The 288,358-nt window shown below is 43.9% G+C and overlaps 1 protein-coding gene across 4 annotated transcripts; it reads left to right on the top strand.

The window, feature by feature from the left end:
• Positions 1-84,793: 84,793 nt before the first annotated feature.
• Positions 84,794-270,553, top strand: Mpped2 (metallophosphoesterase domain containing 2). 4 transcript variants are annotated; one of them, XM_085696737.2, is made up of 7 exons: positions 84,794-85,141; positions 90,541-90,788; positions 137,864-138,045; positions 177,768-177,993; positions 263,341-263,456; positions 266,705-266,818; positions 269,171-270,553. In XM_085696737.2, the coding sequence occupies exons 2-7, from the start codon at positions 90,661-90,663 to the stop codon at positions 269,287-269,289; spliced, it is 885 nt and encodes a 294-aa protein (XP_085552863.1). In that variant the 5' UTR covers positions 84,794-85,141; positions 90,541-90,660; the 3' UTR covers positions 269,290-270,553. The 4 variants fall into 4 exon arrangements, with proteins under 4 accessions (XP_085552863.1, XP_048299649.1, XP_048299650.1 ...); XM_048443692.3 differs by lacking the exon at positions 84,794-85,141 and adding an exon at positions 86,888-86,996; XM_085696739.2 differs by lacking the exons at positions 84,794-85,141; positions 90,541-90,788 and adding an exon at positions 169,480-169,577 and having other exon boundaries at positions 137,908-138,045.
• Positions 270,554-288,358: the final 17,805 nt, after the last annotated feature.

Raw genomic sequence — 288,358 nt, 5'->3', positions numbered from 1 at the left:
ATCAAGGATGGAACTGAAGTGATAGATCCCAGACGAGAAGCCTGCCTTCCAGGAAGTCACCGTCTGCCCCCTTCCTTTCCAAAATGGATACATTTTTCCAAGGCGCATCCTTACACAGTCTCATTTCTTCTATTCTGGAATACTCTAGAATGGTAGAAAACATCAGAAGAAACTTCCGAAATTCATCAAGTCTGGCTTGGTTTGGGAAAACCAAGGCTCAGGTGAAAGAACTTCCCCAAAGCCCTCTCCTCTAAAACACAAAAACAAAGCAAGCAAGCAAACAAAAAAAACCATTGTGAAATGTTCTCTTAAGGAGACTAAGGGAGATGACAATGATGGAGAGTCCTGTGCTTTCTGCTAGGATCTCTATATGTTAGTATGTTCTCTCTAAATCTCTAATTCCTACACCACTTTAAATGAGCTTCGTCATTCCCGATTTACACAGATGAAGGTCCTGTTTGCCAGGGTTCCCTTTCTAAAAGCGCCTTGCTCCAGCTCCCTCCACAGCAAAGCCTTCCACAAAGGTTTCTGGCAGGTAATTTTTTGGGGACCTGAGCCAGGGAGCAGGGCCAGGAACACAAAAGGAAGAGGGAAAGGCTGCTACTATGTTCTAGGAAGCTGGCTCCTTCTGAAGGCATCAGCTGAATCCTGCCAGGCCCTTCTGAGCAGGCTGGGAGGCGTGCCATAGAACTGTGTCTCAACCACAAAATATGAAGCATTTATTTCTGGTGTTTGGCCTTCAGTGAATCAAGATGGCCCCACCAGGGCTGACTCTCCTGAACTTCAGCTTGCAAGGTGCTGAAGTGTTCCCATGGGAAGACCTTGTCTAAGTCCTGGGGTGCTGGCTGAAAGGAAACTGAGACTATGAGGGAGATGATACAGTTTCGCCTCACCAATTCAGGTAAATGACAGTTAGATTTGTAGTACAAGGCAGGGCTAGAGCACCTTCAGTTACAGACAGATGTGCAGTACTCCGGCCCATGTGGTTATTCAATATTTATGATCACAAGCATTTGAGTGTAAGGCAAGGACACCTCGCGTAATTCAAAGGCATCGTCAAGAAAATATGTCTTTGTGGAACTTCACCCTGGGCAGTGGCAAAGGCCTGACATTACTTCCCTCCACTGAATAAGAGCTGCAGCGTTTTATGCTTCTGTGTATTTGACGGCGTGGCTCCTTCTCCCGTTAATCTCCAACATGGGATTGAAAATAAATAAAGCCAATATGCAACTCCAGGGCAGGGCCACCCAGAAGAAAAATAGCATGAACCGCGTGTTCGCTTTCCAGCATTTTAAGAACCACATTGGAAATGGAAAAGAAACCAGTGAATTCCCTCTTTGTAAAGCATTATCTGCCATTAAAACATGATCCATAAAGAATGGTGAGATAGCGTGCTCCCTTTGCCTGCTTTATCATATCGTCATCGCACCTGGTGTGCACGCCACACTTGTCAACAGTTCCCACGTCAGATCAATGACACCTCCATCGCTCAGGGCAGCGGCCGAGCACGGCAAGGGTCACAGGTTGGACGGCGTGACTCCACTGCACCTCTGAGGAAGGGTGCGCGGTTGTGAAAGGCAATGCTGTTTCACTTTTCTTCAGGATGAGGCGGTGGAGGGAGGCTGTCTGTACGTCCTCCTGATGCTGTACTTTAGACTGAACAAACAAAATGTCCAATCCATGAGGTCTGTGGCCTGAAGTGGGTAGAACAGTCATGTGAAGAGAGAGTCAAGTCGTGCATGAATCAAACGCTGCCGGTTTTTTGTTTTGTTTTGTTTTTTATCTTTATGTAGCAGGACAGGTCGCTTTTAACTCAGAAAAAGGGGAGTTTTATGTATATTTTGAATTATACCACATGGTGAGCAATCCACGATAGTGATTCTAAAATTGAATTACTGAAGGAGGCATCCAATTCCACCTGAATTATAATATGCCAATCTGTTTGCCTCTGCTCCTTTAAAATAACCTATTTCTTTTTAGTTTTATGGGTTTATATTTCACACAGGCACACATGTAGCATAAAAATTCCGTAAGATATTTGACAGGCATCAGTATTAGCAGACGATGGTTAACCACAACATTTAGTGATGGATTTCCCAAGTTCAAGTCCCAAGATGTATCGTTTACTGTGGTTACTGTGAGCCAGTTGCTTGTCTATTTTGGGCTCAGTTTTTGCTTCTCTGAAATAGGGACATCAACATGGGGTGACAGCAGGACACAGGTGAGACATACTGGAATTTGGCTTAGCCTGCAGTTTATAACCACTGCCTAGTCAATGGCAGGTTTTCCTACTCATAGACGCAAAGACAATGACAAAGCGGCTGTTGAGTGGAGCTTGCCTTCAACATGCCTCAGTCCACTAGTAAAGAAATTTCTGTGTGGAACCACAAGTATTGTGCATGCCACTAAATGATACCACGTGCAGAAATATCCCAGTAAAGCGGGTATTTTCCATTCAACCCTCTGAAAATTGTTCACAAAAACCCACAAGCTCAAAGCAGCCTGGCTGGAAGGTGTTTCTGTCTTCCCTTCAGTCCTTTCGTCTCTTAATCCCTACACTGTGCCCTGATTTCCCCCAACGGCTGAAATTAGTGCTCTAATTTCCATATTATCTCTTTTATATTACAGATGAATAATGTGCAAGAATAAAGAAGGGGATCTGAGGGGAAATTACCAAAGATTTTTAAAAAATGGCATTAGGTTTCTTTATGAACAGGCTTTTACATCCTGCATGGACTTACAAGCGTGGAAGGAGCATGTGTCCCCACCCATTCAGCACAGGGGCAAATCAAGCATCGTTCCTCTGAGAGGCAGCCTTAGCCAACCACCTGCCATTACCTCCTCACTCTTTTCACGGCCTACTGTAAATCAAGGGGCTTGCGTGCAACCCTTTCTGCTCACAAATGTCCTAGCTTCACAGTGGGATCAATAATAACAGGGAGACAGATTGAATACTGCCTAAGGGGGTGGGCATTGTGCTACGAATTTCATACACATTAGCTCATTCGTTCAAACTATTGAGATGCATTACCGATTTAGAAATTGAAGCACAAACACTTAGCAAATAGCCATAGATTATTGGTATATGCTTGAGTCAGGATGGCCACACCCAGTTACAGGGTCTGTCATCAAGGAGGGCTAACACTGGAGCAATCTGCCAACATATTCAGCAGATCTGCCGTTTAAATGTACTTGCAGCACAACTATTTTTCTCCATCTTCAGCAGCACCACCTTCCCTTGTCTAGAGAATTAAAATAGCTCCCAATGGGTGTCTACTTTGATTTTTATCCCCCCCTCCCCCTCTTTCCCTGCCCCTACATCCGTTCTGCTGCCGTTTTCTCTCCATTCTCATCAGAATGTACCTTTTAGCTCCAGAAGGCACTTAGTGTCATTCTCTGTTGCTATGATAAATGCTGACCAAAAGCAACTTGGGGAGGAAAGGATCTATTTGGCTTATATCAGCAAGGAAAGACAAGACAGGAATCTAGAGGCAGAAACTGAAGCAGAGACCATGGAGGAAAGCAACCTACTGGTTTGCTCCCTGTGGCTATTCTCAGCTCTCTCTCTCTCTCTCTCTCTCTCTCTCTCTCTCTCTCTCTCTCTTTTCTCTTCTCTTCTTTTCTCTCTCTCTCTCTCTATCTATCTATATTTTAATTTTTCAAGACAATGGTTTCCTCTGTATAGATCTGGCTGTCCTAGAACTAGCTCTGTAGACAGGCTGGCCTCGAACTCACAAAGATCTGCCTGCTTCTGCCTCTTAAACATTGGGATTAAAGGCGTGAGTCCCCACCGCCAGACTCAGCATGTTTTCTTATACAGCACAAGACTACCTTCACAGGGATAGCTCTGCCCACCGTGTTCTGGGCCCTCCCACATCAACCACCAGTCAAGCAAATGGCCCACAGGCTTGCCCATGGGTCAGTCTGATGGAGGCAATTCCTCTGCTGAGGTTCCCTTCCCAGGTAACTGATTTGTAGCACACTGACAAAACCTAACCCACACAGGTAGAGATCTTGACTCCCTGTATTCACTGGGCCTAGAATATAACCTGAGACATAATAGACAATTATTCAATAAAAATTATATTGAATAAAGATATGAATAAATTAATTAATGGCATGACAAAAATAGTCTCCTTTAAGCACATGTTCCCCTTGAGTCCTCTCATTAATGTCAGTGAGGTAGAATTAGACATAGGATGAAACAAGAACGTACAGAGAAACTGTCAGTGATTAGCTCCGGAAACGAGCATGGAAGCAGGGATAACCCATGTTGTTGACATATTTCCAGGTCCCCTCTTGCATCTCGGCCTCTGATACTTTATAAATGTTTTTCTTCTTATTTTTCTGGAATTAAAAAAATAGGATCTTACAGAACAACAGACATGGTGCTAGGTGCTCTTTTAAGGATGGTTTTGTGCGTTCACACAAACAGCAATAAGCACGCAAGCACCACCCATTGTGTGTGCAGTCAGTATTTCTAAACAACGGGATATGAAGCAACTACTAAGAAGAACCCACACTTCTAGCTCTGTTCCTGCAGTCACAGCTATCTGGACAGATGAGGAAAGAGAATCTGTTGAGTTCAGAGTTAATTCGTACCCAGCTTGATGAAACCCCAACTCAAAACCCAAATCAAAATAAGAGCATTGAAATAACCTGTTAGATTTTAAGTAGTAGGGAGAGATAGATTCAAGAAAAATATGGACTATCTTAAATACTGTAAAAAAAAAAAAAGAAAAGAAAAGAAAAGAAAAAGAAAAAGTACCAGTCTCTTGACAGAAAAGGAGGGGACAATTCCTTTAAGGGGCCACATAGCACTTGCATCCAGTTTCTTTTGTTGAAGCAAGCCTCTCTGGTAGCCATATGTCCTGGGAAGGAAACATAGACCTTTCTAAGGACAGTCCTCAAATATTTAGACCGATGTGGTAGTCTACCCAAATATATGTAATGGAGGTGTGTGTGTGTGTGTGTGTGTGTGTGTGTGTGTGTGTGTGTGTGTGTGGAGAGAGAGAGAGAGAGAGAGAGAGAGAGAGAGAGACTTTTTAGCAAATGAGTATCTAAGATGTGGGGTTTTAATTTTCTTTTGCCAGAAATGCCTGTAGCTGGAAAGGGTAGATATTTTGACTTTTGATGGCTAAAAAACAAAGATGTGGTTTTTTCCTCACAAAATAGCAAACATGAAGGTTGGCAGCCTACAGTCGTACTTAGTCACTCAGACATGTTAGAGTCCAACTTTTTATCATTTTCCTTGTTTTCCCCTAGTGTTTACAGCCCATTGTCACGGGATACTGCCACGGCAAGGGATGTAATTTCTTCATGGAAGCAGATAAGAAAGTGTGGTCGCCCTAATGGTAGGCCAGGATGACCAAGGTCTCCCACGAACTCCCCATGAGACTGGCCCTCTCCCTTCAAGGGCCTTAGGAAAGTAGAGAATAAGGTCATTGTATTTCGAGTAGCACTCTCTTGTGGGCCTTTCTGCGGCTTGACAGACTGGGATTTAAATGAGGTCTGTGTTACATTGGAAACCAGAAGCCAGGGGCAGTAGAGCCACTAGGTGCCTGCCTCAGAAGCAGGAGAGAGAGCAGAAGCCCAGTGAGTGAGCCTGGTGGGCATCTTACTGCACTTAGGAAGATGCTGAAATTGTACCTCAGTGTGGAAAGTGGAGTTCTAGCCAGGGTATTGTGGGGGCATATGGTTAGACGTGGATAAAAGGATTTTCATTTACTGACGGCGTGCTATAGGTCAGTGATTTTACTCTAATCAGCTCAACTAATTTTAGTTGTGACTCTGATGTGAGCACATTACTATTATGCTTCGTTTTATGGAGAGGCTGATGCTAACAGAGACTCAGTGACCTCTTCAAGGTCACACGGTAGAGTTACTACTGAAGCTGACTTAGGCTTCCGTGTCCTAGACTCAGACTACCTGGAGTCCACCCTTTCTGCTTTCTTCATTTGCACGGCAGTTCTTACTCCAGTCTCTCCCACGACGACCCCAAGGAAGCCCCTGATATAAATCGAAGGGCCCTTTGGCGGAGAACTATGGTGTGTCTGGACAGGATCTAGGAAGGGTCAGAAAGCAGGAATTTCCAAGGAAATGTTTCTTCCTGTCTCTGTCTGATCAGAAAAATGAGCCCCTGTTCCTCTCGTCAATTTGCATAGTCTAACAAAAACAGGCAAGACCATGGAGAGCTGGGCTATAACTCACCCACTTCGAGAGAGGTGAACTTAACGAGGCAGCTTCCCAGAACCATCTCTCAAAAGCTGGCCCACTTCTCAGAAAGTATTGCCCGAAATCCTAATAAATACTGGAATTCCACATAATTTTTAGACTAGTTTTAAGAAGAATGCAAAAGGGGGCTTCTAGAATCTAATAAACCTTATCACAAAGTAACTCCTTACTCACTTTAGAGTCTAGCCATTTTTCCTGATCTTCCACGTCATCAATAGCCACAAGAATTCTTATACGCAAATGTAATATCTTCACCAATTTCACAAATGATACTCGACAAAATTTATAAAATTATAAATACAAGAATATTCTTATCTTTACTTCCAAATTATAAACAATTTCCATGTCCCTCAACTTTTTTGTAGTGTAGTATGGATAAGTATTTCTTTTTTAATATAGCACATTTACTCTTTGATAATTTCATACATGTGTACATTATATTTTAATCACCTTCATTCCCTACTCCTCCCCATACCTCCTCCCAGATCTTGTCCCACTCCCAATCCACCTCCTCTTCTTCTTTTAAAAATTCAAAGTCCAATATACCCATATTCTCATGAGTATGGGGCCATCCACTAGAGCATAGTCAACCTATCGGGGCCACACCCTTAAAGGAAATTGGGGTGAGTACTTCCCAACTGGTCCTTACTGTGTGGATGAATGACTTGTGCCAAGATATGCAGAGCATCCCTAGACACCTGGTGTTCTTACACACCAGCAGCATTCCCTAAGCATTAAAACAACAATGACAACAAACAGCTATTAAATGTTGACGCTTATGTTCAAGTATCCATCCCAAAGGCATTTTTCCCCTTCTGAGTTCCCTTACTGTCTTGAGAAACACAGGTTAAAATACCACAGTTAGAAAAAAGTTAGCTTTCCATTCACAGGAGATCAATCAATTTTCATATCTATAAAGTCAACAAATAAAGCATCTATGCTGCGGCATGGGTGAGATGAAATATATGAAGGTGCATAAACCATTCCAGGTCAATCTGCCGGGGTGGGGGGAGCCAAACACAGACCCGAAGCCCCCTTTGCTGACAAGTGCTTAGGCAGAATTTTGATTGCTGCTCCTTGTGCCCCATGACAATCTTGTTTTGAATCATCCAAGTAGGCAGTAAACTTGAAACAATGTTCTCAGAAACCAAGCTAGCTTGTCAGTAAAATGCTTTCTTTGTGATCCAGTTAGGTGTCCATGGCTGTGATAAGACACCATGATCAGAAACAGCTTGAAAAGAAAGGTTTGTTTCAGCTTTCAGTTAGAGTATATCAAGAAGGGAAGTCAGGGCAGGAACTCCAGCAGGATCTGAATGCAGGAACTGAAGCAGAGGCCATGGAGGAATGCTTGTTCTCAATGACTTGTTACGCTTACTTTATACAACCCGGGACTACCTGCCCAGAAATGGCACCACCCACAGGCTGCTTGGCCCTTTATATCAATCACCAATCAAGAAAATGCACCCACAGGCTTACTCACTAGCTATCTGATGAAAGCATATTCTCAACTGAGGTCCCCTCTTCTCAGATAACTCTAATTTGTGTCATGTTGACATTGACCAAAGCAAAACAACCTTAAGTATCACACAATGTGAACATGAGGACCAGAGCTTGATCCTGGGGACCCACATAAAAAGGCAGATATGATGGCATGCTCTTGTAATCCCAGCACTGAGAAGGTGGGGACAAAAAAATTCCTGGGGTTTCTAGCCTCACTAGCAGTGAGCCCTGGGTTCCAGAGAGAAACACTGTCTCAAAAAATACAAGGTGGATAGTTCCCAAAGAATGACATTCATTGTTGATCTCTGACCTCTACACATATGTGAACTGCATGCACAAAAGCACATGCATGTGCCCATGCGTGTGCACACACACACAAACACACACACACACTCCTTCATTCTCACAAACCAACAAACAAATTCAGTATTGATAAATGGTTGCTGTAGTTAAATACTAGAAAAAGAACTCAAGAGAGATAGAAAAAAATCTGAGAGCAATAAAATTTTACAAATAACGGTTTTATAGAATCCCCCCAAAGTTCCTCAATTTACAAACTAGTGGACAAGAAAATGAATTCAGAGTTTATAAAGTGGCATCTTGAATGAACAGAGGAGTAAGCCACATTGCAAAAGGAATCACAGTTTCAGACTCTGAATTTTAAGTGACTCTAACTATGCTCAAAGACATCTTTATTAATAAAAACGGGAACCATAACCAACAGCACATTTTTTGCCAATGAGAAGGAAGTTTGTTTGTTTCCGTGGTATAAAATTTGTGCTTCAGGATTTGACAAACTCTTGGAAAGCATTTTGTGCATCCTGTTGGCAGTGAGAGCATCTTCTCTGCAAGAAGTTGGCAGGATGCAGGACGACAGGCAAGGAGGATGGCAGGAGGCCAGGTGAATGTGGTGGATTAGGCAGAACCTCACGGAACAACATGTTCAGCCTCTGAAGCACTGGTTTTGGGACATGCCGCTGGGTGTTGTGGAATGGAACTGTGCCATTTCTATTGGTCAATGACAATGGCAACCCTTACAGTTTCTGATGTGTCCCATCAAGTTGCCAAATACTCTTCTCAAGGATAAAGCTTTCGTAGGGATTCAGAAAGCTATATGGATCAGATTAGCGGCAAGCCACTAAATAATGACCGTGACCTTTTTGGGGACAAGTGTGACTTTGGAGAGTGCAGTGGGGCTTTTTCCCCCCACCTAACCAATAATCTAGTCATAACTGATTATTGTAGACAATCTACTTTCAATGGCATGTCACAAGCCAGTCAAGAAACGGTTCCAGATAGTTGTTGGGTAGAGTAAGAGATGATAGCAACAGTTTAAGGCAACATTTTCAAACATTTGATTCAGTTTAATAAGACACCCACTTATTAAGGTTTTTTGTTCTTTCAATTGACTCCAAATGTCAGAGAGTAGAATGGCTCTCATTGAGTCCTTCAGCAGCTTCTCATGGAGATGTAAAAAGACCTACTTTCCTGTGGCGAGTATGAGAGACGGCTGCAGTTGACAGGAACAGATCATTGCCCAGAGGGGGCGGCAAGATATTGTTTCTCTTTCTTAAATCTTACATTTTATTTTTTTTAATTTGGGGAGGAGACTTCAAAGCTGAAGGGCAGAAGGATTTGGAAATGAATGGGATTGAGGTCCACGACATAAAACTTCCAAAGATCAATAAAAATTATATTATATTTAAAAAAAAGAAGAGCAACTTTCATGGTTGTTTAGATAGTGACTGTTAGCCCTGGCCAGCCCTCTGTTCCTCTGCACTGAGGCTGTGTCTCTTTTGAGAATTTTCTCGAATCACCAGTGCACTATGCATTCCTTAGCAATTCTTAAACCAAATGTGTTGTTGATATCTCAAGTTGTTGTTGTTTTATTAACTTTTATTGAGCTCTACATTTTTCTCTGCTCCACTCCCTGCCTCTGCCCTCCCCTTCAACCCTCTCCTAAGGTCCCCATGCTCCCAATTTACTCAGGGGATCTTGTCTTTTTCTACTTCCCATGTAGATTATAACCATGTATGTCTCTCTTAGGGTCCTCATTGTTGTCTAGATTCTCTCTGGGATTGTGATTTGTAGGCTGGTTTTCTTTGCTTTATGTTTAAAAACCACTTATGATTGAGTACACATGATAATTGTCTTTCTGGGTCTGGGTTATCTCACTCAAAATAATGTTTTCTAGTTCCATCCATTTTCCTGCAAAATTCAAGATGTCGTGGTTTGTTTTCTGCTATGTAGTACTCCATTGTGTAAATGTACCACATATTCCTTATCCATTCTTTGGTTGAGGGGCATTTAGGTTGTTTTCAGGTTCTGACTATGACAAACAATGCTGCTATGAAAATAGTTGAGCATCCTTTGGATATATACCTAAAAGTGGTATTGCTGTGTCTTGATTAAGGTTGCTTCCTAATTTTCTCAAGTTCAAATGAATTAAAGACCTCAACATAAAGCCAGCCACATTGAACCTCATAGAAGACAAAGTGTGAAGTACACTTGAACGCATTGGCTCAGGAGACCACATCCTGAATATAACCTCAGTAGCACAGACACTGAGAGAAACAAATAATAAATGGAACCTCTTGAAACTGAAAAGCTTCTTAAAACAAAGGACATGGTCAACAAGACAAAATGACAGCTTACAAAATGGGAAAAGATCATCACCAACCCCACATCAGACAGAGATCTGATCTCCAAAATATACAAAGAACTCAAGAAATTGGTCATCAAAAGAACAAATAATCCAATAAGAAAATGGAGGACAGACCTAAACAGAGAACTCCCAACACAGGAATCTAAAATGACTGAAAGACCCTTAAGGAAATGTTCAACATCCTTAGCCATCAGAGAAATGGAAATCAAAACAACTCTGAGATTCCATCTTACACCTGTAAAAATGGCCAAGATCAAAAACACTGGTGACAACTTATGCTGGAGAGGTTGTGGGGTAAAGGGAACACTTCTGCCTTGCTGGTGGGAATGCAAGCTGGTACAAGCCCTTTGGATGTCAGTGTGGAGATTTCTCAGATTTCTCAAGTTGTCTTAATTGCTTTGTAATTTGTTTTGAATTTGGATAAGAAAGGAAACTGGAGAGGCAGCAAGCTGGGTCAGTGGGTAAAGAAAGGCACTTGCCCGGCTTGCTGAAGCTCCTGAGCTCAGTCCAGGGGACCTATAAAGCTGGAAGGGGAGAACTGACTCCACAAAGCTCTTTGATCTCCATATGAATGTCCACAAATACACTTCACACACACACACACGCACACACGCAAGCATACCACACACGCAAATAATAATAAATACAATAAACTTACAAATTTAAAAATCACTTGAATTTTTTTCTCTAACATAATTTCCATAACATAAAATAAGCAGCACATAATGTCATTATCCAAAAAACATGAAGCAAGAAGTGTGCATTAAAATGATGTATGACCTAGCCACACTTATTAAGAATGTACTCCAATATCAAACAACAAATTTCAACAATGCAAAAAAACACACTTACTTTTGTACTAGCCCATTGTTTTGTTTCTTGTAGCTGTGACAAGATTTGCTTTACCTTGTAAACAAAGGTAAAACAGAGGTTTTAACTCAAAGTCCTTAGTCTAATGGCTTCTAGATTCCTGGTCTAGAATGGTACAGTAGTGAGAGCAGAGACTGTGGCAATGGTTGGTCACCTCAACGTAGGAAAGATGCAGAGAAAGAGGCAGAGACATGTGTAGACCAAGATGTAGCCTCCAAGGACACACCCAAGGAATCTACCTCTTGGAGATAGGCCTCACCTCCTAACATTTCCATAATCTTACAAAAAAGCGCTAATGAGTGCAGATCAGCCTTTAATACATGAGTCTTTTTGAGACACTTATTTCATATCCAAGTCATAACGATCTGCCTCTGACCTCCACAGGACTGGCTTCTACACCACAACACAAACGTGCATTCAGCTCCTCTCTAATAATCCTATCTGTGGTCCTACCCATTTCATCCCTGGCCTGGTTCTAACGTCAGAGTCTCCCTGAGACCTAAGGCTCTTTTAGAGTCTGTAAGTACCTCTAAAACAAACAAGTTACACACATTTCCAAAACACAGCAGCAGTGAACAAACATTCCCATTCCAAGTGGGAGAATAGCAAAGTAAGGACAGAACCGACCCCAGCCTGAAACCTGGTGAATGTAAGAAACCCTGTAGCTTCTCGTCTAGGATCGGTGGTGGTGTGTTGTACACCCCAAAGGGGTCAGCTTTCCCACTCCCAATGAGTCTGCCCAATGAAGCCTACATGCCCTCACCTTTGATTTGACTTTGCTGGCTACGTGCAACGTTCCTTGGCAGATGTTGCACAGTTCTGGCAAACTTAAACTCCTTGCCTTGTCCGTTTAATCTGTGGCATTACCCTGGCCATCATGCATGAACTTCCCAAAGAGCCGTCTGCCTTCAGGGATCTTGGCACTTTGACAAGCCCACTTCCCAGGCCTTCTTTAGAGGTGTGACTGGGAACCTCCGATGACCCTGTAACTCTTACATGCTACATGCCTCCAAAATCAGCATAGGAGGGGTGGCGGGAAGGTGTGTGCCAATTTGCATGGTGGGTCAAGTCCTCTTAGACCACACCTGCAGTGCCCTGGTCATCCGAGTGACTGAGAAATGAAGCAAGTCAGGAGGAAACATTGGCCCAGGTGGCCTTGCGCAGCGTTCTCCAGAAGCTCTACCTCCTGTAGGGGAAATCTCTCCCATGCCCTAGCCCCGCCACAGGTGTTGTCCAATTCCTGATGCTCCTCTGAGGTCAGAACTTGGCATCTTTTCTCCTTGCCCTAAGTTCTGCCAACCACACCATCCCCGTTCACAGCTTGACCCACGCTCCTTTTCTCAGGAAACCGAAAACATTTCAGGTTTCTGTGTTCTGCTCTTCTTTCCCAGCTCCTATTAAAACCAGCCCCAGTAACTGTCATATCCCGAAGGCTAGACTGTCATACATGTATTGATATTTTGCTTGCGTTTTAACACATAAAGCTTGCATGAAGATCAGAGTATGGAGCTAAGCCACTAGAGGCCAGGCGGTGGTGGCTCACACCTTTAATCCCAGTACTTGGAAATCCCATGCCTTTAATCCCAGCACTAAGGAGGTGGAGACAGGAAGGGATATGGTTGGGCAGAGAAAGGAATATAAGGCAGAAGGAGGCAAGAGTTCAGTGCAGTCTGGAGATGCAATCTGAAGCAGTCAGTCAGAGGATGCAGTCTGAGGACAGGACAGCCCTTTCGGTCTGAGGATTCGGTAGAGGGAAAAGTCTCTCTAGTGGCTGGCTGCGCTGCTTTTCTGATCCTTCAGCTTTCACCCCCTCTTATCTGACTCTAGGTTTATATTAAGACCAATTAGCATTTCTGCTACCATATCTTGAGGCTAGCCTTTCATGTCCTGAAATTTCTTGCCAGTTGAGTTGGTCATCTTTACATTTTGACTTCCGCAAAGCCTCAGGGTGTGGACAAAACGTAAGCAGATTCTTCGTCTAGCATGGTCTATAGTCCAACTCCTGATATCATTCTCATTTCCATCTGAGACCCCCATGAGTATAGTGCCATGTCCAGTGGGACTCCAGGATTGGGCCTGACTGGGGAGGCAAGAGAGTGAATGAAAGACAGACAGATGGACACATGGACGTACAGAAAGCTGAAATTTTTCTGGGCTATCTGCTGAAAAAACCCTAGCATCCCAGAAACTCAGTTTAGTATTTAGAACTGTGAGGTGAGTGCATACAGCTGAATGGGGAGGTGGAGTTAATACATAACATAAAACATACATATTAATAAGGTGTTCATATATAATAATATATGACATATATTAACAAGGAGGCAGGGTTTGCCGTACACAGCTGAATCAGTGGGCAGATTCAGCTAATCCCAAGTAGGAGCAGTTCCTGGGGGTGCAGTCTTCAGGCCTTAAATACCGGATAGAGAGAAGGCTATGGTGGGCGTTTTCTAGACAGACTGTCAACACTCTTCCTCAGTCCTTTGAGAAGTCTTTACCGCCTGTCAGAGTCTGAGGGTCTGGGGTCCTTGACTTGGCTGTGCCCAGATCAAGAGCCGGCATATTCACTCAGGTCTTTGCTTTAGTCTGCTCCCCACAGCACAGGCTGCTGTCAACATTCTTGTCACGGTCCTGCTCCTCTGAGCTCCCACCACAATCATCCATGGAAGCCTAACGGTGTCTGGCACCATTGCCAGCCTGGTTCTTTAAACATCTTCAAAACTTCCCATGAAAATAGTTTTAAAGGCTTAAGGACATGCACGGCCGGGTTTAGTTACAACAATGAACCCACTCTTCTGTTACTCGCTTTCTTTGTTACCTATTTTCTCATCACTATGACAGATACCTAAGAAAATAATGTGGAGCTAAGGATTAGTTCACTGACAGTTTCAGCGATTGCAGCACACAGTCCTCAGCTCATCAATCTAGGCCCATGGTCCAGCAGATTTTCGTGGCAACAGTATGAGGTGGAGACTACTTACCTCATGGTGTGTAGCAAGGAAGGAAAGAGAGAGAAGGGAGGAAGGGAGGAAGGAAGGGGAGGAGCGAGGAAGGAAAGGAAGGAGAGAGGCAGCAAAGGATGATACCCCCAATAGCACACTCTCAATGGCCGCTGTGATACTTCTGCTAGCCTCTGTCCCCTGAGGTCTCCAGTAAGTCCCCAATTAGGTCCTACCAGCTTGGGACCAAGTCTTCATAAATTTATTTAATTTTATGTGTATGAGTGCTTGCTTTTGCTTGCATGTTTGTATGTGTGCCACATGTGCGCCTGGTACCTGTGAAGGCCAGAGAAGGCACTGGATACCCTGGAGCTGGAATTAAATATAGTTGTGGGTGCTGGGCACTGGGTTGTTTTTGAGAACATCGAGAGCTCCTACCTGCTGAGCCACCTCTTCAGCCCCAGGGGACCAAGATATTAACACACTAGTCCTCGTGACGGTAACGCTTCATATTCAAACTATAACAGCAATAATTCAAAACAACAATTCAATTGCTTCAACTCCAGAAAACATCTATGATGAACCCAGTTTATCTCTAGCATTAAACTGACCTCTGGTTGCTGTAGCCTATACCATCGCTTCCTGAGTTGTGATCACTGTGTAAAGCCAGACCACAGCTTTTACATTACATTGTAATGCAAAGTGAAGCCACAACTCCTGAGTCAGTAGCAGCCTGAAACCACATCTATAGACACAGAGACACTCTTTGTCATTAGACCTAGCTACACTTAATGTGTTGAAGCTGTTACAGACGTTCACCTGCTTTCCCAAAGGAAAGTGACGGTGGGGGGAATAAGCACACAACTGTCTTAGGTCCTTCATGCCCTCCTATACCTAATTTAGTCTCTCTTGAGGCAGAACTGTGTCTGTGGATAACAATATTACACTGGCTCAGGCTCATCACTGCAAGTGAGCAAGATTTTTAAGCAGAACAGAGTAAATGACTTCTACTTACAAAAAAATTTCCATGTTTAAATAGAAAGAAGTCATCCACACAAGTAACATTAACAAATGAAACACCAGTATGTAAGACTGTAAAATACAATCAGAAGCGGATTGAGATCCCAGCTTTTTGCTTTGATACGTCATGATCAAGGACGGGGCCCAGTCTAGGGGAGCACATTTTGGTTAAGTAGAAGATCGGCTTAGCTAAATTTGCTCCAAACCTAACACAAAAGTAAAATTTGCGTGACTTCAGGTTTCTTTCCATACTAAGTGGTCAGTTCTGTATTAGAAAAGTATATCTGAAAATAAATCATTTAAACTGAGTTCATCCTGAGGACTGTACCGAATCCTTTCCCACTAGACCCATCTCTTCTATATTTTAGTCTTTGATGTGGTTGTTAACTTAGTGCAGGCACAGTTTTTAAAGAACACACTTTGGATAATGCTAATTTATCTTTGGCATTCAGTTTTGTACAAAAGTTCCGATTTCCAGAGAAAAGTATCTCCTCAAGTAGAAAAACTTACTCTGTTTGATAGTCACTATTCTCTCCGAGCTCCGGATTCTCTGAGGAGAGACTTATATACTCCAACAGAGCTCTGAACTCTCTGGCTTCTGACCAGGTATAATTGGCAGAAGAGATGTTTTGGGTTGTGGGCCTGGTGTGACAATGTTAAGATGCAATGGGGACTGGAGAGGTGACTCAGTGAGTGTGAGCATTTGCAAGCATGTGAACCACAGTTCAGATCCCAGCATCCACATAACAAGTCAGACAGCTTGTGCATACCTGTACCCCAGAACCAAGCGGGTTATAGGCAGATCGCTGGTACTTGCTGGCAAGGCAGAGAACCTGCCTCAAAGGATAAGGTAGAAAACAAGGCCCTCCTCTGGTCTTCACGTGTGTACCTGCACACACACACACACACACACACACACACACACACAACTAAAAGAAAATAAATTTTTAAAGAAATAACGGGACCCTTAAGAGGTGGAACATTTGGAAAGAGGTTAGGTTTCTAATCGAAATGGATGCTCCTCTCTGAGGAATGCATTCCCTCTAGAATGTTCTATAAGAGCAAGTTGCTAGCCAGAAGCTAAACTCCCCACGCAAATCACTCCTTTCTTGCCTTGTGTTCTCTTCCACTTGTGCCGTTACCATTTGGATACCATCTGGCATGCTACCCTCAACAAGCTGAGCAGAGCCAATGCCATGCTCCTAAACCTTTGTAACTAGGATCCAAAGAAACTTCTTTTCATTATACAGCACCCCAGCTCCAAATATTTTGTTGTAGCTACATAAAAATGAGTAAGAAATTACCAGAAGAGGAGTAAATGCAGAGGAAATGAGCAGGTAGTATTTCTTCCCCTGGCTCCCACGTTGCATAGTTATGGCAGTTTTGTTTGGCAGCATTTGCTTGGCAGCCTTCCTGGAGCTAAAACTCTGCCTAGGAACTATTGAAATTCCAGGACCCATTTCATGTCCTCATGGTGGGGGTATGATTTTTTTACTATTACTAGCCCTGGAGCATTGCATGATCCCTTTAGGTTGCCCCAAACCCTGAAGTGTATGTTAAATACTCACATTGAGTCAGTGATAGGATGTCGTTTGATTTCTTGTTGTGAGGGTAACAAGCACATTCAAGTGTTGAAACCACAGTAAAACCACTCCACACTGTCACCCTCATGTCAACAATGGTCCCAAGAGCTAGTGGAGAGGTTCTTGCTTGGGGTGAAGTCATAGCATGTCCATTTATGCATCATGTGGTCTTAAAAAAGAGTTAACTTTCTCTACCTTTCAATGAATTACAGTAGTAACTGCCTCTTCGTGTATTCTAAAGACTAAAACATTAAAATACCTTAGAAGGGAACCTAGTACACTGTAAAGTTTCTAAATGTTGATTGCTCTTCAGGAAATCTTTTCCTTTTTTAAAAAATTATTTGTTCATTTGTTTATTTATTTAATGTGTATATGTGTATGTGTGAGTGTGTGTATATACCCTGTGCTTTCATGTGCCTACAGGATAGAAGAGGGGATAAGATCCCCTGGAAGTGGAGCTACAGGGGAGCTTTTCAGTGTGGATGCTGGGACCTGAACCTGGGTCACTGGCAAAAGTAGTAGGCTTTGTTAACTGCTGAGTCATCTCTCTAGCCTCAACATGTCATAGTCTTAGTAATACACTCTAAGCATGTTCCTTTTTTTTTTTTTTTACAGGAGATTTATCTTAAGTGGGTAATGGGACCCATTTTGATGCTTCCATTCATCAGCATATGTTATTGAAGAAAAGCATATTAGCATAACTTCCTCTGAACCTTGGGTACCATTTTTTAAAGTCATTGTTCAAAATCTGCCTACAATGATAAATTAAACTATAACTGGTCAAAACAAATTCATTGGTGATTAAATTGGTGTCAGAGTTAATTCACGTTATTTTAGAAAGTTTAATTCAGGGAGTATTTACATGGGAGGAATTTACTACCAGAACGTGGAGACTCCTATAGAACTGAGTGTAGAAGGAAGTATGTAAAAAGAACCTTGGCGTCAGTCAACAGACACAGACATCCTGCTTCTTCTCATCTTCAGCATCCCATTGAAACTGCCACTTGGTCCTAGGAGGAGCAAGGAACTCAGCTGCCCCAGTCTATAAAATACGACTTCCTAGGGATCAGAACACGGTGCAGGAGTGAGAGGGGCAGAGCTGTAGTAGAGAAGGACAAGTGAGAACGCCGCCATGAAACACACAACACAAAACAAATACAGTCCTGAAATCTGTGTCTTTCCTATGTGCTCATTTCTGTTTCTTTCTGAAGTTCACCATCAGCTTTGACTGTAATCCTATAGGATTTTATGGCCCTATATTTCACATTATAATTGTGAAAATGTGGAAAATGTTTCCGTCCAGTATAAGACTAATATTAATAAGCATTAACCCTATCAAAACCATGGTAGGTATATCAAATACTTTGCCATGGATTCTGCTCCTAGAGATGCTGCTGCTAACAATGATGGCAGACACTGCAATCATATTTACCTATGCCAGGGGCTTTACACATGCAGCCTCCATAAATGTTCTCATTCTTTCCAAAAAGAAGACAGCAATATTCTATTTTATATGTATGCCTAAAAAGAGGCAGTAACCTGCTAGGAAACACCAAACAACTTGGCGAAGCTCAAACAGCCAAAGCAAACGTTTCACAGAAGAACTGCACGGCCATTCAACCTGGCAACTTGAAAGCTAGGAAAGACCAGTGCTAAAGAAACAGACTGGAGAAAAAGAAGAGAAAAGCAAAAACAAATGTAGTAATGATCATGAAAGCCTCCCATAAATATATGCTATTGTTTGTGGATATATGCATATATATGGTGTGTGTGCGTGCATGCATGCACTATTGGAATAATTTTAGCTTTAGAAAATGTTACAGGGTTGCTATTTTCATGTATCTGCCACTCAGTTTTCTCTACATAAGAATCCTGCATGACTATACTGTATCATTATTAAACCTAGATTTCAGTTAGATGTCCCTTTTTTCATTAACAGATGTCAGGGGGTTCAACAAAAATAAGTAATACAGTAGAAAAATAGAAATAATCAAAAAACATTGTATAATAACAGGAAATATATATACAAACATACGCATGTAGATGATTTGCACACACACATACACACACAGGCCTCTACCAACAGAGCTCTTGGGACAGAATTGTAAAACCCTTTAACTTTTCTGCTTGACATTATCTTTAGGAAAGTTTCTGCCCTGGATCTTGAGACAGGGTTTCTAACACCCTTATAGAGGGAGCTGCCAGGAAACTTTGGGTTTTTGTTCTGTTTTTGTGTTTTTCTGATAATTTGGTCTTGATTCCCCTATTCCCCAGGGCAGAGTTCCTTTGTAATTTCTTGCATGATAGGGGCCTCTGGAACAGAACTCAATATCTTCAAATTTCCCACATGATATGACCATTTTTTGTCCTAATGCAGTGACCCTGAGTGGGCTACAGAGTGGGGTTTAATCACCAAAAGGAACAGTCATGATGTTAAGCTTGGAGCTTGCACGCTTCCTGTACCCTTTTCACTAGAGAAAGGTGTCCGGTGAAAACAGACTTTGGTCATGCTGATGCAATGGATGCCCGCAAGAATTCTTAACCACTGCATAGCATTCATAGTTTTCAGGTTGTTGGTCAAATCCACACATTGGGAGGTCTGGGTACCCCAACTCCATGGAATCAGAATTTCCCGAACTCAAGGAGTTTCTAGGACTCGGCCCATGTAGCTTTTAAACAGATTATTTACTGATCTGTGTTCTTTACCATATATATTATGGTAGTTAAAAAGTATAAGTAAAATATTTTCTTGAAGGAAGGGTCTTGGACCTTCCCCCAAAGCAATATGTATTACTCTCTCTGAGAAGTGGATGAGGGATGGGGTGAGGGGAGGGTAGAGGAATGGGAGGAGGAGAGGGAGTGGGAACTGGGATTGGTATATAAAATTCAAAAAAGATTGCTTGTTTTCTTTTTTAAAAAATTAAAATAAAAAAATTAAAAAAGTGAAAAGAGGAAAAAATAAAATTGGTAAAAAAAAATGGAAAGAAATTTTCTTGAATTCTGTGAGATACTAGAAAATTAATCAAACCAGGGGGGAAAGTTGTGGAAAGGTGATTTGTAGGAAGGCGGTCAGAAACATGGGTTCCAGCCTGGTAGGGTACAGCCTCAGAACACGGGTCTCAGACCACAGATGACTGAAGTATCTCCTAGTTGGATAGCATCAGAACTGAATGGATTAAAGAGGACCCAACAAGTATCCACTAAGAATTGCTTGCTTGGTGGAAAACCAGTTCTGGTACTTCTAGTTTCAAAACTGCCTTGCATTCTGTGTCTAATAAACACAAATAAATAATCAATAATCGAAAGAGGTACAAACAGAGATGTTTTTAAACACATAAGATACCTCTTTTAAACACTGGAAGTTTAAACCTCCTTTTGCTTATGCGTATCTATCTGTGTATGGCACTCCAGGTCTGGCCCCTTTGACTTTGGGCATGCCTCCTCCCAGCCCTCCCTCTCTATCCCTACAATGCAAACAATAGCCCAAGGAAAAGTAGATCGCTTACCCTGGACCCTGAAGAGCCTCATGGAAGCCAATGGAGCCCACACTGGGAATTTGAATCATTCTCATAAGAGCTGTTCCAAGAAGCAAATTGCTTTTCCCCACTTATTGACTGTGTTTTTAAAATGTGTATGTATAAATAAAATGGGACTTTGGGGAAATGCTAAGAAGAATATCTAACAAAAGTCTACAATAAATGTTGACTTAACATCTTCAAGTGGGGCTGGGGAATGGCTCATTTGGTAAAGGGCTTGCCTGGCAAGTGCAAGGACTTGAACTGACACTCTAGAATCCATGTGAAGATGTCACAGGCCGTGGTGTACACTTAAAATTACAGTCTCGCTGCTGGGACAAAGAAACAAGAAAGGCATTGGAACTTGCTGGATAGACAATCTATCCTAACATGTGAGCTTCAGGTCAATGCGAGATCATGTCTCAAAGGAGGTAGGTGGCATTCCTGAGGATCACATCTGAAGTTGTTTTCTGACCTTCACATCCATGTGAGTGTGCATTGCCCACACACACACAGAGTCTGGTCCTAATCAGACTATGTAAAAAAGTTTCACAGTAACATGGAAAAGATAGCCCAATAGAAAAATAGGATGCAATTGTGAATTAAGTCATAAGAAAATAAAAATATGAATTTATTAGCGGATACAGAAATATAGATAAAGAGATACAGTATTACTAACCTGCTACCAGAACTTTTACAATGCCAACTTTTTGTCCTGGTAACTTCATATTTAAAAGAGAAATAAATAAGCAAATTAAAGACCAAGGTCATTACTGGAAAAAACGTTCAAGTTCTCTTTGCTCCCTGTCTAGTGCTACGTGGTTCTCAGATTTACCTTGGGACAAGGACAATCACTTTTCTCTATGTCCACCCCATACTATGTTTTTATTTGTGTTTATATACAAACATTGTTGTGCTGTTTTAAAAATAAGCTTAGTTGGTTTTTTCCCAAAAGATAAAGATAGACTATTAAGAACCTGACCTTTAATTCAAGATAGCCTATCTTCAAACCCACTCTTTTCACATCGTGAGTGATTATGTGTCATTTCCTAAACCACAAAGGTTGCCAGTGACTCTCAGACTCAGACTGTTATCACAGCGCCCAAAACTCTGGGGCTTTCCTTGCTGGCATGGTGGAACATGAGGTTGAACAGGGCATAGGTGAGCGCGGGCCTCTGACAGCTTGAAGTGCTGCCCTTGTGAAAAACCCTTCAATAAATAAATCCAACCCTTGAGATCTGTAAAAACTATGTATAAGCATGCAACTAATCAAAGGCAGGACATAAATTCAGATGGGAAGATCGAGTTTGGGTTCAATCGATGGTGGTCAGAGGTAGAGCCAGCCCAGGAGGAGCCAGCCTTGCTAGGTGCTGACTGGGGGACACCGGAATATAGCGAATTTATAGACATGTGAGATGAGCAACATTTTCTTCCTGAAATTAATGACATCTGGCTCTCGAAGACTTCCCTCCGCTCCCTCCCTTTACATCAAGGGGACACATATTTTCCCATTCCTGTCTTCCCAGATTTTCTCTTTTTTCCTACAAGGTGGCAGCCAGCACGTCATCTTCATCCAGTGGTAGTGACCAGAGCAGAGTGAGTGCCAGCATGTAGCCCACCCATTTCTACCCCTTCTGGGTGGTGGAAGAGTGACCACTGGGGTAGGTTTGGACTATAATAACAACTGTAGAAAACACCACCCAGCAGACCTTAGCGCAGGCCCGGCAGACGGAGGCTTGACTGAGAGAGAGAGGCACGTAGCTGAACATGGCTTACAGAAAGGTTAAAGAAGTCGAAATTAAAAAAAAAAGAGAAAGAAAAACAGACAAAGGTCCTGGGAGCATAGTAAAGCGCTTCAGCTTTCATAACCCACCACAATGTGTCAGCTTAGCTGGGTCAATTAGCTGCCCACTCTGCCTTCCTCTGTTGTTAATAATGGGCAATATCCTCTCCCCTGAACGAATGAAAATGAGGGATCCGTGGTTCTAGTAAGCTATCATTAAAAGCACATGAATTCCTAAAAGCCTCTGAAATAAATTAGTCTTCACATTGCCATCTGCAACCATTTCACCTTAGCCAGTGATCCCATTAGCCCCCGTGCACTCCAGATAGGAGTGGGCTTGGATATTACTTAAGGAGAGATCTCCAAGGGCAATCAAGTGGTTGCAGAGATCAAAATGAGAAATTCCAAAGGTGGCATCGTTACTCTCACATCACTCCAGAGCCTGGACCCCTGTGCTCTGAGCCAGCTCTCAAAAGTAGACGCACTCTACAGCATAACCATCAAGGCTTCAGGAAGCCTGGCAAAGGGAGCCAGCACAGTGTGAGGCCGGCGTGACCGACTTCAGCTCTCTATAGATCTCTGCTTCCCAGCGAACCTCGACAGGTTGGATCTCTCAGCTACACCATTTCGGATGCCATTGTTTCCCTTGGGGTGTTGGCTGGATGGTGTCCTCTCCAGGTTCATGTCCTTCCAGAACCCTCACAATGTGATCTTATTTGGTAATAGAGTTGTTACCAGAGTAGGGTGGGTCTTTAATCCAATACGACTAAGGAGAATAAAGACACAGGGACAGAGAATTACAAGGACATGTTGTGACACTACAGAGGGAGTGAGAGAGCGATTCTGAACTCTGCCAGCGGAAGCATGCCAAGGATTGCTACCACACTGTACACTCAGATGCAGACAGAACCTGACAGAACCTTGCCTCTGTGAGGTCGTGAAGAGGAAACAACACATTCACATCTTCGTTGAGATTTCTGGCCCCCTGAAGTGAACGTATTCAAAGTCATTCAGTTATAGCACATGCTGCATTTTCTTACTGCAGTCTGAGAGGAAACACACACACACACACACACACACACACACACACACACACCATTTGGATATGGAAATTAGTATATTTGGCTTCTGTGTTGCCACATTGTTGAACCTCATAGTTTTTCTGATCCCTGGTCAGCCTGGGCCTTAAAAGATGGAAGGTCTTCAGACTTATTCTAAGCATCTTTTACTCACACTGGCACCCTCTGGGTGTTCTCCTTCACACTCATTACTTTCTTTATACCTTATCGCCGGCAATTTCCACACTTATGTTACTGCTGGGATCTGTGGCTATAATAACCACATTTGAGATCTCTCCTTCAGTCAGGTTCCATCGGCCAGACCCACGGTGAGGTCTGTTGAGTAGCATTTTCTACAATTTTTATTGCATTATTTTTCTGTACTGCATTGTTTTTTCCATCGTAATTCTGATACCTTCCATACTTATACTAATGGGAATGGGATGGTGGCTCTTCACTACCTACAAAGGGTAGAGTATTGCCAAGGATGGAGCTTCTTATTTGACTTTATCTCTTCACTTTCTCAAAGCACTTGAAATGCATGCATACTAAATAGCTTATTGCCTTTCCCCCAATCTCACATTTTTCTAGGGTTCATACACACTTCCCTACCCCTTCTGCATGTGTGTTCTGCTGACATCACGAAATACCTGAGGTTGGATATGTTGTTTTGAAGATTACAGGTTTATTTGGCTTGGAATTTTGGAGACTGAAAGTCCCAAAGGCACAGGGGTGGCTCTAATGTGTCCCCACCCCACCCAACAACTGCAGTATTTTGCAGCAGGTGACATCCTGGTGGGAGTCAATGAGTGAAAGAGAGATTCCATTGGAAAGCAGGGGATCAGAGATGAAGTAATCAGGTATAATCTCCCCAAGGTCTCAACTAGTCAAGGTCCCACTCAATATTAGCACTGTCACAAAGGAGATCAAACTTCCAACACGGGAGCCTTTGGGGACACACAAATTGTATCCATTTGAACCACAGCAGTGTGAAGTGTGAGCTTTCTCTACAACTATGTAAAGAAAGCATTTTCTTCAAAGATGGAGATAAGCAATTTAAGTTTTATGAACCAGTGATTGTTACAACCTCTCAAGTCTGCATTGTAGTATAAAAGAAGGTCTTTAAAATGCACAAATCAGCAAGCAGGCATATGCCCCACATGCTGAAGTTTGCTGATGCATGCTTCGATGCATGCTTCAAAGCATGCACACTCATCAGAGGCATCGCCTCATACACCATCCAGAAACCTGCACTTGGCCATTCTTTTTCCCACAACTCCTCTGTGATTTCCCCAGTCCCGCAAGTTTCACTTTCTAAATAACTCTGACCCACCTCGTTCTCCACAATTCTTTAACCCTTCTCTTCCTGGATCTGACTTGTCTCGTGGTATCCACAGTGGCCCAACCCCTGCCCCAGTTCTCTACCCCCACAGCAGAGAAGCCTTCTCAACAGGAAAAGAAGCCATGCCTCTTACTTGTGGCATCCCATTGTTCCTATACTCTTACAAACCCAGCCATCTGGACTTCCACATCCCTCTCATCCCATTGCTGTCATAATTTTCTTCCTTGGCACCCGTGCAGGTCCCCATTTTTAATCTTTCAGTCCCTTTTATTCACCTCTTAGCATACCTTGTCTTTGTACATTCGCTTCCTACCTCCCAGCAATTTCTAGTTCCTCTTTTCACTATTGAACATTGATTCACCTTTCGGACCCAGTTCAGGCACTCTTCCTTAGAGAGAGCTCCCAAGACCTCTACACTAGACCACGACCCTCAGTAGACAGTCTTCACTAGACCACACCCCTCAGTATGCAGTCTTAACTAAACCACGCCCCTCAATATGCAGTCTTCACTAGACCACGCCCCTCAGTAGACAGTCTTCACTAGATCACTCCCCTCAATATAGTCTTCACTAGACCACGACCCTCAGTAGACAGTCTTCACTAGATCACTCCCCTCAATATAGTCTTCACTAGACCACGCCCCTCAGTAGACAGTCTTCACTAGACCACGCCCCCCAGTATACAGTCTTCTCTTTCTGCATGTCCCTTGTGTCCAGGCCAGAAGTCATGATAATTTAGCTGGTGGCTCTTCCAGACAGACCAGAAGCTTCCTGAGAGCAGAGTCATTATTTCCGGTGTACTTCACTGATCACTAAGCAGAGGAGCTCAATGACGGTCTGATGAAGGGTGTATAGGTGTTGCCTCCTCTCACCCCTACTGCAACTGGTTCTTCTACCCATCTCTAGCTCGTGTATTGGAATTTCACAAGGACTTTTTATTTTTAAGACAGTTTAAGATGCTTGTTACACGAGCCATTGACTTCTGTACCTCAACAGGGTTTTCATGGATAAAGCCAAAGTGGAGTCATCAGGCACCTGTGGAGGGATGACATTCCTGAGTGCAGCAGCTGAACCTGCTATTTAGAAAAACTCTTGCATTTTGTTCAGATGGTGATGATATAACATTTTAATTTGTGGTATTTTTTTTTATCCCACCTTTTTTTAAAGACACGGAACTTGAGCTGGGGCTATGACTAAGTCCAGCAAAGTGTTTGTTGCACAAACATGAAGACCCAAACATGTCGCTACCACCTCGACCAGCAAGGACGACGCCACACCGGAAGTCTTCTTGCACACAGTTTTTATTCAGGACCTTTTACAAATCGCTTCTCTTCTCTCGCTTCTCTCACAGGGCAAGCCCCTCCCAGCCCTTAAGTAGACCTGGGCCTCCAACCCTGGATTGCCACGTAGGCACTGTCCATAGGTACACACACACACACACACACACACACACACACACACACACACACACACGCATCTTGCGATCATCGGGTGAGAAACGCAAAAGCCTGACCATCTCCGAATATGAGGTTGTTTACCCCGGAGAGCACTCGCCGGGGGGGGGGGGGGGGGGGGGGGGGGGGGGGGGGGGGGGGGGCAGTGTCATTTTCAAGGTGCGTCTCCACGCAGCTCTCCACAGACCCACAAAGGAAGGACAGACTGCCACAGTCCTTATAATCCCAAGGCTACAGAGACAGACTCCTGGATTGGCCAGCCAGTCCAACCTCTTTGAGAACTCCAGGCCAATGAGAGATCGCCCATCCAGAAAACTGTGGTAGATAGCCCTTGAAGAACTACACAGAAGGTTGACATCAGGCCTCTATACATACACACATACACAAACATACACACACACATGTATGCACACATGCATGCATGTGAATCTTCATGCATACATTTACACATGTGAGCATACACATACATTCACAAATATGAAAGTTGTCATTCTATTTCATTTGTCATGATTTAGAAGGTGTCCCAGAGGTTGTTTTATTCTGTCATTGAGGGCCAGGTCTTACTGGACACTAAATAGCTTTAGACAGTTGCAACTGTCCAGCATTACTGAGAAAAACACTCACAGTCACTGGACATTCTAGTTATCAACTCTCCATGATGAGCTAATTTGTCCACCGTGCTTGCTTCAATGCCGATTTTCTCTGTAATGATGAAATTTAATGCCTAGCCTCATTAGATCTTGGAATCACATCAAAATAATGTGTGTTGAGCCTGACAGAGTGGCAAATTCTATTTGAGTTCATTTCTCCTATGTTAAATGCTATACATATGGTGTTTTTAAGAAAGACTGTTTTTTTTTAAAATATATTTGGAAGTTTGTATAGTGTCCAAGAAAGAGCTTTGACTAGGACATGGGAGAGTCAGCCTCCACCCCTGCCTCTGCCATTAACTAGACTGTTGGTCCTGTGGTTACCCTTCTGTTGGCCAACGGTTACCCTTCTACATCTGTTCTTCACCCAGTATTATAAGAACAGTTGCTCCTTGCAACCTGGAAGGAGTCTTATAAAACTTCAGAAAGATAATGTGTGGGAAAGACCTGAAATAGCACTGGGAAAGTTGTGGACAAAGACAAGGAGTAATTATTGCTGTCATTGTTTCAAGGGATCTGTCTTAGTCTCTTTGTGCTGCTGTAACAAACTGGCTTTAATTGGGTGGCTTATAAACAAGAATGAATTTCTCACAATTCTGGGAGCTGAGCAGTTTAGGGTCAAAGTGGTGTGTGTGTGTGTGTGTGTGTGTGTGTGTGTGTGTGTGTGTGTGAACAGTTGTGATTGTGAGAAAAGTGGTCATAGGTCAGACAGAGGAGACTGGGAAACACTTGAGGAATTGGAAGGGAAAGGGAAAAGTGAGGACGATGTAAATACAGTACTCATGCTTAAATTTTTTTAAAAAATACATTTTAAAATGTAAAATAAAGTGTCAACTTCCCAGAAGAAGCAGAAATGATTTTTGTATCTTTTCTACAATGTCTTACTTAGCTTCAACTCTTAACCTGACACAAATCTTCAGTCACCTGAGAAGAAGGAACCTCAGCTGAAGAACTGCCTCCATCATACTGGCCTGTGGTCATAGTTGGGAACTTTTTTTGATGAATAATTGATGTGGGAGGGCCCAGCCCACAGTGGGTGACACCATTCCCACGCAGGTGGGCCTGAGCTACATCAAAAAGCTAGCTGAGCATGAGCCTGAAGCAAACCAGTTAGCAGTGTTCCTTACCTGAGGATCTGCCTTTAGTTCCTGCCATTGGCTTCTCCAGACAATGAAACTGCAAGCTCAGCCGGGCAGAGGTGGTGCACACATTTAAACCCAGCACTTAAGAAGCAGAGGCAGGTGAATCTCAGTGAGTTCGAGGCCAGCCTGGTCTGCAAGAACTAGTTCCAGGAGAGGTTCCAGAACTACAGAGAAACCCTGTCTCGAAAAACCAAAAAAGAAAGAAAGGGAGGGAGAGGGAGAGGGAGAGGGAGAGGGAGAGGGAGAGGGAGAGGGAGAGAGAGAGAGAGAGAGAGAGAGAGAGAGAGAGAGAGAGAGAGAGAGAAGGAAGAAGAAAGAAAGAAAGAAAGAAAGAAAGAAAGAAAGAAAGAAAGAAAGAAAGAAAGAAAGAAAGAGAGAAACTGCAAGCTCAAACAAATGCTTTCTTCCCAGAGTTGCTTTGGTCATAGCATTTATCATAGCAACAGAAAAACAAAGTAGAACATATATGGAACATGGATGAATTATGTAGAGAGAAAACTACTTTTAAAGCATATAATTTATTGACTTACGTACGAAGACAGATTTTTTTCATATAATTACTTGAAAATAAAATTGAAAACATGGCTTCCTGTCCTTTTTTGTGTCTTTGGTAGGTGGGAGGAGACTGCTTATTCAAGATATAGTAATGCATTTTCTTTAAAGGGTGGGGTGTTAAATCCTGCTCTACAATTTCTGACACGACGGGGCACTTACCAAGTGCCACATCTGTCAGGGCAAAGGAGAGAAAAGGGTTGGGCTCATATTTTAAGGAGATTTGAGTTTTTGCTTTAATAAAAATTATATGAACTATTAAAAAAGAACCTGTAATTGTTTCTTCAGAGTGGGTTTATAACATGACGCATGTGGAACAAGAGAAGACGCTCACAAAGTCAAATGTTGATTTCTTGGAGTCTGTGTATCAGGTAAGATACATGATTAGGCATGTTCAAAATCAATGTTCCCTTTCATTGATAAAATTACATTTAAATGTCTTTTTGGTTTTCTGTGTTTAAAATTCTAAATAATTGACAGAAGAGGGCAAATATCTATAACACCTGCCCCCTGCCCCAAAACTTAAAATAATGTGTTCAGGTCATAATCTGCCACAGCCAGTACCATCTCGTGAAGCAGAGATGGAAGACACATTGTCATACCTGCAGACAAAGCATGGAAGAGTTTCATATTGCAAAGCTTGCTTGAGATAATCTAGTCTGCAGTAAAGGAATAGGTTTCCATCTGAGATGTCACTTACAATGTATTGATTGAGTTGCCTGGATGGATGGACTGCACAGACTAAAAAGGCATGTCCGTGCTCAACAGAGTGCTGTGTAGTAGACTGCTGGAGTCTGGGCTGGCCATGGAAAAGGAACATGACGACATGCAAGGCAAGAATTTGCTGTCCCAGCTGTCTTCCAGCTCACAGATCTACAGGAGAGCTGCGAGATGCCGATAGCTGAAACTGATTCAGGAGTCTGGAGGATTTCAGCTGCACCACTGGCCTTCAGTGCCTCACACCCATCAATGTCCACCCATTCACCGCCAGGTTCACCAAACTCCAAAGCACCTTCACTCCCCGTCCATTATCTTGTGCCTCGTTTGAATTTGTCTTTCATGCACGCCAGACCCATTGAGTCTCTGTAACTATAGACGCTCTTCAGTTATAATCTGTTTGAGTCCCTGTCTCCTGTAACCTAGTTTTTATCTTTCAAGTACTCATGTGGGAAAAGATGGCTCCTGATGGATTTGGGGAAAGGAATTGTTTTGAATAGAAAATTTGATTAAATTGTCTCAATTTGATTGCCGACGTTCAGTCAAGTTTCCCACTTGTTTGTTTTAACTTTGGCTGCCAATCAAAAAAAGATTTTATCTTCTTAGGTCACAAGCCTAATACTTGGTCCTTTATATCATTTGTGTGTTCTTTATATTCTTTCCAATCTCCTTTTTCAGATCCTAACCATTAATATTTGCTATGTCTTTGTTTTTCAGTGAAAAAAAAAACTTCTTCAAAGATGAATAAAAACTCAACTACGGAAAGGCCATCACAATGTGGGACTTTTGATCACACTGTGACACTCCGAGACTGTGAATGAAGGGCCTTAAGTCAGGGGATGGAGCTAGGGTTTAACTGACCAGAATTGCTCAGAGAGAAGCCAGCCATGTGGACAGAGCAAATGAACAGGAAAGGAAGAGCGGTGCAGAGACCTGAGGCGGACCTGAGTTCGGCGCTCCCTTTTGGTTTTTGGAAGAGACGCACGTCTCTGGGGGGGGTGGGGGGAAGCAAGGTCAGCTGGTTGCTGCTCGGCTTCTCTAATTAAGCAGGTTCTCATCCCCACATCTGACTTTCGGGTCTTTGTTGGGAAGTAGAATGATTTAGTTTAAACCCGGCTGAGGCAGAGCCTGTGCTGCAGGGCTGGAAGGTCCTCCAGGCCACGCCCAGTGGCTGGCAGGGTGCTGACTTCAGGACCAAGGGGCCACTAAGCCCACAGAAAAACATCAAAATCAGTAACATTTCCACATGCTGAAATTCTTAAGGGTAATAACAGAATCCATATTTAAGGAGGAAAAGTGAAAACCATGTCTCAAAATATTTGTCCAAGTTTTGCAGCTTAAATAATCACAGTTCTTGTTATTATCCTGTGCTCTGAGTTGGTTGAGGCGCTTCCAAAAACTAGTCTCCTCGTAAGACAGCCATGACAGAAATAGTATCTCCAAAGGAAAACAGCACTTCTTTTGAAGAAGCAGGGAATTCTGTAAGATAAAGAGACTTTATTGGGCCAGTTCATCGGGAAAAGATGTGCCAGTCTGGTGAATTTGATCCCTGGAATCCATGGGAATTTGGAGGGAGAAAACGGAGGTCAGGAAGCTGTCCTCTGACCTTCATACATGCGCTATGGTGTGTGCCCACACACATCTCACTCACACACACACACACACACACACACACATTACACAAACATCACACATCTCACACACACATTACACACACATCACACATCTCACACACCCATCACACAACACATCACAGACATCATACACACACATCACACACACCACACAACACATCACACATACACATTACAAATCACACACATCACATGTCACATACACACATCACACATCACATACATCATACACACACATCACACCCACCACACAACACATCACACATACACATTACAAATCACACACATCACATGTCACATACACACATCACACATCATATCCATCATACACATACATCACATACACACCACACAACACATATCACACACACACACACATCACACATGTGCAAATGATAATGATGAATTCTTAGAAGAGAACTTTCTGAATAACGGACTGTGGGTCTCCAGGAGCACTGTATCAAAAATGCAGAGAAGGAAGGGAAAGGAATGATTAAGCAGAGCAGTGAAGGAACAGGGGCATTCAGGTATTAGTGTACAGAAAAAAAATGTATTTGCAGAGGTTTGCAAAGACAACAGGTGTAAAGGGCAAAAAAACAAACCTCAGGTTTCTTAGCAGAAATTTGACCCATGGGAGGTTTTAGCCTGACACAATCACCTCGTGTTTAGAGAACATGAACTCTCCAGTCCTGAGCTTCAGATGTCCCTGAAGGTGGGGCACACAGAATTGCCTGATTTCACAAAGAAAATACAAAATACCCAGTAAAATTTGAATTGCACACAGTCCTGAAATAATATATTTCCAGTATAATACTTGGCACATGATTTTATAGAAATGTTATTCATTATTTGTCTGGCATTCAGGTTTTACTGTGGACCCTACATTTTATCTGATAACCTTAGCGTTGGGAAAGGGAATGAACCCAAGTCTGAGGAGAAATGATCACATCTAACATTCCTGGTAGCTCATTAGGGTAGAAATAGACCCGGGCCACCTAATACTGGTCTAGAACTCCCCCCCCCTTTCCATTTGCCACATTGATGTTCTTTCTTCTAATTTCTCTTCATTTCTGTTTCTTGACCTTCAGATTTTTTGTGGCATCAAACACTCACCCTTGCTGTGTCCCTACCATTCTTTGATTTTGTCAGCCAACTTCAAGTCCATTCTGGCATTATCATTCCTGCCCACACCAATCACATTCACACGTCCTTGTGGACCAAGGGGAAACAAAATTGCCAGTCTCTAGAAAGAGGGAGAAGAGATAACTTCCGCAGTCACATCCTCGAGTCTACAACACTATGCCACTGCTGAAAGAATATATCCCTAAGCTTTCAAGCCAGGGATGAAATCACCACTTATTAATAACAAACAAGCTGGGCATGGTGGTGCATGCTTGTGATCCCAGCACTTGGGAAATGAAGTCAGGAAGATCTAGAGTTAGCAGTGGTCATTCTCAGCTATGTAGGGAGCTCAATGCCAAGCTGGGATACTTGCAACTTGGACTCAGACAAATCTGAGGCTGGGGAGTTAGCTCAGTCCACCGAGTGCTTACTCTGCAAGGGTGGGAAACTAAATTGGGTCCCCAGCGTTCACAGGAAAAGCTGAGCTGGATGCAGATGCTCAAATCCGTAATCCCACAGATGGAGAGATGGGGACAGGAGGATCCCAAGGGCTGGCTGGTCAAATTGCTGAACACTATGCTTAGTGAGAGACCATTGAAAAGAATATAATAATAGTATAATAAGGTGGACAGTGATAGAAGAAGACACCAGACATCCACCTATGCACACACAAACATGTTCATGCATATACACGCACACACACGCATGCGATCACACCACCACTACCATACACCAATAAATTAAATAAAGATACACAAATAACATATTTTAGTGTGTTTAGACTTCACATCCTTGGTTGATTATAGAAATCCTCAGGGTTTGTCAGGAAAGATGCATCTTTTCATGAGCAGTGAATACCAAAATTAAGTATTTAAAGTTGGCTTATGGTACACCTCAGTGCAGAGCCAATAAATTAGTAAAACTTGATACATTTTCAGATCTCTTGAGAGGAAGTATTCAGCAAGCAAGGAGACAAATTCACAGAGGAATCACACAACAGTGAAAGCTAATTTTTCCATCCCCTGTGTCGAGAGGCCCAGGTGATTTTTCACTGCCAATCCCCACACCCATACCTCTTAAAATATATATGTATATATTATACATATATATATATATTATATTTACATATATATGGTTCTTTAAACATATTTCTTCAGAGGTTTTCATGTCATTCCTTTTGTTTTCAATTGCTTTTGAAAAATTCCAACTTACCAACAAGAAGTGCAGATGGTTTTTATCTTATTTAGCCTAGTATTTTCTGTGTGTTCAGTAATCAGTTGGGTACACTTCTCCTGATGTTGGGCAGGGAATTGCATACCCAACTCTTATTACTGCTCATAAATTATTGTTCCCATATGCACCATCCTGAAAATGGACCCAGTGGGCTTTCCCTGGGCTGTGTATTCCTGAGGTTGATAGTGTTAAGAATCTCTCCAGAAATCTGGGAAAGGCCAATCAAAAGGAAAATCCTCTCTTCTCTTTCCAGTAACCCTGATCAAAGCGGCCGAACATAAGAAGATAAAGGGGAATTATTTTCTATATTTTGCATAAATGCTGTAAATTTTAAAATGTATTTTACTACTGAATGTAACATAATACCCCCAAAGGAGTTCTGTTTACAAATCATTTAAAGACACACTCAGCTCACCCTTGTAATGATAATGACCTCTGGTATAGTTTTACTGAGCAAGTCCTGGTTGTTGAGGTTTGAAACAGCATAGAATGAAGTTGGGGCATGGAAATCAGACACTTGACATAGGTAGTAGTGGTCAGATCACTGTTGATGCTTCCCCGTGAAAAACAGTAACAACAACAACAACAAAGATAAAACCTTGCTGGATAGTTGACTGTGGTCTGGACGCTTCCCTTTCTTTTCTCCAGAAAGCTTTCTTTCTGAAGGATCTTTATTAAAACAGGCGCCACAAAATGACATTCATGTAATAACATACAATCACTAGCTAAATAAAAATAAGCACTCTAGCTCAAAAAGAGAAAAAAAAAGAAAAAGACAGAAAGACCCTCACTCCCGTGGAGGAAAACAAACAACAAAAATTTCCACATTAACAGTGAATCTTCCTTCTACTGACCTAAAATATGCCATGGGCTGGTGAACAGTGTGTTTATTTGTAGGGGTCTATTTTATCTTTATTAGAGAGGTTGATGGAGCTTTTGATGTTGCAAAACACAATATAGAATGAATCAAACATCATTTTCACAGTCCTGTGTGCAGTGTAGGACTTGAAGCTTTTTACAGTCCAGCCCACCAGTGAACAAACCTTTCCCATTACCATTAACATCGTCCCCTACCAATTTCTCTCCCAGCCTGATCCCTCACTCTGATTAATGGACTAGTAGCCTGGACTACTTTTTTTTAAAATCTGTTTTGCTTTAGAGTATCTGTTTGGTTTCCAGAAAACAAATAGTTGCACATATTAGGGAATATGGTGTTTTAGGAACAACGAGAACAGCCGAGATTACAGGAAAGTTAACTGTTCCCTGGGGAGAAACCCTAGTGTTTAAACTGTTTCATCAACAGCAACTTGGAAATTGCTTTAATGGTGTTTTGAACATCTTATTCTTGTAAAAAATAATGCCCACGCTCACAACACACAGTAGATGAAATGTAGGCTGTGCATTGGACATGTTGGCATTTACGAGGTGCGGTTCCTCCAAAATGTCTGCTAAAGCCAGCAGCAGGAAGACATAGAAACAACCTAAAACTGCCTCTGTACTGTTGACAACAGCGAATACTCTTCAGATCCAAGAGACATTCACCTTCTAGTCCTAAGTTATCGGGCGCAACTCACATCATAAAGCCTGTGTAACAGCAGCTGACGAGAAATCGCAGAGGAGGTAGGCGAAGCCCTCTGTTTACGTGAGAGCAAATGTGCGCCTTTGCTGTTGCCTTTTTCCATCCAGATGAAAACACTGCGTTCCTTTCTCGTTTGATCATCTAGGTCTCCATTTTAAAATGGAAGCCCCTAAATTTGGGGGAGGTGGCACTTTCTTTACATTCTAAAATCTATTTCATCATTTCCCTATGGGACTTTCAAGGAAGCACGAGGAGGAATTACACGTCTTTTTGATTTTTTTTAGATAGTACTGACCACGTGGGTATTTAAGAAGCACCGCCAATTTTTGCTTTTAATGTAAACCCGACTTAGCAGCCACTGCGAAAATTATGATCATTTTAGTGTACGCGAAAAGCCGCCTCATAAATTTAAAAGAAAAAGAAAATAAATTACATCCACTTAATAAAGGTTGCCACATGTAGACGACTACCTTGAAGAAACTTCCAGACTGTCATAGCATGAAATTCTCACACTCACATTCAGGTCTTCCTCTGAGGCGCCACCATCGCGCAATTTGACAGTCTCCTTTCCGTGGTCTGAACTATCTACTGCTGTTCTTCCACGGGATGTTTTGATTAGCCTTGGTAAAGCCTGTTTGAACCGGCCTGTGTTTGGAGGCAGAAGTTCTTTGGTAAAACGTCATTATTTATGTGCAAGAAAGAAAAACGCTGTCTTTAAATTAATTAGAATGCGGTCTGAAAAGGATTTTTTTTTTTAAATCAACGAAAACAGAAATCGTCGGGTAAAGGGAGAAAGAAGAGAAAGGTTCAAATGCAGAGCTGATTGTTTGCGGAGAGCCTGCTGCTCCTTTTGTGCCTAACTGAACCATGCCAGGAGCCCTCTTGAATCTCTACAAGAATACAGTTTCAGATCATCTGCATTCAGGGCCAGAGTCATGGCCCTGGAACCGATAATTGCCTCTGACAGGATTTAATTACCTTCTCTAGGACCTTTTCTCTGTTTGATTGGAGACCACCCCCTGCCTCCGATCAAATCAGACAGTAATAACACGCTGAAGCGCAGCAGCCAATCACGAGTCAAGTCTGAACAGTGACCTTGCTGAGCCGAAGCTGATTGGTGGTGTCAGCCTTGTCAACGGTGTCAGTGAACCGTCAGACAAGAAAGAGCGAGGCGGGGGGAGCGCAGGAGAGCCTGGGAGATAAGAGACCCGCATTAACGCTAATGGAGGCTGTCAGCAGCCGGGGCTCCAAGCCGCCTTGCTTGTGGCCTTGCACAAAAACAAAAATACTGGAGAACTCACACAAGTCTAAAATATTCAGAAGGGGAGCGCACGCGTTCGTTTCTCCAGTGTGGGGAAATCTATTCAAGGTATACTTCACATGCAGTTCAGATGGAATGATAGAGGCACAGTGTGTGACAGAATAATTTCTGTGAGAAGAAAACGAGGTCCCACAGAACAGTTAGATGTATTGGGGGGCTGGTAGGGACCCTGGATGTGTGGGGGAGGGGGGAACTACAGGACTTTTTCATTTTTAACTCTAGGACTGAGAGACGTGGTTGTTTAAGAGGCATTACAAAATTCTGGCTTTAATACCAACCTGACTTAGTTGCTGTATTATTTATGACAGTTTTAGTGTGAGCTATGAGCCTATGCATGATCTAATACATTCATTAAATGGCCAATCTTTATGTACATACCATTTTAAGATTGTTTATAGTAATGCATAATTCTAATGATTTGTATCTATGTACATATTTCCACCAAGACAAAAAAATTGACTAACCTCTATTCCTTTTATAAATCTGGTTGATCCCAGAAAAACACCACCAAGACATCAGTGAACTCAGACAGACAGAAAATGCTACCAAGTAGCTGAACATGGAGGAAGGCTTTGAATGATTAGGTCTGCACTAATTTAGAGTTTAATTTATTCATTACATGTTTCTATAAATAAACTCATCTTTCTTGTTACATTTATTTTGTTTCTGACTCATTTACCTCTGCTCAAATTCAGTAAGAACTATAAAAATAAATTTGCAGAAGTATGTTTGATTTTTCTCAGAGACTCAAATTAAACTAGAATTAGTTAGGAGAAATGAAGTGTTTACTACTTATGTACACAGGTTTTTTATATATAAATCTTCTAAGAAAGTTTGGACCCATCTACTTCTCTCAGAAGGATGGAACTTTGTTATGACTTTTGTACTTGAACCAAATGGAGTAGTGCTTTTAAAAATGATGTCAACCTCCTCAAGTTTAAGGCCAGCTCCTGTGATATTTACACTGATACATTTCTCTGTGCCATTTCCTGCTTCATGGAGAAATTCCATGGAAACAGCTACTGTGAAAGTTAATTTAGTATTTTTTAATCCCTTTTATTCTTTATCCACCTGCCCACCAAGAAAGACATATCTAAATAAAGAATTTCCTTTGCATCTGTGATGCTCCTCTGTTGTAGTCATGAATGTAAAAGACAGTTTAATTAATGTATAAATAAATCATGTTTTTTATAGTGGATGCAAGACTGCAATGGATTTGTTAAGATGAGATGATTGTTTTGACTTGTAAGAACTTTTTTGAAACAATTTAGAGGGATACAATGCCACCTTGAAAATGTTCTTTCTTTTCTGGGTCTTATGATTGTAATAGGTCATCTAAGGGGAAAATATCCTGCCTAGGAAATTAGAAACCTCAGTCTAGTTCCACCTTAACCATTGGCAAACTGTCCATGTTGCATCAAATTTCTTTGTTTGCTTGAGTGCTGATCTTCTAGGCTTTTTATAAAACACAATTAGGATGAGGTTACCCAAAGAATTGGAAGTATGTACCCGGCAGGTGGCGTCACCATGGAAACATCCTAACAGCTGTGACTCTCAGGATCTGTCAGTGATGAGCTTCTCGGCCTCTGCTCCACCCATCCCATCATATCACACACTCTTACACCACTGGTCAGACCCAAACACACTTGACCAGTATAAAAACATAGATAACACTTGTCACAATCGCTGTCGACACTAGAACCAAACATGCCAAATCCCTTGGCTCTTTCCGATCCCTGCGTCTTGCCACTCACAGTTAGTAAAGTTATATTCAGACAGGAGCTGATCTGGGATTGCAGCAGTCGGACAAAGCTTTCGTTTGTAGACTCTAGGTACACCGTGTAATCTTAACCATGTGACATGGGACACTTTCTAAAGACAGGGTCAAACTCAACCTAACTCACATGTGATGATTTTAATAGATTTCTATGATTTATGTTACCATAACAAATTTCAAGTAATAGTCACTTTGGGCCAGCATTTTCAACTCCCAAATACATAGCGCTCTGAAAATAAGGACAAATTTGGAACTACTTTAGAAATGCTAAAGAGGGCAAAACACGCAAGTATGCATAATGCCTGAAGGACTTGATATCTCGAGCAGCAGTCAAGAACACTTCCTTTTCTTTTGATTTTTTGTTGTTGTTGTTGTTGGTATGTTTCAGACAGTATTCATCTGTGTGACAGCCCTAGCTGTCCTGGAACTAGCTCTGGTCTCAACCTCACAGAGATCTGCCTACCTCCTCTTGCCTCCTGAGTGCTTGCGATCAAAGGTGTGCACCACCACCACCCAGTCCTTCAGTGGAGGATTTTACACTTTGCAAAGACAATCTGCCCCTCTTGGGAGGAGACACCTTTGGCTGCCACATCTTGAGCCAGCTCAGAACACAGTGACCTCAACATAAGGGCAAGAAGCGATGCCAATACCGTTGGCTTCCTTTATTCTTTGACAACACCACCTTGCCCTTCCTAGGTGAATCGCTAACACTCATCTGACTCCATTTGCTTATTCTGTGCACCTGAAGGTGCTTTCTTATAGAGAATGTAGCCTGTGTTTATCCTCATGGTTGATACTTTTAAAAGGACATTCCACAGCAAAAGCTTAATGTATACTGTGTTTTCATATGAACACACGCACTCACCAACCATTAAATAATCAGTGATGATGCATATGATTTTTGCAAATGTTAGATAAAATACAAAGCAATTTTTGGTTAAGATCCTTATAAAACAGACAACCAAGCCTCCCATAACTCTCAGCTATGCTCCCACCTTCTTATTTAGTGAAATGAGAAAGCAAAATGCTTTGGTCCTAGAAAACTGAACATACTACCAAAACCTGGGAAATTCCAGAGAAGCCCTGCACCCGGTCTCTGTTCCTGTTCATCATGACCTTTGCATAACTCAAGTTGCACGACAGAGTGACACTAATTGCAAATCCAACCGCTCTGTGACTGGGGCTCAGAAATCAATTCCTAGTAAAATATGACACCCAGTCACTCAAAACAATAGAATAGTCAATATCTCACCATCAGCAGCCTGGTTAGGACCTCTTTCAATACAATAAAAATTCAGTTCTTTAGCTGTGCCAGGCAGATCTTTCCTATTCTTTGTAGCCCTGCCTAGCACTCCCAGTAATCAAAACCATGATGGAAAGTTAAAGAAAATCATAAGGACGCCAAGACTTAGAGGGAGAATTTCATTCAAACGCTTCTGAGCTCAGACTTCTGATCTTTCCCTTAATTTGTATTGATTGTTCAGTTCTCTTGTATCCCTGTGGCTTGGCAATTTAAATTTAGACATAGCTCACTGAAGAGAGAGAGAGAGAGAGAGAGAGAGAGAGAGAGAGAGAGAGAGAGAGAGTAATATGGACCGGAGGCAGGGGAGGGAGATGGGAAAGCCCTGTCTGTATTCAATCAGACAGCCTAGAATCTGAGCAGAGATGATAGAATCCTGGTCTGTTGTACTTAAAATGGAAGCTGCAATGCTGTTTTCCAAGAAAAACTCCACTAACATCATTTTTATCTACTGGTAAAAGGAAAAGCTAGAACTCAGATGGGAAATTGAAAATCAAAACTAGGAGCGGAGAAAATGGTTCAGTGGGTAAGAATGCTTGATCTGTGAGCATGAGGATCTGAGTTTGAATCCCCAGTACCCCAGAAAAAGCCAACATGGCTGCAAAGGCCTGTAACTCCTGACCACCTATTCCCGGTGAGTGGGACAGAGACATGTGAATCCCAAGGATATGCTTGGCTTAACCAAAAATGAACAAACAAAAATCAAAACAATGAAAAAAAATGTGGACGTTTGGTTCACTGTGAGAGGCTCTATCTGTGAAAGATCCTGTCTGTGAGAGATGCTGTCTGTCTGCAAGAGACCCTGTCTGTCTGTGATAGACCCTGTCTCAAGCCAGTATTGCGATGAGAGCTACTGCCCTGGCTTCATTGTGGACACACACGGCTATGGCCACTTTCCCAGTGATTCACTTGCAACGCAGAGACATAAAGAAAGCAAATCTATGTAGACAGATCATAAATAGATAGTCTTGAAGCATTGACCGTTTCTAAGATTGAAATGTCTCGTACTGATTTTTATTTCTTACTGATTTGCCCAATCAAGGTATCTAGCTGATGAAAATTTCCATCTTCTTTCTCAGCCTCGGCTCTAAAATATTACGACATGGCTCATATTTTTCCAGCTTGAACTTTCCCCACTACTTACAAAGTACCCAAGGTTTATGTTCTTCCATCGCAGAATTGTTGTTCGTGTTGTAACAACATTAGAGTTTGCCTGTGCGCTTGATCAGGGGCGTGTCTAAGGAGAGTACATCTGATTAAGTGCACTGTTTATTTACTTTCAGATCCACACTTTAAAAGACCTGCACACAAAAGGCTCAGAAACGCTTCCAAAATGAAAAACTCCAGTCAAGTGATTACTTAGCTGGCAAAATGGATATTTCAAGTTGCATAGACAGCTAATTGTGGCCTGCCTCGGGAATGACAGGTCTATAATTTTTAGTTTTGTGTGCATTGAAAGCCAGTCACCTTGACACTCAGTAGTCCATTATCCACTGGCCACCAACCATATGATGATGATCAAGGAATGACAGGCACTCTCCATTATGGGTGATGAAACATGCCGTGTTTTATTTGGATAAAGCTGCCCTAAGGAAAAAAGAGAGAGCCAGGTGCCTACCCCTCCCCATGAGCAACAAGCATCCTGGAACACCTTTAGTTACAAAGAAGGGACTTCTTTGTCCCACATAATAGCAACCATCAGCTACTCTGGATGTTGGTTGCCAACATCCGTTAACATGTCAGGATTCGGGCCTTTTAAATATAAATTTTGCCTCTTAATGTCAAGAACTCTCTCCCATTAAATTATATTATGTTGGAACTTGAAACCTAGTTAAAATCTATGTTCCAGGGAAAGCTTAACACCTTCTTTGCTTATGAATATGTGTGTGTGGTGTACAAATGTGGACATGTTAGTGCATATGTGCATATGTGTGATTGTGCCTGTGGGGAGTACATTTACATGTGCGTGCATGTGGAGGGCACAGGTCAACATGAGATGTCATCTTCCAAAAATACTTGACTCTTCTCTCACTACACATGAAACATACTGATTTCACTAGTTTGGTTGGCTAGTGGGCCCCAGAAATACTCTTGTCTCCGCCGCCACATTAGGATTACAAGTCTGTGTCACCATGCCCTAACCAGCTTTTAAGATAAATTCTGGGAATCTGACGAGCCCTTTACCAAAGAATCCATCTCCTCAGCTCTTCCACATTTAAAATAAAAAGCTCAAAGTTATCATTTTGATCGTTCCAGGTATTCATGAAGTAGTGGGGTATGATTTGCGAGAGCCAGGAGCTGTCCATGTCAAAGAATTGACTTGCTCCAACTTTGAATATTCATGTCATCTTATAGAGCCTCAGATCACTATTCTAAAAAGGATGCGGCAGAAATTCCACTCTCTTCTGTCCCTGCAAGTTTCTGCTTCTATAGAAGTATTAAAGTCACAGTGGTAAATTGCTCTGACCAAGAATGACACACTATCAAGTTTGTTATTTGTCCAGAAGGATGGTGAGAATGCATTCAGCTACAAAGAATGTTGCCCAACTGTAGTGTGAAAGAGTGACTGTCCATCTCACCCAGAAGGGAGCTGGAAGGCATGCTCTTCCTGGCTTTAGATCAGCTCACCAGGGCTACTGAGAATGGAGTCTATGCTGCCTGCAGTGCGAGAGGCACTTACTGTCAGTCAAAGACCATCATCACAGCCAATGTAGCAGCCCCAGCTGGAAAGTTTCTCCAAAATATTCCAAAAAGAAGGAAGGGGGAGGAAAAAAGGAGGCTTCTCTGCTTATTACAAAGTAAAAACTTGATGTAGGAGGGTCATCTGTCTATGTGTTATTTTCATTGGTTAGATAAAGAAACTGCCTTGGCTTTTTGACAGGGCAGTAATTAGATAGGTGGAGTAGACTGAACAGAATGCTGGGAGAAAGAAGAAGAGTCAGGCAGACGCCATGAAGCTCCAGACCGAGATGGATGTAGGTTAGAATCTTCCCAGTAAGCCACGACCTCGTGTTAAACACAAATTAATAGAAATAGGTTAATCAAGATGTGAGAGTTAACCAGTAAGAGGCTAGAACTAATGGGCCAGGCAGTGTTTAAATGAATACAATTTGTGTGTTGTCATTTCAGGGTATAAGCTAGCCAGCCAGGCAGCTGGGAGCCGGGCTGCAGGAAGTGGCTCCTTTTACAAAACTTCAGCCAGAGTTCTTATGGAGAACTAAGGGATGGCCACTACATCCTAACTGTAGTTTCCAGAACCCATGAATGTCACCTTATATGGCCAAAGGACTTTGGTGGTGTGATTCTACTGAGGATCTTGTGGTGAAGAGAGTCTTCTAGAAATACCCAAAAGCCCTAAATAGAATGACAAGAGTCCCGATAAAAGAGAAGCAGTGAGAGAAGTGAAGGAGACAAGGCTCAAACCAGGAGGCTGGCCTGACAGAAGGAAGGAGGAAGGACATGTGGCAAAGATGCAGGGCATTCCCAACCCCCTACCATAGATGGTTACTACCAAGATCTTTGTAGAGTTTAAAGACCAAAGAGGAAGGTTCAGGCTGGAAGGGCAAGGACTCTGATTTCCCTCATCTTAGTTGCCTAAAGGAACTATGGTCTGGACACTCCGCTCTAAGCCCTGTGAGACTCCAGAACTGCACACCTCTCTGAGGGGTTAAATTGTTCATCATTTCTACAATTGTTGCACAAGAACAATACAGCCTCCCCAGGAACCCTCTTTTACTTCAGATTAGCCATCGCTCTCAGCCACTTATCTCCCTGCAAGAGAAGATGGCACACAGGATATGCGTGCCACCTAAGATAGGCCTGACTACAGCAGATCACTCTGATTTGCCTGTTCCAGGCCATAACAGGCTGAGTAGTTTGCTGACCTAAGAAATATTGACAGCAAATGAAGTCAGCTACATGAAGTTCCAAAAAGTCTGCAAACATTGAAGTTCTTTCCCCTTTGAGATATTCTGAAGCTCTATGCAGTTACAGTTCTGCCCAGTGACTAGTCATATCTCTCAAAACTCTGTTCTCTGTGGTTTAACCATTCCTCACCTTTTCAAACTATCTCCAACTTTTCAAAGCTTTCTTCCTCGGTCATCTCCCTTCATATGGTCCACTTTCCATGAAAACCACCTCCTCCCATCTCACTTCATACATTCCTATGACGTCATTTAAAACAGCAGTTTCTCAACTTATTTTCCAGCCTGGTGTGGCAATCCTGGGAATATTCATTCAGTATATTTCATATAACACTCAGCAGACTGCAAATTACCTGCTTGGTCGTATTTTATCACTCAGCCTAGGTGAAGCCTGGTTTAAATGACAAGAAAATTTCCTCAGAGAGTGGCCAGGCTGGGAAAGGAAGTCAGCCCTGATGATGTGTGGGAAGCCAAACACCAGGAAGATAATACCATCTCCCGCCTGATGTGCTGGGTGAACACTGATGCCTCTCCTGTGTGAAGCCCAACTCTTGACTTCGGCCACCTCCTCTGCCATCATTTTTATCACAGTTTCTAACAGGAAAGCTAATATATTACACTAAAGAATGTTGGACAGGAGCCAAGTTGAGAGAATGTCCTAAGAGAAGTGAAAGAGTTGAAGACAACTCCCTCTAACATAAGTCAAAGCTCCGTGCGTGCTGATAACGATCCTTCGTGGCAGAGCCAGACACAAAGTACTTGCCATAGAGGTAATCGTATTTATTAAACAACAGCAGCAACTTAGACATCAAAGCCATGCAAGCTCATGTCAGACATCTTGCCCATGGGACGAACAGACTCATCAAACCACCGACCAGTGTTTCTTGAAAGTTGACCCATGGTATCAACCCACCCCAGAATCACTTTAAGCACGTGTTTAGATAATATTCTTTTCTTCTTTTCCATTAGATGGTCTTGACATGGAGCCCTAGCTGGCCTGGAATTTGCAGCGTACACCAGGCAGACCTGGAACTCAGAGACTCACCTGCTTCTGCTTCCCAAGTGCTGAGACTAAAGCTGTGTCCCACCATGCCTGTCTTAATAATGTTCTGAAGTCCAATCCTTTACCTACGTCCTTTCTTAGGGAAAACATTCTAGCAATCTTGGCCAACGAAATTTCAGTAATTGTTGCCATTACTGAAATAAAAAAAAACTCTTCTGTTTTGTTTTATCACCTAAGAATCATTTATGTTCTATTTGCTTGAGTCTAGTCCCTTCATAGCTTCACAAAAGCATTAATTCTTTCTTCTGTGCACATTTAACACAAGGTCTTTTCACACATCTACCAATTATATATTGCATCAGCCCAGCAGTTCTTCATCTAGTCTCACACACGACTATGGAACTAACACACTGTTCACAGCACAGAACAGTGGGCATTTGGGGGAATGTGTATTTCATCTAATTTCTTACAAATAATGAACAAATCCTATTGGTTTTAATGGTATTCTCAGGTCCACATTTTGACATAAATTATTTATTCTACTAATTTAATGGCAAACAGTCACCAAGGTGAACTTAAGGCAATAATTTCACAAGTATATTGGGTACAGGTTAATTATTTAGGTGCCTCAAACAGCCTTGCAATAATGAACTCTCCTGGGTAAAGCCCATAAAATACATTCCTCAGCTTTAAAAGTGTGTGTGTGTGTGTGTGTGTGTGTGTGTGTGTGTGTGTGTAATGCTTTCAAGTTTCTTATGCTGAGGTTTATGGAACTTCCTGAATTGCTCTGAAATTTTAGGGAAAGCAGAGAAATGCTTGTGTGAAATAAAGGGTTTCTTAAAGTGTTTAAACCAAAATGAAAGCCAGGAGAGCTGATATGTTTACAAAACCTTTATGCAAAAGTTCTGAAAATTAGTAGTTGATATCTTAAGCCATAAATCTGTGAAACTTAAAATACTAAAGGAACAAATCTTGGGACATAACTTGTCTTGCAAAGGGCCCTTAAATTCTTCCATTTGTAACATACGGACTTAATATCTATAGTAGATTGCATTCAGTTAAAATCATTCATGATTTAATTACAGTAGATAACAGGGTTAAAAATATCTACCCATTCTGATGGAACAGTGACTTTCAGTCACCATGAATTGGCACTCCCTGGTGTACTGTGTTTTCCACACGCATGTGCCAAGGTTTAGTCACTTTGAAAACTGCCTTTATTACAAAGTAGAATGCATATCATAAAAAAACCGAACAAGGAAATGGGCAGCTCGCACACTGTAGTATCCTGTAGGGTAAAAACTGGAAGAGTCGTGATGCTCAGTTAGAGCTGTTGAGGAAGTTGCATAGTTTCTACAAAGCTTTCAACATTAACTTTCTTCATGTGTAGATCAAGATTTTATGTTTCTTTCTGAAGCAAGAGAAAGTTGAAAGGCTTTCCAGTCAATAGTGTGATGTTGTTGGATAGCAACCACTTTCCTAAGTTCTACCTTAAATCCCTGATGCTGGAGTTTGGGAGGTAACTTAGTGGGTAAAGTGCTTGTCACTCAAGAATGAGAACCTGAGTTCCTGTCCCCAAAACCCATATGTGGTAGCATGCACTGTGATCTCAGTGCTGCCAAGGCAAGATGGGCATCTGAGACAGGAGGACACCAAGAACTTCTCTGACCAGCTCCTGGTGTATACAGTGGCAAAGGACAGAGATCAGGCTCCAAGAAAGTGGGAGAGAACTGAGGCCACTTCTGCTCTAACCCCCACAAGGATGCCCTGGTACCCACACTTGTACTCATGGACATGGATGCATACATACATCACACATAGACACACACACCACACCATAAATTAGGTAATGAATCAGCAAGTCCCCACAGTTGAGATTCACGGCAATTTGGAGAGTTGTGCCTATGGCTGTAGAGTTTGGGAGAGAGTTAATATTTTAAGTTCTGTGACCTAAGCTACCTGTAATTTTTAGACATTTTATAAATTTTATAACATTTTATAAATACACTTCCCTCATCATGGTCTCTTCTTTAAGTTTTTACATTGACACAAATATTTCCCTGATGGAGGAGGGTTATCTGTCTATTGTGTTATTTTCATTGGTCAATAAAGAGACTGCCTTGGCCCTTTGATAGGACAGAAAATTAGGTAGGCGGAGTAAACAGAACAGAATGCTGGGAAGAGAGCTGTGAGGCAGACGCCATAGAGCCAGCCACCAGGTCAGACATGCTGAATCTTTCCCGGTAAGCCACACCTCGTGGTGCTATACAGATTATTAGAAATGGGTTAATATCAAGATATGAGAGTTAGTCAGTAACTAACTCTCTAGAGATAATGGGCCAGGCAGTGCTTAAATGAATACAATTTGTGTGTTGTTATTTCTGGGACTAAGCTAGCCGTGCGGGAGCCGGGTGAGGCGAAAAGCAGGCCTGCCCGCAGTTCCCCACTACATTTCCCTTCTTTCCCCTGGAGTTTCAGTATTTCTTAGGAAACTGTGTCAAATATATATGAACAAGATGTGTGCAGACAAGAAGGAAGAGATCTTATTCTACTTGGGCTTATAAGTCAAGCATTCTAGAGTTTGGTGTTTCATATAAGAACTGAAAATCCAAAAGAAAATGATATTATCTCTGAAGATGACTTTTTTAGAGAAGTCGAAATAATGAGTAGAGAGTCACTCAGTTCCCCTGAGAAGAAGAGAGATTCTCAGTAGCTTGAAGAATATTTCAATAATTCCATGGATAGATGGCTCAGCAGTTATGAGCTCTTGCAGGGACCTGAGTTCCGTTTCTAGCACCCACATGAGGCATCTCATAACTGTTTGTAACTCCAGCTCCAAAGAATTTGATGGCCTCTTATGGCTTCCACTGACACTCATACACTCATACACATATGGTACACACACACACACACACACACACACACAGAGAGAGAGAGAGAGAGAGAGAGAAAGAGAGAGAGAGAGTGATGTAATACTTTTCCTAACTTTAAATTCATTTTTTTCTTTCCCTTCCCCATAAATTATTTTAAAAATAATTTTTAATGCATGGTATTAAAGATCCAATGTCCTATCAGTCCTATCACTTCCTCTCCTTTCTTACGAAAATAATTAGCAACACATTTCACAGTCTTCTGGATAGTTCACATCTTGTCTACTGAGAATTAGATAAGCAGTGTCTGAGGAGTAAACTTTTAAAGAACCCATGTCAATAAAAACCTCCGTCACTTCAACTTCATTCTCTTGGTCAATGACCTTCAGGGAGTCTCTCTGGTTCTCCTACTCCAGTGACGTCACTCCTTTCTTTATTGTCCTTTTGTTCCACTTAATCCTTAGAAAGAGTGTCCATCCTAAAAAAAACTCTCTTTAGAGAACCCAGCAAACGACCCAGCCTCGACCCTTTTACTCATAGTCACTAAAGGTTATTTCGCAAGCCCGAAACACTCGCGCTGGTAAAGAGGACCAGTTGCGCAGCTTCTCTAGAAAGATGCAGATTTCCCATCTCACGTTACATCTCACGTGAGTTTGTTGTTCGCGGGCAAGCTTGTATTTGTTAAGGTGATGAGAGAGGCTGTGTACAGCGAACCCTCATCTCAGCGCTCTGGCTTTCCTGACGCTCTGACAATGGCTTACTATAGAATTAGCCGCTCGAGATGCCGCATTTAATCTTCCTTCCGGTAAAACAGAGCTAATGCTCCACCTCTTGGTCCTTGAAATACTTTTAGGTGAGTGGCAGGATCACAAATGATTTCAGCGTTTGCACGGCTTTGGACCTGGGTGAAGACAGTGCTGGATAAGCAATTACTGTCTTCAGAAAACGAAGCCAGTCCGTCTTCTCCGTCAGCTTAGAAATCTACTTTCCCCTTGATTGACCAGACAAATGCCTCCAAATGCTATGCTCTTTGCCTCGTGCGGGCTGTTCGGAGCCTGCGAAGAAGCAGAGCTAATGTTTTCAGTGAAGTACTCTGTTTAAGAGTTTGATACGAGAAGAAAGGTCATCTGAACTATAAATGTGTACATTGCCTTGAAATGAAATGAAATAATTTTTATTTTTAGACTAAAAAATGTTTTTAGCATGACTTTTTCCTTAAAAATTATTTTTAAAAGTTAATTGCCGTTATGGGTACAGACCATCCAAGTACAAACAATGATCTTGAACTTCTAAAAGTAAATGACTGATGTATAGTTTTTTGGTTGAGCATGTAAAGAGATTAGAAGGCTTTACATTGCCCTAAAAAGTTAAAGACTAATAATGAAAAATTAAGTTTTCTTGGGTCTTATCAATTTGAAGAAGTAAGGTCACAGAACAAACCTCCAACTCATGGAAGTATGTGACAGAGAATCTTATCACTTAGAGAAGCAGCAGGCTTCATGGGACGAAGGCTAGTGAAGTAAACCTAAGCCAGTCGTGATGAGTGAAGTATTGGGGTCTCACTGTGGACTAGCCTGAAAAAGTAGAGCCCCAATAGGAAGGCAGAGGAGAATCCCTGCACTTCTGTGGGCATAGGAGACAACGTTTTGTAGCTGTAACAAATTACCCAAGACAACAGTTTAAGGGAATAAGGATTTCATGTGGACTCATGATTTCAGGGTGTTACTCCAGGTCTACTCAGTCTTGTGGCTGCCAGAACAGTGTGTGTTTGGGCAGAACACCATGACAAAGAACACTTTGGCACAAACATGAGGCAGAGAGAGAGAGACAGAGGGGAAGGGCTGAGGCCAAGTCACACCAGTGATCTATATTCTCTGCCCGAGCCTCACCTCCTAACAATCTAATCAGCGATGAATTCATCAAGAGACGAGTGGTGGAAACGCATGACTACAGGCTTCCCCCGCCGTGGTTTCCAAGGGTTAATTAGGAAACCTTTGGGAAATTCATCTCAGAGAATTGATATAAGCCTCCGTGTATGGGTTTGTACGTGTAAAAGTATAATACACAAGTTCATTTGCATGTAAGCAAAATAAACCAAAGACAACAATGGTATGAGACAAGAAGGAGAAACCAGGGCCATTTTGCTATTACACAGCCCCTGCGCTGTTTGCGCTCATTCCAATGTGAACTTGGATTAATTGTTTTTGTAATTAGTTTTGTAAAAGAATAGTGCAAATCTAGGCCACTAAAAAGACTAGAACAACCACAAATGGTTAATAAAAGATAACCAATAGTCTGAGAATGAAGGGAAATAAAACCATATTGTGTAATTTGTATGCAGTTCAGTTAAGTGTACACAGCGCTGCTTGGACCTTGTACCTCTGTAAACTCCTTCCTTTACAAGGTAGTCGTCCTCTGGTATTTCATTAGAGTAACTAACCCAGGATAGGAGACAACCAAAGTACTCAATTAAAACCATAGGAGGTAGAAAGCTATAGAGCACCAAACAGAAATCATAAACAAAGACAAGATGCAGGGAACATTAACAGGTGGATATGAATTTAACTGGCAATAATCCATGAGTTATCAACAATCCAAAGACATCAGCAACATGTGACTGGAAAGGTGCATCATAAAGAGAAACACCACTTTACGTTATCTATAAAACGTCTAATCTTAGCCAGGTGGTAGTGGTGGTGCATGCGTTTAATCCCAGCACTCTGGATGCCTGGGCAGGCAGATCTCTGAAGTGGAAGTCAGCCTGAACTAAAGAGTCAGTTTCAGGAGAGTCGGGGCAACACAGTAAAACCATGTCTCAAAAAAAGTCTAATTTTAATAAATAAAAACCACATAGCTTTAAAGTAAATGGATGAAGGACAGTATATCCTGGTAATACGAATGAAAAGAAAGCTGAATCTTATATAAATTTCATACAGAGCAGACTTCAGAGACTGAAGGGAGAGGTGAATGGGTAGGTCCAAAATTTGGGAGGCCTTGAAACCTCCCTGTATGATAGTACAGTGACCCAAACATGCTATATGTTCCTCAAAACCCATAAACATCACCGCATGAAGAGTGAATCTTGATGTGAGCTCCGGCCTTTGGGTGATAGTGGTGTGTCAGTGTGGTGTGAGTTGTTGCTTGACCTGCTACATGTGTGTCTAAAATCAGATGTGGGATCTGTCTGTCTCTCACTCAATTTAACCCTGAACTTAAAATGGAAAAAAAAATCACATTATTTTGAAAAAAAATTAAAGATGGATCTCCCATTCCCTGCCTATCATTCCCCATTGCACTAGGCACTCACACATCTGCCAGGTCATATTTTTGCTTTTTTATCCCAAAGAAAATCAGATAAAATACTTGCCTTATGCACTTGGGAGATGCTGACTTCCTCCGTCATGAGTGAGCCATAATTGCCAGGTGTTCCTCTAGTTACGTCTTGATTAATGCTGCATGCATTATTCATAATGACAAAAGAAGGATTAGACTTTTTTGTTTCAGGAATTCTTTTTCCTCGGGCTTCTTTTTAATATTTCAGGGGTATATGATTCAAGTATCCCCTCTCTCTTTCCTGGGTACCTGACATTCCTCCTATGGTGCTCATGAGTCTCAGCCACTTCAAGTTCATCACATGCCAAGACCTGTTTGGTGCCATAAGTTTTAATTTTTTGATTGTCTGTTTAAGCATAATCTGTATTTCATTAGTATTATTATTTCTCCCCAGAGAAAGAAACAGGCATCTCACATCTGTTTCTCATAGTCTGATCAAAATAATGAAGATAAACCATATGCACAAAAGACAGTAAACTCTTTCAAAATATTTTCTGCTGCGATCTTGTCAGCTCAAGCGCTCTTTTGATAAAATTAGCATTCTCTCTTTTATCCTCTCAATCACAGTGGGAGTGGTGGAAAAATGCAGCGAGCAAGTGCTACTCCCTACCCTACACACAGTGCAGGCTGCTTAGCCACTGTCGGGAAACAGGTTAGAGAAAAAGTCCAAGGATGCTGGAGCACATCAGAAATCTACCAGCTTGGGAGCTGAAGACTTTACACTCACTTCTACTGTAAAGCATTATTACACAGAAACTTTAGGAGAGAAGCTAAATAGAAATCCTAACACTTAACTTTCTGGGTTTAAACACAAGAGAAATATTTTTGAAATCTGGCTACTTTTTTTTTAGTGAACTGAAATATGTTTATTTCGCCCTGAGAAATGTAATATGTGTGGTGTTGATGTGTACTTTAAAATTATAGCTTGTAAGGTTCATAAAGAAAAGGAAGGAAGTTGGTTTTCTTTTTGCTCCCCTTGGGAACTGTAGTTTGGCCACAAAGCATCAGCCTAGGGAATCATCCAAGAGAGCTGTTACAGAAGAAAAGGTGAGCAAAAGAAGTCTTGATGGCTGAACAGTGGACATTGTCTGGATCTTTGCTTGGGGGGCTCAGGAAATCAAGAGAAAATGATGTGCTGCCTGGATAGAGAATAAGAGCAGTTGGTGGCATTTGGCTTTATTGGGTTCAGTTTGTCTTGCTTTGTTAAGAGTGTCTTGAAATGGTGTGTCAGCTAAGACACACCAACCTAGAATTCAAGCACTTTCATCCATCCACATATTCAACAAAATACTTACTTGAAGAAATGGCAATTAAGCTGAGATCCACAAGATTAGCTCAGGTAAGGGGAGAGCAAAAGCACATGGGAATGAAACAGCGCAAGGCTCTACAATAGTAAAAAGATTTGAGGAAAAGACAAGTTGATGGAATTGTAAATATGTATAGATATGTGGATGTGTGTGTCGGTGTCTGTATATATATTTTTTTCTTAAAAAGTAGTACATTACTGAAAATATTTTCTATTAAAATTTCATCCATTCAATTTTTTATTGAACTTTAAATTTTGGTGCTGGGATTTAGACACTTTTACTAATGTATTAATAAATTAATTAACCTACTCATCTTTATCTTTGTGTAATAGATGTATTCGAAGGTTCTCAAAGAGAATGATTTTCTTTTTCTTTCTTTTTTTTTTTTTGTCTCATAAAGAACGTTTGGAGATACCTTCTCCTGAGAGCCATTGTTGCGTGTCATAGAGAAAAGAAAGGAAGTGAGAAGTAAGACACTCTAATGTTCTGCAGTACACAGGACAATTCCCTCCTCATTCACTAGAAGGAATCCTAAAGTATCTATAATGCCAAGGCTGAGAAATCCAGAATTCAAGGAGACAACCAAGCATACAGGGAAACTGATTACAAGCCTCCTGTGCTGGTTCAGTGAAGGATGGGCTAAAGGAGGGACTTTAGGTTGTTGCTGGTGGAATGGGAAGATGGACAAGGAGTCCCTGTGGACTGTGAGGAGAAGCCATCAGAGCAGGGCTTCTTTGGGAAATCTTATGGTTAGACTGTTCAAATCACTCTGAAGATTAAATAACTTAGAAACTACTTCATAATACGCAAAGGGTAAAGAGCATGGAAGAATTATAGCTGACTAACCTATGAAAAGGGAAGCTCAGAGACACAGGCCAAATACTTTAGGTTATTTCTGCTCTGTATTTGTCCACCCAGAAGAGACTCTGAGATTGCATTTTGCCTATAATGTCAGTGAGATGCTTTGACACTAAAATCAGAGCTCAAGGTTTGGCAGTGGTGACATTTCTGCAAGCCCTTCTCTATGTTGGCCTCAGCCAAGCAGGGTTACATCGCAGAGCATAGGTGAAGTAGGAGCTCCCTGACCTTGCACAGATGAATCTAGCTTCCAGTAATTTGAGTGACCCAGAAAAACTGCAGGCCTAGAAAATAGATTGGAATGATCTTAGCTGTTAATACATACAAGCCTACCTAAAGAAAGGTAATACTCTCTAAACATTTTTTAAAAATATTTTAACACAACATAAGCCCAAAGCTAATTAAATACATGGAGAAACAAGACAGAAGTAGCTACCTGCATAGATGATGACAGATCTGAGAACTGATAGAAACAGACCAAGCAGCACTCTACATGATGGACTGTTGGGTCACAGAATGTAAATCAGCTACATCTGGAAGTTGAAAATCAATCCTAATCATTTCGAGAAGCAACGCAAAGACTCTTGCTGCATTTTCAGACAGGGTCTCTACGTGTAGCTCAGGCTGACCTTGAACTCATGATTTTCCTATCTCAGCCTCCTAAGTTCCGAGTTTATGTGCATAAGCCAACATGCCAAAACCCAGAGACTCTCAGGGTATGGTAAAACAGATATAAGACCTACATATAAATTAAAGAGCAAACATATCAATATCAAAGCTGGGAGTTCAGTGAATGGCTAACAGCCGAAAGGATAATTAATGAGTGAGAAAAAATCCCTTAGAAAGAATAAAGAAAAAACAAAAGAATAGAATATTCTAAAAAAAATTGTTAAGTGCCATAAAGTAGACAGAAAGACACACTATATGTTGAATTTTAGTCTCAGAGATTAATAGAATAGAGACAATACAGAGAAGCACATTTGAAGATAGAAGATGATTTTGTGTTTTCAAATCTGCTGAAAGAAATCAACCCATTGATGCTGAGACCCCAACGAATCATAGAAGGATGCATGGAAACACTTCCCAACTAGACACATAATCAAAGACAAAAAAGAAAATACAAATGACAGAAGAATGTCAGCCGTTCACCAGGAGGAAGAAAAGCAGGGAAGAAGAAACCGGAGCGAGAGCCAAAGTCTGGAGATATTATGCCGCTGGACTAGGGCATTTGGAAACCTCTTAGAAAATAAGGGTCATGACCTAATAACCCAAGGCATTTTTTTTTAACTAAAAGAATGCCACAAGTTAGATTAAATGTCTCTCCTAAATGCTCTCCTGACACTTGAACTCCACTACATAGTATCACAGTCATCTGTTGAATTAATAAAGTGTAAACATTTTAAAGCAAGCATAATGTTTCTATTTGTTTTCCATTAGTCAGTACTTATATATAGGTTTCTATAAAAAGAGCCACCTGGAATTTTGACAGTGATGGTGTTGGATTTATAAATTACAATATAGAGAAGTAGCTTCAGAATACTGAGTGTCTCCAAATTCAAGTACATGAACATGACATATATCTCCATTCATTACAGGATGTAAACCAGGCTGGCCTTCAGATTGAGTTCAGCTTCTGACTGCCTCCACCTCCCCAGTGCTGGGATTGCAAGTTGATAATACCATATGTGTTTTAGTCAACGTCAGGGATGAAACCCAAGGCTATGCCTGTTAAGCACTAACTCTACCAGCGACAAGAAGTTCCCAGTCACTTACAACCTCCTTATTGTCATCGTGAGGTTTTTTAAAAAATCTTTTAAATGCTTTTATTACATTATTTCTAGCTCATACTTTCTCTTGCATGTTATGTGTCATATTGATAAATAGTGTTTTTGAATTCACTGATAGTCTCCGTATGAAGACAAAGTTGGCGCCCACGTTTCAAACCCAAGCATGTTTGTTGCAAGCGTCCTCCTAGACATGTTGTCTGGGATGCTCTGCTCCCCCCACAAGTGTAGTTCCGGAAAAGATACTCAAATCATTGGTCTTCGTGTCAGAAGAACAGAGAAAGACCACAGTTCCATACCATTGCCCTCAGCAACTGCAGAAATTCCTTTCATCGTTTAAATGCCTCAGTGTAGGTGAAGATGAATCCTTGATTTTGACATGGGAATGAATTTCAGGATGAGCCAGTACAAATCAGAGTTCAGAGTTTATTAAACCTAGAAAGGTACACAGGCATCTGTACACACACACACACACACACACACACACACTCCACAACAGAACACACACATGCATGCACACACATACAGAGAGGTAGGGAGGGAGGGAGAAAGGATAACACCAAACACGTAATTAAACTTTTAAAAAGAAGAATGCTGTGGTGGGTGTCAAATCAGTGGGTAATGGTAAAGTGCTTGTCTTGCAAGCCCATGGACCTGAGTTGATTCCCAATGGAAAAAGGTGGAGTACAGTGGTGCTTACGATTTCAGTGGAGGGGAGGAAGAGAAAGGTGGGTCTTTGGGGCCCAGTGGCCAGCCAACCTAGCCCAATCTGCGAGCTTCAAGCCAACTGAAACAGGCTCCATTTCAATAAATGAAGGTTCTAGGCATGGTGTACACCTTTAATTCCATCATTGAGGAGGCAGCGCAGGCAGACCTCTGAGAGTCTGAGGTCAGCCTAGTCTATGTGGCAAGTTTCATGCCAGCCAGAGTTATGTATTGAGATCCTGTTGATCTCAAAACAGATCAAGGTGTATAGCCCCTGAGAAAGGACGCTTGAGCTTAATGTCTGGCTTCCACATTCATGTGCACATATATGCTTGCATACCTGCACATGCATGAACCCACACATTCGTGCCCCCATGTGTGCTCCCATGTATGTGTGTTCACCAAGAATTTTAGTATAATCGAGTGAAGAAAAGTTGGTGAAGGCAGCAGAAGCTGGTTAGGGAAGATTTCGTAGGAATAACTTTGAACGGGTGCATGAGAAGCAGGCAACCATAAAGCAAAACAGGAAGTTTATTCCAAGTGGAGGGAGAGCACATGTCAAGTGTCCCCAAAAGTGGCAAACTTGGCATAACTAAGGGATAAGAATAGGGCTGGTGTGGCTCAAGCTGGAAGAAAAGAAGGAGATAGGGCTGGGAAGATGACCCAGTGAGGAAAGCTCTTGCCCTGCAAGCGTGAGGGTGGGAGAGCAACTTTCAGAAGCCACGTAAATCCAGATGCAATAGCACGCATGTATAATGTGATTTCTTTGGGACTTAATGTATATAAGTCCATATAATGCTAGTGTATGTAAGTATATGTAATGGTAGTGTATATAGGTATATATAGTGTGCTAGTATATTTAAGTACATATAATGTTAGTGCATATAAGTATATATAATGCTAATGCTCCTACAGGAAGATGGGAGGCAGAGACAGGAGGATCTCAGAAGCTTACAGGCATACACAGTGGAAAAACAATTAAGTAAAATGTGACAGCCAACAACCAAGGTCCCACTCTGATTTCCTACTCCACTAAGACACAAAAATAGAAAAAGGTCAACAGACAGCAAGCAGAAACTGTATGACATGGGAGATCACAGTAAGGAATTTGGGCATTTACCTACTCTTTTAAAGAATACACTGCTTCCCATGGGACCCTGAGATGTTCTGGTCAAAGCCTTACAACTATCCCAGGAGTTAGAGGCAGGGGTAGTAGTACTAAGGAGAAGGTTCAGCTGATGGTGGGCCAGGCCAGAATCAGGCTATTAGTGAAGATTTGCATCGACTTAGTGTTCTTTGTTTTGTTTTAGTTTTGACATTTTTGAGACATGGTCTCATGTAGACTAGGCTGGCCTTGAACTCATGATGCAGTCAGAGTTTTCTACGTTCACAAAGATGCAGGTATGCAGTCTGATCTTTCTACCTCTGTCTCCAAGGGCTGCAATGACAGGCATGAAACCCCAACTAAGTCACACTGATAGCTAAACTTCAAACAAGGCGAGCATCACTTTAGAGTGGACAGAAGCTGCGTGGGCTGACTTCACCAGTACCACCTCCATCACCCTCATTGTTCAGCAATGACCACTTTTACATCAGCACCATTGTGGAGCTTTATCCCCCTCTGTCACAGTGGCAGCCGTACCAAAATTCTTGTGTCATTTTGTAGATTTTAAACAGTCGGACATTAGCAGTTTCTTGGGATTCCTATTAAATACACAAATTTCTTGTCATTTTGATTTCTCTGTGTCAGGTGGTGTGCTGGCTAGTTCTATGTTAGTGTGGCACACACTAGACTCGTCTGAGAGGAGGGAACCTCAATTAAGAAAATGTCTCCATAAGATTGGGCTATAGACAGACCTGTAGGGCATTTTCCTTTTTCTTTTTTTGGTTCATTTTTCAAGACAGGATTTCTTTGCATAGCTCTGGATGTCATGAAACTAGTTCTGCAGACCGGGCTAGCCTTGAACTCAGAGATATGCCTGCCTCTGCCTCCGGATGCTAAGATTAAAGGCATGTGCCATCACCATCAGGGGCGTTTTCTTAATTAATAATTGGAGGAGGACCCAACTCGTTTTGGGTAGTGCCACCCCTGGCCTGGTAGTCCTGTGTGCTATAAGAAAACAGGAAGAACAAGCCATAGAGAGAAAGCCAGTAAGCAGTCCCTCCATGGTCTCTCCTCCTGCCTCCAGGTTTCTGTCCTGTTTGGGTTCCTGGTCTGACTTTGATGGTGAACAGTGGTATGTAAGCATAAACTGAATGAACTCTTTCCTCCCCTGCATTGTGTTTGGTCGTGTGTCTCATCACAGCAATGGGGAACCCTGACTTCAAATGGGTAAGGTTATGGTATGGTGTTCTACAGCGGACACGGCCATACAAGACAGCATCAGCTAAGTAACAGCGCTGGTTTGGGATGCTTGAGATCTGCGGGACATAGCACGGGAGAGAGCTTCTGTTCATGAGACTGACGTGTTCAGCCTAGGACTCACCTGGCAGTTTTGTTCAGGATGAGCGAGAGGGCAGAGGAACACACTGGAGCAGAGGGCAGAGGAACACACTGGAGCAGAGGGCAGCGGAACACACTGGAGCAAGAGGGCAGCGGAACACACTGGAGCAAGAGGGCAGCGGAACACACTGAAGCAGAGGGCAGAGGAACACACTGGAGCAGAGGGCAGAGGAACACACTGGAGCAGAGGGCAGCGGAACACACTGGAGCAAGAGGGCAGCGGTAGAGGGAAGGCAGGCAGCAGCTCAGGGGTCCAGCGAAGGCCCAAGGAACACTCCTCTAACGGTGTGTTCTGAGAATTAACCTCACTGTGATGGAGGAGGCTATTTCTTCCTGCCTTGGCATGGAGTGTACCCAGGGACCAGATTACTGTCTCACACATGCCCCAGGTGTAAATAATCATGCGACCATCCTGCTTTCTATTTCCTTAAAGAAGGAACCTTCAAACTCTGAGATATGGAGCGAGCTGGATTAAGAGTGAGTCCCTGCAGAGAGACCACCCCCTTGATAAAACCTTCCCATGAATCTTTGCTGCGATGGTTAAACCGGGAGACAGGAAAGACTCACAGATTACATGAGAAGAGTATTCACAATCCCACTCAACTCCTTAACATATGCCTTTCCTTACCAACAACTTCCAGAACCGATAAAAATGGGGGGGTTGGGAAAGGAAGAGGAGGGAGAACCAAATACACACAATTCAGCAATTAACAGCTAGTCAAGGTGAGGAGGATATTGCTGATCATTACGTGGTGAAATAGTTCAAGATTAAAGTCAAAGAAGTATTTTCCTGGCTTGCGTGCCTATTGTTCCTCTTGGGAGCTAGGGAACCTGAGGGGCTGGGTACCTTTTCTTCGTCTGTGGTGATCATCTTAGGGAGTTACATTATTTTCATTCAGGGGCAGATCTTTCGGAAAGGTCAGTGGTAAAGCACATTCCACACATCTAACCAACAGAACATGTCTTCAGCTGCTCTGACGAGTGGGGCCTTTGGGGACTTTGTTTTAATTTCCCCGGTTTTAGGTTGGTGGTAGATGCTTTCTGGACCTATTGCACTTCCAAAGGGCAGACGTTACCCAGGCTTCCCCTTCACGATGCATTGTTTTCAATAAAGAAAATGCTCGAACGATCATGAGACCCCTTTGCATTGCCACTTCACGAGGTATTTGTTCGGATCCATGAAATTTTAAAGGTGTCTCTTGTGTCAAACAAATCTTATTTAATGCTTACAAATGTAAGAGGACACTTTACATTCAATTTAATTTTTTTGTTTCAAATACATTCAGGGAGCAAAACTCCTCAAACCAAAGCTTCTGCAAACTTGGGGAAGAAAATCAGTTCCCGTTTGATGTCCAAGTACAACATTTTTTTTTGCTTCATGGTTTATTAGCACCTTATCATATTAGGTTTAAGCATGTGAAATTAACATTTTCTAGATTAGAAGCAGCTATTGACAGTTCTATATTCACATCCAGTCCACATGTTTCTTACGATGTTGACTTCAGATAAAAATTCATATTGCTTATTTATTTATTACTTTCTCCCACAATTAAAACTTACAGAAGAGGTCAAGGCATAGTGGTACGTGCCTCGAGACCCAGCACTTGGGAGGTCAAAGCTAATAAATCTCCGAGTTTGAGGTCAGCCTTTTCTGTTCTAAGCCTCAAGCTCCACACTAGCTTGACAGAATAGTGAGCTCGTGTCTTAGAAAACCAAAAGCAAACAAACAAAAAACAGCAACAAAAAGTTTAAAGAAACGAAATGAGGAACATGTCCCTACAGCAGTCCTGAAGCAAATGCAAATAAAGTTACAATTGATATTCCACAATTGAACTCAGTGTCATGTGCTCCCATTCCTAGGTTGGCAGCATTGAAAGAATGGAAACTATGGACCAACATTCTCAGCAGAATTTTCTGTAGTGGGGGCTTCTTTTGGTGTCCTGTATAAATTCCTGGGGTGTCAGACTACCTTTCCCACAGACCTGGTAATTGTCATTGTCAAAATGTGCCAGTTTGGTTAAATGGTAGCCTTGTTGAACAGGTCGGAAGTCCCCCGCTAGACAAACTACCTTTCCTATCACTCTTTCCTGAATTACAATTTCCCATAATCGCCGCCAGAAGAAAAGCCACCAATTACATTCTTACTCACCCGTCTTAACAAGCAGGTAGTCTTAATTTAGCATGTGTCATATTTAAGTGCCAAATCTTGAGGGTGCCATGAGATTGGTGGAGTATAGATTATCCTAACTGCTCTGGGAAATGCTATTTTAAAAAAAAAAAAATCTGTGAATAATTCTCACAATTGGCCCACTTTCTGACACTGAAATCTCTGTGGTTTTTTTTCGCCGCAAATGACTAGTGCTCCCCTTGCATATCCCTTACTATGCTCTTAACGACTGTGGTCCTGAGAGCAGAGGTCTTTCTAGAAGCAATGGGTTGCATAGGTTTCTTTTACCAAACTCTGTTAGCAGCAGATAGAGCGTCGGCCTTCCAACACAGCTGTCTTCACCACGGCGATGCCAGGCAGTGAAATGAAGAAGCAGAGACCCGGGTTTATTTACCTACAGAGCTGACACAGTCATTGATTCCGGGAACTTCAAACACGCTCTATTTTGGTCAATAAAGATTTTCTTTTTTTTTTTTTCTGAGCAGAAAACCCATATGCTTCCTGTTGTTGCCTAAGGAGCTCAGTTCCAGAAATAGCGGAGAAGCAGGAGGCCACCTAGAGAAGAAGTAGCAGAGTTCTGTGGAGAGAAGAACAAGTTAAACTCCCGGAGAAACCCTCCTGCCCAGGGAATACTTGTGAGCGCCGTCAGCCAGCTCTGTCCTGATGTGGCAGCTTGCAATCTGAAGGCTGATGTCATAGGGCCTGAGTACAATTCCTGGATACCATTGGGCTCCTAGGGGAGTTGCCTGCCTCTGGGCCCCAAGACACTTGTCATTGAAACTGCTTTGGAAACGGCATTGTATGGGGTCACTGTGATATCACAGGGGAAGCACACTAGTGTTCCTTTGGATTAATTACTGACCAATGTCAACTAAAAAGGCGGTGGTTACGCTTCAGTAATTTCTAGCCATTGCAGCAAGACTTTCAGAGACAGAGACAAAGTCTGTTCTCGGCAAAATCTTTAGAAAAGGGCTCTAAAAAATCATGAGTTTGGATGAAGCCAAGCTAACAATCTAATGGAATCACGTGATGACTCTGTGATGACCGCAGCCTCCAGAGGAGCAGCTGCAGACATGCCACGGTGCACCTCAGAGCCTGGTACGACCAGGTTCCGGTTTTAACTGTGTGAACCTTGACTGCTGATTTAATCTTCTCATACCCTGGTTTTCTGGCCTTTAAGGTGGGAATAACAACACTCTCCTTGCAAGATTGCCATAGAATAAACAATGCCCACAAGACTGCTAGGCACATCATAGGCACTCAATAGAAAGCACTTCTTTTTCTTAAGTGGGGCCAGGTGGTGTAATGCAGAGTATCAGAGAGCTTATTGTACAATAGAATACATGCAACAAACTCTTACACTTCCTTTGAAATCAAAATTAGGAAGAAACGTTTATGCATTAAATAACATTTGAAAATTTACTCGATTTCTTTTGGTTGCCCTTAATTTTTTTAGAGTAGATATTTATTTATTTATTCATTCATTTATTGGGGTTTTTTTTTCGAGACAGGGCTTCTCTGTAGCTTTTGGGGTCCATCCTGGAACTACCTCTTGTAGACCAGGCTGGCCTCAAATTCACTGAGATCTGCCTGCCTCTGCCTCCCGAGAGCTGGGATTAAAGGTGTGCACCACCACCGCTCAGCTTAGTATAGACATTTAAAGTTTCATAATTGCAAGAATAAAGACATTAAATTTATATTAAGATTTTAAAAAATCAACTCATGTCCTGGAAATACAACTCAATGGTAGAACCCTTGCCTGGCATGCAGGAGACTAAACACTGTTGAAAGTATTTCACATGCATTGTTGTAGGAATTGCTACCCTGAGTTATATTTCCCTGCCCCCATTTGAGGTGCTTATCTACAAAGAATCATAACTTCCCTCTGCTTCCTGATAAGGAAGTTTGAGTGCACGTGATTATTCCTTGACCCCTACTGGGGTCAGGTGAGAGTCCCTCCTTGGGTCAGGTGACAGTCCCTTCGCAGCCCCCTCCCCATTTGGTGCCATGGTATAAAAGCTAGCCCCAGCAGAACAATAAACAAGCTGCTGTTTCACCTCAACCTCGTGCTCTGTGGATTTCATTCAACCTGGACACCCTCCGCCGAGACTCGTGGTTCCAGACCGTGCTGGCGCGGTACATTGTATCATGTGTTTCCTCAAAGTATGACGAGTGTTCCTGTTCAATAAGTCGCCATTAACCACAAGTAGCTTTTTTATATTGCAATTTGTGAACATGCTTTGCATTAGATTTAAAATTCATTCCCTCAGTTTCCCAAGTTCAAACTTCAAGTGTTCAGTACTGACCACTGTAATGTCTACTTCAAAGTGCTGGACCCAGAGCGTCATCATAGAGAGTTTATCTATACAGTATGTGTGTGTGTGTGTGTGTGTGCAAGTGCATGCATGTGTGTTCACGTGAGCGCAGATGTCCGTGGAGGTCAGAGGTGTTAGATCTTCCTGGAGGTACAGTTGCAGGCAATCGGGAGTCACCAAAGGGTGACAGGAGACAAATTCAAGTCCACTTCGAGAGCAGAGCCCGTTTGAACCACTGAGCAATCTCCCCAGTCCCACTTCTTGCTTCTTGAAGTTTGGGTAATTATCTACCGTCACTACCTTTGAGCGGGACTCAAACATTGAGAACATGACTCTAAACTTCTCCTCTGACCAGAGCCAGATGCCTCAGTGTTCACAGTGACGGTCTTTCACATGTCCACTTCTCTTCTTCAGATGATGGAGAACTTGGTGAATTACATGCATCACGATGACTTTGGTGGTCATCTTCCCATGACTGTAGACACAGCTAAGACCATTTAAAAGAGGAATTCTTTATTTCGGTTCATAGGTTAGGAGGTTTCAGTCTGTTACCCTAGTGGTCGGGAACCTGTGGTGAGGTAAAATGTCAGGTGAGGAGGTCCAGCAGATCAACCTGCTCACCTCACAGTGGCTAGCAAGAAATGAGAGACACTGCTGTCCCACAATCCCTTTCAAAGTCATGCCAGGAACCATCTAGAACACCCAATCAAGTCCTACTTCTTAAAGTGGTACTGAAGTGAAGACGGCACATTTAACACACCAGCCTTTGCCGGACACTCCAGTCCCCAACTCTGATAAAATACTCATCACACACAGCTGCAATATTCTAAATTCAGGCATTCTCGTGTTACTTCTTGGTTTTTCAGATCTATGTATACACTGTGTGTGTACATAATTTTTAAAACTTACTCTCATCGAAACATAAGTTTATTGCTTAAAAATGTATTAAATGTACCCTAAGTAGAGTTTAAATTTGTAGACATAAGTACAGTGAAAATGAAGTATTTTTATTTTCATGAAATATCCCTCCTATAGAGGAGAAAGAAAGGAGAGGGAGAGAGAGAGGCAAAGAGAGACAGAGAGAGAATTGGTAATAGGGTGTGAAGCACAGACAATTAATTACCAAGCATGTGTGTTTCTTGCTCTAAATCCCAATCATTGGTGGGAAAGTGAAGAGAAAATTTCTTTCTCACATCGTGAGCTGATGCTGCTCATTCACAGGCCGTCAGATACAAGCTACCATGGACTTAACCTACAACACGCAGACCACAGGCACTTCAGAAAGGAAGCGATTTTCAAAGGAAATGCTTCAGGGAAGGACGCACGCATGTCCACTAAAAACTGGAGGGGAAGCAGCCACAGTGCCATTTGCCTTTAATCCTAGCACTTGGGAGGCAGAGCCAGTGAGTTTGAGGCCCAGCTCATCTAGATAGCAAGTTCCAGGACAGCAGAGAGCACTGAGGGAAACCCTGTCTAAAACAATAAGAAGATAAATATATTTTTGAAAGAAAAAAAAAACTACCTAGGACAAAAGAGCAGCGTTTGCAGTAAAGGGGAAATGTGGCTGAGAACGGGAGGACAATGAGAACGTCAGCATGCTTTGGACTGGAAGAGCACTTCCGGAACCCTGGGGAAGACAGCTGCATTGCTTCCGCCGCCGATCGAGAGGGCGGCTTTAGCCTTCACGCAGGAGAGTGGTGGGAAGCGGCCCTGTTCATGTCATTTAGGACATGGAGAGCTTTGAGGAGCCAGAGAGCATCAGCATGGGGCTACAATGCTCCGGACTTCATCAGACATGAGGTCAATCCGAGACCTCGGGGTCCCTCCGCAATCCACATTCCTTTCACTAGGCCTAAAATGCCCAGGCTTTGAGGTAATCTCCTTCCCCAGATGTATTTAAAGTTCTCATGGCTATGTATGGGACTGCCTACCCCAGTAGCCCCAAGTCTGAAAGCTTACCTCAGGGCACAGCCGCTCTAGACAAAGGCGGGTGGTGTGAAAACCCAGGAACCAGGAATGAGGTATTCGGACTGTCACAGCTGGTGTCACTTGCAGCGCAGAAGGGAGCCTATTTGTGTTGTTGCTCTGGCATGTTCAGACTGGGGCATGGTCTTCAAACCAAGTTGGCTGTGGAAACTCTGGAACCCACTGTCTGGATCCAAATAGCAATCTAACCACCCGGCCCCACTCCATTCTTATTTTTAAAAGTATTAACAAGAAGATGCAGAGATGTCTTAGTCAATAAACTGCTCGCTGCACAGCATAGGGACCTGAGTTAGCATCCCCAGAATCCATGTAAAAAGTTGGTCATGGTTGGTGTGCATACAATCCCAATGCCGGGAAGGCAGAAGGAGCAGAGGTTCTGTGGAGCTCACTAGCCTGACGGAATCTGACTGAATCAAAGTGCTCCAGGTTCAGTGAGAGACTTTAGTTCCAAAAAACAGAATGTAGAGTAATAAGGGAAGAGGCCTAACATTCATCTTTCATGTGTGCCAGCTCATCTCTCTCTCTCTCTCTCTCTCTCTCTCTCTCTCTCTCTCACACACACACACACACACACACACACACACACACACACACACAGTCATTGTTAACTAGGAGACTTACACTCTTTCTGCAATGACTTGTTTAGCATGTTCCTCCTTTTAGCCACTAGGCATCCACTCAACACACCTTTGGAATTCTCTGCTCCTGAGACTTCAAGAGACTCTGGTTTGCTGAGGCTTCTAACTGCTTCATCACCCCTAAAGTCACTTTCCACATGAAACCCTGCTTCCAGCCCACCAGATTGTTTCCCACCTCAAGACCCTCAAACCGACTCAACTTTCTTCCTTCAATGGCACCCTCCCTCTTCTTACCCGCTAACTGTAAAAAGTAGTCTTCTACTTTTCATCTTAGTGTCTTCATGGTTTTCCCTTCCTTTTCTCATGGTCACAATGCCTGTGCTTAATTTTGACATGCTGTGTGAGCATTATTAATCCCATTATGTTCAGGAAATAGTGAGAAAAATGAAAACTCCCAACTGATAGCAGATTATGATGGGAAAAAGTGAATGCTAACATTTATTGCTCTCGGCACATCTATCACTTGTATAAAATTGCGTTAGAATCTAAAGTAATAGACTTATGACTAATTTTGTAAACTGAATTTATTCTCCAAAGAGCTTTTCTGGTTTGTGATCATATTTTGATTTCTCTCTGCTTCAAAGTCCATGCAACTAAGAAATCAATTCTGTTTTGTTCAATATGGTGTCACAGACTGCTTCAAAGTAACTGCGCTGAAGCCCAATGCTCGCTACAGAACTCTGGACAAACTTACAGACAAAGGTCTTGAGCCTCCTCTCAGATAGGAGCCTCAAGTCCAGCTCTCCTCACTTCTGAGCAACTGGCCACAGATATCAAAGGCCCCATTAACACCCAGGCTTTCTAATAAACCATAACAACTCACCGAAGACAGGGCCATGCTGTATTGCACTGATAGTTTGAATATGAAATGCCCTTCATGGATTTATGTGTCAAATGCTTGTTCACCAGATGGTGGCATTGTTTAGGGAGGTAAATCCTAGCTGGAGAGGCAGACCACAGAAGAACTTGGTTTTAGAGGGTGTATCCCTGGCCGCTGGTCCTTTCCCACACTGCTCCCTGTCTACAATGAGGTGAAGAAATTCTCTGCCACATGTTCTTGCTGCAGTAATGTTCGGCCCAATTACCCAGAACTACCAGCCATGCCATGAACCCTCTGAGACTGTGAGCCAAATTAAATCCTTTCTCTTTTATTTATGTCAGGTATTTTAATTGCAGCTACACAAAGGTACCCAAACACTAATGACTGAAGTTTCGTGGTAGCAAAGAGACAGAAATCAGAAAGAGTCAAGGGTGCAATTGAAAGACCTGGATAAATCCAGATTTCCGTAGCAGGAAAAAATAGAGCCAAAAATCTAGCAGGAAGGGAAAAATCAGAAATCTAGGATTAGCCAGTTCAGGATTTCAGGAACTAGCTGAAGATAAAGTTAGATTGTAATCTTGAGAATAATCTTGAGAAACAGGGAGTTTCCCCCTAGTAATTATCATTGGTATTTTTGGAATACTGTGTTTCAGGAACTAGCTGATTATGACCTTGAGAGTGATCTTGAGAGGCAGGGAGTTGCCCCTTGTGACCGTCACTAGTATTTTCGGAATTTTCTGTGACACCCTCCTTGCCCCTTTCGGATTACTGGACTGTGGTTTCTTCCCTTAAAAACCCCTTCTCCCAGCTACTCGGGGTCGAACTCTTCCCCTGTGTGGGTTGTGAGTCTCGGCCCCAGTGCACTGGTTCTCGTCTTGTCTTGTCATTAAACCTCGTGTGATTGCAGCAAGGACGGTCTCTCGTGAGTTACTTGGGGGGTCGCGTCATCCCGAGGCTCCAGTGAGAGTCTCCCCATATCGGGGGTCTTTCACAATGTCTGGTTAAAGTGCAGTATCTGAAAGGGTCAAAGTCCTGTAGCATCCTTGCCTTTATGAAAGCACATTGTGTCCCAGCTCTAACCCCCTGCATTAATTTGGGATGACATAGGAAAGCTCACCTTCAGTCTTCTTCATAGTTGACACTGGGGTGTTGGGGAATATTGTTTTCAGGTGTGTAACTTTAACTCTGTGAAACTGTGTTATTGTACCTGTCTAAAACACCTCCTGGTCCTAATAAAGAGCTGAGTGGCCAATAGCAAGGCAGGAGCAAGGACAGGCAGGGCTGGGAGGCAGAGAGGGTAAATAGAAGGAGAAACAGGAAGAATAGGAAGAAAGAGGAGCAAGAGAGAACAAGGAGAGGAGGACATCAGGGTCCAGTCACCCAGCCACCCAGTCAGCTACGGAGTAAGAAGGAAAGTAAGACATACAGAATTAAGAAAAATAAAAGCCCAGAGGCAAAAGGTAGACAGGATAATTTAAGATAAGAAAAGCTGAAAAGAAACAAGCAAAGCTAAGGCCAGGTATTCATAACTAAGAATAAGCCTCCATGTGTGATTTATTTGGGAATTGGTTGATGGGCCCCTCAAAAAGCCAAAAACATGAAACATTACGCAACACTGGGGTTTCACAATGTTGATGTGATTAGTTGGATGCTTGCCCATGTGACTAAGTATTCAACCAAAATCCCCTCCCTCCCAGATGCTGGGCTTGTACCATGAGTTTCCAAACTCCAAAGCCTAATCCCACTACCATATTTTCATCTCATTAGCACAAACTATTCCACCGTGAGTCACCTTGTGAACAACACTAGGAAGTGTGGTCTGTAGCACCTACTATGGGTAGCAAAACCACCCCTGCCGCTAAACAAATTCCTAGAGTTTAGAGGTTATCCTCCAGTAGCTAGAGGAAAGGTTAGTCCATTTCATTATCATTCAAGGACTCATAGTGGGCGCAATTTAGTGGTTGTTAAGTAAATGACTCACTGGAGAGTTTAATTGGATTAAACTAGAAATTTCTATGACAGTGTCAAATGAAAGGGTACAAGAAAACGTGTGACTATTTAGAGCAGTTTCGGATGTTGGTTTATTAAGGGATGTGGTGACTGGAGCTGAAGTCTATAGACCTCTATCCTAAGATGCTCGTTGTTGACTAGAAGGTAAAAGATTCAGAGTAGAATTCAGACACAGATGATGGGACGGAAGGAAACAAGGGACCGGAGAGACTAGCGAGAAAGAGAACAGACGGATCAAGATCAAATCCAAATCTCAGACAGGAGACGGGAAGCATTCACCTGAGACGGGAAGCGTTCTCCTGAGAAACATTCACCATGCAGCTCTACACAAACACTATGTTTCAAAAAAGTTCGTTGCTTTAGGCAACTGCTTCTTTTTTTTAAATTTCTTTTTCTTCAGTTTTATTTTGTGTGCATGAGTTTTTTTCCTGCATGTGTGTATTAGTATCACAGGCTTTCCTGGTGTCCTTGGAGGTCAGAGGGGAGTGGTTGATTCTCTGAGACAATATCTGAAATGACTCTAAAGAGTCGCCCTTTCTCAGTCTGGACCTGCAGTTACAATGGCTGTGAGCTGGCATGGCAGCGCTGGGAATGAAACCCAGATCCTCTGCTAGAGTGGCAGGTGCTTTTGAGCACCCAGCCAAGTCTCCAGCCCTAGGAGCCTGGTTCTTCCAGTACTTGGGAAATAGAGCCATGCCAATCTCTGTTAATTTGAGGCCACCCTGGTATAAAGAGTGAGTTCCAGGATAGTCAAAGCTACACAGAGAAACCCTGTCTCAAAAAATAAAACCAAACAAACAAACAAGAAATAGTAAATAGAGAATGCCCCAGCAATTCTACCCAAGAATAAAAAACAGGAACACCAATGGGTAACTATGTATCCATGTTTAGGGCAATGTTATGCACAACAGCTAATAGAATCAGCTCAAACGTCCAAAGAGAGATTAATAAATATCAACTAATTAGTGTGCAAATATTCAGTTGAATATCATTAGCCATGAAAACTAAGTATTAACATAACTGGAAGGCATCATGTTAAGTGAAATAAGCAAAGTATGGGGGGAATAAATATTACATGCATTCCATGCATCCACTTATATGAGGTACCCAGGAGAGTCAAATTCACAGAGATGGAAAATGAAGTGTTGGTTACCAGGATGTGGCAGTAGGAGGAAATGGTATAGCACAGTGATTCTCAATCTGTGGGTCGTGACCTTATGAGGGGGTCAAATGACCTTTTGACAGGAGTCACCTAAGACCATCAGAAAACAAAGATATTTGCCTTATGATTCATAACAGTAGCAAAATTACAGTGTAAAATATCAATGAAGAGAATTTTATGGTTGGGGAGGTCCCCAAAGCATGAGGAACTGTGTTAAGGACAGCAGCCTTAGGAAGGTTGAGAACCAGTGGTCGAGTTTCATGGCTTTGTTAGAGGCATTTACGATGGCAAATGTTGCATAATATGAATGCACTTGAGGCCAAAGGGTTATGTTCTTAAAATTACTGAGAAAAATTTTAACGCTACATATTTTATTTTTTCCTTTGGGAATTTAATACACATGTCTGTGCTATGATCATGTGGTCCCAGTTACCCTCTTCCACTCTTTTTGGATTCCTCGTAAATCTCCCTTACAATTTCATGGATTTTTTTTTAATTTCACTGAATTTAATTCGAACTGTGCTGCGGGACAATGATCTGTATCCTGTCAATTATATTTTAAATAAACGCTGATTAGCCAGTAACCAGGCAGGAAGTATAGGCAGGACAACCAGATAGGAAGTTGAGGCAGATAGTGAGAACAGAATTCTGGGAAAAGGAACGTCCATTCTTCTGGAGTCCTGGCCCAGCCACAGAAGAACGAAGATGTGACTGTGACTGCCTCACTGAAAAAGATACCAAGCCATGTGGCTAAAATAGATAAGAATAATGGGTTAATAGAAGTTATAAGAGTTAATAAAAAGTCTGAGCTAATGAACCAATCAGTTTATAACTAATGTAGATGTCTGTGTGATTTCTTTGGGACTTAACTATTGCAGGACCAGGCAGGACAGAAACCCCGACAACAGAGCTGCCCTTGTGAACATGAGTGTGGGGGAACCCACTGGAACATGGTTGCTCCATTTTGTCCCTGTTGCTGTGATAAAACACAGATATAAACAACAGGGGAAGAAAGGGTTCAATCTGGCTTCCAGGTCCCATCAATGAAGGAAGCCAGAACAGGAGCTTGAAGTGGGATCTTGAAGCCAAAATCATGGAGGGTAGCTGCGTGTTTCGTTGCTCTCTTTGTAGTTCATAGTACAACCCAGGACCCCTATCCAAGGACGGTACTGAGAACAGTGAGCCAGACTCTCTTACATCAAGTAGCATCAAGGAAATGGTTCACAGGCATTTCTACCAGCCAGACTAATGGAAGAAATTCCTCAGCGGAAGTGCCTGTCTCCCAGGTATTTTAGCTTAACAACCAAGATTAGCCATCACAACAGCCAATCAGTCCATCAGCCACCACAACACTAAGGAAAACTGAGTCTCCCTCCTCCCATCAGCCCTGGACCCACAGTAACTCCTCAGCGAAGGGTGGGGCTCTGGTACCCTTTCCCTCTCCAGGTTGGAATGTTGACTGACTTGATTTTGTGCAGATCAGATCTTGTGCAGGCAACCAGAACTGTTGGGGATTCCTGGGTGCAAAGGTCCAGCCATAGCCACACGCTGCTTTTACTCCCGTCTTTCTCAATCTCTGGCTCTTCTTATCATTATGTGCCCTCTTCTGGGATGGCCTATGAACCTTGTGGGGGACTATATGTGGTATAGATGCCTTTTATATGGCTGAGCACGCGGCAGACACTTATTGTCCACACTTCGACTGTTGTCTCTGTTGTACACACTGTCCTCTGCACAAAGACGTTGCTCTGATTAGATCTGAGTCATCGCATGGACTTACTTATTACAGTGTAATAAACAGGCTAAGACTTGCACCACAACATTGTGTTTCTGAAAGATGCAGAGAAAGTTTCAGCAGAAAGACATGCCGCCCCCACTGTCATTGTCAACACCACCACCATCACCAGCAGCAGGATGCTCTCTTTTTCTAAGGCCTTAATTTCTCTAGTTTAATAGTGCAGAGAAGCCACAATGATAAAGAACCATTCCTCACAGCTTATATGATTGTTAAAAATAGGACAATATTTACTGCTAAATAACCACAGCAAATAAAAACTTGACTAAACACTGGCAATAAAGAAAAACTATCCTTGGCATTTGGGGTACATGGGGTCACTGGATCAGTGGCCATTTGACTCAGTCAGATAGACATCTGAACCACATCAAAAGCCTGCAACTACTTTCATGAAATAGAGCATATTCTTTGATAGAAAATGGTGTGCGTTGTGCAACCATTTTGGAAATCAGTGTGGCGGTTTCTCAGGAAATTGGGAATCAATCTCCCTCAGGATCCAACAATACCATTCTTGGGAATATACCCAAGAGATGCCCAATCATACTACAAAAGCATTTGTTCAACTATGTTCATGGTAGCATTATTTGTAATTGCCAGATCCTGGAAACAACCTAGATGCTCCTCAACGGAAGAATGGATAAAGAAAGTGTGGAATATATACACATTAGAGTACTACTCAGTGGTAAAAAAATAATGACATCTTGAATTTTGCATGCAAATGGATGGAAATAGAAAACACTATCCTGAGTGAGATAACCCAGAACCCAAAATATGAATATGTACTCACTCATTAGTGGACTCTAGCCATAAACAAAGGACATTAAGCCTATAGTTCACAAGCCTACAGAAGCCAAATAACAAGGTGAACCCAAAGAAAAACATATATAGATCCTCCTGAAAATTGGAAGTAAACAAGATTGCCAGGCAAAAGTTGGGAACATGGGGGTGGGAGTCCAGTTGGGGGAGGGGGAGAGGGGGAGAGAGAAGGGAGAAAGGAAAGACTGGAGAGAGCTTGGGGGAGTGGGAGGGTGGAGATAGAGGAAGGGCGGATATAGGAACAGGGAAGAAGATACCTACATTTAGGGAGCCATTTTAGAGTTGGCAAGAGACTTGGCTCTAGAGGGGATCCCAGGTGTCCATGGGGATGTCCCCAGTTAGGTCCTTGGGCAGCAGAGTAGAGGGTGCCTAAACTGGCCTTGCCCCACTATCACATTGATGACTATCTCGAATATCACCATAGAATCTTCGTCCAGTGACAGATGGAGACAGAGACAGAGACCCTCATCAGAGCAACGGACTGAGCCCCCAAGGTCCAGTTGAAGAGCAGAAGGAGGGAGAAGACGAGCAAGGAAGTCTGGACGGCGGGGGCTTGGTCCACCCACTGAGACAGTGTGCCTGTTCTAATGGGAGCTCACCAAATCCAGCTGGATCAGGATTGAATGAGCGCACGATCAAACCGAACTCTCTGAATGTGGCTGAAAATGGGGGGCTGACTGAGAAGCCATTGATAAAGGCCCTGGGACTTGTTTCTACTGCAGGTACTGGCTTTTTGGGACCCTAGTCTGTTTGGATGCAAAGCTTCCTAGGCCTGGATGTGGGGGGGGGGGACTTGGACTTCCCACAGGGCAGGATTCCTTGCCCTCTCTTAAGGAGGAAGGGGGAGGAGGGAGGGGGAGGGAGGGAGCAGGAAAGGAATGGGAGGAGGGGAGGAAGTGTAAATTTTTTTAATGGAAAAATAAATAAAAAAGAAAAGAAAAGAAAAAGAAAAAAATATTGCTGTATAGTCATTGGATAAATAAAAAAAATGGTGTGTGTGTGTGTGTGTGTGTGTGTGTGTGTGTAGTGCCATAGCATTTGATGTAGGTTAAACACAAGTAATAAGGACTTCTTTTTAGGAAACAATGACTCAGAAGAAGAGGGTTAGGGAAGGAGCTCAATGGCTCTTTAGATCCAATAAATCTTGAAGACCTTTTCAATAACTTGCTAGCATATATAATTTGCTTTTTTTTTTTTTTTGGTTTTTCGAAACAGGTTTCTCTGTAGTTTTGGAGCCTGTCCTGGAATTAGCTCTTGTAGATCAGGCTGGCCTCTCGAATTTACAGAAATCCGCCTGCCTCTGCATCCCGAGTGCTGGGATTAAAGGCATGCACCACCACTGCCCAGCTGCAATTTGCTTTTTAAAAAATGCAGTAACTGTGGAAAGCATAGAAGCAAATGCCTTCTGAGTGGATCCTTAACACCTTCCCTCCAGCTACAGACCTTGTCGCTAGTGAATGGACTTGACAGAACTAAAAATTCCAGGAACTGAAAATGCCTTCCTACTGGAGATTCCCTAGAGTTGCTCTGTCTGCTGCTATTGCTGTTGGCAGCAGTGTTGATGGCAGCGACATGCCTTTCGACCAAATCTTCCTCTGCATCTCTCAGAAACACCATAGAGGCTCAGCATGGGGAGTGCGTTTCTCCTCTATTTGCTTTTTAGCCTGGTGGGACCTAAGTACAGGAGCTTGCTTGTTCAGCATCCAGTCAAGACTGGAATAAAAAAGGAGCTAGAAGAATCTGACCCCTACGATCTTTACATAGTTTATCCATCCTAGTGACTAAACAGTGACTGGATTACTTAGATGGCAATTCAAGAATTAAAAAAACTCCTTGCTATCAGAGCAGTACACACAGAAATCCTTTCTCCTCCCAGGACCTAGCCTCTGATATCGCTCCTGAGGCATGTGGGTGGAAGGGAAGTATGATGTGAGGCTTGAGTTGAAGGCTTGAGAATGCTAAGCCTGTGTGGCTTCACACTCCATACCTCGTCCTAGTAAGTGATCTGCTGTAGATGTGACCAAGGTTCAAGTAGAAAGAACACAAACCAAGCCCCATCTCAGTACTAACAGTCAGTATCACTGTAAGAAGAACATGGAGATGAGCTATATAAGGGGACAATCATTTAGAGAAGTGTGATGCTGATACTATACTGTCACTTTCTGCAAACTCCCTGTTGCTGACATTAGTCAGGGTCAGATTCTATTATTCAAAAACTAAGGTTCCCAATATAATAAAAAAAACCCTATTTTATTAATCCCTTAACAATTAAATGTCCCTTTAGTGGTGGATATTTAATTAATAATACCATCAGGAAGTTGGTACTTATTCATTCATTAATTTCCAGGCACACCTGCCTGGCTCTGAAGAAAGCTAACCTTCCATGGCAAGCAACTATAATGACTTTATCAAGTTTCACCCCATCGCTGAAGAGACATAAAGAATAGACATGCGGAATAGACATGCACAAGAGACATGCAGAAGAGACATGCAGAAGAGACATGATTATAAGAAAACGGCTGCGGCAGAGAGAAGTTGCTTGGTTGACCACAGATGGCAATGGGGAGTACAGTGCAACTAGAAACATACCCAGAAGTCCTCATTCCCTGGGTCAGGCTGCAGCTATTAAATCACATAGAAATACCAGGAAAGATAAGCTACATGAACCCGTGATTGCTAAGCTAAACACTCGGGTGAGTTCAAAGAGCCCTTAGGGCCTGCTGTTTATTTGGAAAACTGGGGGTGGGGAGTGGGGAGAGACTGACAGAAATAGAAGCCCAGCGACACGTTAGTTGATGATAGTATCTTAACCAGTCATGTCTGAAGAATTTACATAGGAAGGGTACATAAGTTCACATATGTGCGTATGTGCAAGCACATGTCTGTTTTTATCGTACTTTAGTCTTTAAAAAAGCTTCATCATATATATTACACGCTATCTTTTAAAAAGTCTTCAGTCTGCACATGTACGCATTTTAAGTAAAAGTTATTTTTAAAACATATTGTCAGTAAATGATTGCAATACCCCAGATAGAAAGAATTCTGACACAAAAAGCACATGCTATCAACAGTGTAAGTTGAAAAAATAGCCAGTGTTGCAATGCATTGAGTATAACATTGCTTTATCAAAAATGAAATTATTGAAGAATGGAGTGAGAAAGTAGAGTTGTCATCCATTCATTCCTTTTTCTGGAACGTATTAGTTGATTTCTCTAAGAGGCTAAAAGGTTCGAGAAGATAATTTTAATGTAATTGAGTGATTATCTCCCATAATCTTTCACTGATAAAGCGTTTAGAAATTAAAAACAAAGGAAAGAAGGAATAAAGGAGGAAGGAAAGAAGAACGGAAGGAAGGAAATATATGCCAGTGCTTTCAGGTACTGATATTTTTCAGGACTGAATTTTGGCCTTGTAGTGTTTAAATACAAAAGTTCACATTATTTTAATCTCTCTGTAGGTCTGATTTCTTATCCCCTTTCCTACTCGGGTCTCTCACAGAAGCCACTGTCCTTGATGACAGACATGCCCCTGACTGTTCTTCACGACCACCGGCTGTGTTGTGAGAACTCTTTGGCCTTGCTTTTCTTCATGTCTGTCAAAGTGCACCGAGTGTGGAAGGCTGAGAACCCAGCCTGCATCAGGGCACGGCAGAGACTCTCCCCAGCATCTCGACAAAGCGTGGAGGGAGATCGAGCTTGCACAAAGCATTTCAGGAACAGGAGATGTACTTCATCTATAAGACATTATGTGAAATAACACTTTTAAAAGACCCAGGAAAATAGAGAAGTCATACAAAGAATTAGACCCCACACCGATTTTTATTATCCATTGTAAATAAAGCCACTTCGAAAACCCAAGCACAAAAAAACCCCACACTTATTCTTTTCATTTCTTCTCAAATGTCCTAAAACCTTTGTCTTGAAACCCTCTGGTGGCCAAACCCCTTATGGCCTAGCCGTTTTAAGCCACTGTGCAAAACATTCTGTGTGTCAAGATTCTTGCAGGAATTAGTCACCCACTCCCTCCAGCAAAGAGATACTTAATAAGGAAGACTTTCCAGTCACCTTTCCAAGGACTAATTTCGGGGCTCTCTGTTCACTCATTGCTCTTTTGTGTGGTATGTTTGCTTTTATTGACAACGTTCTGCTGGATTCTAATATGTCCACTTTTTGCCACAGCGAGGTTTTTTTTTTTTTTTTTTTTTTTTTTTTTTTTTTTAATGCTACGCCCTGATGGCCCTCTGACAACGATACAGTTTCAGCTCTCGGTGCCGTGCTGCGGAACTGAGCCCCGCACATAAGTCCATCTATCATCTGTGGTCCCTCTGCTTTACGTGTCACACTGGCATGAAAATCAGAGCCCTGGCTCCAATTTTTCCAGCTGTCTCTGCTGCCCTGTGATCTTTTGGTACACATTTTCTAGCCTGTTTAAAAAGGCAAGTCTCTATCCCCCTTCTTTGATTGTGTGTAGGCACGTTGCCAGTCCAAGACACGGATTACTGTGAACAGAACCACAGACTTTTCTGAGCGCGAGTCATTTATGTGCAGTTAGCAGCATAAACCAAGCAAAAAAAAAAGGCAGCCAGCCCCTGCCTTTGCCCGGCATCTGGGTAGGTTTTGATTTTACTTAGAGTAAGAACAAAGCAACCACTGACGTTACCCCCAAACTCAGACCTTTGTGACTTTTAATGACTTCATGAACCACCAGTCTTTAGACAACTGGAACATTTTTTTCCTTACTTTTTTAGTTTCTTTCCTTCTGTGACATTTTATGATTATATGTTATGATACAGTTCTATTTCTGTTCTTCGAGTTTTTCTGAGTTCTTGAAGTTGAGAGGGCATTTTCCCCCAATCATTTGGCCACCACCAAATGTGTTTTATGGTTTGGGGATAATGTGGAGAGAGGCTTTAAGCTCTGTGCCAATCCCAAACATGGCATTCCCTATTGAGTGAGCCAATTCCATCTCCTGAGTCTGAATAATTTAGAGGAGACGTGATGTCATTGTCTACCTAGAGATAAATGGAAAGGAGTCTGGGTGTAGAATTTTGGAGTGGCCTTTGTAATAATAGTAATTAAAAGGAACATTACCTCATATATTTAAACTTTTCTGCAAACCATGTTCTTTTCTCAGGTTTTCTCATTTTTACTCAGAGAGGGTTCGTATTTCTGTTTCATTATTTTTGAAGCGCTGTTTAATGACACTGGTTTAACACTTTCTCACAGTTCATTGCTTCAGTTTTCATCGAATTATGGTTCTTGTTACACTAGACACTTTCATCACCAATTTCCATATGCCTCAAAGCCATGCAGGGACTGGTTTGCCAACAGTGGATCCAGATACCAGATCACAAGAGCGGCAGAGCACAGTTTTCTCTTTAGCTTTTTCTTTCTCTTCTTCTTTTTTAGAAGTATGCCTTAATTGTACAAAGTTTCATTGTGACTTTTCCATACATTCAAATAATGTTCTTCGATTGCATTCATCCCCTCTGTTACCTTCTCTTATCTTTAATCCTTTAATCTTGTCCAAAACCAAGAGTTTGGAAATCACAGGCTCTCCCAACCCTTGGTGCCTCAGCATCAAATATGTGTTCAGCTAGATTAGTCTGTGTCTTTGGTGAAGGTTTAAGTTTACTGCAGACTGGAATTCTGATACACAAATGTTATGATGAATTAAGCCCCGGCCATAAATGCTTTTATATTTTTTATATTCCTCCTGTGGAAAGCCAGCAGCCGTGCAATTTACCAAACAAAATCTTTAGCTTCTAAAAAATCCTAGACTCCCACCTCTCTTTATTCTGCAGCTTTCTGATGCTACTGCTTTCACCAACGAAGTTCCTGTTTTCACACAATGACACAGATTAGGGTCCATTGCTCTAAGTTTGCAGATGAGTGTTACATCAGCAATTAGTGACACGAATTCATTATCAGGTAGTTGGCACTTTTCAACAAACTATGCTTCTCTTGTCTTTGAATATGAACAGCACAAACGATGATGAACCAGCGGTAACTAGAAAAACATTAAGTCCTTAATTTGTTTTTTTTCAATTATCACTCATGTATCAAGAAAAAGCATACAAATAAACAAATAAATAAAAAGCAAGGGAATTGGAGTGATTTGTGCTAATCTGACAACTAAATGCAAATATTTGGTCTTTCAATATCAGTTCCAGAAGCTTGATCATCAGACGGCTACTGGATTCTAGAGAGGGAATCTCACAGGGAAATCTCTCGGATTACCATGTGTGTAGTGTCCCAGAATGGAATATGACTCTTGAGTATACTGGTCTTAGACATGCATTGCACTTCTAATGAAAGCTCTAGTCTGCACAGACACAGAAAGATGCTTAAAGACTTGGGAAAATATATACACTATTATTTCAGCAGGAAGAGAAGCTTCACAAGGGATGGGATTGAGTCATTGTTTTACTTAATGAACTTCTGGATTGGGTTATAGATAATACCTTCATATTAATTTGTGCAAAAAATATTTTCAGGTGGTAATACAACTATAATTTCTGGGTGTATCAGGCATTATCTAAGCTTTTAAAAAGTATTAATTCATTTAACCCTCATAATAACTCTATGAATCAAGTTCTTTCTACAAAAGCAGAAGACAAGGCACAAAGGACTTATGTAACTTGCTCAAGTCACAGAGGCAGTGCTAGGCGTGCATGAGCTCCAATCCTGCTCTGCCCTCTGGTTCCCAAAGGTCTTCTAGGTTTGAAAAATATGCCTGACTGGAAACCTAGTTAACAAAATGTTCATAATAAGTAGTTCTGAGTGATGGAATTAATTTTAATTTAGCCTTCTATTTTCTGATCTGTATTTTCTAGTCTTTCTCAGGATAACTGAGTACTTTAAAAAGGAAAAAAATAGCTGCTTTTTTTTAAAAGTCCCTCTTGTTCTAAGTGCAGAAAGTGGATTTAACGTAGCACTGCACTGTGACCTAAAACAAAATAAAAAGCAAAAACTACTTTCTAGTAAATATTTTTTTTTTTTTAATTTGATGCAGCTGGTAAAGCCACATGCCCGAGATCTCGGCTTTTCAACCATTGTCTTAAGTAGAAATCTTACTTTGTTTATAGTTCACTGTGGGGAATCTGGAGAACAAAAGAAGAAGCAAATAGAGGATTCAAAGCACAGACACACTAAGAAAGAATAAAGTTGGAAAATGTAGCTGTCACTGCTTTCGTCCTAAATGTCTTTATTAATTTACGTTCATTTCTTCTTAGAAGTCTGAGCTGCTAGGGAGGAACATAGTGGCATAGCTTGAAGCAAGGACCCCAGCATCTGGATTATTATTCTTACAATAGAGTTTCTTCAAGACTAATAGGGTCCACATGGAACAAGAGAATAATGTAGCCACCCTGTCTATATTTCAGCCACCCCGCCGAAGGCATATCCATTTCCTTGAACACTTTTTCACTGTGTTGTATTTTTATTTGTGTGTGCGCGTGCGCTCAAGCATGGCATGAGCGTGTGTTTATGTATGCCGTACATGTGCAGGTATGGTACCTGCAGTGTCTAATTCCAAAGAGCGCACAGGATCCACAGACGTTGAAGTTATAATTGGTTGTGAGCCACCTGACGTGGATACTGAGAACTGAACTTGGGTCCTCTGGAAGAGCAGTATACACTCTTAGCTGATAAGCTATCTCTGCAGCTCTTTGAAGATGTCAATGAGAAAAAAAATCAATGGTTAATAACCTCTTAGAATTTTCTGTGTAGTACTGAATGGAGATGAATTCGTTTGGATGAAATCACACCTGGAACTGATGTACCTAAGACAGTTTTAAAAGAAAAACAGAACTGCATTTGCTCCCCATCCCTGTTGTATTTCATAGGGAATGAGAATAATCTCGTAAATTAATCAAAACTTATAAAATCATCTTGTTAACTTAAGGATTCAATTACTCAACTGTTATTTTTTTATTTTTTAAAACTGCATGTTTTAAGGTTTGTACATAACAGCATTTTATACCACTGCTGTATCTAGTGCGAGGGTTCTTCCTGAAATGTGACATTCCAAAAGGCACACGTAAGTTGTAGGGAAGGTGCCTAGAAGACACAACAAGGCTGGAGTGGGAATGGAATGAGGGGATTAAGGATGAAGTCACCGGCTGGGGCCACGTGCCTGCAGCTTGAACGTCAAGATGCTAATAAACTATTATTATTTTATCATTATTATCATCATCATTATAATTACTACTATTAAAATGTATTCAAATTTCTTGGATGCATTCTTGTTTTGCCATGTTTTATCTTCTCCATAACAATCTGTATAAAAGCTGGTATGGCCTTCTAACCAATGATTAGAATCTGCCTGTTGGTCTCAGTGTGTCCACTCTAGCTTCCTAAGATCCGTTCTCCCCACTGGGAAAGGCTGACCTTTACAGGACACTAATGTCACCATGTCACCGCTTTTTCTATTTAAGATCTTTAAACAGTTTCCGGTTGCCCTCAGAATAAAGTCAAACATCTTGAACAAGGCCTCAGTCATGACCTTCAGATGTCTTCAGCTTGGCCCTGCAGTTTTGGCCACCAGTTCTGCCAGTTCCAAATCCCCCTCCCACTGCCCAAAACATCACCCTCAGTACCGGGCCACCCTGGCTTCTCTTTTCTGTAATATGGTTATGTTCCTTTCTTCCACAGGAAGACTTCATCCAACCCCATGAGACTATAGAGATTTGTCCCTTGGTATCTATGGATTCTGCACACTCAGGCTCAATCAAGTGTAGATATAAATATTTAAAAAGCAATCTCATCTACATAAAGATGCACAGAGCTTTTGTCATTGTTCCTTAATGTTATTAACAATTATTTACATAGTATTTGTATTGTATTCAGTATTATAAGTAACCTATAGATGAGTTAAGTATGTTGGAGGATGTGCACATTATAGAGATAGTAGTATACCATTTTACATAAATGACTTAGGCATATTCAGATTGTTGTATTCAAGAGGAAGGAAGGTCTTGGGAGGGGAGCAACTGTTTGTGAATATTGACGGACTACTGTCTTTTGTAATGTGAGGAAAAAACTCCTACTTTGGGCATGATTAGATCATAAGCAGAGTGTAAGAACTTTGTCTGGGACTGGAGAGATGGCTCAGTGGTTAAGAGTACTGGCTGTTCTTGCAAAGGACCTAAATTTTATTCCTAGTACCCTCAAGACAGTTCACAACTGTCTGTAACTCCAGTCCAGGGGATCAGATTGGTTACTCCGTGGTAACACAGATGCACAGACACACACGCAGACAAAACACTTGTACTCATTCATTTAATAAATAAATATTTCAAACTCTTAGGACAAGAACTGTGCTGGGCCCACTACAAGGCATCAGAAGTATTAGTTGATGTGCCACCAATATGGCCTTGGTGGAGAGAGATGCTTGCCATCAAATCCGACTACCTGAATTCAATCCTCTTCCCCCGAAATGGTCGAAGAGAAAACTGTTGACAATCCAGCCAGTTCTCCTCTGACCACACATGTAAGGAGCCATTACATGTGTTACATATATGTACATTACATATATGTGGGGACCACCCACATATACACACAAATACTAAGTAAGTAAATGTAAGAAAAAAATAAAATAACAGTTGAGTAATTCAATCCTTATGCTAATAAGATAGTGGGGAAATTTTTAGTTTCTTATGTTCTACATTCAGTTTTAAAAGTTGTATTCATCCATTTATATTTTTTTCTAAGAAGGAAAATCATGCTACCATGTCGAGCTGAATTATCTATCTTGAAAAAAATCCTCATAGGTGTAGGTTTTATTTATCTGCTTGTGTGGCTTTTCTACATTACTTATCTTGTAAGATCATTTTAGCTCTGCTTCAGTGAGACTCTGTTCTTTCCCCATGATAAGCCTTTCCCTAAATTCTACATTTCCAAAGTTGGGGCCATGGCATGTGAAAAGACTCAGTGTAGTACATAAAAACTGATAGCAAAAATCATGTGAATCTGTTAGGATGGATATTAAAACTGAAAACATACCAACCCATGCTTAGCATCCTTTAAATGTCCCCATTGTAACACTTAGATACAGCCTCAGAATCACAAGACTGTTGGTCCAACCCATAGCATCACAGCCTAACTAATTATTTTAGAAATATTTGCCTAGATCTTTATATGTAATAATATATATATATAATGTAAATCTACTGTTATATAAATATAAATAATATAAATATAACTACTATATTGTCCACCATATGTAATAATAAATGGAATATTTTGTCTGTACAATGTAGACATCATTTACTTACGATGGCAAGAATTAATGTTTTGCAAAGATTTTCATATCTTCCTTGCTTGTTACTATTTCTGAGGCCGAAAAAGCTAAATCAAATTTACCTTGTCTAGTACAATCATTAACATATTTCCTGAAGTAAAATTTTCATCATTCTAGTATGTCTGCAATCTTTCTCAGCCATGTATATTTTTGTTAACTAAAAAGAAGTTTTAAATAAAACAAATTCCCAAATTATTCCTATATTTATTTTGAATATGTCACAAAAAGACATATCCAAAGATCAGATTAATCACATGGGTTTCTTTTGAGAATATATCTTGACAAACTATCTTTGTAAATATTTAGGCACCGGTTTTGTTCAGATTTCTTTTTACTTTGGTATCCTACTGTATTTAAAGAGAAAAGCCTTCAAACGGGTCAGACATTAGCACAGTCTTCAGTTTCTCACTGAGAAAATAATTTTCTCAAACAGTCTTATATTTCTAGAGACATTAGCAAAACCAACTGAACTCTTTTAGCTACATGGAAAGTTCTGATTCTCCCAACGCCAGCCTTATGACATCACTTCCTTTCTTGCAGATCTGGCATGGATTTTTCTTCATTGTGTATTTGACTTACTCACTGATGCGTTCTCTTCTTTGCCTTTTCATTTATTGATTCATGTGGCCATTTAACAACTGTTTCCAAGTGTCCATGTGCACTGCACATAAGCGCAGAGGGCAGAAAGAAATATAAGACATAGTGCGTCAACTTTGGCCAGGGGTTACAATAAAGTACCTAAAATAACTTTCAAAAGTGAGAACAATGGGGATTCAGGGTCATTAAAAAGTAGTTTATTTGTTGCAGGTTCATTTTTCTTGCATCTCAGTTCATTTTTCTTGCATCTCCAGAGCTCTTTCAGTTCTAGTGACGCTTAGCCTAGACTAGATGAAACGATTATTAAAAATGTAGACAGCTTAAAGACAAAGAGAACAGCCATAGTTTTTTCATGAGATGTGTATAATTTCATTGAAATTATCCAAAGAAATATGATAGTTTTAATGATTTTATTCCTTTAAAAGAACCACAGGATAGCCCAGGTGTTATTGACGCCTGTTCCAGGAGTCTTTCTTACAAGAGGCTGCAGCACTAACTCAACAAAGTATTGATCCTTTAAAAGAAGCATCGTTTGTCCCTAAGCCTCCATCCAAGTAGTCCCTTTTTTCTCTCCTTTTCTTTCCTAAGTGCATTCTGAAAAGATGTATTTCAGGGTTTTATGATGAGCATCAGGAGGCGGATGCGGTCAGCATCCAATCGTTTTAATATAAGTGTTCAGGGTGTGTACCTCTATTTTGTGGATAATAACTCAAAATGTAAGTTCAAATCCACGTAACAAGAATCACTTGAAAAGTGACTGCCTCTTCTTCCTGATTCATTTAAATTCACTTACATTTCTCTAGTGTTTTTTTTTTTTTTAGCAGTTCAAAGGAAATAAAAATTCGCAACCCACATACAAGCTGGTCATTGCAGGATAACTGATGTATAAACAGGGACCCAGTAGGTTGACTTCTTCTCACATGGAAGATTTCTGTTTTGAATATTTTTTCCCTTATGCAATAACATGTTACAAACTCTCACCAACTCTGTAAAGAACCACACACTTGACTTTTAATCACATTAAATATCCTCTGTGTCAGTAAACCACCATACACTGCTATCCGCAGCCTGTGTGCCCAAATTTAGATTCCAAACCGTGTTCAAATAAGTTCAACTGTTTGGACTGACTACAGTGTAAGGGGGGGAGGGGATGAGTGCACAGTGATGTCGGTCGAAATAGTCTTAAAATTCAAACTATTTACATGAAAGGAGTGTATTGCTGGAAACAAAACCAAGAGCTTAAAACAAACAAACAAACAAACAAACAAAAACCATGGTTCTAGTCCATGTCATGGTTGGGCAGAAAAACAGAACATAACAAAATATAAAAGTGGCCCTTCACCTTGTCTTTGGCTCCTTTTAAAGTCAGTGTCACTTGGTGTGATCTGTGCTCGGCAAGAGCAGGCGCTGTCCTTGCCTCTCAGCCCACCAGATGCGCAGGAACACTCTGGACACGCCTTTCAGTAAAAGGACAACAGTAAGTCCATTTCCCCTTCACTTCTGGCCGAGCAGAAGAGATGGGTTACTTAAAATTCAAGTGTCAGGAAAGTCCATTGTAAAGGGGAAATATTTTCAAGCGAATTCCGTTTGATCTTTTTTTTTTTAAAGGGGGAGGGGGGGGGTTGTTTCCAGGCTCTCTCCCTTCCTCTCCAGATCCTGGAAGCCAATTAGTCTCAGCGCAGAGGCCACAGACCAGGTTGAAACGGCTCCTTTTTAATTTTAGGGGATATGATTTCAGCCAGGACGTCTAGCCAGTTGCCACCGAGTGTACTAAGCACACGTTTCTCTCTCTCGTGCACAGACACCGGAGCTGCCTTCGGAGAATGCAGATTTTTTTTTTTTTTGAGTCTGACTCCTAGAAAGGAATTAGACCTGGTCGCTTTCCAAATCCTTCAGCTCTGACAGTGGCATAACATCACAAGGCCACCTCATCTTTCAGACAATCGCGCCAACCAAGTTTACTAAAAGTCGTCTGTCCCAGCATTTCAGAGGCTTTTTCCCATCCTTACCCTGACTCCCTTTTCCATATTCCTAGTATTCCACCTCCATTTCCACCCCCACCCCCGGGTTTCCAAAGTAGTAGAGAAAAATTGGAGTAACTTCGATTTTACACTGGTTTTTGAAGTGCAGGTCTTTGGGAGAGGGACAATGTGATTCAAAAAGGGAGGGGGAACAAAAAAATGGAACCAAATAAAGCCTTTGCCTCATTTCACCTTCTTATTCAGAACCTGTCTTAATTCTTGAAGGTCAAAAATCCTTGTCTTTGGATTGGCCTTTCTTTCTCAGGAACATTGCAGAGCCAAAGAGGGCTCTGTGTGTGTGTGTGTGTGTGTGTGTGTGTGTGTGTGTGTGTGTGTCTTTGAGAAGCTCGAGGAGAGGGGAGACTTGATACCCCGCAGGAAAGCCTCAGATCAGCGGAGGGGAGGGACCCCCCCCCCCCTCCTCCGGTGTGATCCCTGTGCCCCAGACGCTCCTCCTGCCCCTGCAGCGAGTTCTGCGCCTTGGAGCTGTGCCAGGACCTCTGACAGAGCCTGGCAGGTTCACGAGTGGGGGGCGGGGGCTTGGTGTTCTCTTTGCAGAAGACGCCCATCTGGGGGGCTCCCCTATGTTCCTGGAGCTCCATGGCCCGCCCCCATCTCCCCGACCCCTATCATTTTAACGCTGATCACACATGGTGATGAACTTGCAGCTCAGCTGCCTGCCGCCTGCTTGACCCAGGAGCACCAGCAGCCTGCGGGCCTCGCCCTCCGCTCTCCCTCCTCTCCTGGAAACCCCGCGGCCTCAGGGCGCGGGTGGGGGGTTCGAGTGGACCGGAACTACCGCAGGGGCGTGCAGGGCGCGGGGTCCCGGTGGGGAGCTCACAGAGAGCGGCGCTGGGGCGGCCCAGCTTCCTGGAGCAGTGCTCCTTTGACCCCAGTGGCAGTCCCTGTCACTGCACCGCTCGCGCTCCCTTCGCTCGCCGCGCCCTCGCTGCCTCTCCTCGCCCCCTCGCTCGCTCTCTCCCCGGATCGAGGCTGCTCCCGTCCTCTCCATCTCCCCCCGCAGCGACCCCGCGCCCCGCTCGCACCGCGCCCCCGCGCCACCCTCCAGACTCTGGATCGGCGCCGGGGACCTCCGGGGTCGAAGGTTCTGGCCCGCCCGCGCCCCTCGCCCCTGCCGCCCCCAGCGCTGCTCCCAGCCGGCTTGGGTGGCTCGGCGATGGCTCGCCCGCACACGGGGCGCTGAAGGCATCCCGGGGACCCGGAGCACAGCCCGGGAAAGGTAATCCGCCCGGGGAAGGGAGGCGGAGGGCGGGGGAGGGGGGAGGAGGCGGCCGGCGGCCGGTGCCGGGCGCGAGAGGAAGGGGAAAAAAATGCACACACAAAGCGGAGCCGGGGTGAGAGGTGCCTTGTCAGAGGCGCGTGCCAGGGCGCGGGGGCTGCGGAGCGCGGCGGCCCCGCCGACCCTGAGGTTGGCCGAGTGAGCACTCGAGTACCCGGGGAGAGCAGATTTGCAACCCCCCAAGCGGAGAACGAATTTCTTTCCGTAGCTGTCCTCCCTCCCACTCCCCATCTCGCTCCCTGTTTTCCCTTTCCCCAAGCCCTCTGCCACCGACCTCTCGGGGTCCCCACCTCCCTGCCCCCTCCTCCGCCCGGGTTTCTCCGGACTGGGCGGGGGTGGTGTCCGCGAAAGCCCGCGGCCGAAGCCCCGCGGCGAGGATGGGGGTGGGGCCCGGGAGTCCGAGATCTGTTTACTAGAAAGTCCCCGGGGTCGTGCACTGCCGCTGCCCCGGCCTAGGCCCGCGTGCATTGTGTCGGCCCGAGCCCCGTGCGCCCGCGGCGGCCCCGGGCCAGGTGCAGTGGCCGGACGGCTCGGTGCAGCTTTGTGCTCGGGGCGCCCGCGCGCGCAGCGCTCCCGCGCGGAGCCCTCAGCCGGCCCCCGCGCCCCGACCTCACGCTCCGGTCTCGGCGATCGCTGCCTGCAGAGCGTGGGGGGCTGGGAGGCGGGGTACAGTAGCGTGGAAAAGTAACCGTGGCCGCCCAATTTCTTTTCTATCTAAACAGGAGTTCGGTTTTTCTTTCTTTCTTTTTAATTTTTTTTCTATTTACATTTACATGTGGCAAGGTTGTCTTTTAAAAAAAATCTTTCGAATTCCGGGCTTTTGCGGCCTAGGAGGTGAAGGGAGCATTTTTTTTTCTTAAAACCTAGAGGTTCTAGAGGGCGTTGAAATCCCCAGCAAGAAAATAGCATGGAAAGATAATCAGCGGAGTTGATTTATAGCACACCCCCCCAACACACCCGGAATTAAGAGCGAATGCGGGTCATGAAAAATGTGTAATTGATTTGTGATGGTACAGACCCTAACAGGTCAGGGTGGGGAAAACAAACATAAGTTTAACTGGAAGGGAAAGACTTCCAAAGAGAGGGCAAGGCAGTGGCTTCCTCACCCCTTACAGCCTGATGGCCCGGTGCCTTCCCTTTCCAGCCGTTCTGGAGCAGGCGTCTGGCAGCTCCGGGACACAGAGCGAGGAGGCGGCTGTTGACGGTGCGGACCTGGGCTCCTGTCTGTGTGCTCGGAGATGCCAGCGCGTTCCGGAGGCTTACTTCCCAGACCAGGGACCACGTTGCCCCACCAAGGATGGTGTGGCGTCCTCAGTCGGTTCCCAGCGGAGGGAGAGGAAAATGGGGGCAGATGCTTAGCCGACCCTGGGGCAGTGAGGCTAGGGTCCGTAGTGCCGCCTGCAGCAGCCGTGACCGCGGCAGCCGGGTACTCAGCGCCTGAGGAATGAAAAGGGAGTTATGGTCAGAACCAGGCAGCGAGAGCTACCAGGGCAGGGCAGGGCAGGGCAGGGCGTGTGTGTGTGTGTGTGTGTGTGTGTGTGTGTGTGTGTGTACGCGCGTGTGCGTGCGTGTGTGTGTGTGTGCGTGTGTGTGCAGTAGCTGTAGCCCCCACCCCATCTGCCCACCCTAGATTTAAAACAAACAAACCAATCCAAAGTAGAGAATCCTGCGCCCCCCCTCACCCCACCATATATAGACTCCACGCTTTGTCAGAGGCTCAGGAGAAAAGTCGTGCCCTCCCTCTCCGAAAGAATGTGCCAGCTGGGTGTCAGCAGTGCTGGAGACGAGTTCAGGTGTAAGTGTGACTGGAAGGGAGGGATCATAGTGGACAGAGGCACGTGGAACTTTGTCAGCATCTCCAGAAAAATAAACTAGTGGAGCCACCGCGGGGAAGGCGTGTGGGCATCGCTCCCGCATGTGGGAATGAGTAACTGGAAATGGGCATAAAAGAGCAGGGGCGTGAGTTAAGAAGGTTCTGGATCCCTGAGGCAGAGGGAGGAGAGAATGAAATTCGGCGGGGGTTGGACCGGGGGCGAGCTCCAAAGTCCCTCCACCCAGCTGGTTGGAGGGGCGGCTCTCTTTCTGATTAAAGTGAGCATCCTTCTTTAAACAAGGAAAGAGAAATCCAGGGCTCATTTCTCCTCAGCTTGGCTTTGGCGGCGCGGGAGGAGAGAGGTCAGAAATTGTTGCTTTGAAAGTTTAGGTAAATCGGCCTTCTGCAGCCTAGGAGGTGGAGACAGTTATTTAAACCTTCAGATTTTAATCCCTTCCTTGCCAGCAGACTTTAAGAGGTTTTCCAAGTGGGTTCCTGGGAAAGAAAATTTCCAGTCTTTCCGCTTAAGGGACAGAAGTGACTGCTGTCTAGGAAATGCTCGATGGCTCACGTGGGCTTTTTTTTTTTTTTTTTTAACTGAAACTCTAACAGCAGCGAGAGTGCTTGGCAGTGACAGTCCTGTTTAGGTTTTTCTTTAGGCATTTGACGTCTTGTGCTGGGTGCCTTTGTTTGTGGATAAAATGCATTGAAGTATAAAATTAAAAGAAGAAAGCTGCTCCCTTTAACTGTTGGGAGTGGAGGATGTGGTCGGGAGGGTTTTACAGCCTGAAGATGTGAAGCAAGGCGATCAAGCTTCTTCGAAGGTTCTAAGATGGGCTCCTTGCACTGTTAAGACTTTCCCCAAATTCTCATGTGGAGTGAAGTGGTTTTGTTTATGGTTTTGTCACCAAGAGCCCCACCCCCCCACCCCCAATCCCCCACACACCAGTTTTAGGATATGTTCATTTCGAGGTGTGTGTGGAATTGAACATAGCATTAAAAAGAGAAAGAAAAGACCGCCCTTTCTTGACTGGTCTGTAAAGGTGCTGTAAGTTTTGAAGCTCTCTGCCTCAGTCTGACATTTCCTTCAAAGGACTCCAGATTAAAGAAGACAGACCCGGCAGGTGCACAGTTTCGATAAAACATTTGAAAGGGAACAAGGCAAAGATGAATTCAAATGAGATGCCAGCCACCCATTTAGCCCTTCAGAATTGCAGAGGTCTGAGCTTGCCGATGGAGAGATATTGTTTGCCTTGCTGGAGGCAGGGGTGCAAAGAGACGTAGGTGTTTCCCAACAGAAAGTGAAAATTTCTAGGGTGACTTTAGGATGGAGGGGACCGTTTAGAAGTGGGGCTCTGTCATGTAAGTTCTGCCTCTTGTTGGCTTCAAGACGAGAGGGTACCATTCTAGCCACGTCAAGTCACTCTAAATATTCAGGACGTCTTTTATTTCTGGCCTACACTCTCTTAGTTTAATTCATAAGTTTCCTCTCCAACCATTTAGATTCTCTCTGGCAAGGGGCGCAGATACGCTGAGGTCGCAGTGGTCTAGACGTGAATTTGGTGTCCTTTGCTGCTGAAACGTTCTGTACCTCACACAATAGACATTGATGGAAGGAAAATAAGAATTGCTAAGTAATTTTTATAGTACTCTCTAATTTATGCAAACACTGAGTTCTCGTATTCTGGAAATGTGTATTTTCCCCCTCTGTGCTTTGATGGCTAACATTCTTTTTAATGACAGTCATTTCTGTAACAGGAAGATGTCTCCGTTTGTATTTACTTTTCAGCGCCACGCAATTATGCAGCCCTGCGCTTCAGTGGTGTCTCGGTACTTTGTGTCTCAAAAGAGAATTACAGTACTTAGAACAGGACTGCAATTTGAAGCAGGTGTTGTGTTTTACTGTTATGCAAAATAACAGTAAAATATAATTGTGTAGGAAATTAAGGAAACAGCTGCAAACTTAGGATGAAAACCGCTCCATTATGATTCGTAAGCAGTTCTTTATAGATACCTTCCATCCGCGGCGCAGGGCGAGACTTGACTTAGCTAATCCTACTCGCCAGAGCGCCTATCAACTGGTGCTTGTGGGAACCATACCTCCCATAACGTCAGGAAGAAGGAAGATAACCCAAGGCGACGTTTTGTTAAAAATGCCAGAACACCAGGCCTTCTTTCTTGGCTGTGGGGAATGTTCTGGGAACATAGGCCAGGTGGGTGTAACCTCGCTTGCTTTACTGATATGAAAAAAGCCACCATTTGAGTAGAACACTGTGGAATTTCTTAGCCCAGCTAGCATATGGAGGACTACAGGAGCCCCGGGTTGCAAAATAATAAAATAAATGGCCTATGGCAGGCCATCTGCCTTTTGTTCGATGGTTTAAGGTGTTTCATGCCAAATTTCAATCTAATCTTATTATTCTAAATATTTTTATTTGAGATAGCAGCTAAGATTTCTGGAGATTAATAGTGCACATGGCAAATGAATTCTGATCCAGAGTGTTTAGAAAAGAGTGCAGGTTAGCCAAGGGTTAGTCAAGGAGTATGTGGTACCTCCTACTTCCTCCAATTGATCATTGATCGCGACAGCTTCCATGCAAGGGCTTGCTTCCCTCAATCTTTGAACATCTGCTGGTAAAACAGATACTTTCATTTCTATACCCTATGCAGCAATTAATGCATTGACTTATGAGAAGAATCAGAACTGCTGAAAATCTCTTATAGAGACGAGACCAGCTAATAAGAATAATAAGGAAGGAGGTCACAGATGTCATGGCTGCCCTCCCTAAATGCTCCCATAGGGAGAGAAGAGGAAGGTCAGGGTCACAAAGTGACCGACCAATTCTGTGTGCCTCTGAGTAACTTGAGTAACTTGAGAATTGAAAGAAAGTGTGCCTTGGTTAGCCAGAGAGAAGTCAGTGTGTGTACCCGGCATAGTGTATTTAAGAAAGTGTCTTCAATACAAACTTACGTGTCACGTGTGCTTCACGTGCGTTCTGCAGCTCACGTGTCTGTTAATGGAGCACAGAACCTTGAGTTTGCGTTTGTCATGGTGTCCTGTGGATCATCGAAGCATCAAGATTTCAAGGGATTGTATAACGTGATACCAATTTTGTAAGAACCAAGTATGTCAATTAGCAGCGAAGACTTGGTGGCGTCTTCCAGCACAGACCATTTATAGCTAGACACCATGGCAACTGTGGATTTGGCCCTTCTGCAATTCATGTTAAGTGCCATAATTATAATTAGAGAGGAATTCTTAGTTTGAACTCCATTGAGACAATCCACTAACATCTAGTGATGCCGGAAAGGGTGTAGCGTCCACTCTGAGGGACATACAGACAGCAGTACACTACAGTTACACCCACAAGGAAATAGTTCCGATTCAGAGGTTTTTTTCCCGAGGCCATTTGATATCTAGATTCCAAACTTAATGTATTTTAGAGCTGCCTTACTCCTGGTTCTTCTTTTTAATTATATATGCACACATGCATGCCTATAATGTTTTGTTTTGCCTTTCTTCTAGAACGCACAGCAGTATTGATGAGCAGATCCTTGGATTCAGAGATTGGCTGAGACACACCATGACTGCTTCCAGCTTTTGCTCCAGAGAGTTGTGAATTGCTCATGCCTATAGGGAGGAAGGATGGCACATGGGATTCCTTCTCAAGGCAAAGTTACCATAACGGTGGATGAGTATAGCTCAAATCCCACCCAGGCATTCACACACTACAACATCAACCAGAGCAGATTCCAGCCTCCACATGTACATATGTAAGTATTTCTCACGAATGTTAAAAAGAAAAAAAATAATAACAATCAAGAAAAGAGAAGCAAAGTGAAAGAAAACTATTCTCTCACCATTTTGCTAGGGAGAGTGGAAGTCAGTGATTTCCGAAACAGATGGGTATCTGTGGTTTCCCATGCAGCCCAGAAGGCCCTTGCATCTGGGTAACTATTCAGATTTTTCCAGCACAATCAGCCACAAAAGCACCTTAGGTTTTCACAACTTCTGAAGGATTTGGATAACTTGTTCACATGTTATAGATAAGAACTCATTGGGTACGGTATTTTCCTAATGCCACACGGTGACTTTTGGCGATGTCTTCTCACCCTTAGTTCAGTTTGCTTTACCGTGTCTTCCTTACTTCATCCATCGTGAAATATTTCATGAAACTTTCTCCAATATTTTCTTACACTTCACCCCACTAAGCCTTCACATTCAGCTGGGGAAATATGCCTGATTGGCACTAATGGTCCAGCTACTGCTAAATCCATTGTCTTTCCTGTTGCTAGTGAATCATGGGTTGCATTATGTAAGACTTGAACAATATGGGGGAAAAGGCTTAAGGAGAGTGGAACAGCTAGTCCCGCGAATTGTATTTTCTTTTGCTCCCTGATACTATGGAATACACATGAAGCTTTAAGCTCTTTAAGGAGGAAGTACAGGAGAAACCCAGAGCGGCAGGGATGTCGCAGCCCCTGGTCACACCCCAACTTTTGTCTGGTCCTCCGCAGCAGAAGTGCCAGGTTTTCATGGAAGGGGCAGAAGGTCACCATCTCTCTTGTTTATTCAAGGCCTGGTGCCCATTCTTCATGAGACCCCTTCCGATGTCTAACTCTGGCCTTTCATGGTGGGACTGAATCTCTTTGAACACTATTGTGCAGTTGGGAGGGAGAGGAGGTTAGGATTTTGTTGACTGTTTTTATTCCTGGTAGAACTGAACCCAGGGCATGTCCAAGTTACAGACTCTTTCTTCCAGGACTGTTTTATGTTTTTTTTTTTTTTAAATAAAAGTAGCTCCTATGGCCTATACACACATGCACGCTTCTCCAATTCAGAAGCATTAACTGAACAAATGGTCTTTTCCTCAATTCCCTGAATATTAGTGTCAATAGTGGGATGATGTCCTATGAGAGTATGTTCTAGGAAGCTGCCCAAAGTACCTGTAAGGTTTTTGCATAGTAGGAAAACAAAAACAACAGGCTTAGAAAGCAAAAGGAAACAAACAAGCCAACAAAGAAAAAAAAAAGAACATAAACATCTTTGCAAATGATCGTGCTAAGCTGTTTCTAAGAGCTTCCCGCTGGCCTTCCGTGAGAATCTGCTTGTGATCAGGAGTTGCTGACATAGTGCAAGACTGACCCAGGTTTGTAGGTGAATATGTCTTCTCTTTGTTACCATCATAGGTTTTCTGAACAATATGTGTGCATTTGTTTCAAACACTCTTTTCATTGTTTCCGTTTCTTCCCCTTCTTTCAAACACGTCACGGGATTTGTGCATGGCGTGGTTTAGGGTCCTTTTAGCTTGCTTTGGCAGACTGATATTTGTATTAGCGGATCTCAGAGAACGCAGTGGATCCTGTTTCCAGTGAGACTGCGCTGCCCAGATTCCGTGGGAAATGACTGCGAAGCTCAGCCATTGCTCGGCTCTGCAGATTTCCTCTTATTTGCTCTTGCCCACAGGAGTCCTCTGGTAAACTGAACGCTGAGATAGTTTTTAAATCACATAAGCTTAGAACTGATCTTAGATCTAGCCGTGAAAACTTTGAAGGGTCAAATTAGGTATGTGTGTGTGTGCGTGTCTTTTTCTTGGAGGTAGAAAGGAAAAAAAAGCTCCCAACCAGGGCAACAAAAAAGAGGTTTGTAATGGCAACCTAGGCAGCTGTGCTGCGTGTCACTGGACTCCAGCCTGGGAGTGCAGGCCTCCTCCCAGGTGGCTCCATTGTGGATTTTCTCTTTCATTAACCACTCAGCTTGGCTTCCTCTCACCTGAGAGCCCTTGGGCCCTTCTGTCTCGGTGCCTTTGAGTTAGCTGTTTCTCACAGCTGTGACATTTTTCTTCTCTGATTATCATATGCTCTGAGCTGGTTTAGTTTCCTGCACCCACAGGACGCCTCCTGTCCTCTGTCTTGTTACTGCTTTCCCAATCTAGATGGATTCTGTCTGCTCCACATGACACCTCTCTTTCTTCCATTTCATAGATCTCTATTATCTATCTAATCTATCTATCTATCTATCTATCTATCTATCTATCTATCTTCTATTACTAACTTTTGCTATCTGTGTGTAACATCTATTATCCATTATTATTTTCCTACCATCTACCTACCCACCTATCATTTATTATATTTTATCTACTTATTTTGATTATGTAATTATTTATTCTTTTATTTATAATCAATATGTATTTATAGATGTATATATTTATGTAGATTTATTATTTTATTACGCTGACCAATATATATCACTTATTTTATCTATTAATTATCTGTTAATAATATTTTCTATCTATATTATTTTTCTGTCTATATTAACTATTACTATTTTTCTATCAATCATCTATCTCCATCTGTCTTCTGTCTGTCTACCTGCCTGTCTCTCTTCTGATCTATTGATTGGTTCAGTACATTTGATTATGTGTTGATAGGAGAAACCGGGATCACTCTGGAAGCGTGAAGGTGTGCTTTGTCAGGCGTGTGACTCACCATTGCCTCGGCCTTACCTAGTCATCGATGGGGCTGCTGTTGCTTTGCTGGTTGATGGCCTAGCGTTATGACAGCCCTTGGTAGGTTGTAGGAGCTTGGGTATCTTCCTTGACTGCAATATATTCTATTTTGGTTGCATTAAAAACACGTTACCCTTTGTCTAAATAGAAATTTAAAGTGACCCTGAAGTGTTTGTGAGATATTGAGCCTAAAATTTCCCTTGATTTGAAAAATTGCAACATGTCATGGCAGAGTTTTGCTGCATTCCTATGGCTAGTTTGTATTTCCTACTTGAAGCAGTACACATTTATTTTGCTCTGGATTTCCCAAGCATTCACTTTCTTTTCTCACTCCCATAAATCTGTGAAGACCTGTGATAGGTACTGGGGCTCTTTGCCTCCTTTCGTATGACCTACTGGTAGCAGTGGGTATTGTCTCACCTTAATTCAGGAATTCTTCCTTTCCCACTTAATGTGGTTAGTCTCAGCTTAGCTTTGTGACCAGCTCTTTTCCAGTTACCCCTTCTGATCAACTTCCCTTCCTCGGATATCAGTTTATTCATAGGTAAATAATTACACCGACTGACCGGTATTGTCTTTAAGTGTGACTAATTAAAGCAAAGCTTTGTTTGCAAGGTGCCACTGTGAGGGACAAAGATAAGCAAGAATCAGTTGCCCTCCTTTGAAGCCCACCTACTCCAGAGCTGGGTTCTACCCAGTGTGGCGAGGTTTAGATTTCGTCCTTATTTATAAACTCCAAGATCGCTACCAGACTTTCTAAGAAGCATCTCTTTGAATGTGCTTCTCACGTGGGATTTTCTTTTCTTTCCCTTTTTAAAAAAGTAATTCTATCTGACTTTAGAAAAGAAAAATCAAAGCACAGCTGGAGTTAGTAGACCAACATTTAGCCTAGAATAGGAGGCCTTTCTTGCTCAGACTCTTGATTATCCCGACGGATGAGATGACTGAAAACCAACAATTAGCGGGTCTTCATCTGTCCACAGCCCTTCATCTTTCTTGAACAGAATGTTGAAAAAGTTATTTAGTGTCTCTAATGATGATTAGAGAAGGCATTAAAAGAACCATTTTAGGTCTGGAAATGTCATAAAGACTTTGTGTTTTTAATGACGGGAGGCCTAATCAAATAAGTTGGTAAGGCATCCAGCCCCATCAGGGTTAGTACCGGAAATCCTACTTCGTGAGGGGTTCCCTGTTCCCTGAGAAACGGGATGGTTGGTCACCTACCAAGGTTAATTTTCTTTTTAAGGGTTGACAATGGGGAATGTGAACTCAATTCTTACTCCTGTTCAGGCACTTGTCCTTGACCACACCTCAGGGACTAAGGCCCCAGGATTTTCTTTCTCCCTTGCTCTTTATCAGAAAGTGGTATCAATTAGAGGCGGTCATCACCAGTGGAACCCTATCATCTGTAAAAGGCTATTCAAGTAAAGGAGTGCAGAAGAATTCTGAGTGGCCCCTGCGGTATGCTTACTGCCAGCTGTTATCAGGAATGCTTGTTTCATTGATTCCAAATTTGTGATTCTAAAGGGCCTTCATCCAGACGCTGATAAGTCTTGTCTGGTCTTCTTCAAGAAATCACTGGGGACACCGTGGAGGCTTTTCCTGGTGGGATTTGGGGTTGAATTTCCTGCATTGTCAACGTCAGCAGGAGATTTTGTGCCTGTCAGGATTGTAACCGGCAGGAAGATCTCTTCACCTTCAGATACACCAAGGGAGTAGCAGTTCCAATGGGTAGAAACCCTGTACCATGTAGCTGTTCAGTGAGGACCACCAAGGCTTTTCTTCTCTTGGGCTGGACCTGACTTCTGTGGCCCTGCCAATGCCTCAAGCTCTTCTACTGGTATCCTGGCTAAAACAGACATGTGCTAACTAGGATTGTCACGGACTACTGCAGCGGGAGCTGTGACATCTGACAGTTGGGCTTGTTACTGGTTTGCTGGAAAAATTATTTAGGGTCTTGGTATTGTCATCTATGAAGTAGGCTTAATGTCCGAAGGCTTGTTCACCCGAAATGAAACCCTTTCATTGCCCATGCCTCTGGTTCCCTGCACCCTTGGGATCAGGCAGGACCAGAAGTCAGTGCTTGGTACACAGAGGCGGTAGCAGCTGTGACTTTGTGCTAGTGATGGCTACAGGGTTAACACGTTTCTAAACTGCTTGGCCGTGTAAAACATGGCAAGGCGGCTTGCTCTTGTTGTACTGTTGCCTGAGGTAGCATCATTCATGTTGCCTGGCCATTGGTAATCAAAAAGTAATCATTTCACAACAGATTCATACAGTTTTTATAGAGACTTTACGTGGTCTGACGTTATATTCCTTTCCTGTTAGAGAATGAGGTAGGAAACATATAAATTTCAGGATTACATTGGGTGTCCATAGTTCAGAAAAGAGGAGAGTGAGGTGTGGCTGTGAAAGGCCCCTTGCATGCACTTGTCTGAAAACTTGGCTGCATGCAACTCGGGGCACTCTTTTGGGGGTGTCGGCCCTGTGGGATGTGGTACCTAGTGAAGCAAGGCCGCCACTGGAGGATGGTCCTTGAGGGTCGTAGCTCGGCCCAGCGTGTACTGCCTTTATTTCCTGGTCCCCAGTGGGTGGAGATGTGATCAGGCTCCCACTGGCCCACCTTCCCCATCGCAGTTGACTGAGTCTCACCAAACCATCAGTCAGAACCAGTCCTCCCTCTTCCAAGTGGCTTCTTGTTGAGTCTTTTGGTTGTGAGAACAATAAAAGTAGCTAATACAATTATTACATCAAAATGATGTTTGCTTTTGTATATGTATATAAAAGGGTGGGAAGGACAAACATTAGTTTTACTGATGATCACTTAGTTAACTACATCGTGCCATTTAATAGGTAGTGGAGACCTTGTATTTTATGTACTTCTATTTCACTGAAATTAACTTTATAAAACTGTGGTATCTTTATGCTAATTTTTCCAAAAGAATGATAATTTGTCTCTGTATCTGTATGTTAAAAGCTTACTTCGACATACATCTTCTCCTTTCATTGGGCCTTACTTAGATTCCTGGGCAACACTCTCTTCTAGTTTTTGATGCAGTCTAGGACTAAGCCAGAGGATATTCAACTTTTTCCCATGTTGGAGGATATCAGTCATACTGTCTCCTTCCTATATCTAGCAACAAAAGACTTTAAAAAATGTTTTGGCTATTTGCGGTATGTTTGTATATGTGTGTGTCTGTGCATGTGTGTGTGTGTATTGTGTGTGTGTATGTGTATGTATATGTGTGTGTACACACACACACACACACACACACACACACGACCAAGGTGCATGTGAGTGTGACATCAGAGAACAACCTTCAGGATCTGATGTTCCCTTTCCACCTTGTTGGAAGAGGGTCTCTACTGTTTCACTCTTCACTAGCCCATGAGCTTCTAGGGAATTCTTTTTTTCTGCTGAGCTTCTGTATCTCCCTTATTGTGGGTTCCAGAGATTGAGCTGCTGTTGTTGATCTGTTGTTGGGCTTGTGTGCCAAGGCAGACAATTTCCCAAGGTGAGCCATCTCACTCCTCCAGTGAGGAAAACAATTTAAGCAGTCTCTTAAGCCTATTTTGAGAAGACGGCAGAGAGTGTAGTCTCAACAGCTTGTTGGCATGCACACAGGCAGTGTTTCAGGGGACTTGAATTCTGGTCCTGTTGAGGTCACTAATTAGCTCTGCAATCTTCAGGGAACTAGACCTCTCTGAACTCTGGGCTGCTCACTAGCTACCAGGTTGCGAGAATATCCTCCCTCTTTTCTGGAATTTCTGTTTCTTACGCCTGTCCCTCCTTTTTTTGTCTATTTGAAATTAAGAACATAAACCCCCATCGTTAGTGATATTTTGTGGGGAAAGAATATTAGTGGGACATCGTGGAGATACTGTATAGGAAGAGAGAAGTGAGGTGGAACTCTCATGCGGGGCGGGGGCAAGGGGCAGGGGGCAGGGCAGGGAAGTAGTATCAGTGAATGAAATAATGTCTGGGGTTCAGCAAAATCTCTAACAAGGTAGATGTTTGTTCTTTACTCCAGGAGTGGACTATGTTAACTGTTTGTGCAAAATCTAAACATACACTTCTCTCAGAAAGCTGCATTCTCTTTCTTATTACGGATTTATCACTGGCCTGCACAATAGCATGACCGTAGTTTACAAAAGTATTTTCAATCTGAAGTTTACTTTGGAGATTCCGAATGGCCCTTTCAGTTTGTACTCATGCAAAAAACAGTTGCTTTCTTTTCTTTCCCTCTCTCCTTTTTGTTTTGTTTTTTAGAAGCATAAGTCCTTTCTCCACACCACCCACCCCCAGGGTACCATCTTGTGGTCTGTGACAATTGAACTTCATTTTGAGCTAACGTTCTCCCTCTTCTGCAGATCTCTTTATTTGCATTCAAGAGCTAGAGACAATCTAAATCTAAGATTAGGTATTTTGTCCCCAAGGACTTATTCTTAGAACCTCACTGTATGATTGTATAACTTGGCAGAAATCTTATGTCTTTCTTTGGCTACTGGGCTATCACAGAGGGAAAATAATTTAACAAATAAAACAGATCATATCTGAAATTAGATCTGTGTGTGTGTGTGTGTGTGTGAGGGAGAGAGAGAGAGAAAGAGAACACGTGTGTGTGATTGTTCACATACAAGTGTTCTTATGTGTGCTGGAGTGCATTCATGTGGTATGAGTGTTGGGGGAGCAGAAAGGAGCCAGGGCTGTGGCTATCATCATCAGGAACTGTGTCTCCTTGACACAGACCTCTTATTAATCAGCCATTGACAAATTCAGTTAAACTTGTTGGTCAGTGGGATCCTCCAGTCTCTGCTACCCAGTGCTGGGATTGCAGGCATGCGTCTCCATGCCTGGTAGGTAGTTTTGCATGGTCCCGGGGATCAACCTAAGCCCTAATGCTCGTGAGGCAAGCTCTTTACCACTGAGCCATCTCCCCAGCCCTGAATTCGTTAGTTGTCTTTGCTTTGTGAGACAGGCTTGTCATGTATCTCAGACTGACCCTATACTTCCCATCCTCCTGCCTCAGCTTCCAGAGTTCCAAAGTGCCGAGAGATCCAGTACTCAGACATATCTGGATTTCTATTCTGCATTTTGGAGATAGAGAAAGATGATAAAGAAAGTATGACCACAGTTAGTGGATAGACAGGTGCTTACTTCTGGAAGCTCTCAGCCACCCCTACGGGAGCTGTTTCTCCTGCTTGACATTCAGGCTTTCTTTAAACTTCTTTGTCTGAGATGCTCTGATTGAACAAGAGGATGAAGTTAGTATATATGAGACAGACTCAGCTTTCATTCTGATATTTTTGGAATTTATCTTTATAAAGATTTTAAGATGTAAAAGCAGAACTAATATCACTCAACCTACCATAGCTTGCTTAACCCACCAAGGGCTTGAACTGCTTCCTGAAAGAGACAAAGTTTACTGCATTCTGAAAGGTCTCTGTGTGAGCTTGAATCCTCCTAAGGACTTCCTCAGCTCTCTCCCTGCTATACTGAGTGCCCCTTTTGGACTTTCATAGCATACCGGTATGGTTAAGCTTTGCCATATCAGTATAGACACTTTGTTGACACCCATGCCAGCCTGGCTCTCTCTGTTTTAACATAAAAAGAATACTACAGGTGTGTGTCTGTGTGGCAGTACTAACTAGAGAAAATGCTCGGATTTGTTGACCCTTGCAGTATTTGGGTTCACATATTTGCATTGTTTGGCTTTGGAGATTTTTTCCTCCTTCAGTTTCTGACGATGAAGGAATGAAGCACATATGCATGTAAGAAAATGCATTTCTGCAGAGTTCTCAGTTTTTCCTTTCTTACCGGAAATCTGAAATATGTCCTGTTCTAGTTTATGTTTTGTTCCATTTGGTGTTATATGCTTTATAAAGGTAAGCAAAGGCAATAGGGCTCAGAGGGTAAAGGTGTTTGCCATCAAACCTGGTGACTTGAGCTTCATCCTCAGCACACGTGTGGCGGGCAGAGAAAACTGTAAAAGGAATGGCGGGCCGCTCCCCACTGTCCGCCCGGCTAGCTTTACCCAAAATAATTACACGGAAACTGTATTCATTTTAAACACTGCCTGGCCTATTATTTTCAGCCTCTTATTGGCTAACTTTTACATCTTGATTAACTCATTTCTAATAATCTGTGTAGCACCACGAGGTGGTGGCTTACCGGGAAGGATCTTAACCTGCGTCCATCTTGGAGAGGAGAGCTATAGCATCTGCCGCACTGCCTTCTTCCTCCCAGCATTCTGTTCGGTCTACTCCGCCTACCTAATTTTCTGTCCTGTCAAAGGGCCAAGGCAGTTTCTTTATTAACCAGTGAAAGTAACACATGGACAGATGACCCTCCTCCATCAGAAAACTGATTCTGCAGGCTGTCCTCACACTCCCACAAGCCTGCTATGGCAGAGATACACCCTACCCCACTCCCATTAAATTAATGAATAAAATGTAAGAGAAAAATGCATTGAGAACAAAGATGCCAACTAGCAGGAAGGTTTACTAAGGAAGCATAGTTCTAGCGTTGCACTTAGAGATCTCAGCGAGAGTGCGTTATCCATGTTCCTGGGTTGGCTTCCTTAAATGACAGCCGAATTCTAGTTCATAACATGGACTCTGCTCAAATCCATTTATTTCTTGTGCACACAGCTCATGAAATCTTCCAGTCCAAAGATTTGATAATTCTTGGATGAGGCAGATGCCTTTTTCCATCTTGCTGTGGGCTATTTTGGCATTGACACTGGCTGGCTTGGAGAGTGGTTTACGCTGACTTGGTTTTAGGAGTCAGTATCACAGTCCCGAGATTCAAACCTTTTACATGCTGTGTGCGTAGTTTAAAATGTGTTCTGCAGCAAGACATAAAGCTGAAATCAAGAAAAAATAACTTCCCCAGCTAAGCAGCCTGAACATGCTTTTCTAATTCCCTGAAAGATTTAGCCTTTGGCTGTGACACGGGCGTTTACCAACTCTGTGTAAGTCTTGAGTTTTGAAAAAAAAAATCCCCATTGTGTTTCAATTGCATTTGCTCTAACATTTAGAGATCACACGAAAGGATCAAACCACACTGTGTGTGTATGTGTGTGAATGGGACTGTAAGTGAATGTCTGCACTCATGTGGAGGTTGCAGGTCATCTCTGCAGTCTGTTCCTGTCCCTGGAGTTCACTGAGTGACTAGACTGGCCGGTCACTGAACTCCAGGGACCTGCCTTCCTTCACACCACAGTCCTGGCGTTGCAGACGTCTTTTGCTGTGCCCAGCTTTTACGTGGGAACTGTGGCTCAGAACTCAGATCCACACGCTTGAGAGGCAGCAAGCACTTTACTGAGCCACCTACCCACCCTGTATTTTATTTTACACAATTACAAAAATCCCCACTGCTTTCACCACCATGTGTTTAACATATTCTATTTTAAAAACTGACTCCGTGTTTGTGCATTGATCGTGCTTGGATCAACGTTGTGTATGATGTTTAAATATTTGTGTTTCTTCAAGATTTATATAGTGAAATTCTAGCCTCTAAATCATAGCATTAGGGGGTGGAGCCCATGGGTGGTGATTTGTCCCTGAGGATAGAGTTTCTAAAATTGGGATCTATGAGACCCTTGTTCTTCCATCATGTGAGGCTGTAGTAGAAAGGTGGTCATCTCTGAATCAGGAAATGGGCCTCCATCAGACATGCAGTCAGCCTTACCCTTGAACTTCCTGGAGAACACAGCAGATGTATTCAAAGATCAGAGCTCTTCCTGGCTGCTGCGATGCCCTGACCTTGGCTTCCACATTGGGAAAGGATCAGCACCATGAACTTTGGTCAGCAAGGGGTGAGACAAACCACATGGTACTGTAGCTTTACTGAGTTCACAGCGTGACTCAACATACCTGAAAGTCCACAAATGGTCAGGACAGAAGTTTTTGGTGTGTGGACCTATTTTGATCTCTGAGGTGGAATGAGTTCTTTTTAAAGGCCATTTTAGGTGATTCAAAACTTCATGTTTGGATTTCTTATTTTTTTTTAAGTCCATTTGACACATAGTGACCTACAAAATGGCTTTTGAGAAATATAGGAGGATTTGAAGCTGTGGGGTCCCAAGTTCACCATCTGATGTATCCAGGAGATGTAGCATCTGTCGGGACCCCAGCTCCGATTTCTCCAGGCTAGCTGGTTTTCATGTTGTACTTAACCTTACGTTTTGGGTCTGGCTGGTAGCACTGAACCCCATTTTGAGCTAGCTGTAAAAGGGAAGAATGGGAAGAGGTGAATGACTGTTTGGTGAGACTAGACTAGGAAGAGTGACTCCCTAAAGAATGTTACCTTCTGATTTTTTTTCTGTGCTGCAAGTCTGTCCTCCCATGTGAGACAGGAAGGCATGGATGTTCTCCCCGAACTCTGAACTCCATCAGTGCCCCCTGAGAATCCAGAAGGGAAACCATAACCCCTGGAGATGGTCTGCTCCACCCCCTGGCCCTTAATGATTGGTCGGGGATGGTTCCTCTCTCCATCTCTACCCCACCAGGATGTTAATGGCCATGGCACGCTTCGCTGTTTATCTTGGAATTTGATTCTATCATCTTGGCAACCAAACTGGGAACTTTATTGCTTGGATTGTTTGTCATTTGCTGTTAATTATCTGTTTCCATAAATTCTTCACTTCGAGAAAAAAGAGAATGTTTTGAAATATTTCCTCCGACGTGTAAGCAGGGCTTCGTTTGCCGTGGACAAAAGAGAAAAAACCGAGCTCTTTGGTAACTCAGAGCAATCAAGTGCCCTGGTTTTCTCCCTGCAGGCTCATGTAGATCCTGCTAATTCAACCAGGATTTGTACTGAAAGAGTCCCTGCGAATTCTGTATTAGTGAGAGGAACCCTGTTAGAAGGGGAGTGGGGCTAAGGGGGTGGGGGTGAAGAACAATTTAACTTTACATAAGGGCTTTGCTTTGGTTCCAAGCTTTTTATACCAGGACTCTGTTTTGTGTGTGCTGGGGTTGTCTGCTTTCAGCTGTTTCCCTGCTTCTGAAGGTTGAAGCTGAACAGCTCAGGGCGAGAGAGGCTTCTGCTTACCTGCCTTTACGAGGTGTTTATTTTGTCAAGTGTGGAAGGAAAATGAGTTTTCTGGCCATTAGTGCACATTAGTCATGAGCCCGCGCTGCATGGGGAGGGCTCGCCACATTATAAACACACAGCGCGGTTTCCTGAGGTGCTGGACCCCAGACTGCAGGAGCCATGCTTGGCTCCTTATCTTAATAAAGGGCTACTAAGTGGTGGGGGTGTGGGAACGTGAGCCTTGGGTGCTTTTGTTTTAAAGTGGGGAGCTTTAGAATGGTGTGATTGTTGCAGGGCAGAAATACGGGTGCAATTAATAGTATTTGTAAAAATGAAAACATTCGAGTTATTAGGCCAAAGTATAGCCAGACTATAGTCTATTACCCCTCCCTTGTGTGTGTTTGTCATGTTCTCTGCCACTGAAGGCTCATCTTTATAGAAAAAGTCCGTTTGTAAATGGTTAAGAGTTGGGGGAGGCCTGGAGAGAGGGAATGTGTGTGTGTGTGTGTGTGTGTGTGTGTGTGTTTGTTTACGGGCGCATGATACTGTGTGTTGTGTAGGTCAGAGAACAACTTGTGGGGGTCAGTTCTGCCCTTCTACCATGTAGATCCTGGGGGCTTGAACTCTGGTTCTTAGACTTGATAGTGAGCGCCTTCACCACCCGAGCCACCTCAAGCATGCCTGTGAGCATCTCAGTGTGCCCCCCAGAATAACTCGTAACAGGAGCAACAAAATGAGTAAGGATACTTGGGACCATGCCTGGGATCAGAGTTTGACCTTACAGACCCTGTGTGTCTATAGTCACACGTGCACCCATATGCACAAGTGAATGTAATTAATTTATTTTTCAATACTGTTGAAAATCCATGTGTGGTGTGGTGGCATGTTCCTGTAAGTCCAGCTCTCAGAAGGCAAAGGCAGGTAGATCTCTGCGTTTAAGGCCAGCTAAGGCAATGGAGTAAGACCTTGTATTTAAAAGAAACCTAGTATTGGGACATAGAGACAAATGAATGACTCCTCAGAGGGAGCCAGATAGCCTGGCTAAACTGAAGTTCAGTTCAATGAAAGACCTTATCTCAAGGCAGTGAGGTGGCCTGCACTTGTGTGCACACGGTTGCTAATCCTTTTCCTCAATCATGTTTATGTAACACACACATTATATAAAGCAATGCATATAAAAGTATAATATACATACATACACACACACACATATATATATATTTCTTTTAGAATTCAGTAAAAAAAACATAAACTAGGTAGTGCTGAGGTTCTTTTAGATGATGCATAGCTATTAGTGCAGTATGTAATGTTGTGCATGTAAAATGTATGCAGTTGCTGTTTATAATAATGTTACCATGATTGCTTCTGTAGCATCAGCATCTAAGCCTCAGGAACCTCCATAGCAGTAGCACACACATCACCATGGCTTTCTTCATGCTCTAACATTAGGTGTGTTGGGACATTTTTAGGGTTCTATTTTCTCCCAAGAGATCTGGAACCAGGATAAAGGGAATGAGTTTTGGTGACTTTACTGACAGATGTGGACACAGTAAACACCTTGTACCACTAGCCCGGTGTGTGTGTGTGTGTGTGTGTGTGTGTGTGTGTGTGTGTAGGAGGATGTAACCTGACTGTGCCTATCACTGGATTTGTGGAACTGCTTGGGTAAGGAGGTTTCCCCCAAAGTCTTAAGCAGTCATGATCAAGGTCTTGACCCTGGTGTCAGGCAGGGTGTAATCATTTTACTTTCATTATCCTCTTACTTGCTCTAACTGCAGTTTTGAAAGTATCACATATGAAAATCTTTAGGATTGAATAAGTATTCAACAATAATGATTTAGCAACTGTTTATTAGAATAGAAGATTGGGAGCTAGTGGGAATTGGGGAACAAACACCTTCTGATTGCTCTGGGGGAAGCTGGGAAAAGGATTTAACACTTCAGATTTTTTAGAAGCCATTAAAAGTCTGACGGGATCAGATGACTTGGCTGCACATCTGAAACATGAGACTCTTGCCCTAAACCGTGCAATTGAGTTAAGCTCAGAATCCAAGGCCTCCCTGTAAGCCCGGCCTCTGGGTGAGCCACATTCTTGATCACAAAATTATTTCCTTTGAGAAGAGCAAGACCACAGAGAGGTTTTCATGGCCAATTTAGTCTGTATGTTGGTGCCAGGCAGACATTTGGCAACAGTTAGTGCCAGCTTTGGTGAGATGTCCACCGACATTTCCCAAGGTCTTCAAAGCTGTCTGGATTCAGTGCTGACATTGAAGGGAAGCTGCGTTTGAATTCTAGCCCTCTAGACACTCTTCCCTCATTCCTGTTTCTTTAAGTGATGAGGTAGTGTGGTTGCAGGAGGTCAGCAAACTGGTCCTCTGCTCTCATCTGCAAGGCTCTGAGTGAGCGTGGGGTGCTGCTACCACTTTCTCCTTTTGCCACCTTTTATGAATATGTATGTATGTATGTATGTATGTATGTATGTATGTATGTATGTATTTTCCCTGGAGAAGGAGTAGGTTCTCATGTAGTCCAGGCTGGTCTTGCACCAGCTATGTAGCCAAGGATGACCTTGAACTCCTGATCCTCTTACCTCTACTTCTCAGACACTTGGAGCAAATGTTGAGCTCCCACACCTTGTTTGTGTGGTATTGTGGATCAAACCCAAGGCTTCGTGCATACTAAAGAAGAGGTCTACCAACTGAACTGCATTTCTCGCCCCTTCTGTCACTTTTTAGGGAAATCCTCTGCTCCTATCTGGTGCTGACAAGCGACATGTAAGGCTTTCCCTTGGTTACACATATCTGAAGTATATTTTCTTTTTAAAGATTAATTTTTATTTAGTGTGTGTGTGTAAATGATGTACAAGAGGACATCGGAGCCTTTGCAGCAGCTGAAGTTACAGAAAGTTATGAGCTGCCTGATGTGGGTGCTGGGATCCAAGCTTGAATTCTCAGGCACGGAAGGAAACACACCTTCTCTAACCACTGAACCAACTGTAGAGTCCCCAAAGTGTATCCCCAGGTGTGATATCCCCCCACTAGACTCTAATCTCTGAGGATAGCAGCTCTATTGATTTTTATGTTTTATTTTTTGTCATTTGTATCTTATTTCATGGTCTCAGTCGGAGTCTAGACAATCTGCGGATTCCTGTCCAAAGGAGTTGGGCTTTCAGGGAATCGAAGAACTAGTGTGTACTTCTCCAAGAAGTCCGTGTCACCTTGTAATGTCATCTTCACTCGGAGACCATGTATTTGTACCTGATGGTGTACTTGTCTATAAAAGATAGCAGGTCATTCCATTCTCTCACATGGTTTTTTAAGACGGACCTGAAAGATACTCAATATTTATGGAGTTCCTACACTAACACTACAATCTTACCTGCCTTCAGTTGACTCTAATTTTGATTGTAATAAATTTGCTTCTAACAAGAAAAGAATATTGAAGATTCACTTTCAACTAGACCAGTGGTTCTCAACCTTGCTAATGCTGCGGCCCTTTAACACAATTCCTTATGTTGTGGTGACCCCAACCATAACATTACTTTTGTTGTTACTTCATAACCGAGATTTTACTACTATTTTGAATCATAATATAAATATCTGATATGCAGCCCGAATGAGACCCTAAAGATTTGAGGTTCCCATGTTGTTTTGTAACCTTAAAGGGGAAGCCTTAGAAAGCATATTGTTTTAGCTCAGTTATTCCACGTGTATTGATCCTGTTGGAAGTCAGTGACTGTGGACTGAGGGTTGGCTGTATGAGATGAACTTAGATCTATCTATTCCAGCCCGCTTCCTAGGAGTCTGACGAACAACTCTCTACTCTGTGGAGTATACGTGAAGCCTGAGCAAGAAGATGGCTTATCTGTGAGAACAGGAGTCTTGCATTGTCTTTAAGGCAAACCACTTTTAGTCTGTATTTCTGTGCTTTTAGCAGCTCTGCTGTATTTTTTGAAATAGTAGACTCATTCTTTTGTTTCACAATATTTTTAGTAAGTTAGTAAACAAATTAATGGGTCTCAGTATGACATTTTCATATATATGTGTGTGTGTGTATATATATATATATACATATATATATGCATGCAATTATACTTTGTTCTTATACATGTCCCCTACACCCCTTTCCCTGCCTTATTGGTTCCTTTCTGTATTCTTAAAACTTTCATAGGTGGGTGTGGTGTGTGCATCTTTAATCCCAGCACTCAGGAGGCAGAGGCAGGTCTAGGCAGAGACTGGTCTCTGGGAGTTCAAGACCAGCCTGGCCATCTACAAGAGAAAAACAAAACAAACAACAAAACAACAAAAGCTCTTGCACAGCCACTGTTTGGACAGAGTCTGTGATTTGGGTTGGATACAGATAAAACTCTGATGACAACTTTCTTTGTTCTAGCAACTGGAAAGCCTTTAAGAGATGGACTTTAAGGAAAACCAAATAAAAGTCAGTAAGACTGCAGTAGATACCTAAGTAGGAGCCGCTAAACTCTAGACTCCTGTGATACCAGGTGGTTAGAAGAAAAGTCCCTAGGGGGAGCAAAAAGAGAAAACCCTGCTCTACAGTTTAGGTTTCAGAAGTTTTACCTGGGGCAGAGGCAGTCGAGGAGGAGAGAAGATAAGAAAGCCATCGATGTTGCACGGCAAGCCCTTGTGGGTAGGAAGTTTTTAATTTAGGCAATGGACTCCGGGGTTTTCTCCCCAGCTTTTCCTGTGGCTGTGGCTGCCCCGATGGGTTACGTAATTAGCCTTTCTGGAGATGCCCTTTGGTTGAAGGCCTAATTGAGTCTCTGGACTTACAAGCAGGGTTAGAGTTGGTGCAGCTTTCTGCCCTGCAGGTAGGAGGCCTTTGATAGACCCTGCCTCTTTTAAAAGTGCCTATAGCAACTGGCAGTGGCATTGTTTGGGTAAAGCAGGCTTTAGTAATTGAGGAGTCAGCGTCAGTCCTCTTTAGTATATGACAATCTCTAAGACAGAGAAGACACCAAAATTCACACGTGCAATTTAAATGAGCCCGTATTGTGCGTTATAAATATGCACCGGATGCCAAGGAGAAAACACCGGAACACTCTCGCAGGATGCTGTTAGGGCCAAGCGGAATCTCATTAGGGACAGCTTCAAAGATCAGTTCGTCGTGTCCATAAAAACAAGTGTAAATTATCTGGTGCGTGCCTGCTGTTAGTGGCTGTGGTGCTGCATTATGCATGACTCGAGATTGCACAGAGGCGGGGCTGCATGCAGCTCCACAATATATGATTTCTCCACTTTTTTTTTTTTTTTTTTTTTTTTGGTGCTGAGTCTACGTTTTGGAAATTTATTGGTGTGTTTCAGTTAATGGAGGATGCCATATATAACTGGTGCCTGCATTTTTGATGAATTGGAGTCAGTTCAGAGAGGCATGATAAGGTCTGAATTGTTTATCTGAACCGCCAATCTACTCGGATTTATGTTTCTTGTTTGCTCACACGTGGAATTGGGTGAGGACAGAGGAAGGTGGTCCCCGTACGCAGAATTCGGGGAATTGGTTTCAGACATGCTTTCTCTCTCTCTCTCTCTCCATCTCTGTCTCTCTCTGTGTCTTTTTTGAAGTGTGAGTATTCAGGGATTTAAGAAAGTGTAGTTAAGTTTGACATAAAAGGCATAATAAATAGTTTTGAAATAGATTTTGAGGTCTAGAATATGTTCCCAGCTCTACTGCTTGAGGAGCTGAACAGTCAACAGACTAGTGTCTGGCAGCACGGACTGTAGCAAGTGTGAGTTGGGTTCTGTCAGAGCAAGCGTGTGCTGCAGGTCTAGGTATGGACTCTGGAATATGGGAACATGCAGCACCAGGAGAAAACCCCCAGATAAAAGGAGCTTTTAAATATGTAAATGCTCCCCAGGAGACAGAGTCACTTGTGGCCCCAGGTTTTTTTGTTTGTTTTGTTTTTAACTCGGGTTTTGCTTGTGTGTCGATCCTATTGTGTGTGGTTTGGTGAAGCTAACTTTCCTGTTTCCTCACCTGTAAGTGGGGGGAGAGAGTTCTGTTCCTGCAGAGGCAGTGGGAAAGTTAAATGAGTTGATTTATCGATCATACCTCCATTTCCTGGGGTGTAATAAATTTGGATGTTATCACTGATAACTTGTTAGGAGGCATCAGGCTTCCAGTATGGCCAGGAATGTACAGGTGTACAACACTAGTGTGGTCAGGAACCTATAGGCGTGCAACACTGGTGTTGTCAGGGATGTATAGGTGTGCAACACCAGCGTGGCCAGGAATGCATAGGTGTGTAACACCAGTGTGACCAGGGATCTATAGGTGTGCAACACCAGTGTGGCCAGGAATGCATAGGTATGCAGCACCAGTGTGGCCAGGGATCTATAGGTGTGCAACACCAGTGTGATCAGGGATCTATAGGTGTGCAACACCCGTGTGGTCAGGAAGGTATAAATGTGCAACAGTAGTGTGGCCAGGAATGTATGCATGTGCAACACCGTTGTGGTCAGGAACATATAGGTGTGCAACACCAGTGTGGTCAGGAATGAATAGGTGTGAAACAGCAGTGTGGCTGGAAATGTGTAGGTTTACAACACCAGTGTGGCCAGGGAGCTATAGGTGTGCAACATCCTGAGCCTGTGTTTCCAAGCCTGTTATTGTGAGTGAGTATATACTCCTGCAGGCTGAGAGTAAACAACCTCCGGGAACCTTGGAGATACCAGGGAGATCACATTATGTATTTGTGGTCCATGTGATAGAGAGAGAGAGAACTATGAGATCTTGGGAAATGGTAAAGAAATAGCATCAGAGGCTGCTCTCCTTTCTCTTGGTGGGAGACGGTGTCTGTGTCTCCCCTTTGGGGTGTATGTGTATGTTTGTATGTGTTTGGAGCCTAGGCCCAGAGGAAAAAAAAACAAAACAACAACACCAACAAAAGCTCACTCCAGGACGGAAGAGCAAAAGAGCAGCTTTACTCGGCGTCACATGACTGAACCCCAAGACTGTTCATTCTGGCGCCAGTTACTTTTGGTTTTGAATTTACAACTTGGCAAAATCCCCCCTGATTATCCTGAATCTCAGCGTTCCCTGTCTAGAGCAGACGTTGTCTGCGGACAGGATGACTACCGGTTCATCTTGACTCCCCTGTGGCGCCCCTGAACCCATCATTATTAAATGCATCTCTCCCTTGTCACTGAAGTCTTCCGTGCTATTTCCTCTCTTATTTTGGCTTATAGCCATTTTTTTCTGAACCCCCATTTCTGAGAGATGCTCCCATATTAATATGCTCACTTAAGTACTCCTTTATTACTTACCTTGCTTGCTTTAGATTTTCTCCTTATAGTCTCCCTCCCGTTTCCTGCCACTTGCTCATCAGTGTGTTAAAGGGTGGCTTATTGGCCCCTCTCATATGGGGCGTTAAGTGACTGAGCTATGTTTGCATGCCACAGTCCTTGGTCACAACTCTTTTTGAACATGAAAAAGAGGAATTGTTTGGCTCCTTTAGGAATGATATTGAAATTGTCACAATTGTTCAGTTGGCAAGTACTTATTGAAAGCAGCATTGGGGAGCAAAGGTCATGCCTATTTTATCCATCCCTAGTGCACAGGACAGCACCTAATACACTAATAAACTGTTATTGAGAGATGAATGGGTTTAGCAGCAGAATAATACAGAACCCTAACCTACCCAGTCCTTGTCAATTATGAAGACAATCAAATATGTCATAATTAAATAACATTTGCTAAAGTCAACATACATTATTAGTAATATAATGTTAAGGTTAGGGGATACACACACACACACACACACACACACACACACACACACATTTACCTGTGAGGGAAATATGAATAGAGAATTTTACCTGTAGCTTATGAACAGCTCAGAGAGGTGGAGGTACCCACAGAGATCGCTGATTTTTTAGTACAGTATGTCCCTTTATGACTCCTCATGGGCTTTTGGTCCCTAGGGAACCTACCCTAGAGGCACACTGTATATGATGATTGACTCAGAGAATCAAGGGAGAATTTCTTTAAGAACACATCTAAAATAAGTCTTTTAAAGGCAGGCATCGAATTTGAGTCTACTCAATTTCCTGTCAATGTTCCAAAGTCTCCCCTGTAGACATGTACCAAGACTGTTAGTTAAAAGGGTCCCAAGTCTGATTCTTCTCCTAAACCTGAAGGAAGGGGCAAAGAAGGTGCCCTGTAGGAGGCACTGTGCAATGGAAAACTACTTTTTAAATAAGTAGCCGTTTTCTACATTGGAAGAGCGTGCTTTGTTTTCATTTTAGAACATTTCCTCCTGTTCCTGCCACTTTGTGCCCCTTTCTCCCTCTCAAGGCTGGCAGAATATCCTGGCCCCGTAGACTCTATAAACCACTGCCATTTCTTACACTGAGATTGTACACACTTGGACGGCAGTTGTATTTTTGCTAGGATGTGGGAGTTGAGAAGTGTGCAGCCATATGCCACAGGCTTGGATGATGACTTGCATTCCAAACAAGTTAGATGCTTTCTGGCCCACTGCTTGTACTGTGTGCAGATGAGCAAACCTGTGTGTTTCTAGGGCTCGCTGTCTGGAGACATGATGAGAGAAGGTGAAATGTGTCAACCCAGGACATCTTATAAAGTCCGCCTTGCATATAGTTCTGAGACCTGCGTTGGGTGGCATAGCTAAGATCAAGGGTAACTGGGACGTACTTCCTCTCTTGAGACAATTCCGGGGGTTATTGTTTGAACTGATGTCTCTACCCAGAAAGACATAGTTTCATTGCTCAGAAAATGTCTTCTGACCGTAGATGGTGTTGGCATCCCTTGTAGATTATTGAAGCGTGTCATTCTCATTAGGGTTTGAATAATCCTATGGCCACAAGTCACTCCCTCTCCAGGGAGCATTTTTAGACACATGCAATTTCCTTCTTCAAAAGTGCATTGTGGCAGGTGGGAGGCATCACATGAGACTTTTTCATGCTACGGTTGGGCCCAGGTTGACTCGGCAATGACCCTTTTTGTCTAGTGTGCTGACGGTTTAGCTGTCAGGCAGACCTGAGCCAGATGTTGAGGATATGGGTGCTGTGGCTGGTAGCTGGACATTGGTTTGTAGCTATGGGCAAGGGAGAACAATAGTATCTGCTCCCTCCTTTAAGACTTGAACATCACACACAGCAAATGGGCGGTTTCTGCCGGCTCCCGTGCTCTTCTGGGGAAGTCAGAGATGGCATACAGCAGGGACGGTCACATGCCGTGGAACTGGCTGAACATCTCATTCAATTTGACTGTTGAGCTTTAAAATAGAAAAATTATGAAAGCTCTTGGTTTTCAGTGATGATAGAAAAGAGGATCCCTGGAAGACCCAGCCTACTCCACAGAGTTCTCAAATATTCCCTATGAGGCATCCAACTAGTGAATGTATTTGTCGCAGCTGCCTTTATTTCACTGTAGAAATTATACATTACATTGTCTCTATGCAAATGTGCATACACATGCACAGCCACCCAGAGAAGTGAAGGCTTCAGATCAGACACACGTGTACTTCCTGAACAATTCTTTTGACATCTAAAAAACAAAATTACCATGGGGCAGTGTCCGCATTTGGGTCGAACACCTCAACCAGCAATCACTCATACAGTTGACCCTTTTATGGAGAGCGCTGGGAAGCCACGCTATCAAGCACACTGGGCCAACCTCGATTCACTTTACCGTCATTTTTCTTTCTGCTCACATGAAAGGTCCTCCGCCAGACTGGTTTCTTTTTGTTCTACACTGGCTGGTAGTGGTCGGGGAAAACATGTTTCTTGCATGTCTATGGGTCTGCTCTGGAAATGTGCAAATTCAAGGCCTTTGTTTTAAATGCAATCAGCAAGATTGCATTTGCATGGCGTGTAAGGGAATCACATAACTGAAATGGCGTCGCCTGCATCTCATTTGGTATCATAAAATGTTATGGGATGCAGGCTGTTTTTCTCCAGCTAAAGTGTCTCGCGTTAGTATTAGGGTGCTTGCTTTCATTTTCCTTTGTGGCCAGATTTGTTGCTTTGTTCAGAACTACGGCCGTTTTCACTTACGTTGGTTGGGAGAGAAATTCTCATTGGAGTCCTCTAGAATGAGCTAAGATATTGGTTCAGTAGGGGGTAAATGGGAGTTTTAAGACTATCTCATGGCGTGTAGCAAGTGATTGCTAATCACTTTCTGTCGCTAGTGACAACTGCTTACTAAGAGTAAATGCCAGTCAGTGTTGGTTGGGAGTATAAAGCAATTTGAAGCTCTTCAGGCAGTTGGCTACAGAGAGTAGTTTACATGATTGAAAAAAAAAAACCAAAAAAAAAGCCAGCTTAAGTCAATTACCATGTTTTTAGTGAACCCTTTGAAATATACATCTTTATTGGTTGTTTAAAGATATCCTTAAGGCATATGATTCAGAAGGCATTTTGAGATTCCCTTACATTTTTTCTTGAAAAAGAATTTGACACAACAGTTAATGGCTGCTGACTTCAAACGCCCCGGTAATAAACGAGCATGTCATCTTTCCTCTCCCTACCTCCTCTTTTCCTTCCCTCCTCCTTTAAGATGCAGTCTCTACACACAGAGTCCAGGTTGCCTTCTGGCTTGCCCTCCGCTGGCCTTAGCTCCCCAAGAGCCGACCTCACTGCTGTGTCCTTGGGGTTTTTGTAACTCATGGCTGTGAAAGTGGGAGCCTGTGGAAAGCGAGGCGTGAGATTCCTTAGGTTGTCTGCTTCAGTGTGCTTGCCCACCAAACCTCTTCATTAGTGACAGCATTGATTAAAGGGCACCTAAGCTCTGCAGCTCAGCATGAAGAACATTTTCTGAAGGAAAGGTAGCCAGTTACAGGGGGTCCCAGCCAAAGTGTAGACCCCTGTGGGCAAGGACCGTCTTTGGGATGGGGAGAAGTGTCGCAAACATTCTTCTGCATGTGGGTCCTACAGGAGAGAGAGCTAGGAAGAGTCGGATGCAGTGACTGAAAGCGACACCGTTGAGTAAGGTGCTTTTCAGTTAGGTAGTTTTCCTGTCAGAAGGGAAGACTTCAGGAGCTCATGTGAAAAACTAGCATTGACCTTCGGTTATTCTCAGCAAGACTCAGAAGTTGAGTCAGTTTCATGTTCCTAAGGCATTTTGAAAAAAATCTATCCAGGAGAAATTCATTTTATATAGCAGACTGAGCGTAGTGTCTTTTTGATTAGTAAACTCTTAATACCATACAAATAGGAAAAGGTTCAAGTTAAACGTGTTCTAGGCAGTAAATTCCTACATAGCAAAAATACTTGTGTGACCAGTTTCAGGCGTCGCTTTCAGGATCGTTTTGTTTGTCCTAGTTGGTAAAATAACATTATAAAGTCATAGGAATTTAAATGTTGTTGCTGTCTACGTTTTTTTTTTTTATTCACAAAATTTGTAAAGACCTTTGTTCAACTGCCGAGTGGTTCATGAAAAGATAAGTGCACGCTTTGAGGTCCCAGCGCCTCCCATAAAGTCCCCTGCAGCAGATCTGCTAGGGTGTAGGGTTACCGGACTGAGCCCTGGGGCTTTTAGCTGAGCCTGTCTCCGAGGCACAGTTTGCATTTGTAGTCTCTTACGATTTCCTAAGCATGGCTCTCTCTGTTTTAAAAAAAAAAAAATTATCTGGATAGTGTTTCCAAATTGATGGCCTTCTTGAGTTAAAACATTTCTTTTTAGTCTAGCTTTGCAGATATCTTTATTTTATATTCCATTCATCATCATTTTCTCATTGAAAAAATTAACCATGCTTTTCCCTCTTCAAATGAGCAGCTGCGCTTTGAAACCAGATCCATCTCTGGACTGTAATTGTCCAGCGAAGGAGACCAGGTTTGCTCCCTCTGAAAAGAATTGCTTCTGACTGTGAAGCCTTCTTACACTTTCTTCTTCTTCTTCTTCTTCTTCTTCTTCTTCTTCTTCTTCTTCTTCTTCTTCTTCTTCTTCTTCTTCTTTTTCTCCTTCTTCTTCTTCTTTTCCCTTCAAAATTTGGAGTCTTTCCAAGACATGAAATAAAAAGAAGAAAGGAAGGAGGGAGGAAGGGAGGGAAAGAGAAAGGGATTAAAGAAAGAAAAGACAAAGAAAAGGGCCCACAGCCGTATTTGGATACCTGGGAGCAAAGCATCCCTTCCCTTTGTCTTCAGAGAGGATGACTTGAGACCAAGGCAGGGTGGAGAAGCAGGGAGAAGGAGATGAGGCCCCTCACCCTGGAATCCAGCTGAAGCCTCAAAGAAACGAACAAAGCAGCAAGAACTGCAGTTCCATGTTAACTGCTTCAAGTTCTGGTCTCTTCCCTCTGTAAACCTGCAATTTTCTAGGACTCTCACCAGAAACCCCATGTACAGGAGGGAAGCACGCACCAACTCGCCTGTGTAGCCCTAGCGACTGCTGGTCTCACCGTGTCCGATTAGTATTCTACCCGAGGCATCTCCAGAGCCACCCCACTAGTCAAAAGAGGGGAAGAAGGAGGGAAAAGGGTTTCTTAGCACCTTTTTGAAATGTGGCTTGAAAGCCACCAAAATGGTGTATATGATTGATGGTTTGCGATTATTCTTGATTGTCCCCTGAGGAGCCAGCACCCACACTTGAGTATGTCTTACTTTCCCCAACTCTTTAAGAAGCTCACATTCAACTCTGCTGTATTACCTGACTAGTACTGAAATTATACTTAGTGTGAATGCCACACATCCCCATTCGGCTTGGATTGAGCTCCCTAAAAAGACTAGGGGCTCTCCTCTGGCTTCTGAGAGAGGCAGTGTGTAATTATGTCTCGGTCACATCACAGATGAGAGGTGATTCTCATAAGGCTGTTGACTTGGCTGTTTGTCACAGAGTTACGTTTTTCTCCATTTTAAAGTAAATTTGCCAGAATCAGTAGAGTAATTAACAAAGTATGTCCCACCTCTGCCCATGCCTGTTTCTGAGTCTGTGTGTTTGTATTTGTCCCGTTGGGTGTGTTATCCTCCCTCCGGTATTCCCGCACTCGAGAGGGCAGAAGCCAGCTCTGTGGGAGAGAACTGGTTTCTAAGAGCAGGTTTGTGGGCACTTAAAAGAGTCTGTCTCCATGTTCCTCAACCCCAGAAATTATATTCCCTCAAACAGTCCTGGTACTGGCAAAGCCCTTGCAACTCCTGCTCAGTCTGCCCAGGGACTAAATCTCCTGAGTGAGTTTTCACACTCTCCTTTCTCTGTCTGGGGACAAGGGTCTTTAGACTCACCAGGCCAAATGCCTTGGATTGGATCCATCATGGAAAGTTTTCATTTGCATATTGCCATAGCAACTTTCCACTTGTTCACAAAGGTACTGGACCGACTACTGGAAAGCTGATCTGGAAGTTGACCCCAGTGATCCTCTATAAATGGTAAATAGGGTTTATTAGCTTAGAGATAGAGATAATTGCATATTTTGCTGTTAAGAGCACCAAGACAAATAATTTAGAATGCTCACTGATAGGTTATTTAATGAGTACTCGTTTCTTAAAAACAAAGCAACAAGGAAAAAGCAGGGAACTAATCAGCATGGTAGACTTTCTGGCTATGTTTATTACACCTCATAATAACTAGAAAACAGCCTTTCCAAGTGACCACGAATGATAGCATTGTTTATTGTATTGGAAACTAATCATTTGTCTTGACCTAATAGCTGCTTTTGGGCTATCAGCAGCCATGAAAAAATAAAAAATACCCATACAACTCTAAATGGATATTTGACTTTTATGCTATACAAATTGTGCAATGTCTGGAAGAGAAAGTTGGAATGGTTACCTCTAGTTAAAATACACAGCTTCAAAACGTTTACCTTAGTTAGCCCTGTATAAACAGAATGGTGAGGCTGGGCGGTGGTAGCGCATGCCTTTAATCCCAGCACTCGGGAGGCAGAGGCAGGCAGATTCCTGTGAGTTCAAAGCCAGCCTGGTCTACAAGAACTAGTTCCAAGATGGGCTTATTCAGTGTAGCCCTTCTTTTATTCTTTCTCTCATTGGAATATTTATTGAAATCCTGCTATGTTGCCAGGCAGACAAATTACAAATCTAGAACTTTTTAACAAATTGAAATGAGAACCTCCCAAATTCAGTATGGGAAGAGTTGTTCACTGATGGTTTCTGTAAGTCTTCACACAGAATTTGCCATAACCTAGAGTTTAGAACTAACGCTTACTACTTGGGTTGTTTTTCTTCATATTATTATTTTATGCTGGTTAAACACTGCCTCTTCTCTTGCTTCTTCAGGACATCTTAAAATTTTGAACTACAGGGCTTACCTAGTCTAAGTTAGAATAATGGAGCAGTTAAAATGAGACAGACCAGTTGAGAAGAAGCCAGCCCCACAAAGGTAGTGTCGTGATGTTGATGGTGAAGTCAACATCCACCCCTATCTGTGCTTAGCCATGTGCTTATTACCCTAATAAAAGATTATTTTCATTGTCCCCACCTAGCTGGTAGTTCATTTTTGCGGACAAGAAAATCAATAAAAGGGGCCTTTTAAAAGTGACCCGGATTTCCAAGTTCTTCGGTGAAACAGGAGTTTGATGAATCTATGGGTTATGGGTACTGCTAGTCTCTTAAGGAGTCCTTGCCGTAGAGTCAAGATGTAGATTTGACTACTGTTTTTTTCCAAAACGCTGCTCATGATCAAACCATGTGGAACTGAGGTCACAAAGAAACATGAGGGGAATGTAATCCAGACTCACGGGCAGAATTTTGGGATGACTCCTCTTATGGAGGCTCTGGAGAGAAGCACGGCCTAGGATGACTTCTTTACTATGAAAATATAGACGGACTCAGTGGGGAAAGGCATGGAGAAAAGTGTATTGAGCGTCGACCAAATAGCTTAGGCCTCATTTGTCTTCTCTGTAAAATGAGGCTAGTATGGACTAGAGGCAGGATCTCCAAGGCTCCTTGCAATCTCCAGCATTCTAAGCTATCTGGACAATTATTGAGATAGCCTTATATTAGGTGCTGGACCTTCAAAAGCTACAGGGATTGCATGAGAATACAGTACAGAAGCCTTAGTGGAAGCGTCACACCTGTAAGTCATGGAATTACAGAGAGGCTGCTTCGGACTATTAGTTTATTCAGTGAACACCCAAACTGAATAGAAAATGATATATAAAAAGGAAGACTTTTCCCAACCTGGAGATATTCATGGGAATCAGTGAAAGAAATTTCTCAAGGGCCTTGTGGATACAGAGGCATTAAAAATGTGTGATTGGACCACTGCGGGACTGGAATAAAAAACTTGGGATTCGGTGTGAATATGTCAGGGCATTTTTGCTTTGGTTCATAAATACGTGTTTGTCCAAAACTATGAACACTGGTCCAAGCAACTGTCTGGGGAATTCTAGTGTCAGTATTGCTGTTGATTTACTTTTAATTCCAATATCTAACTCCCATTTTATTTACTACAAGAAGTAGTATGGGCCCCACTTTTTGGTTCTAGAACTCGAAATTAGCTGGTATGACTTTCTCACCTTGTGCTGAGTTTGGAGAGCATGGATTCTCATGGAGTACGGGTCATGGCTGTAACTGGTCTGAGAAGTGGTTGCTGTGAAGAAGATGAAGAAAAGCCACCATATACAAAATAGCCCCTCGCTGAATCGGGGCAGGGTGTGGAGTGGGTGTGGGAGGGAGTAGGTGATGCCTCTGCAGTCATAGGAACTGGAGTCTGGAAAATGGGAGGAGAGTCACGCCAGTGCAGAATGGCCTGGTTGTGGAATCCTGGAGACTGTTTCCTTTGAGGGTTGCTGTGAGCTGCCGTCTGGATCTGTGGAGCTCTGCGCTAGTAACTGAGGTCAGAGAAGTTGGCACGTAGCACCAGGACTAACTGTAGCAAAAGCAGGAATCTTCGAACCCGGGAAACTGAGAACCCCAGGTTCTCTAGAGGAACACAACCAATAGAATGAATATTTATTATGAAGAAATGTATTAGCGTGACTTATGAGATACGGCACGAGTAGCCCAACAATGGCCGCCTGCATACTAGAGAAGCTAAAAAGCTTGGAACGTCTCAGTCCGTGAGGTTGGACACCTCAGCAGTTCCATTCTGGCACTGGGAGGCCTACAGGGGTCCTGGAGAGCTGCTGGTTTTGCACTCCACGTTGGAAGGCTGAAGAAACGGGGGTCTGGTGGCTGCAAAGGCTTGCAGCCAACAGCAGGGTAGATGCGCTCACCAGCAAGAGATGAAAAAGGACAAGGATGTGACCCTGCTCTTCCCCTGCTCCTCTTTATATCTGGTTGCTGTCAGAAAGTGGAGTCTTCCTTCTTCAGCTAATCCTTCTTGGGGATGCCCTCCCAGACCAAGCCAGAGGTCTGTCTTAGTTGATTCCAGGTACAATCAAGTGACGACAAACGCTGACCGTCCCGCTCTACAGTGGGTAGCCGGACTCCTGAGCACATGTGGGGCTGTAGGGCAGAAGCATTAAAATCCAAGCCTTTCCTTCAAGGAGCAAGGCAAGAACAAATTGAGTGTAGTCTCTGGAGCTGACCCTGTGGCTCACAAATTAGCAACCGGTACTGAAGCGTCTTTTCTAAACTGAGGAGAGGCCAACAGGGAGTGAGGCTGGAGCGGCTTATCCCTTTGCCCTGCGAGGCTTGGATTAGGACTTCTTGAATGCCACCCACTGTCAAATTCGGTTCAGGAGCCTGAACTGAGCTTAGTGGTCAGGTTGCCTAAGCTTCCGGTAGGGGACTGACATAGGGCTTTGCAGTTGGGATGTTCACAGGCTTCAGAGGAGGTTCTAAATTGGGCATTCTAAATCGAGGCCATCTTAGGATAACTTGGGAAGTGTGTGCTTTTTTCCCTCATTCGTCATTACCCTTATGAAATGAAGAAGCCCTAGGCCCTTGAGATTACTTTTACAGTCATTTGCTTCCCTGAGTTTCTCATGCAGTTTGAGGGGCTGCCTGCTTCCTTCTTGCAGTGCTGGCTTTTCTGATTGTCTCCACTAATATTGCAAAGCCCTGTTCTCTATGAGGTGTCTGTCTGATGTCCCACATGCTGCTTGGCATTCTAGATGCCACATTAATACCCAAAGAACTTTCTGAAGTCGTGGGGTTTGGGTCATAGGGCTTGAATCAGATTTGTCACTGTTATGCCCAGATCTGCGAAGTCCCCCAAAAACCAACAAGGAGAGCGAGTCCCATAGTAAAAGCAAAGAGCCTCTATTTTATACAAGTTTGCAAACTCAGTCTCTCCATGTGTCCAATGTATTTGCATAATCGGAGAGCCCCAAGCTCAGTTAGAGTTGGGTTTTTACAGTAGTAAACGTGGTGCGTGGTGCGGGTGAAGGGTTTCTGAGGTTCAGGACCCCTGATTGGCTGACATTTGTCTAGGGGTGTCCTGGTGAATGTGTGCTGACAGGTGATCCTATCTACAATGTTTGGAACGTTAGGCATTTCCTTTGGATGGTCTGTTCTTGGGTGGTGCCTGGGTGATCTCAGTTTGTGGTCCTTCCTGCAACCAGGTATTGCCTCAGGATGAACTACTGAGACTCAGGCCTCCTTTAAGTTTATCAGGGCTGGGCCCAGCACTGGCAGGTGATAATGGTTGGAAGTTAAGAACTTCCTTTGGGTGGTCCGTTCCTATTGAGCTTATCATGACTGGCTTTTACAGTCGTGGCTTTTCTTGCTGTGTGTCCATCCTTTTCCATTAGATCATTCTAACTTCGAACTTGAGGCATTATAGTTCCAGAGTCTCGCTCTGGTGGTATCAAGAACAACGAAGATATTTCGGAGTTTCAGCGGCCGTGCCTGGGCCTGGAAATTTTAAAATGCCATCTTCTCTTTGTCTAACTTTTAATTGCATAAAGTAGGAATCTATGAGTGTTTGCTTGTTTTCGCTATGGGGAAAGAACTGGAGCTTACCTTTTGTTCTATCTCCACACCGCCCATGGCGGCTGGAAAGATTTGGCCTTGGATTTTGATCTTAAGATGAGAATCAGGCCTCGTAACACCTGAATGAGCTGAGCCTTGATAATGGTGTTTGCTGTCTGTCCCTCAGCCCTGTATATAATATATAACGAAGAGAAACACATCCACTATTGTTTTCTCTACCAAACTCTTGTCCTAACCCCTGAAAGAAAATAAAATGAGTGTGATACATTACATAAAACAGATTTTTTTATGGTACACTTGGTGGCCAGTGGTGTTGAGTGATGACGGAATAGTGATTTCAGAAATAAACGGAGTAGAGGGAGAAGAGAATAGAAACCATTCACGTCTGGGCTCCGGTTTGCACTGGACATGGGCTGCGAAGGTGGGAGGTGTTTACGATTCTCCCCGTTCCCACTGTGGGTGGTCAGAACTGCCAGGAGCATGATTTTATTTATCTTGGAGGAGTTGCTATAATTGTTGACCATAACTACTGGCATTTGGAGCTCACATATCGATGAATGCATGGTCTGTTGGCATTTGAGGAATATAGCCATGGTGTTTCTCACCCCAGGACTTAAGTTATATAGCTGCTTCCCCCCAGTGGCCTGGCTCAGGACCATGGGTATCTCCCAAAATCAGGGCTGTACACAGCGAATTGTGTCTGGGCTTTACAGTTTAAATGCTTTTGGGGGGAGTTCAGCAGAGGGAAGTGGCTAAGAAAATTGTGACAAAACCAACGGGCGTAATGTCCTGCAGCCAGTGCCAATGTTTGCAAGGAGCCGTTGGGAACATTCAACATGATATTATAGTGACAGAAACGGGACAGAAACACACATACACACAGAAGAAAAGCTAGAATATAAGATTTTGAGCACATAATGATCCCAGTTATGTTAAAAAAAATCATAGAAGAGGAAACGGAAACATACCAAAATGTTACTAGCAGCTATTTCTGGAAGGAAGAATTATGGGTCCTTTCTTTGCTTTTTATATATGTGCACTCTTAATTTTATAAAAGTGAGTTCTTCCTAATTTTAGGAAGCCTACATTTTTATAATTAAAGGAGCAAGTCTTTTTTTTTTTAAACAGTAAAGCATAATTTCTCATATTTTGGGAACTCTCTCCTTTGTGGACAGGGACATTAACTCATCCCCGGCCTCGCTGCCTTCTAGGGGGACTCCTGATTGACTGGATTAACACATTATCATGTGTAAAATAACACCTACTTGACAGGAGCACGAGGTGCCCTCGAAAACTTGACAGTTTTAATAGTACTGGGTGAATAATGAGTGTATGAGGTAGGGTTGCCTTAGGAGTTCCAAAGGGGCACGACTTCCCCAGCGAGGGCTTGGGTGCTGTGTCGTCTGTGTACCCCAAGACTGTATGTGGACAGCTCATCCAGGAGAGTTTGCAGGTTCCAGCACCCTGCTTCAATCAGGGCAGTCCCGAGGCAGGAATAGCAGAGAAACAATAATACTATAATTCGTGGCCCTCTGCCCCGCTCCTGGTGCCTTCAGTCCTTCTTCACAGGACCCGTCGGAAGCAAGTATTTTTGCCTACATGCCAGTTCAGCACTGGAGTAGGTTCAGCTCTGGCCTGCATTTCGGAGGCTGTCAGTTTGTGCATTTGAAATTTAAATCTGTGCCCATTTGCCTCCAGAACTCCTGTGCGCAGGAAGTTTTCTCGGGGGGCCCAGTAAACATCATGCAAGAATTTACAACAAACCGTTGGCTTTTCTTTCAAATGAAATAAGAGATGGAAGTCAATGACGTTTGGACTGGTTAAAAAAAACCACCTGACAGGAGGCAGAAATTTTTAGTTTTTCAAGCATTTTCTGTTTGGCAGTATCAGAGTTGTCAAAACTAGAATTTCAGAAGTTTATTAGGTACTTAGAAGTAATTTATTTGAAATCTGAAGAAAACCTGTCTTTCTCTCACTGAGTATTGGATTTCTCAGCGGAAGGGACGGGTCAGGGAGGCAGGAGTCCGACAGATTGCTGATGCTGTTGAGGCTTCATGCTGTATGGGGATTCTGACCTTTGGGAAATTACTTAACTTCCTAGCCTGGTATTTCTCATCTGTAAAATGGGATTAATAAACCCACCTCATAGACTTCGTGCGATGAATAGGCGAGGTCATGCTTGTAAGGCATCTGGCACGGTGCCTGGCCCATGGTTTCGGCGCTTGGTGATGGCAGCCATTATTTTTATTGCTGAGAATTGAGAAGCTTGGAGCCTGTACACGGTTCTCCTGTTGACTTTGGCTTGAAGAAAGTCCCTCAGCCCACTGGGCCTGAACCTCCCTGTGGAATAGTAACAGTGTTCTAGAAGGTAAAGAGGGGACGGACTTGCCTGTGAGAAAGTGTTTTCAAAGCGTGGGGGGGTCCAGCGATCCTTGCGGTAAACATGGAGGTGTGCGGCGGACAGCACAGAGGGAGCAAATCCATTAGTTCTTCGTGGGTTTAAGTCATTATTCTGGCTCTGCCAGGGGAGAACAGTCTGCATGGAACAGGCTGAGTGAGTTATACCCTGTCCCCTGGGCAGGAAAGCTTTCGCCCAGTACTGCGATGCTATTCTCCCATCTGCCTGATTTGTGGCCTCTTACCAAGGAAGAGCCGAGCCAGCCCATCTCGGCCTGAGCCATGGGAGAACTTAAGACGTCTTTCCCCAGGCTGTGCCTTCCAGTTAATAAGGAGTCTCCCGACAGGGCTATTACTGTTAGCACTTTCTCTCAGGAGCACCCGTGAGCTGTGCCAGCGTGAGGTAGGGATGGGGGAACACTAGACAGACACAGTGACTGGCTATCTTAGCTGCATCCCGAGCTCCCACCAGTGCTCAGCAAAGGTTTACCCTGGTAGGCTTGCATCAAATTTCCTGCCCCTTTTTGCTCTTTCCCTGAGTCTTTGAGTACTGACTGGTCCCAGTCTTGTAGTAACCATTTAAGAAGCAGAGCAAACAGAGGGAAATTATATTCTATTCCCGCTGCACCTGTAGCCACAAATTCAGCAGTGCCAATGTACTTCCGGCGTGGGGGATGAGAAAGACAGCAGGTTCTGTGGAATCCCCCTTGCTGGGGGAGAGCAATCTTTTTAGAGACTGTGTCTCAGTTCTCTCCAAATCTTAGGTCCCCATAGGACTTTCATTGTCTCCATAGAAGAGCCCCAGCCCCAGTCCTAACCACCCTCAGCAGAGTCTGCTTCCCTGTGGTGGACATTTGGGGGCATGGCCCACTCCAATGACTTCTTTTTCGTTTTCTTGGAAACTTCTCTGAAGCTGGATAGGGGAGCCACCATGTTTTATATTGCTGTGACTGTAGTAGTTGGAAAGATGCAGACTCAAATGCATGTCCCGTAAGCCACCCCTTCCCCAAAAGATGATTTCAAGCAGACCATGACCACAAAATTCGCAAGGCTAACTTTCTCATATGAAAGAGAAAAAAAATATTGCAATGCCCTTTAGCTAAGTACACTCACTTCAGCCTTTATGGATGGCGGCAGTCACGTGCTCACCTCTTCACGTGCTTGAAACTCTCGCGAGGCAGAACCCAGAGATGCGGCTGGGAGACTATTTGATACCACGGCACAGGCAGTACCCGGTAAAGGTAGCTTTTCTTCCCCCCGTGGAAATGTACGTTCCTGCGGGGGAAAAAAAAAGGCAGAATAGACTGAGCCCTTTGCACCTTATCCCCCAGTGTTAGAGCAGCAATCGCTGGCGTTTCCGAGTTTTCTAGAGACCGCAAGCTGTTTGACAGAGTCCGCATGCGAGGAGCATGCGCAGTTTAGCAGTCACGGGACTATAGAAGAAAGCAGAAAAGGACATACCGCTGAAGCTATGCAAACAGGGCGGATGAAGATCTGCTAGTAAGTCTTCAGCAAATGTTGACACAGAACTGAGGATTAGCTCAAGTTTGTTTCTCTGGCCAAAGTATCCCAAGAAGTGACTGACTGGGAGTAGAACAGGAACGATTTAGATGAGAACCATCGTGAGACCAATAAAGCGTGGAAATGACAGAGGACCAGGGATGGGAAAACTCATCTTCCTGAGAGTTAGATCAGGGTTTCTCGGGATTTGTGTGCAGTTTTAATGTGTACACATATAAGTGTGTGTACACGTGTGAGCTAGCTGTTGACTTCTGTTGTTTGATCAGTACAAACTTCGATCTGTCCTTCGGGTTCAGGAAGTTTCACTCGTGATTTCTGTTGCTTATAAAGTCTGAAATAAATTTTAAAAAGCCTACTTCATTCTTGACAGATACTGAATTAATTAGGTCTAACTGCAGTAAAGCTTAGTGCTTGGACGTTGTAAAGATTGATATTTGGGCAATCCATTCCTCTTGGGATCTAGAAATCTTGAGGTGGCAGTGAAGGAAAGGCACAAGCTTTCACGAGTGGAATCGTCCCCGTGCAAATGTGTCCACTGGAACATTCTTCTTTCTAAACTTGAACTCAAGACTCCGTCTCCCCTTACCTTCCCGTTTTCCTCTTTCAAACTTAAATACTGCTCCCTTTATGTCAAAGAAAACGTCACTCTGGTTCTCAGCTGATAAAATGCTGAATTCGCATGGAGCAGGTCCAAGAAAAGAAGCCCTCTGTAGTGTAGACCCGTTTCCAAATAATCCCCTTCATTCCCATGTCTCACGGAAGGACCTCAGCATTGATGCATAAAACGAACGGCTGTGACAGAAATACCCCATGCTCAGTTTTGTTTGTTGGCAAATCTGGGATCGAGCGAGATGTGTGCCTTTTTGCTTGTGTGATCCCAAGGCAGAAAGCAAGAAGGTGAGAGGTGGAGAGAGTGAGCAAGAGGTGGCCGAACTTGCTTTAGGAATAAACTCCCTCGCTGGTGAAGAGTCACTGTGAAGGTGACAGTCCTGTTAATCCATCAGCAGGCAAGGGTGCCACCTCTGAACCCTGCTGTGTTAATTTTCAATGCATGCAGTTTGTGGGGAACCCACAGGAGCTGTACCAGCTCAGTGGCTCTGTCTTTGCTCAGCCTTAAAGGCAAGCCTTATTATCAGCCCCATTTAACAGATGGAAGAACTGAGGCTTAGACAGGTTTAGTCACTTTAGTCCAGAGAAGCTGGGATCAGTTACTAGCATCTGAATAGCGACTCACATCCATCTATAACTTCATATCCAGGGTGTTTACAACCTCTCTGGCCGCCTTGGATACTTGGACTCACATAGACATATCATACACCAAACACACACACACATAAATAAAGATAAAATAAATCCTAAACTAATAAAATTTAATGTCTGTTGGGTGACTGAGTCCCGACGTGATGAACCTTGCTGTTGACGCTCTGACGGTGCCACCATAAATATGATACCCTCGCTATATTTTGTGCTGAGTCACGCGGGAAATAGCAACTCCTCAAGAGGTTTTCTCCGAGTTTTGCCTCTCAACGTAAAGACAGTTCCTTCCTGTCCTCGCTGCCCTTCCTGGAAGTGTCATTAAGCAATGATATTTGAATGCTGCCATAAAAGAGAAGATCTGTGGACAAACTTAACACAGCTATTCCGCCTCCTGTTCTTCCCAAGGACCCATGCTTCCTTTCCAAAAGAGCACCCTGGCGTAAGTTCTCATCGCCCCTGCCTCCTTTCCCGTAGGAAGGCAGCATAGAAGGGGCCAGGTCTCGCTGCTTTTGGAGTGTTTGCTTTTCTGTGAGTGCACGTGTGTGTGTGTGTGTGTGTGTGTGTGTGTGTGTGTGTGTATGACTTGTTCTTTAAAGGTCCACATAGTAAATATTTTAGGCTTTCCAGGCCATATGGTATTAGTTCCAACTATAAAACTCTGCCCTAGTGTACTGAAAGCAGTCGTAGACAATAGTTAAACCAATGAATGTGTTTGTTTGCCAGTAAAATGTTACAAAAACAGGCACGGGGCTGGATTTCCCAGATGGGCTAAGGTTTGTAACCGCTAGACTAAATAGAGAGACTAATTGAACAGGATGGGGAGGACCGACTGCCCAGCATTCTTACTGGTAGGCCTCCTCAGTGTCCTGCAAGAGGAAAGCCCAGGCATAGCTTGGGCAGTGCGCACAGAGGTTGTAATATAACATGATAGGCGGCCTCGCCAGTGGTGTTGACAGAAGTAAATAGAGGACTGGGGTGCCAGTCAGACCTACAACCCAGCAGCTAGCTGCCTGGCCACAGTCCCCCACCTTTAGTAACTCGCTCGTAGCACTCTTGGACAGAATGTGCTGTGAGGAACTCTACCTTGGCAGCCCCTCCCGCTCCCCAGAGTGGGGAGAAGGTGACCTCCGTGGACTGTGTGTGTGGATGCAGTTTTTTGCCACCCATCAGTTAGTTAACGATTTCAGTTGGGGGTAAAAGGAAAGATAAGAGTCTTCATCATCGCAGAACAGCCTCCAGAGACGTAACTGTTAAGTGCAAAAATCATCAAGACGGATTATAAAGTAGTTAAATGTTAGAACCGTGTTAAACATCTTAGAATTGCTCATTCTTCTCGAAACATGCTATGTGATTTTCCGTATTTGGGTAAAAATTGTGTTTTTGCCTTAAGCATGACGAGTTTTGTCACTCTATCAACTAATCAAAAGTTGGGAAAAGAAAACCAATAGTGACCATTAAAGCCTGTTGAAGTGACCCTGCTCTTCCTTTTTTTTAAAGTACATTGTATAGTGCCCAGCTTCTAAAAATACTGCTCTCATTCATTAACATTGCCAAGGTGATAGTGTATCAGTGTTTTTTTTTTTTGTTTAGTTTTGTTTGTTTATTTTCGAGACAGGGTTTCTTTGGATCCAGCTCTTGTTGACCAGGCTGTCCTTGAACTCACAGAGGTCCTCCTGCCTCTGCCTTCCATGTGCTGGGATTAAAAGCGCATACCACCACCACCCAGCCTGTATCAGTATTCTGTATCAGAGTATGGTAAAAAAAAAAATGGGTGTGAGACAGAGCTGTGGGAGGCTGCTTATGCATACTCCTTGATGTCTGTGTAAGTATGAGTGTGATAGAGTGTAATAGTTTGTGTGACATCATCACTCCCCTAGAGCCTATTGATGGTATGTCTGTATAAGTATGAGTGTGATGGAGTGTGATAATCCGTGTGTGACGACGTCATCACGCCCCTAGTGCCTAGTGATGGTGTGTCTGTGTAAGTATGAGTGTGATGGAGTGTGGTAGCCGTGGATAATGTCATCATTCCCCTATTGCCTATTGATGGTATGTCTAAGAATGAGTGTGATGGGGTGTGGTAGCCGTGGATGACGTCATCACTTCCCTATTGCCTTTCCTTCTTGCTCTCAGCCCTGCTTTCCCTTTTGACTCAACTTGACTCCATCACCGGACGTACAGGGATTTTGCAGGCTGTTCTGAGCTGACCTTTCCTCTTTTGCTCTCCTCTTTTCTTCCCCTGTGTGGAGCCAGGTCAGCTTTTCTAAAATTAAGAGCCCTTTGAAGCTGTGAGGCTCCAGCTTCATAGTTGGGCTCTGTGGCTCAGCCTTCCTCGAGTTTCACTTGGGCTTCAAAACTTCTACTTCTCACTGTCACGGGGACACTCCTCCAGACACGCCAGCTTATGCACACGCCCCTAACAGCCTAGGTAGCTCTGCGCTCTTACTCCCTGCACAACATTATTTCTTCCTATATTAAAGTTCTATGTTTGCTTTTATCCAACATCAAATTCCAGCTTTGGATCATTCTTGAGTCTCATCTTTCTGACTCCTTAAACTAGACGGAACATGCCCCCCGCCGTGCACATGACATTGACACATTCACTGCCCTATATTCTGAGCCCTCTGGAATGCCCCGTCCCCACTACCCACACACAGGCAGTGCCACCTATGTTCTCCTTTGTCCCACACCCAACAAAATCCTCCACTATAATACTTGCCTGTGGTTTCCCAGATCCTACATTCACAAGCCACACGGGGCATCTCAGGGCTGCTTGCAGCTGCCTCCACCACACCCCATGTAATCCGTGGGCTGCAGGAGGTGCTCAATGAGTCCTGGTGAAATAACCAAATGACCACGATGCCTGCCAATCGCCTTTCCTTAAATAGTGAACTGACTAGTGTAGAGTCCTGAAGAGTCTGTGCCCTCCTAGCGCCTGTGCGGTTCCTGGCACACAGACGAATAAGAGGTGAAGAAATGGTTGTTGAACGACTTGTCTGTCCAGCTGATGTGTGGGAGAATGTGGACGCTGAGGAGAGTGTTAGGCGCCACCTTTTCACAAGTGTAGGGTCCTTATCCAGAATTTTAGGGAACACAGCTGTCACATTAGCGTAGACTCAGACATTTGACCCTGAACAAGGTCTTCTCAGGGGGTGACTTATACGTGGTGCTGTGCCATCTGAGACTGCCGTGGCCGATTGGGTAGCCAGCCTGACAGGATACAATAGGATCCATACACCTGGCATGCCGCCACACTTGTAGGACGGTGAATTCGCATCTCATGCAGCGCCCCACGATTTCAATGGTTACCACTTAATGTTCACCGAACATCGTTGGTACTGTACTTTCGTACTCAAATTAAAAAAAGAAAAAATAGAGGTGGCACGCTCTTATGCAGCGGGCTTTGTTCGCTGTAATTAGTTGGTGATAGAATGGTGTTGATACAGCGCCTCAGCGGTTCCAGGGAAGCAGTGCCCTCAGAGCAAATGGGAATAGATTTATACTCCCGGTTCTGCTCGGCACACTCCTTCAGTTCGGTGGCGGTTCTGGGGTGTGGTGGCCCAAACCAGGCATCCTTCATCAGCACTTAGTCTCAGGGAGGAGAGAGCAGCTCGTTTTGGAAGCATGTTAGCTAGACTGGACATCTTTTCCTTTGGTTTTGTGTGGTCTCTGGAATCCCGGCCTCTTTGTTCCCTTTGGCAGCAGGTACTCCTCGAAGCTCTGCCTGGAGGCTGGAATTGCCACTTTGTCCATCTTCTTCAGACCCCCACTGGTTAGCTCTGGGTGGATCTGGGCTGCAGTTAACTTTGCTGGGGAAGCAGCATGGGAAGTTGAAACAGGAAAGACAGTTTAAGAGACATTAGCTCCCAGGCATGATGATGCTTGCTCACAGCCCTAGCACTAGGGAGGAAGAGAAGGGAGTTTAAAGATTTAGCACTAGCCTTGCCTATGCAACAACACATTCAAGGTTGACCTGGGTCACATTAGACCCTGTTTGAGAAAGAGAGGCAGAGGAATGGGGGTGGGGTGGGGTGAATTATTTTTCTGGAGCCCTGTAGCTGTTGGAGCCGGCCCTCTTTCTATACAGGAGGAAAGGAGGAAGACTGGCCACATTCTCACAGCACAGATGCGGTAACAGCACATGTCCCTAGTCAGGGCCTCTTGACTTGTCAGTGGAATTAGCCCCTCTCTCCGCAGACGCACATTTGAAATCACAAGTTTGTGCTTATGACTTAAAATCTTTACAAAGAAAAGCCACTGATGTCCAGTAACATTTTAAAAATCAAACTTTTATGTTGTTTCTTCTTTTGGTGCACTCTAATGTGCCTGTTCAGATTTTAAGAGACTTACTATGGTGGTAAATTTTATTAGAATTGAGGGTCTCTTTAAATTTTATTGGCTGACAAGAGTTTAGGGGTTTGAATTACTGGCATCTTATCATTAATTTTTTATTGCATTTTATTTAGTTGTTTGTGTGTGTGCATGCACACACATGCATGTGTGCTTGCGTTTGTGTGTGTGTGTGTGTGTGTGTGTGTGTGTGTGTGTGTAGTGTGGCACACGTGTGTAGATGTGGAGGCAGAGGACAGCTTTCAGGAGTCAGTTCTCTCCCTCTGAGATGCGTGTCACATGGACTGAGTTCTAGCTGCCAGGCCTAGCACTGAGCGCCTTCATCTGAGCCATCTCTCTGGCCCACATCTCGTCATTGGAAAAGTCACTGTATTCTTCAGGTTCAGGTGACTTCCAAAGCAAAGTGGATGCGAAGAGAAGCGAACCGAGAGCTCCAGAACCTGGATGCTGGCTCTGGTTCTGACTCCTTAGGGAAACACGAATCATTTTACATCAATCAGTGTTTCGCAAGGTGCCAGATACGTTATTATTGCTATTGGGCGAGATGTGTTAAGAGTGGCCAAAGCTTAGATAAAAAAATTATTTTAATGTGTAATTGGAAAATATGACAAACATGATATCATAGATACTACTCTTCAGGTACAAACTAAAAAGTAAATTCCTGTGAGACTGTAAGACCCTTAAAAATTTGAACAATAAAAGGGAAGAAGGCAAGTAAAGTGGATGCTGCAGAAAAGACAGGTTTGGTCGAGCTTGAGTCTTTTCCACTCTAAAATCTCTGTAATTCTTAATCTAGTTCTTATTTGTTTGTTTTCCTGCTAGCTTTAAAATTATTTTTATGTGTATGGGCGTATTGTTTGTATGCCTATCTGGCTACCATGTGCATGTCTGATGTCCAAGGAGGCCAGAAGGGGCCTCGGAGCCCCTTGAACTAGAGTTGCAGGTGACTGAGCTGCCGTGTGGGTGCTGGAAATTGAACCCCAGTCTTCTAGAAGAGCAACAAGTGCTCTTAACTGCGAAGCCCTCTTTCTAGCCCCACCCCTTATGTGTTTTTATTGTTATTCTTGCAGGTTTGCATTGTCCTTATCAAGCAGAATGTCTAGTTCTGATGGCATAACGGCACATGTATAGTTTTAGCTTTCATGGGATCTGAAATATTTTATATTAAAAACGAACACTTTAATGTCACATCGGAAGGCTTTTGAAGATAAAATCAGCACATTACATAAACGTGATATGATGGGCTTGGAGTGTAAGAGGAGACGATAAAGACATTGAGATCCGGTAAAAGTGCTTGATAAGGGTGACACTACGCTCTCACACTGATGAGAGGCTAATTGTGTACACAAGGGCTCATGGTCCAAAGAATAAATCCATACCATGTGATAAGGAGTTTTCCTAAAGATTTATCAATGAGGCTTGCAGTACTGTATGAATTCGTTATTAGGAGAAAATACAGATATGGTCAGAAGACGTAATGAAAGCAGTGCTATTACGGTATGAAGGGTGGTGGTAGAAAACCCCAAAGTGCCAGTATAACATAATGGAATACTTCATCTGCTTGAATGTACAGCATTTGGTTGAGCTTTAGAAATAACACTTGAGACTTGGCACAAAATGAGTATGGGCTGGGGCTAGAGAGATGTGCAACAGTTAAGAAAGAGTATTTACTACTCTTATAGAGGATCTAGGTGTAACATGAGGGGGCCTGCTTGTTTGTGTTTCTGTCCTGTTCTGTTCCCCCAGCTGTTTAGTCCCAGAGAAAAATCAATCACACAGAGGACTCTATAAGTTATAATGCTGATTGACCCATTAGGTCAGGCTACTTATTAGCTAACTCTTACATCTTGATTAACCCATTTATCTGATCTATGTTAGCCATGTGGCTCAGTACCTTTTTCAGTGGGGCAGCTCACATCCTGCTGCTTCGGTGGCCTGGGCAGTAGTGTGAGGAATCAGTTTCCTCCTCTCCAGAATTCTCCTGCTCTCCTTGCATCATTTCCACTTCCTGTCTGGTTTTCCCACCTACACCTCCTGTCTGGCCAATCAGCGTTTATTTAAAACATGATTGACAGAATACAGACAATTCTCCCGCACCACCTACATTCTGTTTCCAGCACCCACATGGCAATTTGCCTTCTTCTTCTGTTCTCAGAGGCCACCAGACAGACATGTAGTGAACAAACATATGCAAAGGCAAAACACTCATACATAGAAAACAAGACAAAGCTAGGCAATGTTGATGCATGCCATTTAATCTTCCCAAGTACAGTACTTGGGAAGCAGAGGCAGGCCGATCTCTGTGAGTTGGAGGCCAGCCTGGTCTACAGAGTGCATTCCAGGGCAGGTTCCAAAGCTACACAGAGAAACCCTGTCTCAAAAAAAGCAAAAGAAAGCAAAACAAAGCAAAAAACAAACAAAAACAAGACGATGAAGTGGGGAATTACTGGGAGAGAGCTTGAGATGTTTACTTGCACCTCTCCCTGGTCTGGAGTGGCGCTTGCTTTCCAGAAGCGGCGCCCTGTCCTATGAACTCACCCACACCATGAGTTTGACACTACAAATGGAGGTTCTCCAACCAATGTATTTGCACCTAGGACAGGTTCTCCAGGGTTCTAAGGTCGCTAGGTTCCCTGGCACATGCAGGAAAACAGGATAAACTGGCCACTCAACCAGAGTAGGGATTACAGGGTATCACAGAATATGTTTTCAAATATTTGGAGAACTGATGCGTGGAGAAGCAACTGGTTTCTTAATCTCTTATCATTTCAGAACATAGAATGAGGATCAAGAAACACTGACACCAGGAAAAACATTTTCTGAGTGGATTCTGTTTTCATTATTATGGTGTATGTAGTGTGTGAGGGAGATCCTTTTAATTTCCTATGTATGTGCTTATTGTATACGTTTGAACATATGTGTGGTAATGGGCACCATTATATTCCCTTTTTTCTAGATAAAGGAACCCAAACAAAGGTTAAGTCTCTAATCATGATTTTTCACCATGTATGGTTTGAATCTGAAATGTCTCAAAGGCCATTTGCTTTGTTCAAAGTTAGTTTGCCTGCCTGTGGTACATCTGTAGGAGGTGTACCCTATTGAAAGGAAGGGAGACCAGGGGAGGCATATCCTTGAAATAGTGAGACCCTGTACCCTTCTCTCCGTCACTGTTAGTCACCGTATTATACTCCCTGCCATGATGTCTGGCCTTAACACAAGCCCATAGCAACAGGCCCGTGAACTGAAACCCCTGCGGTTTTGAGGCACAGGAAACTTTCTCCCATTTCAAGTTACTCATTGACCGTGTGCTGACACACACTCTCGTACCTGTGGAGTGGGATTCAGAGCCCTGTCGTCTGGCTCCAGAGCCACACTTACTTCCCTCGTGATTCTGCCTCGGACTTGACAGTTCATATTTTCGCAGCAGCATAGCAAATTAGGCATTGGTATTCTCATTTCATAGCTGGGGAGAAACAAAGCTCGGAGGAATTCAGAAACTTGCCCACAACAAATGACTCCATTAGGGTTGCAATTCAGTAGCATCCCTGAGCCATGCACCTTTCCCTAGAGATGCAGAATCTGGAGCTAAAATCTTTTATGGGGGGAGTAATTTTTTTTTTTATTCTTTGAACATTCGATACATTTGTACCATGTTCATTGTACATATCTATCCAACACTGCTTCCCTTGGGCCTCCCCCGTCAGCCTTACTATCCTTTTTTATTTTTACTTTTTGTAATTAATAATCTCCTGAGTTCCATTATTGCTTCCCACATACACATTGGTGTCCAGTGTTTCACTGAAGCATGAACAACCTAACAGTGGTCACATCGCCAAAGGAGGGTAACTCTTTCTCCTGCAGCTGCCATAGGCTGCCAGGAGCTCCTCCAGTAGGGAAAGACCTCTACCATCCAGGCTAGAATCTTAACTGGTTTGCTCTTAAACAGGTCTTGTGTGGTTAGCCATAGCTGCTGTGAGGTGGTGTGTGTAGCAGCCAGATCATGTCTGGAAGTCAGCATTTCACAGCTCTCTGGACAGTCTGCCTGTTCTGAAGTTCTTTAAGCTCCCTCTACCTTGAAGTTCCCAAGCCACGAATGGTGAGGGCTTGAAGAGACGGCCTATCCATAGTCGAGTATTATCGATACTCAGCACATTGACTAGTTACAAGTTTCTGCATTAATCACCATCCACCACAAAAGAGGCTTCTATGACCAAAGTTAAGAGCAGCGCAAATATATAGGTAGAACTACTGTAGTTTGTCTGAATGGAACCAAAACTACCCAAAGAATAGAATTCAGCAACACTGGGAGAAGAGAGCGGGCTTGAGAGCTCCCTTTCCTTTGGGATGGAAATTTATGTTAGCCAGGCAGGGAATGAACAGAGAGTATTTAATATACTTTATTATATTAGTATATATATTAGTATGTATATATATATAAGTATATATAATATAAAGTATTAATATACTTTATATATTATAAAGTATTTAATATACTTTAAATACTTTATATTTAATATAAAGTATTGAACGAGATACTTCCGTAAGATCTTGCCCTGTCTTGGAGTTTTAAGAGACTGTGGGATTTGGGGTTGTGTCTTGTGTGTCTTGTTGTTTTGTTTTGTTTTCGTCTCTCTATGTCATCTTGTTTTCCCCTGGGAGTACAAAGAAATATGTGCAAATCTCACTCTGATATCTAAATCTGGCCCTGGGGCTTCCAGGGCATTTGGTAAAATACTCACTTCCTCAGATACTTGACACAATGCTCTAGGGAAAATGTCGGGTCATCTGAGAAGTCAGTAGCACAAGCAGTAAGTGGCAAAGCTGTTGAGTACAGAGGAAAACGGAGTGTGTATCTTCCCACGAGTGGGTCTGCCTCCGGCAGAGGTCCCTGTGGACATTCTTTGTAGCAAAAGTGTCTGTCTGTCTTGACTTGCCTTCTCAAAGCATTCATCAGATGCCCAGTTGGGAAGCACCATTTCCCCTCAGGATTGTCTCAACCTTAGTTACTGCCCCAGGCATCTTATTGTCAATTTTGGAGTCTGTGGGTGGAGATACCTTCCTGTCCCTGACTCCCAGGTGATATTTATCAAGGTGTAGAGGGTGTAGCCGTGGCATGGTGCCCTGTCCTGTCTTCTGCAGCCATCTCCTGCTTTGAACTTGATGTTGTAGGAAAGGACCCGAGGGTCTCCAGGTCAGAGTGTGTGTATCCGTTTTGTATTTGTTTTTATCTTTCCCACGACCCCAACCCCTTTTTTCAATCATTCCTCTATGTATCCCCCAAATGTGTGCCATTTCTCTCAGATAATGCCACGCCCATAATGTCCATGGGTGAGGTGTCTCTGCGTGTCTTTCTGTCTGATTTGGCCTCTTCATCTCGTTCTGGTTCAAAGTGGAGGTGAGGAACTTTCTCTCTTTTACTTGTCCCCACCCCCATTTTTATTGCCTTGGATTCCATGCATTAATTCTGGGCATGCACATGTTTCTCTGCAGGATGTGGGAGGGTGCAGAAGAAGGGTGAAGTGACTTGAAAAGTGAGTGTCATTTCCCATGGTTTCACAGAGGTCACTGTCCAACATGTAGTCAAGACAAGAGAAATGATCTGTGCAGTTATTGGGTGTGTTCATGCTTGCATAGAATAAAGGGGTCTCTTCACAATGGCATGTGCTACCTTCTGTCTACCTAGTTCAAAATGATGTCGTTGATGACCCCCTGATATACTGAAGTGGACTTCCAAGTATTTTGACGCAGTGCCCTCGCCTGTATCTTGGCAGAACTACAGAGGAGGGCCGTGTCTGGTATGTTGATTAGATAAGCCCTGGGAAAGAAAGATATGTGCGCACAGACCTGTACACACTCCCAACATTTAGCTTATTTCTAATGACCCAATAATAAAGTCTCCTTCAAATGGCAGTCGAATGGGTCTGGATGCAGCAGTTCCGTTAGAGTGAGCCGCTGAATTTTCTGTCTAGGAACCATACCTGTCCCTTCCAGAGGGAAAGACAGTCGGCTACAGTGGAACAGTCACCCATCCTCTGGGAGAGCTACTTCCACAGACAGGAGATGGTGCTAAGACAGGAACCACTGAGCCTGAGAGAGAGAGTTGCAGTGCCGGAAAGAAGACTGTATTCTTTCCTGTGTTAAAAGATACAACAGCCTTGAATATAATAAGAAGGCTAGCAGGCGAGATCAGTGGGCTAGGAAACTTGCTCCGTGGTAGCAACATAGTCTCTTATAGCCTTTACAGGAAGAATACAATGTATTTACAATGTACTTTACCCGAGTTAAACTGTTTGGGGGTTTCTGATTGGCTTGACTCGGATAACTGCAACCCAGCTCCTGATTCCCTCTTGTTCTTCTCCTTCTTACTCTCCTTTCTTCTTTACTTTGCTTCTTTGACCGAGATGAAAAGATTAAGCTCACATGGAAGAAATTTAAGGACTCTCCTGGCTGCATGCGAATGTCTTTATTTTCTTACCGCAATTACCTTGTTAAATTGTTTCTTTAAAAAGACAGAGAAAGAGAAAGACATTAAACAAACCCTGCAGAGGCATTCTGCATCAGAGGTTTGCATGTGTTTCCCCGTGTTCTCTGATGCTGTCCGACTCTCGAGGGTGGGGCTGTGATGTAAAACACGGGGTTCCTTATTTAATGTCTTACACTCCAGTTCCCACCGTGCCTGGCTGCTTCTCTGGTGACCTTCTCTTTGCCTTTATCACTGCTGCTCTTCCTCTGTGGTCCAGCAATAAGTGCGCATGGCTATAGAGAAATTAAAGGACACTGTCAGCGGAGAGTTGATACAGTTAAACCATCCTTAACATAGAGACAGACCTCTTAAATAATTAAAACTGTTTGCTCTGAGAATCAGATTTGCATTTCTTTACCAAGTTTATGAAGCACACTTTGTTACACTCAAACAAAAGTGTTCTGTTTCATTTTCTTTGCTTTGGGTTGCTCTCTTTGCCTTTGGTTCTCATGTCCCTTGTGTAATTTCACAGTGGGGCTGGAGAGATGGCTCAGTGGTTAAGAGCACCGCCTGCTCTTCCAAAGGTCCTGAGTTCAATTCCCGGCAACCACGTGGTGGCTCACAACCATCTGTAATGAGGTCTGGTGCCCTCTTCTGGCCTGCAGACATACTCACAGACAGAATATTGTATACATAATAAATAAATAAATATTTTTTAAAAAAATTTCACAGTGCTTGGGTCTCTGGAACGATACACCTATTAATGCATACAGAGATGTGTCCAAATCTGTTAGAGGACATGCTGTCTGTACTAAAGAGAATCTGTGCCCAGGGTATCTGAGGGTCCTTGTAACCTAAAGTGTAACCTGGGCTACAGGTAGTTCCTGGTGGTAAAGACTTCACAAAGTTCTTCTAGCCTGCATTATGTTAAAATCCCTGTTAGGAGCATTCCTTTGCCTCTCTACAGCTTGAGCAGCAAACCTCTTAGCGAAAATCTGAAGACTTGGGTGCTGGACGAGTGAGGAAAGGAAACGGAACAAACTGTGCTGTCTCCGCACCTCAGCTGACAGCACACGCAGGCTGCTCCCTGGAAATTAATTCCTTGCTTAAGCTGTGCATGTTTAAGGACGAATAAACGAGTTGCCCACTTCCTAATGAGCGGTGGGATCAGTAGAAACATGATGAGAGAGAAAAGGCAGAATTTCGCTTCCTCAGTTGGGGCTCAATATCCAGAAACTTCAGTATTAATCACTATCAGTTGCTTGGGTTTTTTTTTTTTCTGGCTTTCCTTTTAATTTTCCTACCAGGTAAGTAACACATTTTGGATTCCCCTAGTGGGACTGTGCACGAGGAATGCTGTCTTCTTCCCATCCCCCGGGGCCCTTCTGTCCTTAGGTGGATTGTTTGGGTATGTGCACAACGACAGTCGATATGTATGTGTGATGGCTATCACGAGGGTTCTAACATGTTTAACTGTTACGGGATCTGTTATGTCTACTTCAGGGTCGACCCCATCCCATATGACACTCCAAAACCAGCGGGCCACACGCGGTTTGTCTGCATCTCAGACACACACTCCAGAACAGATGGTATCCAGATGCCTTATGGGGACATCCTTCTCCACACAGGCGATTTCACCGAGCTGGGACTGCCCTCAGAGGTTAAGAAGTTTAATGACTGGTTAGGTAAGGAATGATTGCGTTCTGGCGGCCCCAATTAACCTTTCCCGGTCTGAGTGTCACTCACTGCGTCCTAATTGAATTAGAGCACTTGGAAGCCAGCTCAGCCGTTTCTTGTATGATATGCCGTGGTGTCTAGCTTTAATCCAATTTTGTTAATTAAAGATGAATTTTTAGATATTTAATTTTACTGTGCATCTTTCAGTGCCTGGCCTCGGCAGCTCTGGGGCAAAGAGATGGGAAGCTTTGAAACCGATCTCCGTTCCCTCATCTTGCTTTAATGAGGACGTTCCTTGGCACACACAAGGCCTAGAATCATGTTTTTAATTCACTGGCTCTAGTCTTTCCAAGGTATTATGATCAAAGATGTACAAATGGCCTAGCAGTAAGAGAATACTTCTCGGTAACTAGAATACGTCTAGAGGTTGTGAAAGTCCCTCCCGGGAGCCCAGTCCCTCCTGAGCTCTGCCCTGCCCAGCAGTAACTCTCTACGGTGCCCTGCACCCTGGCCAGGACTTTGCAGACATCCTCTGCCCCAGCATAATTCCCGAAACAGAATCTTAGACTTTCCTGAACACTGGGAATGGGCCCTTAGGTTCACAGTTCAGCAAAACACTGGGTCCTGGGAGAGCAGCTGCCAGATATTAGCACGGTAAGGCCACCTTGGAGGTATTCACACCTGTGTGAGAAGAAAGATCTAGGGCTCGGGCGCAGCCCAGTGGTAGAGTACCCACCTACCACCTGTTCATCTGCAAGCTGCTGGGCTCAGTCCCTATGCCATAAAGGATATAAATAAAAAACATAAATAAAACAAACAACAAAGAAGGGTAGTGAATTTCTGAAGACATGAAAGAAGTATGTATTGTTTCAAGCAAAAGCTCTTTCCAGAAGAATGATGTCATGAATATTATGTGGGCAATGAAAATGACTCAGGGGATTTAGGCAGAAACTTATTTGTTTGTTTGTTTGTTTGTTTATTATCAAATGTAAGCAAGGTATGGGAAAGTTCTAAGTTGTTGGAGATGATAAATTATGTATGATAATTGATAAATAATGCTTAGAATGTTTAAAATATTTTAAGAATGAATAATAAGCTTAACTATGAGCAGTTTGCTTTGTCTGGTGTTCATGCATGCATATCAGCTTGTACATAACTGTCGTCAGAGTACAAACCTCCATCATTCTTGGCTACTTTCATTGGACACTATTGGCAAGACTAAACATTTTAGCGTAATTTCCGTATTTATCCCTTTGAAGGACAGCATAGCACATTAATTATACTTTTTATTTGGTAAGACATGTATTTACAAACAAGCATTTAAATAGATAGCCGTATCACCTTGGGCAGCAAGAGCTAAAATGTCTGTTTTCTCATGTGTATGTCTTTTTGTTTCTACTGACTTATTTCTAAGGACAAAACTTATGGTTAAAGTCTCGAGCCGGCACTGCACAGCTCTGCTCTGCTGCTGACCGCCGTCACGTTCTTGGGCGGCAGCTGCGCTTCTGTAGCGATGAAGGATGCGCCAGGCTATGGTGGTCTCAGCATCCGATTTGGGAGCTTTTATGTTTTCTGCCCTTTCAGTAGGTGCTCAGTCGTATTTAAAGCAGATAGATATTTTAGAAGTCATTTAGCATAATTATCTCATTTTTATAGGTGGCAGAGATGCAAAGAAGTTCAGAGGATTCTGAGTCGCACTGTGGCAGAATTGGGTGTCATCCAAATTGTTACGCTTTTTTTTCTTGCCTTGGTAAACTTTTCTTTCAAGTATTATCTCTTTTTAACTACTCTTTTTAAAGGCTCTCTCTCTCTCTCTCTCTCTCTCTCTCTCTCTCTCTCTCTCTCTCTGTGTGTGTGTGTGTGTGTGTGTACGTACAGTGCCCAAGGCAATCTCTCCAGCCCCCATTTTAGCCACTCTTATCAATGACCTCCTTGCAACTAAAGTGAGGTATTGAGCATGCTTTTGGTTTTTGTTTTGTTTCCAGGAAGGGCACAGCCAGGGGGAGGTAGTCACAGAAATACAGACAGATTAGGTCCTGGTTATAATCTAGTGGAGCTGCTGACCTTGGGCGTCTGAGTTCACCCCTTTCCCCCTTGGTTTCCCTCAGCAGATCTAAGGATTAATACTACCTGTCTTTCTGGATTGCTGTGCAGATTAATCAGTAAATGATTGCTGGTAGTGGGTTTTGTGGGCCATTAATAATGGAATGGGGAATGTGGTGAGTGAACCATCAAGAGATATTTAAAGGGTAAAAGCAAGAAGAGGTCAGGGGGATTATTTAGTAGATTAGAAATAAACACTTGGAGATTTTATAAGGGAAAGTGCTCCATAAATGGAAATGTGCCGTAACTAAGGAAATAAAATGATAAGGAAATCAAAAGCTGAGGCCCTGCTGCACGCCAGTTCCTTTTCCTTCTCTTCCCTCTAACCCCCACCCTGATCTAGCCAGGCACCAGGGAGAGGTCTCAAGAAGGGGTGTAGCACAAGAGACCAACCGGAGCCCATGGGGAATGGGGAGAGAAGCTGGGTTCCCATAGAGAAGGCTGAGAATAGCTCACTGTTACCAGGGCAACTCAGGGTGCTCAGAGGGTGAGAGATGGTGTGTGATTACTCTGCCACTTGGTTCAGGCAGGAACTTCTCCCCTGGAAAGGGCGCTTCCAGCCCTTCCTGCCAGGTAGAGGTCAAGGTGATGAGGGCCTTTGCTACAATTGGACTTTCAACTCTCACCAGCTCTGGTCATACAAGTCCAGTGGCCTCTGACTGATTTTTGTGTTTCCTCTCTACTATCCTGATCTTTGCAAACAACATCGCCTTCTCTCATGCTCTGTTTCTCTGTCGCCGGATTGATCTGGTTCAGCGACAGGCTGGGCACTCTACACCTGCTTGCCGAGGTTACTCCCATTTTACAGATAACTTCTCCAAGGTCATTTAGTAGATGAGAAAATTCAAAGTAGCTCGTGAGACGCCATAACAGATGAGGCCACCTTGCCGCCAAGTGTAATGACCTCACTCCTATTTCTAGGTCCCACATGGTAGAGGGAGAGAGCTGACCTCCACAAGCTGCCACCTGACTTCCACCACATGCCCGGTCACACGCGTGTTTACACATGTTTACACATATACACTATAAATAGATAGATAAATGCATTAATACATAAAGCTCCGGAGGAGCTAAGTGATCTCCACAGGTCCGCTCATGGGGTGAACACGAGGCTGCGTGACTGAGGAGCGTGACTTCGAGAGTCACTTATGAGCTTGTGAGCTTGGGAAAAGCCGAGGCTTTATCGGCAGCTTCACCTGGAAGTCTGATAGCTGCTTGTCCAGATGCTAATAGTGCACGTATTTGAAAGCTGGCCTTCATCTGACGGTCCTGCTCATCTTGACTGTCACCCTGACCCACCAGCTATAAGCCCTAAGAATCCCTAATGAGCTCCGTGTTGGTTCAGAGATGGCAGGCCCTCATTAGTATGGCCATATGCCACAGGGCAGGTGTAACAGGAAAGTTATTAATATGGAGTAATTCATGAGATGAGCTGCTGTGACCACTGAGCTAAAACTAAATCTAGTGACAGCCCAAGGGTGGAAGAGTGAGAAGCTTGTTGACGTTCTAAGCAGTCGAGGACACCTAGTTTTTGATTTGCTGTTTTTGATACATGTTTAACCTCCTGACTCTTGGGAACCATCTTTGGTAAGACGGGAAATAATAAAAATATTACTTAATGCTTGTTGTGAGGCATCCTAGTTAGGGTTCCTGTTGCTGTGATGAAACATGACCAAAAGCAAGCTGGGAGGAAAAGGTTTATTTGGCTTGGATTTCCACAGAGTCCATCACTGAGGGAAGTCAGGAACTCAAACAGGACAGGATCTAGAGGCAGGAGCTGATGCAGAGGCCATGAAGGGGTGCTGCTTACTGGCTTCTTCAGCCTGCTTTCTTATAGAACCCCAAGACTGCCGACTGCCAGCCCAGGGATGGCACCCCCCCACAGTGGGCTGGGCCCTCCCCCATTGAACATTAATTAAGAAAAAGCCCTACATCCTGATTTATGGAGGCATTTTATCAGTAGAGGTTTCCTCTTTTCAGATAACCCTAGTTTGTGTGTCAAGTTGACGTTAGACCACACATGAGGGTGTGCTCTGACTCAGCTTGTGACGTTCTGGTGTGTGACAGTGTGACGGTTACTGTCACCTTGACAGAATCGAGAATCACCTGGGAGACGTGCACCTGGGCAAGACCTTGGGGGCTGTCTTGATTGCCTTAGCTAATGAAGGAAGACCCATCCATTATGGGCATCAATATTCCCTGGCTGGGATCCAAGAATAGAGAAAGGAGACAGAGAAGCAATGGGCATCCATTGCCTTTTGCTTCCTGATTGCAGGTTCAATGGGACTGACTGCTTCAGGCTCCCGCTGCCTTCACTTCCTCTCTATGATGTGTAGGAGGCGAGCCGCTTGTTTGTCCCGGCCTCCTAGCTAGCTTAGCCTCGAAATAACCACACAGAAATTGTACTAATTAAATCACTGCTTGGCCCATTAACTCTAGCTTCTTATTGGCTAACTCTTACATTAATTTAACCCATTTCTATTAATCTGTGTATCACCACGTGGAAGTAGCTTACTGGCAAAGATTTGGCATGTCTGTCTCTGGCGGCTCCAGTGTCTCTCCCTCTGTCTTCCTCCACCCAACATTCCATTTAGTTTTCCCCGCCTAGCTCTGTTCCCCTACAGCTCTGCTATAGGCCCAAAGCAGTTCTTTTATTAACCAATGAAAGCAACACATAGACAGAAGGACCTCCTATACCAATGATGGACTGTACTTCTCATAAGACAGAATACATCCTTACTTTACTATTGTGGGAGTGTTTTATCACGGCTACAGAAAAGAAACTGAGACAGCTGTCCACAGTTACTGCAGAGCTGAAGCTAAGAGAGTCTGCAGCACAGGCTTCAAGATGCAAAAACTGAAAGTGACTGACCCAGGAGAATAAGACAGTTTGGAGCGAAACCTCCCTCTCCACATTGACACAGTGTTCAGACTGGAAGAGCCCTCAGACACCTCCTTATTTAGATGCTTTCTTATTCAATGGAAGTAGGAACTGGAGAAGTCAAATGAATTGCCCAGGGTCACTCAGTAAATGGCCAGATTGGGGCTAGAACTTTGGAAGTGGCAGGTGGGGAAACACATCTTCTCTATGAAGAGTAAGTTTCTCAGGCTAGCCCCGTTCCTGTATCGTTCCATGCAGTCCTCTGGGTAACTTGTCGGGGCAGTAAGAACCAAGGTATCATTAGCTAGTTAAGTGCATACAACTAGGAAGTGACCTTAGGTTTGAATCTGAATCTGTTAGACTCCAAGGTCCAGCTGGCTGACCACCACCCCCATGTGCTGTCTTTACAGAGAAAAACTGCCTCTCGCTCTACCTAGCTGCTGTCTTCTAGGGAACCAGCCCAGGGTTAGAAAGACAAGTGCTGTCTAGGGCCAAAGAGCGAATGTAGAATTGTGGGAAAGAGACATAGAGACATCTTTCTTTCCCAGTTTAAAAAGGAATGATAGTTAAATGATGTAGCACGAATAATAAAAACCTGGAGGCAGACACTGGTTCAAGCTGAAGATCAGCAAAGCAGAACAGCTGGCCGCTAGAGCAGTCCTACCTCTACCAAGGCTGGGCAACTGCAGACGGAGCCCTGAGCCTCTGTCTCCTCCCATCTTATAGTCCCCTTTAGTGCTGGGATTAAAGGCCTGTGACTCCCTAGTAATGGGATGACCCAGGACTGGGATGATCCAGGTGTGAGCCACCACCACCTGGATCTGTTTCTGCATTGGTCTTGTGTAGCCCAGGGCGGCCTTGAACTCACAGAGATCCATCTGCCTCTGTCTCCCAAATCCTGGGATGAAAGTTGTCTGCCACCACGCTGCCTGGCCTCTAGTGACTTAGTTTTTCTCTCTGATCTTCAGGCACGCTTTATTTATTAAGACATTAATGATATACCACTATAAAACAATATAGTCCTAATATAGTCCTGTCAGGAGCAGGCAGATAACCACGCAGCTGAGCCAGGGCTCTGCCACCCAAACACAACAGTTCCTTTTGCCACCCCGGCAAAAAATGAATCCCCAGTCACAGCTTTGGGTTAAACTTGTTAACGACAAAGTAGCTGTCAGTTAAAATGTGATTATTTTTATTGCTTTTTCTTAAATTCTGAACATCAGCGGCCTCTAATCCCACCTTCCCTGGAGGCACGTTTTATGAGGTGCCCTTTCGCGTTGCTGTCGGCCGTGTCTTCTCCCCATCAATGCCTGTTTACTGGCACTCATCCCTGTTCACTTGATTTCTTCTGGGCTGGCTTCTTGTTCTCTGCATATGTCTGGAAGGCCTCTTGTTTATTGTACACAGGCTGGTAGCGGCTGTACCAGCGGTCTTCAGGGGTTCTTATTTGATTGCTTAGCCCCTTGTCATAGCCAACTTTCAGGGACTCCCCCAATCTAGTTCCTTCCCACTCCTCACATGCAGCACGCCGCCTCCCAGCTCTCTGCTTTGTAAACCCTGTTTCTGATTATTTATAGAACCGTCTTAGAAGAGCTCACTCATCCCTCATGACGGTTGAATGGTTGCTTCTTAACTTAACACAGTAGCTCTACATCTGTAGAAGCCATCCTGTGGCTGAAACAGAATCATTTGCCTGTGTTTCACTCTGTTGGACAATGGTGTGCCCCAATGGGCTCTTCAAACACCGCGTGTACACAGACGTTTGTTGATTCACTGAAGTAATGAACATAAAGTATAAGACTTTTTGTCCTGTACTTTGGCCCAAACATTAAAATCACATAAGCGTATGTCCAGCCTTTGTCTCCCCCTCCCATCTCTGTTCTTCTTCTCCTAAAGCCTTTCCTATCATCCATTTCCTTGGTGCTATAGTGGCTGGCATTCTGTGCAGAAGTATTTAAGAAGTGTTTGCTTCTGCTGCTGCTGTTTGCCTTCCGACACAATAAATTGTGAATACAAAGGGTTTGTGGTCTATTCTTAGGGCTGAAAGTTCATACGTAATAATTGAGTTAGTCAGAGAGCTCCTCTAACATAGTACCGATCCCGTGAACTCAGAATAGGGCTTTTCTTTGGCTTCGATTATCACTGAATACCTCTGACCTTCAGTTCCTCTAGGACCAAGAGGGAGAACGCAGACGTTTCCAGGACAGTTTTGGGAATGTTCCGTTTGTAGGCGCATCGTAGGAAGAATGATTTCAACTGTGAGTCTGTAACCAGCATCCCAGCTGTAGGCACAGATCGATTTTGCTCCACTCCAAAGACCGTGTTCCCTTTCCTGTGATCTTGCTGTTGGTACAACAGGAAAGGCCCTCACAAGCTCAGCTGTTAATCCTCATCTATGTCTTTCATGTGTTCATACTTATAGTTTAGAAAGCAGAGATTGTGGTAGGAAGGAAACAACACCCGTGAAGAGACATCACCGCATGAATCTTAATATGAGTCCTCAGGGAACGTTTTCTTTTTCTGCTCTTCTTCAACACCAACACTCACACACACTTGCACACACACACACACACTTGCACACACACACACTTGCACACTCACACACACTTGCACACACACTCACACACACTTGCACGCACACACTCACACACACTTGCACACACACTTGCACACACACTTGCACACACACACACACACACACACACACGAAAACATCCATGCTGTTTTGTAGCTGTTCCTTAACAAAATATAAACAACTTTCACATCAAGCAGGATGCCTTGAATATCTTCCCCGGAGAATGCTTTGATAATAAGAGACACGTATGTTAATTTTAGAAGTCCAAATATGTGAACATGCACAAAGTTGAAAATACATGTGTCTCTGCAGTGCCATCTCCAGAGTAATTATAGTTGGCAGACATCGTCTTGGAAATGTTTCTACTTTCATTTCTGTTTTGAACACCCTTAGTAACAAGACATCTACGCTATCTGAGGACTTTAATGACAATTTAAAAAAGAAAGGCTTAACAGAGCTGTACTTGTTAATTTGTAACTTAAAAAACGTAACCTGCCAGGCTGTGCTTGTGGCAGTGTGGCACTCTGCTGAATGGGTGCTCTGTCATTTGTTAGTCCTATCTCTACCACCGGACACCTAAGGCGTCCCCAGCCTTTCGTTACCATGGGCACTGTCCTGGTGAGCATCCTTCTTGCTTTGCCCTGAAAATATCATTTGTAGGGTTTATCCCTAGGCATAGAATGGTCCTTCAAATGACATATGTTGCTTAAAAAATGCTTTTATTATGTGTTACCACATTTCCCGTGTGAAGACTGCTGTGTCTCTTTAATATTCTTGGTCTTTGAGAAGCTGTGGCACATGACTGTGAATGACCTTATTGGAAGCAAATCTTCAACCTTTAAGTGCTTTTAGGAAGTGATCGCATGGCATTTTTGTTTCTATTTTGAGAGCTTAGGTGGTAGTACTTGGAATTTTCTTTGGGCTGCCAACCAGCTCCCAAATAAAGACATGGAGACTTATTAATTATGAATGTTCGACCTTAGGTTAGACTTGTCCCACTAGCTCTTTTAACTTAATTGAATTGGTTTCTATTTATCTACATTTTGCCTCAGGGGCTTTTTACCTCTCTTTCATTCTGTATGTCCTACTTTCGTGCTTCCTCTGTGTCTGTCTGGTCCCTGGCATGCCCCTGTTTTTTGTTTTTTTTCTTTTTTTTCTTTCTTTCTTCAAGCCTAAATTCCTCCTCCTACTTACTCTCCTTTCCCAGAAGTTCCACCTATACCTCCTTCCTGGCTATTGGCTTTTCAGCTTTTTATTAGATCAGTCAGGTGCCTTAGGCAGGCAAGGTGAAACAGCAACACATCTTTATATAATTAAATAAATGCAACACATTTTAACATAGTTAAACAAATGCAACACATATTTACATAGTTAAATGCAACACATCGTTACATAGTTAACAAGTGCAACACATCTTTACATAGTTAAACAAATGTAACACATCTTTAAATAGTTAAACAAATGCAATACATATTTATATAAGCAAATGTAACACATCTTTGCATAGTTAAACAACTATTCCACAACAGGTCTTTGTTTTTAAAAGGTTAAAAAAATGATACAGAAAAAAATTGAGATTGACAGTACATACCATAACAAGTACATACCATAACAAGGCTGTGCATGCTGTGTTGTGGCATGTGTGTACCTATGTCTTGTCATATAAAGAGTATGCTATCAGGAACAGTGTGAATATTGAGTGTAATCTGCCTGTGTTTAAATTCTGCTTTAACCTTGTTAATCATGTGATCTTCGATCCATTCATCTGTGAAAGGAGAAATATTACTAGTTAGCAAAGCTGACCACAAGGATTGTTATGAGATTAAGTAAGATAAAGCATGCCCAACACATTAAGGTAGTGTCCTAGCTTGCCGTCTATTGCTGTGATCAAACATTCTTTCGAAAAGCAACTTGAGGACAGGGTTTATTTGGCTTCTACTTCCCTGTTAGAGTCCACGACTGTGACACAATTGCTGAGGGAGGTCAGGCAAAGCTAGAGGCAGGAACTGATACAGAGGCCGTGAAAGAGCGCGGCTCACTGGCTTGTTCTTCATGCTTCGCCTACTACTTTATACAACCTAGAACCCCCTTCTCTGGGGTGGTGCCTCCTGCAGTGGCCTGGGCCCTCCCCCATCAGTCATTAACTAAGAAACTGCCTCATAGACTTCCCTACAGGCCAATCTGATAGAGGTACTTTCTCAACTGAAGTTCCCTCTTCCCAGATGACTCCAGCAGTGACAAGTTGATAAACAAACCAGGTAGAAAATGATGGAGAAAGGTGACCTGCCACTTCAATGTTTCCAAAATGTGCCTCGTATCCTTCCTACCTTATTGCTACATCTTTCCTGTTCCTTGGGAGGGCATAAGAGGAAAGGAATTGAGGACAACAGGACTTATGAGGAAGTGAAGTTGTAGACCCCTGTGCTACACTGCCTCTGGCTCACTTCCTCCTCTCACAGAGAAACAGTGAGTTCTCTGGTTCTGCCTACCCATCAGAGGCCTGCCACCGCCCACCCTGTAAGCATGTCACACCAGACACACATGGCATCCCAGGTTCTGGCTGATTTCTGACCCCCTGGTACAGGGGTCCCCTCTCCATCTCCTACCATCTCTCTTCCATTCCTTATCTTTTTCTCATCACTTGCTTTCTCCTCCACACTCCCCATTCCTCCTTCCAGAATGATCCTTACAATTCCAGCCAGGTTATCAGGCACAGGGTTCAATTCATGTCTAGAGTCTCCGTATGCTTCCGAGGCATGGCATGGTTGTTCAAGGCTTTTGAGTATTTTTAGACAGCTGGAATTGTTAGGAAGTGGAATTGGTGGACCGAGCAGGTTGCAGTCGGCCATTGTGAGGGAAAACGTGGCAAAGTGAGGTCTGCTCACTAGGGAGGCGCTTGGCACATGCCAAAGAGGAGAGCCCAGCGTGCATGAGGTGTGCAACCTCGCAACAGCATCCAGTCACAGTAGCTATATGACCACTGATTCGTTAGACCTGATAGAGAAGTAAAGAGAGGCATTTCTAAGATGAGACATGAGTGCTTCTCCCTGTGATTTCCAGAGGAACCTGGACCAGAGTCCCATAAATCTGCTCCTTATATGGGGTGTTTAATACCTACAACACTTCTTACTGTTTTTTCAAAGATGTAGTATCGGCCATGCTATCCTTTTCAGTTTTTGAGTCATATTTGTTTTTCCTAGTTATACTCCTAGAGTTATAATTTATTATTTCAAGCGATTTAGGCTTTCATATTTGTGTGTGTGTGTGTGTGTGTGTGTGTGTGTGTGTGTGTGTGTGTGTTGGATTACAGTGTAGCTGCGTATTTATAACGTGTGCACCTGCTCTAAAGGTCGGAATCTGGCACTGGGTGCTTCTCTCAGTCCCTATTCACTGAAGCAGAGTTTCACTGAACCTGGAGCTCACCAGGTTTTGACTGGTCTGACTAACCAGCTTGTCCTGGAGCTTCCCGGTCTCCAAGTCCCAGCTCCTCCTTGCCTGTCTAACTTTATTTGGGTTCTTGGGAGCTGACCTCCAGTTCTCATTCTTGTACAGTGCTGTAGTTTCACTTCCTGTTACTGTGGCCAGATCCCCTCTGCCTAGGGAATGGCACCACCCATAGTAGGCTAGGTCCTCCCACTCATCAAGAGCGCCCTTCACAGCCTTACGCACAGGCACAGCCTATTTACACAACCCCTCATTGACAGCCCCTTCCTAGGTGATTCTAGATTATATCAAGTCACAGTTAATACGAACATCCTCGGCAAGTGTTTTTTCCACTGAGATCTCGGGTCAGTCTGGTTTGTTGTTGTTTGGTTTTGTTTTCATTGTCTGAAAATCTAGAGTTTCATCAGGTTCTCATGATCAGCCTACATAGTCTCTCCTGTGGCCATCATACATCTTGTATTCCTGCCTGTAATAATGTCAGAAAAGAGGGTTTGCTTAGTCCCAATAACAATTGATTCCTGCTCACGATCTAATTGTCTATGCTGAAGAGCTTTTGCTTTAGAAATGAATTATTTTATGATTTTTTCTAATTCATATATCAGTACATTTTCTTAGTAAAGACAAACTTAAAGTGTGGTTCAGGATGTGTGTAGAATTAAGTTAAATTCCTTGGAAAGAAACTGAAGCTAAACACTTTCTAAAATGAGCAGCTTTGGGTTTCATCCCATTAGACGGGCTCCTTGGTGACCCAAGGGCACGGTGACAGGTCTTCTGTGATCCATGTGAACCTGTCCCTCTGTGTTCTGGGTAGCCATTTTCTTAAATTACATTAATTATAGTGCCTGTAATTTATATGACAGCTTTTATACAAAGAACTCAAAGTATCTTTGGATGTATTAGCTCATTAATGCTCTATAATGGTCCGGGGAGGTTGATGTGAGCAGACAACATTAGCTCTGTCTTACTGACAGATGGATGGAGACTCAGAGAGGTGGGAGGGCAGCCTGGGGTCACACGGCAGCCAGTGCAGGAGCTGGGCAAGAGCCAAAGTTACAGGACTTCTAGCTATGCTTCTGGCTCTGGACTCTAAAACTCAGTGCGTTTTCCCTTCCTGAGAGAGCTATACTCCGCGAGGCAAGAGGCAGACATATACTCCTCACTACACCAGCTTAAGAGAAAAAGACAGGTCAAAATTTCCCTTGAAAAGGGTGGGCTATTAAAGCATTTTATTGTTTTTAAATTGTGTTGTTAGAATAAAAATGAAACTCTTTAGAACCACCACCTTTCCAAAAGCCCAACCAACTTCTCCAAACCATTCAATCCAAAATAGAAATGTGAGGCCCCCTCCATCCCGATTCTCAATCTTAGAGCAGGGTCCTTGTATCTGGAACTTGTAGGGAGAGGCCAGGCATGGGGGCACAGGCATGTAATCGCAACACTCAGGAGATGGAGATGGAAGGACTGTGAACTGAAGCCATCCTGGGCGACAAAGTAAGACCTCATTAAGGGAAAGGTAGAGGGGAGAATGAGAGAATGAATAAATAAAAGGCTGTGTCTCTTGTTCCAAAACTCATGGTGTTGAGACAGGAGGATCATCATGAGTTCTGGATTGCATAGAAAAAAAAACTGTTCAAAAAATAAGTAAACAGAAAATAAAATAACACAAAAAACATTTAATCCTTAGAAAAGTATTTGCAGGCATTCTAAAAGGGAAGGTCTGGGAGGAGTTGGGGGAGAGGAGATGGATAAATATTATATAAAATTCTCGAAGAACTAATAAAATAATTTAAAGACTGTACTTTGTCTTGTCCTCCAGCTTTTGTGGTTGACAGCACCATGCCTTGGCAGAATCAGTACTCAGTAAACTGAATAATAAATATTTGTTCATGTTGGTTCCACTACCTAAAAACATTCTCATCCTCTTTCTTCTGGGAACTCTGTTCACTCTTTAACGCCCACTTCAAAAGTTCCCTCTGTTTTGAACCCTCTCTCTGGCCTTCCTGTCTTCTTTTCCCCCATCCTGTGTTCAGATCTCAGGCGTGCCAACTGTTATGGCTTCTGGGCTCCTGTCTCGATGGAGTCACTAGTGAGGTCTTTAGGAATTAATAGCCTTTCCATCAATGCCTACTTTTCTCCACATCCTTCTTATGCTTACCTGCATGAGGGGTGTGGCTTCCCTTCCCAACCTCTTCTTTATGTGAAAGAGAGGTCTTCCCAGACCTGGGTGAAGTTGAAGGGCCATCCTTGGGAGATGACCAGTGTCATGCAAATGTTAGAGATGACTGTCATTTGCTTGTTAGCATCCCTTCCTATCATCGTCCTACATCAGAGACATCCAGATGCATTCCCAGAATGCGGTGAAGTTCTTCGATGAGGACTGAAATCTCATAGCCTTTGCTTTGGCTTTGAACTTGCTGTTGCTGCAGAGATCACGTCCATTTTAATCCCCCCCCGCCTTTCCCAGTCTGTCTGCCTATTGTTTCCAGGAGTCTTGATTCCGTCTGTCCCCTGGGTTTTTGAATGGCATTTCTCTGGCCTTTCTAGCTCTGTAGAGACTCGGTTCTGCTTCTAGTATATCACTCGACTCCCTGATTCTTGTCATCTCCCCTCCGCACCTTTGACTGATAAATTTTCATTATTGGTTTTACGTGAACCTCTTCAGGGTTCCACGCTGCCTGACCCCTGTGGTCACTTAGTGATTACACGCGCCAGCTGAGGTAATTTATTCACTTTGTTTTGGTGTGAACATGTCCCATGGGGCTTGTAACTGTTGTAATCACTTGACCCTGGTGACTGTTAAATGCTTTAAACACAGTTATTTTAAATTTATAATTGTTTTCATTAAAAATCCCTTCTAGTAACATCACTGACCTTGCTGTCAGCATGGCATTATGTGCAGGAAGAAGAAATGAAAATATTATGATGCACATAATACAGTGGTCATCAGAGATGCGTGGCAAATCATTAGCTTATTCTCTACATTCTCACTCGGAGTCCTGCAAGGCAGATGAAAGGGAAGGCCATAATTACAGCAGTCTCCCTGTAATTCAATATGGCTGTTCTCACATGCAGGCCAGGCTAGCAGCCTAGGATCTGGCAAGTGCCCTGGAGTCTGAGGTGAAGTACCAGGAGGGCCCCATGAGGTCAGACTCATTGCCTGGGCAGACAGTACTTCTCACACTAGTGGGTAGGCCTGATGAATTTTGTTTTTTTAATTCACTTTTTTTTTTAGTTTTCAATTTGAAATATTTTCAAGTGTCATATAAGTGGCAGGAATACTGTAGTGAACTCCCATGTGTATTTCACGTGGATTTTCCAATGTGGATGCATTTGCTCCTCTCTCTCACCCTCCCGTGTTCTCAATGGCTGGATCCTCCTGATATATGCAGACGTCTGGGCCATACGTACTGCAGTGAGTTCAAAGAACAGGAGTGTTAATTTGCATGGACTCATTACACTGATCAAAGTCAAGAAGTATGAATTGATATAATTCTATTTGCACACCTTTTCCAAATATTGATGGCTGTCATGCTAATACAGTTCGTGTGTGTGTGTGTGTGTGTGTGTGTGTGCGCGCGCGTGCCTGCGTGTGTATCAGTGTGAGAGAACACATCTGTGGGTATGTGGAAGTCAGAGGACAATGGTCCTCATCGTCCACATTGGGACGGGATCTCTCTTGTTCACTGCTGCCTACTCCAGGGGAGCTGGCCGTGCCCATCTGAAGCTTTCATGTCTGCTCCCATCTCACTCACCACAGGAGGCTGAGATTAAAAGCGGGCACTGCCATGCCCCACTTTACTTTGGTTCTGAGGATTTTAACTCAGGTCCTCATGCTGCTATAGCTACTGAACCAACTCTCCAGCTCCAACACTGTTCTTTATAGTAACTTTGTTTTATATTTGCTGTGTCAGGATCTAGTTCAGAACCACAAATTGCAGTTGGCTCTAGAAATCCAACTAAACCAAGTAACGGTTTCTCGCCTTCTTTTCTTAAGGAAAAGGCTGGTATAATGGACAACTTAGCCTATGAAAGTGTTATATAGTTTAAAATAATAGGTTTAAGTATTTCTGGGTAGTAAATGACAAGGAAAGGATACTGGTGGCTATTTTATAAATATACTTATTTCATTTGAGCCTCCTAAATGCCAGTCATTCTTGATCAGTAGCGACAGTGGGAACAGTTTCGAGAGGTGACTGTGTTCTGGGTCTGAGACACAGTGTGCTCCCAACTCTGCGCTTTGTAGCATGCAGGAAGGATGCGGGTGGGACTCTAGACTCTCAGGACCGGAATGGAAAGAGGCTGCACTTGTCTCATTTCTAGCATCTGCTTTGACCTGGCAAAGACTAGAAAACATGGGTGTAGTTCAGTTACCTGTCCTTTTTGACTCCCAAAGATGCTACCTGGTGTCTCAATTATAAAATTTGTGAAAATTAGTAACAACATATCATACAAAGTTTGAAAGAAGGCTTCCAGACTTCTGCCCAACATATGGTAACTGTGAAAATTGAAGGTCCTTGCTAATGTGTCTGGTAGTCCTTTAAGCCTGAGAACTCACATACAGTGTGTGTTCCTGGCCTGGCTGAGTCAGTCCCTGAGGAAAATTGAAGATACATCTAGGCTTGTGAATTTAAAAGATATTACAACAAAAGTCTTTTTTTTTTTAGTTGAAACTTTACTGTAAAGAACTTGCAGATTAAAAAAAAAATCACAGCAAGGTTAGCCAGACCCCAATTCTACATACCTCAGTGAACTTCTGTCCAATTAGAACAACCACACAGAAACTCTGGAGCTTCGCCCTGGGTCTTACTTACATGATTACTGAGAATCTCTGAGGGACATTCAGAACTCTACTCAGATGAGAAAAGTTTGTCTCAGAACACACAATTGGAGTCTTGTATTTGTTTTTACTTATTTTTCTTTCCTTTTTGTTCCATGAGTAAGCGAAAAAAGCTGAGGTAGTTTTGCATGTCAGTTTAAAATGATCTGCTGTTTTCCTAGTATGTTATTCCTGGTCAGGGATGCTGGTTGTCTAGAAATCCCTACTGTGCAGAGTGTGAAGGGTCATCCCGCGGGCCCTGTGGACCCATACTTTGTTGGTGGCAGACAGTATCACTAATGCCACAGTGCGCCGAGAACTCTAGTCTTCTCTGTTGATAGATGTGTCCCCAATGAATATGCATTTTGTTTGCTGGGTCTGTGCCACCGCATTTTATTGCCTCTGCTTGGTGAGTGTCTTTGTGCCGGCATTTGCTCTTCTCATCCTCCTACCTTTTGTGTGTCATGTTCATGTGTAGTATTTTAAAGCAAGGGATGTTTAAAGCATTTGGGGTTTAGTGTTTTAGTAGCCTATAAAACATGCATACTTATAAATATATGAATTTTATCAATCAAAATGTCTTTAAATTGAGATATTTAGGTAAATTTTTTAACGATGTGCCAAAAAAGAATATCATTTGGGGGGAAATAAGTGTTGGTGTTGGTCATCTTGCTTGCATGTCTCAGCTTTGTTTACATTTGCAGCCTGTATTAGAACAGCATTTGCTACAAACAGAGTAAATAATTAAGCAGCTATCACATGCATTATTGATCTACAAGACTTAGATGTTATTGTGACAAATTTCATATGCATTATGAAACTGAAGCAAACTTTTTTCCCCACAGGGTTTTTTTTTTAACTCTGCTCAAATTTTGGAATTAGGGAACAAAACTGACCATCCAAAAACACAGCAAACAAAGAAAAAATTGCATTTTTCCCCTTTTAATTTCCAAATGCAGTTGTCTAGGTAAACTGCGCTGTCTTTCTTCTCCTGGTCACGTGCGTGGTTCTTAGTTAGCTTTTGTGCTTCTCTTCTCGGTTTGGGAATAGGGGAGACAGTTGGCTCTCCCTTGTTTTGAAGAGACCGTATAGCAGAGGACCTCTGGGCTGGGAGTCCTCTGTAAAATACATCAAGAGTGAAATGATCTTGGTTCTATTTCCTGACTCTGTTGCTGGCGTTACTCAGTTGCCTGGGATTCAGAGTGTACAGCGCTCTGGGCTCTTCTTCCCCTCTGTCACTTGAATTTGCAGCTGACAGCCAGCCAGCCATTGGCTCAGTCAGTACTTGTGCTGGTGACGGCATGGGTAACGGTGGTTCCCTTTCATGAGCTGAAGAGCTTAGCCAGTTAGAAATGCAACTAGAGCAGGAAGCCCTAGTTAATAATAACCACATAATAACGGGATTTGAACCTGAGGGCCACAGAGGTGCGTGCCGTGGCAGGCAAGCTTCCCCTGTGAATGCGAATACAGTGTTCAAAGTTTAGTCCTGTCTTCCTTCGGCTTATGTTTGCCATTTTGCTCTTTGGGTTTATTTCTTGGTTAGTGGGGCTGCAAAGATACCAATGAAACAATCAAATCATGGAATCTTTCACTTTTAGGATTTTTAAGTCATTACACCATATTACATTATTATGCAGCCAAGTTCACCTAGTATAAACCAGTCTGGAGAGAGTTGTCAGGGGTCTGTGTGCAGGGAGCGGCCATGCACCGTTGGCTACTAGGAATGACTGCTGGCTCTCCCCAGTCTGAACACTGTTATTGGACACTGGGAAGCAATCAGTGTGTCTCAGAGGGTCTGCTGACTCTCATCTAATAGTGTAGATTAGAACCAGAAAGGTCCCTTGTATGGGTCTTTCTAGTTTTTCTCCATGCAGCTCCTTATTGTTGGCCATTATCACCTCAGTTTGCAGATGTAAGCTTTCAGCTTGGCCTTGCCTGGGGTGCAGTTCAGGGATGATGAGCATGAATTTACTGCTCACAAGTCATCTGTACGAGCGTGTCTTTGACTCTTTTTATAAGACACAGTGCAGTGCAGCCTGCATTCACAATACAGTAGTGTAAACTGTCAAGATGGAGCTTGCGGACTGGTGACAGGGCTCGGCGGGTGAATCTCTACTTCCTGTCCATCCTGACAACCTGATTTCCATCCCTGGGACCCACATGCCAGAAGGAAAAAATTGACTCCCAAAAGTCATCCAGTATCCAGTTGCTCTCTGACTTCACACACACACACACTCACTCACACACACACTTTTCTCTTCACCACAAATAATAAATGAATAAGAAAAGATATAAAGTAGCATGCATGCTTATTAGGAAGGGTCACAGGGCTGGAGAGATGGCTCTACAGTTAAGAGCTCTGACTGTTCTTCAAGAGGACCCAGGTTCAATTCCCAGCACCCCTATGACAACTAACAGCTGTCTGTAGCCCCAGGATCTGACATCCTCACACAGACATACGTGCTGCCACAACACCAATGCAAATAAAATAAAAATAAATAAATTATTAAAAAAAAAGAAGGGTCACTCCTCTCAGTAATAGTTCAGACATGGTTGCCCTTGGGCACACGTGGAGACTTCCTCTCCTTTTACAGCAGGAGGAAAGAAGAAGAAACTTGCCTCAGATGTCCTTGCCTTCCTTTCTTAGTTCTTATTTTTATCAGAGGTGGAGATTCAGGACTGATATTGCCCCTGCCCTTAGATAAAGGTCTTTCCTTTCTCATCAATAATCTTTCCGTCACCCACAGAGTGTGAAAAGCCTGCCAACTGGGCAAGGGCACACCCCAGACATGCAGGTTCATTCTCCAGCAGGGCTCCTGTCACTTTTAGACTTGGAAAATCTGGAGTTTCTGCTGTAGTTGCTTCATTGAACATCAAGCCTGCAGCTCACAGCATCCATCTTCAAAATCGAGCATCTCTCCTCCGTGCTACTCGAGCCCGTGTGCGTGTTTGATTCTATCCTTTTTTGGGGAAAAAAAAGTGCTTACGGTATTAGGAAAATATGTCTGGTATTCATAATATCGTTTCCTTGTGCTCTCGTGTGAAATATAGATACACACCAACTAACAATGGCTATAAAAATGAAATCTTGCACAGAATCATACCCTCCCTCCCCACGCAGCGGGAATAATGCTTTTGGGGTTGGAGATGAGCGATCTTAATGATAAGGTAGGAGGGGAGGCAGTAGGGGGTGGGTCATAGCAGCTCAAGAAGTGGGGAGGGGCACGCGCTGCAAATTTTAGTATAATGCATAATGTTGGAAGACATCTTACCCCATCATAAAGATTAGCAGGCTGTGTAATTCAATTTAAAATTGGTTGGCGTGGCCTGCCTATTACAAAGCTCTTCTTTTCTGTTTTATCTTCATCGCATTATTTTATGTCTTACCCCACTAGAGGATGGAGCATATAGTGAAATCATACAGAATCCCCTTCCAGTGGTTCCACCTCTTGGAGAAATTGTTGATGGGTGGAAGAGATTACCTTAAAATGAGTTAAGAAAATGCTTGCTCAATTGAGTGCTTCCTTGTTTTATTTTTTTCCCTTTCTCTCTTTTTTAAATGCAAAATGAATTTCTTCTGAGCAAGCAGCTGTTAAGAGTGAAATTCTTTAAAAGCCTTTGCTGGACACAGGGCTTGGTTCTCAGAATTCCAGCGTTAGCAATTATCTCCAGTATTGCTTGCATTGCTGTGCTATTGCAAACTCAAAACGCAGTAACTTATGTTAATACAAAACTGACAGACCCCTGTCTGATGGCAGTTACCCACACTGGGGGTTAATAAATGTGCTTAGGATTGCTGTCTTGATTTTCTTTATTACAAGAAAAGTGGGCTGCTTCCTAAACAATGTCTCCTGCTTCTTGCGAGCAGCCTCAATGACTTGCTAGCCAGCGGTTTTGGTTCTAGTGTCTCATGAGCTCTTCTCAGTTAGGAATTCTTATTAGAGAAATGCCAAGCCTGTTGGCCAAATTAGCATGTGCACCAGCACACACACACGTGAGTACACACACAAACACACACACACACACACACACACACACTCTCTCTCTCTTAAAAGAAATTTGGCAAATAGTGGTAACAAGCCTGTATGCAAGAGAAGAGGACTTGGAATATGAGCAGGCACCGCTTTCTCACCACCTCCTCACCACCCCTTTAGAGTTTGGGGAGATCTGAACCCATTTTCTTCATGTTCAGAGATAAAGAAACAATGAAGAGTTCATCCCATTGGCTAACTCTGACTCTCTTTGTTGAGAAGTAACCTCGTGTCTATCCAGAATCAGTGGAAGAGATTATGATTGATCAGCAATGTGTGCCACGCTGTAGGACAGGGGCACAACTATTCACATACTGTATCTTTACTAGTTTTGGTTTCATGGCCTTCATCTTAGGTCATGTGATGTGCGTGATCTCTGACTGTGATAGGAAGTTGACAAGCTTAAAAGGTATGTCGGCTTTTTTTTCTACTATTTATGGAGAGTCTACCATTTCAAAGTCCTTATCAGAAGGCTCCTGAAGTAGCTGCAATTTTGGCCTGGTAATATTGTCAAATCTCCTGTACATAGTAGGGTGTTCATGCATATTGTGTTCCGTGTCTGGCGGTGGTGGTTCTCAGCAGGTCTGTGAGGTAACCCAAGGCTAGTGAATAAGTAAGGCTTGCAAGAAGATGAGAGAAAAATGCAGCTTCTCTGATAGAATACAGGAAGCAAACTAACTTTAGTTTATGATCCTAAATATTTAAATAATTACGGTTGTAACCAGTCTGATGGTTACTGATTTTGGAAGTGCTTTGAATCCCTATTTAGTCAGGCAGCAGGAGATCTGGAGAAGCTAGTCAGTTTCATTTACCCGGTTAGATTTTCCACAGCTGAGGCAGCTCAAACCCCCTAACCTTTTCTATTCATGACAGACTTTCAGGCAAGTGGTTCAAAATTCTTACTTTTTGAGACTAGTTTATTTTTGTTAAATCGCACTGTCTACTCTGGGGTCCTAAAAACTGGAGCTGTGATGGGATTTCCTCGGCTAGATCATGCCCTTGGTCACGACCACATGGTCTCTCGAGTTAGTGAGGCATTCTGCAGTCCCTGGTTGGCATTCACCAGGCGATTCTCTGCCATACTCTTCTTCATGACCTCTGTGGACCCCACTTGCCTTGTCCGTAAAACAGATAGCGGCTGTTACTTTAAAAGGTTATAATTGAGATTAGTCAGGTTGGTGTGTAAAGAGTTTCTGGGTGGTACCTGGTGGAGGGTAGGTGCTGTATGTGTTGGCTCTTAACCTCACAATTGCCATCCTCATTTAATGTCATTTACACAGACTCTTAATATCTTGCCAGAGGCAGAAAATCAAACTAGAATCTAACCAGGCTTTTGCAGTAAAGGCTAGAAGAGAGACAAGGAAGTGTTTGATTGAAATACATTAACTGAGTGTACGGAAGTGTAAGCACAAGTCAGGTAGGAGGCTTTGACATAAGCGCTATGAGATGTCCTGTTCCACAGAACAAATCCGCAAAGGATTTTTGAGGGTCTGGCAAGTCAGGGCTTCAGTGTTAGTCAGGGAAATCGGGTTATTTCTCTCCGTTTTTCTCTCACCTCTCCTCATGTACCAAAGGATGGAGAGTTGATCGACAATCTCCCTATATAGTATACCATGACAAGTGTTTGGTGGAAGAAGAGTCATTCCCTTTCACAGACTCCTTTGTGTAGGCGATGAATGTCTCCAGAGTCCTCCCTTCAGGAGACTTTCCCTGTGTCTCCTTGGACGGACGCCACGTGTACTCTTTAAACAGCCACAGGTGATGGGAGTAGACGGAATGACTAATCACGATCCACGGTTCCTGGAGCTGTGGCTTCCCAGAAGGAGATGCAAACAGGGTCAAAACTAGGAGGACTACGGCGTTATGGATCACAGTAGCCATGAGCAGTGCGTCCATGTGTCTATAAATGCTGCTGTGTAGCATCTTTAGGAGAGCAGCAGCCTACTGTTTTCCTAAAATGGAGCTCATTTGGTGTAGCTTCCTCTAATATATTATCCTGCATGACATGGCTTGGCTATGGCAGCCTTAGGTGACATTTTAAGACATATACCTGATTGCCATATTCTATCTATCTATCTATCTATCTATCTATCTATCTATCTATCTATCTATCATCTATCTATCTATCTCTTGCATCTATTTATTTGCTGTTTGCATGCTTGTGTGTGCGCTCCATGCATGTGGAAGTCAGAAGGCATCTTTTGGGAGTTGGTTCTTTCCTTCCACCTCGTGGATTCAGAAGATGGAACCCAGGTTGTCAGACTTGGCAGGAAGAGCCTTTTACCAGCTGAGCCATTTTGCCGGCTCTTCCTCTCTTATTCTTTCTCCCCTTTCCTTTCTATCTTTTCTTCCTTTCTTCTGTTTTACCTCTTGCCAGTTCCGTAAGCAATCTATAGGATCCTTCTGATCGACAGTGGGTGAGGTTTTTCCACCACAAATGCATCCAGAGGGAAGATTCCAGGATATGTTGTGAGGCTGGCCTCCAGAGATCTGAGAGGGAGAGCCCATCTTTGAGCATCATTATATGGCCTTCTTGTTTGAGATGCTTAACCTGCCTTCTTTTTGCCAATCTGACATTGGCATATTGAGATTCCTGAAGGCAGCCTGGGAGGCATCCTTTTGATAATTCAAGTTAATCTGTTTGTTGCCATTGCTGATTATCAAGTGATGATGGAAAGACAGGTTTCTTTGGGACTGGAACCCACTGGTACAGCGTGGTAAGCATCCCTCGTTGGGCTTGCAGGTAGAGAGAGCAGCCCCGGCTCACGTTGCTGCTCTTTTCCAGCTTTGTGAACCCACTCTCATTGGAGCTGGACTGTGCAGTGCTGTGACTAGACTGGCCTTTGCCTAGGGTCAGACTGAGCATGGGACAAGAGGCTTCTCTCCCAGCCCCTTGCCAGGGCACTTTTAGCCACAGAGATCTTATCCAATTTCTGGAGAAACTGGAAGTGAGGATAGACAATGTTTTCCCTTAAGGTCATGACCCACTCAGGCCTGGAAAATCAGAATCTCCTCAGCTGGAAACTGGAATCTGACCTGAAAGGGAAAGGAATGGGGAGGGGGAAAGATTCCTTACATAATTCTGCAGAGCAGCAGATTGAGGAGGAACTGGATGAAGAGGCTGTGGATCTCTGGCCATACAGTGACTTAAAGGTTTGTATGGTTCAGCTCCCAGGGTAGTGCTTTTTCAACTGTGTTCCAAGGACTTTAGGAGAGAGAAATTGGTGCGTACCTCAGGCCACCCATTTTCCTATCTGCAACCTGCCTTCAACCACAGCAAACTATTTTTTTCTTTAAGTTTCCGAGTGAATTTTTTTTTCAACAAAAATTTCCCAGAATCCTCTCGTGTGTTCCACCATCCTAACAAAAATACTCTGGGGCAAGACACAGGCTTGAACAACTTCTAAGTTCTGTTACCATGTCGTCTTTGAACTAAGAGAAGAGTTCCGTCAAGGCCCCCTGAGTGTCTGGGCTTTCAGGAGCTGGCTGGGGAAAGTCTCTGGTGGACAAGTGGAATAACCGTGGAGATGAGCCGGGGAGTAGCCCCAGGAGCTCCTGAGGACCCAGCGTCGGCACTGACCTTACAGGGCTGGGCATGCTGCACATCAGATGTTCTCTTCAGCCAGTGTTATGACAACCTCGACGGTAGGACTTGAGTTAGTGTTGTTGAAGGGATTCGGGCCCCCATGGAGAACCTTACACGGATGGGACAGCCTTCCCGTGGGTTTTCTGTTTCCAAACCATTGTCTCAATAGCAGGGCTTCACGGTGCTGTCCTCACAGAGGCAGAGTTATGAATAAACACATTTTTAGAAATACGATTGACTACAAGAGCAGGATTTTCAAATCCAGCCAGCAAACCAGAGAAGAGTGCTGTATCTGAGGGTTTCTATGGAACCAGATCATGAGGAGCTAAATGCTTGAGATTTAACAAGCATTTAGATGTTTTAACATCTCTTTGGTGTGTGGATGGACAGGGGTGTGCTTCCTGCCGCCTTCCATTGTGCTACACAGAACTGGGGATGTAATCCCGTGTGAATCTCTACTAAAAGGGTCAGCAGGCAAAAGAAAATATGTTGATTGATTTCCTTCAAAGGGTCCTTACTCGATTGCCATATCTCAGTAATTTCCCATATGCGGGTTCATATAACTTGATGGCTTCTTTCCGAGCATGGGCTCAAACCTCTCAGATAGAAGATAGTTTGTTTACTTCTCGGGGTGTCTGTTGGCCCCACCTGAGCATAAGTCCACTGAGGGCAGGTATACTCTGCCATCTTCCACTCCATTCTTCCAGCCATCACTCAGTGTACAGCCTGTCAAATCCTAAAACCCCGGAAATGTTAGTTGAATGTTGTAGGAAGATTGAGATTGTTCCTTGAACACACGGAGACCCTATTTAATTGTGAAACCTCATCTTGACTTTCATGAGGGTCAGGGAGCTCGTTGGATTTAATGGGATCTGGTGAGATTTCCTTCCTAAAAAGGGGCTAGATTTGGAAAACAGGTTGAGACCTGACTTTTCAGGAGCCTTTGCATAAACTAAATAGAAAAATAAGGATAAAGAAAAGCAGGGGTCGGGAGATGGGCGCTTACTGCCCAGAAATGCTGGCTTGGATCCCAGCACCGTGTAAGAGGCAGGCATGAAGGAGCATGGCTGCAATCCCAGTGCTGACACGGAGCTGTGTGGATTCCGAGGCTTCCAGACCAATCATTCTAGCCAACCAGGGAGCTCAAGGTTTGTTGAGAGACTCTGGCTCCAAAAATAAGGTGGAGAGTGTCATAGCAACACAGCAATGCTACCCCGTGGCCTTCACACACAGACACACACATGCGGGTAAGGATACCCCACATAGGAACACAGCAATGCTACCCCGTGGCCTTCACACACAGACACACACATGCGGGTAAGGATACCCCACATAGGAACACAGCAATGCTACCCCGTGGCCTTCACACACAGACACACACATGCGGGTAAGGATACCCCACATAGGAACACAGCAATGCTACCCCGTGGCCTTCACACACAGACACACACATGCAGGTAAGCATACCCCCACATAGGAACACAGCAATACTGCCCTGTGGCCTACACACACACACACACACACACACAGGCACACAGGTAAGCATACCCCAGTGTAGGACCACAACGCTACCCTGTGACCTCCACACACACAGACATATAGGTAAGTATACCCCCAAGTAGGAACGTAGACAAAGCCACAAAAAGGATGAAAAGGAGACTTTAGTCACAAAGTGAGAGCATCCGAGAATTAGAATTGAAAATGAAATTTTATGCAACAGAATTAAAAAGTAAAAAACAGTTTAGCTCAAACTACTGTACTCCATTCATGTTAGAGGTTTTGGATGGCTTCGAAGACAAGTTTTTAAATCCCAGGTGTTAAAGCTGGAGCCTGCAAAAAGCATGTTGTCTTCCTTCAGTGCGCCTGATTGTCATAACACACTGGGAGAGTTCAATTTAAAATAAAAATGAAAGTTTATGATCAAAACACATTGTATGAAGCTTGAAATTCTCCAAGAACTAATGAAAATAAATAAATAAATAAAACTTCTTTTCAGAGAAACTTCTGTTCTCCATTTTCAACATTTACAAGCCAATAATCTTGGCTCTTGTTCAAGGATAAAATGCAGGTCTCTATGAGGAGAATAATCCCAGTTAAAAAACAGTAAAGACTGGCGTTTTAGAGCTATGAGGAGATGCAGCTATCATCATAGTAGGCTGTGTATTATAACAATTTAGGACATTTATCCTCCAGACCGTTGACAAACCTCTTTCTTATTTGGGAGGAAGTGGAGGTGCCTTATTGGTTGAGTGAAATCAATGTAGCCCTTTAGCTATTGATACATAAAAGGACAATTGAGATACTGCTATCCCAATACTGGTATTCTGAATTTTATTGAGTATGTTTCATGAATTGTATTGGAGGAGAAAGTAAAATTTGGAAGAACTGTGGCTGTCTGAGGGAGGTGGCTTCTGTCACTTTAACTTACTTTGATACAAACTCACAGTTAAAATGGTCAAACAGATGCTTTCTATGAAAGACAATGGCTAGGAACCATAATAGAAGGGGTTAAAAGAGGAGAGTGGAGAGTGTCAGTCAGGCTGTTACCACTGTGACAGACTTGAGGGAAACATGTTGGAGGAGGGAAGACTTTGGTCCCTGATCTCAGGTCCTTGTCTTACAGCTCCATTACTTTGGGTGAGAGCCAGGTAAAATCAGAGCACGAAAGTCACGGCAGTCAGAGCACATGGAGGAGGAAATTTGTCCAACTCACGTGGCCTGGGAGCATAAGACGAGAAAGGAAGTAGTAGGGACAAGCTATAGCTTTCCGGGACAAATCCCAGCGAGCCACTTCTCCCAGCCGTGGCCTACCTCTCAATAACAGCATCTTATTGCAGCTTCATTAAGAGATTAGTCCATTATCAGGTCAGTGCCTAGAGGATCCAGTCCCTCACCAAAGGCCCACCAGTCGGCAACCAAGTCTCTAACGTCTGAGCCTTTAGGAAATAACCTTAGATTCAGATCAAAATAGATAGAGTATCCCCAGCATGAAATCTGAGTTCCCTTCAGTGTCTGAGAGAAAAGATTATTCTGCATATCTTGTTTATTATTTGATGTTGCCTACAGAAAGCAATGGGTTTTAATTTTAGGAATTCACCCTTGTGGTTATAGAATGATGATATTGCTCAGAAAAGCCTCTCAGTTCCTCCAAAAAGAAATCTTCTGATGTGTAACACAAGCCACAATAATTACCTAGACTCAAACTGCCCTTGCCCCTGTGTGGCTCAGTGGAGGAGGAAAGGGTTGGTCTGCAGAATCAGGCACCACCCCCCTCTCCCGTTGCAACTGCATCACTGACTGAACTTAGTGGAGTCAAGTCTCCTTACAAGGTTTCAGCTTCCCATCCCACAGAAGGAAGGACTCTGATGGCTGAGGTCTCCGCCCGCTGGGAATTCAGTCGGCCTGGACTCTGCCGAGGAGATCAGCAGCACCCCGCTGCCCCTTGATTTTTCTCCTGGAAGCCAAAGGGAAGAGCTGGGCCTGCACATAAATTAGTACAGATTCTTTCATCTGACCCAGTGGCTTGGGGGCCTGAGAGGAGGCACACACGTGTCCTGGATGGACTCAGGCACTGGTTCGTTTATGAACAGTGACCTCTCCAAAGCCAGCTGTCAAAACAGCCGTGACTTGCCTGGGAGGCCTAGAGGTGAAAGCATTCAGATGTAGAGATGCCACGAAGGCAGACACCTCCCTTACATAGTAAGTGGCTACACTATTGAGTCCATCTATTGATCCCACATCCTGGGAACAAAGGATGGGAGATTTTCTGAATGAATAATATTAAAGAGCAGGACCAGTTCCCTCTCTCTCGGGATGACAGTGCATTGGTGGTGGGATCTGTTCTTTCATTCAGCTGCTCGTCTGTTCATTGTTCACTCATTCAGTAAAATCCAGTTTTCACTACACCAACCCCCTCTGCCTCACTCTTACCACCAAAAAGGCTCACCTTACAGCACACTTTGAAAATCAGATTGAGCTGGGATGCTGACAAGATGTCTGGGTCCATAAAAAAGCTTGCTGTCCAAGGATGAGGACCCGAGTTCGGATCCCCAGCGTCCGTGTAGAAGCTGTGTCATCATGTGGTGTCCTTGTGATTCTGTCCTTGAGTGGGAGGGGCCGAAGTGGAGGACAGCTACTCTGGGCTTTCTGGTCAACCAGCCTAACCATCGGTGAACTTTGCCTAGAATGAGAGACACTGACTAAATAAATAAATAAGATGGAGAGCAGAGGGAAGACACTGGCTGTCGACCTCTGCTCTCCACTAGTGTGTGCACACACTCAACATGGGTATGCACACTTACAGACATGACACACTCACGCCATACACAAACGTACACAGAGATCTAGCTGGGTATGGTAGCATAAGTGTAATCTCCACTCCTGGCAGGCTGAAGCAGAAGGATGATGTGTTAAGGGCCAGCCTGGTCTACATGCTTGAGACCCCATTTCAGGAAGAAGTGGGGGATTTAGTTTCTCAGTCACAAATGATTCATATATCTCAGGATAAATATTATATAATTATATGTATATAGGTATAATTACATATGTTATATATAATTGCTGGCATTCTAGAGTGAAATATAAGTAGGATTTTTAACACTTTAAGGCCATGTTGAATACAAAATTGAGGTGCAAACCTGTTATATCTGGATGATTCCTAGTCAAGATAGAAGTATTCTTTACTTAATCATTCTTCATTCATAACATAGATGCTATTCCAGTTGGATAAAGGCCCACTCTGATGTCCTCCTTACAGTCCTTATGGTAATGTTGAGGTACGCAGGGTAAAGGCCTCCTCATGTGAATTTGGGAGGGACAGTTTGGCCCATCACAGAAATGAGCCAAAGTCTGGGAGACTTTCATACCGTCTAAAGAGGGTATGTAGCAAAAGGGGAGGGATGCATACGGTAAGGGATAGAAAGTGATATGCATTGTGGTATACAGTTCAAGGCAAAGGCAGGTTGTATTCACTTCACTTCAAATGTCCACGAGCAGGGACCCTGGCAGGATGAGAACCACCCTGCTTTGTGCTCATTGAAGAGAACCAGTGGGAGCTGCTCTCCGTAGACCACACACTCTGCACTGCAGACAACCCTTAAACTATTGTGAATTGTGTAAAGCAGAGCTTTAGAGAACACTTTATATTCTATACATCCCACTTAAGACAAGGCATGGGCTCCAGAAGACACCGTGGGAACTTCGCCTCTTTTCGCTGTTGCTTAAGGCTGCTGGCAGCTGGGTGCTCCAGACACCGGGCAACAATGAGAACAAAAGAAGACAGGGACCTGACGGAGGCCTGCAAACTCCATATCCAGACGCACGGGCCTCGGGAGACATGACAGACTTTTCTAGAAGTACTTTACCACTTAAGAATACACATTGTGTAATTCCGGAAGGGTGTTGTGGCATCAGAACACAGAGTGTATCTAGGACACCCTACTATACCAAGGGAACCAAAGTTCATCTCTGGAAGTCTCCTTATTTACTCTGATTGCATGCTGTTCCTCCTTGTAAGTAATTGGTGCCAGCAGAGAGATGAGGCAGAGAAACCCTGGGAGAGGAAATAGATGCAGTCTCATCTTCCCTATCTTATCACTGCCACCATTGATCAAAACACCCTCTCCTGCGGGCTTTCCTTGTGAATCTTTTCCGTGCAGTGCTTGAGTTATAAAAGGGGAAAAGTCAATTTTATTGGATCCTAAATTTTACTCAAAGCAACTTCCTGTCCAGAGTGCAGATTATTAAAATTGACGTAGGATGTGTGTGCGAAGTAATATCCCCTTTCGTAGGCCTTTCTCTAAATTTCAAGATACTCTGCAGAGTGGATTAGATTTAAAGGGTATGGGGACTCTGAAAAGAAAATAGAATTGTGTATTGATGCCTTCAGAAATATTATTTGATGGCAATAAAATATTCCCCGAAATTCCCTTAAGAGGGGAGAAAATGGAGTTTGTTTTCCGTAATTGCATTTTCTAGCATTTGCTCTCACACTTTCCAATATAAGTCAATTGCAACCTGTGATTTGGTTTTGCTTATTGGCAAAAGTACCATGTAAATTGATCTGTGATGCATTTAAAGAAGATGCCTTGAAAGTTTGGAAATTGAGATGGCTTTTGCTGATTAGATTCCAAGAGTATTAGGGTTCATTTCTATATTTTAGTCTAATGCAATATTAGCCAAATATGTTCTTTTTCAATTTAGTTTTAATCAAGTTCTAGAAGACCATTTTCATCTAGCCCCAGTGGTGCTGTTAAGGCAGAGATTGTATTTCTGCTGTCAGCCCTCTGCTCTGGCTTCTGCAGTCCAGCCCCAGCGAAGCCCTGCAAGCTGAAACCCCACATCCACGGGCCTCCATGTTACTTGAACACCCAAGGACAGCAGTGATTTCAAAGGGAGTTTTTTTAAATTTCTATTTGCAAGGTTAAGGAGGAGGGAATTTAAAAAGCTTCTAAAATAGTTATTTCTCTTAAAAGATACGGCCTTTATGCCTTGTGTTATTTTTATTTAATTTGGTCTTCACCATGCTTAATGATGTAAAATGCAAACACACGAGATTTGCATTTGTTCCCCTAATTATTCAGGAGAATAATTGCCACTTATTTTATAATCATCGCTGGGAGGAACACCTTCCTCTCACTTGCCTTTGAAAGGCTTTGTGGGGGAAAAGATCCAACGTATTTGTCAGCTCATCATAGAACCTTGTCATAGGCTCCTCTCTGCTAATAAAGAAATGTACTGAGCCCTGTCTTAAAGGGGCAGGAGGCTGGCTGCTTATCCCACATGAAGTCACCGTGCGAAATGAAATGTAGCACAGAGCCACAAGAGTGGTCCTTGCCTTCTGTGTGTCGGGTGTTGTGTCCAGTCTGTGCCTACTTGTCTAATTTCCATGCCCGCTTTGTAGGTTAGATCACATAATTTTCCTTCAGATGGGTAATATTAGGTTAAAGAGGATGCTTTAGATTTGAGTTTTGAAGGATGCAGTGATGGAACTGGGTGCTTGATCTGGGGTCTGTGTGATTCCAATGCCTGTGCTCTTTCCTCCGTGCCCAACAGTCATATTCTCCCCTCTGCTCAGGGATATAAACACACACATAGCCGACTGAGGTGACGATCGACAGTGTCTTTGCCGATTTGCCTTGGTGCTGGCTCATGAAACCCTGACTTCGATCCACCCCTCTGGAGATAGCGCGGAGGGTCATCAGAAGGCAATCCATTCAGATCAAATTTGCTACACGCTCTTCTAAACAAGCCAAGGCTCTTATCTGTAAGGAAGAGGTTGGATGAAATAAACAGTGGAATCCACTGCTCTTGACTACGGTTGTTCAGACAGATGGTGGCTTATATGACCGAGCGATCTTCAGTCAGACGGGTGCCCTTATAACCAGAGAGCACAATAGCTTCGCAGGTGCCGCACAACATGTAGGCCTGGTGGCAACTTAGAGATAGTCAGTTGAGAATAAGGAGGTGTTTAGTCATTGTGTTTATGACCTCATGGTGTCTGTGCAAACATATGAGTGTGGATTGTGTATGCGTGCGTGCGTGCATGTGTGTGTGTGTGTGTGTGTGTGTGTGTGTGTGTGTGTGTAAGTTATGGTTGAGACCGGAATGCATATAAACAAGAAGTCGCTGGGGGACAAGAACAGCATCTCTGAAATGTCTTTATGGTCTCTAAAATGTAGTGAGCATAATGGCTGCCCTCTCCGGGTTTGGCTCTTCTCAGTTTTGCCACTCATCATTGGTGAAGAGCACTTTGGGGCAGTAGGACGATGGGGTAGACTCTTGTCTCTTCTGTGTGGAACTGTACTTGTGGCGTCTCTGGTCCCGTAGCAGTCTCGTTGTGAAGGAGACTGGAGAAGATGAGGAAGCTTTCCTGCTGTCTTTGTACGCTCCCCATAATCCCTGACATGGACTGTCCGTCTTTCGCTCAGCATTCCTTCCCTCTCCGGGGAGTCTGGCTCGGCCCTGACATTATTGTAATCTAGTTTTCTGTGTTTAATATTTCTTAGACTTGGGTTCCCATTGCAAGCATGGAAGAAACCCTAATGCATGAGTTTCAGAGGAGAAGGTAGCAGTCTGAACCTGCCGTGTGGCTCCATCAGCAAGTGTGAGTATTCACGTGAGAGCTGTCAGGGCTTGTGAAAAGTAATGGAGCCTGACGGGGGACAGACTGAGGTCAGAGACAGAGCTTGCCCTGACTGAATGTTTCTGATGGTTTTGCAGCTGAGGCAAGCGAGTGGAAAGGTGGAGCCAAGAGGGATTCCTGGAGGTCTGTGCATCTATTTAACGCTTAGGCAGTAGGCTCCAAGAACCAGAGTCTTTTCTGCGCCCAGGGTGGCCTCTGCCTCCTTGAGGCTAACAGTGCTCCCTTCTTGCTTCAGGCTGGACTCAGCCTTCTTTACAGCCCTCACCCAGAGATCACCAAGTGAAGAATTGAGAAGAGAGGTCTCCCTAGGCTGTCCCTAGGCCCCATTTCCTCTATCCTCTTAACCACTGCTGTGATTTTTTTTTCTCTCCTTTCATTTTTCTTCTGCTTGGTCAGTTTTCTGTCTTGACTTGTCCTTCCTCATTCCTCAGGAGAATAGTCTTCAGGGCTTTGGACATTTTCTGTGGTCCTTCTCCACATTATCAAAAATATAATGTGAATTTTAAGCAGAGAGATTTTCTTATTCTTCTCTGTCTTCGGGGTGTCACAGGGTCCCTTACATTGCTGGTGTCTGGCACCGGTGTTCTTAAACATCCTGCCCCTGCTGCGGGAAGGCTGAAGGTCTCAGGTAGATGACTGGATAGCAGTCTATCCGTTGCTCTTATTTTGTTTAGAAATGATGCAATGATAATCGTAGTGAATTCAGTATTAACTGGGCTCTTTGTGGTTCTACAAAGTGAGGTCGCTCTCCAGCACGTTAGAATGGGAGGTGAGCCTGAAGGCCGTGCTTCTGAGGCTGATTTTCCTGAGCACCTGGCAGAGAGCACATTCTTCTGTTCTGACCCCGCCTCTCTATTTCTTCTCTTCTTGCTACAGAATAAGCCTTGCTTACTGACAGTCTTTTGACACCAATAACCTCGGTTTCTTCACACGTTTTCAAAATCTCTAATTTGGGATAATGGACAGAAGTGTCTGTAGGAATCAAAGGTCTTAAATTTTGCTCCAGAACTAGGTTTTCGTCTATAGATGAAACCTAGAGAGCCATGTTGACTTTGGATGCTTTCTCTGCTGTGTGCTGGGGGTTTGTTTCCCCATGGCTTTAGCGTACGAAAATAAGAGATCACAATCAAGTAGTCTTATTTACCAGTTTCTTGATTTAAAATATAGGCCATGGGGAAGATTAGCTACAAACTAATGAGCCATTTTGGTCACCCTATTTCCCATAATCCCTACTCAGGAGGAATGAAAAGTGTCAGACAAGCTCGTGTGGAAGGCAGATGCCCCGGAAGAGCGAATTGTTGGAATACCTTCTATAATGATTTATGGCAGGAAAATAGGCTGCAGTTATATGATACTTAATTTTGAGGCACATTAATTTTTATTGAAGGAGTGGCGCAAGCTGTCCTGGGAATCTTTATCCAGAGCAGCACTTGTGTATGAGCATTTGAAAATGATGTGCTGGTACCCCATTTCTGACTCCCCTCTATTAATTTCCCAGCTACTTCCGTTCACGGGATTATCCCAGCCCTCTCCCGCTCCCATAGGTGTCGAGTTTATCACCTTGGACTTCCTTTCTTCTGTCTAAGCTTTGTCCTATTTCTTATGATATAACCAACACATTAAGTCTAGGGCTAGACATTAAATTGACCCCCTTCCCTTCCCTCCCCTCCCTCCCCTCCCCTCCTCTCCTCTCCCCTTCCCTCCTCTCCCCTCCCCTCCCCTCCTCTCCTCTCCCCTCCCCTCCTCTCCCCTCCTCTCCCCTCCCCTCCCCTCCTCTCCCCTTCCCTTCCATTTTCAGAGATGGTTCTCAGATTCCCCTGGGAGGTAGTGGACAAGAAAATCATGCCAACAGCTGCAGTAGAATTCAGGGAATGCCTTAAGTGAGCCAAGCTATGTGTTGTCATAGCGTGAGGCTGACACTGCCCCTCGTGCTTCTTGTAGGAGAAGCCCGTGACATAGCTAGAGAAACATCTAGAATGGAAAACTCTGCTTCATGGTACAAATGAAAAGGGACATATTGTCTAGCACTAGAGAAAAGTTCCCCAGGGATGGAACTCCGGTGACAGAGGAACCTTAGCCAGGCATTATGAGGTTCTAGCAAATTAGGCCTTATAGGATAAAAAGTTTAGCTTGGGAGGGAAGATCTAGAGTCTAGTTCCGCTTGTGCTACCCATGTGGCCAATAACCGCATGGCAAACAGCGGCATCTCTCTAGTACTGGGTTTCTATATCCATAGAATGGAGTTGGGCAAATCGCGTTGTTGATTTTTACATTTTTAAATCATTTTATTAAAAGGCATTTCCAACTGTAACCTTTCCTCAGATTGCAAATTCGAAGAACACAGAGCTGTTCTGGTAAACGTGGGAGCAAGTCCCTCTCCTCAGCCTTGTGCTTTTTTTCCTGAGTCTTGCCCTAGCTCTGAGGAGACCTCAGACTGGTGTGCCTGTCTACCTTGGCACATTCTCCTGCCTCCATGCTGTGATTAGCTGAGGCCACTTGAGTCCAGGATGCTGTGACCAGGGACAAGGTCCCTTTGTTTACTTTAGAGTGAGGACCGACACCTGACCTGCACATAGCTGAGGGTATCTGCCCACACTGGGTGCTGCTGCTACCTTGTTCTTTGCTATGCACATCAAGAAAGGGAACCCACCAGGCTCTAGGAAGAACCAGAGACATTTCAAGGAAGTAAAAGCTACTAAAAGGAAGGGAATCTGGATAGCCTCCATATTAGTCCTTTGTGAACGAAAGGCCAAGAGTTGGGCTCCACAAGAGGGGGATAGAAGTGGCATGCTTATGATGATTCTATGGAAGGTCTGCTTACCAGTGGGCACAAGCTGGAGCCTACCGGGCTTTCTCTCTTTATCTTTATCCCAGTGGCCTCGTTGGTTCTGATGACACTCCTTGCTTAAGGGTGTATTTCATCACTGCCAGATACTGCCAGTTTTCAGAGGTTTCTTTTCCATCGTCTGCCGCAGGTCGTCCGAGGGAGGTGCTGTTGTGTGTGGCATCAGGGAGGGATGTGCTCTGTGGATGAAGTGCTGGCTTCCTGAGTGGCAGATGGGGGGCGGGGCTAGTCTCCACCATCGTCTCAAGCCACAGCACAGCTTGTGTCTACTGAAGGACCAGCGTGTCAGAAGTTGTTTAGGATCCCGTTTAATCCCACGAAAGCTCTTTTTGTCTTTCTGTTCCGTATTCCTACCTATCCTTGAAGAAAGTAGCATTTGGAAGGTGTGGACTGAACTTAGCCGGTAGACCAGATGTTGGAGCGACACTATGTAGGACGCTTTATGGAAGCGTAAACTTGAAAGGAAATGTGATGTTGAGTTCCATTTTGTCATGGCCTAGTGTGCCAAGCCGAGTTTCTGGAGTCTAAGGAGCTTTTGAGCACCCTTGGGCGTGCTCATTCATTGTTTCACTAAGCAAATACGAGTTCTGTGCTTATCACGGGGAAGTATTGAACTGAGTTCTCTGAGTCAAACAAGCAACCACAGCTATGGCCCCTGCCTTTTGTCAAAAGGGAGTTGAGTTACCCATGAAAAGCAAAGCTAAAACCTGGAGTGCCAGTCGTGACCATGTTTACTCTGACATGCATGCGCTTCTGAAGCTTTAGATCATGCCGCTGTTGCCGTCGTCACCCTGAAAACAAAAGGCAACTGTGCAGAGTCCTGCAGCTAATACACGGCACAGCCTGCAGAGCCCCGACTCTTAACCCTGTGCTCCCCTGCAGCCCAGTAGTACTGGTTTAGAATTAACTCTTAAGAGCGGAAACTTGGAAGGCATGGCAAGACAGCACTCTGTAACATCTGAAGATGTACGGATGGGGAGGGTGTCACGGATGGGGAGGGTGTCACGGAATGGGACGGGATGCAAAGACGCCTGAGGAAGGAGAGAGAGGTGGTGCTAGACGGGACAAAGGGACTCTGAAGAGCAGAGCATCAGGACCAAAGGGGGTGGATATCTGTAAAAGCAGTGAGGTCGCTGTGGTCAGCTCAGCCCAGGTGAAAACGGAGAAACTCTACTTTGTCCCTCGGACAGTTATTAGGGACGTTCCAGGAAAGCGTTTGGAGAACAATAAAAACAGAAACTGAACTGCCTTGGGTTGTGTGTTATTTGGTGTAAAACTGCAGTGGCCGGTGAGGCAGAGCCAGTGTGGGCCAAGCAGAAGCAACGGTGGGAGTGGGAAGGCCTGCAGGATTTGTGAACTTTGCTGAATGGTTTTCAGTTTTCCAAGAGAGGTGGGCAGCTCTGAAAAGTGTGCGTGCGTGTGTGTGTGTGTGTGTGTGTGTGTGTGTGTGTGCGTGTATCTTCTGCTTTCTCAATGTTAGTTCATTTTTTCAAAGTAGCATTCAGTGAAGAACTCAACTTAACATATCTGTAGGTTGAACTTATCATACCTGGATGCCTCCCAGGGGTTTCGGAACAAAGTGTTGAAGCATCTTGAGCCATTCAGTATCATGGGTGCAGCAGGCACACCTGTTTACTTGCCAGTGGTTACTTACTCTTACGTAATCGGGATGGGTAAATATGAACTCACAACAAAAGAAGATTCCATTAATAAAAAACTGATGCTCAAGAGGGAAGACATTCGAAAACCAAGGCAAGGTGTATGCAGGCATGGCAGGAGTGGCTTAAGAATCTGGTGGGTAGAAGTATAAGTTGTGACCAAGATGGACTAAGGAGAACGCGAAGGCGAAGAAGCAAGGAGACCCTTCCTCCTCCTTTGTCCACATGGTTGGCAGTCCTGGGAGTTGAAGAGAAACCCGGAAACATGTTATGGTGCCTGCTCTGGAGGCTCGCAGGTGACAGGAGCGTGTAGCCCCCCAGACTGCACAGGGGCAGTCAATCTTCATATCGTCCCTCTCTGTTACTTTGGAAAGGACAGGGTCTCACCCTGTAGCCTAGGTTGGCCTGGAACTACGTAGCTGAGGCTGAAACTGAATTAGTGGCCATTCTCCAGACCCAGCCTCCTGAATGCTGGACTTATAGGCCCGAGCTAACAGGCTCAGCTGTGGGACAGAATAAACCATCTCTGCTCGCTCATCTGCCCATGCAGAATCTTTAGCTGTCCCCTGAATTGATGGTTGGGTTCCCATGTTTCATTCATTTCTTTGCTACCATTGTGGCCTTGTTGCTATACCTGTAACTTACCTGTGCTGTTTATTCAAAAGTGTTCTGACAGTTACATATGTATTTTATTACACACACATATACATATATATGTGCATATTACATATGTATTTTTGTTGCATATACGAAAATAATGCTATAAATCACACTCACTTTAGCTTTCCAACTGTGCATTTAAAAATATGCTAACTCCGTAAGACTTTTGTCGAGGGTTCCTCTCCTTTCTACCTAGAATAATCCTGTCTTTCGTTCCCAGGACGCGCTGCCTAATTCCACTGGGTGGTTCTTCAGGTCCCGCAGAGCAGGGATTTCTTCTGTGTGAAGAAAGTAGAGTATGGTCCTGCTTTTTATTCAAGTGGGTTGGCCTAGATGGCCTGATCTGAATAAAATGGATAAAGGCAGGCACCTCTTTGTCTGACAATTTGAAAGTGATGCTGTTTGAATACCAAGAAGCTTGAAGCTTGACTGCGCAGCCTTCCAAATTAATCTAGTCTTGTGGGAAAGAAAAAAAAAAAAGAAAGAAAGAAAATGCCATCAAGTAGCAGGAGATTTGTCAGCTGCCCTGCTTACACTTTTCATATAAAACAGAAAGGTTGGCAGATTATAGATGAAAGGTCAGCTCAGCAAAAAAGAAAATCTGTCAGACAATCTCATAACACAGGCAACCCAGGGCGGAACCTGGAAACCGCTATTGGATTCTCAGGGTGAGAGGAGTGTGTTGGCGGCGTGTAAATATCATCACCGCTCCGCGGCTGCTCATTTCGGGGCTTCATGCTTTAGCGGACTCTCTCAAACCTGACTCAGAAGATGCCAAGGATACTTACTTTCCCGGGAAGGATTTCCTTCGCAGAAGTTTCCCCTTTTGCTTTTGGTTGGTTTATTTTGAACAGTTAAAGCGGGGGTATGGTGGGGGAGCACTTCTCTTGTCCTGTGTCTTAATCTCTCAATCGTGCTGAACCAAATATCCAAAATGGGGGCATAGTGAGAATCCTGCGCCTCTCGTGAAAGCAGTGGTGACTACTGAGTGAGATTCCAGCGAGCCCATCATCAGCGACAAAGGAGACAGAGGGCCACCGTGTGGGCTGGGCCAGTAGCTAAGGCCCACTCAGGCAAGAGCAGTCTCAGAACAGATCGATGCTCACGACAACACGTCTAGTCTGTTCCGACTTGAAGAACCTAGGTGAATCTGTGGGTGCATTATCTAACTGCAGAGCTGTGATAGCAGAATTGTGGGGCCTCATAGCTTCAGTGCAGGCAGTGCTGGGAATTTGAGGCCTCATTAATCCATCTTTCATCTGTGCATCAAGTGTAGGAATCGCGCAAAACAGCCGCACCATCCTAAGGCATTTGCAACACACATCGCGCCCCTAATTGCCCAACTTGCGTAAGCTTGCCTCTGAGAGTGTCTTCCCACTTCTCTTGCACTCATCTCTGCAGCCCTGCAAATAACTGATGCCAGAGGTGTGTCACACAGCTGTGTGCGGGGAGGGGGGTCATCAGGTGTCCCTTGACTCCTGGCCTCCGTGTTTCTTCTCCCACCTCTTGTAGCATCATTTCCTGTCGCTGCTTTCACCCTTCTCTCGAGCCTTTCCGCTATAGCACATGCTGTGTATACGATCCTATTACCCGTAGAAACTGCAAATCAAGAGCTGAAGAAAACGACCCTGTTATAAAACATCACCACTGTCTTAGGAAACGCTTGTGCTAGCCATTGCCCGTGCTTCGGGCTGCCGGCAAGTTCGGGCTGCCGGCAAGGCAAGGAGGGCTCTGTGTGCAGTCTTTACAGATTACTCTGCCGAAATTCAAGCACCAATGCCAGAAGTTACTACGGCTCCCCATGAAAAGTCTGTCCCACTAAGCTTCCTTAATGAAATCATCAACTCTGGCTTGCTAGTAAGGATCAATTCTTACAAGGGTATTCTGTTTCCTACTCAGGGTAACCTTAATTCTTCCCACAATAGCAGGCAACATTAATTTTGCATTGGACCCAGGAGTCAAGGTGGAATTATATGGGCCACTGTCCCACCCTTTCTTCCACTCCAAAATAAAATAAAATGAGCAATAGCCCAGTGGTGAGTTTTGAGGGATGGGTAGAGACAGAGCAGCAAAAAAAAAAAAAGGCATTAATCTCAGGAAGGGGTTGGCTGCCGGGTTCTATCTCCCCTCGGAATTTCGGTCCTTACTGCATCACAGTGAGTTATTAATATGTATGACCTGTACTTTATTCAAACATTATAAATCTATGCAGAAGTCTGGTGTTTGGGTTTTCCTTTATAGCTTTCATTCTTCTTCCCAGAATTATCTCATTTCGATCGGGAAACTTTTGCATAAAAAGCACACACCAAGAACTCACATTTCCATAGCATAAATATTAAAAGGGGGTTAAGCTTTACAGTTTCCTCTCCCATCCCAATGGGAGGAAAGTTGGCCTTCCAATCACGGGCCCTTAATAATGTTCTGTTTACTCGGAAGCCAAAAGGTAAATGTAAAATGAGACTTGCAATCTGACATTGGAGGCTCCTTATCTGGACGTAGGATGCATTATAGAATACTTAGATCTGCCGCTTCTTTTGTTTGAAGGGTGTATTAAATCTAGCATTTATGCAAGCTGTTAAAGATACTTGGTTGTGTTATTTTCTGAGAGCCAGACTGAGTCCAAGCCTTCTCTTCAGGATCATGGTCAGTCTCTATAAGACAAAACAAAGTAAAAATTGGATAATTGTTTTGTGTAGAATCATCACAGTGGATCTGTAAAATCTAGAGAGAAATGGAGCTGAAACCTCGATGCCTTCTTAATGGCTTATTCATTCCTCATAGCTCCCTATCTCTCTGGTTTATTGTCAGTTTTTGGTAGCATAAAAGAATAGCCATAAATTTTGATTTACATGGAAATAGAAGGAAACGTATGAGCATTTCATTCGGGTGAGCCGTCTGCTAATCACAGTCTTGGCTGTTTTATTTTGTGATGGGAAATGAATGTGCTAATTGGTGCTTTTTTCTCTCTCCATCTTCTTGTTATTACAGGAAACCTGCCATATGAATATAAAATTGTGATTGCTGGGAATCATGAACTGACATTTGATAAGGAATTCATGGCAGACCTCGTTAAACAGGACTACTACCGTTTCCCCTCGGTGTCCAAATTGAAACCAGAGGACTTTGACAATGTCCAGTCCCTCCTGACAAACAGTATTTACTTGCAAGATTCAGAGGTAACCGTGAAGGGATTCAGGATATACGGCGCACCTTGGTAAGTGCTTGCTCAAACAGGTTGGGAACCAAGAAACCATGTTTGCTTCTTGACCGCTTTAATGGCAAGGCCTAGGATGGAAGGAAAGGTTATTGGTTCGACAAAACACATCATCTGCCACTGCTTGAAAGCCACAGTATTAGCTCTTCTCACCACCAGCCAGACTCCTTTAGGTGAGAAGAAAGAGAGTAAGGCTTAGTAGAAACGTGGGTCGTTATGGAATGGGGCTCTCCGTGTGTCTGTGTAACATAGAAAGATTTGCGAATCCCTGTTGCTCTTGGCAGATTTAGCTACTCTGAACATTTCATGAGTGCATTCCCTTTTCCCTTATACTGGAAGCAGTCATGAAATGCCTTGCATGTAGATCAAGGTTCCTCAAGGCCCTTTATGCATCAGACTGGCCAGCTCTGTAGAGATAGCTTTTGAAATTCTAAGTCTCAAAGACTCCCTGATTCTCCTCTCTTCAAGAAACAAAAAACAAAACAAACAGAAAACAGAAAAACGAAACTGTTTTTAAAGGGTCTGCAGATGAGATGCATGCTCGGGTGATTTGGAGAGTGCTGTGACAGACAGCACGGTACTAGGAGTCTAGACCTGTGCTCTGGATTGCGTGCGTCAGGTGCATGTCCTTGGGGCCTCACAGGGGGACTCTGGATCTTGGTTCTGCTGGTTTTCCTTGCCAGGTTTGAGCCTTAGTGTAACATGAGGGCCGGCTTGTTGGGGTATCTGTTCCCGCCCGGTACCCCACAACCGGCAAGTCCCAGAGAAAATCAATCACACAGAGATCTCTATAAGTTATAAAGCTGATTGGCCCATTAGGTCAGGCTACTTATTAGCTCTTATAACTTATGTTATCCCATTATCCTTATCTATGTTAGCCACATGGCTCAGTACCTTTTCTAGCAGGGCAGCTTACATCTTTCCTCTCCGATGGTCTGGGCAGAACTGCGGAGGGAGCTTCCTGCTTTCCAGAATACTCCCAGTCTCTTTGCTCCACCTCTACTTCCTGTCTGGCTTTCCCGCCTATACTGCCTGCCTGGCCAATCAGCGTTTTATTAAAATATGATTGACAGAATACAGACAATTCTCCCACACCACCTTAGATCCTGTATCTTTAAAATTGTGAAAACAAGTAGTACCTTTTATCCAGACGTCAGAAGATGATGGAGGTAGCACTATGCAGTGGATTTAGAAGACAGCCTGGTAATTGACTTAGAATAACAATTACCATTTTCTTCCTGTTCTTGGCTTTGCCATTGTGTTTTGGGGCAGACTTGGGCAAGTCCCTCAGCCCAAACCAATGTTTTCATCTCTAAAATGAGAATGTTGGACTGGAGTCATCTGCATCAGACAATTCCAGGGTCATCTGTGTATATTGAGCAGACCAGCTAACCTTCCCCATCTCAACTGGAAGAGCCCCCAAGTCCTTTGCTACATGCTGAGGATAGGGTTGCCAGAGGAGTGGCGGAGTGGATGGACTCCAATTGCCTCTCCATTCAAAGGTTTGGTTTCTGTCTGGAAAAAAAAAATCGCTTTTTCCCCTTACTAACTGGTATTCATGACTGATGGGGGTGTGGGGAAGGACATTTTTGTCTGCACTTCAACCTGACAGTGACTGTGAGTTCCTCATTAACAGCCATAAGCTAGGCACTGTTCTAAGTCCATTGTTATATCAGTTTTCCAATTTAATCTTTAATATGCCGGTAGAATTTAGGCACCACTGTGATTCTCACTTGGCAGATAAGGAAACTGAGGCACAGAAAGTTAGATGACTGCTTAGGCAACAACAGGTAGCAAATGGTAGCCCTACCACTCTGCAAGTCTCTCTCTGTGTAGGGAATATCGTGCGGCCAAGGGAGCGAGTAGCGATGGCAGTGTGGTGGTAATGCGATAATTAGTGGTTATGATGTGCAGGTCCAGCTTCAATTCGGCTCTATTAAAATCCATCCTTGATTGTTATGCATGAGAAGATGGTAGAGGGTAATAGGATAAATGGCAGGCATGAATCCTGTTCAGCTGTGGTCTGAAAATGATCTCAGGATGAAGCAGGGTGCTGACGCGGGTGGTTCTGGATGGGGGCAGGGTGTGAGCATCTTCCACTCCCCAGTCCAATTCTTCAAGTAATTTAATAGTGGAAGAAAGACCTCTGATCGTCAGAGAAGCCTGGCGCGTTGGCTAAAAGCTTTTCTTCAGACTCGCCTGGTGTTTTTGAACAATCTTCACCAGGCACCGGACACTGGGCTGTTTGTGAACAATCAGTGCTTTCAAAGACCCCAGATTGCTAATTACTGAAACAATGGCCAGAGTGGGGTGGGGGAAGCATCCTCCATGGTTTAAGCTGATCTAAATCTGTTTAGGAGAGAACTGAACCAAACAAAATTACAGCTGTGATGAATGAGGGATGATCAGCATCCCAAGGCAGACATTGACGCATCCCAAGATGGGAAAACAAATTGCTAACTGAAATAGCCGGTGTGCTGGAGTATGACCCAGTCTGGGTGGATGGTTCATGCTGCAGACAAAGTTTATACCAGAACTAGACTACTATCATTTAAGGTACTTTTAATCATTAAAAAAAAAAAATCAACTCAACATTGGTGAAGGTAGTTGAAGCCAGAAACTAGGAAGCATTGATTTGTGTCTTGAAATGGTGTCCTGAGTTAGTGTTCCATGTAGTGTGTCTGAGATTTCCATAAATCTTGACCCCTTGTTCCTGCTGAACACGTCTTTACAAAGAAGGGAATCTATAGGTGAGATTTAGGGGATCCGTAAGTGGGACTTGGGAGATCTGTAAGTGGGACTTGCCCCACTCACTGAAATGGTTGGTGTAAGGAATGCAGAAAGTGAAGAGGAGGTTTCATTTCACCCTATTCTCCTGAGACACCAGTTGTTTGAATATCACTGTGAAGATGTTCTGTTTAAATGGATAGTCCTAGGGCTACTGAACATTGACCTGGGGATTTCTGCCTGAGCCTTTCTCTACAGGAAGGACCGTGTTTCTCATTTTGACTATATACTCCACAGGACCTTGGATGAGTTCTTCTGTCTTTGTTTGATTTTTAACATCACCATGCCTCTGTTTTCAATATAAACTTAATGTATCCTCAGCTTAGCAAAGACTGCAAACCTCAAGTTAGCATCTGAGAAGCATAGCTATTACCATAAATAGGGGAGTAATTGACGCTTCCTGACCACTCTACAGGACACTTTGCACCAAGAGTCAAATGTTCTGACCTTGGTTCAGTCTCTGCTGATTGGATGACACTAGATGAGTCATGTGATCTCTGAATTTCAGATATGAAACAGAAGAAATGATGTCTTTTCTAGGTTTTTTTTTATACTTCAACCACATAAATGTTCACTGCAGTGTGAATCCTAATTGGTCTTAATAATAAAAACCCAAAGTCAGATGTTAGAGTATGAAAGCTGAAAGATCAGAGAAACAGAGCAGCTGGCCACTAGAGTTCTTACCTCTACAAAATATTTAGATTATAAAAGGTATCCTGTCTCTACAACTCCTCAGACTGAATGCTGTCTCTATGAAACCTCAGACTGAAAGCTGAGCTCCCATCTCCCCCTGCCTTTTATTCCTCTCTCCACCCAGCCATTATCACTTCCTGTCTCCACCTCCCTAGTGCTGGAATTAAAAGTGTGAACCACCACCACCTGACTCTGTTTCTCTTTTAGACTGATTCAATCAAGTAGCCCAGGGGGACCTTGAACTCCTGATCCTCCTGCTTCCTCCTCTCAAGTGCTGGGATTAAGAGTATGTGCCACCACTGCCTGACCTCTATGGGTAACTAGTGGCTAGCTCCACCCTCTGATCTCCAGGCAAGCTTTGTTTGTCAGAAACAAACAAAATATCACACAACGCTTCCCCTCTTTTTCTTTTCAGAAAAAGATCCCTGCATATAATCCTCTTTGTTCAGATTTTTTCCCTGATCATTACCAATAAGAACTTGTACCCAGTCCCCCTAAATATCCATGATCCATCTTATGGGAATTTGGGCATAGTTCTCTAGACTACTTCTTGCTGATTAGGGGTGCTTGTAATCTTCGGGGTGGTATGGGAGAATTGCCTGTAATCTGTCAATTATATTTTAAATAAGTGCTGATTGGCCAGGCAGGAAGTATAGGCGGGAAAACCAGACAGGAAGTAGAGGTGATGCAATGAGAACAGGAGAATTCTGGGAAGGAGGACGCTTCCTCCACCATTCCTGCACAGATCACCGAAGAAGCAACATGTGAGCTGATAGCTAAAAAAGGTACCAAACCATATGGCTAACATAGATCAGAATAATGGGTTAGTGTAAACTACAAGAGTTAACAAGAAGCCTGAGCTAATGGGCCAATCAGTTTATAATCTTATGGAGTCCTCTTTGTGATTTTCTTTGGGACTTGCCGGTTGTGGGGTACTGGGCGGGACAGATACCCCAACAAGCTGGTCCTTCATGTTACACTGGGGGACCCTGGGAAAATTCAGGATTATGATCAGTTCCTGACTGGAGAATTCTGGAAGGCTGGATTATCTCAGCCAGCAACCTTGAAGTCATTCTGGATGTAGAACTCAGAGGAAACTGCAGCAGAGGTTCTCTGAAACATTGGGTCATGTAGGCTATTCGCTCCCATCAGAGAATTTTCAGGGGGTCTTCCTCAATCAGACTTAATTTTTCCTAACCCAGAATGAATCCACAGCCTCTCATTTCCTGTGGAAATAAAAGCAAAACCTCTTCTCTAAAGTAACATATCTTTTGACTTAAATTTTAAAGTCAAGGCATTTTCAATATATATATGTTAGATTAATCCAGCAGCATTTATAATCAAATATCTCTTAGCAGCTGTTGTTTCTTCTGCAGTAGTCAAACAATTCAAAGACAACACAATAGCATACTATAACCTGATTCTCTGAGAATTTTCCAACTTTACATGGCTTATTATATTTTTTTATTATTCTTTCTTTTTTAAGAACTTTCTCTACCCTTTTTTATTGATTTTTATTGAATTATACATTTTTTTATCCTCCCCTTCCTTCTTCTCCCCTTCCCTTCAACTCTCTCCCATGGTCCCCATGTTCCCAATTTACTCAGGAGATCTTGTCTTTTACTACTTCCCATATAGATTAGATCCTGGATGTCTCTCTTAGGGTCCTCATTGTTATCTAGGTTCTCAGGGATGGTGAACTGTAGGCTGGTCTTTCTTTGCTTTATGTCTAAAAGCCACTTATGAATGAGCACATGTTATATTTGTCTTTCTGGGTCTGGGTTACCTCACTCAATATGATGTTTTCTAGTTCCATTCCTTTGCCTGCAAATTTCAAGATGTCATTTTTTTATGCTGTGTAGTGCTCCATTGTGTAAATGTAAATTTTCCTTATCCTTTCTTCAGTCGAGAACATTTAGGTTGTTTCTCTTTTCTTTTTCTTCCCCAAGCCCACATATATTTTAACTTGTTTAGAGGTTTTTTTTAATACGTCTTTACTGCATAGCTCAATCTTTTGCTGACCACACGAGGAGTGGATTCCCTGAAAGATTAGTCTCATGGCAGAGGTATGTTTACTGCCAGCTCTGGGATCCATGTTTACCACCCCAACTCTAGGAAAGGTCCGTGCCACCACCGAGTCGTATGTAGTAGTACCATCCACTGCTCATAAACCCCATGTAAGTGTTCGGTAGAAGGGCCTCTATAAAGAGTCACCTGTTTTTGCCATGTTGTTTGTTACATCAATTTGAATGTGCTTCTATGGGTCTGAGAAAATTTGGTGTCCCAAACAGTGGAAGCTGTTCATGGAATGCCAGTCTGGAAGGAGAGGGGCTCTTTGGAAGGGTGACAAGTGTAGATGAGTTTTGCTGGGAGCTTCTTGGCCTTGGAGGGCAGGGGGCTTGGCAGGAACACAGTAACACGGTTTTCTGTGTTCTTTCTACATTCCCTCACCAACTCCTCCCGTGAACCCAAAGGAAAGCGATCAAACATGCTCATGAGATGCTTCGCTTACAAATTTCCTCAACTTCTGCCATCATTTCTTTCTGCCCCCTTTGGGAGGCAGAAGAGGGACTTGTGTTATCAGACAGCTAGAGTAGACTCTGGCCTTGAAAGCTCACAGGGTTCCCATGCCTGCTATTCACGCTTGGCCTCCAAGATGGACCTCCGTTTCCTCTTTCTGGCTGTCTTCTGCAGTATCTTTTCCAAAAGCAAAGACTAGTTAAAGAAGAAAAAGTTCTAATATGACAGGTATTAGCCACTGTGGTAACTGACTGCTTGTATGTTCATACCAAGGGGAAGGTAGAATTTTGAAATCATCTTCATGTTTTTGGTTACTGAGCCTGTAGTCAGCCTTTTAATGCAAGTGAGTTTCAGTTTAACTCACACATGGACAGGCTGTGAAAATTGACTGGGTCTTCTTTTTCTGATCTCAGTTGCTCTGTTGATAGCAAGGTCCTGTGTCAAAGAAGAAACAAACCCACACTTACTAAGGGATCTGCAAGCCCATCCTGGCCCTAGCTTGCATACTCGGACAGCGCGATTGTCTTGTTCTATGCCAGCCTGTACCTTGCTCCTCTTGCACAGAACTGGTCTCCCCTGGTGTTTAATGAACATATGAATAGGGCTTTCCTATGTCTGGAAATTTGATCTCTTGGCGAACCAAGGGGTCAGGAACAAAGAGTTCAGTTTTTTTCATGTTAGAATGGACACAGGTGTAGTTTGTCACATTTAATAACTGTGGAGGAAGTACCTTAATTTCTACAGCAATAAAATTAGATCGGGCCCGGGTCTGATAGTTCTACAGTGGCTGAAAGAGGAAGAGAAAGTCCACCGCTCTTCCCTTTCAAAGTAAACATGAGTAGGGTCTCCCCTCCCTCCTGCGTTCCCTTCGTTTGGCATCGTAAACATGTTGAGTTCATCCATTCATTTAGACGTAATTTCCTGAGCATTTCACAAAGCCAGAGTTAAGTGTTGGCTCCAGTTCGTGGCAAGGATAATTGTGTCTGCGCACAGATCGCAACAAGGCTGTTTGTGTTGCTTTGTTCCGATCAGGGCAGCCGTGCTTCATGGGTATCCTGTCAGGAAAGCTTCAGATGTTTCCATTTCCAATTATAAGTTCCGTAATGCATCATGTATTTTGCTGACAGTCTTCAAGTTCTTGAAACAGCAAACAAATTAACAGCAGATATTGAGTGAGAGGATTAGAAAACCAATTGGTAACTCGTGATGGAACTCAGATACAGGAATGAGTGGAATGGGCTTATTTACTCTATTTTCACAGTCATACTGTGTCATTAGCTTGGAAAGAAGGAAAAAGGAAGGAAGGAACAGAGGAAGGAGGGAAAGAACAAAGGAAAGAAGGAACAGAGGAAGGAAGGAAGGAAGGAAGGAAGGAAGGAAGGAAGGAAGGAAGGAAGGAAGGAAGGAAGGAAGGAAGGGGAAAATCTAACAACATCTTCATGTTCCGCAGGGAAAGTCCATGTGTGTTCAAATCAGATTGTAATCATTATTGGTTCTGCACACTGTTTGCAGCTTTTATTTAAGGGAGTTCCAAAAAAATATTGGCACAGAAAACCGTGTGTGTGTGTGTGTGTGTGTGTGTGTTAAACAAATATGCACTCTGCTTTTACACGATTCTGTTTAAAGGCCCAGGCTAACATTTCATTTTGCTTGGCTCCAGGCCCGCAGGCACAAACCTATGGCCATTCTGCCCTGGTCTAGAGTTACAGGGCTCTGTTTACATTATTGCCTGCTTCAGAATGCAGCTGACTGCTCTTAAAGCCACACAGGATCAGATTCACGTCTGGTTCTAACAACTGCCTTGTTTATTTGAAAAAGGGAGAAAGCAAACCTGATTGGCCTTGCCGCCTACCTCCCATCGATAGCCAGATCAGGATAGCAGATACCCACTTCAAGTCCATCTTAGACGGAGTTTGTCCTGTTGGGTCCAGTTCAGAGCTCTCTGCCAGCACCTCCAACTGGCTCATCCTCCACTGCCTCTCCCTGTTGGAGCCTTTACCTGATGTGGGGAGGGGGCTAAACCGTAGCACTCCACTAGGCTTCGAATTAGCTGCAGTCACCGTTGAAGTCTTTGCTTTCACATGGCTGGGCCAGCAGCTCAGCAGGCGGCACGGATAGACTCACCTTTGGAAGGTGGTATTTCCTCCGAGCTTGTCCAGATGATGTCTCATTCGGGCCCCCTGGCCTTCGCAGAATCACATCATTGCTCACAAGAGTTAGTAAGACCAAGGTTTTCAAGTCAGGTGTTGTGCAGCCTTGTTGCTTTTGGAGAGAGTCCAAGTTAGGGCAGCAGGTGACGTGCCTAAAGTCCCAGAGCCAGTGTGAGAAATGGGCCCTGGATCCCGAATTCCTTGGCCAAGCTCTTTAAATTGGGATTAATTCAGCCAGAACATCCATCCTCCCCTCAGACTGAAGCAACTTAGGCAGTGGCCACTTCCTATCTTTGAAGACATGGCCATTTCCATTTCACTGCAAAAAGACTGCCCATTAATCCAGACCACATAACTCTCCGGGGACTCGCGTGGGATTAAGTGTGCTTCTAGAGAGGTGCAAGAGGAGTGTTGAGGAGAGGGGAATGGATGTCTTCCGCACGGTGTGCTTCAGAAAGTGAGGGGTTGTGCAAAAGTAGAAATCTCCACCTCAGTACGTTGTTAGCGTTCTGGTCTTCCTGCCTTCCTCCACACAGACACTACAGACCGGAGGCCCAGAGTCCATCCCGTGTCACTTCCCATGTCCCCATCCTAAGCATCTGTGTGTGTGTGTGGGTTGGGGGGTGGGCAGATACCTCGAGCTGGCCTTGTAGCTGTGCACTCCCGTGGGAGCCAGGCTGACACGGGCTGCTGAAAAGATCTGGACCATTTCATTGGTTCTGCTGAGCTGGAGGGCAGCTGGGTATTCTTCCACGCCTCATGCTGTAGTCACAGGCTCCTCCTCTTTCTAATCCAGAGTGGCTGCTGGTAGACGGAAGCAGATTCTACTGTGACCTTGTTCTCTGATGTGGGATGTCCTTCCGTATATGTGCTGCTTTCCTTGGTTGATGGATAAAGCTGTTTCGGCCAATGGCTCAGCAGAGTAAAGCCAGGTGGGAATTCCTGAGATAGAGAGGATGGGCGGAGTCATGTAGCTGCTGAAGGAGGAAGACGCCAGAACCTCACCCGGTAAGCCACAGCTTCATGGCGATACACAGATTAATAGAAATGGGTTAACTTAAGATGTAAGAGTTAGCTAGGAATATGACTAAGCTATTGGCCAAACAGTGTTGTAATTAATGTAGTTTCGGTGTGATGATTTGGGTCTGGGTGGCCGGGAAAGGAACGAGCAGTCTCTGCTTATAGTTCTCAGTGCTTACTCTAGACTAGCTCAGCCCAGACCTACTGAACGTCCACTCCATATCTAATGAGTAAGTGAATGAGTGAACAGACAGTATGATGGTAGTGGAAATATGAGCCAGAGGTCTGCACAGATCAGACGGCGTTGTAACGAGCGGTATTTCCAATACAAAGCCAGGCAGGATTGTGAATGTATGGGATGGAAGACGAGAGGTGGAACAGCAACATGGAACCAAACAAAGCTGTAAGCTGGGCCCCTGGGCCTTGGGGAGGATGGAGAGCACAGCTTGTCCCTAGGTGAGCATGACTTCCTAAAGCAAGGGAAAGGCAAGAAGGAACTTGACTTTAGGTCCTAAGGATTTTCACAGAAAGGCATCTTCGTGAGCCGTGTTATTCTTGCCTCCGAAGCCTCATCCCATGCTGTGAGGAGAGAGAGAACTTGCTGGTATCTTTGAGGAATGTTTCTTCAAGGCTGTGTTCAAGAACAGTGCAAAGATGAGAATGTTGGGAAGCGACCAAGTGAACCCTGGCCCTCCTCTGGTAGTGCAGAGTCACGAAGCCTGCTTGGTGGTGAACCCCCACTGGCTGGATTCCGCGATTCTTCATCACTTACTTTTGAGGTATCGGATAGATGCAGACTTCTCCGTCTGTGCTGTGCACTATAAATGTAGGGTGGACTTTTCCAGATTGTTCCATTTAGTAAACCTATTCAGGTCCCATGGCAAGCTCAGTCCACATCAGCCTGTTTGCCAGTCAGATATGTTCTCCGATCGGTCCTGGTGACTAGAAGGGTCGCTTTGATGCTTCCGAGGGCCCCGAGATTAAGGGGAGGGGGGCCCTCGGTCCTCAGATCAGAGGCTGCCCTCTCACTCTCCTCCCCTTCAGCTGGTACTGCCTCTGCCTAGCCTCGCCACAGGACTCCCTTCCCTCCGCTTCCGGCAAGTCTGCAAGCCGCCAGTTGTTCCACAATACAGGCTGAATAATCAAAGCGAGGCTGTATTCTTTGCTCGCTGGGAAGAAGCCCTCTGCCCCTCCAGGCAGCTCCGTGAGAGCGCTGTCAAAGCGTGATGTCACTTATTGTCTCGAGGGTTCATTTGTGAGCCCGTGGGAAGCTGGGTAGAACACAGGCTCGGTCGCATCATAGACAAGGACATGTTCCTGCCATTGAGGATTTTGTCGAAACTGTGCTAAACTCTACTTCTTGCTTCTCTCTTCTCTTAAGCCGTCTGTCCCTCAGTTTAACACCTCCGGAAAGAACTTCCCAGGAGGCAGACCTACCCTGAAAACTTTGCTCCCTTTGTCAGCCGTGAGCAGGTGTACCCGGTCTCAGAGGTCTTGGAGGGAGGCAGGTCTGTAAACTTACACGGACCCCAGCGTTCAGAAGAGGCTACCCCAGCAAGAGTGATTCAGTTTCATCAGTGTGACCTTGGCGAGCACATTATCTAATCTCTCTGAGCCATAACTTTATCTGTAAAAGGGGCATGCAAATAATAACTGTCATGTATGCAGCATCACCCTCACACACATGCTTTGTTCAGCATGTATTAAGCTTGGTCTTGTCTCTATAGATGTGGAAAACCAGAAGATTAAACATTAGAGAAGTTAAATAACTCACCTAACGATCCTAGCCTCACAAAGGACGGGAAATTCTTAAAATCAGACTCCAGTCTATGTGGCTGGCCCTATAGCTTTTTCTTTTTAATCAGTTGTGGGATTTTTGTGGAATAAGAGGTTATGTATGTTAGCCTCCTGGTACTCATTTAAATAATAATAAAACATTGTTTTCTTCCCTGAACAGTGAGTAGGTTTTCACGGTTCTCTGATGGCTAACATTGTTTTATGTTTGTGTGTGGTCATGCTAAGGTAAAAAGGGGCAGAAATTAAGTAAATAGGAAATTTAAGAAAATGGTGTAAGTGTGTGTGTGTGTGTGTGGGAGAGAGAGAGAGAGAGAGAGAGAGAATCAGGAAGACAGACAAAGGAATAGAATTTTAAGAAATGGCTATCATTTACTTCCTTTGGCCTGATAAGTTGCTTATGATCTGGGTAAGTGGAAGCCATTTAGGAAAGCTACCCCGCCTATTGCTGCATTTGGTTCAGAAGCACGGAAGAGTGGAGACGGCTGTTAGATGTAAACAGATGGGACAGTTTTAAGGTCACTGAAACAGAGTATCGTTTTCAATGTGTGCGTAACACGTAGCAGTGGGTCCTCACCCAGGAAAGATTAAGGTAATGCTGGATAGTGACTGTAAATTCAGTGTGGGCTGGCCCGTGAGGGCCGCTCCAACCCAAGGCTAGTGGCAGATTTGCAAGCCCCTGGATTAGCAGAGTGTGTGTGTGTGTGTGTGTGTGTGTGTGTGTGTGTGTGAATTCTGCACAAATCAAGGAAGATGGGCTGAACAACCTGCATTAACTCAGGAGAGAATGGAAGAAGATGCTCAAATGTTAGAAAAGCTCCTCTGTTAAATGCAGGCACATCACTGTCGCTAACAACTGCCATGCCGTTCGCATCCAAAAGAATGACAGGCCATGAGAAGAGAAGCCTCTGGGATATAGAAGGGCAGACTAGAGGCAATGGTTCTAAGTGAGATTCTTCCTAGATGGGAGAGCGGGGAATCTGAGATAGTTTCTGAAGGAAGAGGTGAAATTAATTGGGTAATTTAGATACCGTAGCATGACAGGTTTACAAGGTAGGCCACAGAAGGAAAAGAACAGTGGTAACATCTCATGCGGATTTGCGGTAAATCAACAGCGAGGACCAAGCAAGAGTCGTGTGCGTGTAAAGGAAGAGTCAGGCCCAGCTCTACCCACTGAGTTTTCATTCCTTCCTCATTCCGTTACCCATTTCCTGGATACATTATGTGCAAAGGGCGCACATAAAACCGAGGCTGAAGAGCTGGTGACCGCTGTTTCCCTCCCTGATTTTGAGACACTGTTTATATTCAAATTCTGGGCTCTGTCCATCTTAAAGCAAACCTACTTCAGCATTCTGACTTTCTCTCCCTGCCTCTCAACGCCTCATGGGTGACGGGAGTTAGCTTGGGGCACTATGGATCTAGAAGGAGGACAACTGAAGACAGGGAGAAATGCTTTTGTTTTATTAATTAAAAATTCAACTCCTAACTTGTTAGCTGTAATTGGAAGTTCTTGAACCCCTGTGTGTAGTGTGTGTGCATGTGTGTGCATGCACCTTGCACATGGGCATGTGTATGATTGTGTGCGTGTGTGTGTGTGTGTGTGTGTGTGTGTGTGTGTGTACATGTTTTGCATGTTTTCTCTACTGAAGCAAGGTATCTTGTTGAACCCAGAGCTCACTGGATCACTCGTGCCAGCATCCTGCGTGCTGAAGGCAGAGAAGCCACCAAACACCCTCAGCTTTTCTGTGAGTTCTGGAGATCCAGACACCAGTCCAGTCCTTGTGCATGCACGGCAGATGCTTTACTCACGGAGCCCCAGTGTCAGCCCCTGCCCCCTGGTTTTATTGAGAGTCAGGATTCAGTAGGAAAACCCGTCTTGTTTTTAATCTCTTCAGTACAAAATCCAAGATGCTTAATCCAAACCAGATCAGAAGGTGTTGGTGGCAAAAAACAAAACAAAACAAACAAAAAACCAAAAAAAACAAACAAACAAAAAACCTGGGCATGCTCCTTGAGGTTTGTAAATCACCTCTTGTTCTTTCTTTCTCTTTGGTGTTACAATTTAAGGGGAAACAAGTTTGTTTTGAAACACTTAGGTCCATTGTAGGGTTTTTTTTTTTTTTGTATCATTTAAAACAGCTGGTACATAGGTAGCCTTGGAAAATGAGGGTTGCAGGCTCAGCGGTTGCCGCCTGTAATGAAACAAAGTAGTACCGTGACCCTCGGACTGGAGCTGCAGACTCTGCAGAGGATATGCTTTTCCTCCTGGATGCAACCTTACTTAAAATGAGATGAAAGAAGAGGTCCTCGCCTATTGGGCCAACAGTAAAAATGAAAACAGGAAGCCTACGGGCGCCTGCTTCATGTTGAGTCTGACCAGTACTCGTTTGCACTGCTGTCACTAGAGGGGCACTCTGTGTGGGAGCCTGCTTGTGGAGCAACTTCCGAGGCCTCAGAACAGTGGGGGAGTCTGCAGTACCCACTTCATCTTACAGTCTCCTTGCCTGTGCTGCCCGCTGTGTAAGGGGGAAAGCTGACCCTGGTGGATGGTGCTTTTTAAGGTTACTTGTTACTAGGAATTAGCGTCTGCAGAGTTTGGACTCCTGGTGTGAGAAGCCAGCAAGGATGCAGGGTCACTCACTTCTCGGGATGTGTGGAGGTGTGGCTGGGCTGTCCACCGCAGACTTCCCAGTGCGTGGGAGGCAGTTCTGAGTCTAGTTTTCACTTGGAACTAGTTTTCAAAAACAGAATAACCAAACTATTGATGAAACAGAACAAGGATCACCAGAGGCTTTCCATTCCCTATGTCTCATTCAAAGCACTTGAGAATAACATCAGAAAATCTTTGTTTTATATGTAAGAAAAAAAATAGTGGAGTGGGAGAGAAAACAAGAAAAGCATCCAGGCTGATGCGGGAGAGTGTGCCTGCCTCAGCAGAGCTTTTTCCTTTATTCCTGTGTAGTGAAGGTCAGAGGAAAACATACGGGTGTCCACACTCTCTTCCCACCATGTAGGTTCAGGGACGGAACTCAGGTCCTCAGGCGCAGTGGCAGGCCCTTTACCTGCTCAGCCATCTCACCAGCCCCAGAGCTGTTCTGGATGGTGTTTCTCTAGAATATTCTCTTTCCAGATGGTGAACAAGAAGCTGCTACTACTGCTATTAATAATGATTAATAATAGTAATAATAATGATGATAATAATAAGTGATGTCCGGTGCCACCATAGGAAAAAACTTGGCTGCTTTCTGGAATTTTGTTCTTTGCTTTTGCCGTAAATGCTTTTGCTGGATGTCTCTACAAAGTTGCTCCGGTGATTGTAGAACCTGAAAAAGCTATGGCTGCTACTTATGCTGTTATTGGTCCTTTAATATAAATACATATATGCGTAATTTGAATTTCTAAAAAGCATCCCAGTCTTCTCTGTTGACATTGCATTGTTCTATCGGCATTAACAACCATATTTGGTGTAGAAATATCACACTTATTTTTTTTTCTTTCTTGCAGTTTTACAGGGGTAGTGCCATGTCTTAAACACGTAAAGACTTATTTAGGGCTTGGTTGCAGAAACCAAGATTTTCTGAATAATGAGGAAAAGATAGAAAATTGCTGAAGGTAGAGATTGCAAAATAGAGTAGGCAGCTCCGTGCTCAGGGCGTTTTCCCCAGTGCTAACAGCCCACAACCCCAGTAAAACAGCCCACAGACCTATTTGAGACATGGTTGAACATCAAGGAACCAGTCATTTATTAGAGAACTATGTTAAATCTGGCTTCTTCTAATTAGCAATTAGCATTTTTAAAGCCACATGCCTACCCGAATGTACAGATGGATTCTAACCTTATACAAATGGCATGTATCAGCAGAGAAGTCAAAAGCAGAGAAGGACTTTCTCTACAGAACAACAGGGAGTTTGTCATGAATGACTCTCCTTTTTCTAGGATTCTGTGTGTTTTGTAGAGTCAAAAAAAAAGTAAGTAAGCAAAAAGGGAAAAAAAGGCCATATTCCGTAGTTGTAAAATCTGCATCTCTGGATAATCTGGAGATGAACTGTTAGGTGACTTTTGCTCTGCTAGCTTATGCAGTCTGGGGGCATTTGGTGACCTGTGCTAGGGCACACACTTCACAAATCACCTGTGTGACAGGTCATTACAAAGGACGGGGGAGTTGGAAGTGTTGGAGCAAATCAACAAGTGCTGGGCTTTGCCCTGGTGGAATGAAAGCCTTCCCCCTGAAGCACCCAGAGCTATGTATCACACCACCGCGGCAAAACTGTGTTTCCCTTTTAAATCAGAGTCTCGGGAAGGCAGAAGCTAGGTGGTTCGCAAGCTGGCTAATAAAAGCCAGACGTCTTTGGGGGGCTTGCCTTTCAATTTATTCCTAAATGTGATACCCTGGGAAGGGGGACCCTGACTCTGGCTTTACAGGATGTGGCTTCAGAGGAGGAAAGCCTGGTGCCTACCTTTGCTTATTTGTATTCTGGTACTGCAAGGTCCCCTCCTCTCGTGTGTCTTTGTTCTATTAATCTGCGAAACAGGGCTCAACTTGTGATTAGTCCTCGGAGCTTGTTTCTATTAATCAGTCTGCAAAACAGGTCGACTTGGATGCTTTTTGTTCAGGAGCTTCACGTGTGCTTCTTGTCAAGCTGCGGTTGCAGGCTGCAAGCGTTGCCTTAAACAGAACCAGGCAGTGAGATTTGGTTTTTATATGCTGATTGCATTGTCCAGGAAGAAAACACTGTGTCAAAAGACAACAGAAAAGTACTATTGGAGAACTGCGGGATTAGTTTTAGGAAGGGGGCATGTGTGTAGAAGATACAGCTTGTGTCACCACCTCTGATCTGCAGTAAACTGCGTTGTAGAGTTGACCAGAATAGAAATTAAGGCACTGTACTTATACCCCCAGAATTACTACTGTGCCAAGCAAGAGGTGCCTATTAATAATACTTCTTGTGTGTTTGAAGTGTAATTCTCTTTTCATACTTCAAGCAAACAACTTTAGCCACAGCATTAGGTAATTATGAGAAGATCCAACGCTGTTTGTGGAATTTTTACTCTCTTCTTGCCACCCTCCCTTGTTCCGGCGACGCTGCCAGGGCTTAAAATGATCTTACCTGTTACACAGGGGAAATTCTATCTCTCAATTTCCTTCATTATCAAGGGACAAGGACTGACCTACCTGTGGAGATCGAGTGGGTCACCAGAGTGATGGCTATAAATTGCTTCGTAAAACACTCATTATCCCTCTTGTAAAAATTCCCCTAACTTAGCTGTGCAAAGGCTGCCACGGCTGGGGAAGAATTCTGATGTGCCGCTCTTCCAGCGTCAGCCGAGCTGGGGAGAGAGACTTCGCCACTAAAAACCTCGAGTATATTTAGCATCCATTACTTTGAGATAACTGCCCCCCCCCAGCCCGTCAAGTGTATGCAAGATGCAGATTCTGATTCTCAAATTAAATTTGTCATCAGTGATAAATTTAGTCCCGTAAGATACTTTAATAAGTGCTTCAGCGTGATTTATTGGTTGTGTTAGTTAACATGCTTATATTATGTCTTGTACAGAATTTAGCAGAAGCGATTTCTGACCAGACCCTCCTTGATTAAAATTTAAAAATGAAAGTCTCATTTTTTTTTTTGTCATGACGGTAATTATTTTAGGGCTAAATTGGAAGGTAAGCACACTGCCATGCTGTCATCGTTTTAAAAAATAAAGACAGAAAAGAGGAAGAGAGATGTCAAAATGTGACGGGGGAAGCATTGAAAAGCTCCTACCTCTTTATGTTTGGACATCCTGTATCCCTTTGTGTGTATGCAGAACGTCTAGGCTGTTTTATTGGCTGGGGCTTAAGATGCAACCCTTGCATATATAATCGCTAATGAGTGTCAGGATTCAGCTGCTAATTTGAAAGGCTTTGTGGCTCTTTCACCCCAGACACTAGCAGCTTCATTAGGCACTGCTTTGTCCAGGCTGACCTTTGCTGGCCTGCAGATCTCAGCTAAATACCAACATTGCACCAGCACCCTCCCAACTCGAAACAGTCCAGACCAGCTCCCTTCAACGCAGCAGCGCTTATCAGAACCTGCTCCTGACATAAACTTGGATGCCTGCAGCTTGCCACCTAATTAGGATTACCTTCCCCCAGAGAGGCCCTATTTGCTTAAACCCATGGGAGTGTGGCTGGAGATTTGAATTTTAGAGCAGTTAACACATTTCCCGATCCTCTTTTATTTGAAATGCACCATTATAAAGCCTTACTTTAAACATGTGTGGTCATGGCAACATGTGTGTTCAAACAACATGGGTTCGTGTTGTTTTTGTAGAAGCAACAGCCTTTTTCCTAGACAGAAAAGTACAGAAATTTTATTAGTGTCATTGATAAGAAAGCTAAGAGGAAAAGCTAATAGTGTCCTTTTCTTTGGAGCGCTGTCTTCTTGAGCTCATTCTCCTCAGAAACAAACCACGCAGGATGCAGGAGGAAAGAACTCCGTGTTTGTTTTTGTTTGTATAAATAGCCTGAGAAACTTAAGGGCCATAACTTGTGGTACTTTGGTTCGCTGTTATTGTTTATTGTTCAGTAATATTGCTTCTATATGCTTCCCATGTTCTCCCCAATGCCAGGGGAGGGAGGGATACAGTCTTGCTCCTGATTAAACGTTTAGGCAAGTAACTGCTGTAAAGCCACTGTTAGTTGGAGGAGTCTTTTGGCGTTTTGTGTAATGAATCCAAACAAACAAACAAACAAGCCAAAAATGTGGGTAAGCTTTCTGCTCATCAATTCTCATCAGTCTTCTGAGTCCAGACTTATTTTGAAGGGTTTTGATTTTCCTTCCGTTTTAGAGAGAATCATACAATTAGGGAACGGGAGAGAAGTCTGTGATGACATCACTTTTTCCAGCCCCTTGGCCAGTGTGGCCTCCCTCCCTCTGGCATAGCCCCTCCTGTTCCATGCAGCTTCCTATGAGATAGATAATAAGATGGAGGAGGGTCTTGGTCCACTCCCCTCTGGGAACAGGTCCCATAGTCCTTGACATCCATGTCAGCTTGCACACTCGCTGTTTCCCCTGCTCTCCAAACGCCTGTGCGTTCTTCTGTTCGGTCTCTCTTCTTGTCTTTCCTTACTTCTCAAAGCTCTCGGGGTTTCCTTTCTTTGAGCCGCCAGTCTGCGTTGCAAACAAAGACACAATGCACACATGCATGGTTTTATCTCTGTTTTTGCATTCAGAATGACAGCATTGTTGGAGGATTACCCTTATTAGCTGTGTGTCTATAAGATTTACATATGTGCTGATTGCCATGAGTTTCGCCTTTAGATGGGTTCGTAAATCCTGAGCCATTTCTTAGAGCCTATGACTAGAGCCTCCTAGGATCTGATTGGTGTTGAGAGTTTGGGGGATTCCAGGAGCAAAAGGAGCACTATGTTTGGTATTAGGTAAATAGAGATAAAATAATCCAAGTTAATGACAAACTGTCATAGTTGTTCTCTGCCTGTCTGTTATTAGTTCCATGTTATCTGTCCATTTATGAGTAATATAGTGAATCTACATTCACCCCTACACTGCCAAAGATCTAGAACAGTGACATAATTTTATTTATTGATATACATACATATATGTATATATGTATGTGCCTGTTTAAACAACTTATATTTATAAGTTTTGAAACTTTTGTAAATGATATTATTGAGTTTTCTTTCAGTTATGGAGGTCTAAGCTCCTAACAGATTAAACCTTCCACAAATAATTGTGGAAAATTTGGTACAAAACAGAAGATTAAAAACTTGAGGGGCAGTGGCCATAATTCAGTAGTGGAACAGTTTTATAGCGTATGCAAGGCCCTGAACTCTTCTATAATAGTGCGGTAATTACAATCATAAATAACTATCTCAAACCTCTGGATAGCATGGAGGATGGAGCTGCGAACTTTACAGGAAGCTGCTGTTGCCATGGCACACTCCATTTCTGTAGTCAGGGCCCCAGCAGTAGCCACAGTTAACTAAAGTTGTGGTATGGCAAAAATTCTAACATAGTTTATTCGTTTTGACAAGAGTAGCAATTTGGAAGAGCTCAGAGTAACCAGAACCACCAGAAGTCAGGAAGAATCCCAAGGTTAAGAAGGATAAAAGAAAGACACAAATAAGAGGAACACCAGTTCTGAGGCAAGCTGTGCTGCTGGCGACCACTGACACATGCGTGTGTGGACAGACTGGTAGCCGTCTGATTGCAGACCATGAGCTAATAGCCACTTCGGATGTAACAGAGTGGGGAGTTTGGTTCTAGCCAAGTTAGTGATCTGCCAAAACAAAGCATCGGGACAACTCCACAGGGGATACTTAAAGTGTTTGTCCACGGCGATGCTTTAAGACATCCACTGGTGTTTATCCACGGGATGAGTGATACCTAAAACATCCGCCAGTGTTGGTCTACGGGCCATACTTTAAAACACCCACCAGTGTTTGACATGTGAAAAGTCAGCATAATTTGTTCAGCAGAAGCCAGCCTTAAGATGAGTCAGATTATCAGACAGCATTTTGAAGCATATATTATAATTATACTAAGTAAAAATAATGGAAATATGTCTGTATATTCTGATATTCACCAATATCAGAAGTAAAATAGAAGGTTAAAAACCAACCAGAAACTTTGAAATGGAAAAAATGTTATGACATTTGAAAGAGGGATCAATAGCCTGTCAGCTAACAGGAAGGGACAAATGAACACACAGTTAGCAGATATGTCTAATTTGACAAAGAGAATTATTGAAACAATTAACAGCTTCAAAGATACGAGATGATAACTCGAAGTCTGCTACAGTGATTCGTGGCGGATGGGAAAGGAAAGGATTGGGAAACCAATGCTCCACAAGTCCCCACTTTGAGAAATATATCATCTTACATACAGAAAAGTACAGCTAGCAACAAGCAAGTAAAATATAAGAAACTATGTTTAGACATAGTGTAGCTGAATTAGTTAGCACCTAAGAAATTATAAAACCTGTAAGATTAAAACAAGTTACATAGAAGGGAAATGATTAAAATGACAAGGTTTTTTTTTTAAACAAAAGTTTTTTCAAAAGTATTCCATGAAATGATATGGAATTGGCTAACTTTAGATAGACTGTAAAGCGCGAAGGATGTGCAATGGCATCTTCGGAACAACCGATAGTAATTCAAAAGTTCTAGTCATTTCAAAACAGTACAAAAAGCTCAAAAAGAGAGTACCAAGATAAGAAAAATTATCTTAAGTATAGTAGAAAGCAAATGTTACGTAAAAAAACACATTCTAGGTGTAAAAAGCAGTTTAAACATAAAGACGCGTTCTAAATGGAATGCACAAATGTGTTGATGTAAGTGTAAACACAGGTTGATACAAATGGTTGGCATAAGGAGGCCGCATGGCTTTGTAATACCAGACAAAGTAGATTAAGAAGAAAGATTGTTGCCAAAGGTGAAAGGGGACATTCATAATGCGAAAAAGGGGAGTCAGTGGCCCCCAAAAGACCCAATCAATAATCACGAGCCAGTATGTGCTTCACCTTGAAACTTAAAAATATACAAAATAAACAGCTACAGTGTTAAAAGAAAAATATTCCCACAATCATAATAGGAGATTGTAATATTCTTCTCCATTTAATTGATTTTTTTAAACTAGACACATCTTTTAAAAAACGAAGGGGAAAAAAGGCAATAGAGGTTCTGGACAACAGCACTAACTCCCTTGAACCAATCAGTATCTGCAGAAGACTTCCTCAATGGCTACAGAATGGACAGTCTTTTCAACTATATGTGGTACTTTGTCCCATATAAACCCTGCTGGACCAGTAAGCCTAAGACTGAAATCATGAAAAGTCCTTTCATCGGACATAGTGAATCTTGATTAGAAGTCAATAGCAATAACATCTACATACTACCCCTCCCTAACATTAGGACATTAAATGGCACACCCCTTAATAGTCTTCTAATTTAGACACTTTTACAAATTGGGCAATAACAAAGTTGCAGCAGATTGCAATATGTGGATTATCGATAAAGCAGTGCTTGTAAGGGAATTTCTTAATGTTTCTTGGTTTGTTTGTTTGTTTGTTTGTTTTAAATTTTTATTTATTTATTTATTTATATTTCCACCAACTCCCTTCCTTCCATTCCCCTCCCATTCCTCTTCCTCTCCCTCCCCACTCCCTCTCCAGTCATAGGAGAAGTCAGGGTGCCCTGCTCTGTGGGAAGTTCAAGGCCCTCCCTACTCCATCCAGGTCTAGGAAGGTGAGCTTCCAAACAGACTAGGCTCCCAAAAAGCCAGTGCATGCAGTAGAATCAAAACCCTTATCTCAGTCAGCCCTCATTGTCAGCCACATTCAGAGAGTCCGGTCTGATCACATGCTTGTTCAGTCCCAGTCCAGCTTTCCTTGGTGAGCTCCCATTAGATCAGTCATACTGTCTCAGTGGGTAGACATACCCTTCGTGGTTCAAATGGCCAAAAGATACTTAAAGTCATGTTCAACTTCCTTAGCAATCAGGGAAATGCAAATCAAAACAACTTTGAGTTACCATCTTACACCTGTCAGAATGGCTAAAATCAAAAACACCAATGATAACCTATGCTCGAGAGGATGTGAAGTAAGGGGAACACTCTTCCGTTGCTGGTGGGAATGCAAACTTGTGCAACCACTTTGGAAATCAGTGTGATGGTTTCTCAGGAAATTGGGAGTCAACCTACCTCAGAACCCAGCAATTCCACTCTTGGAAATATAGCCAAGAGACGCCCAATCATACTACAAAAGCATTTGTTCAACTATGTTTATAGCAGCACTATTTGTAATAGCCGGAACCTGGAAACAACCTAGATGCCCCTCAATGGAAGAATGGATAAAGAAAGTGTGGCACATGTACACATTAGAGTTCTACTCAGCGATAAGAAAAAATGACATCTTGAATTTTGCATGCAAATGGATGGAAATAGAAAACACTTTACTGAGTGAGATAACCTAGACCCAAAAAGATGAATATGGTATGTACTCACTCATTAGTGGATTCTGGCCATAAACAAAGGGCATTGAGCCTATAGTTCCTGATCCTAGAGAAGCTAAATAAGAAGAACCTTCATCCAGCGATGGATGGAGATAGAGACAGAGACCCACAATGGAGCACTGGACTGAGCTCCCATGGTCCAGCTGAAAAACATAAGGAGGGAGAACATGTTTCCTGTTTTTAAGAATCATCATGTACCAACTGTATATAGTCAGAGTTTCCCATACAAGTGTGTAATGTCCCTTGAGTTCTGTCTTGGCTCTTTTTCTGCCACTGTGACAAAACACCATAACCAAGGCAACTTATAAAAGAAAACATTTGATTGATCACACAGCTTCAGAGGGTGAGAGTCCATGGTGGCAGAGTGTAGGCATGGTGGCAGTACCAGCCGAGAGCTCACATCTTAATTCACATCCAAGAAGCAGAGAGAACACTGGGACTAGCTTGGGTTTTGAAACCTCAAAACCCACCCCCAGAGACACACCTTCCTTAACAAGGCCACACCTGCTAATTCTTCCCAAACAGTTCCACCAACTGGGCACCAGGTATTCAAACAAAAAAATTCAAAAAAAAAAAAAGCCTGTAGGGTTTGTCCTCCTGCACCCTACCACAAGCTTATTTCCCCATATTCCTCTTAGTCTCCGTCTTCCCTCCACCCCCTTCCACTCATCCTCTTTCTTTATCTGGGTGATGTTGTTTCTACTTTCTCTTTAAATATCAATTTGTTGTTAATGTAATTATTATTATTTTGGGGGTGTACATGTATAATGGCATCAAATGTGTAAAGGTTGCATGTGCCGTGGAACACGTGGAGATCAGAGAAACTTTATGGTCTGTTTTCTCTTTCAAACTTACATGGGTTCTAGGTCACCAAGCTTTCACCAACACCTTTACCTGCTGAGTCATCCTGCTAGACCATTTTTATGTCATATATACATACATGATTTTATGTCTCTATATGAAATGTAAGATCCACAATTGAGAGGAAAATGTGATGTTCATCTTTCTGGGACTGACTTAATTCACTTAAATGATAATCTCCATGTATATCTACTTTGTATTCAGGCAATATAATGTTGTTATTTTTAGTGGCTGAGTGAAATTTCATTGTGTATATATACTGCATTTTCCATAGTCCTCTGCTGATGGGAACCATGGTTGTCTCCATAAATTAGCTGTTTTGAATAGTATTGCACTAACTCTTGATGTGCAAGTGTCTGTGTGATACAGTGACTAGGAATTCTTCAGCTAAATACCTGGGAGTGGCCTAGCCAAGTCATATAGCAGCTATGTATAGTTTGTTGAGGAATCTCCATCCTGGTTTCCATAGTGGCTGGGCTAGTTTATCCTTCTGTTAACAGTCTATAATTGTTCCTTTTCTCCACATTGACATTTTAATCTCTATAGTATAAAACATAGAGACTAAAACCAATTACTTGAGATTCTGTCTTGGGAGGTTACCAAAATGACAACAAAAAGCAAGCAAGATCCAAAATGAAGATATGGAAGGAATTGATAAAATTAAGAGAAGTCAAGGAAATAGAATATAACAGAATTAAAACTTGTTATTTGTGAAAATCACTCAAACTGATGAGCCTTTAATGGTCAAGAAAAAGGGAATATAAGCCACCAGTATCAAGAATGAAAAAGAATAAAAAAAAAGAATGAAAAAGAATTCACACTATAAAACTTAAGATCTCTAAAAAGATAACAGGGTTCATGAACAACTTCATGCTGACAAAGTTAAGTACAAAGCTTTCTTGAAAAGTATGCACAGAAAAGGAAGAGAGGGCACGCATAATAAAATATAAAGTTTAAATGTCTCAGTATAATATTTTAGCTGAATTACCTCCAAAAATTCTTTCAACATGAAAATAAAAGTCACAGTGTATTTAATGATGAAATTCACCAAATATTCAAAGAGAGACCACTTTCTTTCTTATTTTATGTCAACATACCATCTAACAAAAAAAACCCAAAATTATTGCAGAAAACTATATGATACAATGAGCAGACCTTAAGATACTTTATAAAGCACTCACAGATCAAATCGAGCAACATTCACAGAAAGGTAACATACTAGTTGAATTTCAATTTATTCCAGGAATAAAATATGGGTGAGCCCTTAGGAAACGAGGAGGGAGGGAAGAAGGAAGGAGGTTGGGAGGGAGGCAGTAATGAAGGACAGAAAGAGAGCAAGGAGGAATAAAAAGAATGAATCAGTCAATGTAATTGATCTCCTTGATCCCATTAACAATAAAGGATGAGATTCAGGTGGTTATATCAGTAAATGAAAGAAATAACTTAAATCCAGCCGTTACTTATGCTTTAAAACTCTTAGAAACACGAAGGGAAAGAACGATTACATCATAGCTAATGCTGAATCGTACTAGGATTAGGCACACGCTAAGGGACGGGACTGTTCACAGTTCTGCTCGCTATGTTATGAACATTTTAAAGTGTCATGGAGCACAAATAAATAAATGAAAGTTGTAAATGATGAAACTAAAAATAATTAGAATTAGAGAAAGTATACAAGACTAATAAAAATGTACAGTTATAGACTAGTATTTTTGCGTTGTTGAGGATCAAACCTGGGCCTTTTAAAACAACACCAAAGGTATTAAATGCCTAAGAACAGATAGAAGAAGAACTGTGATGATTTTCCTCACTGAAAACTTGACAACTTTGCTGAAAAAGTTTAAAACTCAATCAATTAAAGGCGTGTCATGCGTTGGACTGCTTGGCCTTTGAACTTGTCTGTGGATTCCAGTTCTCAGCTTGGTGTCTATTCTAGGTTCCATACTATGTTCTGGAATCCCAAGAGACAAATTTTTCAAGCAGTGCAGAATGGCCCCTCCAGAACCATTTCCTGGGACTCTAGAGAAGGCTCTGTGGCTAAGAGCAGTTGCTGCTCTCAAAGAGGACCCAGATTTGGTTCCCAGCATTCACATGGTGGCTCACAACTCTCTGTAGCTCAAGCTCCAGTTACCCAGCATTCCCTTCTGGTTTCTGCAGGGACTAGGCATACTCACACACTGTACATACATACATACATACACACATACATACATACATACATACATACATACATACATACACAAACACTCATAGAACGACAAAAAACTAATCAGATTATACAGACAAATATGCCAAATGCTTTCATGCTTTGGTCTTCTCAACCTTGAAAGCAAAAAGAAAAATTTATTGGTTGCATTTAGTGAACGGCACCCTTCTGAAGCTGTCTTGATGGTAGAAATGTATTCTTACACTATCTTAAATTTCATTCTTGGGTTAATTTAGCTGTTAGTTACTGAAAGTCTGCCCCAAGAAGTGTCATACAGTGCTAGATGCTGGAGACGTGAGTGTGAACAAAAGAAGTCACTGACCCTGGGGGACCTTGGAAGCCACTTACCGAAGGCAAGCAAATGATTTAACTGCTAATTGCATAGGATCTTCCTGGAGACAGACTTCGTGTGGTGGGAGACTGAGAAGAACCTGGAAGAGGTTGTTTCAGGCAGAATGAGAAGAGGCACACACACACACAGAAATAGTGGTAGGTAGCTAGGAGTTAGGGATGTGCACCAATCGCCTTGCCCTGGAATGCAGTGTGCGGTGGGCTAAGAATCACCGTCAGGGTTCCCTGTGACATGGTGGGGATTGCATCCTTGGTTCTGGGGAAGCTCACTTATTTTTCTTCTGAAAGAATGCTAGCTTTGGTGCATACTGAAGTGAAGGGAGTGAGGAAGGAAATGAGGCCCAGAGAACAAGGGGGCGTGCTGCCGTTATCCAGGAGCAAGGGGAGTGCTTACCTTACTAGAGATTTAAGGATGATGGGCTAAAAGCCGGTGACAAACTGAGATTAGACTTGTGGCCTGCTGACTTGCGTGAAGTGATTCTTGCGACATGATAATGAACCAGCAGGTGTTTTCCTAAGATGCCCATCGCAAAAGACGTTTATTTGCTCAGGCTGCAACTGGACGCCTCTGTAGATGGAACATCTCGTGAGTTTCCCTCTGTCGTTATCTTAGAGCCTGAACTCATGGAGACTCTTAGATGTGTAAGATGACAGACAGAAAGCAGAAGAGGCGGACAAGCCAGAGAGAGACAGCCCTTGTGCTAGGCAACTGGGCACTTAGCTAATGAGGCTCAAGGGGAGCCTGGGAATATAAATAAGCCATTAAGGCCTCCGGCGGGAGGAATGGAATAAGGTTGGTGTGGCCACACGGAGCACAAGGACCAGTGACTTAAAGTCTGTGGGTGATGAGGAAATGTGAACATCTACTCTCAGGGAGTGTTTGGTGCTTATCATAGGTTCTGTTGCTTGAAAGACCTGGACCAATCATCTTGGGGAGAATGTGAGGGAAGAAACCTTCAGGGCTGCAGCTGTGACTCGGCAATAGGATGCTCACTGTACACAAGCTCTCGGTTTGATCCTGAGTCCTAAAAAGAAATGAAAGACAAGCAAAAAGTTTTCCACGATGTCTTGTTTATAGTTGTGAACTGTCTACTTGGCTCCCCTTCCCGATGGACTATCATTTATACCTTAGGTATGAAATGATAATTAAAAAAGCTTAAGAGAATACGGTCAAAGAGAGTAGGATGACAAGAGATAGATAAAAGTATTCAAGCTGAAAGTACGGGTGAGCAAGCAAGACTCTGAGCCGAGTGGCTACAAACCAGGTGTCTGATACTGTGGTACCACTTGGAGGATGTGGTTCAAGGTAGACTGAAAACACTTCCCATAGGCGCCTCTGGGTACTGTCCCCAACACTGAAGAAAATCCTAGGGGTTAGACCAGACTCTGCTTAGATATTTGCCTCTTTACTACAGTCGGATTCATAGGTGCAGAGAGGAAAGTGGAATGGCCTCCGAATCAGCGGAGACTGTGGAAGGAGGAGCCATGCCGGCAATCAGGGCAGCGGTGGTGGTAAACACCTCAGAAGTTCACAAGCCCGGGTCTTCGGAAGGACTACACCCACCTTTCCTCCACACCCCTCCTTAGACATCTCTAACTGCAGTTGGAGGCTGTGGTCAAAAGGACTTCCCATGATATTAAACCTTTTTGGAGAGACAGAATTAACTCGTACTGCAGGGCAGTGGTGTCACACACCCTTAATCCCAGCACACGGAGGTAGAGACAGGTGGATCTCTGTGAGTTCGAGACCAGCCTAGTCTACAGAGAGTTCCAGGACAGGCTCCAAAGCTAGAGAGAAACCTTGTCTCGAAGAAAACAAATAAACAAAAAAATTAATTTGTATCTACCTATTGTACCTCAGCTATATCTCTGATTGTGAGTTTCTTCTTTATATTTCTGTACTTACTTATTTTGGTTTTTTTGAGACAGGGTTTCTCCTTAGCCTTGGAACCTATCCTGGAACTAGCTCTTGTAGACCCGACTGGCCTCAAACTCTCAGAGGTCCACCTGCTTCTACCTCCCGAGTGCTGAAATTAAAGGCGTGCACCACCAATGCCCAGCTTAGTTGCTTCTTTATTAAAAGGAGGAAGAGGAAGTGATGTGGGAGAATTGTCTGTATTCTGTCAATCATATTAATAAAATGCTGATTGGCCAGGCAGGCAGTATGGCGGGAAAACCAGACAGGAAGTAGAGGTGGAGCAAAGAGTCTGGGAATATTCTGGGAAGCAGGAAGTTCCCTCTGCCATTCCTGCCCAGATCACGGAAGAAGCAACATGTGAGCTGACAGCCGAAAAAGGTACCAAGCCATATAGCTAACATAGATGAAAATAATGGGTTAATATAAGCTATAAGAGTTAACAAGAAACCTGAGCTAATGGGCCAATCAGTTTATAACCTTATGGAGTCCTGTGTGTGATTTTCTTTGGGATATGTCAGCTGTGGGGTACCGGGCACGACAGAAACCCCAACAAGCAGGCCCTTCATGTTACAAGGAAGTGGAAGAGGAAGAGGAAGAGGAGGAGGAAGAGGAGGATAGTATCCATTCATCTCCATTAGTACTGTTGGCTGTGGACACTAGATAAGTTAGTTAGTACATGTAAATTTTCAAGTTCTGTGCCTGTCAGTCAGTGTTTAATGAATATTTACTATCATTTTATATGATTATCATCATTTTATACTTTTTAATATATCTATTTTATGTATATGAGTGGCTTGTTCACAAGTATATGTACATCACAGGATGTGGTTAGTGTCCAAGGAGGTCAGAAGGAGACATCAGATCCCCTGAACTGGAGTTATAGATGGTTGTATGAGCCACCATGTGGGTGCTGGGAGTTGGACCGAGGTTGTTTGCATGAACAAATGCTCTTAACTTCTGAGCCATTAGCTCACTGCTATACTTTTAAGCCTTTTTAAAGGGGAAGGGTCTTCTCTTAAGAAAAAAAAAGGCACACAGAACCTGGGAAACAAATACCTACTTGTGTGGTCACTGAAAACCAGACTTCTTTTTGTTGTACCAAAGGCTGCTAATGTGTAGGGCCTGCTATTGTATATTTATTTAGACATCAATCTTAATCAGTTCCTTTGCTGCTTTGGCAGCAAGGACATTGTAATTCTATTTTTATCGGTTCCTTCCTGTGCCCCAGACTTTCAAAATAGCATGAGTAAGGATTAAAAATATCTTAATGGGTTTGGTTCCCAGAGATATCAGTGACCAAAGGAAGAGTTTTCCAGGAATTTCTTCCTGAAGTGATAAGGAAGGTAAGTGGGGAAAGAGAGGGAGGGAGGGTCCCCTGTGCACAGGGCTGCAGGACTACAGGGGCAAGAAGTGTCAGTGTAACAAGAGCGACCCTGGAGAAGCAAAGCCTCCATACTTCCTACTTTAAAGCCTGTGCTAGGGACTAGCATGGTGTGGTGGTCCAGGGATTGAGGATCATGCTGCCGTTCATGAGGTAACCATCCTTTTGATAAACAGACTTCCTGCTATGATTATAATCCCCAGACACATGCACCAGCGCTCTCTGTGCTATTAGCTTAGATGTTGAGATGTTTTGCCCGGGCATCTTTTCCTTTTCTTTATTTTTTCCTCTCTTCTGTTTGTTACCCCCTCCCATTCCTCTATTCTCTCCCCTGCTTTCTCATATTGTTTTATTTTCAAACCCATCATCGTCGGAAAGGAATCAAGTTTGGAAACCGAGAGGAAAGGAAAAGAAAATAGCATCATAAGAACATCGAGTGCCATCACTGTGCAGTTCAGGGTTTCCCAGCCTATAGGGAACGAGCCGTTAGTGAGTATGGCGTAATCTTGGGCTGTGCCTAGACGAGCACTTGTTCTTTGGTAATCTGGCATTTTTACATGCAGACTGAAGAGTGTGTGGGTGTGTATAGCGTACCACACTTGGTAATGTCATGAATATCGTCGTTTGGGGTGCGGATACATTTGTTTAAGTAATAAAACGGAGTCCATATGTAGAGAAGTATTTAGTAAACATTAGTGCAGGTGTTACACAGATGTGGCCAATGAATCCCAGCTCTAGCGCATCAGGGCAGAAGCTAGAGACACACTGTGGTAGCACACGGCATCTTCTACTTCAGTCGGCTCTCCACGGGAAGCTCTGGAAGAGGCAGGTTATTGGTCCATTTCAGACCAGGTCTGAAAAGCAGCCTCTCACCATCTCACCTCGGTTCTTTCACAAGCCCAGTGGATCTATCTCAGAGATTAGAACGGGAAGGAGTCCAACCCCCTCTTACCCACCCTCATCCAAAAATTTGCCACAGCTGTGTAGCTCGACAAACGCCCAAGGCGTGAGCAATAACTCTGTGGCAGTAACTTCTCTTTTTAAACATTGAAACATAGACAGCAGGTGCGGGCGTTACTCTTGCGCTGCGTGCACACCAGAGTGTGAGTTTGTTTTGGGAGCTGAAGCACATCTTAGTCTGAGCCCTTGACCCTCAGCCTGAGGAGGAATGAACCTGCTCCTGATGAAAGAGTTCTTTGTGCCGGTTCCTGGTCAAGGCCTTAAGGATCCACAGTCTGTTTTATATGGACCATCTCAGAGATGGGTCCCAAGCCGGGCCACTGATGATGGAGTCTTGGTTTGCAGCTCATAGACCCGTGATAACAGAGCGTGGCTATTTTCTCTGACTTTGGCTTAGGGTCCTTGCCAACTGTAGAGTGGCTTCCTCGTGGGATGTCACACGGCAGGAATGCTGAGTACTTGTCAGTGCTCACTGCTGCCCCTTGCCAGGGACCTCTGTCTGGACCCCCATTTCTCTGCAGATCTGCGTTTCCTGCGTAGGGCATTTCCTTCTCCTGTCTTGATACTGTAGAGTCCTTCACCTCCATTCAGTTCCCAGGGGTGCTCTCCAAGCACCCGGCGTCCGTCAAGCTTTTTGCCCCTAGTGAAAGCAAAACTAGGAAAGGTAAAGGTGACGATGGTTCTAGAAACTTCTGTTTAAACCGTCATATATAAACGCTCCTGAGGCAGATGAACACAAAGGCGTTCCTAGAATAAGGAGAGACAACCAAGCGTAGCCTGGTATTCCTACTAACCGTTGTGTCCTGTATGAAGTATACCTAAAGTATATGCTCTACTGTTATACACATCCTCAGAGTCTGTGTGCTCAAATAAGCCTAGTACCAAACATGCCTTCCCAATCTCCCTAAACCCAGTTTGTACAGAATTACAGACTCCAAATGTCTTGCTTGTTTGGGCTTTAATGATCATGTTTTTCAAATGCTTTTTGTCCACAAACACATTAGGTATTTGAGGCTGAAAAGCACTGTGTCTGTGGAAATTGAAAAAGCATTTCAAATGGGGGAAGGCGGCAGAGTGGCAGCTCGGGTACAGGCTAAGCAGCTCTCCTGGCGGCATCCTTCCATGTTCACGGCTTGAGTTCACTGGCCATGCTGATCTTGGTTCTCTGTGTCTGCACCTACTCCCTGCCTTTCTTCTCCACTGTGCATGTCAAGTTAGAATGAACTCTCGTCACTAAGCTCCTCCCCAGAAGAGCAGGGTGTCATTTTGGAGTCTGGCTTCACTAAGAGATCTTTCCCTGGGAAGGGCCAGGTTCTGCAGGGCACGCCATGATTGCGCCAGCTTTGCGGTGGTGCTGGCCTCAAGCACCAATACTTCATCCGGCTGTCACTCTAGCCCCATTGTAGGACGTGGTGTCCATCAGTGGCTGTATCCATATTAGTCGTATTAATTCTTTGATTGAATTGCCTGTCAATCATACCTTGCTCTCCTAGCTGGGTCTGTTTCTTCAGTATGACAGACTAAAAATTCCTAACTTGTAAGAACTGATTCTGTGTAAAGTCCACGTGAAAAAAAATAACCCTTTTCATTGCTATCACCCAAGAAATAGTTTCCAGAACACTTCAATGTCGATGTCAGAGAAAGACCTTTGCTCTCACGAAGTTTGGCTTCCAGCAAGGAATAGGTGTGATCACAGAAAAAAAAATGTAAACAAGAAGTTCAGATACTATGAGCTGTGTGCGGCTCAGACTGTGCTTCAGGGTGGAGCTCCCTTTGGGAAGGTCCTGCAGTTTCTGCAAGCTTGGGAGTGGCTTTCAAAGTCAGTCTACTTGCTGAAGCCCATCCCTCTTTTGTGCTGTCCCAAAGACCATTGGGTAGAGGTAGGCCTATATTTGGTTCCAAAGAAAGCTGTTTGCCACGTTCAATATTGCATTTATCCAAAGAACTAAAGACCTCGTGAGGGGTCAAATGGGTGAGTTTACCTCGGTCATTCCACCTGTTTCAAATTCCTGGCTTTACTAGAGTTACCTACACACACTTTAAAGGAAGAACTGGTCTGGACCGTCTGAGATCATTTTCATTTGAGAAGGATGATTTTCCGTTTCGAGGACTTGACATATATATACCAGGATGTGGCCTTGAACACCGCATCTCTACAACCTCGTAAGGAAAGCTTACTAAGCTTCATGCTAAGATCTAAGATCTAACACTGGCATTAAACCATGGTGCTAATCAGCGGGAGAAACTGGAATCAGCCTTGATCCCCTGGATGCTGACATTGACCTCTTGCCCGATTGGAACAGACCAGAGTGGTCCGTGATATCTCTTGGGTGTTAGTATTGGTGTCTCAAACCTATGAATGTCTTGAGAAGTTTTCCCAAAAAAAACTGCCATCCAGAAACAAAACCTGATAGGATGCAAGTCTTGAATATTATAATCATATAAGCCATAACTGATGGAAAATGAGTGACTGGCCATCACTTAAAATATCCCTAGACCTTTCTCTGAGTTTGATCAGAGACATTTCTGCTGTTGAGCTGGTCTCTGCTTGATGGCAGAAAGGAAACACATGAGACATCCATCCCAATGATTGGGAATCACCAGACAGAATTACCAGGAGCCCTGAGCTTCAAAATAATTTATTTAAATCCAGTGCATTAAAAGAAGAAGAAGAAGAAGAAGAAGAAGAAGAAGAAGAAGAAGAAGAAGAAGAAGAAGAAGAAGAAGAAGAAGAAGAAGAAGAAGAAGAAGAAGAAGAAGAAGAAAGCTAAAGGAGAGGGTGGGGCAATGCCCCAGTCTATAAAGTGCTTCCCTGACATGTGGACCCAAGCGGATCCCTAAGAATCCAGTGCATTTGCAATTCCAGCACTGGAGAGACAGAGACAGGCAGGTCCCTAGAGCTTGATGGACAGCCAGTCTAGCCAAACAGAGCAACTTTAGGCTGGGGGGGGGCGAGATGGAGAGGGAGATCGAGAGCCTATGTAAGAGAACACACATGCACACACTTTTATTATTGTGGCAAAGTGGGAAAAAATGAAAACTAAAAGTCACACTGTACATGCTGTTTTCACTCGTTGAACTTTCTAGCACTGTCAGAACTGTGGGGAAGCTGTCTTACATTCTTTAATTATGTCCATCCGGCACCTTGGGCTTGAAGCAATGACAGTCTTCACATGTGCTATGCCTTTGAGAGGCCACGGGAATATGTTTGTGTTGTAATATCCTTTCTTGACAAAATTTTAAAAACAAACCAGAAAAGACAAAAACAAGATCGAAAAGTGGGGAAGCTCCTGACTCTGCTGGAAGAACAGAGGCTAAGAGTTGATGTCATTCATTTGTGATGAGTACACACATGGTTTACATATATATCAATGCAACTCATCCAATGTGGTTGAATTTTATTGTATTCCAATTTGTACTCACATAACTTAATTCTCTTTGTTTGTTTGTTTGTTTAGATACTGAATGGGTACATTTCAACCCAGCCATTTTCTGAAACTTCACTGCTGTGGGGACCAGATGATGGTTTTTCCTCCTCCTCCTCCTCGTCCTCTTCCTCCTCTTCTGTCTCCTCTTCTTCTCCCTCCCAGTTTAGGGGTAATCTCATACTGGTCAAGCCTTCTATGCTGCACGTAATAGATAGCCTATCATAAACTCTCTTGAATAAATGGACTAGACTGTGTCACGTATTTGAAACAATTCAAAGGTCCATATGGCTTTAGAGGGGCCCTTGGCATGCGCTGAAATGTGACCAGTACACTCTCTTCTTCCCTGTTTTAAAGCTCGACTCGTACAGATCGGTTCCATGCTTAGGCTTACCACTGTCTCCTCGGCCAGTGGTGTGAGGGATGAAGAGAAACTTGACAGAATCTGGAGATGGCTTTTCAGCTAACTTGAGTCCTTGTGGTCAGCCTGCACAGAATGGGCAGAGCCATATAGAGAAAATACACTGTTGAACAGTTCTATCTGACACAGGAACTCTGCTTTGCTGGACCTCAAGTACAGTCATCTGATCCTCAGGGAAACTGAGGCTGTTGGAGAGAGACGGTGGAGGAATGAATCCGGCAGACATATAACCACCATGAACTGTTTACTAAACATGAAAAAGTGGATGTCTCCTTTTGAAGGTCCTTTTTCCTTGTTTGATTTTTGAGACAGGACTCTCACTCTGTAGGCAAAGCCAGCCTGGAAGTTGCTGTTTAACCCAGGCTGACCTCAAACTTCCACCAGTCCTCCTGTCTTATCTTCAAGTATTGGGATGATAGTGGAGCTCATGCCTTAGAACATAATCACAATGCCTTATTGCTTATTTTATGATTATTATTCCTTTGGTCTCTGATCCCTTTAAGGGACAAGTCACGCCCACTTCCAGCAACCTCTGACCTCTCGTCACTATCTTTAATCTCTTTCTGTTTTCTCTCTTGGTGTGTGCACACACGTGTCTCCTCTCTGTCTCTCTGTCTTTCTGTCTCTCTCTCTTTCTTTCTCTCCCTCTCTTTCTCCCTCTCCCTTTCTCTTTCTACCCCCTCCCTTTCTCCTCCATAACCCCCTGAATAAATACTTCAATCTCACTCTACATGTCCATGTCTCTGTCTCCTGCCCGCCTGCTATGTGTCTGCCTGCCACCGCACTGGCTGATCCCAGAGCCTGCGCTGCCTGCCATCTCTCCTGGGACTGGCTGCCATCTCTCGGGATGCGGGAACCACCCGGGGATCTCAGGCAGGGTGCTCAGGAACCGCACACCAGTATTTTTTAAAGAATATTAATGATAACTGATAATTCAGCATTGCCATGGATGGCAGAAAAGTCTTTCTTGGCAATGTCAATCTATGTCAGAAACTGGTTGAGATTTCTAACCTCTGTCCCCTGTTTCATAAATTTACCATTTGAATAAAAATGGACAGATTCAATCCAAAGTCCCTCCAACTATCTCTGACTCTTTTTCCTCTTTTTCCTCAAATCACAGTTTCTTTGGAAAAGCCTATCTTTGTCACCCACCATAAGCAGTCTTTTCCCCCGCAGCTTCTTTCTGTAGAACTCTTTTCTTTCCACATTTGAACGTTCTCCTGTGAGCCCCTTTTAGTAAAGTTTCCATCATCACATGAGTTCTAGATGAGCGAATGCCCTTTGCGTGCTCTCTGCCATGTGCTAAGAAGCACATCTATTGACTTCGGTTCCCATCAATTAAAACTACTACAGTGCCTTTTTATTGAATCAGTCATGGACGTTGGAGGGGTAGGAATGAGACTTCTTCTTTTCAAGTACTTGGACATTAGTAAACTTTTCTTGGGGATCCAGTCTAGGAAAATAGATTGCTGGCCAGAAATAGAAGGAGAATTTTTTTCTTCTAAATGAAGGAAATCATTGTTTAAAATAATACTTAAATGTCTTTAAAGAGACTAATTGTTCCCTTCCTTTTTAAAGTATTTCTGAGCCCATTTTGAAGAGTTGGTATCCTCCTGCTATTTTTAAATCATTATGCAGTGTTACTAATAGTGAAGCCTTCCTAATCCTTCGAGGCTGGGTCGAGTCTACAGACTGACCACGAGGCTTGGTGTCACAGAATGGAATGGATGAGTATAGACTGGGGGTGGGACTTATAGAATTTTTTTTGGGGGGGAGGAGCTGCCTCTTGTTGTTTTCAGATTATTGTTAATCTAAAGAAATGTTTCTGTCTTTGGTTGCTCCTTGGTGACAGGAACAACCTGGACAGCAGTTATGATAATGAAGCATCCCAGTGGGAACTCCCAGTTTTATTTTCTTGGTGGTTTCAAGAGCCCAGGCAACATCTGCAAGCTCCTTGATCCAGGTCTCCCCTGGTATCCCTCCAGGCCAGGCTTCCCAGAACCTCACATCTGACTGCACCCAAGGAGGTCTCACAAGCTGCTGGATGATCACCGGTTTGATCAAATGAATTTATGCAGGACAGTGTGTTCCCCCTATCAGCACCTGGATGTTTACACAGGATAATCTCCTAGAACATAACCGAGTTTCCAATTGTGATAGGAAATTCATGCTGTTTACCTTCAGAATCTGAAATAAAGTGTGTGTGTGGCGGGGGGAAGGGGAGGTGGACGATAGAGATTAAGTTGTCATGATGAGTTTTGCTTAAATGCATGGGGCCAGGAAAACGTTTACTCTACTTGAAGAAGATTTAGCCTCTGCAGTAAACATCCAGGGAATCTCTATTTCTTCAGTGCACTTTGGATGCCAACCTCAGGATGCCGGCCTGGGGACTGTGAAGTCTCTTTCTTTATCCTCTGATGGTTCAACGTCGTAGTACCCATGAGCCATTGTCAGTTCCACAAACAAGAGCATCCTTTGCCCACCACCAAGGACAGACACCTGCTCTCAGTTTCACTGTGCCACAAAGCAGCTCTCATTGAGACCTGTTTTCTGCTACTTGTGTTCCAACACTGTTTCTTACCGGGTTTCTCTTTTAGTCCTTTTTTATTGTGCCAACATATCCATAACATCCAGTTCACCACCTTCGCTCTGTTTAAGTGCGCATCAGTGTTACTACTTTCACATTACAGCGTGTCACATGATGCCTTCCTCCTCGGAGCTCACACTGAGACTCTGTGTCCACTAAGCCCTGACTCCTATTTCCTCTTCAAGCCGATGCCTGGCAAGCTTGTCCTACTGACTGCCCGGTGAGTTTGGTGGATCTAGACAGCTCATACAAATGGGATTAGATCGTTAAAGAAAACCTGAACCTATTCAAATATAGCAAAGCTTGCATAAGCAAGAAAAAGGCACCAGAACCAAGCAATGCTCTCCCCGCCACCTACCACCCCTCCCCCTTTACAATGTGTCCATCTATTTTTACTGCTTGAAAAACAAAACAAAACAAAACAAAAGGCATAGATAGAACCGCTGGAAGTTTGCCTCACTTGGCCTTAATCTGTCTGCTACAGTTTAGGATTGGTCAAGGGATCATCTTTTGGCTATTATGCTATTGGCTGAGGTTTAGCCACTGAGTTGCAGGAGTTTGCTCTTTGATTCCCTTACAAATTGCTCGCACTGCAAGCCAGATTGCCATTCAACTTTTTATGGGGTCTACTTAAAGCCAAAACTTTATCATTCAAATTCAGAGACTAGTTTCAGCCAAATTCAATTCAAGCATGCAATCTTTAGTCTTTTGGTTTTGGCATATTTTACTTAGCACGATGCCTTCAAGGGTTCTGATGCAGCATGTCTCAGAATTTCCTTTCTTTTGAGGACTGAATGCTATTCAGCTCTATGCATGTAAATATACTACATTTTGTTACCTATTCCACTGGTGCGTATACCACGTTTTATCTATCCATTTGTCTGCAGATAGCTGTAGGGTTGCTTCCATGTAATATGGATTCTCTCTAAGGGCTGCTCCTGTGAGCACCTGGGTACAAGTCTCTGCTTCTGCTTCCTGCTGTGCTATATGGTAATTTCACGTTGAACTGGTTAAAGAATTATACTGTCATTTTCCATAGTGGTTGCCCGTTATTCCCACCTCACCCTGCTCCCAGTAACAACACAACTCTGGGACTCTTGATTGCTGTCACCAGAGATCTTATTCCATTGAGGGTTAAGGAGAGGAACCAGACTTCACACTTGATATTGTGTCCAAGGGATGTAGAAATGCATGCAAAGAGGTTACAGTAGCCTAACAGAGAAAGGGAACCTTTAAAGAAGATCCAGCACCATCTGAACTTAGGCAAAGTGTAACACTCCCATCTGTCCAGCCCTACAGGTTTGGGTGCACCTGGTCTGATGTGTGCCATTGCAATGGTTGTGTTCATGGTGTCTACAGACTGCAGCAGATGCCAGCCAGACTCTCACACAAAGCCTCCTTGTTGTTGCTGTTTGCCTCCAGAGAGTTCAATCCGGGTCTTTTCGTTTCTGGGAAAATGAACGTCTGTTTGGATTTCTGACAGTGCCTCCCACCTCTGAGCAAAACTAATTATGATACTTCATAGATTCTGTTCAGAACTTCCAAAGAGAAAGAAATGTGTCATAGCGGGCCTGTTGCCCGGCTTCAACTTACAGATGCAGGGTCTGGGGAGCAGAAGAGAGGTCAGGAGGCATGGTAGTTTGAATAGAATGGTTTCCTAAGCTCATAATATTTCATGTTTAGGCAGTGGCACTATTTGAAAGAATCAGGTGTGGCCTTGGTGGAGAAGTGTGTCACTGCAGATAGGCTTTGGGGTTTCAGAAGCCCAGGCCAGGCCTGGTGTCTCTTTCTCTTGTTGCCTGCAGATCCAGGTGTACAACTCTCAGCTTTTTCTCCAGCACCGTGTCTGCCTATGTGCCAAACCGTGCTGCCAGCCATGATAATGGATTAAACCTCTGGCACTGTACACAAGTCCCAGTTAAATGCTTTCTCTTATAAGAGTTGCCATGGTCATGGTGTCTCTTCACGGCAATAACACACTAAGACAGGAGGGTATGAATTCTGATTTCTGGTAACTTCGCTACCTTGAGCCAGCCTTGGAGTTCTAGGGCACCAGGGAAAGTGTCCCAGTGTAAACATGCTGTGGATTGGAGAACGGTTCAGCTGAGTACTTCATCATCTTCCTGTCAAGACCCCTCCTTGTGCTGAAACCCAGAAGTCCTGTCCTAGCTGCTTCTTTAGGAAGACCAGAGCATTATGGTTGCTACAGAACCTCAAGAGGGGCCTCATTCCAGAAGGCACACTTTGGGCTTCATTTTCGATGCTTGGATGTTTGTGGGGTTTCTCATTGTAAAGTTAGGGTTTTCCTAATCACATCTGTTTCGAACCAGATACTTCATGGTCCCAGGAAAGTCCTACTTAGAAAACTGGGTTTATTTATGAACATGTTAGCCCAGAAAGTTGTTCAACATGGATAGAGAAGCATCTTTAGTATATGGCTTGTGGATAAATTTAAATCTCTCTGAGGATTAAACCAAAATTAGCTTATCTTCCTAACGATACAAAACCATCCCTAAGAATTTTAAGCCGGGGTTTTCCAGAGTCTCCCGGTGGAGTCGCCACTGTTTTATTGGCCCAGTTTGCCCAGCTTTGGGCTTGTGGTTCCAAGTACCAGTCTCAGCCTCAACCCAAATGTTTGTTGTCATTGCCTGGACCCTTCTGTGAATCCCAACCTTTGGCAGCAGGATGGGAAACCCTTAGTTTATCACTCAGGTGATTTTTACGCCCACTAACCTCTGAGAATAACTGACTTTGAAGCTACAGGCATTCGGTGGGGCTGTGAACTTGTTCCTAGAATCGGTAGTGTAAGGTGGTGCCTGATGGGGGACATCTTTCTGCCTCTTTGCTATAAAACCAAATTTAAATCCAATTAACTTAGAAGCTAGACTGGGTAGAATATGGCTAATTGTAAGATATTTTTATCTTATTCTTAAGATATTTCCTTTTAATTACTTGTTACATGTCAGGCTCATTCCGCTCTGTGTTGCAGGATGGTGGGCATACAACGAAGGAACGCCAATTATACTCGCTATTGACACCTAGTAGAGTGATTTTGGATGGCACCCTGTTCATTGGTCCCCACTTTATTCGCTTATAAAATGAGATGTTGCACTAACATTTTATAATTTAATTTTTTCCCTCCCACTCTCAAACCATTTTTTTCATGGGTGGAAATTGGTGGTCGGGGGGTAGCTTTAATTATCCAACCCTTAGAAAAAGATTCACTGAAGACAAGAGAAAAGTGGGCAGGAAGCAGACGAGAGGTGCTACGTTGGGGCAACCTTTAGAGGAGTCTGGGCTTCTCCCCGTATACTGTGGCTCACTTTCTGTGCGACAAGAACATCGTTTCTCCTACCCAGTTGCATTTAGTGTCACAGCGGAGGTCACACTGGAGCTGTGGAGGTTAGGGGTTTAATGGAGACTGGTTCGTCTATGTCATCAAACTGCTTCTTCACTCAGAGTTGGAGATTCTGGGGACACAAACATGCCTGTGGCCATCTGCATGTGCATACCGTGTGACCGTTAGAGATCCTGCAGGAAGCCAAGACAACGTGTGTTGTAGGTTTCATTGTGACCCTCTGCCATACTGAAAAAAAAAACCATTTATTTTCCCTCCTGTTTGTCTGTTCTTAGAACTATAAATTTTCAGGATTGTGATATCCCTTTATATTTACCTATACATGTGACACATGCAGGAATATACACACATGTACACACACACTCACACACACACATGCATACACACACACGCACTCATGCACTCTAGGGAAGAGATGAGGGTTCATGTAATGAATTCATCTCTGCTTAACCACTCAAATCGTATGTGGAATATGACCAGGACATCTGTTACCCAGATATCATGAGACTGATTTTGCTGGCTGAGTTCCAGGGCCCTTCCTCTGACACTGTCACGTGTTTGTCCCTCTTACTGGAGAACCATTTAGCAGGTGAGGATACGAGTTCCACTCACACCTCCTTCAGCTGTCTAGACCTGTATCCACATGTCAGAGAGCTCCCCAGGCAGTGGCAGGGATGTGGGGCCTTCCATCGTCATGTCTTCTTTGGGTGACCTTTTCCTAGGTTTATTTCCCATTCTTTCCTCATTACTGTAGAAACCTAAAGGAATCACTCTGTCTCTTCCATTCCTGGTAGGACAGGTCTTCCACAGACAAGCAGTACAACGAACAGCTAAAGATTCTAATTCCTGAAAGCCAAGACATACAGGCATTGAGTTCAGGCTGTAACTGAGTCCCAAGCCCTCCTGACTGGAACAGTCAGCAGGCCAGTCCTGCAGAGGAGAAATGATCAGTGAGTGAAGGAGGGAGCTGGCTGCCATCAGGGGCGGTTCCAAGCTTGGCTGGCCTGTGTAGGCGAGAAACCAGCCTCTGTGTGGGGGAGCTTCTTCGAGGAATAGCTGTTCTTAATTGATTTCTTTTGTTGATGAAGTGCACAGCTCGACTTCTGATCGCCTCCCAACCCATATTGGGGAAGAAGGTGTGACTTGTTGAAGCAGCCCCTGGCATTCAAAATAGCAGCAAAAAGACAAGCTGCTGGGGTCCTTTAAGGACTTATATGCAGCTTTTAAAGCCTGAGCGGAAAACAAGTTTGATATTTCAAATGTATATTTTAATAATAAAAAACAGAATTTTATAACCAAAACTTATTCCAGGAGACAGCCTCACGGGCATTTTCAGAAGATTGCAGCTGAATTGTTGGACCCCTTTTGGCAGGGCTCCTGGCGGACTGACCATGGGTCAGCATCCCTCACACTTTGGGAGTTGGGGGGCAGGCTCAAGGCTGGACCCCCCTTGGGTTGAGCACCACCAGTCAGGTCGGATTTGGCTCTCACTCACCTGCCACTGCAGCGATAAGTAATGGCATGTCAAATGGCCGGCAGGGAAACGAGGTAAAAAACTGCTTGGGACACCTGGGAAATTTCATTTACACAGAATGTCAGGCCGTAGTCTCCAGTGTAAATACTAGAGGCTTTGGCCTGTCCTGTTATGCAATAACGTTTGGTGTGAAATTAAATCAGAGCCTAGTGAAAATCTAGATAGGATTTAGATGTGTGGGTAATAGTTGCCCCCCTACCCCTGTTTAGGAAACCCTGTTTCTCTAGCTCTTGACATCACTAGAACCTGGAAGAGACTCCGCCGGGTTTGTTGAACTGGAGCATGTCATTCTGTCCTTCCCCACATGCAGGCTTTCGTCTTGTTGCTTATTTGTTTAAGACGATGTTTTGCTACATATCCCAAGCTGCCCTTGATCTTGTGAGTCCTCATTTCTCAGCTCCTCAAGCACTGACATTATAGGCTTGTACCAGGCTGCCTAGACCAGAGGCCGGAGGAAGAGAAAACCGAGTCGGTTTCATCTGATGGCCAGTCTTTCTGGTGTTATATTTCAGAGATGAAATGAGGGGGTTTCATAACACCCCTCTCATTCTCTAAATGCAGTCCTGAGTTTCAAGACCCTCGTTATCCTCAGCAAAAACATGGAACTTGTAAAACAATCCAATCAAAGCTGTATAATCTTGCCTCCCTCCAGTCAGCGCCCTGCCCCCACACACATCGCTGAGGGAAAGCCTTCATCTTCAGTTCCTGCTCTCCAGCCCTGTGCATTGTTAAACAGATGCGGTGTTTACACACATCATGGTTATGGCTGCAGCCGTGCTATTGTTGAAGAATGTTAGACAGCCATTCATCACCCTGAGCCAGTAAAGCCATTGTAAAAATGTCCGGCTAGTTAAATGAAGCTTCGATTTAATGAGGCTGTAAGAATGAACCAGGGTTTGTCGTATTGTAAATAAGACTCCCGTAGCAATGTCTTAGGAAGGAAGGTGCAGAGTCCTTTGTTTTCATGCAACAATGGTCTCCTTGCCAAGGTAAAAAAGGAGCCCCTCTGCTTTAAATACAGCTTTGGAAGTTGTCGCTAGCTCAAAGAAACACTTGAACCATAAAGACTGTGGCACAGGGGTGACAAGATTGGGGTGAATTCTTTGTTAATGCCTCTGTGTGCCCCAGGAACACCAAGAGTACCAGAAGCCTCCTGTGGAGTCCAGGGAAGGACCAAGCCAGTGCAGAGATACCAACCTTGAAGTGACGTGGTCCAGTTTAACCTGGGAGGACATTTGCCTCTGACAGGCAGGAGGGAAAGTGGAAGGTCTCCTCAGCCAGTACTTAATAGTGTCCAGTGAATCTGCCGTATTGAAACCACAGAGAAAACTGTAGGAAATTATTTCAAATTTTCCTTCAGTCAACTTCCCACTTGGGAAGGAAAGCCAGTCAGTTATTATCTTAATGTCTAAGGAAACAAATTCCGGGAAGATTCAACTCCTACACAGCCAGCAGTAGGGAGCTGGCGCCTGGCAGCTTGGTTCCAGCACACGATTTTAAAAAATAACCCGTCTGGAAATTGCCCTATTGGAAAGAAATTTGATTGTCCCACAAATAAGATAAAGTGGTCCCCATCCTTATTTTTCTAGAGCCCCCACAAAGCCTCAATTCAACTAGATCATTTTTGAAAGAGGAAAACTAAATTAAAGGATGCCCTGAGAGCCCCTGATAGCAGAGGGGAAGCCAGCTCCGTTACCTCTGCACTTTCCCCACTCTCCTGCTAGACCTGAAGCGGTAGTCTGCCCACTTCAGCTCAAGTCTGTCTTCCCAGTGAAAGACCCCAATGAAGCTGCTAGAATACTTGCCTAACATGCACAAAGCATGGGCTCAATCCACAGCACCGCATAAAGCTAAGCATCCTGGTGAATGACTGTAAACTCTCCTGTCAGGAGGTGAAGGCAGAGGCAGAAGAATCAGGAGTGGAAGGTCATTCTCAGCTATAGAAACAGTTTGAGGCCAGCGTGGGCTACATAAGCCCTTCTCTCAAAATCTATTGCTTCTTCTATTTCAATTGTATCCTTACAAGAGGCTTCATTTCTGCTTCTGACAGTTTAACCATTTGTATTTATTGAATGATCAGGAAAAATGGATTTCTGTGTTTCCCATTATAGTTTGAAAGAAAAATGACCCCCCTAAGGGAGTGGCACTATTAGGGGGTGTGGCTTTGTTGGAGAAGGTGCAGTCTTGTTAGAAGTGTGTCACTACGGAGATGGGTTTTGAGGTCCTATATGTGCTCAAACCACGCCCAGTGAGATGACTGCTTCCTCTTGCTCCAAGTCTCCAGCACCATATCTGCCTGCACACCACCTTGTTGCACCATGATGGTAGACTAAACCTCTGGAAATGGAAGCCGTCGCAAATAAATGTTTGTCCGTTATAAGGCCATGATCCTGGGGTCTCTTCACGGCAGTAGAAACCCTAACTGAGACACCTACCTAATAGCAGTCCAGCATATGCTTTTGTAGGGAATGCCTGCTGACTGACTTACATTTGGACAAGGTATCATGTGTGCCAGGCATCCTCAGGCAAGGTGCTCTCTGTCAATCTCCAAATTTGATTTTTCACATCCCTGACCTCCCCGCCTGTACCCCCAACACACACACACACACACACACACACACACACACACACACACATGCACACACATACACACACACATACACACAGTTTCTTTTTCCTTCTTTCCTACACTCAACTTATACGATGTTCTTATAGTCTCCTTTTTCAAAGAGCAATGTGAAATAATATTGGCACAGAAATTTAGCAATCGTTCTTTGGCTCCTTAGTTCTGACATCCATTTGAACAGCCTCACACTGCTAGACAGGTGTGTTACTAGAGACATCCTAAGGTAGTTCATCATCAGAGAGAGCTGGTGCCTAGAGACACAGAAGCCAATCAGACACAATGTCGGCTACTCAACAGACTGTGATCTTCAAACTTGACTGTGCCCAAAATGTACCACCAGAAGCTGTGATTACTGAGTTTGGCTGCGACCCACATGTCTTCTTTGCTTATGCAAGAACCGGAAGAGAAATACTGACCTGAAGCCAAGGGAAGCTCTGTGAACATTACAGCTGCCCTTCCAGTAGAAACGGCCGAGATCACGGTCACAGAACGTTGCAGGAAAAAGGGAAGTGTTTGCACAACAAAAAATGGATTAGTAGAGGGGCCTGACATGGAGACACAATTAAGCCAGACCTTGAAGGATGACTTGGCTGTGGTTAGATCTAAGCAGTGCTAGAGCCAAGGCTTTATGAACCAGAAAGCAGATCAAGGGGATTGAGGCCAATGGGTAAGGGGCAAAAGAGTTAGTAAAGCCAGGGTGTGGCTTCAGGGGAGATCCTCTGTTCCATCCCCAGAAAGTTAGTTTACTTATTGGTAGTGAAAATCCTTTGCATATTTTAAAGTAGAGACAAGTAACAATATTTCTGTTTTCTCCCCTTGCTGACTAGAGTAAGGTCCAGATAGTTCTTTCCCTGAGCAATAAAGCAAACCAAATGAGAAGAGGCAGGCAATAGAATTGTCTGCTGGCTTCTTTTGGCTCCCTATGTTCCTTTGAGGCAGACTATAATTGGTGTATTTCTATTCTCATTTAAGTAATCGAGGTTAAAGATTTGCCCGCCATGGCATGGAGGAACTGGAATGAGGGCAGAGGGCTGCCTCCTCCAGATCTACAGCTGGCTTTTCCACGGCAGGATGTCAGTCAGCAAGATTAATGAAATCAGGCCCTTGAAAATGCCTGCTCCCTTCAAATTATAGGATCGCTTGTGAGCCCCACACATAAATCACTTATGTAACTACCTCTGACTTATTGAAGTGTATAAGAAACAATGAAGGTATGTGAACATTTATAGTACAAACTTCTTCAAACATGAAAATAGAATCTTTCTTAGAGTGATGATGGTCATGATGAAACTCATGATACAATTCTAAGTAAAATAAAGTTGTGGTCCTCACAGTTAATATTCCCTAGTAGCAAGGCCCTCCATCAGCCGGACTGGAAACGTGACAGGACACTGAACGCGTGGAGATTGCTCTCCGTCTGGAAAGGCCATTTCCTCATTCTGAGCTTCTACCTCAAACCACACAGGGGACAGGTTAGCAGAGAAAATGCTGGGGCCTGCTGGTCCAGATCCCTAAGCATGAAAGCTAAACTTTGTCACCCACAGTCTATCCAATTCTCAAATGTCATAAAAGTAGCTAAAAGATAAAAAAAAAATCTCAAATGGAGAATGGACTGAGTACATTCCCATTGAATTTTAGACCTGAAAAATGACTGGTAGCATAGTCAAAGTCCCTCCTCCTCCTTTCCTCCTCCTCCTCTTTGTGTGTATAAGGGGTATGGGGAGGAGGGTCATGGGATATGTTTTGGAAATTGTAGAAGGAGACTGCTCTTTCGTTTCCCTGACACCCAGTCCCGAATAATCACACAGAAAGTGCATTAATTACAACACTGTTTGGCCAATAGCTCAGGCTTCTTATTAACTAACTCTTACATCTTAAGTTAACTCACTTCTATTCATCTGTGTATGGCCACAAGGCTGTGACTTACTGGGTAAGGTTCTGTTCTGGCATCTTTCTCCTTCAGGAGCTACATGGCATCTCTCTGACTCTGCCTACTCTCTCTATATACCTCTTCCAATATGTCTAGAGGCCAAAGCAGCTTCTTTACTAACCAATGCTAATTATAATTATATACTAATAAAACATATTCATAGCATACAGAAGGAAATGATGTTGTTCATGCTGATTGTAATTCTACTTTTTATGTATGTTTTTGCCTCTTTTCCCCCCTGGACAATACTTGGTATTTGTTCTTACCGTATACAGTTTTGTATTAGGCTTAGAACTCTTTTATTTAGACAAAAGGGGGAGGTGCTGTGGAAACTCAGTCAATAGCCTTTAAGATACTGACCCACTTAGGGCGTGGTCTCATGTACTATAAATACACAAAAGTGTTCACTGGCCTCTTGACTGCTGGATTCAGTTCCAGTTCCCAGCGCACACAGAGGGCTGCAGATTGCTACTCTTTCTGTGAGTTTTTCCCCAGATAAACAAACCTTTGTTGTACTCCATTCTGGGCTACTGAAGAACTCTTTTGTACTCTAACTGAAATCTCCAGCTGGGGGGATGGGGGGGGCATTCCAAACCCCACCCTCAGAAAACCTGCTAAGCGGGGTGGGTGACTCCTCCCCCCTTGTGGCTGCTCCAGACCTTGCCTACAGAGGACTTATGCTCTAGTCCCTAGAGCAGCCACAGGATTTCTCTCCTGCTTTCTTCCCTCAAGAATCCCCTGCTCATTAAACCTGGACTTTTAATTCGGACAGATCTGACTTACTTTATTGGCAGAGAAACGCACAACTGGGGATTTCAAAATACTTATCCTGACATATGTACTTGTTAGTATGTGTGCATACCTTCATTTTTTGAGACAGTCTCTCAGGGAACCTGAAAGTCATCTGTTTGGTTAGGCTGGCTGGCAGATGAACTTCAGACATCCACCTCTCTCCCACAGCATGGGATTACATCATGACCAGCAGTTCAGCTTCTTCCTTTTTTTTTTTTTTTTTTTTTGGTGGATGCTGAGGATTCAGTCCTAGGGCCTTATGCTTGTATAACAGGCACTTAACTGGCTGACGCATCCTCCCAGCATCCTCTCAGCAGCACAAGGATCAGAGGCCCAGAGAGGGGATGCTATTTGACTGGGACCCCTTCTCAATCTGCTTAACAGTGGTACCGGGAGGAATAACCTACCCGGATGACTCTTCCCAGCACACCAGGCTGCTGCCGCTCTCCTGTTCTGTAGAGCTGTGCTAATCGTTCATGGAGATATATTCATGGGAATTCCAAATGCAAAACAAAAAATGACTCTGGGAAGCCAAAGAGTCTACCTATTCTTACCTGTTACCTCTACCGACTGCATGGTCCTGAGCGCCAGCCTCTTTCAGACAATTGTATCTCAGAAAGGAAGTGGCAAGGGCTCTACGTTTTCCTTTTGACAGAGTTCCTCTGAGGGGCATTACTGCATCTTATGGGAAAGTGTATGTCAAGTTAGAAAGCTGGTTAAAACAGATGCCACTGAAGTTGGGTCTAAAGGCTGCGTAAAGAACAGACTCCAAAGCAGTTCATGTCTGTAGCTGTTGTTTTCTGTGTCTTTGTTCATCAGGGAATCTTAACAGCTTGGAGCCACTGCGTCAATCATCCTACGGACGTAGGTTTGGACCCAGGGCTATCCATTGCCAAATCTCAGCCCCCCCGTTTGTACAGAATTCACGTTTTTATCTGCTCAATAACGCATCCAATGTGTAGGTAGAGAATATGTGTGAATTACTTCATCCAGTACCTGAACCATAAGAACGGATATCTCTTAGCATCTTTTTTCCTGATATTGCTTCAACCCCGCCCCGTCGTCCTTATTCATCTGGTGCCTCTGGTTTAGTGGCGTCCCGTGAGAGCAAGGACAAGGCTGCTCCCTTAACTTCAGCAACAACTTCACATCTGGTATGACCTTACAGAAAGAGAGGCTCACTTTGTGGTTTAGAATCAGGGAACTACTATGTTATAAGAGAAAAATGATAAACCCTTCCTTTGCTTCTAATGTTTTGTGATTGCAACTCATGAATAAAACTGACAATAAACAGGAAACGAAAAAAAAAAAAGTAGGAAAAGGGGGTTTCGTTTGTTTGTTTTAGTCTTTTTAACTTAGCAGTGTTTTTAAAGGTTTCATAGGAAGAAGTGAGAGACCAAAGAAGCAGTTGGGTTCTCTGCGCTTACGTACCATTTCAACACAGAACAATCAAGTTACCATAGGAAGAGAAAGGATGTGTGCACTTAGGACCCATCCTACACTGTGGGGGTACATCTAGGAAAGCCATGGCAAATCTACAAGCAGAAAGTTATTTTCTTATGGCCTGAGTGTATGCGTTATCTTGGAACTGTCTCTGGATCTCTGGGGATGAGAGTTGTTCTCTTAATGTTGGTGTGAGGGGAGCCGATTCACACCATCGGCCTTAAGTGCCGAGAGGGAAGAGCAGAGCATGCTCCCTCTGAGCTTTACCCTCAGGTGCCTGCAGCGCAAGTCTCCCGCTGTGGCGGTGTATGGGAGAATGGCCTGTTCTGCGCTTTTCACTCTACATATATGGCAGAACCTTACGACTGTGATCCCCTGACTTGTGTGACTCGCACCTTCTCATGTGTGTGTTCACTCACTGATTCATCCCATTGACGTTCTACTATGTGCCATACGCTCTAGTCCTTAGTTGAGGAATAAATTAATCAGTGTGCTTGGTTACCTTCAGATCTAGTTGAGGAGGCTGAAACAGATGACAAAAATCAAACCAGAAGTGCCAAGTCTGTGCTAAGGGGGAGAGCCCCATAGAGCAGAGACTCGAACAATAGAATGTGCTCTTCTGGGTTATTGACAGAAGTTAGCCCTTTGCATTTTATCCTTAAGAATGTTGCCTAAAACATCTGTTTCATTATAGGTCAAAGTGGACCTGTGGCCTTACCCTCCTTGAGGGTGTTGTAAGAGCGAATGTGATAACTGTGTTAAAGTGGTACGCTATATGATGTTCTGTGGATGCTGCGCAGTGTTGAGAAGCTTGGGCCCAATCCAGAGATGAAGCATGGGCACCCTGGCATCTGTGTTTGCTGGATTCTTACCTATTCCCGTTGTTGGCTCAAGTCTGAGATCCCAGATCATTCTGGAAGTTGTTTGTTTCCCTGTTGGATGGCTTTTCTGGGCATCATAACCCCCTAGCGTTAGGGTCATTCCTTTAGAAGGGTCAAGACGTTCGGGAGCCTTCGGTGGAAATCCCCACTCCCTTGATAAAAGGACACCCTGTGATTTGGCTCATTCTGCTTCTGCTACTGCAAATGATGCTCATTCACTTCTGAAAACCACTCATGTTTAGTAAGTGCTAACCGCAGAAGGGCTTCCCTCAGCATATAGCCCAGGGCCTCCCTTAAAATTCTCTATGCGGGGCTTCAGTACTGTGAACACCCTGATATTATATACAATGTTTGTGCCTTTGATGTGAACGTGTGTTTCTCTTTTGGAGGTCTGGAGCATTCCCTGTTCCTGCAGGAAGCACTTTATGTAGGGGAGGTCTCAGTATTCCTTCCTCCCCCATACCCGGGACAGGAGCAAGCAGCGAGTGTCAGCTTGTGAGGGAACACTTTGCAAGTCAAGATGTAGTTTGGAGCAAGCCCCATCCACCGTCAGCACTGGACAAAGCCAACATCTCCCTTGGCCTCCTTGCTTCTGCCTCACTGTGGAGACCCTCTTGGCTGCGGCACCCTCTTTTATGCCTGCCTTCCTTATCAGCTATCAGTATCCCTCGGGGGCTGCCTCTTGTCACTCTCGGTTCTGCTTGCTGCCGCTTCTTGACACTCCGCACTTTATCAGCCACACACTGCTTGGCTCCCATTGCCGGTGATCTCAGCATTACTAATAAACAGCAACACCGAGGCCATGTTTCCCAGTCTCTGTCAGGGCGCTGCCTTCCTGAAATAAAAGTCCTATTACCATGCTCCTCTTCATTGCCTCTGACAGGTTGATTAATTAGGCCTCCTCTTTAGATGACCTCGCGATGACACAACAGGGAGGTGAATACAAAATGCACGGTTTGCCCGCAGAATGGGCGAGTCTGGGATTGGAACTTCTGTGGTATCGAACTGTCGGAACTTTCAGAGTGCACAGAGTTAGTTCACCGTGTATACAGCACCCGCAGCTTCTTAGGAGGGCAGCTTCTGGTCCAGTACCCGGTCCCATCCACACAGGCACACCCAGCAAGGAGGGTCCACCTGGCTGGCAGCCCCTGTCTTGCTCAGGATGACCCCTCGGTTTATGCTGCTCAGTTCATAAAGCACAAATTTAATGTTCTTTGAACGTTATCAAATCAAATGACCTTTTGTTTTCAACAGCTTTCTTCCCCTCCTCCCTTCCCTGCCCGCCAGAAAACCCAGTGTGTTAGCATCGCGGCACTGCCTCCCTGAAGGCTAATGCAAACCATTTCAGAGGAGAGCTGGGTTACATTTCCGCGTTTTCATTATGAGACCTGTTTGCAGGAAATCAGTACCTTGGACATGAGCAGTCATTTCAGACTGGGGCTCAGCATCTGGAGTAGGGGGGTCTGGTGGTCTTGGCAGCAAATGGGTTTCTTGCTTTTCATTATAGGCATGTGGAAATTGCGGGGTGGGGGAGGGCACTCCTTGGCTGATTTTGCTGGTTGGGCTCTTTCTTCTCAAGTGAGGGAAAGGCTTGGAAAGCCATTAGCCAGATTGAAATGTCTAAGGGACTCCCTAATTGCTCCGTGGATGTTTAAAATCCTGCCTGTGAGAAAGACGGCAACAGCAGGGCAGAGTCGGGGGACGGCAGCCACCCGGCAAAAGTGTCGGAGATCTGGAAGGCTGACCTGGTTGCTTGCATTGCTTCCCTTTATGTTCTGTAGAGCGCTAACTTCTTAAGGTTACCCTTGGTGCCTAGCACTTTCAAAACCATGCCATTCCATAAGCATCATCCCAAAAGGAGAATTCTCGTGATCTGAGATGAGCTGCCAAAGTGAGGACCCCTCACAGAACTTAGTGTTCACTGGGCAGGATGAACTCCCAGTGGATCAGCTGTTGAGAGGAAAGATCTGGAGAGAGAATTTGCGAATCTGCTTTACCAATTACCGTTTTGTTTTCTTTTTTTAGGGGTGTGTGTGTGTGTGTGTGTGTGTGTGTGTGTGTGTGTGTTATGTGTTCTGCATGCTCATGATTCATGCTTGTGTGCTCATGAATGTGGAGGCCAGAAGTTGATGTCACTCTCTCCCTCTATCTCTTTCCATTTTATTTTTCTTGAATCAGTGTCCCTTACTGAATGTAGAAGATTAGGAAAAAACAAGCTGGCCAGGAAGCACCAGGATCCTGTCTCCCCCAACCCCAGTTCTAGGATTACAGGCTTACACACCTATGACTGGCTTTTTACCTGCATGCTGTGGATCACATTCAAATTCACACAGCAAGTGGTTTACTGACTGACCCCTCTCTCTGATGCCCATCTCCCCACACCCCTTTTCTGTTGTATGTATATATTTGAAATTTGCATAGCCAGAATGGAACTCACAGACTTTGACCTCGCCTTCAAAGCTCCTCATCTTGTATCTGAACTTGAGCAAGGTTTGCAAGTGTTTACCACCATCTAAAGGGAATGCCGGGCAGCCCACAGAGAACAGACAAAACACCATCTCAGAAAGACCACATGTCCACATTGCTGCCGGTTTAAAAGTAATGTTAGAGGGAGTGGGCGAGGTGAGCAGCTGATTAGATAAAGGCTATAGGACCTTGGACCAGTGTTTGTTCATTCCATAGCATCTAATCATCCAAAGGTGGAACAGCCTCAATGCCATCATTAGATGGGTGACCGAGCCACATGCGTGTACCGGCCACGGAACACTGAGTAGCTTTCAAACAGAAGAACATGCTAACACGGCAAGGCAAAGGTGAACTTTGAAAGCATCTTAAGTGGAATCAGAATAAGCCAGAATAAATACCGGTATCACCCCCACTCTGTGACGTGCTGGAGAGACGGAATTCATAACGAGAGCAGGCAGCATTATGGCTGCTCTTGACGGGGAGGTGGGTAGAGTGGCTGGTGGGTATGACACTCTAGTTGGAGAAGAGGAGAAACTTGTGGGACTTAGTGATGACAGCGGTTGTACAGTGGTATGAAATACACCTGCTTTTTATTATATGTACTGATTGGTGGGGACATGTGTGCCATGGTGCGCATGCCACAGTTTGCCTGTGGCTGTGAAAGGGCACCTGGAGGGACTTTGTCTGTTCCTTCCACGGTGTGGGCCTCTGTGGTCAAACTCAGGTGACCAGACTTAGTGGCTAGTGTCCTTCACCTACTGAGTCTTCTTGAAAGCCTTGTGGATATACTTTAATGCCAGTGAAGTCTCCACTTGCAAGTGAGTAGGTGGTACCTTGTTTGTTTCGATTGTGTTTTGTGTAATAAGAGCAAACCACTAATCAATGATAGTCAGGACTAAAATTCAGGTTCCCTGAGTTCAGAGGTCCATTGGAAAGCCCTTTAGTCTGTGAGTCAGCACATATGGGATCCAGTGCAGTGATTACAAATCACAGGTCACTGATGAACTGCACCAGCCCCTTGCACCTTGTCTCCTCTCAGTCCTATGAGAGAACTGAACATCATCTCCCTTGTTCAGCCTTGTGTACTAGGAGCTTTTCTCCAAGTGGACGCTGCAGTTTGATCAGCCTGGCTCTGGTCTTTACAGATCGTTCAGACAGGACCTGAATCATACCCACCCCAGGTGTTGTCAACAGGAAAAAGTTACAGGAAAGGAAGGAGCCTAAAGGGACTGTTTAGCTCCCCCAAACTTGATTTTACAATTCTCAAAGGGGAAAATAAATTAATGGAGTTATGGTTGAGAAAGTGCCCTGTGACATCTTCTCTCATCCCGAAGTGGGTGATCACTGACTCCCAGAGACACCTGGCAGTGGTGGAACCTATTAACAAGTGATTGCTGGAGCCAACTCTCAAACACAGTTGTAGGAATTTAAGAGTATGATGTTCCGTTTGGGAGTGAAGGCCAGAGTCAGCCTCGGTGTCCTTCTGTAAGAGCCAGGTACTAGCATCTTTTCTTCCTTTCTTCTTCCCTCGCTCTCTTCCTCCCTCCCTCCCTCCCTCCCTCCCTCCTTTCCTTCCTTCTTTCCTTTCTTTATTCCTTTCTTCTAACAACTGTCTCTGATTGGCCTGGAACTCAAGCAGGCTAGGCTGGCAAATCAGTGGGAAATGGCCCATACAGATATTACACAAGCACACACCACCATAGGTGACTTTTTCACACTGGTTCTATGGGTGAACAACGTCCTCTTGCATTACATGCACTTTACTGACTGAGCTGTCCTGTTAGCCCCTGGCACAAACATATTTAAGGCAGAATAAATTAAGCAAGGGGGGAAACATCACTTCCAAACAGCACAGCCTCCAAATACAGATCACACAGCTGAAATAAAGAAGGGCAAAGAAGATCATCAAAACTGCCTTTTTCTGATAAGTATTCCTTCTTGTTATAGCACATGCTCTTATTTAGGATTACAGTGAATGTACATTCTCTCTCACACACACAGCCCTGAGATGAGCTCATTTGTAATGTGCATTTAAAAAGGATTCAGTTGTGATGGCATTAAGTTTCTTTAAGAACAAAAAAAAGTGTTCTTTCAAAAAGATAGAGAGAGAGCAAGAAGGAAGGAAGGAAGGAAGGAAGGAAGGAAGGAAGGAAGAAATCAAAACAACAAAAAACAAACAAGGTTGATGTCATGCTCTAAGCTAACTCAGGAAGCGCTGCTAATTTGGAGACCTGGTTTAGACTCCTTTAGAAAGGCAAGTGTGTCTGATGTGTCTGAAGCACTTTGTGAAAAAAGATAGCGAGTGGAGCAACCAACCGTGACAACTCTGCCCAGGACATGGGATGAAGGCTGTGTTTTCATCAGCTCCCAGTACAGGTGGAAGACACTTCTGTTCTGTTTCTCTTTGTTTCTGTCTCTGTGTGTGTCTCTCTCTGTGAGCTCTGTGAGGTCCTCTCTCTCTCTCTCTCTCTCTCTCTCTCCTTAAAGAGTAGACTGTTTACCAACTCAACAGTTCAGTCCTGTGTGCTTGCTGTTTCTCTTCTGTAGAGGACCATTTGCTTTCTTTTCCTGGCTTGGAAGTTAAAAGTCTTGGTCAGATGTCTTTGAAAATAATTTTCTCCTTTAACAAGAACACACGCATACCGACAAGAAATTGATGATGGTTCAAAACTCTAGTACATTTTCCAGGAGCCCTTGTGCCCCTCCTGAGTTTGAGTTCATCCTTTTATAGTGTGGACTGGGGCAGTGCACTTGGGACCATCCATACCAGGGCACAGCATCTGTACCAGGGCACAGCATCCGTGCCAGGGCGCAGCATCCATACCAGGGCACAGCATCCATACCAGGGCACAGCATCCATACCAGGGCACAGCATCCGTACCAGGGCACAGCATCCGTACCAGGGTGCAGCATCCGTACCAGGGCACAGCATTCATACAAGGGCGCAGCATCCATACCAGGGCGCAACATAAGATGCATCCATTCCTGCTATGCTTTGTTATGTAGCTAAGCAGTCTCCTTACGGTGTGAGATGCCAGCCATTCAGATGTCAGGGAGACAGAGACTCCAACAAGCTAGATACTAGTTATTCTGTGAGAAAGAGGGGGGACACTGCCCCCAAATGTCTTCAGAAAGTTGTGTGTTCCCTAGCTTCATTTTTAAGCACTGGGCCTTGAACCAAGGTCTGTCTGGTGCATCTAACTCGCATCCTCTCTCTCCTGCCTCCTGGATACCTTTACATTGTCTTCCCCACATCTGCCCTTTCTTTTCTTTCTTATAACTAGAAACTGGTATGTAAGGAACATAGTGAGTCAGGACCCTGATCTAAAGTCGGACAACCCAGGGTCTTGCTTGTGGGTACTGGGTGGTGTCACCTGCCTCAGTGGTGACAGTGAAGCCCAGCATGAGAACACCTTGCCTGCCTGAAATGGAGGCATTAGACGCTCTGTGCTCTTAGCTTACCGTCTTCTCATACACACTATTTTATGATTTCCTAATCCATCACTGCCCACAGTCTGCAGCAGAGTAGATAAAGGAGAAGTGCTAAAAAGGGCCAGTACGGTTGTGTTTGTCTGTAAACAGAGACTGGATCTATTAATACTGAGAAGGACCAGTGCGGGTGTGTCTATGAACAGAGACTGGACATATTAATATTATGAATCTGAAAAATTGCTCTGATGATTGACCTGTACTGCCTCAAAGCTAATGGCAATACTTATATAAAATATAATTAATAATAATAACCAAATGGAGTTGGCCATTTAACCTTGGCCTAGTGAGCACAGTGATGTGTGTGGTGTGCTGAATGGGTGTGTGGAGAATGGATGGCACTCTCAAGGTGCTGTGGTCACACTCGAGGTGCTGAGGTCACACTCGAGGTGCTGAGGTCACACTCGAGGTGCTGAGGTCACACTCAAGGTGCTGAGGTCACACTCAAGGTGCTGTGGTCACACTCGAGGTGCCGCGGTCACACTCAAGGCGCTGTGGTCACACTTGAGGTGCCGCGGTCACACACTTCCAGGCTGTGTTGTCTTACTCTGGAGCACAGACGTTATAGGATCCAGGGAGCTTCGGGGCTCTCTCCTCCCATGGCTGCTCCAGTACATTGCTTCTTCCCGAGTGGGCGCTGCTTCTCTGTTGTCTGCAGACTCTATCAAGGGCAGTCGTCCTTCAGCATGTGTGGGTTCATTTGACTGGTGCCTCATACGGTGGGTCTTAATAGCTTGCATCTCAGCTAAACTTTCTGAGAAACAACCCCTAAGGATTTGTGACCCAAAGTTTTCTTTTCTATATTCTTCATTCCTATGAGTCTCAGAATTTTTATTTATTTCAATTTGTGCTTTATTTATTTATTTATGTATGTATTTATTTATTTATTTATTTTGAGGCACTGCCTCACGTGGTCCAAACTGGCTTCAAACGCATGACACAGCCATAGATGACCTTGAACACATGACACAGCTCTGCACCATACAGCCTGGCTTCAGAACCTTCTCTTAAATTGCCGTGTTTGTGGAGTCGTCTCTGCTCTGATCAAGATTCTTTCCTCTTCCTTTCACAACTTCCCAGTAATTCTTACATCTCTCCTTAAACCATGTGCCTTGACTGTATGTGAAAAACCCGCTCGTGCTCCGAGCCAGTTTCCCGGTGAGCTCGTCAAACACAACTGTTTATTTCATACCTCCTGGGTGCCAGACACTGTTAGCCTATAAGGATAAGCAAGAGGCAAGATGGGGTTTCTGCTATGTGGGAAGTCAGAGCTAATGTGGGAGACGCAACTAAGGGTTGAGTGACAACTCCAAGGGGTTTGCAGGGAACAAGGGACCGGCAGGGGCTGAGCTCAGAGGCCCGAACTTGGCCTTGGGAATGGAGAAGCATATATAAAAAAGAGAAAGGGAGAGAAAGAATGCAGGTTCTGCTGGAAATTATTGGGGACCACAGCTTGAAACAGACCCTGCTTTTACAATTGGTATTGGATTCAGGGACAATGTGGGAGAGAAATTCAGAACCGAACCCCAGAATCACAGATCTGCTGCCGGACTCCCGGGATAGGGGCATCGTTTGGAGGCATTATTAAGGCACAACCACAAGATTGTAGCCAATTGTAAGTGTTTTATTTGTTGCAGATGCTCCTGAGAGTGCTTGGCTTGTGGAGGAGGATTGTGGCAAGCACAGTATAAAAACATGGTCTCTCACTTGCCCTTTTTCTGAGTTTCCGCGTGGAACAGATGATGTTCATTGTCTCATGGTTAGCCCAGAATAATGAAAGTCGGGGAGATTAGGAGAATAAACTGCTACTTCAGACTCCGCAGCCCTGGAAAGCATGCGTTGCCAGTAATAACTCCTGGGAGCTATTTGGTCAGTAAATGCTCCAGTTATAATTAAAAGGGCATTTTCTTGGTTTTAATTTCTTTTAATTAATTAAAAAACATGTCATCTGGGTATGGGGAGGTATAGTCCCTTCCTAGAAATGAGAAAATAGTGATTCCCGAAACCCGAATTTATTTCAGTATTTCCCAAGGAGCATTCTGAAACCCGCCAGTCCTCCTGAAGTAGATTGGTGGGGCACTGCCCCTCACTGTGTCCCCTTGGAGATCCTCAAGGGTGGTAATGCACCAAAGGCTCCGAGAAGTCCTGCAGCAAAGAGACCTTTTTAATTAAGTTGTTCACCCATGGATTTGACTATAGCGCGCTGTTATGTAATGCCATTTCACTGAATGCGTATTTTGGGAAACATGGTAGCAGTGAGATTGTTGTTGCTGTTGTTGTTGCTGCTGCTGCTGCTGCTGCTGCTGCTGCTGCTGCTGCTGCTGCTGCTGCTGCTGCTGCTGCTGCTGAGATGGGTTCTCACTCTGCCCCCCCAGGATAGCCTGGCTCGCACTATGTATCCCAGGCAGACCTCAAGCTTGTGGCAGTCCTCCTGCCTCGACCTCTTGAGTGCTGGGATCATGGGCTGCATGCATCACTTTGGTGACTCTGAGCTGAAAGGTCTTACAGGCACACCTCATCCAGAGGTCAAGGAAGAAAGACCTCGGTCAGCAATTGGCAGGCGGTCCCGACTCAGTCAACTTACTGAGTTAAATCCCATACCAGTCGCAGTGGCACTGGGCTGATAGTCAGATAGATGGTCAGGTCCTGTCTAGGGTTGATTCCATCAGCCTTGTTACCTTGAATAAGGGGTCAATGAAAAGTCATTCTGATGCACCTTTTCCATCTGAAAAATGGTGACTGCCTTGCCTGCCCTACTACGGCCCTGGTAACTGTCATTCACTTGGGGTTACAGTCTAGAACAGGGCTCTGTGAGCAGCCTCCCACACACAAATGTGGAAAGCCAGGCAATTGATATCTTTGACTTTGCAGACCTCATGGAATCTTCTTTTCATGTCCCCCCTCTGCTGCTGCAGCATGGAAGCAGCAGCCACAGGCAGCACAGAAGGAACAGTTCAGTTATTTCCCGTTGAAACTTTGCTCAAAGAAACAGTCAGCAAACAGATCTGGCTAGTGGGTCACACAGTGTGCTGACTTTTGCTCTAGGTATGGAAATGGTTTTAGCACGTTTCGTGGCTAACTCTGTGGAACTGATACAACACACAAGTCCATCTGTGCCCAAGGAAACTGAGGCACAGAGATGTTGTCACTTGTGTTAGGCATTATCACTGAAAGGCAGGAGTAAGAATTGTGCTTTTCCCTACTGAGCTGAGCCCCCTGCCTGTGTGACATCACAAGGCATAGTCAGCCCAGTGCCCTACTTGTCTGAAGCCACGCCCTCAGGCTCCCAAAGGCAATGGAAGAAAAGCTGTATCACAGATGCTGAGCTTCCCCTCATGGTCCCCATCCCCTCCTCTGTGCCCTGCTCACCTTCCCCACTCTCAAAGATGGTTAGGATTTCTGGGGCACCAAAATGCAAAGGAGCCACCTTTGTTTTGTCGGAATCCCCAGGATATACTCACACTCTATTGAATACTACAAACATTGCAAGCATGCCTTAAGTTTCAGACAGTGAAGTACAGAACAGATGGGTTTATTCAGAAACATCTCACCCTAGTTCTAACACTTCTTAATAAAAAATAACCCCATGCACAGTTACCTATGCCTTTTTTCTTCCTAAGTGGAGTAAAACTTGCCCTAGAGTCAAGTTTGAAATTATTTTCATAATTTTGGGTAATTAAGACACTTCCCAGATCTCATTAGCAAAAGCCCAAAATAGAATAATTGCCATATAATTAGTGATCGGCCAACCTTTAGAGGTTTGAAGGTCTGTTCTTTTCGGAGTCTGGGAGTTCAGAGGCCTAACCCAGGTTTATCTGAACCCAGGATCTTTCACATCTAGATACTAGCTAACTCTTCCCCACTTCTTCTGCCTCAGTCCCGCCTGTCTTGAGCCCCCATGTCCTGGTCATGGCATGTACTTTCTCACTCCTGTCTTCCTCCCCGTGGGAATCTTGTTCTCTAATGGTGTTTGTGCTTCTACTCGGTGTCTCCAGGACTACGGAACTACACAACAGCCTCCGAGCCTTCTCAATGTGTCCTCTCAGTGGGTGGACAGGGCTGCATGGAAGTACCTCGTGGGAGAGAGAAGGCGGATCCCTCTGTCGGAGTGAGGGCATCCTGCTTTCCTAGGGACTTGAAGTACTTTGGGAAGAGGAGCTCTTACCTTGTTGATCTCAGAATAATTCTAAGAGACCATATAACAAGGACAACAACTGGTACGGTCTTCCAGATAAAAAACTGAAAGGAACTGGGAGTAAGTAAACTGCTGCCATTGCTTGCCCAGCAGAGTACTGTTTCTCGCAGGTACAGAAAGACAGGCGTGGTCGCCATGCTTGCAATCCCAGTGTTGGAAAGTAGAGCTAGGCTGATTTCTGATCCCTGCACTTGCTGGCTGGCCTACCTGCCGAATTGATGAGCCCCAGGTCCCACCCAGTGAGAGAACCTGTCTCCCAAAACAAGGTAGAAGTTAGCCTTCTGAGGAAGGATATCTTTGACCTCTGACCTCCACACACGTGCACATACATACACAGAAACATTACACATACATACACAACACAAGACACGAGAAGAAGAAGAGGAGAGGAAAAAGAAGAAGGAGGAGGAGGAGGAGAAGGAGAAGGAGGAGGAGGAGAAGAAGGAGAAGAAGAAGAAGAAGAAGAAGAAGAAGAAGAAGAAGAAGAAGAAGAAGAAGAAGAAGAAGAAGAAGAAGAAGAAGAAGAAGAAGAAGAGGAGGGGGAAGGGATGGAGGGGAAGAAAGGGGAGGGGGAGGGAGGGAGGGAGGAAGGAAGGAAGAAAGGAAGGGAGGGAGGGAGGGAGGGAGGGAGGGAGAAAACAGGCAAGCATACCACAACACAAGACACGAGAAGAAGGAGGAGAAGAGGAAGAGGAAGGAGAAGAAGAAGAAGAAGAAGAAGAAGAAGAAGAAGAAGAAGAAGAAGAAGAAGAAGGAAGAGAGAGAGAGAAAGAAAGAAAGAAGGAAGGAAGGAAAGAAAGAAGGAAAGCAGGAAAACATAGGGAACTGCTAACTTCTCTAAGATCACAGAACAAATTAGGTCTCCTGCTCTCCGTCTACACTTGTCCATCAGGATATAGGAGACCATGGCAGGAAGTTTCCTAAATGTCTCATTTGATTTTAAGAAAAAGGAGGAAGCACAGTGTGATGGTACACACCTTTAGTCCCAGCACTTGGGAGGAAGAGGTAGGAAAATCTCTGTGACTTCGAGGCCAGCCAGGTCTACATAGCCAACACTAAGTCAGCCAGGACTACAAAGAGACCCTGTCTCAAAAGGGGTTGAGAAAACTTTGGGTTTGGGTATCTCTGAAATGAAAACTTGGCCAATTGAATTTTTCTTTTTAGGCCAGTAACAAATATTTTTAGCTGTTTCTGTAGTTGAAGACCGCATGTTCGTTCCCAGCTGCCCAGACCAGAAATAACCACATAGAAACTGTATTATTTAAATCACTGCTTGACCTATTAGCTCTAGTTTCTTATTGGCTAACTGTTACATCTTTTGTTTTGTTTTATTTTTTATTTTATTTCATTTTTTAATTTATGTTTTTATTGCTTTATAAATAATACCATTCAAAATTTCCACTTCCTCCCCTCCTCCCACTTTCCTCCTGCTTCCCCACTCACCCTCCCCCTCTCCCCCTCCAATCCTAAGAGAGGGCAAGATACCCTGCCCTGTGGGAAGTCCAAGGCCCTCCCCTCTACAACCAGGCTTAGGAAGGTATGCATCCAAATAGACTAGGATCCCAAAAAGTCAGTACATGCAGTAGAGACAAATCTCAGTGCCATTATCATTGGCTTCTCAGTCTGCCCCAATTGTCAGCCACATTCAGAGAGTCCAGTTTGATATCATGCTCATTCAGTCCCAGTCCAGCTGGCATTGGTGAGCTCCCATTAGATCAGGCACACTGCCTCAGTGGATGGACCAACCCCTTGCAATCCTGACTTCCTTACTCATATTTTTCCTCCTTCTGCTCTTCAACTGGACCTTGAAAGCTCAGTCCAGTGCTCAGATGTGGGTCTCTGTCTCCATCTGTCACTGAATGAAGGTTCTATAGTGATATTCAAGATATTCATCAGTGTGACTGCGGGACAAGGCCAGTTCAGGCACCCTCTCCTCCACTGCCCAGGGTCCTAGCTGGGGACATCCCCATGGACACCTGGGAATCCCTCTAGTAGCTCTTACATCTTAAACTACCCATCTCTGTTCATCTGTGTGCCACCACGTGGCTGTGGCTTACTGGTTCTCCAGTGGGGGCTATATGGCTTCTCTTGACTCCGCCTTCTTTCTCCTAGCATTCAGTTTAGTTTTCCCTGCCTACCTCTGTTCTCCTAAGCCACTGGCCGAAACAGCTTCTTTATTCATTATCCAATAAAAGCAACACATAGACAGAAGGACCTCTCATACCATAGACGATCATCCTATCTGGCAGGATTTTGATAGGTGATAGAGTAAGGTGTGAAGGTGCCCACCAGGGTGGCGGATAACAGCCAGAAGTCAGTATATCCTCTGGAACATGGCAGTTTTGTGTCACTTGGTGTTCTTTTTAAGTCTGTCTCCTTTATTAGAACATGAACTCAGTGAGAGGAAGATCATTTTCCTGGCCATTTCCAATACACAGTAGGTTCAATATACTTATTCACTTAACAACCACATAACGTTCAGTGTATATCAGGCACTGGTCAAAACATGTTGCCCATTTTGACTAAGCTTTATGGTCATGAGTTAAGGTCGAGGAAACATCCCACAACACCTTGTAGGAAGCAGCCCCCGGGATTCGTACTATTGTGTCGTTACCTTACTCGCTGCTTCATCAAGATACCTGAGTGGAGCATCTTAAGGAGGAAAGGGTTTACTTTGGCCTAGAGTTTCAGAGTCCAGTCCGTCAGAAGAGGGAAGCAGAGGCTATGGCAGCAAATGCATGAGGCCGCTGGGCACGGTGTTTTCACGGTCCAGATGAGCTAATTTTCTGATTTTCATGTAGTTAAGAATCTCCACCCATGGCATGGTGCCCCCCACATTCAGGGTGGCTCTTCTCACCTCAGTGAAGTAGCTCTCGAAACACCTGCTCAGACACTGTCCAAGGTACGTCTCCTCTGTGATTTAAAATCTTAGATGACAGTTTAGATGAAGGCCACCATTCAATCGTGAAATAAAGCCTAGGCTACTGAGCATTCTAGTCCACTGCCATGGCCTGTTACCAGCTGGAAAGAGCTGAATGGACCAAGCTCCCATCGCACCAAGTTCTTATCTCTCCCAAGACTCCTACTTCCAGGCTCTGGGATCACCCCTCAGCAGATCAGAGTTCTTGCTGATCCCCTTGCGCTGGCCTCAACTGTTCTGACCTAACAAGTCACGATGAAAACTGCCCCCCTGGCCGAGGTTTCAGAACAGAGTCTAGAAGCCTATTAAATGGGGGATGAGGGTGCACTGCAATCAGTCAGCAGGGACAGCGTTGTGTAAGCGTTGCTAATAGCAACGCCAGGTGACGCCATGATGTCATGACAGTACATTGTCTTCCTCCCCTGCCAGGGAAGCAGGCTTGGGCACAGGCTGTCACCTTCCAAGTGCCTCTCAAGCCTTTCTGGGGTTGGAAGCTGATGGGGAAAGGAGAAACTTGGACACCTCACTTGAAAGTCAGGGACGAAACAAGGAACTCCGTATCCCAGTGAGGTATTTTTGGGACACATGCAAAGAGTGTAATGAATTAAATAGAATTTTAGAACAGCTTGAACAAACAAGGGGAGGAACATATTAAAGCAAACAGAAGGCAGTACAAAGGAAGCTCATTCTGAGCTGTGGGTGGGTAACTCAGTGTTTAGGCCCTAGTTTTTTATTGCATACCAACACTGTGAGCCCAGCCACTCTGAGATAGACCTAGGGATGACAATATCCATTAAAGTTAATTTCCTGGTAAAGGCCACTTCAATCTGATTGTTTCTCTTTTTAATTTGTTTCACTGCTAGTTTCCTTCAGCCTAAATAGAAGATGTTCTCTGTGTCTCCCGCAGCCAACCCAGGCAATTTCAGAAAGGGTGGTGTCTATTAGAACCTTGACAAAGTCAGAATGACTGTCAAGCCACACTCCTGGGGCAGATGGTGATGTTTCTCTGGAGTACCTAGATGGTGTCTGGATATACAGGTGCTCATCTTTAAAGTCTAGAGGTACAGTGAATTACTAAGTGATTGGTCCGCAGTCTCTGAACTATAAGGCCCAACACACATAAGCCCTTCTGGAAAAAAAAAACTGTGATTCCCCTACACAGTGTCCATAGTAACTATTAGAGTGAGGTCTGGCTTTCCAAAATAAATGTGCTCATTCTGTTGTTTGGAGAATTGATGCCTACAGGCTAAAACATCAAGCAGGAGAGAGGAAGCCCCACAGTAATACCAGCAGCAAGTGCAAGTTTACCAAATGTCTAGGTCTTCAAAATGGTTTACATTACGATCTTTGTGAGGTGGGTGCTGTCGTCATCCACATTTGTATAAGAGGGTGCTGATCCTCAGAAGTGTGGAGGAAGCTAACAGCCAGAATCTGAATAAGGGAAGGCAGCTCTGATGCCTTCACATCCAGCAGGGCGGTGATTCTCGGTCTGGTCCCAGGACCTGCAGCCTCCTGCCAGCTGAGCTCCTTCCCCAGCCCCTAAACACCCAGTTAACGTGATGTGGGGTATCCTGGAGTTCAGCTGCCATCTTGACTCTATACTTCAGAACACTACAAGGAGGCATCCAGTATCACCTTAGACTAGGTTAAAATGCAGCGTCTCAGTCCGAACCCCAGACTTCTGAGACCTAGAATGGACCTTTCATGTGCTTCTATCCACACTAACTTTTGAGAATGACTGCATCCTGGAGTTTTTCTGCAGAATTTCTTCTGGTCTCATGTAAGCATCACCAAGTGTTTGGCGCACAGCAGGTACCGTTGGCGACAGAGCAAACCGAGTTAGAGCTTCACGTTTAGAGAGTGAGACCCACCTAGGAGAGGGGAATGATTGCACACTGAGTTCTGTTATCTCAGCCTGGCAGGTTGTGCTATTATTAATAGAAACAATTTGCTGAACCCCAGCACTCAGTACATTGGTGAACAGATGAAGGGACAGCCACATGGAAGAAGTTTATTTAGGGCCACATCAGAGACAGCTAAAGGGGGACATGCTGGTCTCCTGTGCTGTGTGGTGAGTGTGTTCCGGGTGTCCTCTCGGAAGTAGATCCGGAAGATTCCACTGGCATCGATTGCTGGCCCGCACACTCCAGAATGCACTCCTGGGAATGGGAAGTGGGTGCTGGGATTCCCTAGCCAGTGTCTGTCGCCTTCGTGGGCTCACAGTTTCCTGTCCCTCACCTTTGTGGCACTTTGGAAAAGAAGCTTTTCTCTCTTTCTTGCTGAAATTTGCTTAAGCAGAACCCCAGAAACTTTGGAATCTACATTATGTATTTCTCCAAATGTGTAACCACTGTGATTAAATTTCACGGCCACTGGCTCAATTTTCTGCTTAAGGAAGATCCAGCAAATTCTTTCAGAATTTCCCTCTTTTTTTTTTTTGAAAGTAATTTTATTAAATTATAAAAAGTTTCCATTTACGCCCCTCCTCCCAACGCCCCCCCACTCCCCCCCTCCCTCTCCTCCTCCCTCTTTGTCCCCAAGGGCAGTCAGGGTCTCCTGCCCTGTGGGAAGTCCAAGTTCCTCCCCCCTCCATCCAGGTCCAGGAAGGTGAGCATCCAAACAGACTGGATCCCAAAAATCCAGTATATGCAGAAGAAACCAGTCCCAGTGTCATTGTCAATGGCTTCTCAGAAAGACTGCAGGCCAGCCACATTCAGAAAATCCGGCCGCATTCAGAGAATCTGGTTAGATCACGTCCTCGTTCAGTCACGGTCCATCTGGCCTTGGTAAACTCTCATTAGATCCGACCCCTTGTATCAGTGGGTGATAGTATCCCTCGCAGTCCTTCATCATTTTCTTCCTCCTTCTGCTCCTCATTTGGACCTTGGGGGGCTCAGTTCGGTGCTCCAACGCGGGCCTCCATCTGTATCGCCATCCAACGCCAGATGAAGGATCTATGGTGATAAGCAAAATATTCATCAGTATGGTCACGGGCCAAGGCCGGTTCAGGCACCCCCTCCTCTGTCCAGAGAACAATCTGGGGATCTCTCCTTGGACCTGGGATCCCATATATAATCAAGTTTCCTGTAAACTCTAAAATGACTCCCTTAGTTGAAATATATTCTTCCCTGATCCCACATTCATCCTTCCTCCCTTCCCCCCATCTCGGTCAACCGAGCTTTCTCCATTCCTCCCCTACTCCCTTCTCTCTAACCCTCTCCCCGTCCAACAACCCTCCCACCCCCCCACCCCCCATGCACCCGAGGTTACCTGGTGAAAGCTGTTGGAAGTCCCCAGTTTTGACACTGTTTATGGAAAGGCTTCAAGAATTCGCCTTTTATAGCCCATGACCATGGCCTGCATTTAGTCCTTTATCTTCCCCTAATATTTTGCTTTTTTGTTTTCTTTTCTCTCTGTTATTCTGAGCCCACATATCTGCTGCCGTGACCCCCAGATAAGCTCCCCCGAGGGGTATGCTCACGAAGCATCCTGTCTCTGACATTTTTCCTGATCCTCATCTCCTCTGGTGGCCTTCAAGGTTCCATAGTAGCACAATTAACAGAGAAATAATGCCCTGAATCTGTGCTCTAGACACAAGTGTGGGTGTGGGTCCAGCTTTGCCAGTAAAGACGTGATTCCCACCAAGACTCATAACCCGCCCACCCCCCATTATTTCTCGGAACAACTGAGAGGCTAAGTAAAAGCGGTTCAGGGGTTCAAAGCACCCGAAGGGCAGCTGGAATGGTCAAGAGTGCCAACAGAATAGACGCGATGTCCCTGAGATCTTACTGTGTTCTGGACGCTGGCCTAAGCATTGACAGCATTTGTCAAATTATTAAAGGCAGGTTGTGTTGTCTCGGTGCACTTTGAGAACCAAAGAGATTTAAAGAGTTCTGTTTTCCAACAAAACTTTCTCATGTTAATATTAAAATGAGAAACATTGTTTGTTTGTTTGTTTGTTTTTTGAGACAGGGTTTCTCTGTAGCTTGGTGCCTGTCCTGGAACTAGCTCTTGTAGACCTGGCTGGCCACGAACTCACAGAGATCCGCCTGCCTCTGCCTCCTGAGCGCTGGGATTAAAGGTGTGCGCCACCACTGCCTGGCTGAAATGCGAAACTTTTAAATCCCCCACCATCTTCAAGGAAGAATCACTGGTTCAGATCAATAAGTCATAGTGTTAATGAGCTCAGATGTTCCCAGCATGGAATCATAGCATGGGTGGAAAACACACCAGAGCGCTGGAGAAGTCCAACCTGCCTCTTTTTCTACCTCACGCCAGCCACTCATCACCATGGCAACTGACCTGGGATGCTGATAGGAACAGGTGAAAAAGGGGAACCCCTACAGACTTACCTCTTCCTATCCTCCACCCCCCCACTCCCACTATTCACCCCCACCCTCTCTCCACTCCCTTACCTCCTACCTCCCCACCCCCTCCACCCCCTGCAGTGGAAGCTGGGTGCCCTGGAGGCATGTCCATCTCCTCTCCCCAATCCCAGGCTCTCCTCCTTTCATCTCCCACAACACAGTGCTACCCTGGGAGACAGAATGATGGTCCCCTTCCTCATCCCAGTCCTTGAAGCCTGTAAGCATCCCCTCCCTTGGCAAAGGAGATTTCCAGATGTGGTCCAGTTAAGTGCCTGGATACAGGTATAATCCTGGATACATCCTGGATTATTTGGGTGAGCCCTGTGTGATCACAAGGTCCTGATAAATGGGAGGCAAAGAGGTTAAAGTGAGAAACGGAGCTGAGAACACAAGGTTGTAGTGAGGCTGGACCAGGAGCCCCCAGTTCTTTTCCTAGAAGGGAGGGAAATAAAGTGACTTCCCCCTTTGAACCTCTAGAGCAACCTGCTCTGGGATTACCTACGTATCAGTCCTACATGACTGACTTGAGCTCCTGCCTCGAGAAGTGTCAGGTAATAAACATGTATTATTTCAAGCTTCTCCACTTCTGCAAAGTTGTTAAAACAGCAAACTAATTCCCCTGGACAACGTCAGCCTGCATCTCCTCCAGAGCCCTTTGTCATTCCCTAGTGAAAAAGGAGATGACTTTTAACTCTTGGGAAATTTCCAGATTTAGCTGGGGACACGAGACAGAGGGGCCACTCTGAGAAAAGAAAGGGTGAGCGAGGCCACCTGGGGCAGGCTGGGCCCTCGCGGTGGGCTGTACTTCTTAGGCTACGGCTGCAAGACCTCATTCCTTCCCGCAGTTTCTTTTGGCTTGAAGGGTAGGCATTGACCCCAGTTTAACCTTGGGAACCTTCCATTTCTTTGTTGCCTTGGTTTTCTCCTCTGTAAAGTGAGACTGGGAGTCTACCGTAGATTATGGAATGGGCTCCTGTGCGATTTGGGCTGGGAATAGGACTTACAACATGGCCAGCTTTACATAAACACCACCGAGTAAGAATAGACATTATTTTAAAAGCCGGGCAGGACTTATGGAGTCCTAATTGTTTGGGCCACGTTCAGATAGATCAGGTTGAGCAGGTTTCTTTCTGCAGAGTTCCTCAGAATCGTCACGGCCGGGGTGACTTTAGGCACACAGCCTGGAGCTGAAGACGTGCGCTCCTCAGACTTAACTATGGAATCCTTTTAGATCCAGAACCGTCTCAGCAGACCCGATGTAATGTGTTAGTGCAGCAGGACGACCACGGGACAGTGCACCAAGAACCCTTCCTTCACCCTACCATGTTGTTCCTGTCCCAGTCCTCGGTCCACCACTACCACAGGCACTAGGGACATGTGTGCCGCAGGTCCAAGGAGGTACCTGTCCTGGTTTCTAGACCTAAAACTCTAAGCCCACTTCCCACCTTTGCTTTGTTCTAGCCTAATTCTTGACGTGTGGGTATTGTCTAAGCCATTCTCCTAGGACCTGGCATGGGAGCCTAGAGTTATCGCTGAATTATGACGTTTAACTCCCAATCTCACAACCTTGTAGTCACTTCATATAATTCTCCACTTGGGGCAGGGGTGGTGGGTTCATCTTCAACGTAATACTGTCAGCTTGTGAGCAAATAGCTGAGAGTTTATGTATCAAAATGATTAATATATTCTTCATAGCAGTTTTTCGGAAAACCCAGGTATCTTAGAGTAAAGGGTCAGCAAAGCTGGATTGTATTCATTCTGAGTCCCCAAAGAAACAAACCCGGCACCATGCTGTCATGGCTTCACACAGGAAGTCCTCGGGTACACACTGAAAATCTAATTTCTGGAGAATTTCATCCCGAGAACTCAGACCTTGCTCATATAAAGATACCTTTCAAAATTTAAATACAACACGTTCAGTTGAGCCCTGGTGATTTAGTTTGTTTTGGTTTGGAAGGCTGTAAAGAAATAAACTGGAGCCCTGTTTATTTTCAGCAGACACCTCTAGAAAACCCTGAAAATATTCTATTTATAAAGCAGAGAGACTATCTTCATGCCAACTGGCTTAGAAGTCCGATTGAGTAAGCCTGAGTATCAGGAAAAGCAAACGTTTCTGTTTGCAAGATTCCGTCAATCCACCAGCAGCTCGGAAAGGCCTCAAAGCAATCGACCTGGTTTTGCTTTTGGCTAGTGAAAGGCTACCCAGACACTGATGAGGTGTGCGTAATTTTCTGAACATCTTGAAACTGAATTAGTGGCACAATGGAATTGTTTTAGAACACAGGTGAAATTTGAAATGAAAGTGGCTTTCATGAATTATGATTCAGAATGAAAAGAAATTATTTCAATATAATATTATATAGAACATTCATATTTCCATCATTCTTTTAAACTAAACCCTGGTTGAGTAAATTCAGTGCCTATAAAATAGTCTAGAAACAGAAAGGAAGTGACCTGGTGCCAGTCGCGGGCAGAGCGGGAGCAAGCAGGCCGACCTCCTGCTTTATTGTCCTGTTCACTGATGTACCATGCTGTGTTTCTAAACCTTACAGTAACGGCAGCGGCAATAAAACCAACAGGCGTTGCGTCCTCACTCTGAGTCAACTCTACATGAGTTATTTGCATAGATGAGGTAGACACTGAAATTATTTCCATCTTATGGACGGGGAAACTGAGGCTTTGGAAAACATAGCCATTTGCCAGCGCTCATACTTCTGGGTCTGTTACAGCTGGTTCAGGCTCAGATCTAGAGCTGTAGTCAAGCTATAGTCAAGGGCTCCCTGATGGTTCCTGAAGCCAGAACTGAGCCAACAGTAAACAACTCGGTGCCAGAGGCTTAAGGAAGCTGGGGCTTGTGACCGTCAGCCTTGGTCTGACACTAACCTGAGAGAGTTTGGAATCTACGGCAAACCCCATGACCTCACCCCGAAAGAATGGCCCTTTTTGATTTCTTGACTTTATCCATCGATTAGCTCATGAGAGCCGGCCTGTCTATCAGGTGTCCACCATGCCTCCTAAGGGTTTCCATTTTTGCACAGCCATTTCCTACACGGCTCTCCATTTTCTTTTCATCTCTAATTCAGATGTCTCCTCTTACAAGACCTGGGCTGTAGCAGTCTTTCAGAAGATGTATGAGAAGCTAAGGGAAACACAGCAGCCTGCGTCCATACAGACCGTACGTAGGTTTGAGCCCTCTGTGCAATGTGCTGGGGCTGGTATTTTGAGCCATGTGATGTCCTAAAGATTTCTTATATTGCTACCTCACTGTAACTTTTGCTTGTGTAGAACAGTTTACTGCATATTCCAATAATGGTAATTTTTCTTGACTATTCCTTCTAATGCAGTCTGAAGAATATAATTGCTTCCAGTTTTTCTCTATAAATAATATCTTTAGTGAACAGCTTTGTGCACAGCATTTTATTTGATCTTGAATTATTTCATTAGCATATAATTTCTGAGTAGAGATTATTGGATCATAGTGTAAGCCATGTTTAAGGCCTGTGATTCACTGTCCTATTTTTTTCTTTTTTCAATGATTTTATTTTTATTAAGGTGTGTGTGTGTGTGTCTGTGTGTCTGTGTGTGTGTGTACATGCATACACAGATAGGCAGGCAAGAGCTACATTTGTATGTGTGCCTGTGGCAGCCAGAAGAGGGCCTTGGAGCTCCTGGAGCTACAGTTACAGGCAGGCAGTTGTGAGCCATATGACATGGTTGCTAGGAACCACACTCGGGTCCTTCGGAGGGACAGCAAGCCTTCTTACCACTGAGCCATTTCTCTAGTCCCCACTGTACAATTTAAATAAGACATCAACCACATAATGTAAAAGTATTTTAAGAAGAAAAAAAAACGTAAAATTTATTTTAATAAGTTTCATTTAACCAGGTTATCTACACTATTATATATTTAATATGTGTTTACTACAAAGGTTTTTAGAAAAGTTTAACATCCTATTTTGTGTGAAGTGTCCAAAATAGGCTCTTTGTTTCACAGTTAGCACATCTCAGTTGAGACTAACCTTATGCCTGAGCACTCAGTAGCCATTGGTGGCTATCACATTAAGCAGCGTTAGCCTATGATGTGCACACGTGTGTATTGTCTTATGTTCTAATAGCCTTCTCATTTGTGAAGACCCAGCCTTCCTATCGCTTGCCCTGTCCTACCATCCAATTAAGTGCATCATCTAGATCACTCCCTTTAGCACTTTTGCTAAATATCCTGCATTTTTTTCATTATTGGGTCAATCTTCTTGATGTCTGTTTCAAGTCACTCGCTTTAGTGGGTCTTAGGGGTGCCAAGATGGATCCCAAATGGCGCACAGTCTTCGGGGAAGAAAGCGAGACACGGCAAAACGTTGACTAAAATGCTTCTAAGAGCAAAGCTGAGCACACGTACACACCTCAGAGATGGCGTGAACTATGATCAGGTCCACAAATGAGGATTAAACAACAGGCCGAGGGGATCAGAGAAAGCTTCTGGAGGGAAATATAATTATGACTTGAGCCTTGAGGGTGCAGTAAAATTTTAATGGGCAGGGAGAGAGGAGACAGTTTTGCCCATAACTATCTTGTTATCCCAACCAGATGGCAGGTTGGTGAAGGCTGGGACGTTCTCTCTCTTTGTGCTTAGCTCTCCCCAGAGCGCCTTGCCAGAGTTTCACAGCGGAAGGTGCTTGTAATGTTTGTTGAGCCCAATTAATAATACATGATCGGCTGACAGTGGGGAAGGGAAACACCCGGCCTGCGTGCCTGCCTTCACCTCGGAATGGAAGCGGCCGGGTGAGGTATCACTCAGTCCTCTGACTGTGTAGGCATGGCTTCCTCACTTTGGCCAATCACTCTAAACGGAAACTAGTTCTTCAAAGCCAAAATGGTAGATAAATGGGGGCCGGTGCTTTCACTTCCGCCTGACCTATTTGTCACTTTCCCCAAATCCTCTGAGCCTCCACACAGCATAAATAGGGCACAAGGACAACCAGCGACCTGGGGATTGGAAGGCGCTTCATCGGAAGGGGCTTTTGTTTTATTTGCGACTGACTTATCGTGGCATTTGCTTGACAGCCTGGCATGTTTCACAGGAATCATTACCCCTGCTTCATGATACAGGGAATGGGAACTCAGAGGGGTTACTTGTTCAAGTGACTTTGAAGAGTCAAAACTAGAAATTCCATCTTCGGAGACCCAAACCCATGTCTTTCTACTAACCAAAGCTGGCCCACCTGTGTGAAAGGCTAAGCCCTTTGCTTTGTGACGCGTCTATGTACATTTTCCTGAGTTGGAGAGGTAGAGAAGAGATAAATGTCCAGGTGCCAGAAAGAATGTGCAGTAGAGAAGGAAAGCTAACCAGGTGGAGTTGGTAATACTTACCTGATGCCAGCCTCCATTCTAGCAGGGGCTGGCCTTGAGCTTTTAATATAAGGAAGATTGTTCCAAGTGAGATACACGTATTACCATATTTGATCCTCACCACAGCCCTGTGGGCTGTCCATCATCATATCCATTTTACCTACTGAAAAACAGATGAGGTGGGCTGGAGCGATGACTCAGAGGGTAGGAGAACTGACTGCTGTTCCGGAGGTCCTGAGTTCAATTCCCAGCAACCACATGGTGGCTCACACCCATCTATAATGAGATCTGGTGCCCAGAACATTATATATATATTATATATTATATATATATAATTATATATATATAATAAAAAATTAAAAAAAAAGAAAAACAGATGAGGTATATGAAAGGACCCAGTCATTCTGATAAGTAGAAAGCAATGCAACTTGGGACTCAGGCCTGACTTTCAGCCCTTCTTACATGGTTAAACCTGCTTAGCGCCACAACGCTATACTAAGCTTAAATCTCTGTACTTGGATTTCTCTAAAATCAGCACCTTGTTCTCATCTCTGGGCTTTTGTAAGCAGAAAAATGTAAGTATTCTTAGTAGCCCGCCAAGTAGTTCGTGGGTCTATGATGGCTTTTATTGACATTTTTGGAATGTCCTGATCATGGAGATGTACCCACAAACACAGTAGTCAGTGGCCTTTCATGCAGCCTGGTGTCTTAGATTAACTGAATAAATAAAGGGTGGACTTCTGCCCCAAAAATTCCTCCCTCTCCCCTCACATGGCACAGGGGGTAGAGAGAAGGAGGCAGGTCCTTTGCCTCATATCCTCCAATTCCACCCCTCCTGGAAGAAACCGCCTCTCTCAGTCCGAAGCTAAGCCTACATAGCTTTGAACATTGCAAATTCTCCATCTACGTTCTGCTCACACTTAACCATATGGAGATATTTACACAGATTTTTTTTTCTCTCTGAGTGATAATATTGTTATCTCTGTTATTCGTGAAGATACTTACACAGAATAACTTTTTTTCCCTAATTGGTATGTGGTCATTGTTTCTAAAAGTAAGAAATAATGAAAAGGAGAAAATCACCCCTAATACATTTACCCTAAGAAAAATATTTGGCATTATCTGGAATTTCTCCAAGATTTTTTTAATTTATATTGATATTTTAAAAGATGATACTTTGGATTTCCACTGACTACCAAAGAATACACATTTTCTCCTGAAGTCATGAAGACTTCCTCTTCACTCAGTTGGTGATTTTCCTGTGCCAGGGGTTGGAATCACCACGGGGAGTTGTCTGAAGCCACCAAGCTTCCGGTCCGCCTTCTCAGTTTGGACTACACTGGGCTTTCACATCTATTCTTTTGAAGTTTGTTTTCAGGTGATGGAGTATCTTACTAGTGAATACCTCCTCAGCTGTATCCCCATTGAGCCTCAGAACATTACGTAGTATGTAAAAGAAAGCATTGTTAACAACATAAATGTCTGACACATTCAAACACACTCTGAGCTAAACCAAGTACAGGAAAGTGTGATTCTGTCCTCTAACGTACCAGCCCCGGCTGCACTACCCTCTAGCTCACTGTTCTCTATGGTACCAGCCTCAGCTGCACTACTCTCTACCTCACTGTTCTCTATGGTACTAGCCCCGCCCCACTACCCTCCATCACACAATCCCCTATCTTACCAGTCTCTGTTCTACTACAGGTTGTCACACCATCCTGTATCATATCGCCCTCTATCTACAGACTATCGCCTATTGCACCACCCATTCAGCCATCCTCTCTGGTACTTCCCTGTGTCTACTCCCCTTGTGGCACTATCCCCTGTTGCTCTGTCCTACGGTACGATCTCTTCTATCTGGGGCCGAGACTTCATCAGTCTTCAGGTATCCATTACAATCAGGTCTCAAGGGCTTACTCTGTAACAAGACCAATTGCAGCTAGCCCTGAGCTCACCTGCACTTCTTCTTGCTCTTTATAACCTGAATAAAGCAGGCCCTGCTTGGTTCTCGTAGCGTGGCCACAGGTAAGGAGGGGGAGGGGAAAGCACAGGTGTTCTCTGCCCAGTGCCCAAGCACTTGGCAGCCTTCCCACCTCTTTTCTCTGTCCTGTTCGTTCTGTACCTTAGCACCAGTCAGGCATGTGAGGCACACTGGCCCCTGGCTTGGGCTCTTCTGGGAGGTAGCTTTTGTGTTTCCTGCATGTTGGGAGTGTTTACAGGGAAAGGCGACTTCCCCAAAGTCCAAGTATTCCACAGGTCTCCTCTCGTTTGGGAACTGATCCACTTTGGGAACTGCTAGCTTATATTTTGACTCATTAGGAGATTCCTGGAGACTCTCTGAAGTCAGACTGCTTAGAAAGAACAGCCGGATTTAAAGAGTTCCGCGCACAGCACTTTTATAACTGGCAATGGTTTTTTTAGGAAAGCTGCCAAGGATTGTCTTTGCCTTGTACCCAGTTTGCCAGAAGATGGCACAAAACAGGCACCCAAACCAAAAGGTACCCAATGGATAAGGGGATGCCCTGGGGGCTCGACGAGTCACCCCCCCTTGGACTCCCTACCCACTAAGTATGTGCTACACAAAGAAAACGACTGCAATTCACTTTCTGTGTCTCTGTATGGCCAAGCTTAGTCTGGGTGTGCACCGGGCTTTCTGAACTCTTAGGCAAACAATGCATGCTGCATTCCCAAAGAATAGGATATCATTCAACCACAAAAGGAGTGGATTTGTGACACGTGCTAAGTTATAAAAACATTATGCTAAGAGAAATAAGCCAGACACAAACAGAGGGTTGTTGGACGATTTTACTTATACGAGGTTTCCAGATTATCCCAGTTTACAGAGGCAGAGCGTGTAAGAGTGATTTCCAAGGGCCAGAGAAGTGACCCAACGGAGGTTATCGTTTACTGACGTGTACAGAGTTTAAGGGTGGACAGTGGTGACAGTCATGCAGCATGATGAATATACTTCAGAGAATCCAATTATGATTAAAGAAAAATTTTGTGTGGTGTATTTTTACTGCAATAATATATTGTCCATTTCCCTGCTTAAAGTATAAAATGCTACTTTGTTTTTGCTCTCTCTAGGAGCTAAGCTACCTTTCTTGTGATGGGCTTGCTGCAGAATCCCCCTGCTGGGGGGGAATCCTTAATGCAGTTCTCTTTGTGGGCTGCTCATTCAGGCCCTTTTAGTGACAGTGCCAGTCTAAGCAGGGACAGCTTTACTTTTGTTTATTATTTTTATTGATATTTATTTTTTATTTTTTTAAAGATTTATTTATTTATTATGTATACAACATTCTGTCTCCATGTATGCCCACATGCCAGAAGAGGGCACCAGATCTCATTACAGATGGTTATGAGCCACCATGTGGTTGCTGGGGATTGAACTCAGGACCTCTGGAAAAGCAGTGAGTGCTCTTAACCACTGAGCCACCTCTCCAGCCCTTTGTTGATATTAATTGAGCTCGACATTTTTCTCTGCTTCCCTCCCTGCCTCTCCCCTCCCCTTCAACCTTCTCCCAAGATTCTCATGCTCCTAGGGAGGAGGAGAAGGAGTGGGGGGAGTGGGAGGAGGGGCGGAAATGGAAACTTTTATAATTTAATAAAATTACAAAAAAAAAAAAAGATTCTCATGCTCCCAATTTACTAAAGAGATCTTGTGTTTTTCTACTTTCTACTTCCCATGTAGAGTAGATCTATGTGAGTCTCTCTTAGTGTCCGCATTGTTGTCTAAGTTCTCTGGGATCGTGGCTTGTAGGTTGGTTTTCTTTGTTTTATGTTTAAAAACCACCTATGAGTGAGTACATGTGATAATTGTCTTTCTGTGTCTGGGTTACCTCACTCAATATGATGTTTTCTAGCGCCATCCATTTGCCTGCAAAATTCAAGATGCTGTTATTTTTTTTTCTGCTGTGTAGTACTCCATTGGGTAAATGTACCACATTTTCTTTATCCGTTCTTCGGTCGAGGGGCATTTAGATTGTTTCCAGGTTCTGGCTATGACTAACAAAGCTGCTATGAACATAGTTGAGCACATGCCCTTGTGGCATGATTGAGCATCCTTTGGATATATACCCAAAAGTGGCATTACTGGGCCTTGAGGAAGGTTGTTTCCTAATTTTCTAAGAAATCACCACACTGACATCCAAAGGAGCTGTACCAGCTTGCATTCTCACCAGCAACGTAGGAGTGTTCCTTTTACCCCACAAGCTCTCCAGCATAAGTTGTCATCAGTGTTTTTGATCTTGGCCATTCTTTCAGGTGTAAGATGGAATCTCAGAGTTGTTTTGATTTGCATTTCTCTGATGACTAAGGATGTTAGTGTCTTTCAGCCATTTTAGATTCCTCTGTTGTGAGTTCTCTATTTAGGTCTGTACTCCATTTCTTTTTTATTGGATTATGGGTCACCTTTACTTTTAACTGAAGGTATTTTTGATTTTTTTTTTGGTGGCAAAATAGCACTCCTATAAGCATCAGGTCATGACCAACTCCTCTCTTGTCCACAAGAATACCAACTGTCTTGCTATGAGCTTTCCTGTACCCTGCCAGAAGGCTCTCATGGTGTGGTGGGTGACATTGTCTTCTTCTCTGCCATATGGAGTGGGGATGAAAGACATGAAGGGGCTGTAAAGACCTTTTTCCCTGCCATGCTGCTAGTGGTGGTGTGTGTGTGTTTGTGTATCTGTCTGTGTGTGTGTATATGTGTGTGCACGCTTTTGTGTGGGTGAGTATACATGTCTGGTGTGGAGGCTGGAAGAGAAGATCAGGTGTCTTCCTCTGTCACTCTGACCAACAAGCAACAGTGATCCTCTCCCTGTCCCCAGCCCGCTCAGTTTGGAGGTTACAGGAATGCACAGTCACACCTGGCTGTAATGTGAATCGAGGGCAATGAGCTCAGGCCTACACGCTTGTGAGGCAAGCTCTCTTACCCACATCTCCCCAGTTTGTTCTTCTTGCCTAGAACTTATTTATGAGATTAAAGACCAGGATGCTTGGGAGGACTGTACAGACACTGCAACATTATTCTTAATAATTCATCGCTAACCATGTTTGAAAACAGGTCATAATGGCTCGTTTTCTTGATTCCTAAAGCAAGCTCAGTTCACACGGCCTCATTTCCAGAAGGAGAAGGGGACAGTAGGAAAGGCATGCTTCTGACACTTGCTCCTTGTTAGTTACAAGACAGGGGCACAGTGGCATGTTGGCAAAGACGGAAGTGTCTGATCCTTTGACTTAAGAAGCCCCACTTGTAGGGCGTGGGGCTCAGGGGACTACCTGGTACGGTTTCATCCTTTGGCACACAGACCACGTTCCTCACCCAGGACTACCCTTTATCAAAATGGTGTCTTTTCACCCCAAGCTCCTTATAACAAAAGAAGACACTACAAAGTCCTAGTGACGAGCTGGGACAAGACAGCTGTTGAGAGAAAAGCCTGCAGTGCCCTTTGGAGGCAGCTGAGCCGCTGGTCTGGCAAGGCAGGCTGTTCAAACAGCTGCACAGGGTACAAAGCTTGAAGTTGCATTTCCCTCTCTCTGCTGTCAATGGGGTGTGTGTGTGTGTGTGTGTGTGTGTGTATCTGTGTCTGTGTGTTTGTGTGTATCTGTCTGTGTGTCTTTGTCCTTGTTTCAAATCAGTCTATGGGCCACAGCAAGACATTTTTTTTAATTACTCGGGCGAGTAACTTGCAGGCTGCCCAAAGGAAGTGTTTGTGTAGGAGAGGGAAGGAGAGCTTCTCCGAATCCAGAGCTAAGGAGGGGAAAACAAGGCAGGAAAGGAGGGAGCAGGAGTAGAGAAGGGGACAGGTGTCTGCCTTTCATCTGGATATTCAGGATGACACGTCTGGTGCCGGGAAACTGCTCTCTCTCACTGGCAGGGAAGCTTTGCAAGCAGAGGAGGGCTCAGCCGTCAGGTGAGCTGAGATCCAGAATTATCATGACAGCTTCATGGCATGTGGAGTGCGGGGTGGTCTTCACCAGTGGTGCTTAAATTAGCTTCTCTTGGACCTAGTATGATGCGCAGTCGGAGCGGGACGGATGGTCGTGGGAGCGCCGGGACTAAAGGAGGAAAAGGCTGTGGTTCTGCAGCACTGCTGCGTAGGAAACCGGTGTGTGTGCAAACTGGCACCTAGTTTCTGAGTCTTATTGAATGGGGGTGCCAGGCAGCACTGACACCATCAATTAGTAGCTTTTCAGTTTCTCCGGTGAACCTCTCTGAATCCCCTATTATAAATATTTGAAGAACCCTAAATACCGCTCACACACACACACACACACACACACACACACACACACACACACACACTCTGCGCTTCTTCAACTGAAGATCTTGCCACAATCTAATCACTGTGCGGGTCACCTGAGCAGCCTTGACTAACCGTCAGCCCTATGCACTTGTGTTTCGGGGGTTTGTGCGAATGAATGTGAGCCCGTGCCTCTGAAAAATCTTCCACTCAAACACAGACCTAGGAAGAACCTTTAATAAGTAATCAGCCGGAAGAAATCAGGCTGTCTAGCCTTCTAGTAACGCTTGCTGGATCACCAGGGACCTTTAAAGCATTCTGGAGCAGGGGGTTCCATGATTTGTCGAGTACTTGGCTGAAAATTCTGGAAGGAAGAAAGAGCCTGAGCAATTTTTTGTGCGGACACATATTTACACATGTGGATACACATATAAACAGATATATTGCTAATATATAAATAGAAACTGCAAATTAGTACTCCCCAGCCGGCGTCCTGCCAAAGGTCTTACATACATTGGAAGATAACTATTTTTATTTCAAAGATGAGGGGAGCTGAAACTCCAAGAAGGCAGGGAAGTGATTGGCAGGTGTGGGACTTGAACATGGGTCTGCTTGACTCCGTAATCCATGCTCTTAACCTCTGCCTCTTAAACAAGAATGGCTGGCTTTTATAGCACCTCCGGGTTCTCAGGGCTGTATCGAGGCCAGCCTGCCGGGTCCCAGTGCTGGGTGTTACAGGAACCATTGACCTCGCCTTCACAGCTTCTGAGGAAATGAGAGAGACACCGCAGGGCTTCTGAGCCTTGCTGGAGTACTCAGGAGACCCTACCCATCAGAAGCCGGCTTCGTGGAACAGCCAGCCCAGTCTGTCCGCCGAAGCTACGCCGACACTGACACACCAGGGCTGGGAATCAGAGCAGCACACCTGACCTCCAATTTTGCTGTTGGCAAATCCTGCCTGGCTAGGACAGGCTCCGCCCCCCTGAAGTTTGTGGAGGAGTAAACAACCATTCTTTGTCCTGGCGTCCCAGGATTTACGGTCAGCAGCTCCTTCAGCCTGCGCCGATGCGCCGCGTACTGCAAACACAGATGACCTTTGCAGCGATTCCATCTCGGCCTGTTTCCGTCTAGAAGGCCTGATTTTTTTTTTATATTGACGTTGTTTCCAACTAGTTCTGCCTGTTAACTCTCTTGACTCCCGCCACTCTAGGAAGTCCTGCCACAGAGGCCGACAGCCAAGGCACTGATTGGCGACTTGAAAGCGTCCCCAGTTACTGTCCATCGGAGCCTCAGGTCCGGCAGTTTCAAGCAGATGGAATTGCTCCCCTTCTCCCCAGGAGGGGATGGGTCTCAGGCGCAGCTTGGCCTCCTAGCATTAAGGTGCTTTGTGAGGGCCTTTCTTACAAGTTGGTTCCCATGTGGTATTTGTTAGTCACAGCTAATTACCAAGTCCTTGGCCGAGGCACTAGACATTGTTCCTTGGATTCCTCCCCCCCCTCTTTTTCCCCCTGCCCCCCCGTCGCTGCAGAACAAAACCCATTGTGGGGCTCTGGAAGTTAGCTATGCACATATTTTCCAGAGGAACCCTGACGGGCTCGGTGCTGGGGTCTCACGTTTCAAGCTGAACTGGGTAAAGCATTATTCACCAACACTGGCAGAGCCCACCTCCTTCTGAGCAGCCGTGCCTCCCTCCCACAATGCTCTGGGCCTCTCGTAGGCAGTTTGGACCGTTCACTGAGAATAAGTCACAGTATTACTCAGAACCTGCACAGAATGGTAGACCGTTGTGAGCCTTATAATCACAGGAAGCTCAAGTGCCAGGTGTTGCCAGCTGCCCTGGGTGGCACGGGTTAGGAAGGAGGAGCAAGACTGCTGAGACTGAGCTGCCCTTGGGTCTGTCTTTCCCGCTCCCTGGGCAGAGGGCCTCAGGATTAGCCTGCTCAGTGTACCGGCTTCTGCAGAAAATGTCCACATCCTAAAAGCAATCTTGAAACCCATGACTGAGTCCCCCTACTTTTCATTCCTCAGATGAAGAGACTGGCCACTGAGAGGCCCTTCCCTTCCCTAAGGTCGGCATGAGCAAGGGATTTGAGCACAGAATGAGAATTAGCACCCAAGTCTCCCGACTTCCAGAGGCCTCATTTCTTTGCCTCTGCCGGACTCGTTCTGGACAGTATCAGCAGACGGTTCTCTCCTTGGCTTCCTGCCGCGTCTTATGAGAAAGCCTCACGTTCAGGACACAGAGGAACTGTCAGACACAAAATGACAGTATAACACTTGCTTTCCTTAAGAACCACCTCACAATTCCACGCCATCTTCTGGGATTTTCAGACTGGTAGACAGAGGCAGCAACCTTTTATTTTCACATTATTTGTCTGAGACCCCACATTAAAATCTCACTTAAAGGTTTTTTTGTCCCTGTTGTTCAATGGAAGGCCATAACCTCTGGAGCTGGCCTTTTGGGGGTCACATAGTGTTCTGGAAATCTGGGCGAACTATCATGAATGTCATGCTTCTATCTAAATATAGAATGATAATACATGGTTAAGGAGTGCTGTGAAGAATTCAAGCCAATAAGCTAGATAAAGGGCCTATATAAAATGTATCAGGGTCTTGGTGGTAAATATTCCTGTCACCGTAGCTTAGTCACTCGCTGTCACACTCACAGGGACTTGAGGTCAAATGAAAGTCAGACGTGTTGAGTCTTTTTCATTAACTTGGACCCTTCTGCTGTTTGTCACAAGCTTAACATTAACCAAGCGCAGTTAGGATCACCTATAGGCCACGAGTTCAGCCTTGTCTTTCCCTGGAAGCTTATAAGACTGAGCACTTGCTGGGCACGGGATAGGTGTGCCTATGGGCTGGGCACGGGATAGGTGTGCCTATGGGCTGGGCACGGGATAGGTGTGCCTATGGGCTGGGCACGGGATAGATGTGCCTATGGGCTGGGCACGGGATAGGTGTGCCTATGGGCTGGGCACGGGATAGGTGTGCCTATGAGCTGGGCACGGGATAGGTGTGCCTGTGGGCTGGGCACGGGATAGGTGTGACTGTGGGCTTCTGAGAGACGAACTTAACCAGTGGGACCCTGGGAAGTCTGAAAAAAATAACTCCTGTTCCTTTGACTCTGACAGCCCCTAGGGTGTCCTGGGGACTCAAAGCCGCCTGCCTCCAGCAGAATCAGAGCCCTTTGCTGAGCCCACAACTTGGGTGTGCTTGGGTCTTTTTCAGACTCCTCTCTGTTTTCCATCCAAATAAAAACCAAAGCCCCAGAAGCTTGTTTTCAGAATTTAGGAAAGCAGATGTTTTTGCTTATTTTTCTTTCTTCTCTCTTCTGCCAAAATGCTAAGTTTTCGTTGGGTTCTGTAGTTGTTTTCCTGTTTTGTTTTGTTTTTGCTTTTAAGACACGTCTTGGACGAGGGTCGTTGGAAGGGAGAGAAGGGTAGGCCTTTCCAAGCGGGGGAACTCTTTTTTTTTTAAACCTGAATGAAAGCATGTAAGAACCCGAGGGTGGACACGCTAGAGAACAAGAGAGAACAAGACTAGTGGTGGATTCCTTTCTGCAAGAGTCTCGGGCCTTCTTCCAGGCCCGGTGCCCAGGGCTGCCTGACTAAGCAAGAATAGGAAAATGACTATTGCTTTTCAAAGAATTCTGAAAGTTAGCGGGTCAGGCTGTGTTGATGGAGCATATGCTGTACCCCAAGGGAGGCCCAGAAACTACTCATGGGCCCTGTAGTTCCCGGCTGTCTAAAGCATGCATGGTCGATACTGATTAGTTCCTATTTCTACTTTAACCAGTCAACAGGAGCTAGTATCAACACACAACAATTTGTCATATAGGTGTGTTCATCGGAAGTCTGCCTCTAGGGCTACTGAACTAAAATTCAGGTGTGACAGGGTTGCATTTCTCTTGAGAGTCTCAGAAGGATTGTGTGTGTGTGTGTGTGTGTGTGTGTGTGTGTGTGTGTGTGTGTGTGTGTGAGATATAGTCCAGGGGCTAGCCTGGAACTGGCTATGTAGACCAGACTGGCCTCTTACTAAGAAATCTGCCAACCTCCACCTCCCAAGTTCTGAGTTTAAAGGCATGTGCCACCACACCCCGCCAACAACTACCGCACTTTTCATGTTTACATTATCCAGCTTGCGAAACATCCCATTTCTAGCCTCCTAGTCCTCTTGCTCCATCATCAAAGGTACCAACATCATCAGATTCGGTCTTTTCTCGTTGCTCCTCTCATGTCACCTCCACTACCCTTTGTCCTACTGTTACAGGCCTTGGAGAACCCACCTGCATAATCCAGGATTATGTCCCTATTTTATGGTTAGCCGAATTCCTTCAGTGGCCCTTGCCATCTAAGGAGATAAAGTCACGGCTAAAGCGGGGAGCACTATAGCTCGCAATAGGTACATGGGTCATTTTTATATGGATACAGTGGTTGTGTACCTGAATTTTCAGTTTTTAGAAATGGAACCTAACAAAAGCTAATGAAAAGAAAAGGATCTTGTTGATCCATATACTTGAAAGGGGGAGTTCTCTTGGTGTCAGACCCAGCTGAATCCCTGTGTCTAAGGACATCTCTTTCATTTTCTTTTGCTTTTTCTTCTAGCATTTCTTTTTTGTTGTTGTTGATTTTATTGAGCTCTATATTTTTCTCTGCTCCCTTCCCTGCCTCTCCTCTCCCCTTCAACCCTCTCCCAATGTCCCCATGCTCCCAGTTTACTCAGGAGATCTTGTCTTTTTCTACTTCCCATGTAGATTAGATACATGTATGTCTCTCTTAGGGTCCTCATTGTTGTCTAGGTTCTCTGGGATTGTGATTTCTAGGCTGGTTTTCTTTGTTTTATGTTTTAAAATCACTTATGAGTGAGTGAGTACATATGGTTATTGTCTTTCTGGATCTGGGTTACCTCACTCAATATGATGTCTTGTAGCTCCATCCATTTGCCTGCAGAATTCAAGATGTCGTTATTTTTTTCTGCTATGTAGTACTCCATTGTTTAAATGTACCACATTTTCCTTATCCATTCTTTGGTCGAGGGGCATTTAGGTTGTTTCCAGGTTCTGACTATGACAAACAATGCTATTATGAGTATAGTTGAGCACATGTCCTTGTGGCATGGTTGAACATCCTTTGGCTATATACCCAAAAGTGATATTGCTGGGTCTTGAGGAAGGTTGTTTCATAATTTTCTGAGAAATCACCATACTGATATCCAAAGGGGCTGTACCAGTTTGCATTCCCACCAGCAATGCAGGAGTGTTCCCTTTACCCCACAATCTCTTCAGGATAAGTTGTCATCAGTGTTTTTGATCTTGGTCATTCTTTCAGGTGTAAGATGGAATCTCAGAGTTGTTTTGATTTGCATTTCTCTGATGACTAAGGATGTTGAACATTTCCTTAAGGGTCTTTCAGTCATTTTAGATTCCTCTGTTGAGAGTTCTCTATTTAGGTCTCTACTCCATTTTCTTATTGGATTATTTATTCTTTTGATGATCAATTTCTAGAGTTCTTTGTATATTTTGGAGATCAGACCTCTGTCTGATGTGGGGTTGGTGAAGATCTTTTCCCATTCTGTAGGCTGTCGTTTTGTTTTGTTGACCGAGGACAGCTCTTTCTTGTCTTGGGTTACTTTGGTGGTCTGTTGATTCCCAAGCAGAGATTGCCTAGAAGACAGCTGAGATATCTCCCAGCAAGTTCCAGGACTGCACAGTTCTCGAGAGACTTGAGATTCCAGAGAAGAAACATAACATTCTCTTTAGCAGTGCGAACAGAATCCTGAGGATGACACTCAGCTGCCCAGCTTGGGCCGTGTGTGCGCTTGGAAGTGAATCACCGTATAGGCAAATGCAAGTTGCTTCATCCAGAATCCAGAGTACAGGAAGCCTTACCAGAAGCACATGTACTATATCAGGGGGGGAGTAACTTACCAAAGAAAATACAACATTGTCACCAGAAGAAGGAAAGAACTGGACCTGTCGTCATATTACTGCTTGATTTCTGAACCATGAAATGGAGATAGCATTTGGCTTCACGCCACGGGCAAACTTGAAAGAGCCCAAAAGTGGTTCATTTAAGGCAAGTAATTTACTTCAGGTAGCACATAGGAAGAAGATTTGTCACCGTGGTTAAATTCATTGGTGTTGGAACGAGATTGCCTTGGTTTAGGGCCAAGTTATGTTGTTTACTTGGTTTCGTCATCTGTAAAATGGGGATGATAACACTATTCGCCTCAGAAGTGTTGGCCTTGTGAGGATGAAGGTGTGAGAAAAAGTGCTTAGAATAAGACCTTGGCAATGTAAACGCCAAATGGACAACAGCTGTCTTGAGAACTATTTCCATTTTATTATCGTATTGCAAGTCAGAAGCTCCAGGAAGATGGTAGCCTTGGAAAAAGAGTAGGAAGTACATTAGCTGCTTTATTGGGTTTCTCTTTCTAGAGCCAGTCTTTTCTTTCTTGAACTTTCCACGTTCACCACAAAGGGAGGTTGAGGTTGTCACGTGAAATGTGGATTTTGACATGTGGAGAAAGGCCATCTTTCCACCCCTGACCTCGACTGTGTGTGCCCACCACCAAATGAATGTTCTGTTCATGTTTCTAAGTTTGGATTCTTGAGATAATCCTGTTCGTTTGGTCATGGGTTGTCTTCAAATGAGAGCACAGTCTACGTTTGCCCAACTGTGACCGGCAGTGGGCAGGGTGAGCTGGGAGGAAAAGTTGAGCATGTGCCAAAAACTTACACTTTGTCAACTTTGAAAACTTGTCATTTGCAAGTGTGTCGAGCAAGCTGGAATTTCCCTATGGAACAATGCAGTCATTTTCAGAGAATACTGTTCGGCCTGAATGTTTTGGATGGGTCCAATCAAAAGCGCCTTGTAGAAACACGTTAGGCCTGCAGAACTTATAGAGAGAAGGTGTTCGCTCTCTCACTAGCAAACGGGACATCTGTAAACAAGGCACCGCTGAGGCATCCCTGTTCCTTTGCCTACATATCCTCCAGCTCAGAGATGCATTCCTGAAGCGGAAGCTCCAGGAAGATGCTCGTGGGTACTGTCGGGAGATGCTCAGAGGTGCTGTGGGAAGCAGATTTCAGAGGGACCAGGAATGTCCCCAGAATCTTCTCTTTGGTGGCAGAAAGAGCTTTGAGTACCCACCTTTTCCTCTTCAGAGCCCCGAGTTTGTTCTCAGCAGCCTCCATCCAGTCTGTTCAGGACGTTTCAGTGGACAGAGGTTTTTTTTTTCCTCTAGCCAAGTGTCCTTTTCTCTGAGACTAAAAAGGACCTCTGCAGTAATGGGGAGGGTCAGGAAGTACCGGTGGGGTTTCTCATCTCTGCAGCACTAAGGGAGGCTGGGAATGCTGTGGATGAGGACTGGCTATGAGTAAGATTTGGGGGGAGAAAAAGCATTGTCACAGTTTTGTCAGAAGCCTGCCGGGAAAGTCTCCACTGTTGAGGCTCCCGTGCTCTTTTGAGTTAAACAATTTGAAGGCTCCATGCCTGCTTTCAAATGGCTTGGTTTTGAAGCAGTCAACAGAAAAGCAGCCCGCTGCCAGGGCCAGTCATCAAAAGGGAAAAGAGAGCATTGCAAGCCGTGGGTGGATGTGCGTGAGAAATGCGACAGTGTGGAGTCCCGTGCCGCTGCCTGACCCGTGTGCATTATCTCCCTAAAGGACCCCGTGGTTTAATGGATGGGGCTTTAACCTACCCAGAGGCCAGTCTCTGCTGGACAAATGGAACCTCATCCCCGAGGGCATTGACATACTCATGACACACGGACCTCCTCTAGGTAAGTGGAGCAAAGGTTGTCCTTTGTCATAAGATGCTCCCCCTCCCCCAACATAATGAATAATTCTTTGGAGAATTAATAATTTTCCTTTATGAAAAAGAAACAGTGAATGCAAAAAGAGAGAGTCAGTGTCTCTAAAGAACTCGTGGTCAGTAAATTCAGCAGCTCTGCTAGGCTGACAGGGGTTCAGGACTTTTTTTTTTAAGTAGAGTCAGGGAAAAGAACTAAATGCACAAAGACTAGAACACCATAGTCTTTTCCTTTTTTTTTTTTTTTTTTTTTTGGTTTTGTTTTTCAAAACAGGGTTTCTCTGTAGCTTTGGAGCCTGTCCTGAAACTAGCTCTTGTAGACCAGGCTGGGGGCCTCGAACTCACAGAGATTCTCCTCTGCCTCTGCCTCTGCCTCTGCCTCTGCCTCTGCCTCTGCCTCTGCCTCTCAAGTGCTGGGATTAAAGGCGTGTGCCACCACCCAGCTCAACACCACAGTCTTTTAAGCTTGGTAATTTATTTTAAGAACTGTGTTCCCTTCCAGTGAAGGGGTAGGAGAGGACACGGAAGAAGACAGAGACCTATCAGTCATGGGCATCTGAATTTGAGTCCAAAGAAACTCGTTTTTCCTTTCACACAGAACATTGGCCTGGGTATCTTTAAAGATGAACATTTGAGCTGATTAAATTGGGATGTTGTCACAATATATATGCACGAAAAATAGCAGGTCCAAAAGTAAGTTTCATGGCAAGTTCTCATTGAAAATACTTCATCCTTTTTTTTTCTTTTTTAAAAAAAGATTTTTCCTCATATAATCTCTCTGGTGTCAAAGCTACCTCCCTAGTGATACAGACTACGGTCAGGAGATGGTTATATGATTTAAGGAATTAGATCCCGATTATTCATGAGGTTGTCATTGGTTTAGTTTGCTATAGAACATTTCCAGCCAGGGTCCACCATCCTGTGAATTATGCCAGGATACTTCCTGCCCAGCTAAAGCAGGATCACAAAATTCAGATATTTATTTTTAAATACAAATGTTGGTATGTATTGATTTATTTTTATGGGGAGACACCTCTTTTCATATTATTGTAATGCGCTGTATTGACAGAGATTTCCTGGTCATACTGAGATGAAGGGGAGATAATGTGAGTCTAAGTGGCTTTCAGGATCTCTGTTGCTACCTTGTTAAGCATGGCCCTTCCCTCTTCTATCATTCTGCAGAACCACACATTTTATTACTCATTCCTGATGCATATTTAGCCTTTGTAAATATCTGTTAAGAGCCACTCGGTGCTGTTTTCCTTCCCTCACAACGGGGGAGGGGGGCACTCTATGTTTTCTGAATAATTGAAAAGGAAAATGGAGGCTGAGCCCTGCAGCCCCGTGAGGAAGTGAGGAAGAGGCTAGTTCTTTTGCAGCCGATGCAGTACCCACGGGTTCACCACGCGCATGCTCGCTGATGCACTTCACCACATTCCGCATTCTCCAGGACTGTACTTGCCAGTGATCCTAATCAAATCATCATCGATGTATTTCCTTATTTAGACTCATGTAATCATTAAATTGCTAACGACATATTTTGACTAGCATGACTTACTCAGCAAGAACACCTTGCAGGGACAACATTCCAGCCAGCTTGGCTCCTCCACCTGAGCAGGCTGGATGGGCACAGTTCATTGAGTTGATCTTGGATAGCTGCAGTCGGGTTCGGTGCAGTTCATGGTGAGGGTCTTGGCTAGCAGACAGCGCAGACAGAAGCAGTCCCATCACCGGAGCATTCCTTAGACTACGACTTCACGCAGAGCAGCGAGTTAACAATGAAGTCATTCATTTCGGCACGAAGCAAGGAGTAACAACTAAGGCTCGACGGTAGATTCTACAGAATCCCAACATTCTGTTTACTCTTCCAGCAGAGGCTACCATCCCTCTTTTCGTAGTATAAGTGAGGTAAACCAGGCTGTACTTATATCAGAGAGAGGTTCACACCTAGGAGCTTCGTAAGAAGTTGGGCAAAGCTCTCACAATGTAAAGCTTTAAGACTGGACTTCTTTGAAGACTGCTGTCTTTGGGGGGAGGCTGAAGAGTTTGAATTCTCAGTGTGAAGGAAGCTGTAGGTGCTGTTTACTGTCTGCTCTTATGGTCTCAGCAAGATGATATCTGAGGTGCTCATATACACAGTGAAGTTTTTTTCTTCTTCAAGAGAACATATCCATGAGGCAATAATGATAGTCACCGTGGATTCAGAATTCCCCACTTTTCTTAATAGTTTTAAATGCCCTGCCTTGATTTTTGCTAGGCCCTCTTTTGCCTGGTAGTCTTCCTACCTTGTCCAGTCACGCCCTACATCCCAGTTAGCCTGTCTTTACGGAGACTAAATATTCATGCCTACTGCGTAGGCAAACAGAACAGAAATCTGTCCCTTCCTGCCCAGCCATTTCTGCAGTAGAGAGCACCTAATGGAGCTGTGGAGTGGATTTGTACAGATTCTGATTTAGCCTTTCATCCCACCTGCCTCCGTTAGACCCATCCTGCTGAGGTGTATGGATTTCATTTTAGACCATAATTATCTGGATAGCTGACTTTTGCTATAATTGATGTCAGGTTTTTTTTTTTAATAGATTTTCTGCATTAAGCAGAGGACTAAGTGGCTTTTACTTTAAAACTAGTCAATTAGCCCAAGCTTGCTGCATGCCACCATGAGGTCATGTTGTCTGTTGCCGGCAGAGGAGCAGAGGAGCAACTGGTAGTCCAAAGCTGTCTGTCAGGGAGCCCCAAGGGCTAAGAGGGACATCTCTAAGCGGACCAGGCAGCTCTTTCACGTCCCCTCTCCGTGAACCATCATGGGAGTGGACTGGTATTGGAATATCTACAAATAAGAAAGAATTGTGAAAAGAGAATGCAACAGAGCAAATGGAGGGGAAATGAGCCATTACGGGGCTGCCGGGAAAGGTGTCGTTCATCTCAGGAAGAAGACCTGAAACCTGTGGCTGAATAAATCAGACTTCTTGCAGGAAAAGAATGTTAATTAACTGGAGGGGAGGGGGGGATGGAAACCAAAAAAAAAAAAAATTAATCAAGAATCCAAAGAAGACAAAGTGGTGAGTGAAAGTTCTTTAAGAGCCGTTGTGGGCTTTCACGGAGAAGCTAAGATTACGGATAACATAATAAAGCCTCTGTGAGTTATGGCTTCCTGAAAGTCGGAACGAAACCTTACCTGAGAAAGGAGAATTAAGAGTATTGATTGCATTCTGTCCTTAGGTTTCCGGGACTGGGTTCCAAAGGAGCTCCAAAGGGTGGGCTGCGTGGAGCTCTTAAACACGGTCCAGAGGCGGGTTCGGCCCAAGCTCCACGTGTTCGGCGGAATTCATGAAGGTAAGAACACAGGGGTAGCCATGACCTCACACTCCCCAGCAGGCAGCCAGGCCGCATCAGCTAGATGGAATGGTGGAAACGGTGGTTCTCAAACTTTACTGCAACGGAACCCGTTAGGAGATGAAACCTCATGAGCAAATTCACGTGTATTCAGCAGAAAAGTGGTTTGCATTGCTGGCTTTTAAGTAGAACGGCGAGGGAGAACCTTGTTTTACCTCAAAGCCCACTCTCTAGGCAGCACTGGGACCTAGGGGCTCTACCGAGAAATAAAGATGGCTGCAGGCCAATAAAGCCAACTTCCCTGTTTAAGGGAATAGACGAGATGCTCTCGAGGTTAGGTACAACCTAAAGCCTCTGTAGTCCCTGTGGGGTCTTATATGCCTGACACAGAAAGAACCAGGGACACAAGACATTCTTGGCATAATTACTGTGGGCGTGCAAGGAACTGTTGTGGAAGGAGCCCCTCTGCAGATCAGCATTTCCCTACTAAGCTTGGAACTATAGAAATCATTAGCTCTGTTGACTGCAGCTGAGGAGACCTGGAACAATAAGTCTCTAAATCAGAAAATATCTATTCATTGCTTTCTGCCTTCAAGGTAAGCTGAGTCAAGGTCCCAGAACCCAGAAGCCTCAAGAATCCTTCACAGCTCTGAATTTTGTCTGCTCTGCCTTTTTCAAACCAGATGTCACTGGTCTTTTGTAGAGAAGCAGAGTATTCTGTCAGCTGATCTCAGGGTCTGGGAACCCACAAGACTGGCCCGGGCATGCGCATTTGTGTGCAGCAGAAACATTGACGTGGGCAGCCGCCGTGTTTCCTAGCCGTTATTCGCTCTGGCTCTCTGAAGTTATTTATGAATGTCAGAGTCAAGTTGAAGTGTGTGAGGCTGTGTGTTTGGTGAAACGGAAGGTAGCTTACTCCACAGGCACGATGACTTCCTAGTTACGTGGGTAATAAAGAGAGAAAATGCAGCTTGCTCCAAGCACAGACACCAGCTGAGTGGCTGGGAAGCAGAGGTACAGCCAGTTCCTGGGCAAGAGGCAGGGTGTGGGGGGCGGGGAGGCAGTGGAATTCAGTCTCTTGTGCTCCCTAAGGGAAGGGGAGAGTCACCTAGAGATGGGCCTGCCTCTCTAAAAACTACATTTCCAGAGGAGGGGGTTTGCTGTTAACTTGAAAACTAGTTTGAATGCCTGTGGGATTCCTCTGAGTTTGCATTTCACCCTTTAAAAAAAAGAAGTTTAAGTCATTAATTTACCTTAAAGCCGCCAGACAATTGGAGAATTCCACTGAAGCCCTACAATAATAAAGTTGCTTTAAAGGGAAGCGATCATATTCAAATAAACTTGTCTTGCTTTTATTCACTTAAGACAGCTAAAGAGGGCAGCGCAAGGGCAAATACCAGCCTCTTGATGGAGAGAGATAACAAGACTTTATGACCCCGGAACCAAACAGTGCACATTTTAAATGCAGCTTTGCTTTTCTTAAGAGATTTTTTCCAATGACCCTCATTAAGCTCTCGACGGGCTTACTTGGAAAATTTTTAGCAAATGGAGTAGGGGGAGGGTAGAGGGATAAGAACCTTATCAGTAATTTCTGTATGTCCGGGTCATTTTATTTCTTCACGTCTGTGTTTTCCTGTGCCACGGAGACCAGTGTGAACCTAGAATTACTGACTCATCGCAGACGCGTTTGGGTGTCCAGGGAAATGTGCAAACTCCCAAGACGCCTAAAAATGTCAGCGTGTTAAAAACTACAGACGGGGACTACATGCCAGGGTGCCATGACATTTTCTCAGCTGGGTACATTTAGGAAATGGGATCCTGTTGCGATGTTCCTCCCGACCACAGTGGAAGAAGCAATGCTTTTGAGTGAAGTGGAACTTAGCGTTAAGATCATATAACTCAAGGCAGAATCAGTCACTATGGAGACAGATCACTCTAGCAATAAGGAAGGAGATCATCCACAGCTAAGCTCCTGCCTTCCTCCCCTGCCACAAAGCCCACTTGGAGCCCGGTTCTGCTCTTAGACTGTTTCCTTCCCTGCAGTTCAATAGTTAGTGCGGGATTTTGAAAGAAAAATGATCCTTTGACGGTGGAGGAGTACTTTTCTTTATCCTCCGTCAAACAGGTGCCGTGTCCTTCCCCTGACCAGTTCAGTATTTGAGCAAAGGGGGCACGGGAAAGAATAACTCTTTGTTGAAAGGGAGAAACCTCCCCTTTTGGAGAAACCAGAGCAAAACTGGACAGAAATTCCTGAAATTTGCATATCTGGGACGGCTCACCGAATTTCATCTCCCTGCCCTCTGATGACGATGTTGGCCCTGTGTTCAGCTGTTGTCATTTGTCTTCCTACAGGGTACGGCATCATGACCGACGGTTACACCACGTACATCAACGCCTCCACCTGTACAGTCAGCTTTCAGCCGACCAACCCTCCAATTATATTTGACCTTCCGAACCCACAGGGCTCCTAAAGTTCTCCGCACCCTATTGGAATGTGAGGGACCGTCTACAAACTGCCATTTTTCTAATTATAAACTTACATTCTCTGACGTGTCTATTTTCAAATCCTGTGAGTTCTTTTTGTAAATTGTTGGAACAGGAAAAAAAAAATGACGACGCTAGAGTTGTGCCGCCTCTTTTTGTGTTTTAAGTGGGGTACCCATCGGAAATCAAAGGAGCACGGAGGATCTGTGAGATGACTTCTGTTTGCTCAAAGGCCACGCCATTGTAAATTGTTAGTGTTTGCCAAAGGACAGCCAAGCTTTCTTTAAAAAAACAAAAAAAAATGATTTTAAAAAAGTCTTATTTGAATATGCTTTAAGCTGAAAGAGAAAGATTGTTAATAAGAAGAGAAACCCACCGGCAGTGTTCTGAAAACCGCCAGGTGTGCACAGCTCTTTGGGTATTGTTTGATGTGTTCTGTGGTTGCTTTCTTGGTGTTCGTTCACTTTTAGTTTACAGATGTGGCACCAATTTAGAGCAATCTCAGCAGGGGTAGGTCTGGAAAAACCTTCGCCTCACACTGGTTGTCAAAAAGACCGTGTCCAAGCTGGGGAAGCAGAGCCCCTCCTTCAGAGGCTTAGCCAGAGAGGCCCATATCCGGGTTATGCAAACGCGCGCTGTTTATTTGTTTCTTTTAAGTTATTTGAGCTTTAAGAATATGGAAACAAGAATCGGTCAAGAGCGGATATTCATGCAAGGAAAAAGAAAACTGTGCAGACTCCTTCTCAATGTGGATTTATATACATATATATATATAAATATTTTTTGTGCATTATGACTAAGGTAGGAGTGTAATGTTGCCAAGGACAGTCCAACTGCAGAGCGTCGCTGTGCACCAGCACATCGGAAGTCCGAAGGAACGGACCCCTTCTCCCTCTGAACTCAAGGTCTGAAAGAGCTGGAGTTCAGCCTAGGTACAGTAACAAGTGTGTATAGACTTCAGTGGATGCATTGGAAGCGAACTAAAATAAGGCTTAGTCGTGCTTTCTATTTAATGCCCTGCATCGTCTTCTCACTTCGTCCCCGCTCCTGTTTTGCACTGTGTGTTGATGCAATCTCCGCTAGCACAAAATATTGTTGCTAATAATCCTTTCTGTTCTCCCACTGTCAATGCCATCAAGCTCTATTCCATGTTACCTTAAAATTTAGGAAAGCAGTTGTTTTCTTTAAATTTATTGTGATATTCTATATCTAGCGGCCTTTATATGCAAATAAAATTGCAAGATTTTTAAATCCGTGCTGCGTGGTCGGGCTACCAGGGGAAGGATGGTAGATTTGGCCCGGGGACAGGAGGATTTATTTATGTGCAATTTAAGTAATGCCCTCTGAACCATTAGGATATTGGGTTTGGATTTTTTTTTTCTAATAAATGTTTGTGGTCTGCCAATCAATCACAGGCCAATAGGTACATCGATAAGGCACTGACAGTACTGGCTCCTTTCAGGACACTGACATCTGTCTTGCCTTAGGTTTTAGGGGTGCAGCTTCTGTCTTTGTCCATTGTCGTGTCTGAGGGACTGAGCCTGCCAAGGCTGTGCCTGCTCTTTGGGGTTACGTCAGGGGCGTTGAGTAGGTGAAGCCACAGAAGGCAGGGTACCTACTCACTGAACATTTTCATTCCCTGTCTTGAGTAGTCACCACCCTCCAAGCCACCGTCCCCACCACCACCACCACATCCACCACACACACACACACACTGTTTTGTTGTTGTTTAATGGTTCCACTGACATGTCCTTTCCATGGGAAGAGAGGGCCAGTGGTGGGATGTGGAAATTGTGTATACCTCTTGTATTTTGCCTAGAGAACCATTGAAGAAAAGCAATAGGATCTTGCTATTATTGTTGCTTGTGGGGGTTTTGCCTGTCTGTAGAAGGTTTTTGTCTTGTTTTGTTGTTATTATTATTGTTTCCATTTTCTGAAACAGTGTCTCACGTAGCCCAGGCTAGCTTAGAAATCTCTGTGTAACCGAGGATGACCTTAATTACTTGATCCGTCTCCAGCCTTGAACTTCTGGGTTTAAGAGCGCATACCACCACACCCAGCGTAGCAACAAGATCTTCAATCTGCGGTGCCTCTGTGCACTGCTTTCCAGTCAACGCCCATTTAATTACATCTCCATTCTGCCTATCCGTTGTGGTTCCTTTGATGCGATTCCTCAGAAGTCTTGGCTTCAGTACCAGCTGGGACACTGTCCCTAGAATGACAACACCAATTCCCATAATCATCTCAGTCTATCTTAGTTGTATCTCTTAGGCTTGTCAGTTTCTGACCTGACACTGTACCACAGATGCATGGGCTTCCCAAGAAGCCTCTGGCAGCTACAAGGCATGAAATGCAGCACCGAGAGACGGCGGCAATCCTCCCTCAATCTGCTGACGTGGTGTGAAGATGGCCGCCTCCTGCTTCTTCCTAGGGGATGGACCGAGAAACAGCATACTGACCAGACGTCTCACCTGGCAGCTAACGGGACATGGGCTCAGACATCTCTAAAAAGCAAAGGAGGATGTCCTCCTCCAGGAGTAGGCGGATGATCGCAAGGACACGTATGCACGCACGGTCTTTGAGAGCACATTTGGACACCAACTAATTAAGCAAAACACTTGTTAAAATTGTCTCCCACCAGGCATTAGCAGGAAATGACACATTCTGCTGCATCTAGAGCATCGGACTGACTATCCACAGAGGTTCCTGCCGCCAGCCCACACTTTGCGTGCATGAACTGCTTCCGGGGCTTCCATAATGGCTGTCCTACCCTCTCTGCTTAGCCTTTCTAGCAACGAATCATTCAAAGCTGGTGGTTACCAATATAACACTTTCTGTTCCATTCCCAGGCAGTCTGCTGGATAGGCTCCGTATTTTATCTTCTTCCTCGAATCCTAAGCATTCACAAGCCACAGTTTATAGGAAAGTAAGACCACTGCCAACTGAGTAGCTTCCCTTAGGACAATGGAAGGGTCTAAGACAGGTCTGTCTGAGTCCATAGTGGTGCCCATTCTGTTACTTAGGAAAAACTAACTCCTAAGAGCTAACAGAATATTGGAGGGTCTGGGACATTACTTGCTTCCCCAGTAAGAGCCTGCTGAAGCACCTCGCAATATGGTTTGATGGCAACATCAAGGTGGACCATTTCCTCTGTGTTTGAGGCCCAGGACACTGCAATGGTCACAAGAGCTTCCGAGCCAGTCCAAATCCTCTTTGACTAACAACAACATCTTCAGGAAGCAGCCATGTAATGTGAAGTCCGACATGGAGCTCTCTGGCGTCTGGTTAACAGTGTGTCTAAGTTTAGTTTGGTCACCCTGCCCCGTCTCTAGGATCTTCAGGTGGGATTCTGTCTGATGACCCTTTACCCCAGAGAGGTCCCATGGCCTTGTGTCTGAGGAGCTGTGTTTGTATTCATGCTTTGTGAACCATAACCAGCTCCCTTTTTAAGAAATACGGGCTTTTCTGAGAAGCAGACCAGAGAGCCCGACTTCCTAGCATGGATGTCACAACTTACGAAATCTTTTCTAATCTTTGATGAGAGAGGGGTTTCTAGTAACAAGCTGCTAAGTGGACTCACAGGGGTCTGCTGTCTCCTGGGGCGTCTCTGTCCCCTTCACTCCCTCACCGCTTTATTCCGGCTCTGTTCTGAATGATTTGCCCGGGTATCACAACATTGTTTTGTCTCACAAGGATGATAGGAGGCTGCTGAAGTCCCTGTCAGGGAAGGTCAGTATTACCCGACAGCCAGCCAGCATTGCCTCTGCCTTCCTCTCCAGCTCGTAACTGAGATTGTGACCCAGGTCAGCGGGGAATATTTGGGGTTTGTCAAACGCAGACAAAGCACTTGGTGTGTCCAAGAATGAAGCCACCCTCCTGCATGTCCCCTGAAAATGTGTGTCTCTGGTGAACCCAGGTGCCCCTCTATTTGTTTGCTTCTTCGTGTGTTTTCTTATTCTATTCCCATGTATTGCTAAACCACAGGGAACTGAGGTATCCTTTGTCTTACATAGGACTGAGGCATTTTGAACATAGCAGTGTCTGGGTAGAGAGGCTCCTGGTTCAGAAGTCTCTGTTGGATGCTTTCATAGAAAGCTTCAGACTTACAGACAGAATGCTTTTCCCGCTACTTTGTAACCATCAGCAGAATTGTTGACTGTGTGTAAGCTGTAGGGCTCGGCTCTTCTGGAAATTCCCAGTCATTTTCCTCCTTCCTTTCTACACATCTGCCTTACTTCTCCGGAAGAAGAAAGCATACCATCACCCAAGCCCCATGAGAAACCCCACTACTTGGTACCTACATACAGTTCACCACTACAGATCGTATGAGGTTTGCTACTGGCCATCAGCATGGTCACAACGCTCATCAAAGATAGAACCTCCATTGATATTGGACTCTTAATGGTGAACCTGAATGATTTCCAACTGACACTTGGGAAGAATCAGGATGGTGAGGTCAGTTTGGGCCAGAAGGAGTACGATTTTGCAGTAGAGGATCATTTAACAGTGAGAAGGAAGCTCCCAGAGGGCCCTTTGAATGTTTCCCAGAGAGTGAGCTTCCCCTCTGTCCACCCAGTCTGCTTGTGACAACTCTGAAAATCTGGCCTGGAGAGGGATGAAGACATGGTGTCTGTCCTGTCTACATCAGAACACAGTTGTGTCATAAGCTGTGACGTCACATGCATATGTGTACACGTAGCTACAGAACCTACTGGGTGCTGGTAAGACAGTCACCCTGAAACACACTGATGGCATGCTTCTCTCCCCCGGCCCCAGATTCCACCCTATAGAATAGGTGTAATCCGTCTCTCACCACACACTGCTCAGACTTGAGAAGGTCATACCTTCAGGGACCCGCGAGGAATATTTAATTATTCAGCTCATCATAATTTTTAAAAACAAAATTGTTTGTAAAGGGAGATTTAAAAAAAATTCCACCATTTTTCTTACTTTCTGTTACAGCCCTTCAGAGGCAAAGCTAAGCCTTGAGACTACATGGCATGTTATGGTGTAAAAAACCCACCCTAGTGGTAAAAAAAAAAAAAAAAACCAATTGGTAGCCCAAATTGAGCTTTTTAAATTCCTACCTGTTTTTGAATTACCTGACAGAAACATTGTGGTGGCTTCTCCCTGACTCCTGTTTCCTTCCTTCGGGGATAAGGAATGCCTTACAGGAGAAAAATCCTGAGGTAAAGGGCTGTTCCCTCTTCAAGAGCATCTGTGTCTGGGTGATGGGAGAATGGAATGCATTTCCATTAGGAGCACGGCCACAGTGGCACTAAAAGCAGGAATAGACTAAACACACAAAGGCAGCCTGCCTCCTCCCCATCAATCACCTTTGATTTTTATGAAGCCACAGTTACCATGAGGTGCATCTGAGCACTCCGAGGGCCTGCTCACCAGGAGAAAGGGGCTATGATTTCATGGCCCATTGCCGCCTTCATGTTAGTGGTGACCCTGGAGATAAGCTCAGATTTTCGGTAGAAGCTCCTGAAGTAGCAAGGGACTTGGGACACAAATGCTCTTTCCATGCTTGGGCCACCAACATGCACCTGCTGCAGTCCCCTGTCATGCTCATCTGACAACTCCTTCATCCCTCCAGGAACTCATATTTTTCTCGTTGCTTTCCTCAACTTCCTCAGTCCCTTTGATGTTGCGGTAGCTGTCCAAATGGCCACCAATCTGTGTTCACATTCTAAGCGTTGCTTGTGCGCTAGTGAGCTGAGTCCCAAGGCCGTTCCTTCTATATGCGTTTCTAACTCCACCATTCAAGGAGATGATTTCTTAATGAATTCATCAGTTTGACAAACAATAGCTCAGCATGGGAGAAAAATGAGCAAAATTAGTCACTGGCGAAATCAACGAGTTTGACAGTGTAAACCAAGTTGTATACTAGCAAGGTTTATTTGTGAGACTCAGTACTTCTGTCAGAAGAATCTTACAAGTATGTGGAGAGAATAAGTTACCAACACATGAAGGTGGACAGCAAGAAAAGGGTTGAGTCATAGTTCAAGACAATGGAGGAAAATCAGAGTTGGTTGGACGGAGGCTTTCCAGTTGCAAGGGTGTCTCCAGTTCTAGAGAAGTACAAGGGGAAGGTCCAAATCTCAGACAGACAAGCAGCTACCCCAGGAACTCTGGGATAGTGACAATGTCATTCTTATAGGCTTCATTCCAGGAGGAGAAAAAGCAGCATGGCCAGTGGCAACTCCAAGCGTGTCACGTAGCTGGTTTGTTTTCTTAATTTACTCTATGAAATGGCTTTCTCTAATGGCACGCCATTGACGAAATGCACCATAATGTCCCCATCCATCACCTCCAAGTGCTTTTGCATGCATCAGTTGTTGACTTGTTTTCTCCCGTTCAGCACATAAATGAGAGGAATGATTTATCCAAGGCCACCGGTTACTTTTATATGGAATCTGAAATGGCTCTCTGGAGAAATACTGCCCTGAGCAGTTCCCTGTCTTTGTGCTGCTCTGAGCTCCTCCTACTACAGGGTGCCTTTGGCCAGGGATTGCGCTGGTTCCCTCCTGATGACTGTTCCTAGGGGAACTGGTCCAGATGTCCAACCACTTTGACTGTGACGCCAGACATGAGAGCTGACATTCGGTAAGTGTGACCATGAGTACTGGATGATAGAGGGTGGAAATCGGGGCATTTACCCTCGTTGTTGTGGATGAACATTGAGCAGACAGATGCCTCCCCACCCCCACCCCCAAGAATCGTTCCTGAAGCCACACTTCCCATCTCTACAAATGAGTACGTTTGTTCACTTCCCAAGCTGCTTCCTTGTGACCTCTGTCTCCCCATAGTGGGGATATCTAGTTTCTCGTCCCTCAGGATTTTACACAGATCAGTAGATAAAAACTAAAAGATTAATAGGACTATCAGTTCTTGCCAGCTAAAGGGTCTTTGCAAGAGGCAGAGTATGATTCCTCTAAGCAGGACTTAGTACTCTTTCAGATACAAGAAGGAAACAGCCTATATGATTTTTGTCGCTCCAGATGATAATGGGGACATAAGAGGGTCAAAACATCAAAGGACAGATCTGCACCATTAACTACCACTCCTGTCTGTAGCATTAACTTAGTGGAGCAATCCTTAAAGTGCCATATTTACCTTCTCAGTTCTTGTCTCAAAAGTTTGCAAAATGAAACTTGGTCAGTTTCATCTGAGAATATTTGTTGGGATCAGTCGTGTAGAAAAATGAGAAGTAAATATGCATCACACATGGCTTGGTATAATGTATTTTTGGTAGGTATACATGCCTTCGTCAATAATGTGATGTCTAATATGTAACACATTCACCCCTTAATAAAACTAAAATGAAGTGTTCAGCAGGTAAGAACTTTCTTACACTGTTTTCTAAGGTGCTGAATGACCAATATTGAAAACACCAGGACACTAGTCCCAATGGGAAGCATATACTAGTTTCATATTTTTTAAAATGTAGAAACTATTTAAGATTGACATTACACTCTTCTCTTGATTTTTTTTTTTTGGTTGTTGTTGTTGTTTGGTGCTTTATCTTCATAAAGGAGGGTGGTGGTGGGAATAGCATACAGGAACAACAACAATAAGGAAATGCAGTTTGCTTTCTTTTACTGAAAATAATTTTTTCATACAATATATTCCGATCACAGTTTCCCCTCCCTCTTCTCCACCAGACCTCCCTTCTTCCAAACCCTTCCAACTCTGTGCCTTCTTTCTCTCTCTTTAAAAAAGCAGGCAAAAAAAAGACTAATAACCAGAACAGAGTAAAACAAACAAACAGAAAAAAAGAACAACAGAAAGAGCAGAAGTTGTGCACACTCAAAGACACACATCGTGCACACTCAAAGACACACATCGTGCACACTCAAAGACACACATCGTGCACACTCAAAGATACACACATCGTGCACACTCAAAGACACACATCGTGCACACTCAAAGACACACATCGTGCACACTCAAAGACACACATCGTGCACACTCAAAGACACACATCGTGCACACTCAAAGACACACATCGTGCACACTCAAAGACACACATCGTGCACACTCAAAGACACACATCGTGCACACTCAAAGATACACACACAAGAATCCCATAAAAACAGTCTGAAAACATAATATATAAGCAAAAGGCCAGTGAAGCTTAAAAAAAAAAAAAAGACGAAAGCCAGTTCTCAAACAAACGATTACAAAATAAAACATCTCTAAAAGTGCGATTGAGTTTGTTTTGTGTTGACCGTCTACTATGGGACATGGGGCCTGCCCTTACTTGTGGTTTGTACAACCAATGAGACTCTGTTGGAGAAAAATAATTTTTCTTTTGTGAGAGGGTGTCAATTGGATTAAGTTTTAGGATTTTATGGAAATATGAACCTAAGTGAGGTGGAGATAGGACTGGAAGGTGGCACAGGAAGAAGAGACTGAAAGGGATCATGTCTAGTGCTCAAAATTACACCTTTGCAAGAAGTCTGGTATGAGTTATACCTCATTCTTGCTCATTTTCTTTCACTTAACTATGAATTGACAAATTTATCTTCTGTGATATCAGGACATCCTTGAAGAGACAGGTGAGCAGTCTGATTATTTCATCATGGTATCTACTAGCTTTCTGAGAGACTAGGAAGGTGGGACCCCCTCCCCACATACCTGTGACGAACTTTTCTAACACAGGCCCTGGCTGCTTCTAAAGGAAAACTTTCCACCAATAAATTGTACCTCCAGGGAAGTGACAATGTGCAGGTGATTCCAGTTGTCTGTGGCTTAGCAGCATCCTGTTTATTGATATGAATATTTATACCTATGCCAGTTGGTTGTATAGCTTGCCTGCGATGCTGAGAACATCACCTACTGTTTTTTAAAGCTCAGCATTCTTGGGGCTATTTAAAGAACCCCTCCATCACCACCACTTTGGACCAAAGCTAAAAACAATTCTACAGAAACACTCTCTCACATCCCCCTAAATAATTATTGCTGACCTAGAGGCAATTCTGCAGGGAGATGTGCATTAATATGATATGATTCCCTTGCAACAAAGTTTTATAAAATACAGTCATTCTTCAGTCAAACTCGTGTACCATCCCTATAGCTAATTAGAGTTTATTATTATTAGCTTTTTATTACGATTCACATTAAATCAAAGACATGCTATTTTGATCCTTATTCTAGGGATGAGGTTTGGAAGTGAAAGTGGACCCCAATATGCATATCTATAGGCTCTTTTGAGGTCAGTGGTGCAAATCTGCCCCTACAGCCTTGCCACAGATAATATTTATCATTTGGCCCTTTTATGGCTGTCATTCAGCCCAGTGTTAGGCCAAAGGAAAGGTCCAATCAGCCCCCTATCTGGTAACCCGAACCATGGTGGTCCAACCTGTACCAGGACAAATGCGTTGGCTTTATACCAAGAGACCAGTATATAAATCAACAGTGCTTTTGCACTTTCCCCAATCCGCCCTCCTATAGTAAACAGTCCAAACATTCTTCACAGAGCCTTGCAGACCAAAACATATATAACAGCAAAAACTCATAAATTCCTTAAAGAAGATTTGATGATAAATCTCTTTTGCTGGGAAAAGAGTGTGTAGAAATTGATTTCAGGGACAAGTTTAGGATGGGTATAGATAAAGTTTGGCTAATATTAAATATCAAAAATGAAAGTTTTAGCTCTTTATAAATTTCCCTGGGTGCTATGGTAGAGCAAATTAATGAGTACAAGCTCTGTTCTTCAACCATTTTAAATTTCTAACTGATACTGAAATTAGCATCAGTGAAGCCATGTTGGAACACACCCAGATTATGAAAGTCAAAGGTCTGTACCACCTGAAAACTCTGCAAGTGTGTGCCGCCTCTCATTCGAAAAGGCAGTCAGAACAACTGTTCACAAAGAAGTCTCTAATTGATTTCAAGGATACAGCTGTAAGGTCGAGACTTTAAACATTTCTCTAATACAGCTAGAAGTTTCAGGTCAACCTTTGTTCTCAGGATAGGTGTGCATGAGAGGTGGTTTTATTAAAGTATGCACACTTACATATGTTATCTCTACATGTATATTTTGCAGAAATGTTCTGTTTGTTTAAAAGCAAAATCTTAAAAGTTAGAGAGTGTGGCTTCAGTTGTTATCCAGAAATTGCGATTTTTAGCTAGTGGCTCAACCAATTTGTGGATTTAATTAAGAATATATACGAGGTCTTCAATGGAAATAGAAGCTCCCTACCCTTCCCCCTGTATTCCATATGAGTAAATACATTAAACTGACCATAAGATAATAATGTAATTCTGAAGATAAATGCAAAATTGCACTTACAAAGACAGACAAAACTCATTGCTCATTGCATTCTATTCAGAGTAATTCCTGCCAACTTTATAAGGTAGAGATTTGATAAGATACCAGTTTAAAAGATGGCAAGAAGTGATTTGTTGTGGGAATTCTTTAATTCTTTGAATAAGGAATCCCAGATGATCTGGACAGAAGTCTAAACCTGAAAGAAAGGAGAAGCATTGAAATTTTTTCTTTACCTATGTAATTAGGCAATTCTTAGCTAATAAAGTAGTTTGTGTGAGATATGGAAAAAAATGAAGACACTGCATGAAAAACATTAAATTAATGTTTAATGTTAAAAACAAAATTAATGAGAAATGCCATCCTATGGGTCCTAGACTTGACTTTAATAAACAAGGTGATTGGGTCCTCATAAAGTTGTTTATTTAAAATTTTTAATTTTCTTAATGTTTCTGAACCCTACCAAGGGCAAAAAGAACACTCTCTACCTTGTCACATTATGTTGTAATATAAGGCTTGATGGTTTAATTAAATTATTATAGAAGAGATGGCCACCAAGGTATGTCAGACTATGTCTTTAACAACTAATTAATGCTTTTAATGCTTTATAAAACATATGATAGCACTCAAATGTGTTACATTTGTCCTAGGACTCCTGGAAATACAAAAAACAAACAAAAACATCATACATAACTGAACAAACTGAATCTAGACCACACTGAAGAGAACCCGTTGTGGGGAAGTTAGCTATTTAAAAGTGGCTTATGCCATATTCAGCAAAGATGCCGTTGTAATTGTGTACTTCCAAAAAGTCCTGATTTTGGAAGAAACTTTAAAACATCTCCCTAAGTTGTGTGCTGTTTGATTTCAAGGAACCAAAATTCCAATCAAGCACAGAGAACTATGTTAATAAAAAAAAACACAATATATAACAAAAATCAAGCAAGGTCAGGAGGGGAGAGAGTCATAAATCTTTATGCATCTCAATAGCTTAAGTAATTTACAGATTTTATTGGAAACCATCCTAGCTGGCATGGAGAGATGGCTCAGTGGTTAAGATTTCCATTGAAAAACATCCCAGCTTTTGAATCCATCAGTAATTTATCTGATTACCTTCTTCCTACTCAGTCAATGGGCACCCCCAAGTCTCTGTCTGTTATTGATCTAGTTATAATAGCCAAGGTCATGGGAGGCCTAGACCCCCCCCCCCCAGAATGGGACTAGAGCAGGTTAAATTTAGGTCAAGGCAGTGTACAGCTGAGGACAAATTTGGAGTGTGACCCTCACAATGATTATTCATTATTATTCTTGTCTGTGACCTCGAACAATTTCAGTCCCACCACTTAACACCAGCATGACTAGGGGGATTGAAAGAAGACAGAATGGATGGGTTCTTTCAGAGAAGAAGGACAAACCCGTAATTCATAACCCCCGATCTACTGACAGCCATCATTAGTGTCGTGCTGATCTGCAATGGGTCAAACGAAAGGAAAGAATTGGTTCCGTTAATCTGTGGGGTGAGTGCCTCTTGCACAGTTTGACTTAGCCCACATTAGAGACCACAGTAGACTGGTTTTAATTGCATAGCTGAGCAGGTCACAGCATACACAGTTAAAAGAGTGACTCTGAGATAGATGATAGTTGTGGTGTAGTATATAGTTCCCATTTTAGATAATATATCTGAAAGAGATTTGAAACCAAACTGGCAGATTTGGTTCAGGGCAGAGCTCCGTTGCTCACCACCTGTGAGGTTTTGATCAAATTACATAATTTTTTGAGCCTCGGTTCCTTTATTGTTAAAACAGAGACATCAGCTGAGGAAATGGATGAATTTACCACAGTGTAGAAAGCAAGTAAAGTCCTAAGTGAAAGTGTGTTGTTGACAAGGGCGGGACAACATCTAGGAAACTCAATGCCTCAGCTCCATCAGAGTAATGAAGCTTTCCCTGCTGAAGCTCAGAGGGACAGCAAAGCCCTCCCCTGGTCCGAGTGCAAATGTTGACTGCGTGTGCAGAAAATGTCCCCCAGATGGTTACAATCTAGAGACTGCTCTTACCAAGATTTACTAAACCTACCTCCTTGTTCGGATGAATATAGTCCCCCTGTCTCCTTATTTAGCTGTGTATAACAACCTTGCCTCCTTGTTAAACTACATGCAATAAGCCCACCTCCCTGTTTATCTGTATATAATAAACACACTGAGCTTCTCCATCTGAAAGTGCACATCACCCCATCTAAGTTTCTGTGTCTATCATTTCTTTATTCCCTCTTCAGTCCAGTTAGATCAATCCCTGGAGCCATCCATGCATAAGCATGGTAACAGACTGCTTGTACATGTGAACACCCATTATCAAGACATGTCTTGACATTTTTTTATGAGTGCCAGTCATTGCTCCATGAATTAATCTCCCTGGAATCAATCAGACAGCAGTTCACTGAACATACAGCAATTGGTGTAATAGTTAAGATAGAATATTATGGTTTCTTCACCCAAGATAAACTAATTAATAGCTAATATTAAAAATTCAGGCCAGGCGGTGGTGGTGCATGCCTTTAATCCCAGCACTCAGGTGGACGTCTGTGAGTTCGAGGCCAGCCTGGTCTACAAGAGCTAGTTCCAAAACAAGCTCCAAAGCTACAGAGAAACCCTGTCTCAAAAAATCAAAAAAAAAATCAGTCCATAATTATCAATCAAGTATAAGAGAAAAATAAATAGGTGTTTTACATTATTGTTTATGGTTTGATAATTTCATGCATGCATATAATGTTTTGATTAGATCTACCCCCATTCCTTCTACAATTCCTTCTCTATAGTCCCCACCACTTTTCCCTCCCAACCATGTGCTCTTGTTTTTAATCTTACTGGGTTGGCTTTGCTCTACCTCTGTTTGTGTGTGGTCTAGGACAGTCTACTGGAATATGGGTAGCTTCTCAGGAGCCACACCCCCTGAAGAAAACTGACTGTCCTTGCACCAGCAGCCATCAGTTTCAGCAGCTCCCCAGCTAGGGGTAGGACTTCATGAGGTCCTCCACTATCCACACTGAAATTTTGGTTGGCTTGATCTTGTGCCCGTCTTGTACATTCATTCATGTCTGATGTGAGTCCATGTTTACAATTGTGCTGTTGCATCTATCAAACACTGTTTTGATGCAGACTTTCACTGCCTCCTGCTCTTATAATTTTGCAGCCCTCTCTTCTGGGGTGATTCCTGAGCCAACTAGGGAGGGTTGTGGTATAGTTTTCCTATTTAGAACTGGGAACACTACAGTCTTTTATTTTTTTGCACATTGACTAGTTGTGAGCCTCTACATAGTACAAAAAGAAACTTCTCTGATGACGCTTGAGAAATGTACTAACTTATAGGTATGAAGATAAGAAATTATGGAGTAATTTATTATTATATCCACTTAGCAGAATGATACTATTAGACTTTTACATAGGGCTTAAGGTCTAGCTAGTTAAGGGATTTTGGCTCACTTAACAATAGTAGACATGAGATCCATCTTGTGAAGCAGATTTTAAATCCTATCAGAAAGTGGTAAGTTGCTTCCGTATCATTTATGCCACTATTGTACAGTGAGCCTATATCACCATATCAGTCATCATTGTAGTTCACATGTTCACAGCTCAATAACACCACTGATTACTTTTCTCTCCCACTAGCATGCATAGAACTTTCCACCACTATGAAAAACAGCCAGTTCAGAAGCTTTCAGGTCAGTATCAGCATAATTTCTCCATGTCCTGTGATTCAGGTATGTGGTGTCTTCAGCAACAGGGCCTTACCATCACATTCTGAAGGGGAACCAAGGGCAATGATATCTTGTTTTGCTTCTCTGTTGCTGTGATCAACACCAAGACTAAAAACAAGTTGGAGAGGAAAGGAGTTTTACCCCACAGGTTACAATTTACCATCCATGGAAGCCAAGGCAGGAGTTCAAGGCAAGAACGTGGAAGCAGGAACTGAGCAGAGTCCATGGAGGAATGCTGCTTACTGGCTTAGTCCTTTGACTTAGCTACCTTTCCTATACACCCTTGGGCCACTTGCCTGGGGGCTGTACTGCCAGCAGTTCCTCGGCCCTCCCACATCAATCATTAATCAAGAAAATCTCCACATACATGCTCGCATGTCCATATGATGGAGGCAATTCCTCAATTAAGGTTCCCTTATTCCAGATAACTTGGTGTCAAGTCAACAAGAACTATCCAACATGAATGGCAATGGACTGTAAGGTTTGGGGTTGTCTATGGGACACTGGAAAAGTCATAAAGTTATACTCTATACCTCACACTAGTCCTTAGGGTTTTTATTTGGTAGCCTATGTAATCTTGGCAAGATATTGCCCCCCATTATAAAAGACCCTAAAGACTCTATCAGAAAACTCTTATAATTCATAAATATTTTCACCAAAATATCAGGGTATAAAATTAATACCCCAAAATAAGTAGTTTTTTCTATATACTCAGGAAAAACACAATGAGAACAAAATCAGAAATATGATACCTTTCACAGTTGTTTCAACAAATGAAAGGCCTTAGAAGAAATATAACTAAGGGAGTAAAATACTTGTACAATCGAACTTTAAGATATTGAAGGAAGAAATTGAGGCAGAGACCAAAAGATTGAAAGACCCCCAGCACACATGGATTGTCAGGATTAATATTGTGAAAGTGGTCTTGCTACCAAAAACAACCTACAGATTCAATGTGCAATCCCCATCAAAATTCCAACCAAATTCTTCACATAAATAGAAAAAAAGTCTCAAAATTCATATGGAAACACAAAAGACCCAGAATAATCAAAACAACATGAACAATAAAACCATTGCTAAAGGTATCACCATCCCTATTTCAGGGTCTACTAAAAAGCAATAGGAATAACAATAATAATAAACAGCATGGTACTATGATGTGGGATGTCATTCTATATATGTGTTGCTTTTATTGGTTGATGAATAAAGCTGTTGTGGCCAATGACTTAGCAGAGTAAAGCCAAGCAGAAAACACAAGCAGAGATAGAGAGAGAAGGTAGGCAAAGTCGAAGGAATACCATGTAGCTGCCAAAGGAGAAAGATGACAGAACATTACCAGTAAGCCATAACCTTGTGGCGATACATAGATAAATAGAAATGGGTTAATTTAAGATGTAAGAGCTAGCTAGAAATATGCCTAAGCCATTGGCCATGCAGTGTTGTAATTAATACAACTTCTATGTGATTATTTGGATCTGGGCAGCCAGGAAACAAAGGCACAATCTTTGTTTATAGTACCAGCAGAGAAGCAAATACATAAATGGAATAGAACTGGGTACTCACATATAAACCCACATTGTAGCTGCCTAGTTTTTTAAAAGGAGGTAAAACATTGGAAGGAGAGCATCTTTAACTAATATGTTAATCACGATAGGTAGGTACTTGTAGAAGAATGAAACTGGATCCTTATCTTTTACCCTACACAAAACTCAACTCCAAATCTATCAAGGACAACTTAAGCTCTGATACCCTGAATCTGATAGATGAGAGAGTAGAGAATATGCCTGAGTTCATTGATACACAAAAGGACTTCTGGAGAGGACCTTGATAGTGTAGGCATTAAGACCAGTAACTGATAAATGAGACTTCATGAAACTAAAATGTTTCTAGTTAGAAAACTATATCATCATTTGGGTAAAGAAGCAGTTCACAAAATAAGGGGCAGGGGAGGGGGAGCTTCAGTAGCTAGATGTCTGATAGAGGGCTAGTGTCTAGCACATACAAAGAACAAAACAACCCAATTAAAAATAAGAGTATAAAAACAGTGTTCAGTGTACTTAGCCATTGGCGAAATAAAAAATAAAACTACTTTGACATTTAGCCAGAATCAGAGTGGCCAAGATAACAAAGCAAATGGTGATAAATGCTGGTGGGGATGTGGGAAAGGGAAACACGTTCTGCTGGTGGGACTGCAAACTGGTACAGTAACTTTGGAAATTAGTTTGGTTTTTTTTTTTTTTTCCCAAAAAGCTAGAAGCCGTTCTATCATGAAGCCTAGTATACCACCCCCAGGGCATATTCCCAAAGTACTTTACTACAGAGATACTTGCTTTTCCATGTTCTTTGCTACTGTATTCACAATAGCCAGAAAGTACAAATAGTCTAGATATCCATCAACTGGTCAATGCATAATGAAAATGTAACACATATATACACTATGTAATAGTATTCAACTGTACAGAAAAGTGAAATTCATAAGTAAATGGATGGAGAGGGAAATAATCGTTTTGAGAAAGTTAACCCAGGCACAGAAGGACAAAGACTCCATATTCTTTCTTATCTGTGGATGTTAACTTTGAGTCTATCTTTAGGTATGTGTGTTTAAATTGACAGAGCCATAGAAGTCAGGAAACCTGTCAGGAACATCAAGGAAGTTGGGATAGAAAGCAGGTGGTGTAAAGAAGCAAAAAGAACTGGCAGAACATGAAGGGTTAAGTAGGGTAAAGGCGGGTGAGGTGAAGGAGGGAGTGCAGGAAAGGTAGCTAGTGTTAAAGACCTTTTAAAAGCATATGGAAGCCTACCTCTCTAGACACTGCCTGAAATGTGTGCAGATATAAATAGATTTTTTTTATTAAGAGTTTTCAAGTGTCTGCCACCTCTGCACTCTGTATAAAAATGTTACTGCAGAGGATGCTTCAAAAATGTACAAAAAGAGTCGGGCAGTCGTGGTGCATGCCCTTAATCTCACTCAGCACTCAGGAGGCAGAGGCAGGCAGACCTCTGTGAGTTTGAGGCCAGCCTGGTCTACAAGAGCTAGTTCCAGGACAGGCTCCAAAGCCACAGAGAAATCCTGTCTCAAAAAAACAAAACAAAAAAACAAAAAACAAAACAAAACAAAAAAACCCTACTCTCTTAAAAAGAATCTAAAGTAAAAAACAAGCCAGTGCACAGAAAGATTAAAAATAGCACATGAGACAGGCAAGAGGGTAGAGGGAGAAAGAGGAGTCTCATTTGTGACATTTTTAAATGTCTTAAGTCTAGAGAGATGTCTCAGCAGTTAAGAACACTGCCTGCTCTTCCAGAGAACCGTACTTGATTCCTGGCACCCATATGGCAGCTCACAACAATTTGTAACTCTGGTCCTAGGAGATCTGACACCCTCTTCTGGCCTCCACAGACACCAGGCATGTATATGGTAAACAGGCAAACACGTAGACAAAATCGCCACACTTAAATTTTTTTTTTTAATTAATTGTATTTTGAAAGCCAAGAATGGTGGTACATGCCTCTAGTCCCAGTACTTAGGAGGTAAAGACAGATCAAGAGTTCAAGGACACCTCAGCTATATAGTGAGGTTGAGACTAGCCAGAGCTATATGAGACCAAAAGAAAAGATTCTCTTTTGAGGGTTTAATGCCTATGCTTCTTAATATACGTATAGTAGTTGGTACTATAGTGAGTAGCATTTTCTTAATTGCCACACAGAAAAATATTGTTTTCAGTATTATCATTTGCACAGAAAACACAGCCTCACAGTTTACAGGTATAAATCTGAACGTGAACCAAACAATGCAGCTATGAAAACGTAAGGGCGGAGAAAGGAAAGAGGTGTCATGAAGGATGCTAAGGTCTTCTGTACATTAGGGATGTTAACCTCTTCTGTTCCGCTGTGGAGAGTGAGGGGCTGGCGCTGCCACACCATCTTACCTTCTAAATGGTAAACACTGCTGAAACTCACCTCGAGCCCGGGAAGGGCCTGGGTGGGAGAATTATGCTTCTTCTACATGTGCATCCTCTTTGAGTCCCACTTTGCATGGACATGCAAGGTAAAATGTCAACCTGTTTTCGTTTTTGAAATAAACAATTCGAAAAGAGCATTCCAACAGTGGCTGGGATGGGAGTAACTTTATCATGTGTCTCTGAACTTAGAAAAAACTTGGCACTGCCTTCAGTAAATTTGATTTCCTCCCATCTCCTTGTTTTCAGCTAAAATGCCAAATTAGATGGCACTTATTCCAGGAAAGCTCTGCGAAGCCATTTGCAAGACTTACATTTATAGCAACCATAAAATGTGTAGTTAAGTCTGAGTAGAAGGACTATGCCGTCTAGAGGATTAGAAATTATTCAAGGGAAATTGCAGACACTCATAGCTGCTAAGGGCCAGGATGGGAAGATTTTGTCAGTTGGTGTTTGCTGCTAAGGAATGCCTGAATTAGTGCATGCAGGGTGTTCAAAGGGCTTCGGGGGGGGGGGTCAAGTTGCTCCAGATAGTTTACAAGGTTATACTGTCTGCAAATCAGTGATTTTTGCTTTATATCTCTGCACAGGGGAAGCCAGAGGACAAAGTTAGCTTCTTAGTCCCCAAGGACTCTGATCTGTTTTGAATAGCCAGTGCCCAAGATAGGAGGCTGGGTCAGAGATCTGAAATCCAGAGCCCTGCTGGAGCACACTGATCCCTAAGAAGTGTCTCAATATGATAAATAAGAACTCTTCAAGCCGGTCAGGGAATGGAAATTTAAGAACCGGTGAGGTGAAAGATCAGGAAATTTATGACGATTATCTGCGGTTCCACTGTAGAGTGTTTGAGGAGGGCTTAAGTCAAAGGGGCCCCATGCCTGTAAATCTTGAGGGTGATATTAATACCTCTGCAAGTGTGTGTATACAATGTTTCTGAAAAGATTGATTGCAGGGGCCAGTTCCCAGGAAAGACAAACAGGTAATTGGCATTTAATTAATGAGAATAAGCTCTATTAAATTAAGGACGTATAATCCTTGATTATTTATCTTCTTGTAGCCAGTGTGGCA

Source organism: Myodes glareolus, chromosome 10, assembly GCF_982192425.1.
Source record: "Myodes glareolus chromosome 10, mMyoGla1.1, whole genome shotgun sequence".
NCBI classification, from domain to species: domain Eukaryota; kingdom Metazoa; phylum Chordata; class Mammalia; order Rodentia; family Cricetidae; genus Myodes; species Myodes glareolus.
This window is presented reverse-complemented; position numbering and strand designations above follow the sequence as displayed.

Bases quoted from the DNA above. Each gene is read 5' to 3' on its own strand.
- Mpped2 (XM_085696737.2), top strand. From the start codon at position 90,661: ATGGCACATGGGATTCCTTCTCAAGGCAAAGTTACCATAACGGTGGAT. The intron at 90,789-137,863 runs GTAAGTATTTCT...TGTCTACTTCAG, and splicing joins CAGCCTCCACATGTACATAT to GGTCGACCCCATCCCATATG. The intron at 177,994-263,340 runs GTAAGTGCTTGC...ATCTCCCTAAAG, and splicing joins AGGATATACGGCGCACCTTG to GACCCCGTGGTTTAATGGAT.